This window comes from Anthonomus grandis, chromosome 13, assembly GCF_022605725.1.
Source record: "Anthonomus grandis grandis chromosome 13, icAntGran1.3, whole genome shotgun sequence".
Classification (NCBI taxonomy): domain Eukaryota; kingdom Metazoa; phylum Arthropoda; class Insecta; order Coleoptera; family Curculionidae; genus Anthonomus; species Anthonomus grandis.
In genome coordinates, this window is record NC_065558.1 from 19,415,781 (window position 1) to 19,652,058 (window position 236,278).

The 236,278-nt window shown below is 33.1% G+C and overlaps 5 protein-coding genes and 2 long non-coding RNA genes across 10 annotated transcripts; 3 read left to right on the forward strand and 4 right to left on the reverse strand.

Annotated features, from left to right (window-relative positions):
• Positions 1–9,673: 9,673 nt before the first annotated feature.
• On the reverse strand, positions 9,674–44,443 carry LOC126743716 (pre-mRNA-splicing factor syf1 homolog). 2 transcript variants are annotated; one of them, XM_050450929.1, is made up of 8 exons: positions 44,226–44,443; positions 43,459–44,143; positions 38,744–39,115; positions 38,257–38,485; positions 26,413–26,944; positions 10,387–10,731; positions 10,202–10,325; positions 9,674–10,141 (listed from the first exon to the last, which is right to left on the reverse strand). In XM_050450929.1, the coding sequence occupies exons 1-8, from the start codon at positions 44,268–44,270 to the stop codon at positions 9,912–9,914; spliced, it is 2,562 nt and encodes an 853-aa protein (XP_050306886.1). In that variant the 5' UTR covers positions 44,271–44,443; the 3' UTR covers positions 9,674–9,911. The 2 variants fall into 2 exon arrangements, with proteins under 2 accessions (XP_050306886.1, XP_050306887.1); XM_050450930.1 differs by having other exon boundaries at positions 9,674–10,138; positions 44,226–44,439.
• A 9,920-nt stretch (positions 44,444–54,363) lies between these two features.
• Positions 54,364–85,909, forward strand: LOC126743667 (EF-hand domain-containing protein 1-like). The gene is made up of 11 exons (XM_050450870.1): positions 54,364–54,526; positions 58,812–59,165; positions 59,258–59,413; positions 59,470–59,633; positions 65,152–65,317; positions 65,388–65,557; positions 65,617–65,811; positions 75,392–75,634; positions 75,688–75,872; positions 75,937–76,173; positions 85,509–85,909. The coding sequence occupies exons 1-11, from the start codon at positions 54,479–54,481 to the stop codon at positions 85,859–85,861; spliced, it is 2,271 nt and encodes a 756-aa protein (XP_050306827.1). The 5' UTR covers positions 54,364–54,478; the 3' UTR covers positions 85,862–85,909.
• On the reverse strand, positions 78,650–98,193 carry LOC126743668 (pre-mRNA-splicing factor CWC25 homolog). 2 transcript variants are annotated; one of them, XR_007662952.1, is made up of 3 exons: positions 97,805–98,193; positions 85,913–87,553; positions 78,650–79,226 (listed from the first exon to the last, which is right to left on the reverse strand). XR_007662952.1 is itself a non-coding variant. In XM_050450871.1 (2 exons), the coding sequence occupies exons 1-2, from the start codon at positions 98,024–98,026 to the stop codon at positions 86,033–86,035; spliced, it is 1,743 nt and encodes a 580-aa protein (XP_050306828.1). In that variant the 5' UTR covers positions 98,027–98,193; the 3' UTR covers positions 85,859–86,032. The 2 variants fall into 2 exon arrangements, 1 of the variants encoding a protein (XP_050306828.1); XM_050450871.1 differs by lacking the exon at positions 78,650–79,226 and having other exon boundaries at positions 85,859–87,553.
• Positions 98,194–104,622: 6,429 nt separating this feature from the next.
• LOC126744273 (PHD finger protein 3) lies at positions 104,623–203,784 on the forward strand. Of its 2 annotated transcripts, XM_050451647.1 has the most exons (28): positions 104,623–104,811; positions 105,255–105,413; positions 112,688–112,813; positions 117,026–117,163; positions 117,218–117,459; positions 117,517–117,667; positions 117,739–118,004; positions 126,970–127,138; positions 127,224–127,485; positions 135,351–135,584; positions 139,194–139,518; positions 139,594–139,748; positions 140,565–140,603; positions 147,694–147,946; positions 152,975–153,193; positions 153,252–153,395; positions 157,393–157,926; positions 163,501–163,668; positions 163,729–163,873; positions 163,929–164,313; positions 164,371–164,549; positions 167,197–167,457; positions 173,586–173,894; positions 187,764–187,993; positions 188,047–188,254; positions 193,103–193,249; positions 193,308–193,558; positions 203,212–203,784. In XM_050451647.1, the coding sequence occupies exons 2-28, from the start codon at positions 105,290–105,292 to the stop codon at positions 203,572–203,574; spliced, it is 6,027 nt and encodes a 2,008-aa protein (XP_050307604.1). In that variant the 5' UTR covers positions 104,623–104,811; positions 105,255–105,289; the 3' UTR covers positions 203,575–203,784. The 2 variants fall into 2 exon arrangements, with proteins under 2 accessions (XP_050307604.1, XP_050307605.1); XM_050451648.1 differs by lacking the exon at positions 140,565–140,603.
• Positions 199,052–200,377, reverse strand: LOC126744275 (uncharacterized). Its single transcript, XR_007663097.1, has 3 exons — positions 199,971–200,377; positions 199,710–199,913; positions 199,052–199,315 (listed from the first exon to the last, which is right to left on the reverse strand). It is a non-coding gene; the product is annotated as an uncharacterized LOC126744275 (long non-coding RNA).
• An 8,756-nt stretch (positions 203,785–212,540) lies between the features above and the next one.
• LOC126744274 (NADH dehydrogenase [ubiquinone] 1 alpha subcomplex assembly factor 3) lies at positions 212,541–228,685 on the reverse strand. The gene is made up of 4 exons (XM_050451650.1): positions 228,520–228,685; positions 222,026–222,149; positions 212,994–213,052; positions 212,541–212,933 (listed from the first exon to the last, which is right to left on the reverse strand). Exons 1-4 carry the CDS (start codon positions 228,570–228,572, stop codon positions 212,594–212,596), a joined length of 576 nt encoding a protein of 191 aa, XP_050307607.1. The 5' UTR covers positions 228,573–228,685; the 3' UTR covers positions 212,541–212,593.
• LOC126744276 (uncharacterized) lies at positions 216,837–220,368 on the forward strand. Its single transcript, XR_007663098.1, has 2 exons — positions 216,837–216,994; positions 220,114–220,368. It is a non-coding gene; the product is annotated as an uncharacterized LOC126744276 (long non-coding RNA).
• Positions 228,686–236,278: the final 7,593 nt, after the last annotated feature.

Sequence of the window (236,278 nt, forward strand, 5' to 3'; positions counted from 1 at the left end):
ACAAACTGAACACTCACCTTATGTGGATTCAGAATAAGAATTTTGGCAGTATAAACACACCGCGTCTTCCCTCTCATCAGATGATATACGAACCGAATCACCAAAAGCGACTTTTCTTTGAAATTGATTTGCATTTTTAACTTGTGCGCTTTTCAGCTCTTTTAGGTATGGACAACAATTATTAATAGTTGTTTTACCTCTTTTTCGTGTGTAGTTTAACCAGGCCAAAATGAAAAGGCAAAAATATTTTACTTCTTTAAACTCGTTTTAAAAAAACTGATTGATTGCTGTTTCATTTCAGCACAACAATGTCACAGGTTACTCCTAATCTGTGACAATGAGGAGTAATCTGTGACAATGTTTTAATATATTATACTAAACAAATATGCAGCACTCATTAAACTAGCGAATTTCACATAAAAAATAAGATAAACCATCTGTTCACTTCACTGGAAAATGTCTAATTGATATTAATACAATTAGAAATTTCCAATTCCAACATTAATTCACATGAATAAATTAAGAGTTTCATATTAAAACACACTGAAAATTCAAGCAATATTTTACTCACATTTTAAATATATCAGTTCTGTTTAGTTTCCAAAATGAGACAATTTTGGTTACCGGACATCTGCTTCTTCATTTCATTTTTATACCAAGTTCAATTATGTTTTGTTCTGTTTTAGTTATGTACTGCCATTCGTGTAAAAAAAAAGGAAATATATTATTTTATGTAAACCATTAATTAAGATTTTTTACTTCAAAAACTGATGATTTTAAATGTACTTAAAGGGCTGTAACTTTCTTTGAAATTATTGTTTGTTATATGTTCACAGGAACTATTGTTTCTCTTTAAACTCTGATACATTATTTTTTATCACCCTGTAAAACCAATTAAAATATTGATAGCTTATCTATCAGCTGTAACAGGCATACTGAATGTGTTATTTAAAATTAATGTGAATATAACTATTTGGTCAAAAGGTTTTTCCTGTTAGAGTTAATTTTAGGGACATACATAAGTTGTGACATTTACATTAATCACATTTGGGCGGTGGTTTATTTAATCACTAAAAAGTTTGCATCCCGTAACGAAATTGTTATCAAAAAAAACCTTTTTATGTTTATAGATAAAATTAAACAATTGGTATATTAAAAGCATGAGAGAAAATTATGTACATAGTTTCTAATTTGCTGTTTTTTATAGTTTATTGTATTGTGAGAAAGAGGTAATTAATTTAGTTTAATACTCAAAAGAGTCAAACTTTTTTGCATTTTTTGCTCAAAACTAATTTATATTTCACTATTTTTCCTCAGGGATTTTCAGTTAATCTCTTGCCAGGTTATGTAAAGAAGATTCACCTTTTGAGTTCACTGACTGTTATTTCTAATTTTAATAAAGGCAGGTTCTTTATATTTATATTTATACTTTAAAATTTTTCTTATATATTTTAATTTTATGGGTTGGATATAATAATAATGGACCTTTTTTAATAAACACATGTTTGCTAGTATCTTTGTATTTATTTTTTATACAACAATTAAAAATGCTACTATATAGGGTAAATATCCCAAATGTTGCCACTCGACCGCTCGATTTATGTGAGATTTCAAGTAAATCATATTAAAAACGTAGGTTATAGTATATGTGACACAATGTGACAACTCAATGCTATTACAAGGCAGTACTATTTGTTTAGAAATGGCGAAGCTATAGCTTTGGCATTTGTTGCCTATTCGTGTGAAGGTATTTGTAGTTGCTACTTATTTTTCAGTGGTTCCTTTTTTAAAGCAAATATTATTGCCACTTTAGGTTATTTTAAGGGTGCCTCTGTTTGGACTGAGAAATAAGGGGTTGTCTTTTAACTTGCCAAATTTTAGCATCTAATGGTTTTGAAATAATTTAGGTAGAAGTCATAAAATTTATGAAAGATTAAGTGTCGTGGGTCGTTTTCCCAAATGACACTTAAGTGCGTATTCTAATTATGTGGTTGCCGATCTTGTAAACTTCTAATTGACATTTTGCAACTTAATCTAAGGGCGTTTACTATTTAGAGCAGCAAAAACATCCCCTTAAATAGAAGTTTAAAAATCTGCAAACCATTAAAGTAAATTTAAACTGAATTGAAAAAGGTACCTACTGAAAAAAAATGCTTCAAACCTTTTTCTAATGCCGAATGTAAACTAAAAACTAAAGCTTAAAACTAGTCCGAAAAATAGCTTCAAAGAGCACTTGAAGCAATTAAATCTGGAATTTCGAAAAAGTGCTTGCTGCCCACCATTATTATTCCAAAAGCTACTCCTCAGTTTGGCCAAAGAGGGCAAAAAGAACTACAGCCTGGCCAAGTCTTATAGGCACATCAGTTTAACATCATTAACTAAGGTAATTCTAAGGGCAAATCCACTCCATAAGGATCAACATGCGTAGATCAAAGGACAATCTACTGAAATTGCCTTACACGCAGTAGTTGAAATAGCAGGGAGAGCCATCAACCAAAAGGAGGTTGCATTAGCTCTCTTTGATGTTAAAGGAGCCTTCGGTCAGACGAAACCCGAGGAGATTTGCGAGGTCCTACAGGCCAGGAACACATCGGCTCCATTGGTCAGTCACTGAGGCAGTCCATAAAGGAATTGCTATTTTGTGGCAAGTTCAAAGGGTAGTTGGTAGGAAGTGGGGTATAAAGACCCCAACATCCTACACTGTGATGCTCAAAAGCTGGCTAGACTGCAACGGCTGGCCGGTCTCGGCACTACAGGTGCGATGTGAACCACACCAGGTGCAGCACTGAACATTTGGATTTAGCAGAGCAACCAAGAAACTCATGGAGAAGGAAATGCAAATTCTGCTGCCTCTCAATGCAAAAACAGAATGTAGTAACCTGTTTGGGTAGAAGGTTCCTTTAAGGTCGTCATAGCAAGCAGGAAAGAATGGCCTAATACAAAAGCTCGATCTCGAAATGATTTGCAAATATGGTACACAAGCGGTTCAAGAATGGCCTACACAGGGCTGTCGGAACCTAAAGTGTATTGTAGCGACACCGATTCAGGACAAGCTTTTTCGCTTAAAAGGGAAGAAGTTAAAGAGGGCGTGGAAATGGGAATAATCATTTACTTTAACTACCAGGCCATCAAAGCACCCCAGTTTCAAACTGGTCCAAGTGTACAGGAATGCATTGAATATGTTGGGTAGGAGGAAGACAGATTATTGGGTTCCGAGACACGCCGGGATTTAAAACAAATTTAAATGCACTTTTCAGTCAAGTGTAAATTTGTGCTGATTCGAAAATATTTAGGAGTTTTTAATTTGGCGAAATGGCAAAAAACCAAGAAAGTGAGTACTTTAATATTTATCATGAGTCATTTTTATATATTTAATGTTATAAGGAAAAAAGGCTATAATTGAACGTTATAACAAAAAAAATAAAAAAAGTTATAAAGTTAAATTGAGTTTAAAAAAAAATGAATGCAAAATAACTCTTAGATTTTTTGTTCAATAGTTATTGGCATGGATGTTATGTTTGGCAACCTATTTTTAAATATCATTAATATTGGAAATGGTATTTTGTGGTTGTATTGGTTGAAAATTGTTAAAGAAAACTATTTGTTTCTCGCCAACGTTTCCAATTATATTTAATTCATCTTCAGGGTTCTAAAATAGATAGAAAGAAATGGTGTTGAATATTTTTAATACCTGTTAAAAAATTATAAAAAACATAAGATAACATACAATGACAGTATGCATATCATAGAGCTTCAGGAAGGGAGAGGGGAAGGAAAACTTTCAAAAACACTAAAAAAAAACTAAGTCATAGTTCTCTCCTCTTGAAATAGTGTAATTTTTTAAAATGTTAGTTATGGGATGTGATCCAACTGTGAGAAATTCCAATATTTTTGAAAAATGAATTTCTTTAACTGGCGATAAAGATTATAGATTATTTTATATCTCTTTTTGATTTAAATGTTACAAAAGAGTGCAAAAACGAAGTTAGGTCTTATGTTTGAACTCATGTTGGATGTGTCACAAAAAATGGAAGAAATGTTCAAGAAGTAAAAGTTATTTTGTTTGACGCAACCAAGATTGGCTAAAAAAATAGTAGAGGTTTTAGAAAATATTTTGAAACATTGCCATTGTGAATTAAATCATCTAAAATTTGCGCTGAAGTGGGTTTACAGGACTTGCTTAATAAAACTTCAGATAGTATAATACAAACTTGCCATATTAAAGCTAACACAACTGCTACCTTAACGTGCAAATGAAGCCTTGATGGAAGCGCAGGGCATAGCATGTATACGCAAACATTTTCTGTTGCATTTTGCCCAATAAGCTTAGTTGATAACACAAAATTAGAAAAATTATGGGAAAATCCCAGTCCAGGATCCACCCAGTACTGCAGACCTATTAAATTCATATTTTGTAAGGAAGCAAATGATCTGGTGCGGGATGAAGAAAACAACGTAACTGTTTAAATTAATAACCTTTTGAACTTCAAATCAGATTTGAATGGATATGAGTTGAAATCAACTTTGACATGAAGTATACAATGGTTGATGGCAAAATATGTAATACCTTAACAGAAAATTTAGCGTCATTAAAATGCTATATTTGCGGTGCATCTCCAAAAGAGATGAATCAAAAAAACGTGCCAAGAAAACCCACAAATCAAGATAACTTTCATTTTGGCCTTTCCACTCTCCATCTCTTGATGAAAAGTTTTGAATGCCTGCTCCACATATCCTACAAAAAACCATTTAAGACTTGGTAAGTCAGAGGACAGGACAATAAACCCATTTTAGGAAGAACGAAAACGACAAATTTAATACGAATTTAAAACTAAAATGGGCTTGATTGTGGACAAGCCCAAGCAAGGATATGGATCATCAAATGACGGCAATACAGCCAGAAGAATTTTTTAAAATCCCAAATTAAGCGCTGAAATTACTGGCATAGATATTAGTCTTATTAAACAGTTTTCAGTTATTTTGTAAGTGGTATCTTCTGGCAAAAAAATTAATGTGAACAATTTTAATGTTTTACTGAGAGATACAAAAAAGAAATACCTGAACTTATGGTTGGTATTACATGCCTCCCACTATCCACAAATTGTTAATTTGAGGTGTTGAGGTGATGTGTGTGATATTATTTCTTCATTTGATCTACCTATAGGGCAATTAAGGGAAGAAGCCTTGAAGGCAAAACATAAAGAAGCCCGCAAATATCGACTAGGTTACTCACGAAAAAATTCAAGAGTTAACAGTAATCAGGACCTAATGACTGCTTTGGTTTTAACGTCAGATCTTCACATATCCACCAAAAGAAAAATCACCAGTAAAAAACATGTCAAAACGCAGCCTATTCAAGGAATCAAAGTCTTCTATGCTTTTTTTATTAATTAAATGCGTTTATTTCATTAAATTTGATATGATAAAAAATAATCATATCAAAAAAGAAACCGCATTTCAAAAGTGGTTGTTCCCAATAATTTGCTATTTAAAAAAATAAAGTAAATGCCAAAGTTAATAGTTTGGACATTTTAAATAGGCGTGTAAATAATTTAAGTCATAAAATGCAATGAAGACTATTTTTTCATGATTACTTGATTACAAATTAAAACTTTCAACGCATTCATAGTACCCTATTTTAAAAGTTAAAAAAGTGATTTTTTCTATGAGTATAAAATAAAAAGTAGCAAATAGAGTATCATTATTTTCAGAATATCATTTTCTATCGAAATACGTAATAATATACCAAGTGTCCCATTTAAAATAAGAATGTTAGTGTCTCTTCCTGTTAAACCGGAAGTGATGATAAACAATAGAATATGTCAAACGATGCTCTTATATCTATTTTATCGATATACCAAATTTCATTTGTTTATGTTAAAAAATAAAAAAGTTATAGTGTTCCCTTTTTTCTGTGTCACCCGGTATATGACATGTTTCGGGATCTTTATTTCACTCAGGATGTATTTGACCCCATTATACGGTGTCAAAAGCTTTGGTATAATATATAGTCAAGGAAGCAAAACATAACTGGTATGTTGTACTCGTATGCTTTTTTACAGGGTGTCCGGAAATTACGCGTTAGGAATGGGTGCAGGAATTAGGTGGGCGATTCTATATGAAAAATTAATGCAACAAACTTCTATACAATTTTTTCGAAAACTTAAAATTAAGGAAGATACAGGGTGTTAAAAAAATATTTTTTTTTATAACATTTCTAGTTTCTATTCTCGCCAAATTTTGCATGCATGTTACTAGTGTTTCTTTGTATTCACCCTATTAATTTGACGCTAGTCGTCAATAACAAAAGGCTTAAGCTGTCCTTCGCCTTAGGAAAATGAATTAGAACTTTTTTGTTTTGTTTGTCGTTTTAATCTTTTTATACATTTAGATCTCAAATTAGTAAAACATATCTTAAAAAGGTGCTCTTGTTGCATCATCGTAGAATTAACGGTTTCCGAGAAAAACGACTTTAAACATTTACGTACGTTTAAAAAATGTTTTTAACACCCTATATCTTAATTTTGAGTTTTCGAAAAAATTGTATAGAAATTTGTTGCATTAATTTTTCATATATGTAGAATCGCCCGAAATCCTGACGCGTAATTTCCGGACACCCTGTATAATTTGTCGTAAGTTCACAAGTTATCTCGCGTTCCACGACCCGGCATAAACCTTGCCTGTATGACTTAAAAGAGAACTTGTAAATTATAAGGAACATTTGGCTAATCAAAGCGATGGTTCTGTAATTGCCACGTCCATCTTTAACTTTCTTTTTATGTAAAGGGATGTAGACTGGTTCCGGCCATCTTTCAGGCCATTTACCGTTTACCTTTGTTGCCGCTGCTCTTCAGCAACGATGTTGTCAGACCCAGGAGATTTGTGACTGTTAAGTTTGCGCAGAGCGGGTTCTACTTCGGATTTTAATAAAGGAGAATATATTCCAAATACTCTAATAATTTCCATACAGATATGATCATTCTAACTTCGCCTATAGGAATTATATATCGTGGTAGGTCTGGCAACGTTGTGACAACATACTCGAAGCAGCGGACCCCGCCGAAGCCCGAAACCGAAGCCTTTCAAGTATTCTTATTCTTAAGGCGTTCAAGTGGGAATGCACTGCTCTGTGGCAACTTAAAAAAAAAGAATATTTGTTTCGTTTGAGTCTTTGCTGCTGCCTGTCCTAACTAAAAACCGACTGCAATAATGTTGTAAACATAAATGAACTAAATATTGGACAGAAAATAAAAAAATTAATTCAAAATAAAGCAAAAAATTAGGTTAATTGGATAATATTAAATAAAAATTAAAATTATCTTGCCAGGTTCAAAAAGGCCACCCTGCTTAGCAGTGCAGTACGTCAGTCGATCATAAAATGACCTTCTCATATTCGACAACATTTCAATGGAGATACTATTAAATGCTTGCCTAATTTTAACAAAGCTCTTCTAAATTAGTAGCCCGTTCATTTTCGTGCCTATAAATTTGTTCTTTTAAGTATCCCCAAAGAAAAAAATCATTGGGGGCTAAATCGAGGCTTATGGCGGGCCATTTAATGGTACCGTTTCCACTGATTGTTCGATCAGGGAAAGACGTTTCGAAAAATTGACGTACCACTAATGCGTTATGAGCGGGACAACCATCCTGTTGAAACCAAACTTGTTCTAAATTGATATTGAGCCCTCGAATAGCAGGAAAAACTTCATCCCTCAAAAGATTAAGGTTTCCATCGATAAAAAAAGGGCCTATAATTGAATCACCTAAAATGCCAGCCCATACCTTTTGAGGGTATTGTGGACGTGTTGGTATGCTTATGTGCTTGTTTTCCCTCGAATAACCCACTGTAATGGACGGATTATGTTTACCACAAATAGAGAAAGAGGACTCATCTGAAAACAAAATGTTACTAATAAATATTTCGTCCCGATTTGCCCTTTCCAATACTTTATGGCAAAATTCCATCCGTCTCTCATGGTCCTGTGGGAAAATTTCTTGGGTTTTTTGCAACTATAGCACTTGTACTTATTTCTTTTTACAATTCTTCTAACCCGTTTCTTTGGCAATGGTTGTACTATTGCAAGGAAAGTTCATTTCAGCAACAACACAAACATTAACCTCTCGAAGCCCCATTTCTTCACCTAGCGGTCTAACAACAGGTGGTTGCTCATTTGCGTAGCATTTCCTGCAATTTTGTAAGCACCCAAAGGTCTCAAACCTATGGATAATTGCAAAAATTGTGCTGCGTACGGGAATGGGCCGATTTTCGAACGTGAATGCAATTCTGCCTGATATTTCATCGACAGAACTGCCGGCATAATACCACTTAATAATTTGCTTTTTTTCCTCAAGAGAACACATTTTAACAAGAAAATAGCGAAAACATCTTGTCGGACTTGCATTGTCTTATTTATTTATTGTAACACGACGTTTCGGTTGGTAAGTATCTCCAACCGTTATCAAGTGTAAACTGACTGTCAGTTTACACTTGATAACGGTTGGAGATACTTACCAACCGAAACGTCGTGTTACAATAAATAAATAAGACAATGCAAGTCCGACAAGATGTTTTCACTGTACCATTGTCTACCACCTTCAAAAATAGATAAGAAAATAGCGAGCGGTTTTAAATTTAATCTTTGCTGATTAAGCAGGAAGCTAGGAATAAAAATAACGTTAAACGTTTAAAATGCAATCTCATATTGGCAGTGCAGTGTGGTGGGGATAAGAATTGCGGAGAGCCGTGCGGCAGAAATATCAGTGTTGCCAAACATATTAATTTGGAAATGGCATGTATTGTACCCTCTGTCTGTCTCATGCGGACTCCATATGTCCCCTCTCGCTTACGCTCATAGACTATTTCCTATAGGCGAGGTTTGAATGATTATATCTGTATATCAAAAAGGAAGTGGAACAAAGAGGAACGGTAGTTGCAAATAAAGTTGAATTCGCATTATTAAATTCTTTACTTAAAGATTTCCTGCAAATGCCTTTCGATTATTTCTGTCCGACGGTAAAATTGAAGATTAATAACTTAATAGTCGAACATTCAAAACGTGCTTTTTTTTAACGACCTTTATCATGCTGCGTCACATCGACAAGATCCATAAAAAACTAAACACGCACACTGATATGAAAGTTAGGCATATGCTAGGTACTGATGTCCATTATTCAAAATTTAGAGCACCAAGATGCTGAATGGTTCGATGAGAACGATGTAGACATTCTAAAATCGGATGAAAGAAAGTAGATACGTAACTTTGAGCAGCAAACATCTAACGTCATCGAAATCTTAGAATCATGGAGGCCGGCATAATGGACTAATTGGAATTAATATATCAAAAATTCAAAAGGAGTTTGTTTTGTTCATAATATTACTTAATAAGGTTAAAATACTTAATTCTTTACTCTATGTTAAATACTGCGTCAGTAGTTTTTTAAAATTAATATTAGGTGCGTTTAAGTCCTCTATCCTTAGCCTATTTTCTAATTGCGGCTCATGATAAATAAAAAAACAGACTACATTAAAAGAAAAATGCATATTACTTACCAACGTTTACGTAAGCGTGGGAGGAGAGGGTAGGTAAATAATTGTAATAAATCTTCTTCCGGTGTACTTGAACAGTCCCTTAATCCCCGTCTAGAGCCAATAAAAAAAAAAACTAGGTGCCAATAATTAGCAAATTTTTTTAATCAATAATTTACACAAATTATGCTTTTAGCGATTATAATTAATTTAATTGCATACTATGAAATATTTTTAAGTATCTGACCCAAGAAACTAAATATATTCTTATAATTATGTTTTACAATAAGGGTCTTAAAAGAGCGATGGTTGATTAATGGTGCCAATCATTTAGCAGTCTACCCTAAATTCACTTAATGTTCTTACAATCAAAATCTATCCCCTCTTATTCTGAATCTTCCTTCTCCTCTCCTGTTTTTTTCAATCCTCCAAATACTTCAGACGGGACACTCTTAGTTTCAATTGGTGCCTCTGGTTCCTCTTCCATTTCCTCATCATCATCTTCGTCATCAATATCGATTTCATCTGGATTAACAACTTTATCCTTTTTGTCGCCTTGGGTCTCTCCTCTTACGAACATTATATTACCGGAACGTTGTGCTCCCGAAGAACCTACTTAAAAAAAAAATTTTAAGCCCAAAAATAACAATTTAGTTGAGTCAAATTTTCACTTACCGGCCATCTCAGCGGCTTTAGCCTCTAACAAACGCATGCCGTCTTTCTCACCAGGAGCAAGATCGGCCGTTGTTCCAGTCATTGACGAAGCAGAGCTTAACATTTGAGCTGACATCATGTTTACCTTTAACAAAAAAACAATATTCATTAAATGTTTATAAACAAAGCAATTAATTGTATACTACCTGAGTATTATAAGTAGCCTGTACGCTTCTCTTAATCCTCAACATTTCCCTCATCGTGTCTTCGTTTCCATGTCTAACCTCAAACTCTTTCCAAGTCTGCCAAAATTCTGTGGTGACACGAGGATCGCATATTTGGCTGCAGTGAGAGTAAATGGCTCGAGCTCTATCGATTTCTCCGAGTTTTGTTTCCATATCGGCGAACCTTAAGCAGATCTGCCTGGTGCGATTTTCCGGTAAAACTTCGATGGCTTTTTCGTATATCTGGCGTGTCTTTGGTATACCGTAAATTTCCGCTGCTCTTTTTATGTAGATGTTGAATACCTCGAACATTTCGTTTTCTGGAACCTGCAAAAGTCCAAAGGTAAAATGTAGTTAAATTTGTAAGAAAAAAATGTCTTAATCAACTTTTTAAACTTTTGGATTTATAAGTTCTTTTATTAGAATATTGAAAGCTAGAATAAACCTAATAAATAGGCGAGGTTGTTTGAGTTCACCATCTCTCAGACAATAATGTCAAATCGGCTTTCCAATTTTTCATTCAATATATGTCACGGACTCTTTATGAAATTTGTACTTGTAAACCTTTAAATACCAAAATCTAACTCTTTTGGGTTAAACGCGGCAACCGCGCTTCCCAGCCAGTTTCATACAGGCAAAATTTGGGCGTAACGATAAGCGTCATTTTTTGTACGTATCTCACAATAAATCAAAATTTAAGTGGAAATCAGCTTGGTTTTATTCAAAAGGGTAAACGGGCATCCACATTTAATGGTCCTTCGGCCGTATGGTTATAATAACCTATGGAAACGTACTCTTTGGAGGTAAAAAATCGAAAATTAAATCGTCAAAGCCGGTTCAGCAGCGACAGTCGAGAGGGAAACAGGCAGCCATGTTGGGATGCAGCAGCAGTTCGGCCGCTATTTAGTATAGTCGTGGCCTGAACAAACTTACGATCAGCGAAACTGTAAGTCTTTTCCTTTTTACCGCTTCCTAACTCTTTGATTGTTGCTTTGCTTGTGCTGATAGTGTGGTAAGCTATCGTAAAATCGTAATTCACTGTTAATTTATATCGATTAGCATTAGAAAAACATGTCTAATAGCGAGACACATGGGGCTCCTGATGAGAGCAAATCGGATAATGTGGAATGCATGGAAAATGCAATTATTAAAAAATTACGTATAGAAAGAGAGCAAATTAAAGTTTCTCTTAAAAGATTTATCGTGTTTTTGGACAAGTTTAGTATCGACAAAATCGAAAACTTAGAAGTTCGTTTAAAGAGCGTAGAGGGCTCACTCTTGAGAGAATTTAATGAAATTCAAAGCAATTTGGAACTAAGAGATCCTGATGAGATGCAATTGACTGAGCGTGATGATTTTGAGGAGTTATATTTTGCGTCCGTGGGAAAAGCGATAAAATTAATTCGTGAATATTACGAGAAAAAAAATACTGTAAATGCCAGTGAGACGCAGAGCATGACGAATCAACCTCAGATCGCTCATCAAAGTGCATCGGCGTCAATGTCTCATTCCAAGGGTTTTCCGTCAATCGAGCTTATCAAATTTTATGGCGAATACGAAAAATGGAGCCAATTTAGAGATTTATATAAAACCCTTGTACATAATGATGAATCAATTGATAAAGTAAGGAAGTTTTACTATTTACTCAGTTCTATCAAGGGTGATGCTGCTAAAATCTTGGAGTCTATCGAAATAACGGATCAAAACTATGATCTTGCGTGGAACCTACTAACGGAGCGTTATGAAAACAAAACACTAACTATAAAAAATCATGTTAAGGCCCTTTTTGATTTGCCCACGGTCTCAAAAGATAAGTATAGCCTTAGAAATCTAGTAGATGATTTCCAAAAACGATTTAGAGCGCTTAAATTGTTAGGTGAGCCAGTTGATTCGTGGTCAACACTCTTAATTCATTTACTAACAAGTAAGTTAGACTTTAAAACAGTAACGCAGTGGGAAGAATTTGTTATTAATAATAAAATATCGAATCAAGAGCTCAAAGATCTTTTAAATTTCCTCTCTGATAGGTGTAAATTGTTTGAAACATCTGATATTCAATTCAAAAAGGAGAAAAAAGATATTAATATTAAACCTTTCCTGCGTGATCGGGATTTAAATAACGATAAACGAAAGCACCAGGTATATACCGTTCAACAAAAAACGGCACAAAATGCAAAATATAACATAGAATGCATTTTTTGCCAAGGGAAGCATTATATATATCACTGTGAGAAATTCACAAATTTATCAATTGCGTCGCGAATCGAAGAAATTAAAAAATTAAAATTATGTTTTAACTGCTTGCGTTCAAATCATTCTTACGGCGATTGTATTTCCCAGGGTTGTAAGGTATGTAACAAGCGTCACAACACGTTATTGCATGAGGACGCAATACCTCAAAATATCGAAAATACAAATCCTACCGGGGAGTCTGGGCAAATAAGCAGAAAGTCTACGTTGTCGGTGAATCACAGCGCAAAAAATGTTGAAGAGGTTTTATTATCAACAGCACTTATTTTAATTAAAGATAATGATGGAAATTGGCAGCACTGCAGAGCTCTACTTGATAGTGGCTCGCAGTCCAATTTTATAACACGGGAACTAGCTGAAAGCTTAAAACTTCCATTTTGTAAAACAAATATCCCTATAACAGGTATTGGGGAGTCCTCAAAAAATATTTCACATCATGTTTTAAGTAAAATTAAATCGTTGGATAATAGTTATATCACGGACGCAGATTTTTTGGTTTTAGATCGAATAACAGATAAACTACCTTCACAGACATTTAACAAATCGATTGTAAATTTGCCAGACAACGTTGTGCTCGCTGATCAAACATTTAATGTTTCTAAAACAGTAGATTTGTTGCTAGGTGTAAGTATTTTCTATCAGGTGTTAGGTACAGTCAAACAAGAACTTGGTCCACAATTACCGATTTTATATCAAACATCTTTTGGTTGGATATTATCGGGACCTATATCGCTTTATAAAAAAAATCCTAGTATCGTGTCCAATCTTACTACGGTAATGCAATCCTCTCTTCAAGAGCAAATACAGAAATTTTGGGAAGTTGAGGAATACCCCATTCAAACCTTTTTAACAGACGCAGAACGCGAGTGTGATGCGATATTCACAAAAACGTTAAAACGGGACACCGATGGCCATTTTATAGTGACTTTGCCAATTTTTCCAAATTCTGAAAAATTAGGTAGTTCTCTCCATTCGGCAGTGAAACGATTGTATTCTATTGAAAGAAAATTTAAAAAATATCCTGAATTTGAGCAACGTTATTGCGAATTCATGAACGAGTACGAACAACTTGGTCATATGAAAAGAATAGACAAAAATAAAATAAATATTGAAAACAACGGAAAAAATTTGTTTTATTTACCTCATCATGGAGTAGTTAATGAATCGAGTACAACGACCAAGTTGCGCGTAGTGTTCGATGGTTCCTGCCCAACAACAACTGGTATATCATTAAATAACATTCTCATGATAGGCCCGACAATTCAAGATGAATTATTTTCGATTTTAGTCAGGTTTAGGCAACACACAATTGTAATCACCGCGGACGTCGCGAAGATGTATCGCCAGGTTAAGGTATCGGAAGAGCAATTGGATTTGCAGCGAATAGTTTGGCGCGACAACCCCAATGATGAAATTTCACATTTCCAGCTAGCTACTGTCACTTATGGCACAGCGTCCGCGTCTTTTCTCGCTACCCGGGCTCTTCAGCAAGCCGCGATCGAAAATCAAGAGATTTTTCCGGAATCGTGCAAGGTGGTACTTAGTGATTTTTATGTGGACGACCTATTAACGGGAGAAAACGATGTACCAGGGGCGATCAAATTAAAATCGGAAATTAGTCAAATATTAGAAAAATACGGTTTCGAACTACGTAAATGGGTTTCAAATAATCCAATGGTCTTGGGACAGAAACCCATTGAAAATGACATCAATTATGACGATAAATATTATGTACATGAAAGTGAAATCACGCGAACTTTAGGCCTTGTATGGCAGTCAAAATCGGATACTTTGAGTTATTGTGTAAAAAATATCGATACGCGTCAAATCAAAATAACAAAAAGATCAATACTTTCAAGTATTTCAAGTATTTTCGATCCATTGGGCTTAATCGCACCAATTGTTATTAGATCTAAAATCCTAATGCAACAAATTTGGCAAAATAAGGACGGTTGGGACTCACCGCTTTCTAAAGACATTAGTAATACGTGGTTAACATTAGTAAAAGAACTTCCTTCAATAAATGACCTAAACATAAATCGACATGCCTTAATTCCAAATGCGAGGTTAATCGAATTGCATTCATTTTGTGACGCCTCACAATCTGCGTACGGCGCATGTATTTATTTAAGGTCGATCGATAAAAATAATCAGTGTTCTACCCAATTATTATGTAGTAAATCGCGCGTAGCACCCTTAAAAACAATCTCAATCCCCAGACTCGAGCTTTGCAGCGCTGTTTTAGCAGCAAAACTTGTCGAAAAGGTTCAAAGATCATTAAGAATTAAGATCGACAACATGTATTTTTGGACTGATAGTATGATTGTTTTGGGTTGGTTATCATTATGTCCCAGTAGTCTTAAAATTTTCGTCGCGAACCGAGTTTCTGATATTCAAAATCGAACTAAAATATCGCAGTGGAAACACGTTCCGACAAATGAAAATCCTGCGGATCTGATATCTCGCGGTACCACAGTTATTAATTTAAAGAATTGTAATTTATGGTGGTTTGGCCCCGAATGGCTAAGAGATGTTGATGCGTCGTGTTGGCCAAATAATCGTGAAATTCCTGAAATTATTCCAGAAATTAAATCTGCTAAAACATTTATTGTAATTGAGAAAGATAAATTTGAAATTTTTAATAGAATTTCAAAATTATATCGTCTTCAGCGGGTAATAGCATACTGTTATAGATTTTATCGAAACTGTAAAGATAAAAGTCATAAAAACATAGAGGCATTGACGGTTGATGAAGTTAAGAATTCAATGACTATACTTTTAAAATTAGGGCAAGAGGAAATGTTTCCAAGAGAATTAAAATGTTTTAAGAATTCCACCCATATCGATAAAAAATCTAAAATATTATCGCTTAGTCCTATTATAGGACCAGATGGATTATTAAGGGTTGGTGGGCGTATATGCAAAGCAAATCTCTCTTATGAATCAAAACATCAAATAATTCTAGCACCTAAACATCCCCTTACCAAACTCATTATTGAAAATGAACACCACAAAAATTTACATGCAGGAAGTTTATCCATATTATCTTCTTTAAGGGAAAGATATTGGATTATTCAGGGCCGTAGAACAATTCGTAGTATTTTAAAAAATTGCATAACTTGCTTCCGAGTGAACCCCAAACGAATGATTCAGAAAATGGGTAACTTACCTTTTGATCGCGTTACTCAGTATCGTCCATTTTATGTAAGTGGTATAGACTTTGCAGGCCCATTTTTCATTAAAGATGGTAAGCTGCGCAATCGTTCAATTATTAAAGCTTATCTCTGCATATTTATTTGCTTCACAACTAAGGCTGTACACTTAGAGGCCGTGGGAGATCTTAGTACTGATGCATTTCTTAATGCTCTGAAAAGATTTGTGGCACGCCGAGGTTTATGTCGGGCAATACATAGTGACAACGGAACGAATTTTACGGGCGCTAATAACGCATTAAAATCAATAATTGAATCAATTCCTAGATTTGTCCAATCTCCCGATATATCCGACTTTTTGTTAAAAAATTCAATTAAATGGAATTTCATTCCAGCACGAGCTCCTCACCATGGTGGCCTCTGGGAGTCCGCTGTTAAGCGTGCTAAATATCATGTTATCCGTGTGATCGGAAAAAGTAGTTTGACCTTTGAAGGACTTACCACACTTTTTGCTCAGGTAGAGGCTACAATGAATTCTTCACCAATCACTCCCTTGTCCGAGGATCCCTTAGACTATTCCTGTCTTACCCCCGGTCATTTTCTGATTGGTAGTCCTCTAATATCTATTCCCGAAAACGACCTTACCAACTTACCGTCCAATCGCCTGAACCAGTTTCAAGAACTCCAGAAAATGTTTCAAATTTTTTGGAAGAAATGGTCCAAGGACTACTTACTTGGTCTCCAGCAAAGATCTAAATGGCAGGAAGACCCCGAAAACACACTGAAGATTGGTTCCATGGTTGTGGTTATGGATGACAACCTTCCTCCCCTACATTGGCGCTTGGGACGAGTGACGCAGACTCATACAGGAGAAGACGGACTTTTACGGGTTGTAACGGTTCGAACTGCTGGTGGTGACATTACACGTGTTGTGCAGAAGTTGTGCTTATTACCATTAGACATTTAATCCTTGAAAGACTTTAGTTTTCAAGGGCCGGCGGTATGTCACGGACTCTTTATGAAATTTGTACTTGTAAACCTTTAAATACCAAAATCTAACTCTTTTGGGTTAAACGCGGCAACCGCGCTTCCCAGCCAGTTTCATACAGGCAAAATTTGGGCGTAACGATAAGCGTCATTTTTTGTACGTATCTCACAATAAATCAAAATTTAAGTGGAAATCAGCTTGGTTTTATTCAAAAGGGTAAACGGGCATCCACAATATATAATTTTCTTAATCCACTGCATATTTTTTTAATGTGTTCTATTTTGTAACAGGTAAAAAATGTACTCTTTAAAAGTTTCGTTTTGCTGACCAATAATATATACTTTGAGAGTAATCTACAAATTTTTCAGAATAAAAAAGGATTCCTAACAAAAAAGTTGATGAAAAAAAGCAACTTGGCAACGTAGAATACCTATATGTTTACAATGAAAGTATCGGATGTTGCCCCTTTGTGTTTTTTTCTATATATTTTTTCATGCGTGTGAATCTATATATTATAGCGTCCGATCGATATCCAGCAACCTTTATCTAGAACGCATCATATGCCGTTTTTTTAATAGTCCGCGCCCGCTGTTATTTAGTCGATATAATGCCCGTATGTCCTAAAAATCCCAAGGAATTTTAATAATTTTTTGTCCAGATATTAACAATCAACTAAATCGATTTATAGTAGTTATAAACATTTATAAACTTAAAGTTTTTTTGTGAAAATTACTTAAAGTTAAATGTTAAGGAAATGAAAAAGGTTCTCAAAGGATTTGAATTAATCTTTGTTCATATATAATAATATAATATAATAATATATATTAATATACAGGGTGTCCCGGTTCATGTGGGAAATCTCTCGGATTCAGGGAGAACATCGAAAAATAATACCGAACGTTCCTATAAAAAAAATTCCTACAGGCCTTCTTTACAAAAATACAGCCTCCTAAGGGGGCTGCTGGAAATTGGTTTTTCATAAATTACTTTTAAACTACCCGGTAGAATTTAATAAAAATTTTAGGTGATGAACACTATTAGGCACCTCTTAAAATGGCATCCTTAAAATACATTTACCTCGTTTACTTTACCAGGGGCGGACTAGGGTGTACACTTTAATGCGTATATTTTGAACACCCTGTATGTTAAAGTCTAAAAAGAATAAATTTGGATACCTTGAACCCTAGGCTAAAAAAAAGGACTCTTGTTCATAATCGATAAAATGAACCGTTTTGGAGAAAAAAAAAATAAACGAGCCAATGTTTTTTTTTTATTTTTTTTAAATGAGATAAGTACGCCAGTTATTCAAAGGCCAGAAAATTTCGATGTAAGTCATTTAATTTTTAAAAAATACATGTTCCTAAAAATACAGTGGTGTCCTAAAAAATACTTTTACAAAAAATTTTTGAACGCATTATTGTTACAAACGTTGCTATACTCCAAATTTAGCAAATACCTCTCATTTAAACCTAATCTTTGACAACATATTCATCCTTTATTTGATAATATTTTTTAATTTTTGTATTTTTTGGTAACTTTTAATTTAAATTACGTCAAAATATAGAGTCTACTTTTATTGATTATGCAGATATGCATCTTATGTATGGTCTGGCGTCTTGCAATGCATTGGAAGCAAAAAGATTGTACGAAGAAAGATTTCCCAATCGCATAATTCCGGATCAGAAAACATTTCAACGTGTTGATCAACGTCTAAGGGAAACTGGTAGGTTTCTGTTTTCCACTTAATGAGGTAATACTATTAAATTTCCTTAATGCAATTTTAGGATGTTTTGAAAAAAAAAGAATAATGGTGGTCGGAGGAGAACAGCACGTACAGGGCAATTGGAAGAAAATATTTTAGACGCTGTAGCTGACACTCCTACAACCAGTACTCGAAAATTAGCCGCTCAGCTTCATTCGTCCAAAACAATTGTACATATGGTACTTCAAGAACAACTGTTGTACCCATATCACTTACAAAAAGTGCATGAACTACTGCCTAGAGATTTTGCTCCTAGAATACACTGCGCAAACTGGCTGTTAGATCAGCAGCGAAATAACCCTAACTTTATCAGCACGATTCTTTTTACGGATGAAGCAGGGTTTACCAAAAATGGAATTGAAAACTTACATAACTCGCATGTATGGGCTGATGAAAATCCCCGTGATACCATTATTTCTCATCATCAACATCAATTCGAATCAATAAATTTTAATATCTGGGCAGGAACTATTGACAATTTTTTTATTGGGCCATTTGAACTGCCACCACGTTTAAACGGAGAACTTTATTTGGAGTTCCTCCAGAACAATCTTCCAGATTTATTAGAAGATTTGCCCCTTGTAACCCGCCAAGATATGTATTTTATGCATGATGGAGCCCCACCCCATTTTAGCCTTGCTGTAAGACACCACTTAAATAATACTTTTGAAAACCGTTGGATAGGTAGAGGAGGACCTGTTGCTTGGCCTCCTCGGTCTCCCGATCTAACGCCATTAGATTTTTATCTAAAGGGTCACCTCAAAACCTTGGTGTATTCCACCCCAGTCGATACTCGGGAAGAACTGCTCCAAAGAATTACATTTCATTGTGATAATATAAAAAACAATCTTGGGTTATTGTGGCGAGTGCAGCAGTCCTCGATTCGTCGTGCCCGCGAATGTGTTAAGAGTTCACGGCGCCCACGTCAAACCTACTTATGAAGTTTTTAATAATTAATTGTCTATTGCTCGTATTGAAGAATTTAACTTTTGTTTACATATTTAGTTTTTGGCGTTTTTTTGTACGTTGTTTTTTCTAATTTAAAAACATACACTCATCATAGGTTTTTTTATTATTTTGTAAAAGTATTTTTTAGGACACCACTATATTTTTAGGAACACGTATTATTTTAAATTAAATGACTTACATCGAAATTTCTTTGTTCTTTAAATAACTAGCGTACTTATCTCATTTAAAAAAAAAAAAACATTGGCTCGTTTATTTTTTTTTCTCCAAAACGGTTCATTTTATCGATAATGAACAAGAGTACCTTTTTTTTAGCCTAGGGTTTTACCTAAATGTATTTTAAGGATGTCATTTTAAGAGGTCCCTAATAGTGTTCATCACCTAAAATTTTTATTAAATTTTACCGGGTAGTTTAAAAGTAATTTATGAAAAACCAATTTCCAGCAGCGTCCTTTAGGAGGCTGTATCTTCGTAAAGAAGGCCTGTAGGAATTTTTTTTATAGGAACGTTCGGTATTATTTTTCGATGTTCTACCTGAATCCGAGAGATTTCCCACATGAACCAGGACACCCTGTATAATAAATATCTAAACGCATTTGAGATGGTTGCAAAACTACAAACAAAAGTTTTTTCGTAAAAAATTATTGAATTGTTAGATGTTAAAAAATATAAATCCTCCTATATATTATCCATATCCTTTGGCAGTTATAGCCGTTTATAACATCTAACTTGATAAGTTTTAACTAAAAAACAACTTTCGTTTGTATAGGTATGTTTGCAACCATTTCAAATCCGTTTAGATATTTATTATATACTACAGAAAAAAGTTTAATTCAAATCCTTTGGAAGTTAACCTTTCAATTAAAACCTTAGTTTGTTGAGGTTTATTCCCGCTATAAACCGATTTAGTTATTCAGTGGCATTATTAAAACTCCTTTGGAATTCCAGGAGATACGGGCATTATATTCATTAAATAACAATGGGCGCACACTATAAATATGTTGCTGGCAAACGACATATACTGCCTTCTCGATATGGTTGCTGGCTAACGTCATTTTTGCACACATTATTTTCGTGACATTTCGGATTCTAATAAGCAATAAATTTGCTGGATTTTAATAATATACTTAATTACACGTGTTTTTAGTTTTAATATTAATTTAAAAAAGGTACTGAAACCACTCAAAACATCCTTTTAATACTAATACTGTACGAAAGGTGCACCATCCAAAATTAAAAAACGCGCAGTTGACAAATACCTTTATCGCGAGAATATTTCTGCGCGAAATCTACAGCGTTGCCGCTATGTGTGGAAATTTGTGATTTAAAGAATCCAAATTAAAAATATTAATTATAATTAATATAATATAATTACACCAAATATATAATATAATTATTTGGTGTAAATATAATACAAAATAGTTTTGGTTATTAAACGAATTCCACTCTTTCTTTTGCTTTATAATAAAGAATGCAATTCAGTTTCTGCTAATTATAATAATTTATTATATCACTTATTTTCTTCTGTTAAAATTAAGTAATCACTGGCAACATGATACTAAGCATGTTTATCAACAAAATATCCCCTATACCCCCTGTGTAGATGTTGCGCTCAATCCAAAGCAGCAAATGTTTATTCTAATATATTCAATTCATGGTTCTTTTATTTAAATAGAAAACTAGAAATAAGCAAAGGTTTCCATCATGGGTTTTGTCTGAACGAAAACTCAATTTTGAATTTAAAGAAAGGTGGCATTTGAACAGACTATTGCTGCAGTTATTCCTCTGTGTGATGAGTTAGTGTGTATAGGCGATTTGAACGTCGATTTCTTAGCTTGTAATAGTTCTACTAGTGGCCTTGATCTTTCTTAAATCATATACTCTCTCGCAAGTTATGAACAATCCAACGCGCCTTTCTATAACTAATTGTACGTTGCTGGATTGAATTATTCTGTCGAATGTCAATGTGATGTACAGTGACGTTAAACATCTTGATATGCAGGAGTTAACAGACCATCAGCTTATATCGTGTAATCTTTTGTATAGGATATCTAGCAGAGATAGCTAAGATACCAAAATATCTTGTATTTGGAATTTTAAATATTTTAATCTTGAAGCACTGAACTTGTATTTGATAAATATAAACATACTGGGACATGAAAAAGCACAGTTTTATCACAGCCAAAATGTTGACGTTATTTAATTGCCACGTACTTATTCAAAAAGTATGTGTACCAAAGCCAAAGGCACCAGCATGGTTTAATAATCATTATTATAAATATAAGCGAACAAAAAAAAGAGGATTAGCAGTCTTATAAAGAAATCAGGAACTATTTTACAAATGCTGCCCGATAAGAGAAAAAGGTCTATTTAAAATTCGAAGCGGGAAATAATAGTAGTAGTAATAATAATTATATAGGTACATGGAAAATTTTAGATGATGTTAATATTTATGATAAATATAAACATACCAAATATAACAATACCAAATCATTTAAGAAATCCCGAAGATATAAAAAAAATCATAGAATCTGTTGATGCTTTAGCGATAGGTATCAGTGACGACTGTATAAATAAATTAGACAATCAGTTTTCAGTCTGCACATTGTTTAAACATTGATGTTCTAAACGCAATATCTACTATAAAATCAAATGCCTCTGGGTCTAAACCAAATGAATAAACTCCGTTGCCCAGTTATAATCCCTTTTCTTACACATCTTTTTAATGAATGAATTCTGTATGGCCAATTCCCTAATCAGTGGAAATCAACTGTGGTGATTCCTTTGCCCAAAAATAATAAGCTAGTAACGTTTTCTGTGTGTGTTCTAAGATCCTGGAAAAATTAATTTACGCCCTACCAGCACACCCACATCAGACGAACCCAACTAAATCTGGCATTAACTTTATAATTAATATTAAAAAAAGATTTAATTTATTAAAAAATAGTCATTTATGTTAAGTATGTAGAATCTTATATTCACGAGAACTGAAAATTCACATCGAATGTTTATGCGTATCTTACATTTGATTCTTATTGAAAAGATAAGTGATATATGTAGTCCCATCAATATTATTAAAAGGGATTTTGAATTATATTGAAGTAATATAAACATTCTAAACTCAGGCCCAATAACAGTATTTTAACGTGTAGTAAATAAATTCATTCATATATTGTATCATGTTGCTATGTCTTAGAAAAACGGTAATAAAAAAAAATTGGATTCGGATGGTTTTTGTTAGTCTAGTGTGGATATTGTTTATTATAGGAAGAAAAATCTAAAATTATCAGGAGAAGGCTGCAACTGATTACTTATCTCAAGCACTACTCTCACTTCATTCATACTCAATCAATCTTTATTTTGTTATGCTTCCTAGATGATATATGTATATAAAGTACCTGATACTACAGCAATGGCTGTGCTTGATTACAGCAAGGCATTCGACATCATAGATCACAAACTTCTGTGCGAAGATGAGTTCTTTAGGATTTGTTATTTGTTATTTAGCGTATGATACGGACTCTATATACGCGGATGTCACCCAGATCTAAACCAGTTTTTCTAAAGGAAATGTGTATGAAGCTGTTCTTCGATTGACTCGGTGTTTGTGTTTAGAGTAGCTGAATATTCATAATTATTATTCATTATTCTAAAAATATTGGGTTGGGTTGGGTTGGGTCCAAGTCAGTCGTAATATATTTTGGTCCTGATCATAAGTGCGCATCGAATAATTTGGCTATTCATGTATCTCAAACTCCAATTTCGTGAGTGTGTAAGAATCTCGGCATTATTCTGATTCTAATTTACGATTTGCTAGCCAGTTAGCAAGGGTCCTTCAGAGGACATACGGGGTGGCCCATCGAAAACAGTCCAACAAGGTTTGGGACCCTTTTTTAAAAAATGCTCAGACCCGTCGATTTTTGATTTTAGAAGGACAATTTTTTTTAATACTTTTAACCTCTTAACATCAACCCCTTGGCGGGGGTTGCAACCACCCTCAAAATCTTAAATAGGAGTGAGGGTCAAGTGATAGCTTATTTTAAAGGTCTTTTTATTCTAGTTTGAACTTGAGTTTTCGCAGTACGACAGTCAAAGATTTTGAAAAAATACCATTGTTTAATACGTTTAGCGCTAGTTTTTAGATGTTCTTGATTTACAAAACAAAAACACTCGCACCCGTCGATTTTTGATTTTTAAAAAACGTTTTTTTCTTTAAATTTTTAAGCCCACAACTCCAACCTCTTAGCGGGGAAAGACATTCACCCGTATTTTTTAAATGGGAAGGGGCGTGTGTTGTGATACATCTTTTGAAAGGGCATTCTTCTAACGATTCAGGTTGGGTGGTATAAATTTTCGATTTCAGATGTCCCCACAAAAAAAATTCAAGAGGAGATAAATCGGGTGATCTCGCGGGCCATTCGATCGCACCCCTTCTCCCAATCCATCTACCAGGAAACGGTTCATTCAGAAACTGCCGTACTGATAATACATAATGGGGAGGAGCCTCGTCTTGCTGAAAGATCGGATTTTGTTCTTAACGACATTCTCCAAAAGGTAGTACGTATGGTACGTACGTATTTAAATTTCCCGGTAAGAAAAATGTGAGAAAAATTTGATCACCAAAAATACCAACGCAAACGTTTAATTTTTGAGGATGTTGAGTATGAACCTCATGGTAGATCCTTGGATTCGTGTCGGACCAGAACCGACAATTATGACGATTGACAGTGCCATTGAGAAAAAATTAACATTCGTCTGAGAAGCAAACATTTAAAAGATAGTTGGGATTATTTGAAATAAGTTCAGACCTTATTTCACAAAACTGTAAACGTGAATGTCACCCCCGCTAAGGGATTGAAGTTAAAAATTTAAACAAAAAATCGTTTTTCTAAAATCAAAAATCGACGGATCCGAGCGTTTTTGTTTTGTAAATCAATAACCTCTAAAAACTAGCGCTAAAAGTATTAAATAATGATATTGTTTCAAAATCTTTGACAAGCTGTCATACTGCGAAAAGTCAAGTTGCAACCCCCGCCAAGGGGTTGAAAGTATTAAAAAAAAATTGTCCCCGTAAAATAAAAAATCGACGGGTCCGAGAATCTTTTAAACTTTTTTAAAAAAGGGTCCCAAATCCTGCTGGACTGTTTTCGATGGGCCACCCTGTATATGTAATTGCGCAACCTGTACGAAAGTGAAGATTTGCTCGGACTAGTTTAGAAAGGTTAAGTAAAACCCTGGTTCTGTCTCATACTAGATATTGTAATTTTGTGTATGGGCCAGCCCCGGAAGCAACATTAAAAAGAATTACAACGCTTGCAGAATTTTTGTATTCGGTTTTAATTACAATTTAAGGGCCCCCTGGTCACGTCAGATACAAGTTACCACTAAAGTGGCGGAATATGCAGGATTGAAAGACAGTACATTTCGTATGCGTCTCCACGGAATCTTCTCTAGTGGAACATCTGAGTCCCTTAGAGAGCGTTTAAGTTTTAATTTCCACTCACGTGAAAATACCCTTTTAAATGTACAAAAACATCAAACAAGTGTGTTTCGACGTATCTATTTTTGCGTCGAAAGTCGTATCAATTTGTTTTGTAATAAATTTAAAAATTTTGGTTTCTCAAGTTTTAAAGCAAACATAAGAGAATTTATGTCGATTTATTATATAAATATAGTTCTATACCAGGGTTTTGAATTTTATTTATTTGTTATTATAATTATTGTAATTTTCTTGAACAGGGTGTCCAAAATTGGACAATTTTGAAGGTCTCTTCAAAGTTCACCTAACATCGTTTATCTTTCATCAAACCCGATTAGCCGAGTGGTATTGACACTTTGTTTAAACGTGTGGTTGTTTAGTTCTGTTGTTGCATCTATTTACTTTATTTACTTTTTAGTTAATTATAGTTTATTATATGTTGTGTGTAATAATGTACACGTCTTGGATTTCTGTCCCGGTTGTGTTAGTGGCTGTTTTGGATTGGTAATTCTTGTTTTTATAGTTTCCAACTTATTATATTTGAAATTAGGTCTGACGTTGCCGTGTAAGGCGGTGAACTGCCACCTCTTAAAATATATTCCAAATATGAGCTTGTGCTAAAACTTTTGGTTTTTACGTATACAAAGAAGGTGTTTGTAACATATTAAATCAAGCTCCTACCAAAAACGTCTATAAAATTAGCATTTCAATAATTCAGTCTTTTAGACTCAATTTATTATCGTAAATGCTATTTATTATACGCCCAAAACAAAAATAGTAAAAGAGTAGACTGCGAACAAGAAATCGGCTTCAAAAAAAAACAAAAACTGTTTTTTCGGCTGGGAAAGTGATGGCAACTGTTTATTGGAATAGCCATGGAGTTATTTTCATTAAATATTTTCAAACAGGAAATATCATTACAAAAGCATACTACCATTACTCGACAAAAGGAAGCCACATTTGCAGAAAAAAATCTGTTTCATTAACACAATGCGCCGTACCACAGGCGGTTGTCATGGCTAAATCTACGAGTTACGCTTTAAAACCCTTCTTATTTACCAGATCTATCGACCAAGCGGCTTCTTTAGGTTTCCTAACCTAAAAACTGCATTTGGAGAACTAAAAATTTCTGCAAATAAAGAGGCCAGCACCTTCATAAACAACTACTTTAGATAGAAAGACGCCAAGTACTATTTCGACACAAACAATCTATTTGTTGTTGCATGTTTCTATTTATCGATCAATATTATAACTGATTAGGAAGAATTAAAAAAAGTAACCGGAGAGTGTTATAGGTGCATTCAGAAAATATTATTTGCGAATAATTCAAAAGTTTATATTCCTTATAAAATAGGTCGAAGAAAAATAGCCCAAGTACCCTAGATAAATTTGCAAAAATAAAATAACTTACGGCCTTTGTAGCTCTTTCATACACTGCCATTGCGTGCCTAGCCATCCCGTGTTCCTCTTCCAACTTGGCATAAAGCAAGTACAAATGTTTAGCAAATTGCGGCGGGCATTTCTCTAAACACTGCTCGAACAAATCTCTTGACCTCTCCAGTTTTGTTCCTCCATAACGTTTGAGGAATTTCGATAAATAAGTATTCCATATGTCATAAACGTTCGGCCATTTAAACAGCGATATACCCTTCTCGTATGCCCGGAATGCTTCTTCGAAATAGTTGTTTTCCTCCAAAAACACGCCGTAATTTATAATTATTTGCGGCGTGGCGATTTTGAGGTCTATGATCCGATCGTAGACGGCTTTGCAGGATTTAAAGGTGCCGAAACTTTCTTCTAAATCGGCATACATGGACCACACTTTTAATGATTTATAAAGGCGAGACTGTACTGTTTCCGACTCGTCATGGTAGGCTACTTTTCTTGCAGGCAGTACTGTGGCTCGGTGCATTAGTTTAAGAGCTTCTTCATAATTTTCGTTTCTGAAATGAATATTTTAAATTGTCAAAAGTTATTTGTCAAAGTGAAAGAAAGAAGAAAATGTGCTATATTACGTAAGACAACAAAATCTTGTGTACAAGCATCCTAAAAACTAAAAAATTCCAAATTCACTTTAAATTTCAAACAAACATAACTTCTAAAACACTTTACCATAAAATTTACACACATTACCAAAATTAATCATAACAAAACAGATTGAGAAAAAAAAGCATCTTTTTGATAAATTTCATTAAAAAATAAGTAAAGCTGTCAATAAAACAGAATTTAGAAGAAGTAAATTACATTATTTAACAGGAAACAAAACTAAAACACTAAAATGATGTCAGAGCACAGGTTAAAAGGTATCATTAAAAAAATCGTCAAGGCTATAATATGCTCTGGATAATAAAAGTGATTTTAATTCCTTTTTGAATCTCTTAACTTCTAAAATTTGTCTGATACATAGAGGAACATGGTTGTAAATTTTTTTGCTGAGGTATATAAGTGAGTTCTTCGTGAGGGAGGATGTAGGGATTGGTAAGGGAAAATCGTTAACCTGGCGAGTCATATGACCAGTGTTAGAGAGAGGTTTAGGACATTTATGAATAAGAGTAGCTGTTTCTAAGATAAAAAGAGTTAGGATTTTTTGAGATATAAAGAGAGGTTTATAAGAATCTCTTAACCCAGCGGAACATAAGTATCTAACTGCCTTTTTTTTTGGTCACTTTTAAATTACTATATCTTTGGAATTATAACTTATACTAAAAATCTTATGTGGCAAAATTGTACACGCATATAAGAAATTATTTGTAAAAACCAAATATGCTTATTACTGGCTAGAAAATGTTTTATAACTTTTATGATTATACACCCATGTCCGATTTTGAAGTGTTAAAATCATTTTTATCTGACAAGTGTCAAAGGGTTCGTTTTTCTGGTTCTGAATCAGAAAAGTTGTTAAGTGTCACAGCAGGTGTGCTGTAGGGCTCTGTTAATGGTCCTCTACTATTTTTGATCTATGCAAATGACTTACCATCTGCAGTGAAGCATGGACTGTAAAAAAGATACATGGATAATAAAGATACAACTATCCTCCGAGGAATGGTAAACGAGGATCTAGCTGGTATTAAAAGATGGTGTGACAGAAACTTATTATGATTTAATGTTTCAAAAACCAATATTTTAAATGTATTTTAGATCTTTCTTTGGGTTCGCAAATCCTTTTGATTAATAACTTTAATAAATTCTTAGATATACTTATTGACAGTAGATTAAAGTTCGAAGATCACATTGAGCAGCTCTGTTGTAAGTTGGCTTTTGGATGTTTTGCTATACGAACAATTAGAAGTAATCTAGGTATATTAGTAGCTAAAGACGCCTATTTTTCAATGGTCGAATCACACTTACGCTATGGGATTTGTTTTTGGGGGGCAAACATCCGCAAATCTATTTATCTCCGTGTTTGTGCTGCAAAAACGTGCCCTAAGACATTGATGCCTTCTTAAGTATCATGAGTCTTGCAAAGCTCAGTTTATTATCCAGAAAATCTTGACTTTTTAATTTTTATTTATACTGGAGACTGTTTGCTTAATGCATAAGAAGTATTCTATAGTTACCCAATCGGAAAATGTTAATAATATTCGGTCCTCATATTATATAAATTTAGCAATTCCTACAACTTTCTTAACCCAAAAATCAATTTTTTACGAAAGTAAAAAAATATTTAACCATCTTCCACGGCCTCTACGTAAGACAGTTTCTTATAAGTTATTTAGGAGAGAGGTAAGAAAGATGTTAGTTGTAAAAGGCTACTATAGAAGAATAATTCTTTGACTATTTTTAAGTTTATTTGACTTTGACTTTATTGACTTACTTGTAGGACTTACTTTAGGTACTTATTTGTGGGCGGTTCAGATTTGGTGCAAAAAAAGTTGATTTAAGGCGTTTTTTAGAGTATTGCATGAATAATAATTATGACACAGATTTTGATCAATATTAGTTACTACTATTTTAAAGGTTTTTATTATGCTTTTTTATGTGATATTTAAATGTTTTATAAATTCTGATATTTTATTTTTATTGATCAATTTATTTTTTGTGTTCATATTTGTTTCTTTTATTGTATGTTTGTTTACTCTATGTTTAAGTCAGCTTTGTCAACAAAATTATTTATGTTTTATGTGAAAATAAAGCATATTTGATTTGATTTGATCTACTCCCGCCATTTTCTGCATGTTTTACACACATTGATATATATTGTAATGCGATCAAATTGTAATTTTATATTTATTTCAATCTTATACAATAATCACTTTTTTTAATTGTAAGCTTCCTCTATCCAGGTTTCTCCAAATAACTTCATGAACCGTCTTTTATATTTTTCGGAGTAATGTTGAATTATCAGTTTTTTGTAGCTGATTTAAAAAAGAGAATAGCATACATGTGCATAACTTTTCATGGTATGTGTTGTTTTCAACTATCAAAACCTTTGTTCATGACGCTCGTTATTTTTTGAACTAGGCAAAACTTATTGGATCGCAGCTGCTTGTTAATTACTTTTGAACTACATAACAGCGAAAAATAACTTACTGCTAAAATGGCAGTTTAAAAATTATTACATATGCAATTTCTTAATTTTGCACACTTCGGTAGTGATTAAACACGTTCGCTACCGCAGCTTGAGAAGAAAATCTTGTTCCACAGGCCATCGAAATTTTTCTTATGAAATGACTTTAAATGGCATCGGATTTTTTAATATTATATTTATAGCATTGTAATAAAGCAAAATAAGCTATTTTTCAACCTGACGTATGTTTGCGACGCTGGTCTAGGGATATCTAAAGGACCACATATTATATGTATTTAGTGAAAGGAATGTATTTATATAGTAATGGTTAAATAAAAAAACAAAATTTCAAATCCAAAAGATATAATTTATTATTTTTCATGAAAAATTTGAAAACATTCATCAACACATAGGCCAATGGGTAATCCATTATTTGTCTTACAAATTCCGCAGGAATAAAAAGTTTCTTTCCGCAGCTTTTTAGTATGCTACATACTCGGCATCTTATTCTTTTATCCAGTTTTTTAGGAAAATGTTTTGTTTCTGATGTTTTGTTATTAAATGGAAGCACATTTATTATGTTATCAGCATTCAGTAATTTTTTGGCAAGATCATTTCTAAACTCTAAGTAATTCATTTTACTGGAATGAGTTCTGTTATGTAAGAAGAAAGCATTCCAAATTGAAATATCCATTACATGAAAAAATAATTTGATATACCATCGTAACGTCTTCCGAGGAGAAGAATAGTAGGAGATCATTTGGTCTGATCTATCTACACCCAACATATTGCAATTATAATCTACAATAGTAGAAGGCTTATTTACTAATTTCCCATTTTTAGACTTAACCTCTTTGAATGAAGCATTATGTTTAGTGGATATTGTTAAGACATCTTGTTTTTTTCATTTTTGCACCAATATATTATTGTTCCTAGCAAAAACAGATTCTCCTTTTTTTAGATTTTTGGCAATACATTTTGGATTACCTTTTCGATTTTTCCTAAGAGTTCCGACAACGTGTGTCTGGTCTCTATAAAGCGAAGCGGCTAATTACACACTGTTATAATAGTTGTCCATGTAAACTGTGTGCCCTTTTCCCAAATAATTTTGTAACAACTTATACACAACACTATAAGCATGACCATTTCCATAACTAACCGTCTCTTTTCCACAATATATAAAAAAATTCAAGACGAAACCATCAGGAGTACACAATTCATAGATTTTTATTCCAAATTTTTTTTGCGGAATATATTGTCTAAATAGTAAACGGGCTCGCCATAATAGTAAAGCTTCATCTAAAGATAAGTTTTCTCCAGGATAACGTTTTCAATATTTGTGATCAGATGATCTAACACCTCAGATATTTTATAAAGGCGACTGGTTTTATTTGATGTTTCATCATAAAATCTCAGGCAACGAAGTATACATTCAAACCTATTTCTGCACATAGTTTGTCCAAATATAGGGTGATAGTACAGAATATCATTACTTCAATACGCCTTGAGATTAGGCATACGAATATTGCCTATTAAAATACACAAACCTAAAAATTTCTTCATCTTATCTACCGTAACGTTTTTCCAATTCTTTAAATTGGATTAACTTGAAATATTTGCTGTATCTAATAATATTTTAGCGTGGGTGTTTGTCCATTCCACAATTTTTTCAAATAAATTATTATCAAACAATAATAAAAAATTATTTAAAGTTGTACTATGGAAGTTGTACGTTGGAAATAAATTCACTTTTAATCCTTCTATGCCGATAAAATCGTGTAATGCTGGATCTGCATCTACTTCTGTCCACTGTGAATTACTTTCTGAAACATTGATACTACTGCCGCCGTTAGTATTATTTGAATTGTCTTTAAAATTTTCACTTTTACTGCAGCTTGATGAGCTGCTCCTATCCTCATAGTCCGTAAAGCTATAGTTTTCATTTGATTTATTTGTAATTTCAGTTATATCTTCTTCACTTGAATATATAACACGCCTTTTCTTCATTGTGGATTTCTTACGTAGGGTTGACATCTTGTAAACGCAAAAAATATATTCTAAGGAAAAATATGCAGTTAAACAATATATTATCATACCGCATATCTATCTACTTACGGTAAATAAGTGTAATTTTAATATTTAAAAAAATATATAAACCTATTCAATTTGCTTTAATACTTCCAACACTGAACTGCCAAATTCAACTGCTTCTCATGGACTAACAAATGTTATTATGTTCAGACCAAGAACATTTTGCAGTTATTTCATTGTTCTATAACCTATTAAATCTGTTTTTTGCTTCAAAAATAGTGCAATACCAATAACAAAATAGCAATAGCAAAAACTGATAAGGCAGTCATGCCACACATTTGCGAAGCCGGGCTCAAAAGCAAGAACCGATGTGTCGCATATATGCCACGCTGGTACCGAACGTGTTAACAAGATTCTTGAATTAATAAAGTGACAACTGACTGAGGCCGTGGGGATTAACAGAAGGAGCTGGGCTTCCCTCTGCCACCTGCTGTGCTAGCTCCTCCTACAGACTGTAACGAAGTTACTAAATTATTTGTAATTAATTCTCTTATTTATCTATAGAATTACTCGGTTCTTTTTCCAAATTTAATTAATAATTTTCAACATTCATATTGACAACTAAGCTTTGCCTAGAAAATTTAGGAAAGTTTCTACTGTTAATAAATGCGCGACCGCGTTAATTAATTTATCATCGCGTTTAATACCTCGGCACCGTTTTTTGTCCGTACCACCACTACTGTTAAGATTACCGCGCATGTCCGTCCTCTTTATAACGCGATGCACTGGCAGCAGTGGGCAGTCCAGACACATGGAAAAAAGCCATAGTGGTAGTAATACCAAAACCGGGAAAAAATCACTCAAAACCAGGAAATTCTCGCCCTATTAGCTTGCTTTCCTCAATAGGTAAAATACTCGAAAAAGTGGTGCTTAGCAGGCTAAAGGAAGAATTAGAAACTTTAAAAAAGATAAAAATTAATAAATATATTAATAAAATAAGAAAAAAATTATCAGGGTGGAACAGTGTGGTTTTATAAAAGTCCTATCTACAGAAATACAGCTGGCGAGATTGAAACAGAGCTTAGTTGACTCTTTCAATATTAAATACTCGACCGCCATGATCACACTCGATATCGAAAAAGCGTTCGATAGGGTGTGGCATGGTGGTCTTATTTATAAGTTGAAAAAATTTGGGGTGTCTCCTTGTTTAAACAAGTTTACACAATCTTATCTTAAAAATCGAGAACTTACCATGAATCATTAATAAAATACTGCCGTTCCAAAAAATGAGAGCGGGGGTATCGCACGGTCCCCCCCTTTCACTAACTCTCTTTAATATCTACCAGGCAGATATCCCAAAGAATGATCACTACTCTAGCTTAGCACTTTTTGTCGACGATACTTGCATACTCGCCATCCTGTAAATACCTGGACCAAAAACGGCATATATCCAAAGCCACATTAATAAACTCGGTGACTGGGCAGAAAAACGGAACATTAAAATCAATGAAAACAAAACGGAAGCCATCCTTGTTACTAAGAAACGTGATCGCGACATTCCCAACTTGGTGGTGCTTGGCACAGAATCCCCTGGAACAACGAAATAAGGTACCTTGGAGTCACATTTGACGATAGAAATCTTTTTCTTGGCCACGTAAAAAGGCAAATTAATCAATGTGACGGCCTTGTTCAACAATTGTACCCGTTGCTGAGTAGAAACAGCAAGATGTCACTCGATAATAAGTTCCTCCTCTACAAGCAGGTGATCAGACGGAAACTACTTTATAGATCTTGTGTTCTAACTAAAATCTTAAGGACAACTCGTAAGAGACTCGAAATTTTTCAAAACAAAATGTTGAGGCTGATTACCAATGCTCCGTTTTACCTGCGGAACGTTGATATCCGCATGAAACTATCGAGGAGTTTATTATCGGGAAACACATAAAATTCAACGAGCGAGTACGGGCACTTGAACATTTAGAAATCCGACAATACCAAAGTGGCGTGAAAATAGACCCTGCAAGGGGATTTTCTAAACATCTTAGTCCTCAGAATTTCACGCAGGCTTCGCCTTTTGGTCCCTTTATTGTATGGTTTTTACACTCGACAACCATACAATCAATCCACTTTTAAATACAATATAATAACATTTAACAACGATTGAACTTCTACAAAAGACCAACATTCAATAATAAAACCCATCGAAACATAAAAGCTTGATTCTCCGTTCACTTCTCGTCCCGACCGCTTTGAACGGATCTCACAAATTTCACTTGGCAGGTGCGTGGTCTATGCCTAGGTCACGCGACCAATCGCAGCCCACTACCTACATTATAAATATATCATCCTTTCTGATGCTGCATAGTCAAGTCCCGTCTCTCCAGCCATCCAGAAAGTCCAGAGTCCTTCAGAAAGTCCGTAGCACTTCGATGCGACCAGAAACAAAAAGATAGGCGCCTAAATTAGCAGAACAGCGTTCCGCAGACCGCTATCACTCGAGAAAACCCACCGAAGCGCCAGCAATAACTGACCGAGATAAGCCCATAGTACGGTACATCGCTCCGCCGCCGCCAGCTCCTTTACTCCGCCGTTGCCAGCATGTAAGTTCAAAAGGTAAGAAGGAAAGCAAATCCTGTTTTTTTCCTATTCCTGATGTCCACAGGATACGCGGTGTTACGTGCCGGACCCTTTATAGGGTAACACTGTGTTCTTTATTCTTTAATAAAGTGCTGGTTACGAGGTAGCATCCTGCATTGGACATTATCTCATTATTCATTCCTAATATCCACAGGATACACGGTGTCGCGTGCCGGACCGTTACGGGGTCACGCTGTCTATTCCTTAGGTAAGTGCAGAGGGCTGCGTGTCGGACCGTTACAAAGTACACCCTGCATTGGATATTATCCCGTTATTACCGACTTAAGAACATTGCCATCTTCTACCTACATAATTAAGACCGCGTCTACCGTCATTACAAACAGAATTGGCCAAGGTCACGAGCGACCGCATTTACTTTCCATATATTAGACCGCTATATCCTGTGGGTGATTTAACGTTAACCATTTAGATTAATACCGACCGTTTCATGCTTTATTTTCTCTGGGCTGTATCCAATCTGTTTGTTCACTGCCATAATTAACCGTACCGCTTTTACATTTTGCTTACGGACATGTCTTCTCTTCATTGCATCCCTCCTCTTCTTTTTCCGCACCGTACCGTATTGAATTTGGCCATATGTAAGGTTTATTAAGAATTATTAGCAGAGAGATGACATGTTAAGTTTGGGGATGACTACATGTGATTTTGTTGCAATGTTGCCTATTGTTTTACTCACACAGAAGACCTGGATTACTTTCTCCACTGTTTAAAGGCTACCCAATAGGCCGTGGTCCCTCATCCACATTAAACTTAAGGGTGGCGCCCGAGATAATGGTTGGATAACCAACTACGAACTTTTTGAATAACCCAAAAGATCGAGAGGGGATTAAAAAAAATTGTATGCGCCAGTAATAGCAACTGTAAAAAAATACTTTCACATTAAAATGAAACTACGCGGTGTAGCAAAAAAAAAATATTAAGATCTTTTTTGTGCAGAATTTAATAAACTACCACATATCAAAAAATGAACGGCCTACCGTTAGTGGTTTACGAGAAAAACGATTTTTTGATAATCTTTTTGATTTGCAAAAATTCCTGAACATGTGACAAAATGTTTTTTTCGGATTCTTAAATAGAACAAATGAAGGGTACAGGCAAAAAACCAGATATGTCACTTTTTATTGAAAATCTCGGTAGAGGCGCCATTGAATTCTTCGAATGAAGACGCTTATTTTAGAGTACTAAAACCGGGAAACAACCACCGTAGTCTTGCGTAAATTAGTATCTAAAATATAGCGTACCGAATAAAAACCAGCTTAGTCCAAACGTCCAGGGAAAAAACCAGCGATGTCATGCAAACAAACCGGCTGATGCAATATTCATTTTTAAAAAACGTGCCAGTATTATTGTAACCGCAAAAGTGTGACTTCTTGTTTGTCTATGTGATTAATAATAAAGCATTATGGCTAATAGTGATTCTAAGGAATCCGTTGAGAACAAAATTATGCCTTCAAAAAAAAAGAAAGAGAACCGGTCGGATGTCAGAGGTCTCTAAAATGTTGAAGTTATCCACTCATGAAGCTGGACAGCCTTGTAATTGCTCAAGATTAAATTGCTTTGAGGTACTTAATGAGGCGCAAAGAGAAATATTGAGACATTTTGAGCAGAAATATTGAGACATTTTAATGCTCTGAGCTCTCACGATGAGCAAAATTATTATTTAGCTGGTTTAATTACAGTCTTACCTGTCCAGCATAAAAGACCTCGTCAAAATGAGAATACTGCCAGTTTCCATGATGCGTATCGAGTTCGAGATGGTGATATTCCGGTGTGTGTCAAAGCTTTTTGTTCCATTCATAGGATTACAAAAAATAAAATAAATTATGTAAAGGAAAGCCTCAAACGAAGTGGTGCAGCTCCTAAGGACAGACGTGGAAAGCATAGTGCAACTCATAGGAAGCTGGACGACTTAACAAAAGGTTTGGTATGTAACCACATTAAAAGTTTTAAGGGTCGTCAGAGCGACTATAGTCTAAAAGATACAAAAAAGACCTATTTACCAGAAGAACTTACAATCAAAATTATGTTTAACCTCTTTAAGGAAAAGCATCTAAATGCTAAAGTCTCGTATGAAATGTACAGTAACAATCTTTAATAAAGAATTCAATATTGCTTTTGGATATCCTAGAAGTGACACATGCGCAACGTGTGATGAATTTCAAATTAAACTTAAAAGTTTGACTGGTACTGATGAAATTAGAGAATCACCCGTTTTGAACGAGTTGCATAAAAGAAAGGCTGAGGTGTTTTATTCAAGGAAAAGGCCAGAAAAGCTGCAAAAAAAAGCAACTAAAAGGAAGCCATCTGCATTGATTTTGCAAAAAATATTTCAATTCCTAAAATTGCCACTAACGACGTGTATTATGAACGCCAATTGTCTATGTACGCCTTTAATGTACATGTCCTCTCTTCGGGTCAATCTATTTTATATACCTATCATGAAGGAGAGGCTAAAAAAGGATCAAACGAAGTTGCATCTTTTCTTCTCCATTTTATCAATAATTATTTAGACGACGATGTTGAAGAACTGCAAATCTTCTGTGACTCTGCCGGAGAACAAAATAAAAACTTTACCATTTTTCGATTTATTCATTTTGTAGTAAACAACATAATTCATAATCTGAATGAAATAAAAATCACATTCCCTATAAGAGGACACTCCTATTTGGAATGTGACAAAAATGTAGGATTGTAGGATTTGAAGAGCCCCTTTGAAGTCCCGGAAGAGTTCGAAGAAGTCATTAGGCATTCCCGCTCGAAACCATCGCCGTTTGTTGTACTGAGTGTGTCACAAAATATGATACTGGATTGGAAATCATTTTTAGACACAATATATTTACAAAAATGCCCATTTAAAATCCAGATTTTGAAGGAAATAGTGGCATCATCTGATCATAGCCGCCTTATCTACTACCGTTCAACATACAACGGACTAATTCAGCTTTAAGATGCCGAGAATTTTTGCTGCCCGTTCCGGTATACGATGGTAAGTTATAAGAAAGTTTTAAATAAAAATGAGATGTATTAATTTTTGTAATTTTTTTACAGGTTCATTACCAATTCCAAAGGCTAAGTTTAACGACCTAATGAGCCTCATGAGGTTTTGCAGTCCAAAAGCCGTGACATTTTTTCAAAACCTGGCTCATCTATAACTTACTTTATAATAATATGTTGATAAATAAACATTAAAAATTCCAAAAAATTAAATCTTCTTTTTGATTTCAAAAATAAAAGCAGCTGGTTTTTATCGGTTTCAGGTGACATTGCTGCTTTTCTTCCTGCAAAACCCTGAGTGATGCAGATTTTTTTGCAATAAAGCCGTATTTAGTTTTTTTAAACCAAAAAACCATAGTCATAATACTTTATAATATTATTAACTTCTGTTTTATGTAAACTACATGTTTATATTCGTTTTGGAAATAAAAATAATTGGTTTTGAACATTAAAATTCAATTTACTCTAATGTGAAAAGAAATGACATATCTGGATTTTTCCCTGTACCCTTCAAATAGACACACACTGTTTGCAAAAAGCCGCACCTTTCAGTCTCAATTTGCACTTTGTGAGTTCTTTTACTGATCTAAAATGTAGTCCCTTGAACAATAATTAATTTTGTTAAGAGAGTAAATTTAAGTAGAGCTAACAGTGCGGGTGAAGTGATTGGGCAATCTGTTCACTCAACTAATTTACAAGTATCATCATGATAGGCCTGCAAATCTGAGATACTTGCTTGCTTGAATAACCTCTATAATAAATAAGTATTTATTTTATTATGTTTTTAGGAATGTGTCTGAGTTTTTCTTTTACAGTTTAAGTTAAGGCTAATAACATTTGGCTTACGGTTACTTTGTAAACACAATCAAAATATGAAAACGTAAACATTAACGCGGAAATTCAGTTATTTCTATACTACTAAATCGTATGAATGCTCCCGGCTAGCAAAAGTGGGTAAATTTATTTTTAATGTAATGTTTAATGTTAAAACTTTTACTTTTACTTTTACTCCCTGAATAATAAAAATAATAGCAAATGAGGCTATAATAAACTATATTGTATTACCTAATCTCCATCTCAGTCCATTCACACCACACGGAAGCAAGATCGTCAACTTTTATATACTGTACTTCAATAGCCTTTTCAAAAATTAATCTTGCATCATCAACTTGCCCATTTTTCTCATAAAATTTCGCAAATTCAACCCACAAAGTATGTAATTTCCCAACGGCCAATTTAGGTTGCACTGTTTGGACCGCTTCAGTATATGTGTTGATTATTTCATGTGGTTTACCTAAAAAAAATCAGTAGGGCCTGAAAAAATGGCCTTAAAATAATAATATTAGCTACCAAGAACCAAATGGTCTATTACTCCAGATAATAGGCAGCTAAAAAAATTGAATTTAACTATAATTTTCTTACTAAAAAAGTCAAATATAATTTTACCAGCACATAATAATAATTCGTGTTTTATCCTTTTCATTTTTGTAAACCAGCAGAGTAACTCCAATGTTTAATTGAATGAAAATTGAACAAAAAAAAATGATCTTACCATCATACAGTTGAACTCGTTTATGCCATTCCTGTACATTATGCGGATTTTGTCTGAGCAAAACGGAATTTAACAGTAATAATCTCCTTTCCATCAAATGCTCGAATCTAGCAAGTCTCAATTCTAAATCAATATTGTCGTCATCGGATGGCTCAGAGATTTTCGAGATTTCCTCCATCCTTTTACTCAGACTTAGCTCTTCAAACTGGGCATAAGCATCAAAAACTTGCGTAAAATCTCGTACAGTGGTGACGGTTTGTATGGCTTCTTCATAAACGTCTCTAGCGCGATCAAAGAGACCGCTACGAACATAGTAGTTTGCTAGGGAGTTCCAGAGATGACCCAGTTGATCTGTGTACCTTCTTAGACCACCTAGAAGTCAGTATTTATAACATATTAGTTTTATTAATATATGATTAAATGATATAAACATGATTGTACAAAAAAAAATTTAATAGCAAGATAATATTAACGAAAGTTGGAATTTTCTCAGGAACTTGCCCTGCATATGCCTTCTTCTTCCAAAAGATTTTCAGTTTTTAGACTATAGGTAAAGCCAACTCGATGTAATTAAATCTTTTGGGTGAAATGTTGAAAAAATCCATAAATTTAGGAAATAACTAAAACCATAATTGTGCCCTAACCTTTAGAACTTCAAAGTTTAAAACTGTTTAAACCCTTAGAAACTATTTTAATACCTTGGCTAAAAAAATTAAATCAGAAAATGATTTATGCACAAACATTACGAGTTTTTTTTATAATCTGCTGGTAGGTCGCAAATGGCAGGGTAGATTGGAGTCTTATGCTACTGATAACTAAAAGTTTTTAATATTTTTCAGGTTTGGTCGAGATAAGAAAATAAAAAGGCTTTTTTAATTTTTTTCTATACAGGATCTTTCATTGGGAAAGGACATATTAAACACAAATCGAAATTATACAGAAGGTTCGAAAAAATCCATCATTTATGAAGGCATCACCCTTTATAACCAAAACACAGAATGGTTTTGCAAAAATACCATTTTTTTATTCGTCTATAACTTCTGAACAACCAGGTAGTCTTTACCTACATTTGTGTACTTGCTGGTTGCATATCTGACCTTAGGACTACCAAAATAAAAATACTGTAACTATATTGGCAATGGCATCCATTGTTTTAATGCACACTTTATCGAATGGTAAAAACGCTACAATAACGACTTTAAATAAACTACTCATAATGAAAACGCAGACACTATTTTAAATGATAATTATTATTATAACAAGCAATATTTCACAATTGAAACTTTTGGTGTGTACTCTCTACTAATTCTATATCGGGTTTGTTTACTTTTTTTTACTTCTAGCTATATAAAAAACAAAAAACATTCAGATGATGAAATTATTATTTAGTTTCACTTTGCTTTACTTCGTGATAGGTCTTAATTTTTTAAATTTTAACAATGAATGTATTGGGTAAAAAGAGGATACGTAGGGTATACCTCAACAAATTTCAAGTTGCTAGCAGTAGCATTGATCGAAGTAGGGTATTCAAGTCGTCTAGCCCAAATTCTGCGGTTTCCAGAGCTTGGATTCGCTATACCAAATTTACGGCATAGTAAGAAGAGCCCCTTATCCCAATCGACAAAGGGCAACAACCCAGAGAGAAGATTCTTTTTTACGACTTTGGGTAATTAGGAGTCGCACCGCTACTGCTAGAACACTGCAAAATCGCGTTATAGAAGCTTCGGGAACGCGAATTTCGGAGCTAACGATATGAAACCGACTTCACGAAGGACAACTCCGTACCAGACGACCTGCCTGCTAGAGCCCCTAGATTAACTCCAGCTCATCGAGCAAATCGTAGAAACTTTTGTCAAGAGCATATCAAATGGAATTTAGAGCAGTGGGCCAATGTAATGTTTACAGATGAAAAAAGATTCATGTTATGCAATAATGATGGGCGTGTTCGTGTATGGAGACGTCCCGGTGAACGATATTTGGACGACTGTGTGCAGGTAATTGTTCCATTTGGTGGTGGATCAATAATGGTATGGGCTGGTATAACTTTGATAGGACACACGGACCCTGTGGTATTTCGGGAAGGGACTTCAAGGGATGTTCGTTACATAGAGGAAATATTCGAACCTCATGTCGTTCCATTTGCCCAAAATATGGACGCTGGGTTCATTCTACAGCAAGATAATGCCAGACCACATGTAGCCAAGGTCGTGAAAAATTTCCTACAAGAGCACAATATTAATATTAAGATGGCCAGCTAATAGCCTGGATCTAAATCCTGTTGAGCATCTTTGGGATGAACTGGCAAGACGTTTGAAGGATCATCAACCCTTCCAAAATCTGAACAAAGTTGCAGATGCTGTTTTAAAAATATACAAGCAGTTACCACAACAAATAACCAGAAATTTGGAAAGCATGCCTTAAAAGAATTTACAAAGAATCTAATTCAGGTTATGGCAGGTGCTAAAATGTAATAAAAGCTAAATATTACTTAAGTCAAAGTCAATAAGTATATTGTACAAAATATATTAAGATTTGTCTAAGGAAATTGCTTCAAATATTAATCTAGAACTGTGGAAAGTGAAAAACAAGTGAATGAGTAATTGAACAATATAGTAACAAAAAACTGGACAAAAGAAAGGTTTTTATAGTTTCAGAACTTTCTCAGATAATGCATAAAACATGTCAGTAATGTAATACAGTGCAACAGACGGGGCACCGCCTTACTTTGCCACCGCCGTTCGACAATTTCTTGATGAAACTTTTCCAACAGATGAGCCAATTGAGTGGCCACCAAGGTCACTGGATATAACCACATCAGATTTTTTCTTATGGGGCTATTTAAAATCCAAAGTTTATGTGAATAGACTAAATAATGTTGATGATTTAAACTAGAGAATTTGACAAGAAATTAGATTAATTGAATCGCTAAGTGATTGAAAATGTGTCACCGGAAGATATTTACCGACTTCAAAAATGCATTAAAGTAAATAGACAACAAATTAAATGTCAGTTGCAATGAATATTGTATAAATTTTTATTTTTTATGATCATATGTCATTAGTCTATTACGTCAAATTTGACAAGCCCCTGGCTTTAGGCATATGGTTTGTATACAAAAAGTATTCAGAATATATCATAGAATTGTGAAATGTCATAATTCCCTGTATAACAGTTCGATTTGAAAAAATGAATGTTGTCGCCATAGTTTCTACTTGAGGCACCCTGTGTAGAAATCTTTTATTAAATTTTAAATTTGTTCCTTTCATAGTGAATGCACTGTACATAGATGCTATAAAAAACTAAAAGGATGGTAAGGATGTTGATCCTGTTGAGTACCCTTACTTAAAGGTTTAGTGGGCATACTTTAATCCTTATAGTACATTTTTCATCTAAGCATATAAAGTAGAAGAGTAAAAAAGATATGATAAAAGCAAAATAAATGATTACATTTTGTAATACTATGTGGCAGCAAGTGATTAAACAACTCGATAATCTCCTAGAAAAGTGATTACTTTTTCAAAGTGGAAATGTGAGAGAAAAGATAAAATACATTTTTGTAAAAGATGAACCTCATTACAAAATAATAAAATTTAAAAAACTCATAATATAATTGGTGATTTTACCAAGACTAAATAACAAAAATTAAGATAACAATCAAACAGAGCAAGTCTAGCAAGAAGTACAATAAGATCATGTTCAAGATTTCAATACCAGATGCATGACATGGTATTTTTTAAAATTTATTCTTTATTCAAGAAATGTACAGTGAAAATATTGAATATCTAAGTTCTATGTTTTGTGGTGCGCCTCAATGTTTCCATCTGTATGTGCAAAGGTTTATCATACAATTTACAAAACATCTATAATTGAAATGATTCATATTTTTCAAAACAAAGATTTGCACTTTCAGTCCTAATTTGCATAGTATAGTATATTGATTGTAATTTTTCAATTATCTCATAGTATTAGCGAACCCTATATCTTTGGTGCAACTACAAATAAAATTCTCTATTTACTATCAAATTAAAAGGGATTATTAACATATTGTCACAACTTGAATATTTTACAAAATAATTTAATTCTTAGGAATTCACAAGTTTAAACATTCAAAACTATTCATGAGTTTAAACAAATTATTTTGCTGCTGTGTCAGATATGCAGGATTTATCTCAATGAATTTATGTTGGTTTTTAAAAAGGATAGAGATTTCTAGAATAAAAATTTCTGTAATACAAAAAGTGACTAAATAAGATAAATGCTGGAGTTTCCCCGAAGACAAACTCCTAAGCACAAATATGCTTGTGCAAAAAAGTGACTTTCTCAGATAGCATTTGTAACAGCAAAACAGCTGATATTTTTGTATGCTACTATGCTTAACTATATGATAGTTAAACTTTAATTGCTTGACATAAGAATAATTATTATACTATAAATAAAGTTGTCAGCAGCAAATACATCTTCAAGATCATCACTGAAGCCCTTATACAACCTTGGTTTTACATGAATTTAGTGAGAGCAGGGAAAATATTAGTACCTTCCATGTAATTTTTTCCAGATTTAACTTTACATTTTTCAGTTATCATTGGAATGTTTAATTTTTGCTATAATTTTGTCTTGTACTGCATATCTTCTTCCCATAACAAAACAAAATGAAGAAAGCTCTTTGTATGCTGTTTAAAATTTCTTTCTTAAAGTTAACCATATATTTAACTTACCTCTTATAATAGCATCAACATTTAAAGACTGAACCTTATCTGGATTATTAGATATCAAAGCACAGAGCTCATTCCATAACTGATGTTTCGACTTTCCATTTTGAGACACAAAATTTTCATCATTCACCAGTTTTGCTAAGATAATAGCTGCCTCATCCAACCTCCCCACATCATTAAGGAACTCTACATACTCCTCACCATATTCTGGAAATAGTTTTAAGTACCTCCTAAAGACTCTTACAGCTGTTTCATGAATGTCATGTTTTTTCACAAAAACCAAATACAAAGGCCAAATTCGATGATGTTGTGTCACTGGCAGTGCCCTAAGAGCCCTATCAAACACCTTCCTGGTTCTAGTTATCTTATTTTGATCAGTTAAGAAGGTGCAATAGTCCATCCAAATCCTAGGCATTTTGTGCATAAAAACTAGAGCTCTTTCAAATGCGTTATTAACCTCCTCATAACCTGGATCTGTGATACATCTGTTTTTAACTTGTTGCCGTCTTATCCTTAGGTAATTATACCATAATTTATATGACCCGGGCAGTTCTTTAAGGGCACGTTCGTATATAAGATTGACACCATGTTTTGGGGCTTTTTTCTTATGGTCAATATACCGAAGCCAATGCTTTACTGAATAGGGATTCCTGAGGATCTCTTCTTCATAAGGAAGGTCTTCTTCAGACTAAAAATGAAAAAAAGTAGCCATATTTGGAAGTTTTAAAGTTTTACATTAGTATGTTGGTAGCGATATATTGAGTACTTACGAACATAATATCCACTGGCTTAGGTCTACCATCTTTTATGGGCATCGTTAGATCTGCTGTAATAAAACTTGGCCGGAAAAGTGAGTTAGAAAGTAAAAAGTTTATTATTTTCAGTTTGTGTATTTCTAGGTTAGATATTTTTTAATAACTAATCTGACAATCTGTCAAAGTTGACAATTCATTTTAGATTCGCTATGCATTTCCCCAATATCGATTTTAGTGCCGTCACTAAGTATAGGGCTGGCATGTTATCGTTATAATGTAAAGCTGCCTCCGATCGGTTGCCAGCAAGATCGAGAACACAACTAAAATTGAAAACACATCGCTCATTCGAAAGAATAACGACTCAAGTCAAAATAACAAATTATTCAGGAGAGGCATTAAAAAAAAGTTTAATACAATTTTTTAATATTTTAACTAAATAAATTGCATTCTATAAGCAAACATTTATAAAAATTATACATTTAGCAATTCTTTGGCAAAAGGTGATGCCAATTTTCCAAAACTTTATACAAAACAGTGTTTTTCGTTACTTTGTTTCGACTTATGACAATGTTTCTTATAAACACGTATCCCTTTTTTAAAATAAAATGTATGAAAAACATAAGAGACGATTTCGTTCCTAAAACTTTTATCTTAAAAGAACTGCTGTATTGCACAAAACATAAACATAAAACACAAGTACCTACATAATTATGTAAAATAAATACATAAAAGTTTATAAACTTAAGATTAATTACAGAAAACATGAAACTTAAAATTAATAAGGATAAACAAAACACTCAAGATTATAACAGCAGGATATTAATAAGTGGTTTACCTAAAGGTTATTATAGTAACTTTTATAAATTTTAGGAATAGCAGAACCTTTATTGGTGTTTTCATCAAATAATGAAAGTAGGCTTTTCTTTTTATTATCGCTTATTCCAATTTTATTTTGATAAGCTAATAATAACCCATCGATTGGCCCTGTTATTCTTCCTCTTATGGTCCTAGGCTTTTTTATATCTACGTCGTGAAAGTTTTCTTGTTCAAAACACATTTTATAGAAAATCTTATCTGGATTATTCTTTTGCACTTTTAAAACTTGTACATCGGAAATTTTAAATGGTGTATTAGTTCCTATGCCTACAGAGTTAGCCAAAGCTTTACAGTCATAGAAATCGCTGTATGACATTTCTTGAACTTGGTAAGGTTCTCTGGTCTTTTTCGCAGTTCTGATTAACGTCACATATTGTTCTGGAACGTAAATTGGGCCAGATTTCAAAGAACGCTTTATGTTTTTTTCAATTAAAGCATGGGCGTTATCACATGCATTTTGAGAGTGTCCGGAAATTAAGTATTTATGAGTAATACTATTAATTTTTGATAAGTGTGTAACCGCATGAATGTAAATTGAAACTAAAAACCTGTTTTTCTGTTGTCCAGTAGAGTTATCGGAGTAAAATAAAAGGTCTCTATCGCTATTAAAAGTTTCATTCAAATGTATTAAATTATTGAAGACACACCTACCTATCTCATTGGCTCCTCTATGACCTTGTGCCTCATGCCACACGTAACATAAAACTGCTTTTGTTTTCATGTCACAAATTGTAAAATTAAATACATTTAACTTGGACACGTAATAGAAAAAGGATGCTTTACCTTTCGGGCAAGGTAATACTGCCTGGAAATCATAGGCAGCTACAAAAGCTAATGACTCTCTGTTAGCCTCTTTTTCGATCCGCGAAAGTTCTTTTTGATTTAAATGTTCTTCATATTTGTCCTTTAGTCTTTCTTTATCGCTATCACACCCATTTTTAAAAGCGACGCATAACTGGCATTGGTCCTTTTTAGGTATAAAAAAGGAAATGTTGTATTCTTCACTAAATATTTTGTAATGCATAACATAATTTGATGCTGTTTTTCCCGCTTCCTCGTGTTTTTTCTTATAATCACGATGTAAATCAGCGACTGTTAAGCCACCCTCGATAAATTCTTTATTAGTATTGGATCGGCAATAATGGCTAGGTATTCCAGGAACTGATTTAATATGTTGATGTATGCTTTGCTTTATTTCCTCATCTAATTTAAAGTGGTTGGCATGTTTTCCGCGTAAGTCACTTTTAATAAATTGTGGATGCTCAGAATCCCTTTTACTGATAACAGTTCTGATTGGACGATCATTGATTGATAAAGTATTCTTAAAAATATTTTGCAAACTCGAATTCTTTTATCCTCGACCTCAAAGTGAAAAGCGTTATTTGGTTTACGATTACTACCTTCTCTAACGTATCTGTATCGGGGAAGAATAACTGTCATACTTGCGCTAAGAAAATCACGCTGTCTTTGAAGACTATTTAATTTCCAATATTTTCCAAAAATATTTAGACGCTGCTCCTCAGTAAATTTAGTAAAACACTTAAGTTTGCACTTTTCATCACATGGTAGTTGTATATGCCTTTCTAAAAAGATCTTTTTTGTCTTGGCATTTCTATACTCTTTACCTGTATTTCTAAGACGCTTAGCTGCATTTTTAGACACTTTTCTGGACCAATCTTTCTTTTCCTGCTCTTTTTCTGAATATCATTTGGTTTTACATTTTCTTCTTCAGAGGAAGAGTCAGAAACTGAGGATGCACTGCAAATACTACAACTCGCAGATGATGAAGATGGCTGGTTAACATAATCTGTATCTTTAACTGAGTCGTCGGAATCTTCAATATATTCAAGTAACTCTTGTTGTCGACTTGTACTTGGACCTTCATACTGGCTTGCATTTTTGCAGTCATTTATATTGTCCCGGTTTGAAATTTGTTGAGAATGGTTCAGTTCCTGTTGGTTTTCCTGGATATCTAAAAACAAATTTGTTTGTAGCATTACGTTAAAATAACATGGAATCTTTAGCTTTATTAATGATGTTACTTGTTACTTACCATTCTCCTTTGTCTTCCATTCTAAAATGTCAGTACCTGGCGTATTAGTAACATCTTTTAATGCAGGATCAATAGCAGGGGTATTAACAGAAGTAGGAACATCGGTACTGCACTTGCCTGTAATTTTGGATGTGTTTAGAAAGCGCCAATTTAATTTTTAATAAATTTAAATTCATTTTTTGGATGTGTTATTGGTTTGTAAGTAATTTTTCAGAAGTCGAATTAAATTTTTCGATATTCAAATTTACTATTTTATTTAATATAATAAAAGTAATATAATTTTTTATAATTATTACCTTTATTTAGAGATTATTAACTTCATCCCGGACCAATGGTAACTTTCCTATGTCTTCTCCCTGAGTAATCATGCTCACCATCCGTAATGTCCGATTGGAGAACATGTTTTATTTTTGCACAGCCTGTTATTAGCCGAAAAATCTAAATAAGAAAAGCAACATTAAAATTTTTAACTTGGTGTAAAATGGGTACAAAAAAATAATAATAAAATTAGTAAAAGTAAAAATAAGTCGCATTTAAATATCAACTCTGAATTCAATTTAAAGAAACAGTGTCACATCACTAAATATGACTAATTACTACGTGCAGACTTTAAATAAGACAATAACCTAACATGAAATGTGACTCTTTTTATCAAAATTACAAAAATCTCCTGAAAATTAAAAGAAATAGCGACATAACTCTAAATGTGCCAATACTGTCCTAATTTCATAATAAATTTTAACTTACCGTTAAAGCACCTTTTGAAATATGACACTGTTATCGATAACTGGCGTGACCAATACTAAAAATTTCTAGTTGAGACAGTGTCGTACAAACTGTGATATGAATTGCGCGTGATTGAAATAGTGACACTAGTGCCATCTCGCGGTCATTTTTTTAAATAGAAATGTGTCGTTATTCTACGTAAATATTTAGGACTTTTAGAGTTTTTTTCATAAATAATCTAAATTATAATAAATTTTGAGTTCTGTCACTATTCTTTCGAATGAGCGACATATTTTAATAGATCGCTTTAGAAGTTATAGGTTATACTTCTACAGAACCTTACCAAAACTACCAGGATGCAGGTTATGTTCAAGTATGCTTCTTCTTGGAACAAGTACGAGCTTCGCTCGTACTTTGATCAGTTGGGACCAGTAGAAAAGCTTTTGTTCAGAGAAAACTAATTCAAAAAAGAATTAAATTTATTAGCGATTGTTTAACAGGTGCTGCCCCGGCAACGCTGTGAGCTTAACGACCATTTGTTTTTACGGTTTTTGGGGTATCATGCTTCTAAGAATCATGATGTGATAAGAGCTCCGCTCTACTCTTTTCATTCGGCCGTCTTCCTTCAAAGATTGCCGATCCAAGTGACAAGCAACTCGTTAAACAGCTGCCCTGAAGATTTTGGATGAGCCATCTGTGTAGATCCTCGAGCAATGAGTTTTGTATTCTCACTATTCACCTTTCCCCTGAATTATTCCCTTGAAAACCAACCGATGTATTTCATACTAATCTCCTCTTATTCTATGTCCAATGCCTTATACATTTCAAAGGCTTTAATGCATTTTTCAAGCAAAGAATTGAGAGTCAAATGCAGTCATACACGAAGATGAAGGTTGGTGAAGACTTAGGTCTAGGTCACGCCTGATAAAGGTGTTTTTTTATGGCGATGAAAATAAGTATGCTGAAATGAATAATATGACTCTAGCACACACTTATGCATAATATATCAACCCTTTGTAAAAATTCAATAATTTTACCTAAATAAAACATAAATTTTTAGCAAATCATGTTTTATAAAAGCCTGCATTGGAATATGCCAAACTGGTTTTGTCATATGTATTTTCTAATATCCTTTATTTTATATTGGCCTTTATATTAAGGCCAATATAATGAAATAAGCAAAAGATTATCAGAAACGGAATAAGGAATGCAATAAACCATCAACGGATTTAATCGGAGCTACAGAAGCCGAGATATTAATGAAACAGTGGAAAACACAAAAGAAAACTGTTTTTTTTCCACCGTACCATTTTTTTTTCCTAAAATGATTATTGGCAAATTTTAAAGTAAGTCCTAAACTAACAATTTCCAGTAAAAAAACCCAAGAAAAAAAAAATTTTTTTTTGATCGAAAATCGAAAAGAGTATCGAATAGCCATGAAAAATTGCGAAAAAATGGTTTTTATTTTTTTCTAAATTAACTGGAACTCTGACAACTTTTTGTTTCAAATAAAAGTTCTCAGGAATATTACGAGGTATTCGCATGTCAAAATGAATCGGATCTAGCTATTATAGAATCGGAGAAAATTGGAAAAGACTATTAAACATAAATATTGAATTATCAAGAGCCCTATGGAAAAATTTCAATTTTTTATTTTTTAATCCTGTACTACTTCAAAATACCTTTAAAAAATGTTATTACCAATTTGACTCTAAAATGAACAGAAAACCTACTTCTTGGCATTTTTCGATTTTCGAACAAAACCCGGGGTCAAAACGAACATTTTTTCAAAATATGCTCCGAATTCAAAATTTCTTTCTTCTGGTTAAAGACCATTTAAAAACTAGTAAAAAAGCTTTATGATAAAATTTTCCACGATTTATACGAGTGCCACAATATAAAGAAAAAGATCAGGTCGCATAAAAATTCATGTATGGGGATAAGACAAACGGGTTTTTTCGTGGATTTTTTTGATTTTTTAGTTTTATTTTTGAGAGCCAATAGTAATAAAATATCAAAAGAATTGACAGGAGGAGAATAACGAATAAAAGAAATCATAAACGAATTGAATCGAAGCTATAGAAGCCGAGATATAAGTAAAAATGTGGGAAAAACAAAAGAAAACTGGTTTTTCCCCCCGTACCATTTTTTTCCTAAAATGATTATTGGCAAATTTTAAAGTAAGCCCTAAACTAACAATATATAGTAAAAAACCTAATAAAAAAAATAATTTTTTTTTGGTCGAAAATCGAAAGGGGTATAGCCATGAAAAATTGAGAAAAAATGGTTTTTATTTTTTTCTAAATTAATTGGAACTCTGGCAACTTTTTGTTTCAAATAAAAGTTCTCAGGAATATTACGAGGTATTCGCATGTTAAAATGAATCGGATCTAGCTATTATAGAATCGGAGAAAATTGAAAAAAAGTGTAAAACATAAATATTGAATTATCAAGAGCCCTATGGAAAAATTTCAATTTTTTATGTTTCTATCATATACAGCTTTAGAGTAGCTTTAAAAAAGATTATCACCGATTTAACTCTAAAATAAACGGAAAACCTATTTCTTTGAATTTTTCGATTTTGAAGCAAAATCAGGCACCAAAATGAGCATTTTTCAAAATATGCTCCGAATTCAAAAATTTTTTTTTCTGGTTAAAGACCATTCAGAAGCTAGTAAAAAAGCTTTATGACAAAATTTTGTACGATGTATGCGAGTGCCAGAATATAAACAGAAATATTAGCTACCATAAGAATTCATGTTTGGGGATAAGAAAACTGGGTTTTTTCGTGGATTTTTTTGATTTTTCAGTTTTATGCTTGAGAGCCAATAGTAATAAGATATAAAAAAGTGACAGGAGGAGAATAAGGAATAAAAGAAACCATAAACGAATTGAATCGAAGCTATAGGAGCTGAGATATAAGTAAAAATGTGGGAAAACCAAAACAAAAATTGGTTTTTCCCACTATATCACTTTTTTTTCTTAAAATGGCTGGTGACTAATTTTAATGTAAGCATTAAACTGACAATTTCTAGTAAAAAAAACCAAAGAAAAACATTTTGTTCGAAAATCGACAGGGACATCGACATTAAAAAAGTTTATGACCGATTTGACTCTAAAGCGAAATGAAAACCTATTTATTTTTCATTTTTCAATTCTCGAACAAAATCCGTATCCAAATTGAAATTTTTTTCAAAATATGCTCCCTATTCAATTTTTTTATTGGTTCAAGATCATTCAAAAATAGTAAAAACGCTTATTGACAAAGTTTTCTACAATTTATGGCAGTGTCACAATAGCAAAGGAACAGATTAAATCGTATAATAGTCTGTGTATTGGGATTGGATAAAAGAATGTTCACGTCGACTGTTCAATTTTCCATTTTTAGTTTGAAAGGCAATTATATTAAAAGATGAAAATAATTGAACAGAAAAGAATAAGAAGCCATCAAGGAACTGAATAGAAGCTATAAAATCCGAGATATCAAAAAAAGTAAAAAAAAAAACAAATGGAAGCACGTTTTTCACACAGCAACTGTTTTCACATTCTAGTTAACAGCCCCTACTTGAAAGAATCCCATAAACTAAAATTATTATTACTCTTATTATTATTAAAATTATTATTACTCTTATACTTAAAATTATTATTACTACTACTAATTATTACTCTTATTTTCTTTACAAATAATTTCAAGCCATAACCTTAAGCCTTAATAACCCTGTTTCTCACGATTACAACTACGAGTATCATAAATAAATAAAAATAATATTATAATCATTATTTTTCCTATATACATATAAATCTAAGTACTTCAAATAACAACTCTCAATCAAACGAATAAAATAAGAAAAAAAACTTATAGTCACGTGACACTTTTTTTTTCTATTGGCCCTGTACCGAGCACATTACCCACGAGTTTCAAGCAGAACATGATAAAATAAGAAATGCAGAAAGAAGAAATGCAAGCAGAATATGATAAATAATGGCTCATATCACATCTACCTATGTCTCAAACAAATTTGAAAAACTCATTGTGTCACTTAATAATCTAAAAACTTATATCTAACACTCTAACCTATACATATATTATAGATATATGTATCTATTAATTATTTTAATGCGTGTATTAAATGCCTATTTATTTTATTAATTTTTATAAGTTTACTACTAAATAGGAAAGTATAGGCAAGTATAGGACATCTTTTGGAAATTTTTGGACAGAGTCACACGCTTTTCATATCGGAAAGGAAAAGTTCCGATAGTCACGTGACCTTAAAATTCAATATTGCAAAAATTTGCTAAAAATTGATAATTGTATCCTATATAAACCCCAGATACCAAACATCAACCAAATCGGACCCATAGGAAAAACCTTTTGATAGTCACGTGACCCTCAAACTCAATATTTTAAAAATTTGTTAATAATCAATAATTATTTCCTAAATAAACCCCAAATACCAAATTTCAATCAAATCGGACCCATAGGAAAAAAGTTTTAGTAGTCACGTGACCCTAAAACTCAATATTTCAAAAATTTGTAAAAAATTAATAATTATACCCTAAACCAAACCCAAATACCAAATTTCATTCAAATCGGGCAAATACCAAAAAAGTTAAAAAAAAAAAATTACCATATAAAATAATAATACCCATTAAATCCCGATTAGATTTTTTTTTTATCATTAGGACCCACTGTGTTGTAATTTTTGTCTAGCAAAATGCCTTGTATAGCCACTGTGTCGCATGAATATTATATTATATTACACGGAAAATGCTAAGACGTCAAACGTTGCCGAATTATCACGGCTAAAAGAACCCGATTTGGTAAAAGATATGCACATATTCGGATTCTTCAGAGTCTCTGGAATAATTTCGTACCAATTTCAGGAAGTTCTGAGCTATTTTAAGCATTTTATCAATGAAATTAGGAAGCAAGTCCGAGCCAATTCATCCACGTTGACGTCATGCTGTCAAAACGTAAAAGTCAGCCGTAAAATTCGGCATTAAAATCGCGCGTAGACGTCAAAATCGACCATTTTCAGACGATGATTTCGGGTATAAAAAAAGGTTTTTACCTTATGATTTGTACATGGAAAAATAGTATAAAGTCTTAGGAACAGTTTAACATCAATTCTGGACCGATTCCAGTCGGTTTTAGTAGTTAAATTTCGATTATAAAAAGGGTCTTTTTTCGGCGAAAATCGCCGTGTTCGTTGCCATGCGCACGCCGGCGAAAACGCCGGTCATAGGTGACTCGAATGTACCTCTTGTGTGGGTAGATTTTTAACGATTTTTCGTACTTGGGACTTTTTTGAAAAAAAATTACTTTTAGGGTACTTGTAAAAATAGCGAAAAAATGAAATTTTAGTATGTTATAGTAAAATGAATGGCGCATCTGCTCGATTGGTTTTAGTTCTTCTATCACATACCGGGTGCGCACAATTAATTTCCAAAGTCAAAAAATGTTAAAAAATTCATAACTCAAAAACGGTTTTACTTAGAAGTACGGTTGAAATTGGAAAAGATTCTGCTTATCACACGCTACAAACCGCCCATAAGCCATTTGGCTCTAAGTGGCGCCGCTAAAAAGTTATTAAGGCGGGAAAAAAAAAAGTGTGAAAAAGGGTATTTTCAACTGAGCGCTGCTCACCCTGTATAAATGATAGCGTTAAACTTAATACACCGTTTTATTCGGAAAGGATGCAGGTTTAATTAATCCAAATGAAATTTTTTTTAATTTTGCACCATAAAAATTTTACAGAGAAAAAACTAAAAAAAGTCAATTTTTTTGGGTTTTTTGATTTTTTTTCCAAAAAAAAAGATTTTTTCAAAAAAAGTCCTTAATAAAAATTGTAGTTCTCGACGAGCCGCACCTATCTTCTGTGAGTCATTTTTTCCGGAAACACACCGTTAAACCGTCAGAGGGGCTGGAATATCACACATGTTTGAAACTTTGAGCGTTAATAAAAAATACTTCCCGTATGCTGAGAATAACCAAAAACTATACCGCACTGTCTCACGTAAACTCCAATCGATCCGTAAAGTTTCATAACATTCAAAGAAGCGTTGCGACCTGTAGCGAATTCCCATTGAAAAAATTGGACAAAAAAAAATGTTTGACTTTGAAGGCGTCCTAGTGTTAAACAAAAAAACAAATGAAAATTTGTAAATAATCGGATTAAAGCCTCATATTTCTAGATTATAAAAAGGTAAAAATCATTTCTCTATCCTTATTAGAAAAAAAGTTATAGACACTTTTATCCGACGAGTCCCGAGGTCGTGCGAAAACTCCCAAAAAGAAGCGGCCCTCTATAAGAGCTACGCTCTTATAACTAGCCTGTGTGATTTGATATTTAATTTTAAATCGTTGCTATACATCTTAAAAATAGCGACGCATATACCCCTCACTATGTAACAGCCGTCAAAGCAAAGACCACTAATATCGATTTTTAGAGCATTTTCGCAGATTGTAATAGCGTTAAGGAAAATATTGATGCGAAAACTATTCGCGCCCTTAAAATATTTGCTTGACAACGAACAGGTTTTGTCAATCTTGCTTCACTTTATGAAATTTTATTTTATTAAACTATATTTATTTAATAATTATTTTTAAATGGCTGGGCTACCAAAACTGCCAGGATTTAATTTCCAGGACCCTACGGTAAGTGCTACAGTTATCCCACTAAATACTATAAATAGTCCAACGATATATTTTTTCATTCCTAGAATATTTTTATTATAAGTGGCATTAAAAAAATGAGTAATATTCTGAGGTGTTCCAATGATCATGTTACAAACTTCTAGGATAGATAGAAAACGTCAAAAAAAAGAAAAAGTTCATATGAACATGGGGCCGGAAAAGCTTCCTCAAGGAGCTAGATCTCTTTGAAGATATCCTTTAAAAACTATAGTTTTCGTTTTATACTTTCGGAACTACTTTAGCTACGGCAACCAATTTTAAGGTATGAGAATTATTGTTAGTATGTTTATTCTTTTTAACCTATTAAACTAAAAATATTTTAACCAGGGGCGTGCGAACACTGGGGGGTATTGGGTAAATTTGATCGCATTTCCCTATGCATTCAATTTCCGCCCGTTTGGGCATCATATTATCATGTTCTTATGCATTTTGCATAAAAAAGATGCTCTCAGTAAAAATCGCTAATTATCACCGTTCATGTGAAAATTGGCTAAAAGCAAGTAATAACATACAAAAATCAATTATACTTCAAAAATTAAATATGTGCCGTAAATAAAAAAGAACTATCTTAAAAAAGTAAAGGTAGCACTGATTACTTTGGTAATAAATTAACTTAAGGCATTTTTAAAGGATTTTAAGGGTAATAAAAAAACAACCAATCAAAAATTTTATAAACAAATTTTTATAATAATTGTATTTACAAAAAAAAAACTCAAAGTAATAATTGCTTAAAATACCGGAACCATACTCGATACATTCATTATACCTACCCAGCAGATTAAGATTGACGTGGTTAAAAAAAATATTAAAAACAGCTGCGGAAATTCTTCCACCAAATCTTCCTCTGATTCGACTGGAGTTTCATAAACGATACTGTTCATATGCCCCTAAAGAAACAAATCTTACGTTAATAAATCTGGGAAGCGCGCTGGCCAGATGACAGGGGCTCCGCGGCTAATCCAGTGCCTTCCAAAATTTTCTTTTATAAACTCGCGAACAATAAGTAAAAAATACATATATATAAAGGAGCTGGCGCTCCATCATTTTGTAGCCATAACTTTTGTCGTATATTTAGGGGCAGATCATCTAATAGTTTTGGCAATACATGTCTTAAAAAAATTAGACCATTGTTAGACGAGGAGGCAACATATACGCTGGTTAGACGAGGAGGCAACATAGTTGGACCAATTAATCGTTCTCCAATAATGCCGGCCCACATATTGACCGAGAACCAATGTTGATATCTCCTTAAATGAATACCATTTGGGATTTTCTCAGCCCAAAAATTATTATTTTTAAAATTAAAAATGCCTTCTTTCGTAAATATAGCTTCGTCAGTAAATAGGACATATTTTAGAAATTTACGCGGGGAATGAAATCATTTGGTTCAAATGATTATACTTTTTGTAGGTAGTAGGGCCGAAGAAGCTGTTCATAAACAACGTTCCATACACTAACATGATTTAGATCCATGGCATCAGCTACTGCTCGAGTACTTACAGATGGGTTATCTTCAAATCGTTGAAGAACTTCTTCCTCGAAACCCAGAGTCCGGACATTCCTTTGCGTACCATTATCTGGCCGTTTTATTTTTACGGGTCCAGTCTCCCTGAGCCGTTGATTGACCCTTTCAAAAAGTGTGCGAGCTGGAACTCGCCTTTGGGGAAACCGCTCTTCATATAATTGAGAAGCAGTTCTACCATTGCATCGAACTTCCCCATAAATTATCATATCGGCGTATTCAGCAGAAGTATAATATTCCATTGCTTAACCGTAATAAATAAGGAATTAATACCTTATAGAATCGGTTACTGACGATGACAAGTTATAACAATGAATGTTATTCCATTTACCGAAAAGCGATATTAATAGAATGCGTCCTAAAATACAAATCTGTTTACTGGTTATGGCTTGTTTTCATATAGCACTGTATTAAGAAGATTTAATTGAATCTATATTTATGGGTGATTTTATTAAATTTTAAACATTACATTTTATAGGGGTTGAAAGAATTTTTGATATGGTAGATATACATTTATGTAATTTTTTAAATTGCTTGCCTGCACAGTACTGTGGGACGTCCAGCAGAAAGTTAGAAGTTCAGTCCTGATTAATTCCCGAACCTTGTTAATATGCACTATCGCTTTTCGGCAAATGAATTTAATAACATAATTAATTCTGGAGCAGTATCTTAATCTACTTCAATTTTTACAAAAACGGTGATATTTAGCGATTTCTGCTGAGAGCACCTTTCTTATGCAAAAGGCATAGGAGCATCATAATATGATACACAAATGGACAGAAATTGAAGTCCTAGAGAAATGGGGTTAAGTTAAATATCCCCCTGGTTAAAATGATTTTTGTTTAGTAGATTCAAAAGAATAAAAGCTATAAAACGAAACTAGTTTTTAAAGGTTATCTTCAAAGATCTCTAGCTCCCTGAGGGAGCATTTCCATGTTCATACGAACTTTTATTTTCTTTTTACGTTTATTAACTAGCCTAGAAGTTTGTAACATAATTAACGGAACACCTTGTATTAGTTGCTTCGCTTCCTCGTTTGGGTATTATATCCTAGGTGTCAATTTGAAAACTTTCAATGCGAATATCTTTGAAAGCAAAAAAGTCAGAAAAACTAAACTTGGTACAAATGTTACCTAGGTAGGAAAAAAAAATTCCCCCTATATAGTTTTTATTAATGGGTCTGAAAATCGTTAATACTGAAAATGCAAATACTTTAGGAGTTGCGTGAGGATGACCCGAATTGAAGAATTCAATTTTGCGAGGAAATTACAGAAAAGTTTGAGCATTACTCCTGAGTTGATTAAAAATATTTGTTTTACCGACGTACCGAATCTACTTTTTTTAAATGGTTCTGTTAATAAACATATAGGTATAGAAATTCAGTTTCTATTGGAAATAAAAACCTCTTGTGTAAGATCTAATACTTTTTAAACAAGATGCATCGCCTCCTCACTATATTCTTCTTGTGAGACATATTTAAACATATAATTTTTTCAATTGAATGAACTATCCATGTTGATCATAATGATGTTAAAAATTGTAAAATTCAATCAATTCATTTCAAAAATTCTGATGATTTCTATGATCTATTAATCCGCATTTCCGGGCCCCTCCAAAACTTCGGGTCCAGGGGGGACTTCCCCATTCCTACTTCCCCCTTTCGGTGGGCCTGATACATATTTGGGAATGAATTATAACAGAATGTGCATCTATTGCAGGAACGAGCTTTAAAATAGATTGTATTTTTGTTTAGTCCAAAATGAAATGCATTTTGAGGATCTTATTTGATAAACTAGCATTTTACAAAAATTAAGATTTTTTTGATCCTATATTAAATTAAAAAAAACATATTATTGTGCACAAGAATTCTACTTTAATTTAAACTGCTGACTCTTTATAAGGCTCAAATACGCCCTTCCCTCGAGTATTGCTCGCATGTCTGGAGCTCTGCACCCAAGCATAGTTTAAACCTGCTGGATTCTATACAGAAGAGAGCTATTCGTCTTATCGACAAACCAGAGCTGACAAAGAGTCTGGATAGTCTGGAGCACAGGAGAAAGGTGGCTGATCTCTGTTTATTCTACCGTTATTATCACGGTAAGTGCTCCTCTGAGCTGGCAGGCCTGATTCCACCCAGGGCTGTTCCGGCAAGAAGGACGCGTCTAGCAGTTGCGGCTCATCAACATCGAGTCCACCTGCCTACCCCAAGGACGTCGCTGTATCGGGACTCATTCATCTGGAGAACATCTTTTTTGTGGAACGGGCTTTCACCTCACATATTTCCCGACGCATACAACCTACAGCGATTCAAGATAAATGCCCACAAATATCTTCACGCAAGCACCACTCCAAGAGTGACATAGGATTCTCCTCTTGTGCTTGTGTTTACCATAAAAAAAAAAAAAAATATCCCAAATGGGGTAGTACGACTTAAAATTTAGGGCTTGGGTAGCATGGAGTCCAAGGAGTTGCTTACCCCCAAGACTTAAATATGGTAGTTTTTCCCTCTACCTACAAAACATTTGTAACAAATTTGGTTTTTCTAGGCTTCGCGCAATTTTTAATATTGCTGCCTAATAACTACTTGGTAAGATCGACTTCAATTTATTTTTTTTTAAATCTTATCGAAATGGCGTTCGCATTAATTTTGTAAACCCAATTGTAAAACATTATTAAGATCGTTAAATTAGCATTACTATTTTATTATTAATAATTTTTTTTTAGATTTCAAAATTTCACCGATCACAGACATTTAATATTTGCAATGGATATAAACAACCAAAAATTGACTATAGTGGCATAGGTGGAAGAGAATTGACGGCACATTCTGTAAAATATTCAGGAAAATCGGATCCGATCCGTTACGATCCTTCCCTTACTTATGGCAGATGTAAAACTAAACCCTTTCCACAGTTTCTACCGCATTTTGCGCTTTATGATCAAAAATGTCTTACTTTTAAGGCATTTTTTAAACAGTCTGTAGTTGAGTCACCTCACGAGTTTTACAGAGTCAGGCCTGTAAATATAATTTATTTTCTGGAGGATGACACGATTTGCGTTATTGAACCTAGGGTAGCGGTAAGTCTGCTTAAATAGCTTTCCCAGTATCTCATTAAAATCCTAATAATGTAATAAATTTACTTTGCTACTTATAAAAAACCAATAATTAGAATAGTGGCCTACTACAAGGGAAACTGGTGAAAAGGAGCAAAATTCCGAAATACGAAGATGGAAGTTATTGGCACTGGAAAGATTTTCAAGTTGGCAAAGACTTGGCATTTTATGGTATAGTTTACCATACAGTAGATTGTGATTTGTTCACGAGGGTAAAGTCTTAAAGTTCTTTCTATTATTGGCCGAAATTTTACAAATCATATTATAGGAATACATGAAAAGTCAAGGTTTAGATATGGCCGACCCTGAAGAAATGCCTTATGATCCTTACACTTTTAACAGACAGTTGCAAGTCATACCAAAGGTGACGAAGACGCCACCAGCGGATGATAAGTTTAGGAGATTTTTGGAATATGATGGCAAAGTTCTTAGGTAAAAAAACACCACAATTAATGATAAGTCGTAATTGTATATTTTCATATATACTTAATTGTCTTAAAGTTTTATATTTTCAAAAAACTGTTAGTACCTACAACTCATCAATATTTTAATAAAATTTCATTGGTGCGGGGAAAAAGAAATTGTAGTAAAAAAATGGAAATGAAAAGATTTTCTATAGAAAAACACAAGATACAGGGTGTCCCGGAAAATGTGTGAAATATCTCGGATTCGGGTAGAAAATTAAAAAATAATATGGAACTTTCCTATAAAAAAAATTCCTATGGGCCCTCCCTACGAAGATACGGTCCCTTAGTCCGTAAAAATCGGTTTTTCTTGAATAACTTTTCAAATACTTGGTATAATTTAATAAATATTTTACGTGTTCAACCCTACTAAGGACCTCTTAAAACGGAGTCCTTAAAACACATTTACCTTGTTTATTTTACCAGGGGCGGACTAGGTTGTACATTATAATGTTTAAATTTTTAGCACCCTGTATGACAAAGACTCTGAAATAATAAATATAAATAGCTTGAACCCTAAACTAAAGAAAAGGCACTCTTCTTTATTATCGATAAAATGAACGGTTTTGGAGAAAAAAGATAATGAAGGAATTACTTTTTTATTTTAATTAAAAAGAACCAAAAAGTTACAGGTGTAACAACATTTTTAACAATTACTGTTATTTTATAAATTATTTATTATTTTACAAACATTTATCTTTTATGCTGCAAAAAAATAAACCTACACACCATTTCTCTATATGTAATTATAGTTTTTCTTTATTTTAGAAGCTTAAAATCAGATTTATTCCTTAAATATGGAAAAAAATATATTGCGTGTAGAACTTATCTGGTCGACGGTAAAAATTTCAATTTCGTTCCTAATTCTGTTGCTAACTTCCATGACGTGCATCTTATGTATGGTCTTGAGTCTTGCAATGCATTGAAGACGTATGTTTATCACCTTCCTGCTTTGCATACATCGTTCATTTTAGTGTTTCTTACCTCTAGATATTCTACGTCATCTCTATAAGGTATTTTTTTGTCCAAAAATTTTCATCGAGAACATATACGCCGCAATATACGCCGAAGAACTATGAAAAAATTTTTGATGACTATTTCCGATCAAAAAGTTGATGAGAATCATAGTTGCATAAAAACAAGCGACAATTAATAAAATTCTGTGGATCAATAGCTTATTGTGTATTTTCCGACATATCTAAGTAGCAAATTAATGCGATAAGAATTGTTCAAGTTATGATTTATAATTAACGGACGCGCGACATTCATATTTTCCGCCCAGAAGGCGGAAGTTTACTTAAATTTCAGGATCTCTGCACCTACATATGTATTTTTTTCTGAAATTATGGGAAAGAGTTAAGATATTATGAGCACGGATAGAATAAGATGTGGAATTTTTGACGGACCTCAAATAAGATTACTCATGAAAGATGCTAATTTTTTCGAGGAAAAGAACAGCGCGCCTGATCATCCTTCGTATTAGTCATACAGAATTTCCTCGGCAACCATAAATAGACTAATTACGAGGCAATAGTTAGAAACATATATACTCTCAAATTTAAAAAAAACTTGGCTGTAATATGAGCATCAAAATTCAATATTGCAGTCACTTGGACCATCTTCCTGATGATAATCTTGGACATTATAGCGAAGAGCAAGGCGATTTGATAGCGAGTGATTCATTGATTCAGCGATTCATTGATTTGTTTAGAGCGATTGGTTTCACCAAAATATCAGAATTATGGAGGAAATACATATGCGAAGCAAAAAGTAGTAATCATGATGGCAGACTATTGCTGGAGTCTTCATCGTGACCAACCAGGTGAATTAGTTTCAAGGAGATCATTAAAGATAAGGTTCAAACCATTGAATAGAATGCATTGACAAAATGTACCAATGAAAAATGATACAAAAATATTTATAATTTTTTTCTTAAATATCAATGAAACGTCATTTATTGCAAGTATCTTCATATCTTCTAACCAGTCTCAAAAGTCTATTACAATTAAATCTTTTTTTCCCTTTTGTGGTTACGCTCGCAATGAGCAAGATTATTTCTTCTACAGTTAACAAAGCTTGCAATAAACGAGTAACGACTAAATAGATTTTTTTTTACCATAGGACATATTATTAACAACAGTTATAATAAAAATCATTACTTGATTATGATTCATATGACTTCAATCAGCTTATCTTATTGATATGGATTGAATGCTGTAATGATGTTAATACCTTAGTATGATTTCGTTCATGCCTATTGTAAAGCAAAAAATTATAAAGGGTTAGATAATTATATTTGATAGGCAACAAACGTTACAAAAGTTATTTGCTTTTTTGGCAATATCACGGATTTTTTATGCATTTTCTTGTCATACCTATATCTTATACTATACAGGGTGTTTCAGAACTTCTAGGGGTTGTTCAGTGCAACAGCAGAATCCATTTGAGTATAGGAACCCATGTCCGGAAATGTGTCAGTACGCCACTACGGCCCTGAGACGCGTTTAAATTTAAAAAAATATTAATTACCTAAATAGGATCTGATGCATTTATTTTTACCTTTTGTATATGATACAATCACAACAATTGTTCAAAATGTCTTCCTCCAACCTCAATACACCGATTTAAACGCCGCACATGATTTCGGCGGACTACACTAAAAATTTGATCCTCGTTTTTAATGATTTCAAATGCTGCTGTTATTCGTCCAATTAAGTCTAGCTCTGATTCTACTGGAGTTTCGTAGACTAAAGACTTTATATGTTCCCACAAGAAAAAATCGAGCGACGTTAAATCGAGTGACCTAGGAGGTCAAGAAACTGCTCCACCTCTGGCAATCCAACGGTGCCCAAACCGCTGAGCCAAATACTCGCGTACTTGTACAGCAAAGTGAGCCGGCGCTCCATCATGCTGAAACCACATTTGCTGTCTAACGTTTAGTGGAACATTTTCAAGGAGTTCTGGGAGAACTTCCTCCAAGAAACGCAGATAAATAGGTCCTGTTAACCGTTCCGGTAGAAGGTATGGCCCATTTAAATAATCATCAACAATGTATGGGCAGGCCCATACGTTGACAGACCAACGATTCTGATGTTTTTTTGGAAAAATTGCATAAGGATTTTCTTCGTCCCAAACACGGCTGTTCCTACTATTAAAAATACCGTCTCTTGTGAAAGAGGCTTCATCGGTCCACAAAACAAATCGTAAAAAATTTGGTTGTGCAATGATGTGATCCAGAAGCCATCGACAAAATTGAACTCTAGGATGATAATCGACTGCAGTCATACCTTGAACTTTCTGGAAGTGGTAAGGATGGAGTTGTTGTTCGTGTAGTACCCGCCAGACAGAAGCGTTACTCGTATTCATATTCTTAGCGACGTCACGTGTGCTATTTGATGGTTCATCGGCAACTCGCTGAAGCACCTCTTCTTCAAATTCGACCGTTCTTACGATTCGAGCAACACCAGTATCATGCATCTTGGTCTTAAACATGCCTGTCTCAGCGAGCCGCCGATGAACCGCAATAAACTTTTTGCATTCAGGATGCTGTCGTTCGGGATAACGTTCATGATACGACCGAGATGCTGCTCGTGCATTGCAGTTTGTTGCTCCGTATGCCAAATGCATATCTGCCAATTCTTGATTGGTAAAATTTTCCATTAGCAATAAATGTTTAAAAATTGTAAGCTATAAAATTTTAAAACATGACATTGAGAAGCGTTGATTTTAAACAATTTGTTGTTATGGTATCTTGTACAAAAGTTAAAAATAAATGCAGCAGATCCTATTTAGGTAATTAATGTTTTTTATGAATTTTAACGCGTCTTAGGGCCGTAGTGACTCATTTCCGGACATGGGTTCCTATACTCAAATGGATTTTTCTGTTGCACTGAACAAGTGCAAAGTTCTGAAACACCCTGTATGTATAATTTCCTCTTCAAGAATTTTATTCACAACTAATTTTAATTAGATTGTTTTAACGATTGAGACATGTTAAAGTGGTTATAATAAGCAACAACTCCTGTAAATATTATAGCGATCCAACCTGATGTTCAGTCATTTTTACAACCATGCGAATTCAATGTAATTGTGAGCAAAAAAAAACATGTTCTTGATAACTTTTAACATTATGCCCATTATATGTTGAATCAAAATACCCTAAATTTTTTTTTATTATTTACTGGGTATGTGGAGGCTCGATTCAATATACAGGATGGTTGATTTAACTTGAGACATCGCAATATCTCGAAAACTAAACGTGTATCCAGAAAATGTTTTATGTGAAGTTTGAATGGTTTTCAGGGGACCATAAAATGACGTCATTGGTTTGACCTTGAGTGGAGGTCTTCAAGGTCAAATGAAGGTCTTCTGAAGGTCAAATGAAGGAACTTCACTTTTTTGCATAGAAACCTCTATTTTCTTAATAGTACCTGATTTAGCGTTAAAAAATAAGTAACTTTCATCTGACACTTTTTTACATGCGACCTCTCCTTTTCAAGATATTAATTCTTCATTCTTTTACGAATTTTTTCCTTGACAATGACATTTGCCCTTGTAGGTAGTATCTGATGATCTATCAAAAGGAGTGAAAGTATCTTATCATAGAATTTTATTATCAACAAAATCGAAAACTTGAAAAAAAAAGTACAAAGTTCAAATAAAAGAAATTGAAACAAAAGAGACTCAAGGTCACATCAATGACGTCATTTTATGGCCCTCTGGAAACCATTCAAACTTCTCATAAAAGATTTTCTGGATACCTACATATTTAGTTTTCGAGATATTGCGATGTCTCAAGTTAAATGGACCACCCTGTATATGCCAAATAAAATGCTGAATTTGTGCATAAGTGCAAAAATGATTTCTTCGCAATATTTTCAAAACTTGTACTGCTAGGGTAAAATGGACATTATTTTCGGATTCAGCACACCCAAATTACCAAGAAAAACATACCCAGTAATCTTTACTCTTCTTCAAAAATAGTTTTACTGGATTGTATAAAGGACACAAATTTATTGTTGTAAAAATTATATTTTTTAATTAGGGTGTTGTGACTACGATCCGCATACATTATACGCAAACAGGTTCAGTCTGGCTTGTTATGAGTTGTTGATTCGTTACCTATTTTTTTAAGTAATCAGAAATACAGTAGTATTTTTATTTTTAATATTGATAGACCTGTTTATCGGTAATACTATATGTCGTTCCAAGAAAACATTATTTTTACAAAGAATTCGTGTGTCAAAAATCAAGTGTCTCTTACCGTGAAGATGACCAAAAATTTATCAAAACGTCGATATCAACACCTTGCGTATTTTTTCTTGATCCTATCTAACAAAACCAACTTTTAAAATTATTAGCAATAATATTCAATCCAGAATTGAACACTGAAATCCTTTTTTAATTAATTTCTTTTAAACCTCTTCTTTTATGCATATTATTTTGCCACAAAATTTCTAACTCAGATGCGATAAATGTTGTTACAGATTCAAGGCAGCCTGGGACGATCGTGAAAACGAGTATGGAGATATCATGAAATTTGAAATATTGTATTTTCTTTCTGATGACACTGTGGCGGTGAAAAATGTCCAGGAAGAGAACAGTGGAAGAGATCCCTATCCAGTACTTTTAAGAAAAATGAAACTTCCTAAGGTTTGTCTACTTATATTTAGCTTAAGCTGTAAAATAATTTATTAGAAACATTACGGGTATTTTCCGCTAGATTTACACCGATAGCCCCGTGACTTACCCAGCAATCTACTTAGAAAAAACTGAAAATGAAGTAACCGAATACTATCAGCCAAAAGACTTTTTAGTGGGCAACACAATCTTTGTTCTCGGCCGTGATATGCTTTTATATGATTGCGACAAATTCACCAGGGACTACTTCAGGTATGGTAAACTTACAGGTAATTAACAAAGCGCTTTTATTCATTCCTTTTCTAAAATAGAAATGCACTCGGCATCGAACAAAAGCCTGCAATATCAGTTAATGTTGAAAAACCTGAAACGCCTGCTCCTCAGGTTCCACCTCACGACGGTTTGGGTAGTTTGGAAGATTCTCTTCAAAATACATTAACATTCATGCCAAAACCGCCCAGAAAAGATGTAATGAAGCAAATTGTAAATGCCAACAAATATCTGAGGTAAATATGTTTTTTTTTTAATGATTTGATGAGGCACAGTTTTATTTAAAAATAATGTTGTCACTAATTTTGATGATAATTATAGAAAAAAATTATATATTTGTTGTTCTTAATAGCTTATTATAATATTTTCTAACTATATTCCTATGTACCTAGACTTTTACCAAAAAGAGTTGATTGCAGTAGATACTATGATCGTTCACGGAATGTTTGGACATGATATCATCTGAATACATATTGCATATTTATTCACTAACCGAATGTCACTGGATTAGACCAATTAAAAATGCAAAATTCTTTGCCGCTTACTGACATCTAAAATCTAAATTATATAATATTGTTGCCATAATTATGCTTTAAATCCCTTCTCGTTATAAGTAGAAAATTTGTTAACAGGATTAAGAAATTTAGAAGCACCTTAGACATATTTGGTTGGGTTGGGATCTATCTTTGACAATATTTTCACGAAATAATAATAATATTCTTAGCCACCTCTCCTGCTTACAAGATAATTATATAATAGCTTTGCATTTTTGCATTTAGGTCAACTTAACCAAATTAGAAATGATCCCAAGGTATTTTTTAACTTTGTTTTTAGCAATGCTGATGGTGTTGTAGCTTCCGTTGCTTGTACTAAAATATTGGAAAACAACTATCATTATATTTTTCATAAGGAGTCTTTACCGGCGGTTTATTCTAAGTACCTAGCTTTAATGCAATGTGCAGCAATAATTGAATTTATTCTGTATGTCAAAACTCTTATGATTGTATGACTACATTATAGAATTATTGTATTTGATCTGCTGTAAGGGAGAGTTGGGGAATGGTGCGCAGTTAAGCAAAAATTATATTTGTGGCGAGCCTATAACTTATAAATTAGTTTTAAAAATGGTATGATATGTATTACTTATTAATGTATATATATGTAAAATGTTATTTAAAAAAATCTACTACGCAAGTATAAAATTAAACAAAAATAAAAAAACCATTTGCGCATAATTACCCGTCCCAACGGGCAATGATGCGCAAGGGTTAGGTAATCGTTCGCAGGAAATATCTGTTTTAAAAAATTATTTATTTTTAAATATTAACATTTAAAGTAGTTAATTTTTTAGTAGTAATATTTAAACAGCAGGATAAAGCCTTAATTGAAACAGTAGTCGCAGATGTAATTTTCTGGAGTATCAGCAGACGTGCAGGCTGCGTGGTTCCAAGAAGCACACATAACACAGCGGTACCATAGTTCTCGATTTTTGCCAACTTCTCCACAAATACAACATATCTCGTTGGGTTTTGAGGAAGTTTTTGGAGAAGGCGGCATGAAGTTAAATTCATCAATATCGTCTAACTCATCAAGTGTTTTTGTATCTGGTGTTTCTTCTTCAAAACATGTTCTTATAGTTTTCTTTTGGAGTGATTTTCCTTTTTCCTTAAGTTTTCTTCTCTTACTCTCTTCTTTTCGTCAGCGATTTCTAGTTCCTCCCTAACCGGAGTGCTTGTAAGGATTTTTGAACATTGCTTTTTTTTAGCATTTTTTTTAACTCCTTTAATAACTTTTTTTGTTGGTATAGGAGCCATAGAAAGAAAAGAGTTCTCTTTCGATGTACCCGGCTGAGGATTGTTATAGTCAATTAAAGATGTTTGTCTAGCCTCTGGCAAAGAATCCTTTTCTTCTGGTTCAGAACTATTTGGCAATTAAACATTAGCTTCTGGTCTGGATAAGGGTGGGTGATTTTCGTCGCTGCGAACAACAGTGCAATTTGTGTTTTGCCTAGAAGGGGTAAAATCATCCTCACTAAATCTGTCTGGATTTAGTGGATAAATTCCTGAAGTGCGGAACCCTGAGACAGCTTTCTCCATGGTGGCGACTTTTATGAATGGTCTATTTAATAATTCAGATACGTCATATTCTGTTATTTTTTGATGTCCAGAAGTAGAAAAATGAAGATCGTATCGTCTATAGAGAGCATTTTTAAGTGGACTAAAAAATGTTAGATCCAATGGCTGAAGACGATCTGAGGTGTGGGGAGGAAGAGAAACCATATTAATATTATTTCCTTTACAAAAATTATAAGCCGAAATCGAAATATGGCTTGAATGGTTGTCTAAAACCAATAGGACAGGATCAGATGCAGTAGGCTTTGCATGTTTTGTAAAATGAGACAACCACTCAACAAATAGCTCAGAGTTCATCCAACTGTTCTTTGAACATTTGTACAAGACACCTAAGGGTCCATTATTTTGCAGAGTTGTTGGCATTCTTACTCGGGGATATATGAGCATGGGGGGGATGTAATTCCCTGCAGCGCTCATACAAAAAACTCCAGTTATTGTCCTTCCCCTTTCAGCAGATATAGCAGAGCCCACTTTTTTTACTCCTCTGGCACTATAAACTTTCGGACATTTAGCTTAAACCGTTGTAATGCCTGTTTCGTCCATGTTAAATATTCTGCTTGATTGAAATTTAAACTTTTGCATAAGAATCTTAAGATTACAATAAAATAGTTCTACAGATTCTTTATTAAAAGATGAAATCCGATTTAAACTCGTGGCCTCAGACTGTCGCAGTTTTATCTCGGGAAATCTTTTTATAAATCCATAAAGCCATGCTTTGCCAGCTAGTCCCTTTTCTCGATTAAAGTTGTGAATAATATTACTTTTGTTCTGCATACCTAAATGCAAGCCTTCTTAGATCATCAGGTGTCAACCCAAAAAAACAATTTTGAAAGCAGCAGAACATAATCTCACTGAGACTGATTTCTTTAGAGAATACAGTTTTACGGCCCAATCGAGGTAGTTAAGATCATCTTCCAACAACTTTTTTCTAAGGGTAGATTCTGGTATTTTAAAGGAGCTTCCTACTTCCCTAATTTTTCTTCCGTCGGTCCTTATAGCATCTAGAGCTTTTCGCAGGGTTTCCGTCGTATAAGAAAGGATATCAGTCTTTCGTGTGTAATTTCTAGGCATCTAAAAACATTAAATAGTACTATTACTTCTTAGCATCTAATTACGTGAAGGGGAATCGTGCACTTCTGCGCACAATTACCCCTTTGTTATTGTCTTTTATAAAAACATGATGTGGCCAAAAACATATAAACAATGTATGATTTAAAGGTGCCTAAATATTCACAATACTCTAGATTTTACAAATATTAGTAATGTAAAACGATTGGACAAAAATTATGGACTTACCGTTTTATTTTCTGACCCCGAAAACTTATAAAAAACAAATAAAAATTCAATCGGTTAAGTTCTTGGCGATCGTAGACATACTAATGGCGCCAACGGTCGCGCACACATTTTAGGCACTCCGTTGCAGAGAGCAGCACTGGTTTAGCGTTTCGGATAGCCCGCGAAATACAAAATATCATGGTGCGCACGATTACCCACCGCGCACCATTACCCAACTCTCCCTTATATATGCCTATGAAAACTGTTAAGATTAATTATTAATTTTTCCAGCCGGTTCTCTCCAGAAACTCAGAGAATTATTATTCAAAAGAAAATAGTACAGGGTGGCTAACTAAGAATGCGAGGTACTGTATCTCGGAACGTAGGTACTCATCGCAGAGGCTTGCGGTAAAAAATTATTACTAAAACGGCCAGGAGAAAATCCTGGAAAATATTTTTAAGTTTCTAAAATGATCGCTAGGGGGCGTAACTGCGATCTAGAATCTAAAAAAGTAAAAGTGAAGAAATAGTCCATACTTGCAGTGGAGTCGTAGGTTAAGCTAAAATGAACATCCTTCAGTCTCCCTCCACTTATTTATTAAACATTTAGTTAGCTTAAAATTCCCTACATGTTTCGAACACAGTGGTGTCCATCATCAGGGGGACTAAAAGGAAATAGTTCCGAACAAAAGACAAACAGACACAGAAACAACTTAAAAAATTAATATAAGGTACACTTACAAAGGTTTAAAATAGGCACACGCCCCAGGGTTTGATTACATATCAAAAACCCTCTATTTATTACTATTGTTTTCAATTTTAATTTTTTATTTGTTTATGTTTTATTTTTTTTACCAAGTAAGTAGTAATACACCCAGGTACCATGGCACTTTTAGAACTTCTCCCATAGATGTCACCTATTGTGCTTGTAAACAACAGAATGTAAACAAATAAAAAAATTAAAATTGAAAACAATAGTAATAAATAGAGGGTTTTTGATATGTAATTAAACCCTGGGGCATGTGCCTGTTACAAATTTTAAACCTTTGTAAGTGTACCTTATATTAATTTTTTAGGTTTTTCCTGTGTCTGTTTGTCTTTTGTTCGGAACTATTTTCTTTTAGTACCCCCTGATGATGGATACCACTGTGTCCGAAACATGTAGGGAATTTTAAGCTAACTAAATGTTTAATAAATAAGTGGAGGGAGACTGAAGGATTTTCATTTTACCTTAAAAAAGTAAAGTTTTTGTGAATTTCGATATATTAACCTAACAAAAAAATACTTGATCTTTAAAGTAGAGGATAATCATAAACTTTTTTGTTCAAGAGTTTTTGCTGTATCTCTAAAAATAAAGTGGTGGGTAGAGTGAGGTATTCAAAGTTTTCCATAAAAAACACCCTGTGTCTTAGAAATGGCTTAGTCGACTTTAACGCAATCGTGTTCTTTAAAAAGAGGCGTTCTTGGGCTTTAACTGTTTTAGTATTCGAAGTTTTGTTACTTTCGCATGTCGCCGCCAGAGGGCTTTTTTTTGACGGAAATGGTAAATTTTCTCAAAAAAATTAAATGCATTGGTATGATTGTTTTTTTATGGAAAAGTAGCTAAATGATGTCTAAACAGACTCCCGAAAAGGGCATCTCGATATCTTATTCCTAACCTAAAATTTAGGCCAAAGAAAATTTTATACGAATGTTTAAATTAGTGTTTCTCGAATTTTTTCTTATATTAATTTGTGGCCCTGAAAAGGAGCGATTTAAAAGAAAGAGGTTTTTAATGGCTCCGTAAATGTTCAAATATTGACCGTTATGCTCTATACATTCTTGAAGCCTTTCATGGGTAGACAGAAATGCAGCTTCAATTTTGCCTCTGGGTATATTCCTAATTGCATTGCGAATCCGGTTTTTCATATCTTCTCTGGTCGTAGGTTGACTCTGAAATTCGATGTCCTTTATTCGACCCCATAAATAAAAATCAAGACACGTTAAATCTGGTGATCGTGGAGGCCATGGAAAGAGACTTCCTCTTTTAATCCACCACTGTTGAAAAACTGCATTAATGTGCTATCGCACAGAAATAGTAAAATGTGCGGGGCAACCATCTAACTACAAGAATTTGTTTTGTCGCAATTATAATGGCACATCTTCCAGCAACAACTGCAATTGATTGGTCAAAAAGTTAAGACAGACGTTGCCATTTAGGGATTGTTCGAAAAAGTATATATTGTTTGTTATAGATAACAGTTGTTTGATTTGTTAATATTTTCTTGGGTTCTTCCAATTTGTTGCTGTTGAAATGTAGGCCAAAAACTACCATTGGCTCGTAAGTGGGTCACTAATCGGGGAAAAAATCTCACATCGCAAGGACGCCAATTTTATTATCGAGCCGCGTAAACTCTTTTTGCTACTACGGCATTCTGAAGACAATCAAAAGAAATCGCATGCAAATCCCCACCTTCATTGTTCGTAAAACGCATTATTACGACAAAAATTATACAAAAGTAACCGAAACTATTGACAATTTGAGGTATATTTCTGTTTTGCTTAATTTTTTTTTTGTTTTCGTGGCTGCCTTCCATGGCCTGTTAATAATTGTCAAAAAATTTAAGTATGGGATTTTCGTATAAAATTTTCTTTGGCCTAAATTGTAGGTTAGGAATAAGATATCGAGATGCGGTTTTTGGCGAGCCTGTTTGAGCATCATTTCGTTATTTTTTCACGAAAAAAAAATCGTACCAATGCATTTATTAGAAAATTTACCATTTCTGTCAGAATGTTCAAAAAAAAGCCCTCTGGCGGCGACATGTGAAACTAACAAAACTTCGAATACTAACACAGTAAAGCTATAACACATATACAGCACTAACTAAAGAATACTAACAGCACTAAAGAATACTAACACAGCCCAAGAATGGCTCTTTTTAAAGAACACAATTATGTTAAAGTCGACTAAGCCATTTCTAAGATACAAGGTGTTTTTTACGGAAACCTTTGAATACCCTCCCACCACTTTATTTTCAGAGATACAGCGAACACTGTCGAACAAAAAAGTTTCGGATTGTGTAGGAGAGACCGGGGACAATTGAAACACGGGACGGTTGAAACAGTCGCCATTTTTTTTAGACGCGAAGGTAAAAACTTGTGTATGCAGCCTCACAACGTTTGACTAATTCCACATTTCTGCTCGATAGTGTCAAAGTTTACTGAATAAAATATTCAGAAAACTGAGAAAACTTTGACAGTGTGAAACTAGCAGTTGAGCAAAGTGGGTGTGTTTGCGCTCGGCTCTCCTATTTTATATCAACAAAGTAATTTTTACGTTTCATCTAAAAAGTGTGGAAACAAGGAATTTAAGTGTAAGTACACCACTTTTTTGTTTTTAATCAATTTTTTTATGTTGTTGCTTAGGTTTAGCAGCCTAAACTTGTTAGTTTTAATTAAAGAGTTTAAAGAAAAATAATATTTTGCCAAAAAAACCTGAAGGGGACAATTGAAACAAGATGTAAATAATTTTACGGGGATGGTTGAAACATAATTTATAGAAGGCTTTTGGTATTATTTTTGCGTAAACTGATTGTAACTAACTAAAACTCTCTGAGGGCTATTATTTTGTTATAGAATGCCACGTGAAAAGGTCAGGAAAATAAATAGAGGTACCAAATCCAACTTGGTTTACGAAAATGCGTATAGGGAGGTTATTGAAAATGGAGCATACGTAAGGTCTGCGGCAGATTTGTTTGAACTGAATCATGTTACATTAGGCAGATTTATTAAGAAAAAGAAAGAATCTATTAAACAAGGGTCCACTGAAACTATAACAATGGGATATAGGTGCGTACGACGAGTACTTAACGTTGAGCAGGAAAAATCCATTGTTAAATACATAATAAAGGCATCTCAAATATTTTACGGTCTATCGCCAAAAGAAATACTGGCCTACCAAATAGACGTAAAATATTCATTGAATATACCGAATAAATGGACTAAAAACTCATTGACAGGAGAAGATTGGTTTTCCGGGTTTATGAAACGTAATCCTGAACTATCAATCCGTTGTCCCCAGGCCTTTCAAGAGCGACCAGTTTTAACCCAACAAATGTACAACTTTTCTTTGACAATCTTGCTGCGGTAATAGACAGATATAAATTCCAAGCGAAGGACATTTATAATATAGACGAAACCGGTGTTACGACGGTACAAAAACCTGCTAAAATCATAGCAGAAAAGGGACGCAAACAGGTAGGGGCACTTACATCAGGAGAACGTGGCACTTTGGTTACAGCGGCAATAGCGGTAAATGCAATTGGAAATAGCATCCCACCAACCTTATCTTTCCAAGATTAAGATATCAGGATCATTTCGTTCGTGACGGTCCACCTGGGTGCATTGAAGCAGGAAATGCTAGTGGATGGATGCAGGAAGATGAATTCTTGATATCCTTAAGACACTTTCAAAAACATACCAACAGTTCAATTGAAAATAAAGTTTTGCTTTTAATAGATAACCATCAATCTCATGTAAGCATACCATGCTTAGGCTTTTGCAAAGAGAACGGCATTGTTGTCAGCATTATAGAAACTTAAAAATATTTTCCAGGTTTTTCTCTTGGTCGTCTTAGGAGTAATATTTTTTACCGCAAGTCTCTGCGATAAGTACGTTCCGAGTGGTCGAGAATCGTTTGATTTAGAAGGATTTGGACCACATAAACATAAGCACCTTTCCAGTCCTCAGGAAATATACGTGTATTAAGACAATAATAATTTAAAGCCAAATATAATTTTTCTACTACTCCTGTTGAGACAGGGAAAAAATTAAATAACTTGTTGTCATGAAAGGTTTTGTCATATTTATTGACAAAACCGGTGTTATTATCCAGGTTGATATTCCTTGAATGTGAGTTTAAGGAAATTTTCGGTCTTTTTTAAATGTGTCTAAGGCAAGTTTTTTTTCTGGTCTCCTAAGAGATCTATACTCGTTCCAGTTAGTGTCTGTTTTATAGTTTTTTACAGCTACATTTTACTACTCGCTTTTTACAGAGTTTTGTTTCTATACCTCATCATAAATTTAAGGTTTTTTATAACCAAGGAGTTGGACGCCTTGCTATTTTAACGCTTCGATATGGAGCATGTATATTAACAGTTAAGTTACTTTTTCGTTAAAAAAACTTACCATTTCATCAGCATCGGGTGCATGAGAAAATATTTTCAAAATTAAAAAAGGTGCAAGTCATCCCAAAATAAGTTAATTAAAAGTCGCCGTAAGTCTTAAAAATAGATTATGTTTAAAAATATATATATATATATACAGTGCGTCCCAAAAGTTACGTCTAAATTCATTTAAAATTCAGGGGCGTGTTCGAAAAAAAACGCTCGGACCCGTCGATTTTTATTTCAAGTTGCGCATTCTTGTACGTGAAGTTTGTATATACAGGGTTGCTCAAAAATAAATTACGACCATCAACTTAATTTCTTCAAATGAAAGCACCTTTTTTTTTTAATTTATTTTTGAGCAACCCTCTATATACAAACTTCACGTACAAAAATGCGCAACTTGAAATAAAAATCGACGGGTCCGAGCGTTTTTTTTTCGAACACACCCCTAAATTTTAAATTAATTTAGACATAACTTTTGGGATGCACTGTATATATTTTTTTTTCGGGACAAATGTAGAAAGTTGGCGAATGTTCCAGAAAGTTGTGAACCTAATATACTGGGTGTCTGCGAAAGGTTGGAAAATTTCGAAACTGAAGATACTACAGACTAAAAAATGTGAATTGACCCAAACAGACTAAAGTCTGAAATGCTTCGCATGCAATAGAGAATAAAATAACACCTTGTAACTGGAAAATTTTGGAAATTTGGGTCAATTCACATATTTTGGTCTGTAGTATCGCCAGTTTCGAGATTTCCTAACCTTTCGCAGATACCTTTTATTTTTATGCATCGAAAATGGAATTGTTTGAAATGTGATCCACTTCGTGGATTTCTCTCCATTTATCATCTAAGGACTTAGTAATACATCCAATAAAGCGTTAAAATGAGTTACTTTATACATTATCCATAGTTACATTAATACGAGTTGGGCCTTTAGCCTACGGTACTAAATTATATATTTTTTTAAATATTTACAAAATAATTTTAGGAAGAAATATTTATCTTATATTTTTTTACATGAATATATAGGAGTTCCATAGGATGTTTTTGCAGGTAGAAATGTGATTTTAGGTTCAATATTTAGATAGTTTTGGTTAGTGGTAAAACTGTTTTGTGATTTGAGTATCAAACCAAAGGTTCCAGCCATTTTAAGATAAATAATATAAAAACATCAAAATTTGTATTCATTAGTAGACATAATTTAAAAATCACTCTTTATAGACACAATAATCCTAGTTTCATAAATTATTCTCTTTAGATTTGAAATGAAGATGGACGCGGTGCATCCAGAAGACACAATTCGCAGGTTTATATTGTTTTATTCATTAGCAGACGGCACATGTAAGATCCAAGAACCTCCCATTAAAAACTCAGGAATTCTTGGAGGAAAATATCTGAGAAGCACTTTATTGGTGAAGCCAGAGTCCGACCCCCTAAATCCAGAACTTTACACTCCAGCAGATTTTTACATTGGGGCGACTATTATCGTTTTTGGACAAAGGCAATATATTAAATGTGAACACTATTTTTCAATTTTAAAATGTTTTTTCTTAGATTTATTATAACCGGAGCCGATTTGTATGTATATCGGTACATGCAAGAAAATTCCAGTAAGTTCCCATGTGAGGTCATAGAAAGCATGAGAAATTGGATGTTTAACCAAGGATACCTGAAAGATGATGTGGAGGATTTGACTAAGGATAAACTAGATGCTAAGAAAGTGTATGATGAAAGTATAGGTATGTATGATCTCTTATATTAAAGCTATCTTAATTTAAAGACATATGTATATTGGATTTGTAGAAGAAAGAAAGCAAACTGATATGGAAAAATGCATGCAGGAACTTAAAGTTGGAGGAGGAGCGCATGATCCTGAAGTTGAAGAAGCTAAGAAACAGAAAATTCTACAAGAATATGAAGATTCAATCAAGCATACTTATAAAGTACCTGCACATGGTATTTTACCAGTAAAAACCGATTGTGCTTATCCTGTATATATTGGGGAAGCCAAAGATTTATCTTGTACTGAAGATATTGAAGGTAATACTGAAAAAATTATTTTTAGATAGGAAAGTACGGATTATTCGCAACAAATTTACATTTTTTTTCTTTGCCTGATCCGCATAGGTTTTTCTTTTAATACTTTTTCTCTCTTTATATATCAGAATTTTGGTTTAATACAAAAATGAGCACACTTATGTGTTTTTGCCCGAGAAAGGTTATAGGCGAATTCATCGTTGATTTTGCAATATCATTACTTGAATGTTGAACAATAGAGTCATATGATCGCGCAGCGCACTTTGCTTTGTAGCGTCATTCAGTTTGGTACTTCTTACGCAGTCAATAATTCATTCTACTTCCACGCGAGTGAAGCTGCAGGTTTAGGCTTGTTTAATATGAAATTAAAAGTTTACTGTAATATTTTTTTAACTTACTACACACTTTGATTTATAGTTTTTAAACCTTAACAGCATGATGAACAAAATAATTTTCTCAAAATCAAATTTTGCCGCCATTTCTACGCACACCCAATGGAATCTTGCTCTTGCATTTTATAATCCTTTAGGCCAATTTCAGAGTACGCTATCTGATATCTTTTTAATAAGGCATTTCCTATTATTTTTATTTTAGAAAAGGTTAAGTAAAGTGTTATTTACCAAGGGCCGAAAAATCTCTTCACAGAACAAGCGATGCTTATATTATATACTTTAAGAATACTTTACTATTAGATTATACAGGGTGTTCTATAAATAATGGTAAATAATTTAACAGCAGAGAAAAAAAATGAGGTTAAATAAAATTTTTCTAGACCGAAAGTCAAAGGCAACCAAGATACAGGGTGATAAACTTAATGTCATTTTTTTGAATTCTGGCCATAAATTTAGCATCTATTCTTAACAAAATTTGAAATATAATTTTTTTATATGGCAAATCTTAAAATTAACTTTTTTTTTTAATTATGTCATAGAAGGCGCCACCGGCAACATTTTGATTTCTTTTAATTCTGTACAAGTTCTTAATGCACTCAACAAAAAATGACATTCATAAACTATTTAAATTGCTTTATTATATTTCGAATGAATGATAAAGTACAAAACATAAATGAAAAATAAAAACTATTATTGTTAGCGGAGTAAATGATCAACATGACTTCCATTTGTCTCAATACATTTTAAAATTCTTTTATTGAAAGATCGCCGAATCTTGAAAAATAATTGCTCATAGTTAAAAAATTTAACCTGAAATAGGAAAATAAAATTTGATCTCGAGCGCATTGAAAACTTTAAATGTTAATATCTCAGAAAGGGTGAGTCAAAGCATAATTACGGAATTAAAAAAAAAATCAAAATGTTGCTGATGGCGCCGTCTATCATGTAATTTTAAAAAAGGTTAATCTTGATATTTGCCATATAAAAAAAATTATACTCCAAATTTTGTTAAAAACAAATAATAAATGCTAAATTTATGACTAAAATTTAAAAAAATTACATTAAGTTTATCACCCTGTATCTTGCTTGGATGTCTTTGATATTCGGACTAGGAAAATTTAAGTTAACCTCATTTTTTTTAAAGGAATCTGCTGCTAAATTAATTATTATTTTTTATGGGCTTAATAAGTTAATTTTTTGACCGTCTGGATTTAATTCTATCACAGATTTAACTAGCAAGCGTTAGCTAGTTAAATCTGTGATTCTATCAAATGTTTTCATCTTTGAAAAACAATTTTTTGTTTTGGCCGGTGATAAAATATTAATTTTAATGATAAAGATGTACTAAGAACTAATCTGGTTCCAAATATGCTTGTGACATATGGATTAATTATGCATCGTAATGAACCAACTAGGATTACAGGTAATTTTTCAACTTTCATTAATTATTTTTGTTTAAATTGTGACACCATATCCTATTCAGTTTTGAATGCAGGTATCTCTTTATCATGAAGCCATTAGTTGCACTATCAATATTTTAGGATTGACAGGGCAAATATCCAAGAGTAGCCCTGGTAGAATATTCAGTACTGCGAATTTTATTAAGTTTCATACTTTAGGTAATAGAGTAGATTGGCAAAATATGAAACTTAGTTTGGATCCTATATATTGTTTATTGTTTATTTTATTATTTTTACAGGATGTTGTATGATGTATTTAATAACGCGTTTACCCTACAATTAGTTAAGAAGGGGCTAGGAATAATAAGCTCTAGCTTACTGAAGGTTTGTAAATTTCAGGAAATAACCTTCGCTCTCTAAAGTATTTTAAAAAATTCAGTATTAACGAGAGAATTATTGTAATAGTGATTATTGTAATTGTAGAGAGTTTATAAAAAACTCCTTAAATCTGCTTAAAAAAAAGTATTCATAAGGCTAAAAACGGGCAAAACGAAAATTAGTTTTCAATTGATGAATTTCATAAAAACTCATCTCATATTAGCTAAGATATTCATCCAGAGCAGACATCCAGAGCTGACTTGATATTTTTACTGTAATAAAGCAAATAATTTAATACAAACTCTAGCATCTACTTCAGACCCTTTATCTCATCTTAAAAATGTTTGTAACACTGGTATATTTGTTTTTGATGATACAAACCGGCAAAAATTAGGAAAACAATTTAAAAAAAAAACAAAAAATCTAGCGACGAGGATGAGATTTCTCCTAAAGTGCTCTTGCAGGTACCTTATGAGGCTTATTGGTTGGAAGGTGTGTTTCTTACTTACTTGAAGTCTTCTTTGGTAGTTACCATATTGAAGGATGTTGAAGTTAACAATCTTTCTAATTACTGCCCAATCTCTTTACTACCAATCTTATCAAAGGTCATGGCATGAAAAGACTGGTCAAGAAAAGGTCTGCGATTAGTGCAATTATCTTCAATTTTTTCGAATTATAACTGAAAGACAAACATCTAAGAGTAATCAGGATGCCAATTAAAGTTTTGTTGAGTGTGTTTCTTATCTTAGTTTGAATGAATGCATCGGCCGCATATTCTGTGATCTGTCCAAAGCATTTGTTTGTGGGTATCACGGAATTCTGCTGTCGAAGATAGGAAGGTAGATGTGGCTTTCGGGGAGTAGCATATTCCTGATTTAGATCTTACCTTAAATTTAAAGGTTTAATCAATCAATCAATTGCATATTATTTTCAATTATTATGAGATGATGATATAATATGCATACAATGGACATAATGTGTTTGTGTGTATGCACATTCAGCTCATCAATAATTAGTTCATAATGAACTTCAACCTAAGACTAATAAGAGTAACATATACCTGCTTAAATAATATTATCAAACTCAGAAATATTAAATTGACTAAATACTACCTAGTTATAATTTAATGGAAGTTAATAGCACGCTTGATGGAATTTATATTATGTTTAGTCCATGAGTATAATACTTTTTGTTTTTAAATTGTTGCGGCAACATATTTATTAATTTGGGCGCAGTAGATATTACACCTCTTTGAGTTATACTAAAATGGGGGGTGAGTATTATTAGACGTTGGTGTGGATTTGCTCTAGTATTAACATTATGACCAATAAAATTTTTAAAAAGGTTACTACAAATTGAGAATCTAAGTATGTACATTTTAATATAAAGTTGGATAACAGTAAATATTCCAGATTGTTTAAATAAAGGGTTGGAGGGAAACAGTCTGGACTTAAACTTAAACTTTTAAAAGTTATTTGTGTACAATATTAATATTCTATAAAGTTTCATTGTAGGCAGCACCCCAACATATTATACCATAGCTTAGGCATGATTCAGCTAGTGCTTTGTACACATTTATTATTATTTTTTTACTGTATATATTACTTAACTCATAAAATGTATATATTAGTTTTTTTAGTTTATTTTGAACATAATCACTATGATGCTGCCATTTTAAATAATTGTCAAAATAAACACCTAAGTATTTACTGTTGTTTGTTGATTTGATGCTGCCAGAACAAATACAGTCAATATTCATTTTACAATCTGTACATTCATCAACATGTATATTCTTAGGATTCATCTAAGAATATACATGTTTGGTAATCCCATTATATTAATTGAAAAACACATAAAGTTAGTTGTTTTGACATTTACTGTCAGTGAGTTAATATCCATCCATGTTTGAACACTACACATTGCACTTTCAGCCTTTAAAAAAGCTTCATCCCGTCATCCCAACAATCCCCTTTACATAACAGAACTGTGTCATCGGCGAAACATACCACTTTTACTTTCGGAACTATATGTGGAAGATCGGTTAATGTAGATTAAGAAGAGTATGGGGCCAAGCACTGTACCCTGTGGAACACCGCATCCCACACTTACATAAGAACTTAAAACTTATTTCAGATTTACCTTTTGAGACCTATTTGTAAGATATGACTTAAATAGGTCAAGTACAATTCCCCTAATACCGGTATTATATAATTTATTTAGTAGGATGCGATGATCCACAGTGTCAAACGCCTTGGTAAGATACAAAAAAACAGCCAGAAGTTTCCAACGGTTATTAAAACAGTCTGTAATAAAAGTGCAGACTTCATTCAAAGAATCATCCGAACCTACACCCTCGGTGAATCCATACTGTGACTCTGACAAGACCCTATTAGCTTTTAAAAAACTGCATAACCGTTTTTTTAAATAAATTACTTTGCAGATAGGACTAGTAAGTTCAATGAGTCTGTAATTACCCAATTCTGTCCTATCACCACCTTTATGCAAGGAAACAATTACCGCTCATTTAAATGTAGTAGGAAAAACGCCACTGGTATATATCAAATTCATAATATGTACCAAGAGCACAATCAAACATTCTATATTTGATTTCACAAACTGGTTGGAAACACCAAAGTCATCTAAAGAAGATTTTGCTTTCAAAGTTGCAACAGCATTAACAATTTAATTTTCGGTGAAAGGGGACAAAAACATGGATGGAAATTCCCTTTGTTGCTCCCGGATCACACCACGAACGTTATTAGGCTTATGTATCTTCTTGACTAGCTTAGAACCAACAGAACTAAAATATATATTATATATATATGTATGTTAAAATATATATTATATGTGTGTTATAATATATGTATGTTCATTAGCTACCTCTTTCTGGTCAGTGATTTCCTGATTATTAGTATTTTTAATACAAGGAATATTATATTTTATCTTACATTTATTGCTAGCTAATTTGATTATGTCCCAGGTTTTTTTCGAATCACCCCCAGCACGTTCTAATTGTTGCTTATAGTAGTTAGCCTTGGTAGTTCTAATAAGTTTAGTTGGCATATTTTTATAACTTTTGTAACTAATACGAAAATTAATTATAAAGGATTTTGAATGCAAAACTTATGAATCTAATTTTTTTTTCTAATTGAAATTTGCAGACCGTTTAAGGCGTTTTTTTTAGTTTATTTGAAATTGATTTTACATTTGCTGCTGCAAGTATGTGTTTTTTAAGGTATTCATAAACATTTCAGAGGCGGTATCTGTGATCCGACATGATAGAATTGCATCCCATTTCTGAGATTGCATCGAGTTTTCATGCTTAATTTCATTAAAAGATCTAATAATATTTGTTTCGTTGGAAACGTTGTTTCACTTATTTTGTAAGTTAATATTAAATAATAAATAATGATGGTCGGAAACCGAGCTGGTTAGTATAATCAAATTATTTTTAAACCTTGTTTTGCTCTTCATGAAGATATGGTCTATATGTTGTACGCAATTGGCGAAAACGGTCACTGCCCGAAATTTATACCCACAACGCGATGTGGATTTTACGAATTTTCCACATCGCGTTAGGGATATATTTTATATACCCAAAACGCGACACGACGCGAAATCACGATTATCATCGAAGACATGCGAAACTTTTCGTGTTATGAATAATAAAAAATACTCATAAGACGAAAAATATGTAGGTTCGTAAGTAATGTGAAGAAATCAATCAAAAAATATCTAAAATAAAAATACTGGCACGTTTTTAAGATGTATTTATGAAATACAAATTTTTTATAAAACTATTCTTTATTATTTATTCTTGCATGTTAGCGATCCATGACATTTTGAGTTACACTTTTTGTCTCGTTGTTTGCAGGAACATTTATTATCACCACAAAATCTTTTACAATTGCATTTGAGAAAACCTTGACCGGAACCTTTAGATGACATATTTGCTGCAGTTCGCAACGCTATTTTCTTGATATTATTATCATTTGATTGCGACATGAACTGCGAATCTGCTTGAAGAAGTTCATTTCTTGAAAATAATCTGTCCAGCGGCCCATTCTCAGTACTCAGTTTATACAAGCCATCATTATTAATTTCAGAAAAAATGACTAACACATTTCTTGGAGTTAGTCGGCCTCTGTCAACATCTAGTACTCGGATCAAAACATTTGTACCAATTTCTAAAGGAGCATATCTTTTATTTATCTTTTATTTGACATATTCACACAGCATTTTCGTTGCTTGAATTTTCATCATTTTTGTGATTGCTCTCTTTGATTCAAAATTCTTTTACTCCTTTGTGTTATGTGATAATTAAAGCTATTTTCAACTTCGTCTTCTGCCATACTATATATTCATCATTATTGCCATTGTTGTTGTCCACCATTACATTAGATTTATTTTCATTATTGTCTTGATTTTTCTGGTCGGCGTTGTTATTTTCATTTTCGACATTTTCTCTATTTGTTAAATTATTATTATCATTGTTGTCATTTTGTTCGTTTTCCATATTAATTCTTCTAAGTCTTCTTCACTTTGCAATTTATTAATAACTTCTCGTGGAAGGTCGGCATCTCCTAAACCATTAACCTGTCTACTGCCAAACATAGCCTCATAAGGACTTCTGCCAATTCCTCTATGAAAAGATCGGTTTTTCTGTGACTGTATGAATTTCAACCCTTCTGACCATTTTGTGTTATTATCGTTTACCCAGGTAATCAGCATATCGCGAATATCTTGATTAGCTCTCTCTACCGAGCCTTGGCTCTGTGAGTGTCTTGGTCGGCCATGAACTAAAGACCAGGCCAGAGAGTGGTAAGTTTTGTAATCACCGAGTTGACAAACTCACGGCCGTTGTCACTTTGCAAAATATATGGTGAACCCACAAGACAGAAAATATCAACCAAGTGTTCAGCTACTTCGTGTGCGGTTTTGGTTTTCAGTGGTCTCAAAAATAAAAATTTTGTCAAATGATCTTGATAGTTAAGAATAAAATTATATGGGCCATCTGGCTCTGTTTGCATATGAATCAGGTCAACCGACAATATAATAATTACAATTAGGTATTACTTTTTAATGAAAATTAAAGTGAATTGAAATTACCCGACATCTACAGTTCATGTATTTGGAAATAATAGGTTTCACAACTAAACCCTTCTTTGGAATCTTTTTTTTCAACTAACATGACTTACATTTACTAAGATACAAGTTTATAATGTTTCGAGTGATGTTTGTGTATTTTTTTAAAATTCATGCTCCATTCCTAAAAATTAAAAATTATTTTAAAAAAAATATTTTTAAGAATTATCTTATATTTAAATCCACTAAAAGAATAATGCAATTCCTTGTGATAAGAGGAAGCGGTTTTAATTCAGATTACAAGATTTGACCCATACCCCGACACACACAGACAAACACACTAACACGGCAAGTTAAATAAAAGCTTGTAATAAACTCTTTTAAATGTTAATAGTGTTAAATATTTAAAAAATTAACCTACCTTTTTCTCTTTTATGTCCTGTATTAATATGGACTGCATGCACAATATCGAATAATTGTTCCCGATGAACATAAAGTTTAATATCTTCTTCGTTAGTGAATCTTCTGGCTATCAACTTTTCCTCCTCTCCAATACTTTTCATCGCAATTCATATCGATTCAACCTTCGATAAAGTTTTGATGAAAGTGGTTTGCCCAATCTGCGTAATTCATGTGCTTCTTTAACTTCACTAATAATGTTTTTATAATCACTTTCTAAGAGGAGTGTAGACCTAATGTTTGATGCTATATAAAGTTTATTTAAACCATCTTCGAATTCTTTTTTAAGATTTTCGATTGATTCATTCATTTTTATTAAATTTTTACTTAAAACTTTGACAAAGGACAAACAAATAAACAAAATAAACAACTGCTGTTGATAAAAATATTATACCGAATTATCCATATCCGTAACGCGATGTGGATAATTCGTAAAATCCACATCGCGTTGATGTGGATAATTCGGAAAATCCACATCGCGTTGTCGGTATAAATTTCGGGCAGTGACCGTTTACCATATCTTCAATATTCTTCTTTCTATCAACCCTAATAGGCTTATCAACTTTGGAAATATAACCAAAGCTATTAAGACAACTTACAGATTCTTTAACAAATGTGACTCTTAAGAACTTTTGATTGTTATTTTCAATTATATTACTCATTTTTACTAATGAACTTTTACAATTAATGAAACTACCGTCACACTTATTAATTTTGCTCTCATTATAAAATAAATCATAATCATTAATACGAAAATTTAAAGGATCATGAAGGACCTTGAGGGTCGATGCCAATCTGTTGTGCACTCAGGTAAGCAATCATCTGTTCTCAGGATTAATTGTGAAGTTTTTCAAGGCTCTGTTCTTTGGCCAATCTTGTTTTTGCTTTACATCAACTACCTTGTTAAAATTAATATCTCTGGAGAATTTACACTCTTTGCGGAAATTGTGGGGCTACATAACACTATAGCAAATGACATCAAAATCATTAGAGACTGGTTTGCCTATAATCGTTTTTGTTTAAATCTCGACAAGAGTCACATATTCGGATTTAAATGTGACGTAAATGATGTACTCTTGGGTGCTGATCCAGTGCCAGAAACTACAACATCTAAGTTTCCATTTAGATGTTGTAGTTTAAAGTTTTTTACTAATGTTAGGTAAAAAACTATCGGATCTTTTGCTGCGCGAGTGGTAAGGGAAGTATTGGGCGAACAACTAGCACGGAGAGTTAATTTTTTTTTTGTTTAAGTCTCAGGGACTACTGAATGTACTTTTCGTTATTCAAAAAAATTCTACCATGCGAGCAGTGCCGCGGATCTAGGCTAGTAATTCTATAATTTTTAACAATATTTCGACGTTTTGATAGGTAGAATCATTAAAATCAGAGAGGCTCGGGTAAAATACTTAGGTTGATTCAACATCGACCAAACAACCTTACCTCTATTATAGTACTGTAGTAAACCAGAGAAGAAATTTGGGAAAATTTTACTTTGAAAAATTGAATCATGCAGAAGGTTTATATTTTATTCAAGTTGTTCACTGATTTCCCCGGTAGAACTCTCATAATTAAATTTCAAGGTTTCAAATTAAAAAAAACACCTAAAAATTCATAATTTTCTTAGGTAAATATACGTCCTATACCCCAAAGCACATCGATACTCCGGAAGAGATTCGTCAAAAGTACTACGCGGGAGTGCTGAAACAACATCAAGATGTCTGTGACGGAAGGTACCCCGTTGAATGCAGCGAACCTCCTTCGAAAGAACCCGATCCTTGCGCGAAACAAGAGGAAAAATCTGGACCTTTGATGGTGAGCCCGCCAGTGATACCTCCCGGAGCATGCAAGATTGATAAGAAGAAAGTTGTGAGGTTCAGTGAAGAAAGTAGATGCACCACCGATAGAAATGACCTTTGTAGACTGAAGGAAGAGATAACTCATTGTGACTGTACCGATTATAAAGAAGAATGTCCATGATGTTTATACTCTATACTATACTTTAATAAATTTTATCAATTAAATACATACATAATTTTCATTTTAAGATGTTAACTGGAATCCACCATGTGATTAAGTGAATGAAACTTCTCATTTTTGATATCAGGAACTCCAAATTTCAACCCACAAACTGAAACATTTCTACCATTATCACCTTTTTGAAAAATTACTTTCCATATGTCTGGAAGATCTCTGGATGCTGTTCAATTTGCTCTTAATCCTCTGCTCTACAGATGAATGGTTTGCACTTTTCATGAGCTCATTATGCACCAAATCCGCATCGAAGCTCTTCGACACTGTTTCTTCTTCTTTTTTATTTTTTTCCCTATAAAGTCTAATGTTTTCTTCTCGCTCCTTGTCCCTGGACTTAGCGTTTTTCATCATTTCTTTTCTGAGCCTCTCCTTTTCTTCTTCTGACATTTTTTTAACATTTTTAAAGACAGGTTTTGAGGAGGTTTCTTCAATTTTTTTTGTTGGTTTAGAATTTTTACTTTTCTGAGAAGTATTTTTAAAAGCAATCTTTTTACCGTCTGCTGATACTAGTCCAAAGGATTTCTGTTTGGGAATTTCCTCTTCATGGTCACTGTATTTGTATTTAGCTTTTGCAGGACTAGAGGATTTTCTTGAATGTTGCTTTGTATCCGACTCTGAATCTTCTGATGAACTTGAGCTGCTTTTAGAGTTTTTATATAAATTCGAAGGCTTTTCAGGATACAAAGGTTTTTTAGTTTTAAGCTGGTTTTCAGCTTCTCCTCTAAGTATTTTAAGTTGTGCCATAATTTTTTTATCAAGTTCACTATCACTATCACTACCTTTTGGTGTGCTTTTTTGATGGTGGTAAGACTTTTCATCATCTGAGCTATCAGTACTTTCATTTCTTCTTTTAACAGCTGTATTTTTACTTCTTTCTCGGTCTCTACTTCTGCTCTTTTTCTCCTGGTCTCTACTCCTGCTTCTTTGCTTTTTCTTTCGTAGTTCACTTTCTTTAGATTTGCTTCTACTCCTGTATCTTCTCTGACCTGAAGATTTTTGGTTTCCTTGGTATGATTTTTCACTCCTGTATTTCTCAGTTGTTCTTGGACTCCTGCTTCTCCTTGTCCTTTTGTTTTTTCCCAAATTATATGTCTCTCTACTACTACTTCTTTCTCTTTTATCATGGTGACTTGAATCTCTTCTCTTATTTCTTTTCTTATATTTTTCCTTTTCTTTATTACGAATCACTTCTTCTTCACTATCACTAGACTGAGATTTTCTGTGACTTTTTTTCTTTGATTTATCTTCATTTTCACTGTCACTGCTATCACTTGTTTTACCATTTAGAATATCTTGTAAATCGTCTTCGGAAAGCTTACTTTTTAAAGCATTAAACTTGTGCATTAAAATTGTCGTAAGAGTTTCGTCTTTTTCCTTTTTAGAATCTTTTCTTGGCTCTGTTGGTCCTGTAGTTTTAGATTTTAACATCTTTAATTTTTGCTTTATTTTTTCATCAAGATCTAAGTCTTTTTTTTTAGATTTTTTCTTTGTCTTCTTCTTCTGGTTTTGTTTTTTCATCAAAGCTTCTTGTAGTTTCTTTAACTGAACAGGGTTTTGTAGGAATTGCCTACGTGCTTCTTCTTCTCTCTTTTTTATGGCTATTAGGGGATCCTCTTGAAGTTTTGTTTGTAAATCAACCTGCAAAGTAAAAGGAATAACTATAATAAAATCTTATTTTTTAGCTTTTTGCGTAAAAACAGGCTGTTTTAGAATTGTGGTGGCAAAAGCCTAGAGAGGGTACCACTCACCAAAATATTTGAACAAATTTCTATGAACATGGGTCTGAAAAGGCTTCAAGAATCAGAACGTTAAACAACTTTAAAACGCTTTTGTTGATTTTAATTAAACTTTCATGCTTCATTTAAACAACTCTATGTGAACAATTAGCAAAAAAAATGTCATCCTGAAGCGTTTTTGTGCCAATTATCATGTGACTATTCATAAGATTTTTTGTATTACAATATGAAGTTATGTATTACAATATCTTAAGCCTGATCATAAATGAGGCCATTATTTGCAAAACTTGCTTTTTGCTCGTAAGCCTTTTTTGGGAAATCGAAAAAAACGATTAAAGGCCCTGTAGTATTTTTCTCTCTGTAGTTTTGAAAATACATAGGTACCTTAAATATAAAAAAAAATAGTAATTAGTTCAATAAAGTAAATTATTTTGTCATACAAATAAAATATTGAAATTCGCATTTCTTATGATACTTATGATTTGAAAAAAAAATAAATAGAAAAAGCAGAAAAAAAATCCTAACCATCAACGGTTTCTTCTGGTGAGGCAGAATCTTTTTTTAAGTGTTTTTTATAAAACGTTAGTTCCGGAAGGCTTCTCCAATTTTCTCCGTAGGGTTTAGAAAGGAGGCCATTAATAGTTCCTTTATCCCCCTTAAGTTCTTTTCCCAGTGGTAATTTCAGAGGAGCCATTGAAGAAAGGCTAAATTTTGTTCACAAACACTTTTAGCTTTTCCAATAGCATTGTTGTAATTGGGCTCACCTCGGATCAGAACATTTTTATCTTTTTTTACAAAAATAAACCGCTTTGTCTTATTAAATTCAAAGTGCCATGAACTAGGCAGCTTAATAACACGTTTTGCTAGTGTTCTCCAATCAAAGACATCCCAATCGATACCGATTTTCCGTATAGTGGAATGCTTTGTAATTAAATCATCGTAGTCACTAATTTTGACGATAACAGGCATTTTTTTAATATCTTTTTCTATAAGGCCGAAGATGCGATCAGGCGGAATAAAGGAATGACCGACGATCGGAAAAATCAGTTCAATTTGTTTCGGCGCTTCTTCTAGAAGCCAATAAGCCAACATTGAACAAACGAACTGATTCTATACTGGGATCAAAATCAAAATTATTTAGAGCATGTTGCAAAGCTGATGCAATTGTATTAGAATCTTTGCGGGAATCAATTTCTGTCCACAAGTAAGAAAACAAGTTTTGTCGAACATCTAAAGAAGTTGCTACTTTTAGCTGCTTGTTGCTGCTTTTGTTCTTAAGCAAGTAGAACAACAGTCAGTTAGCGGAGTTCCAAAAGCGATATTGTACTTAGCATTCACATACTTTCGAAAATAAGAAATCTTTACATGCATAGGCTGTGGAACTTCCTGACGATAATGGTTGAAAAGTTTCTTAAAATTTAAGTCACATGGCAAGTAAATCCTCACACTCTTCTTGTTTCTACAGTAATGAGACTCATACATGCAATGGATTCTATAAATTGTTTGATGCAGTTTTGTTTTTCGTCATTTTTTGGACCCACTCTATCACCACCCCTACGTTCCCTTGGTATCTCTCCTATTACAACAAAATTTCTTACAATTCTTTGTATGCGGTCCTTGCTTAAATTTGTAGTTCCTAGAAATGACTTGGCACAAACTCTAATCATCTCTCCTTTACTCGGACGAACGTGGTATTTTATTGACACTGCAGCATGATTAGATTTCCCCCTGTTTGGTTTTTCTCCCTCGACAACACGCTAATATCAAAAGATCTTGGCTAATTTTGTTTTTTGACTGGTAAAGATAGGCATGAAAATCTTTAATTTGCTTCATTGTGAGTGTGGAACAATAATATGGTAATCCGGGTTGTCCATTATGTCCACAAATTGGAAAAGCCGGAAAAGCTTTTGGTGTATTTCTGTAACAAAATAAATTGACAAAAATTACACAATAGCTGCATACATAAAACATAATCGGCGCGAAGTGTCATTAAGCAACTCGTCAGATGTCTTAAATTAAAAAGTTAACAAGTTTTTCTTTTTTTCTTTTTCGATTTTATTCATCGGGAAGTGATTCATTCGCCTTTTTCCGTTCAATTCGGGTCTCTCGTGTCTAGTTTTGGGTCACCAGCTGTTATTTCAGTTGAATGCGCTTGAATTAGGGCTGAAGTATTAAGGTGTTCTGTTTTTACCGGGCGCACTTATCCATATCAGCTGTTGGCTGCCATATTACATGTGTGCTCTTATCCACATCATCTGTCAATCTTCAAGTGGAGCTGGGCTGGTAATATCGATAATTCAAGTTTATTAAAAATGTCTGGTAGTGGAGTTTGTTATATGTGCAGTAAGAATTGCTCATTCAGGGAAATCAAAAATGAACTTTTTGGATATCCGTGCGATTTCTGCAAGAAAGTTATTTGCAGAGAATGTGGTAGCATATCCTCCAGTGAAATTAGAGTTATTGTCATGGTTTCGAGAATGATGCCATTTGCTTGTCCCCTCTGCAGGGAAGGTTTATTTAATATTCCGAAGTTAATAAAAAGAATAAATGATTTGGAAACCACTATGCACAACTACAACTCAGAATCCATCGAGAGAACTGTCACATTGGAGCAACGTATTGTTGTACTTAAGAAACCCTGCATAACTTGCCTGCTCTCTCAGCAGATTACAGCTGTCGGGCATCTACTGCGCCTATTTCCGCTCCTAGCACGAGTGTCACGCCCGCGCCAATCGACGAAGCCATCCTAAGTGAGCTGCATGAGCGCCAGAAAAGGGCCAACAACATTATACTTTTTAACTTTGATTTGAAAGATGTTGTCCAGACTAAGAAGCTGCTGACTGACTTGTGCGAAACTACCGTCAATGTGCTGGCTGTTAGTAAATTTGGGAAGCCGAATCGTAATGGGCGGCAGGCTGTTAGGGTGACCCTTGGTGGTACAGACGATGTTAGGCTTGTTTTGAAGAACAAATTGAAGACTGTCGGTAAATTCTTCATCGAGACAGACATGACGCCTCGGCAGCGCAATGAGCTTATGGCAGCCAGATCGGAGTTAAAGCGGCGCAAAGAGGAAGGAGAAAATAATCTTTATATAAGATACATCAATGGTTCCCCCAGAATTGTAGCAAAAAACTAGATTCGCCTTTATTTTCACATGCTAGTGATGCCCACTTAACCTGTTTTTATCAAAATGTTCGTGGTCTTAACACTAAAACTGAGACTTTTTTTCTTGCCGCCATTGCTCAGGATTTTCACACCATATGCATCACCGAGACATGGTTGAGGCCAGAGATATCTAGTGGTGAAATATTTCCAAAGACTTATGATGTTTACCGGTCGGACCGAAAATTTGAATCCGTAATTGCCACACGAGGTGGCGGAGTTCTCTGTGGAGTTTCTAAAAACATTGTGTCTGAAAAAATTAGTTTGTCTGAACAGTATTGCGCCCTCTATCGATGTTGTTGGCTGTAAATTTACTATTAGGTTACAGATATTTTACATGATTGTTTTGTACATCCCACCATCTATCACATCTGTAATTTTCGAGCAATTTCTGGATCAGTTTACACTTTTAATATCAAAGCTAAACCATAATGTAATAATAGTGGGCGATTTTAACGTGTCTGATTTCTCTATTAACTCACCTACAGGTAATCATGTTAGTCAGAAGTCTATTGCTGTGAATAATTTTGCTAACACTTTTAATCTTGTTCAATGTAATCACATCCTAAACTATAATAACAGACTATTGGATCTTGTTTTATCTAACTTCACCTGTACTGTTTCGCGTAGTGACGTGCCTTTTGTCTTGGAGGATTTGCATCACCCTGCACTGGAAATTGATTTTACCGTCTCAGGTCAACGTGTTCATAATTTTCAGCTTAATAAAAACTTATCTCATTCTTTTAATTTTAGAAAGGCCAACTTCCATCTCCTTTATGACTCGATCCTTGAAGCTGACTGGTCTACTGTGTATTTATCCTCTAACGTTAATGATGCATGTGGAGCCTTATATGATATATTGAATGGCATATTTGCCGCACACATTCCTCTTAAGCAGCAACGTAAAAGAAGATTTCCAGATTATTATTCTCGAGAATTGATTAGGAACATTTATAGGAAAGAAAAGGCTTTCAAGGACTTTAAAATGTACAATTCTCCATTCTTTCAAAGTAAATTCCATTCTCTTAGACGCCTTATCAAACTACAAATACGCAATGAATATAAGTTGTATATATCAAACACCGAAAGGAATATTTCTTTGGACCCATCTAGCTTTTGGAATTTTATTGGTTCTAAGAAGGCTGGCACCAGGATTCCTGGTATGATCAGGCTACCCGATGACGTGGTAATTAAAGACCCACAAGACATAGTTGATGCTTTTGCACTGTTCTTTGGTGAGGCATTTATACAATCAAATTTCATTAACCATTCGTCGACGTCTGATAATGTGCCCCACTTTGACATTGCCAACGTTGATGCTTCCCAAATTATTTTGGCCAGTAAAAAACTCAAAAATAAGTTAACATCTGGTGTAGACGGTGTGCCTAGCTTCTTGGTTAAAGATTGCATTGGTGTCCTGGCAGATCCGCTGACCTACATTTTCAACTTAATACTGTCAACAGAACAAATCCCTGAAATTTGGAAGACTGCCAAAATAATACCTATTTTAAAAGCTGGGGACTCTGATTTAATCGTGAACTACAGGCCAATCTCATTACTCTGTAACTTCTCAAAACTTTTCGAAATTATCCTGAATCGGTCGCTATTTAGTCACGCAAAAGAACTCATCTCTGTAGACCAGCATGGATTTTTTAGCGGGCGATCTTGTGTTACTAACTTATCCTGTCTGTCTAGTCACATCTGTGAATCACTTGATGTTAATACTCAAGTCGATGTTATTTATACCGACTTCCAAAAAGCCTTTGATCGGATAGATCACTATATTTTGCTGCATAAATTAACTCAGTATGGTTTTTCAGGGAGATTATTTAATTTATTTCATTCCTACTTGATTGGTAGATCTCAATATGTCGAATATGAGGGCTTTAAATCGAAACTTTTTAACGTAACGTCGGGTGTGCCACAGGGCTCGAACCTGGGTCCGCTCCTGTTTAGTTTTTTTATAAATGACTTGATTGAGTCACTCACTTGTCATAGGCTGGCTTTTGCCGATGATTTGAAGCTATATTTAAATGTATATGGCTTGGAGGATTGTGTTTTTCTTCAGAACTGTCTAAATACATTGGAGGTATGGTGCGCTGTTAACAGGTTAGGCTTGAATGCGGCTAAGTGTAGTGTGGTCAGTTACTCTAGATCAAAAACACCCTTAAATTTTAATTACTTTATTAATGATACTATTTTGAGTAGATTAGAGCAAATTACTGATCTTGGTATAACCTTTGACTCTGAATTTACATTCGTTCCACACTTCAATAACATAGTCAAGTCAGCCCTGAGAAGGCTTGGGTTCATAATTAGAAGTTCTCAGAGTTTTACTTTGGAGTCTACATTAAAACTGCTTTTCTGTTGCTTTGTGAGATCAAAACTGGAGTTTGGCTGCGTTATATGGAACCCGCTCTATCAGAATCATGTTGGTCTCCTTGAATCTGTTCAGCGTAGATTTGCTAAGTTTTTGGCCTTCAGGCAGGATGGCATATATCCGGTAAGAGGGTTTGATCATCGGCAACTATTGGAACGCTTCAATCTACATCCATTACAACTCAGAAGAATGATCTTCTCTGTAAAATTCCTGCATGGGTTACTGAATGGATTTATTGATAGTCCTGTACTTCTTTCCGGTGTACGTTTCATGGTGCCTAGGCTTAATGCTAGACATCCCCTAACATTCTTTCTGCCAAGGCCTCATACTAACATCCTGTTGAAATCGCCACTATATACAATATGCTCTATATTTAATCGGATCTGTCACATGTGCGATATAAATTTCTCTCCGGTTCATGTGATTGTCGATATCTTGGTGGATCATTACTCTTGGGATTAAGACCCATGTGTTTAAGTTATAGTTAGTAGGTATATTGCAGTTAATTTAATTTAATTTAATTTTGTTGAATATGTGATTATCTTGTTAAACTTTTATAATTGGGTTTTTATATCATATTAATAGTTATTTGTTCTAATTCTTTGGATAACTTTTGAGAATGTGAATTTACTTTACTCTTTTTCTTTTCTTTTCATTCTTTTAGGTTTGTTTGTGTGTGTTTTTTTTTTTTAACTATATTTTTCATTGTTTTGCAACTGTTTCCTGTTATTGGGCAAGTTGCCTGTTGGAAATAAAGGCTTATTATTATTATTATAATATCGATACAACTCATGACTCACGGCTAGTAAACTTTTTGTTAGCCCTACTCGACTTTAAAAAAAAAAGACAAAGAAATTAAAAAAAAAAAACAACTGACACTGCAATAAAACTCAAACGATTACCGCACAAGTTCAAAATCAGAAGTTTAAGATGAAGTACTTACCTAGCAAGTTTAGCAACATTCCTTTTATGCGTTTCTGGCTGAAGAAGTTTTTTGCGTCCTTTTCCCTATGGAGTAGGTTTATCAGACATAACATTTCTCCATATTAATAAAAAAAACTTTTTCTTATCCGCCAAGAAAACACCTGTGTAGTTGCTTGAATAAAAAATACTTAAATGCCGTTTCGAAAAAAGTTTTAGTAAACAACCCTACAACAGCTGCTACCGCGTGTTAATCACGTGATTTAACAAGTTAATTTCATTGGTGTCAGAACAAGGAGCGAGTTTTGCAAGCAAAACGTCAAAGCAAAGAGCTAGTTCTGCATATAACTGTAATTTTCTTCTCAGTATTTACATGCTAAAAAGAGACTTTTGAAAAATTCTGATTTTATCATTTGATTCCCCTTCAAAATTTAAATAAACTTAGCAAAAAAAAAGAAATTCGATGATTTTGTCGATTAGCAAGTTTTGCAAATAATGGCCTCAAATTAGACTGTCCAGAAGTTTTGGAATGGCAGACTGTACGCACACACTCTTGTAATTGATCATTTCATTAGCAGCACCACATTTAACGTATTGTCAAATTGAAAGTTGTATTTGTACAGTAGAGTAATGTGTTAGTCGTTCACGTTGTGCGGTGAGTCTTACCAAAATAAACTTTTTGTTGTTTATACTATAGGACGGTTATTTATTACGAACCGCCGCGTCGTCGATCGTTTTTTATGAGGCAAGAATGAAAATAAAATGTTCTCATCAAACTATCTAATTACCAGGCAAGATTTAAAATACCACTAGCTGAAAGAAACAATGTTTGGATAGTCAACTGAAATCAGTGACTGAATTTTTTTCCAAGTGCAGGGATGTGGCTGCTGCTCACGCTAAACTCTCCAGACTGAACTATGTCTAATTCATATAGTATTAAGGTATATTGAAAGAGTTGCACATCTTTCCAGATATCCTTTTCAGCAACAACCTTTCTTGCAATTATTCCGGGAGCAACAACAGCATCAGGTCTTGTCTCTTTCAAAGTTTGAAATTCTAGCATTTGCCTTTTAACATTTATTAAAATGACCCTACTAACTTTGTTATAAAAATAACCTCAAAATAAAAAAAATGTAAATTATCATATTTCCTCTATTACTAAGAGACACCAATATATTCCATTTGAGAGAAAAACAGCATGTTTTTCACTTTCTCTGTATTTTTCAAGAATGTCTAGATAACCACTTAATGTATTTTAGCTCAATGAGTTTGAAAATCATAACAAAATTTAATTGCATGAAAAACAAAAGAGTTACTTCATAAATATTGCATTTTTTAAATGGAATCCACAATTTATTATTACATTTTTGGGATCTACCTTCCTTTTGCTCCACTTGTATCTTTTTGTTACTTGTAACACAGCATTTTTAAACCATAAATAGAAATTTACACACTATAATTCCTATTTCTTTTAATTTTTTAAGACTAATATCACTAAAATTTAAGTCAATTTTTCCAAATAGTCACATAAGCACTGCAAAAAAACTAGTGTGATTTTTTCTAGCAAAAAACAACCTGCTTGCTTGCATTTCATCAATATCAGCAGTTTTTTAAAGCTAGTAATAAAAATCACTTTTGTCACCACAACTTTAAAAGCCAGCAATGGGGCAAAAAATAAAAACTGAAGCCAACCTTAAAGTGGTTTTTGCAACTGATATGTATGGATTAAGTGATATAATATAATATAATATAAAAATATGCATATATTCCTCTAACTATTTCTAAAGTAAAATTCATTAAGTAAATAATGAATTTTAATTAGTTTTAGTGTATAATTCAGTTAGTTTTAGTTTGTAATTAAAAACCATAAATTAAAAAAGAAAATATTGGGATTATATGTATTGAAAAAATGTATTAGAATAATTTAAAGAGCACCAAAATCTGCAACCAACAAAATAACTTTATTGTCGGTTTGTCTGTTTAGGAGTAACAGCCAAAAATCTTTATGAAAATTTGTTTTTTTTTATTGCCTCCTCATCCAAAATGTATTACCTTAACTGGTGATGAACATCAAATAATTTGTCATAATAAATTCACTGCATAAAAATTCTACATTAAAAAACTCAGCCATGAGTTACACTACTGAAGAAAAAGTACTAATGGTTAAATGGTTTTACCAAGGCGTTACCGAGAAATTTCACACTTGTTTCAGCTTTTTTCCAAATAGGTGATACCAGAAAAATCAATAGTTAATAGAACTGTTACAAAAGGTTTAGCAAAAGGGCACTATGGTAAATAATTGCAAATGTGAGGCAAACAATGAAAGAAACAATCAACAATGGCAAGAAAAAGAAGAAAATGATAGAGACCTGCAGGTTTTTTTACATGTGGAATAAAATGAAAGAAAAATAAGTACAAGAAATCTTGGAGAGATCATGGATATTGATCATACAACTGCATTTCGGGCTTCAAAAAGCAGAAATATTTCTCATACAAATATGGAAGCATAGAGATAGGGATGAACTACTGCAGCAGAAGTTCTGTTTGGACATGATGGAAAGGGCAAACATGGATAGGGATTTTATAAGAAACATTTGCTGCACAGATCAATACACTTTTAGTATAAACAATGAACCAAAATTATCAGTATTGGGATAAAGAAAATCAGCATAGATATGTAACAACAGTATCCACAGAAAGTTCATGTTTGGGTAGGGATTTTTGGACACTAAATTTTAGGACCATCTTTCTCAATTGAAATTTAAATGCAAATTATTATTTAGAATCACTTGAGAAACAAATTTTGTCGAGTTTGAATGATCTTGCTGAGGAAATGAAGAGACAAGAGTCAAGAGGTGCCTGGCACATACTCTTGCTGTTTGAGAATATCTAAATAATGCTTTTAATGGTAATGTTATTGGACTGCGACATATAATAAATTGGGCACCAAGGTCTTCTGATCTCTCCCCCAACAATTTTTTTCTGTGGGGCCATGTAAAAAATAAAATTTACAAGGATAAGAACTACCCAAACCTCAGAGTTAAAAAATGTGATTTCTATGGAATGTAAGAAAACTCCAGTTTATCAATTAGCGAATGTTAGAACTGAGTTTTATGATAGATTGGTACATTGCTTAGCAGCTTATGGAGGAATATTTGAAAATTTGTTATAACATTTTTTTTAAGTTAATATTTTAGGTTTAATAAATTATCTTCAATAAAAAGATAAAGTCTTTTTTAAATATTTCATTGTTTATATTATAATAATTTGTGTGCATGTGTAGGATTGTATGAATTTTCAATATTAATTTAATTAAAACCACAATTCATGTACCACATCAATATTATGACTTGGCGGTTTACCCTTAACTAACTTTCTCACCTTGAGCGGTACCTGTAAGCACACATTTTAATGCTCTTTAAATTACTCTAATACATTTTTTCTCTAAAACAATTATTAGAGAGCCAATATTTGACCCTATTAAAAATTACATGGGATTTCCTATGTCCCGCCTGGCAGTGCAACATCCTGTATACTATTTGGCATACTTCTAATTAATGTACAACCAATTTGTGCATGGAGCAGTGTCATCATCAAAACTAAACTTTATATGAACGAATATTTCTGATATGTGACAATTGGCCCCTTGATTACTTTACACAATCTAAATTAAATTAAAAAAAAACTTACTTGTTCTGCCTGTACAATTTTATTAAAATCTCTTATGGATGGTGGTATGCATTCATGTTCTACATGATTTTTTGGTGTGGGTAAAACGAATTTGGTCTCCTTTTCTTCATTGTTCAATTGGTCGAGGGTTTTATCAACTTTCCTACCTAGAAGGTACTCTTCCCTATCCACCAAGCTATTGGCCCCTTTGTAAATCCAATCAAGCTTTTCTTCTTTAGACATTTTTAAGCGATAATATTTATAGATGTGTTATATCCAGGGTGTTATTTTTTAATAATATAAATATTAATCCAATCGGCAGAGACAAGATGGTTGTCTCTGCAATCGGATTTATAGAAACTTTTTGCAAACACAAACAAATTAGTCAAGGAACTGACCCTAACCAAAAAACAGAAAAATATGGAAATAACCTCATTAATAGAAGATTTCTGACGGATGTCAGTAAGAATGTTATTTTTCAAATCTGACAGTTCATGTGTATCGACAATTATGTTATGCTTTAAAGGTTAGTGGATTGTCAAAGGTATCAAAATCAAAAGAAAATAAGCAGTTTTAATATTTAAGTTATAAGCAAAACAAAAAAGGATATAGTTAAACCCATTAATAAAAATAGTATAGCTTCGGTCTGATGCACTCATCTGGTGACTGCTACGGAGCTGAACGATCTAAACAGAACAATAAGCGTTAGCTTTACTAAGAACATAAAATATTATTCAAAAGGATCCAAAGAGAAGTTCCACCTACCTCAAAACGAAGGTGGAAGAGGCCTAGCAGAGATGCGAATAAAGCATAAAAGACAGGTCGACAATATGCGTAAATACTTTCAAAACCAGGCTGCACACGCCATCCTGCACCGGGCAATTAGTAAGCTTAACCGAAACCTTACATCACTGAAGCTACAAGACGCAGAATATATCCGCGATTCCAGGTACTCCATTTCAACTCTGATAAAACAATGGAAGGAGAAAGAGCTATACGGTCGTTACTCCAATTTACTTGATAAACTTGGATTATTTGGCTTAATCGTGGTAACATCTTCCTGGAGACTCAATGATGTCTATAGGCGTTATTCCGGATTAGATCATCGTAACTCGCCTATATTTAAAATACCGTAGAATGGGGCTATTCTGGAAATCAGGGGTAATTTGAGAATTCATCCGAAAAATGTTAAAAGCGGCAACAACGCCCACAGAGTTAATAACAATACGCAAACGCCGCGCAAGGCCATTAGTACACATGCAACCGCGTACTCGAGCGCAGATCGACGAAAGGTAGCTGTTTTATTTTGGCGCGTAAAAATATTAGGAAAAACACGTGTTTTTTGGTGAAAGAACGGTAAGTGGTTAACTTTACTCTGTAAATCTAAACCGATTAATTGTATGATATTGGCACTTAATCCAAATAAAAGTATGGGGTTTTAGGAAGGTGTATTGGTAACATAAACATTTTAGGACTCTTTTGTTTTTTTTTATTCAGTATTTTCTGGAGTGGGGTAATTTGAGAAGTGACTGGGGGCTATTTGAGAAGGCATGGGGGCTATTTGAAAATTGTTGAAAATTGCTTTCAAATGAAATTGGCTTTTTTAGAATGGTATGAGATAATGGTGCGCACTTATAAAAAAACATTTAGCCATGTCAGAAATGGCAAAAATTACGTGCCATATAGGCATTACTCAGAGAAAGCCTTAGCCAGAGCAATAGAAGAAGTAAAAAAGGGGCGGTTAACTTTGGCTAAGGCCTCCGAGCATTTCAAAGTGCCCATCGCCACCATAAACGTGCTAGGGGGACCAATATATTTGAAAAACCGGGAAGACCTTCAATATTTTGCAAGAAAGAAGAGGAACAGTTTGTGAAATACCTAAATATTGTGGCAGCTTGGGGATTTCCCTTTGACATATTGGATCTAAGACTTTTTGCGAAGAATTACCTGGATAAAAAAGGTGTACAGGAGGTTCGTTTGAAGGATAACTTTCCTGGTAGAGATTGGGTATTAGCTTTTCTTAAACGACACGAAAAGCTCATATCAAACCGTCTATCATCCAATATTTCAACTAAAAGAGCTTCACTTTCACCAGAAGTTATCGATAATTTTTTTGATAATGCCCGAGATACTTTATTAGGTACCTAATAAAAGATTAGATAATTACAACAACTCAATGTAAAATGTGTGGCGAAAAGCATGAAAATGTGAAACACCTAATAAGTGGGTGCAAAATGTTACCATCGCAAGCATACACCACTTCCCACAATAACGTAGCGAAAATTGTTCTTATCGCACTGGCCTATAAACTAGCACTTATCCAAAAGAAGAGCCCATATTACAACTATACACCAGAGCACGTAATTGAAAATGAGAAATATCTTCTATACTGGAATATAGACGTCCATAATATTTGAACGCTGAATCAAATACTTTTTGGTAGTCACTAAAGCTGTATAATCAGTTGGTCCTTACAGCCTGGAGCTTCCTCCCTGCTTTGCTCCTCTACCAGAAGATTATGGTCTATCATGTGTTAATAGATTTTGTTATATTCAGTACCACTTAATATCATATACAGTGTCGGTACAGCCAGTAACGGGTTTATATTTGGACGAGTCTTCAGAAGGTTGGTCTGTTTTGGGGAGAAGATTTGTGATGCCTTTCATAAGGAAGCTCGGGGTTTTTGTCGGGTCATCTATTATTAACTCGTTTAAAAAGTTCAAAAGTTTTGGCTTTAGGTTGTTAAGTCGTTTATACCAAAATTTTTGAATCTTATTAAGACCAGGAGGTTTCCACTAGAGAATACCTGATCACGTTCTGCATCAGTGATTTTATGAGCCGTCAATATTAGTATCTTATCTCTGATTTTGTCTTCATCTTTAATACAGTTTGCCGATAATTTGGATTCTCTCATATATTTTTCCAGAAGTCCGAACCGTTGTTTAAGTCCAAAATGTTTATCTGCAATTTATTGTTTTCGCTTGCGTGTGTCTTTGAGATTTCAAGTGCTTTTTGTCTTAGTCTTTTGTCTTGGGAATGAAATGTTTAAGCTTCTGTTATTATGCCTAGTTCATTTCTTATGTTCTTAAGATTTCTTGATAGACGTATTTCCCAATATGATTTGGTTTTGTTTTTTGCACCCTTTGTGTTACATGGTACCGAATATCCGCATAATTTATTTTATTAAGCCTGCGCTGCTCACAACTTATAAAGCTCAGTAATATCGTTGCAACTATTTGTTTTGATTTTTATTATGTCGTTCATGTCTTTTCTTACGGCGGCTTAAGGTGCGTACAGACTTGCATACGTATGCGGTGAGCAGCTACGCATAGACACACATGTGCGAATCTGGACGGTGCTTTCGTAGCCTCTCGTCGCATGCGTTGTCTCTCACGCTTGACTTGAATGGCACGCATCTCGTGAGCCAGAGTGGTGTCGGTTTTTTGACGCGAGTTAAATTCAGATATCGACGAATGGACTTTAAAAAAACATTAATTGATACAAAAGGGCCTTAAAACTAGGTGAACAGAAATATGAACAGCAACGGTATTGGCTTTGACACAATATTAATGCTAACGATATATTACAAGCGATTTGTTAAATATAAAAATAGTCCTAAGCTAAGCATTTTATAATGTAATATAAACAATTAAATGTGGTTTGAGGATATGTCTCGCGTATCAAAGAAACATACGTGCGCGTTCACGCTCAATTTAGAAGGGTTTTTAGAGAAACCAGCTTACTCGGTTCTTTCAGAGCACAAAGGAGCAAATGCAAAAAGTCTGTTGGTACAGTACAAAAAGTTTTTTTCAAAGGTATTTAAAGACAAATTAACAACGAAGGCTGAACTTTAAGGTCGTATCCATGAAAAAAAAGATATTGTTAATTGTTTAAACAAACATTTTTCCCAAGTCGGAGAGAGTATTGTTAATAAACTTGTAAACCAGACTCAACATATTGATGACGAAAATATATTTGATGAAGTTAACTGTGATAGTATGTTGAATGTTTTACCAACAAATTGTGATGAGGTTTGTGAAATCATCATGGGATTAAGGCGGAATTGTTCTCCAGGCGAGGATGGCATAACAGTGTTGGACATAATTAATTTAAAAGATTATGTTATAAATATATTAGCGAAACTAATAAATAATGTCTTTAACACTGGTGTGTATCCCAATGAATTAAAAAAAAAAAATTACTCCCATATTTAAATCTGGCGATAAGGATCAAATGAATAACTATAGACCCATTACTGTTGTTAATACTTTATCAAAAATAATAGAAAAAATTATTAAAAAAAGAGTAATGTCTTTTGTACATAAAAATACATTGCTGGATAGTCATCAGTATGGTTTTATTCAAAATAGCAGTACTCTTTCGGCAACATTTGACTTTATTAGTTGTATTTCAAAGTCCCTAGATAGCAAAAAAATTGTAGTTGTGGTATTCATTGATTTACAGAAAGCCTTTGATGTAGTAAGTTTTGATATTTTATTAAAAAAGCTTAGGCTCATGGGATTTGGAAAACTCTTTTTGAAACTGATTCAAACCTACTTACAAGATAGAAGTCAATATGTTTACTGGGAGGGAGTAGCTAGTGAATTGTTTTCGAATAAATATGGAGTGCCTCAAGGCTCTGTATTGGGACCCTTATTATATCTTTTATACGTATTAAGTCTAAAATTTGCCAGGTTACGTGCTCGATATTTTACTTTTGCAGATGATACGGCCCTTGTGTATGAAGGTGAAAATGAAGAGGAGTTAGCGCAATTTATCAATGCTGATCTGAGCTTGTACTTTAAATGGCTAGTTTACAACAGGTTAAAAATAAATGTCGACAAAACCAAATATATGCTGTTTAAACAAAAAAACAAACAAGTAAATAATATTCAACTAAACATAAATGGAATTAGCCTAGAGAAAGTTGCCTCCATTAAATATCTTGGTTTAAATATTGATCAAGCATTGACTTGGCAAACTCACATAAACAAAATTACATCCAAAATAAATTCTATGATACCCTGTATATATAAAAGCCGAAGCTACCTAACAAATAATACAAAAATGAATATCTATAATGCTTTCTTTTTGTCTCACTTTAGATATTTGATGCCTATATGGGGAACATGTTCTAAAACAAAATTTGACAATATCCAAATTTTACAAAATAAGGTCCTTAAAATATTGTTTCAATATAATATACTTACAAATACAGATTTTCTATATAGGGAGCTTAAAGTTTTTAAATTGAATCAGTTAATGGAGTTCGAAAAATGTAAACTCATATATAAAATTATAAACAAAAAAATTAAATGCAATATAAATTTTACATTCTCAAACGACGTTCATAGACGCAATACCAGAGGTCAATTAAATTTATATATTAGTTACAATAGAACAATGATTGGAATGAATAGCCCAATGTATTCTGCATCTAAAGCATTTAATAGGCTACCTAATGATTTAAGAAATATTCAAATATTTAAAACATTTGTTACAAAACTCAACGAATATTTTTCTATTTAGTCAGTCAAGTTGTAAAATTAGTATAAATTAGTTATGTAATGAGATACCTTATTTATAATTTACTTTACATTATAATTAATTAATATAACCTACCTATGATTATTGTGTACACTAGTTTCATATGTGAATTTTTGTATTAATCTCGAGGCCAGAGCTACAAGCACTGTTTAGAGACTTATTATAAATAGAATAATATGTATATTATTGAGTAATATAAAATTGTTTTCAAAAAAAAAAAAAAAAAATGTTACGTAATTTTTAAACAAATATACAGGGTGGTCAAAAAAAGTTTGAAACAAAATTAGAAAAAATAAGGCTAGGGGCTAGAATATCGGAAAAAGTTATTAGGAAAAACGTGTTACAAATTTAATTTTATGCCTATGGATTGATTTTTAAAAAAATAAATGAAGATATTAGAAATTATGATTGCATTGACATACTGTGTTTATAAATATTTTTATTCCGGTTTTGTCACTAAATCATTTAGTAGGAACCTAATATATGATTCTAAACAAAAATAAACAAGTTTTTCGCCATAATAGTAGTCATTTGGCAAAAATTCAAAATGTTATCATATGTTATCAGATATACACAACTGATTATCATAGATTTTTTTTTACATTTACTAATAACAAAAAAAACTGACCACCCTGTATATAATTCTAAACTAGAAGATAAAAATATAGCTCAAAAATAAAACAACATTTTAGCTTATATGTATTTTTATTGGTTTCATTAATTATTTTATGTACAACTGAAATTGTAGGTTATGTTATGAAGTTTTGGTTTGTTTTTTCGTGTTTTTTTCCTGTTAATGAAATTTGATCATTTGATTGTTTTATTCATTTCATTGCATTCAATATACTTGACTGCAATTCAAATCCAGGACTTGGTTGATATAATGGAGGTATGCCTTTATATATTTTTTTAATAAGGTACAAACCTCCATTTTTAAAAAAGCGTTTATGTGCAGGACTTATTTCTTCATCATCGCTACTACTACAGCTTTCATCACTGGTTAGGAGCAGGAGCTCAAATATGCCAATAGCATTTGCATTCATTATGGGTATTATAAATAATAATAGGTACCTATAACGAAAACAAGACCAACCACCAACAAGGAACCAGAGCATTCCATTTCAAACCGATATTTTCAGGAACCGTAAAAATACCGCCTCTAACCGACGATTCACCAAGGTTAGGTTACGGAACTTACCCTAAGTTCGTGGCTGTAGCTCTGGGTTTTACGACGTAGCAACACAGGTTGACAAATGTCAATTGTCAACGCTGTCAAACTGGCGTGGCTAAATTTGACATTTCACAGAACAACCAAAACAAGATGGAGCAGAAATTAATGTGATGAGAAAACCTCGTTTACCTATCTATTGCGATAATATTACGCATTTATTTGAAAATCGTCTTCAATTTAATTTTTCTGTAGCTACGACTCAATTTGCAATGTACGGATTGCAGCCGTAACCGATGGATTGGAGACAAAAGTGAGTTCTGAAAAATCGATAACCTTCCACAGACCATCCCATGAAAGAAGCCGTATTTTTTTTATTTTGTTGCTGTGCTGTGCCATTCCTTTTCGATATGATTAGGTCACAGCGGTACACAATTTTCGTTACACTTGTAGTATAACTGTGTTCAATTTATGTACTGTTATTATTGTATTTGGAAATTAAGTTTACTTAAATAAAGCTTACCACATTAAGTCATTGCCTTGTTTATTTGTTTACTTACCACACCATTATAAGTTTTTTTAGACTTATTTACTTTATCTATGTATGATATTAGAATCTGTAAAATTAATGTGTGGTGCAAATGTAAATATAGGCAAAATTTTCAGTGCCATAGCAGTATTTGAGAAATGTACAATAAATCATTTTCAACTATTAACTCATATTTACATGTATGATCCAAATGAAAACATTTTCAGGTTCCTCTGCATCAACCTGTGCTAGGGATTAAAAAATGGCAAACAGTATTGTCAAGGTAACAGATGTCAATGATGACATGATCAGCGATAGCTTGCTCCTACTTGTTGGCGAAGATGGAACTGTAACACCAGACAAAAAAACTGTGGAAAACTATCTAAGTGAGTAACAATAAACAGTTTTAACCTTATTTTTCTTTAAACCTAAGACTGCAGTAATTTTTCTTTCTAGCATTTTTATCGAGTAGCCTAAGTTGTTGAATTTGGATTTATATCCTTTGGATGATTTAAATCAATGCCTTTACCTGATGAAAGTGTGGAGTTTCAGTGTAATATTATAAACATGTTTGGGAAAGGTCTAATTAAGCAACTTTTCTAAATATCACACTTAAAATTATGGACAAAGGCTTAAAATGTATGTAATTTTACTGGAAACAATATTCTGTTGGTGGAGTAGTGAATTTTCAAGTGGACTTTTTTGTAAAAACAAAACCTGGAATTATGGGTTCATAACCCAACCCAATTTTTCTACAAACCACACTTAAAATTATGGAAAAATAGGGTATAGTTTTGACACTAAGATGTGAGGAAATATTCCTATAATGTCATTTTATGAATACATTTTTTACAGTAATATAAATTTAAAAATTCAATCTGATGCTTTTATAGTTCGGTTGGGATAGGTTAGGTTGGAATTACACACATTTTAAGCCTTTTCTCATAATTTCAGATGAGATTAAATGTCAACATATTTTCCGTTTTTTTTTTTGGAAAAAAAAACATATCAAAATTCACTTTAAAATAAAATATTTTACAAATCAAATAAATTATTTATTAATAAATTACACAGTATGTGCTTGTACAAGTCAAGATATAGTAAGTCTAATGTTTAGAAATAAATATAAAATAGTAGAAATTTAAATTATTACACATTAAAATCTAAACACAATTCATATAAAATATAACAAACAGAACACCTTTAAGAGAACAAACTTTCATACAGAATCATCAGTCAAAGAAAATTAAAATTGCTTTCCAAGTATGCCTAAAAAAAAGAATGAAAGGCACCATTTACCAAATTTAATTTTCCAAAAAATATTTTGGTTTCAAGATTTCTTATATTTACTGGAATAACAATAAAGAACTGGAAACAATAGTAGTGTTGTAAATAGTTAGTGTAGATTCTAGAGAGCCAGTGATAATATTTCTAAACCATCTGTGATAATATTTCTACTATGCCTGATATTGTGTTGGTGTGTATCTGAAGAAGTTTTGAACTGTGAGATGTTATTAACAATGTAAAACAAACATTGATAGATGTAGGCGCAAGGGAATGTAAGTATATGGAAGTCCCTGAAGTACTGTCGACAACAATCCCTATACCCTAATCCAACTATAGTCCTGATAACATCTCTGTTAAAGCTTAAAGATTTTCTGTGCATGGCTAGAATGGCCTCAGTTTAGAATTGCATAGCACATATTTGCAGAAAAGTAACCATGGTAGGCAGACAAAATAGTAGACAAGGATGTAATAGCCCTAGCCTGTAAGGTCCTTACTTATACAAACATAAAAAAAATATACATATCTGTACCCCAGAGCCAGACTATGTTAAGTCCAAAATGTTAATTTTTCAGTAGAGTAATTTTATTCCAAATATTTTACAAAATTTTAAATTACAAAAAACCAGTTTTTAAAATTTAATTTTTTATTGAATATTTAAATTTACTTTAAGGATAACAAGAAAGAGTAGAAAAGCGATTTTAGCATTTACCTATTGTTTTTGATTTTTTGTGACTTAACATAGTCTTCTTCAGATAATTTTAATTTTTTTTGGATTTAATTTATATTTTAAGTCCCAAAAAAGGGACTTAATATATTTTTAAAACATGTTAAGTCCACTTATCGTTAATGCATAATTCATTCAAAAAAAAAAAAACTACAAATATTCATTTAAATATTCAAATAATTGTAATTAAGAAAAGTTGGGTTACATACAAAATTTTTATAGCATTAGAAATATTTAAATTTTTATTCACTTTCTTCATTTTTGCCATATTCTAAATTCTTATAATAATTATGGAATCTTTTTGGTACCCATTTTAAAAGTTTTTGCAAATGGTTGTACTTTTTGGCTGAAAGTGGTTTAGGCCCTGTCCTAATGGGGGTAATCAATATGGGCATACAATTAGTTCGTCTGGTCCTTCTGTTAAAGTCAACTTCCATAAAAATGAATAAATCCTCTTTTCTGCTTTATAGTATAAAATCCCAGGGTTATCTTTTCTAGCTTGCATATGAACCACATGCGATTAATATTCTATTAAAAAGTCTTTTCCCAAGTTATATTTTTCTGCTGAATATATGGTGCCGTCGAGCTATTAAAAAGTTGCTTAAACTCCTTAAAGTCAGAGGTTTCCATGTTGACAACAATAAAGGGCTTCTTTGTTCCACACAGCCGAATTACTTGCTGCCAATCCCAAGGAGTCATAATCTGTAATTGCGGAAGTTTTTTTCTTTCACACTAGATCACAGAATGAACATCAGCCTCCAAATGAGTATGTCCTCTCGCTAGAAACTTATGATTATTGGTATTTATGTTTGGTTTAATCTGAAGGATGTAAAAATATGACATAACCATTAAAATGTTTCTGTTTTGGCTGGGACAGTTATCGGACCGAATTGTTATCTCTTTTATCTCATCTGAAACATGTGTCTCTACCCATTTTATTAAGCGTGAAGCTACTTCATTTCCTCCGCGACCAGCTACGCTCTCATCCCACATCATGTAAAAACTTTTTTCATCTGTCACATCTTGTATTGTTAAGTTATATGTCCACAGCTTAAGAGAATAGAAGCTTTGGGAGTTATGTAGATCTGGTATTGGTAGACATTTCTGGAGATCAATCATTATAACTTTTGTTTCTTGTAAATTTTTCCTCTACTTTTTTTTATCTTCAGATTTAAGCTTATATCTATAGTTGGTATCTGCAATATGCTTGTCATAGTCAGTTTGCGCGCTTTGCCGTAATTCAAGAGATTCCGCTTCACGGATATTAAGCTGAAGCTCATCGCATAGGTCACAGGTGTCGTTGTCAGGACTCATAAAGGAGTAGTTATATTCATAGTTAAATATCTCTGAATATAACCACTCCTTTGCAATGTTTTCGGCTCCAACACCATTCTCTTGAGATTCTTCTAAATAAAGATTATACATCCTACTTATATTCAAATGATTGCCGAGATATTTCTTTTTTTTTTTTTTCCCGGGAATAGTGTGACTCGTAAGTTGGAAATTTCGAAATATGGGCACTGTTTGCTGAGAGATGCTCAGTGTATTTAAAAAAAACTTTTTACAAACCTTTTCTTCTACTCCGCCTGTTTCAAAACTATAGTTATTAGTAAAATTTCTTTTTGCCCGTCTTTGACCAGTTACTTCCCTACGTCTTTTTATTGGTATTTGAGAAACGTTGGATGCTATGTATTGCCTTCTTACATTTATTGTTTTTGATGGGCTCCTGAAATTCTTATGAATAATTTAGCGACGCTCTTGACAGATTTTATTTCTACATAAGAGTTTGCCAGTATCACCACACGGTTTCTTAAGAGATTTCGATTTCATAATGCGATTGCCACTGTCCGTTTTGTATCGTAATCCTGAATACCGTTTCCTTTTTGTTACATTTTTTTCCAAATTTTTGGATCTCGTCTTCTTTTTCGGGTTAGTATTTTAGCTTGTACTTCACATTGATCTAGTCCAGCATTAGATGTACCTTCGTGTTCATCTTGCTCAGCTTCATCATCAGATTCATCTTGTAATTCTGATGATGAATAATTAGGATCCGCCACATCGTCATCACTGTCAAAATGTAATAATTCTCGGTCTGGAGTTCTATGCGATTGATGCTCCTCATCTTTTGCCGTTACATGTTTTTTTAATCTCCCTTCTGAATTATTCGAATCTGCGCTTAAACTAAATGCTGATTGCGATGGAAGTACACATCCTATTTGAGAATCCCCGTTTTCACGACTGGTGTTTTCTGAAAAACAAAAACATAAATTTATGATAAATAGGATGAAATTATTGGATTGATTGGATAAAATGTTATGAAATATTAGTCAAAATTATTTAAGCTAGATAGTTAATAAAATTTAAGTGCTTTACAAACTTACCAGGTGTTTCCATTTTATTGAATCCTATCTCTAAATTCATTTGAAGGTTCTCTGGATATTCAGGCTTACACCCACTAGGAGGATCATCTTTTTTACCTTCGACAAATTCTGGAAAAATAATATTTCCTTTCTAAAATACCTATCACTTTTTTTTAAATTTAACACAAATATGTTAAGTCCTAATTATTATGCTATTTAATGCTAGGGGTTAACTATGTAATGTCCATTATATGACTTAATTAATGCAAAAAAAAACTATTAATTAGGACAATACGTTATTTAGTTTGTTAAAATAATAGGTGCCTTCTATAGTAACAAGTATTTTTTATGTACCTAAATTTCTTATTCTGTTTGGACCTTGGTGATTTTCATCCTTTCTAGGTACTTCATCAGGTATCACCTTACCTAATATTTTAGCGGTCCTAGAAGACCACGGGGTCGTCGAACTTGACGGTGTTGATGAAATTACTACCTTCCTCAAAAAATACACCCTTAAAACAATTTTAATCAAACGATAATTTTTAGCACCCCCGAAAAAATTTTTTATTTACGGACTTAATACATTAGACTAAATACGAAATCCCAAGCCAAATAAGGTTAATGCAACTTAACATTGTTTGGGTTTGTGCGCTATGAGGACTTAACATTTTTTAAAATTGGCTATTTAAAGTAATTTTTAAGATATGTTAAATCTAAAAATATCAAAAGATGCGGGGCATAATGTTATGCGATTTAACATATTAAGGTTGATTTTTGTTAATTTGGACTTAGTCTGGCTCTGGGGTACAGATATATAAAAATAAAAACATTTATATACCAAGCACTAAATAATTACAGTCTATACAGAACCATTCGCGTAATTGGCTCATTAATACCATGATATGGTAAAACAGGACTGAAAATCTTTCTGATTGTCTATTCGATCTGAAAGGCACCCTAAGTTTAAAAAGAGACAATAACTCAGGACAATCTATAGTAGCATTTAATACATTATGCATAAACTATAAGTTGAGTAATGTTCTTAGTCGACTTAGTCACTTTAACGTGGGTAAGTCCAGGTTATCCCTGACCCACTGATAGTAATACTCCCATTTCCTGTAACCACATCTAAAAGCAGCCACCCATAAAAATTTAATTTTGAGTCTTTTTAATCTGCTCAATGTAGCAGTTATATAAGTTATGTTATGTTATGATCACATTAGAGTATACTATTTTTATAAATATAACAATTTATCGACCTGACTCTCAAACGTATAGTATGCTTTAACGGGCTAAACACCACATACGCGCTTTTTAGCTTGTGTTATCAGTTTTGTATAATCGCTGTTCGGTCCGCCTTACCCTTAATATTTATAAATATTCTTATGTAAGAGAAAAAAAATTATTTTTAGTTAATTAATTTTGTTAATTAGGTACCAGTATGAATATGCTCTTATTCATTTTCTATAAGATTAGTTTTGTCAATTTCCTATATTTCAAGTTGCAATTTGACTCTCAAAATTTGAAATGGACTAATTTTTTAGTTACTTTCTGTATGTCATTTAATATCTTCCCTTGAAATTTATAGAGTTAGATTTTTATAACAAAAATATAATATTGAGCTAAATCTATTAAGGAAAACCCTGTGGACTTAAACTATTTTATTTTGTGGTTCAGCTGTGTTAAACTACATATATTTTAACAAAAAAATTATACTTAGTATAAGTGTTTCAAAATGAGTTTACTTCAAAAAATAAAAAAAAGGTTTTTTGGCTTTTCTTGAAATATCTGATTTTTGGTACTTAGATTACATAGCCCTGCCGCTCCTTAAGTTCATTTTTGGCATTTGTAAAATCAATAGGATTAGAGGATTAAATCGTGACAAATTTTGAAATGTGTTTTTTAAAATTTTAAATGGCATTGATTTAAGATTTTTTTATTAATTGTTTATAGATTGACTCCAAATATGATTAGTCCTTACAACAAAACAATAAAATTTAGCATATATTTATGATTATTAAAAAAAAAGAGAGGAGATCTTTAGTCCAGTTTAATGTGCAAATAATAAACAAAGTTAATTACCAGTATGAAAAAAATGATCCTCACTCTGCTGTTTTTTGTTTTTTTGATGAAATGTGAGATCTAAAGCTGATTTGTAACATGGCAAGGAAATTTAGCTTATTGGAAATCATCTCAGATGTATGATTTATTTGTATGAATCAATTTTATTTCATTTCTTGCTGAGATTGCTAATTTACTACTTCTTCTGATCTACACAGAAAAGTGTAGGCAGAAATAAGGTGACTATAATTTACAAACAACCCTAAAATAAAATAAAAATTCAAGATATACTACATACAATACAGAATACACTACGCATATACTACAGAAGCCAACAAACTATTGTAAGATAAAGCACATATTAAAATATATGTTTCAATTATAATTTAATTTTTTTAACAAAAAAAAGATTTAGTAATCAAATTACAGGATAAATTTGCTCTTTGAGATCTTCTATAAAAATGAAATTTTTGGTGCATAGATTCTTTCTTTCTTCTAGATCGTTTTTCTAGGGCATAAAACTTGAAACAATATTTGGTTTAAATGAGAAGAGCTGATGATGCAACTATTTGACTATTTAAATCTTTGCTTATGAAACAATTTGCAATATCTAGTCTATTAATATCTACCTCAATTAGACTATAACAGCTACTATGGCAGTGAATAATTCAGAAGAATTATTAACTGCCATATGAAAAAGTGTTGGAAAGCTGAGACAGCATAATATAAAAGAATATATAAAAGGAACACAATTACTAAAACTACTTCAGTTAGTTTAAGTTATTGCCTGCAATTACTCAAAATATGATTCTAAACTTTCTCAAGAAAGCTTAATTTCTTGGAAATCGCACCTAAAATTATCAGAAAAGGCTTAAAATGTGTGTAATTCAAACTTAACCCAAGGCAAGCATAAAAGCATTGGAAAATGAAATAAATGATGCATAGAAAATGCATACCAAATGTTACTAAAATATCTACAGGGGTCTCACAGGTATTGTAAAAAACATATATTTTTTCTTCAAACTTTTACCACTCGGTATCTCAAAAGTTAGGACTTTTAGGACATACGTTCATATAAAGTTTTTTTCTTAAAATTTACCCAAGAATCAGCCCTTGAATTTTTTTGCATCTATTTACACCCTGTATTTTTAAATACATTATCTGAAAAAAGAGCAAATATATGAGTTGCAAAAATATATAGTGTCTTTATCAATCTTTGCTTTTTCAGAGAAAAAATCTGGTCCAACAAACCTTCAGATAATGCAAATTGACAAGTGTGACCCTAAGGGCATAGATATGGTTGTGGAGACGGTCACATATATGCCTGATCATTTGGACATTGTTAATGAAGAGGGTAAGTTTTAGACACTTCAAAAGTAAAAAATTAAATAATATTCATATATATATCAGATGCTGGATTTTCTTAAGAAAAAACAGGTTTTATCAACATCACAATTTGGCTTAAATAGTACAATAGTAGTTAAATAGTACAACAGTAATAATGGATCTAGGTACAAATGATGCAACTTTTTCATTTCTAAGGCAGCTTTATCTAAGCCTCAATGAGGGTAGTATAGCGGCAGCCGTATTTTGTGAAGGCATTTGATCGTGTTGATCACGGAATGCTGTTGCGCAAGCTGGAGTTTTATGGTTTTCGTGGTGTTTCCTTGAGGTGGCTTACATTCTATGTCTCTGATAGATCACTGGCAGGGGTGTTACAAAATAGCACTTCAAAAGTTCAACCTATCACTGTAGATGTGCATCAAGGTTCTGTATTGGTACCTTTATTGATTTTAATCCTGATAAATGACCTTCCAAATCTGAAGATCTCCGGAAAATTTGTTATGTTAGCTGATGACACCACTATCTTGTGGAACAACACATCAAAGGAGGGTCAACATCTAACTATCGGCTCGGATCTCAATATTCTTGGAGATTGGTGTAAGGTCAACTTGCTGGCACTCAATGTTTCTAAGACAAATACACTAACCTTTAAGTGTTAGTTGCCGGTCCCCACTTTGAGTTCTGAACCTCTTGAGGCTCAGGAGGTTTACAAGTTTTTGGCTTCATTCAAAATTAAAGTTCTCGACGCACATCACTGAGGTAGCAAAGGGGGTGGCTCAGGCTTGCTATGCTGTGAGGATGGCAGCTTGTGAATTGGGTGCCAAGATTGCTAGAGACGTTTATTATGCTTTAGTCGAGTCTCATCTGAGAGATGGCATTTGCTTCGGGGGCTCCTGTGGCGACTCTTTTTCAAACGCTTTTTATGCTCCAAAAACGAACGGTTAGATTTATGTGTGGGTTAAATCGTTTTCAATCTTGCAAACCATTTTTTCAGTCTTAAAAAATATTAACACTGCCATCCTTGTTTATTCTAGAAACTTGTTGTTTGATACATTCTAAATTTCATTCAGTGGAACTGGGGAAGGCTTACTATAGATTGTCAGGGTATTTCGAGAATAATTTTGAGCTTTGACTTAATTTTTAATATTTTATTATATATACACTTCTCCAAGAAATTAAGGCACCACTTCAATAAAACAGTTTTTTTTTGTAAACAGGCAAAGAATAAAAAATGACATTTCCCCATATTTATTCATTTCATTAGTAATTACATCTGCCAACCAACATTCAGGTTCAAGCACAACAGAAAAAAAAATAAAACGGAAAATGCTAAGAAAAGTAATGTTAAGAGAAATAGACTAAAATATGAAAAAAAGTCTTAATAACGAGTATTTCCACCTCTACCACGTATAACAGCCTCACATCGTCCGTCCATACTTAAAATTAATTGCCGTATTTCATTTTGGTCTAGTTCTAGCCAAATTTGGATCAGCCTCTGTCCCACTCCCTGTACGTTGTTTGGTTGGATCGGTGTCGCTCTTATTCGCCTACCAAGGATATCCCAGAGATTTTCGATCGGATTTAAGTCCGGGCAACGTGCTGGCCATTCCATAGTGATAATTCCTACCTCTTCTAGATAATTTCTGACTCTGTGCAACGTGAGGTTGTCTTGCATTAGTAAGAAATTTTCGCCGATATAAGGGGCAAATGGTGCCACATTGTTGCTTCAGGATCTCCAATATGTACCTTTCAGCTGTAACGGTTCCATTTTGTATGACCACTAGGTCCATACGTGCGGTCAAAGAAATACCACCCCACACCATAATGGATCCCCACCAAATAATGTGTTGTGTGAGAAGTTACACTGAGCATATCGTTCGTTGGGTCGTCGCAACACACGAACACGCCTGTCGTTATTGTACAAACAAAATCGGGATTCATCAGTAAATAGCACTCGTTCGCAGTCAGCTTCTAACCAATTAACGTGTTCTCTGGCAAAATGTAGTCTCTCCCTCCGATGCTCTGCAGTTAATAGAGGACCTCGAGCGGCAATCCTAGGTGTTAAATTGTATTCCCTAAGTCGCTGGCGAACAGTTTCAGTACTAATTTGTATAGCATGTACATCTCGAAGCTGAATTTGTAGACTTCGAAATATTACAAAACGTTGTTGAAGAGCAGAAATTCTTAAAAACCGATCTTGAATAGGGGTTGTTACTCGGTTACGTTCTTCTGCTTTGTCCTTGCTCTGGTCTGCGAGTATGATTCCATGTTTCGAGGAATCTTTCATCTGTGAGATGGATGTGTAGGACACGTTAAATCGACGGCCAATTTTTCGGTAACTCCAATTTTCTTCCGACAGTAACTGTTTGGGCACATTTATCGCGGGTTAAATTACGAAATTGACGCTCTATAATAAACACAAATAAAAATTATCAACAAATAAACAGTATTCGAATAATAATACTTCTCGAATTCGTGGATACTTGAAATTTGAATTAGTACATTTTATGGATATTTCTGTTTTGTTGCAAAAAAAACTATAGTGATAATTACAGTCAACAAATACCGAGTTTATGAATAGCATATACTAGGGGCTTACAAAATATAACATTATAATGGAAATTTTTATTAACGCTAGTAAAATATTTTAATATTTCAAAGTGTATTTCTTCTTTTCTGAGTGATCAATCTCAAAAAGTTTCATACGATACACGTTGCTCTGAAACTATGAATATTCGATCTGGTGTGCCCCAAGGATCAATCCTGTCTCTGCTACTTTTTATATTATATACTGCTGATATTCTTCAATCTACACAGTCACTGCTTTCGCTGACGACACACCGCTTGTATACAATTTTGACACATCTTACTATGTCGATGCGGCGCAGAAGGTCAATTTGGACTTGGAAACTATTAGAACATTATCTTAGTAGCATAATCTGCAACTTAATTCAAGTCAAAACTTTTATGTATTGTCAATAATAAAAACAGCAATATTATTAAAAAAAACGTTGACACTGTGTTAGATGGCTCAAAACTCCCCAATGTTACTTCAGCTAAAAATCTTGGATTAATCCTCGATGAAAATTTACGTTACAGCGAGCACATAAATAAAAAATCTTTCCTTTCTCTTAAATTAATATACAGCCAAAGACATTCACTTAATTTTAAATTTAAAAAAATACTGCCCGATAGTCTCTTTCTGAGACATTATTCTTACTGTCATTTTATATACATGGCATGTCTTCGATTAGTAGAAAAAGAAAGAATCCAAAAAATGCAAAATTCTTGTTGCAGATTAATATATGGTCACATAAAATAAAAAAAACTAAATGGCTTAATATGTCAAATAGGTGCAAGCTTCATTTAGCAAATTTTGTACACAAGATTGTTACAGTACCATTATCAACTTCTCCAATAATAAAACTAAAAAATAACTTTATCCCTAGAGGTAAAATACATAATTTAAACATAAGAAATAAAGGATTCTTCGCCACGCCTACATTTAAATCTACTTTTCACAAAAGATCTTTTCTGTTTAATGCTATTAAATTATATAATAATATACCTAATGAGTTTAAACTTTTAAATGTAAATAAATTTAAATATAAATTTAGGGAATATCTATTTCAAAAACAACCGTAGGAGAGCCATCATGTACATTGTACATACAGTCCTTTAGCCTTAGATTTTATATCAACCAACAAGATTCTTAATATTTTATACAATTTATTGTTTAATTATATTTGATACATATTTTAAATGAGCTACATCTATAACCTTATATATTCCTAATATTAAATTAAAATAAGTATTATTTTGTTGATCTCTCCCGGCAAGATTCTATAAACCTCATTATTGTTTTGTTTAACCTTTAAGTGTTATATTATAGTTTTATGGAATAGAATCTTCATTTTATTATTGTCAGTTTATGTAATTAAAAAAATTATAATATGCTATTTTTTCTTTTTGTGGTTAAGTTAGAGTAGCCCTTAGGGCTAGACTTCGCCATTACTTTAAAATCTTCTATTCATAATGTATATTTATTTAAATAAATGTCTTTATTATTCTTATTATTATTATTATATTTTTTTAACGTATTTTTTGTAAAAAATGTGCTTTTGTTTTCTTTAGTGTACTTTATACCTAGTTTGTGCTTTGTTTATAACAATGTTATTTGTTGAGACAATAAAGCTTTTTTTCTTTTTCTTCTTTTATATAGATATTGTGACCCATGATGAAACATCAGATGATGATGGAGTAGATGTTGTTGCTCAGAACCTAATTAATGTACAACTTGATCATGATTATACTCCACTTACATCACCTAAAAGAGCAGATGAAGAAGAAGATGAGTTGGGTATGGAAAGAAGTCAGTCAATGAATGACATGTTTTTTAATAAGCTTGTTTTAGCTAAAACTCTTAGTATGCTGCATGGTGCAGTCGACTCTGACCCGGAATCTGCAGAACCTCCTGCCTTAAGTCCTGAAGTTTCTCAACCAGGAAAGGCAAATAAAGGTATAAAAATTATATCTTCGTTCACTATACCTGCACCCTCTGACACTGGCACTGGCAGCTCACAAAACGACAAGGAAGAAAATAAAATTGAAAATGTTGAAACAAAAACCGCGCCTAAAGCAAAAGGGAAGGCAAAGGTAATGTTAAATAATTATAATAGTTTGTTTCATGTTAATATGTAATTTTTTTTTTAGATTTTACATTTGAGTCCTAAAAAGCCATTGGCTAAAAAACCTGTTAAAATAGTAGTGCAAAAAGAAGAATCTAGTGAGGAGGAAGAGGAGGAGCCAGATGATGAGGATGAATTATTGGAGAATGAAAATGATGAAGAGGATGAAGAAGAAGGTGAAAAATTTAAAGCAAATCTGTTGATTAAGTCTTTTAATTCAATTGCTAAATTTTAAAACTTGTTTTAGATCTCACAGATGATGATTTTGATGCGTCAGTGGAGGATGATGATAATGATTCAGACTTTGACGTAAAAGAGGTGATTGGTAAAAAATCAACACGAGCAACCAGAAGATCAAGATCACAATCTGTAAAGCGTGAAAAGCCTATTCGTCAGCAAAAAATTGCTGCTGAAACTTCGAAAACTCCTAAAGTCAAACGAGTGAAACAAAAATTGCAGAAAGCTGATAGCATAGAAGGCGATAGTACTAAACCTAAACCGAAGTTAATAAAGGTAAATACTCATACTAATATTACTCATGATATATTACTAAAATTAAATTGTTACATACATCAAATCAATATATGCTTTATTGTCATAAAAGTAAATTTGTTGACAAAGCTGTAAAAAATAAAAACATACACAAACATGTAAAAAGGTTATTTAGCATGCTATGGTCCATCATCCTAAAGGCATTCTGCTTCCATGAATATGGTTTACCTATACCGGTAAAACCAACAACATCCCCATTCTTCAGAAATACTCCTCCAAGACTCTGAACCAAAACATACAAAGCTAATGTAATGTCAAGAGTATCAATATGTATAACACAAACAGATATTATTCACTCCCGAAATATACAATTTTATTAAATTTAAAACTGTAAAAAAGAAAAATGAATCACTGAAATAAATTAGGTGAAATGATATGGTGTAAAAAATATAAAGAATATACCTAAAGTCCTGCAAGAAAAAGGTAAAAATGACTAAAATCTATCTGACAAAAATTCAATTATTTCATAATAGCCCTTTGCAACTAAGAGTTTTTTAACACGTTTTCTAAAAAGTTTCCAGCTACCTACACCTTTCAAATCTGCAGGAAGATGATTAAAGAGTTTTTTACCATCAAATATAAAAGTTCTTTTGATCAGTGAACTTGTAGGCATAGGCAGGAGCACATCATTAGCTCGTCGACTGCTATATTCATGCCTATTAGTTGTGTTCACATTTCTAAATTTCTTATGAACGAGGCAAACAGATTCCAATATAAATAAGGCAGGAAGGGTTAGGATTTTATGAGTGATAAATAGCTGTTTGCAAGACTCTCTCATACTCACATTACACAGACGTCGGATCGCTCTAAAACAAAAACACTATTAAATAAGTAATGTGTGCATGCACCCCAGAAACACAAACCATACCTTAAATGGGACTCAATTAAAGAAATGTCGCCATGTCAAAATTAACCTCTCCTGCGACCACTTTAAGAGCATAACAATTTGCTTATATTTTTCTACACAATTGCGTGATATGGCCCTCAAATTTTAGTTTATTATCAATAAATATTATAAGCATTTAAAATTCATAACACTAGTTTTTGAAATATTTAAACACAGTTTGTTGGAATCACACCATTTCTTGATTTCAACAATATCTCTGTTAACTGTGGTATTTAGATTCATCGCACTCGTCACATGCCATAAAATTGTTGAATCATCCGCAAACTGAATGAATTTACCTGAGATCCTAAGATTGGCCATGTCATTAATATAAATGAGGAATAGAAGTGGCCCAAGAACTGAGCCCTGAGGAACACCATGAGTCACAAGCTACTCCCTTGAAAGGGCACCATCCACAGAAACACTCTGCATTCTAGTATGCAAATAAGACCCAGCATGTTTATATCATCCAAAAATTTTTATGTTTACTATTGTAATTATATTAGGTACCTAGAAAATCTAATTTCTGGATGTACCATAATAACTAATACTAAGAGTTTAACAATAAAAACTAACTGGATAAAATTGAAATAAATAATAACTGGAATCTGTAAGTTTCCTTCACCATTAAACCTGGTAGAGTAAGTATGACTAACATGTACACCTATTTCAGGGTTTTCATATACAGGGTGTCCCAAAAGTAGACGTCCAAACGAAAGGAGGCGATAGAGGAGATCATTTGCAATCAAAAAAACCCTATATACTATTTTCCGATTGTTAATGGTTTAAAAGTTATTTCCATTTTTCTCATTTTTGTAAAAATCGCTTCATGCATCATGCACAAAATTTATTACAAAAATATCATAATTTATTTACTTAGTATTTAGTGCGAGTGTGACCCTAAGGAGTGCATCCTTTCATAAATATGATTTTGATGCATAATTGTTTCTTTCACTAGTAAGAAAAAAATAATTTCTCAATATGTTTAATTTTTATTTAAAAATTATTTGCCTTTTAAGTGAACCTGGCAGAAACAAATTTACTACAAAAAGTTAAAAATTATCAGGAAAAGTTACTTATTTAATGAAGATTCTCATATGGTGATATATTATACTCATCTGAATACTTTCAGATGAGTGATACGAGTCTTTTTTGATTGACATTTTTATTAAACTAATCGTTTTTGGACAAAAATCAAAATATTGTAATACTAAATAATTAAAAAAAAAGAATTTATTGCTATTAAACATCACAATAAATGTTCAACATGCGAACCACCTGCCCTAATACACATTCGGCAACGGCGGATGAAATTACTTTTTATGCGCCGAAAGGCTCTGTCATTGTTGGTAATAACGTTGGCCGTCTTATTTTTCTTCGCAGTTCTACTTCAGTCTGGCTTTCATTGATAAAAACAAGTTCTTTGAACTATCCCCATAAAAAAAAGTCTAAGGGGTTCAGGTCAGGCGAACGCGGCGGCCATTGGATGGTTCCTCCCCTTCCAATCCATCGATTATTAAAAGTAGTATCAAGATGTTGCTTTACGATTCGGGCAGAGTGAGCAGGAGCTCCGTCGTGTTGCAGCCACATGTCTCGCCGTGTTGCTACAGATACGTCTTCAAGTAAATCGTTCAAGTTATGTTGCAAGAAATGTAAATAATTCTCGCCGTTAAGTCTTCCTGGTAGCTCGAATGGTCCAATTAATTTGCCTTCAATGCTGCCCATAGATTGACTGAAAACTGATGCTGAAAACGATCATTTCTCACTATATTAGGATTAAGATAGTCCCTGAATTTAAAACTGCTTTCGTCACTCCACAAAATGTTTTTAAAAAAATTAGAGTCTTCTCTATTACGCTGCAGCATTTCCCGACAAAACTGAATTCTTTTTTCATAATCAGTGGGCAGAAGTACTTAAACACGTTGCACATGATAAGGATATAATAGATTTCTTTGTAAGACTCGATGAACTGTGGATTTGGGAAGTCCCGAACGTCTTGCTATGCGACGAACACTTGTTGTTGGATTCTCTGTTGCAAATTCCACAATATCATCTTCATCGTTATCATTTCTAGGTCTTCCTACTCTCCGTGGCTGACCAGGAATGATGCCTTCCAAGTAACTCTGATGCACATTTATGAAAACTCTATGGTTAGGATAGCGATTTCGACCGGGAAAGCGCCTTTCATATTCTCGGGCAGCAGCTCGAGCATTTCCATCACAAAGCCCATAAACATAGAACGACATATTCCCACGAATATGCATTTCTGCATATTCGTGGGAACTATAAGCCATTTGTGAAGGTTTACTTGTAATAATAGCAAAAGAGTTAAAACACGAAAAACTCCGAAAATAGAAACAGTCTAAGTATCAGAAATAAAGCCTAATTTGTTGAAGAACCAGAAAGAAACTAACTACATTCGCGACAGGGAAACGGTATGTTGATCTTAAAAATTATTTGAAAAAGAATGTTTAGTTTTCTTATCATAAATATTTCACCGTAAAGAATCTGCATAAATAAAGCAACTTTTTCTGATAGCTGTTTATTTTTGGTCGAACACCTGCTTTGTAGCAGCATCAATTCAAACGCAAAAATGTGTATGTAAAACTTAAACACATTGGGAAATTATCATTTTCTAAGTAGTGACAGAAGCAATTGTTTTGCATGCAATTATTACTTATGAAAAAGTACACTATTTAAGGCAACATTCATAACAAATACCACGCAAATACGTGAGGATATTCTTTCTATGAGTTCTTTACAGAATTCATGACACTATTTTTATAAAAAACAGAAAAACGGTAATAACTTTTAAACCATCAACAATCGACCAATAGTATATGGGGTTTTTTGATTGCTACTGATCTCCTCTATCGCTTCCTTTCGTTTGGACGTCTACTTTTGGAACACCCTGTATAAAAGAACAAATACTTAAAATATATAAATATCGAATGGCTAGTATTCTTTCACTGTAAAGTAGGTATGTTCCTTTCTAAAAATAATATTAAGAATGTAATTTTGGATCATCTTTAAATGTTTTAATGCATTTTCGTAAGAACTTCGCCATACTATTATAGCATATCTTAATAAAGACTCTACAAGAGCTTTGTAAACACATATCAAAAGTTGTTTGTTTAGAATTTCCCTAATCATATAAAATTTCCGAATTAATTTTTGTAATGTTATTAATTAATCTTAACACAAGTTGTTTCCACTTGATGTTCTGGTCGATGATTACTCCTAAATATTTAGTAAATTGTACATCCCTTATTCTATTCGCAAACCAATTAACCTGGATACTATTAAAATTAGGACGATTGGCATTTGTTAGAGAGAAAGCTATGTAGTTGGTTTTGTCAACATTTACTGTAAGTTTGAAAGAGTCTAGCCAATTTTTGATTAATCTGAAACCTAAAGATTTTTTTTTCACGCACCTTCCCAAGTCACACTATCCTTACACTGAAAGTAATATTTCAGTACTTTTAATCATTTTAAGAACGATTATAAAAATTGATAAGAATGGAGGCGACAAAAGTAGAGCAACAAATTGTATTTAACAGTATTTTATTTTACTTTAGTTGAACAAAAAATATTTAACACATTTAACAACAAAAACAATTGAAAGCAATACATTAGTAATTGATAGAATATCCATTATTATTAATTACTTGCTGACAACGGCGCGGCATTGAAGCAATCAACTTTTGACTGACATTTTCGGGAAGACTTGTCCAAACTTCACTAATTTTATTTATTAAGGATTCTTTATTTGGAAACATTTGGGTACGAATACGACGTTCTACTTCTTCCCAGACATTCTCAATGGGGTTAAGATCTGGGGATTGTGCTGGCCATTGTAAAACACGAACATTATTTTCCCGAAACCACTGTTGAACAACTTGTGAAGAATGTTTTGGATCGTTGTCCTGTTGAAAAATAAAACGCAATGGAATTTCCCATTCTGCATAAGGAAGCATAACATTCTTCATGATATCCCTATAAACAAATCGGTCTATCGTATCATTAATAAAGTGCATAGGGCCTACCCCATTCCATGAAAAACAACCCCATAAAAATACACTACCTTTACCATGCTTAATTGTAGGTGTTACGTATTTAGGATTAAACCTTGTATTGATTGTTCGCCTCACACGCCTCATTCCATCAGAATTGAATATTTTGTAGCGCGTTGCATCACTGAATAGAACTTTTTTCCAGTCATTGACGGTCCAGTTTAAATGCCGGCCTGCAAATGCCAAACTTGCTATTTCTTATTGAAACTAACGGCTTTTTAGCTGGACGTCTACTAAATAACTTTGCTTCTACTAACCTTCTTTGTACTGTTCGTATGCCAACCGTAATTTCTGGAATTTCGGCAATAATTCGAGGTGCGGACTTCCAAGGATCATTTTGGGAAATCCTTTTGATGCGTCTGTCAGTCATTACTGATGTTTTCCTTGGCCTTCCCGATTTTGGCAACTTCTCTAAATGTCCTCTCTCATTATACGATGATATTATTTTGGACCCAGTGTACCGGGGTAACTCAAACTGTCTTGAAATATCGGCTTGTTTGTTACCTTCCATGAATCGATTCACAACTCTTGGCTTCAAGTCTTTTGAAATTGGAATTCCTCTCGGCATGATTAATCTTACACAGAAATGTTCAAAAAAACATAAAAATCACCTCACACAATTATTTTATCCCTTTACTTTTGCTAAAACCCTTCTTTTGAACAAATTATTTGAATGTTGCTTTACTTTTGACGCGTTGCTATGAAGCATTTAAACTTAAACGTCAAAATAGAATCATTTGTTTTGATTGCGAAAATTTTGGTCGACATTGATAATCATAGCCTACTTTGTAGTTTTAAAACTTAGTGGATTTGTATATATTATCATGCATTTATAATTTTAAAATCGGTATTTGCAAATATTTCTGGAAGTGTTGCTATACTTTTGTCCGATAGTGTATCTGTTAATTTATATAGACTAAGAAAAGTAATGGCCCAAGAACGGTACCCTGTGGTATTCCTATTAGCATCTCTGAGGGATCACTATAGATATCATTAATTTTAGTCATCTTAATGTTTTCGGCCCGCCACATAACTCTAAGTTCTAACACAACCCCTCTGACACCATAAATATTTAGGACATTAAGAAGGTTCTCATGAGGTATCGTGTCAAAAGCCTTCGCTAGATCAAGAAATGTTGTAAGGCACTTTTTACCTTTATCGAGGTGTTTCATTATGGTTCTTGTGATCAGGAGTATAATGTCTGAAGAACTAATACCTGTGCGGAATTCAAATTGTTTTTTAGATAAATAGTTATTATCAAACAAGAATTTAGAGAGTCGTTCTTTTAGGCATCTTTCAAAATTCTTTGGCAAAATTTGTAATCACACTAATTGGACGAAAAGTTGTAATTTTTGATCTATCACCAGCTTTATAGATGGGAGTAACAACTTAATTGACTTGCCTGAATTTTTACAAGGACTGAACTTTCACATACCTCGCATATCAGCTAGAAACTCACAAACATTTTACCTACCTATACTTTAACAAATTTTAAAACTTTAACAAATTTTCTCCACTACGCAGAGCCTGTAACACATAATTCTGTTCAGGATTAATGTGACTCATTCAACTGTAACATAGCAGCTATTAAGAAAGTACACTTTTCCTTTCCTTACACTTTGTCTTTACTTTTTTTTGTTCACTTTTGTATTGCATTTTTCTTTTTTAAGCATTTTCTTATTGTTATTGATTGTATTTTTTTCCCATTCAGTAATTGGTTGTAAATCTTTTGAATGGCCTAAATAAAATAAATAAAACAGGTTTTAAAACATTCAGCGACAGTGCCTGATGTAAATGTAAGATGGATTATACAGTGTGACCCATTTGTTTTCGGGTCACCTTGATAAAAAGTTTATTTTTGGTGCGATTTTGCTCGGGTTTTTTTTTAATTTTAGGTCCAGAAAAACTGCATCATTGTAACAAAAAAAAATTCTGTCATGCAAATTCCAAGGCCTACTAATGTCAGTTTTTAAAGGCCAAATTTTAAGAAACCATGCTAGGCATTTTTTTAGCAAAAAATTGTGCACACCACTGGATTCGGCATCCCTCAAAACGGTCATATACCAAATTTCACCAAAAAATATTAAGTAATAACAATTTTATAACAAATAATAAAAAGGGAAATTATGCATTTATTTACATTTAAAAATGTGAAGATAGCCATGAAAAAACAAATTGAACAAAGATAATATAAGCAAATAACAATTCCAAACTAAATACAAATAAAAACAACAAACAAAAAAATTAAAAATTAACCGCTTCTAAATTTTTGAAATTTCTACTAATCCACCATTGTTTTCTATGCATTTTACATTCCTTTTGCCTACATTTAAAATAACTTTACGGACTTGCTCTGGAGTAATTTCTGAACAAACCTGGATTATTCTAACTTGTAGATCTTCTAAATTTTGAGGTCTTTTTTGTACACTTTTTCTTTAAGTAAGCCCCAGAGAAAAAAATCTAGTGGCGTTAAGTCAGGGGATCTCGGTGGCTACTCAACGAAAGGACTGTTTCGTCCTATCCAACAGTTTTCAAAATGTTGATTTAACCAGTCTCTTACTAAACGAGCATTATGGACGGGACAACCATCTAATTGAAACTTCAAATTAAGGTGATATCTTAAGGGTAAATCTTCTAATGCGTTCGAAAATTCATTCTCAAGAAAATTCAAAAATTCAATTGTATTCAAATTACCATTAAAGAAAAAAGGGCCAATAATTTTGTCGCTTAGTATTCCACACCAAACGTTAATTTATTATAAATTCTGGATTCTGCACGGACCAGTGGCGGCAATTTTGACTGGAGACTACGCCATTTGTGGTAAAAGTGGCTTCATCGCTAAAAAGGATTTCATCTAGAAAGTTTCTGTTGTTTAAATATTCTCCCTGAAGCCAATAGCAAAACTCTAATCTTCTTGCCTGGTCACCATTCTCTAAGGTGTGCAAAAATTTTGGCTTAAATGCTTTTATGTTATTTTTTTGCAAACATCTTCTTATACTTTCTCTGGGGATGTTAAGGACCAAACTAGCCGTTCTGACACTACTTCGAGGATTGCCGCTAAAATATTCCAAAATGTAATTTTCATTTCTTCTGAGCCCACGCCGTCCATTATGTCTATTTTTAAGTAGATTTTTCGAAACAGATACTGTTTCATTGAAAATTTTATTAACACGTTGCACAGTACTTAGACTTACTGGTCTATCAGGATGCCTAATATTAAATTCTCTGGCGGCTTCTCTCATCGAACGCGTGTTACCACCAACAAGACGAACAATTATAATTTTTTTCTTAAATTTAAATTTTCCATGATTACTAATACTATCTAAACACGTTCTATTACCACTTTTGACAGTTAGATGTCAAATGTGACAATTCAATATTTCAATAATTTTTAGAGACAATTTAGAAGTAAAGCGCATTTCTTCTTTTTTATCATAAAATTGTTATTATTTAATATTTTTTGGTGAAATTTGGTATAAGGCCGTTTTGGGGGATGCCGAATCCAGTGGTGTGCACAATTTTTTGCTAAAAAAATGCCTAGCATGGTTTCTTAAAATTTGGCCCTTAAAAACTGCCATTAGTAGGCCTTGGACTACTAATGCCAGGACCTAACATTTAAAAAAAACCCGAGCAAAATCGCACCAAAAATAAACTTTTTATCAGGGTGACCCGAAAACAAATGGGTCACACTGTATGTATTAATAGATTAATCATATACAGGTGAAATTTTTATGATTTCAGTTTGTATTCCATTATAACCAGGCGAACAGTTGTTTTTGAGTAAATTTATATGTTCAATAATTTTATTTCTACAAACAAGTGTTAAAAACATTGAGTTCAGTGATCTATACTTTAGTTTGAAAATATTGCTTGGATATTTTATTTTACTGGCCATAGTTATCTGGCCAAATATAATCAATATTTGCTTTATATTTTCATATAGATTGCATTTTTTTTATCTTTTTAGGCGACAGACAAAGAAAAGGCTACTGAAAAAACTGAAGATACCAAAACTGTTGAGAGTGCGACAAAAGACAGTAAAGCTGAACCAGAATTGTCATTAAAACCAGAAGAAGCAAAACCTTTAGATAAAAAGCCTCCTAAAAAGAAAAAAGAACCGCCAAAAGCAATTCCAGGTCTCTGTAATATTATTTTAATGTTAATTTTATCAATAAATACAATGTTTAAAGCAAAAATTTTATGTTTTGTGTTTGTTTATAGGCGATTTTGCCCTATTCTCTACGCCAGACATCATACGTAAAGTTGGGGGTAAAGAACCTACAACCCCGGGTACCCCAGAAACTCCGAAAACACCGAAAATTGGGGAGCAAAAGGCGCCGTTTACGCACAAAGCTGAAGCAACATCAAAACCTCAAAAAATTGCCCAAGAATCTCGTTCAAAATCTATTTCTGAAAGCCAAGCGAAATCAAACAGGTCTACTCTCGACGAAAGCGAGAAGGAAAAACCAGCACATAGAAACAGGTAAGCTAATCACTTTATTATACGGGGTGCATCCGTTCAGCTGTGTTACGGTTTATTTTTTTATCAATTTTAATAAAATAAAAAGGTCTTATTAATTTTTATTTTACTTTTATCCTTAAATGCATAACTTTTTTGTTTTGGGTAAAAAATTTTTTAAGGCTTGAAAAATGGTTAGAAAAGTAGAAAAAATAATTTTAAAAAAAAAAATTTTTTTTAATTTGTCTTTTTTTTTTCCAAATTTTTTATTGTTACAATTTTGCAATATTGTGAATTTACAGGCAAATTATACCACTCCACATTTTTCGCACGCGATGTCGGTGTATCCGTTCCGCAACTAGGAAGTTTGCATCTGGTTCTTTGTTCGGAAAAAACTGGCCAATGAGACACACTCGATCACAACGCACGTCTTTTGGTGATACGTGCTGGGCATTTCTTCGCTGTACCTTAGCTTGAATTTCCCGATCTAATGAACTTGATGGTCTACCTCTTTTGGCCGTAGATTTTTCTACATTACAAAGACGGTTAGCAACTATGCTTCTACATTTTGATTGTTGCAGTATTTCCGACTATTTTCCTTTTGCGTTCATAACCTTTTTATATAAAAGCCATGCATTTACCATAGTTAAATCCAACAAATGGTAAAAAATTCGTAGATACCATTTTCTACTCTTTCGTTTTATTCGATATCTTCCTATAAAGCTGTCCATTAGGTCAACCCCTCCCATGTGACGATGGTATTTGCGAATAATATTGGGGCACTCGACTTCAATGTTTTTGCATTCTTTTTTGTCGTACCTTTTGACAGGCTGCTGGCCAGCATAAGTTGATAGCAGAGTAACGCATCTATTGTCCTTCCAAATAACAGAGGACAATTCAACCCCGTAGATGGTGGTAACATAATAACACATTCAACTAAGCTACCACGCTTTTCCTTTTTTTTTGTTCATTATCGGTTGGTAGTTTACAATCTGGAATTCTATTACGACGAACAGTTCCAAGAGAATATATCCCCCTTTTATCAAGATATACCAATAATAGCTCTAGAGTAGTGTAATAATTATCACAATATAGTCTATAATTCCGCCTATACTCTATTTCCTTTTTGGTGAGAGCACAGTGCCTTATTATTTATGCAGAAGTAGCATAAATATAGGGTGAGTCTTCCATTTTTCTACATGTAACAAAATGATAAACCAGGCTGTTTTTACCAATTTTAAGTCCTGTATGGTCTCAAATACAATAGGTCGTAAAATTCGGAACAATGGTTTCGAGTTCATTTTTATGACAAACGGGTTGCCTGTGTCGTCCCGACTATGGATATTGATTTTAATTTTTAGTTAGAGTTAAGTTAAATAATTATCTGTTATGAAAAATTTATAAATAATGTTGGATTTTATCTATTATCTATTAGATAAAGATTTTTAGAAAAAGTATGGTTGGTAGGTATAACCTATATTTATTAAATTAACAAGAAACATTTCTTAAAAGCGGAAAAGCCTCATTATAAAACTATGGCAAATAAAATGAAATATAAAAATTTGATTAATACTGCAATTTGATTGTTTTTTAAATGTTTAAAAAATTGTTGTAAAATTCTCCAAACATATCTTGTCATTTATAAGAAAGGTACATAAATATAATGATCTTTTAATTTATTAACCATATTTACATATATTACAATAAAAATATTTACGAAATATACAAAAAAAAAACAATTTATAAATCAAACATTTCCTTACTCTCATCGCTTTCATCCGAATCAGACATTCTCACTGTTATAACTAAGGGTTCGACAATTTCTTCTAGAAAATTATCGAGGGTCCACATCTTTTTTTCTTCTTTTGTAGCATGATTCACAGCATTGCTCCAGTTTTCTTGGGTAACGTTATCCACTGCTGCTTTCAGAAGTTCTCTCACTTCTTTCAATTTAAAGGTTTTATTATTTCTAGCGACAAATCCTTTTACTTGAGCCCAAATTAACTCTATAGGATTTAATTCACAATGGTAAGGTGGCACGAAGTACAGTTATATTGTGTTGTTTTGCCATTTCGTCAATAACGTGTCTTTTATATTTTGTTTTATTTTCTGTAACTATGGTCAGAAGCTCTGCTTTTACCGCGTCATCTCCAAAAGGTATTTTTTTTTCGGTAAGCCAGTTTTTTATTTCCCCTTTTCGCCAGCAGGATGATGGTAATTTTTCTATTAATCTTAAATGATAGCTGGCATTGTCCATAACAATAATTGAATTTTCGGGAATTGACTTGATCATTTCGGAAAAATAATCTTCAAAAACATCAGCTTTCATTTCTTCGTGGTAATCCTTAGTTGACTTCGATTCGAATTCAAACAGACCGCCATTTAAAAATCCTTTATAGCTCCCAATATGTGTAATTATTACTCTGTGGCCCTTACCAGAAGGAGACTTCAAGCCAGTCGATAAACCTTCTAAAAAAGCCTGACGGGAGCTTCCAACATTTTTATCCTGCCAGCACTTGCTCATGGTGTGTCCTTCGTTAAGCCAGGTTTCATTCAAATAATAAATGTTTCTTTCTTCCTTTCGATACTCCTTAATTTGCCTTAAATACTTTCTTCTCCAACAGACTATTTCTTCTTTATCTATTAAAATAGATTTTCTATTTTGCTTTTCGCAAGAAAAATGTAATTCGTGTAAAATTTTCCATAATTTTTTTCTTCCCATTTCTGGTACATTTTCGTCTTCTTTTATAAGTGTCAAAATTTTGTCGATAGGATTTAATTCTTAAAATAAAATGAATGTACTGTCCTCCTGATGATATGCTTTGCTGTCTCATCAACTGCTATCGGCTTCCTACCGGCAGTTTTCTTTACACTCTTCTTAGGCAAGTTCTCACGGTTTTCACTTTTTCTGTCACTAAGAAGTCTGTGAATTGTTGCTTTACTTATGCCTGTCATATTGGCACATGTAGAAACTAGATTTCTAACAGTACTTAGAGGCATTTGATGCACAAGTGCATCATGTACGTTTAGTACTATAGTCCTTGCTTTAAAATCTAAAACACCTTTACACACTACGGGGCCAAACTTTGGCATTCTTACAACAAATGCGCAACAATACTGAAAAATAAATTAAGTTTTTAGGATATATCTACATTATATACCATAAAATATAACTACCTGTTTGCATTTAAGATTGCACAATTTAGGTACCTATAATACTTATACCTCTATACTTACCTACCTAGACAATATCTACTTATAAGGGTTAAAAAGATCTTGTTCATTAGGTACTTAAGTAATTCAAAGAATTTATGGCTAAAATTGGCCTATTTCTTGCACTATTAAATAAACCCAACAAATGAAAACATTCAGGTCTTAATGTACTTGAAAAGTGGGACGCCAATGGTTTACGACCGTTTTATGGCTATCGACCCTTTCGTGTGCTCCTACGGATTAAGAAATGGACTATAGTAGGTATAATCCGAGATAAACGAATTACGATATTTGCAAACGCTCCAATATCAGGTTCACCGCCCGTTCTTTATGAGATTATTTTCTGATTATTTCCAAGACAAAAAGTTTAAAACCCCATTTGTGAGGTTTCATGGGCATTTATTGCTTCATGAAGTGTCGCACTTTAGTTAAACACATGCGTTCATCTACAGATAGGGCTGGTTACAGAGGGATGCTTGAAAATTTTTCATTTAGGTGCTCAATAAGTGTTCGTAACTTGTGAAGTCTATCATGGTTATGATCGTCTTTAGGTAAACGCCTATTATTGTCAGTAAAATGAATGTAACGTCTTATTTTTTTAAATTTATTTATAGGCATGGCATTTCGAACAGGGTCGTAACCTATATCCGTATACCAGTATGATTGTACATTTGGCAAGTTTGCTATGGACGTATAATGACAAATTCCAATAAATTTACTTATGTCAGTGGCAGAAAAGCTAACTTGGTTGTTTGGGTTCTTTTGAACGCATTACAAATTGGTTTCGTTGACCATTTTATCGATTAGTTCATCGTTTACAAAATATTTTAAAAAACTGTATGGAGTCTCTAACGCCGAGACGCCTTCTAACACGAGAAAGGACTTCATCGCCATGAAATGCTAATTGAAGATCGTTCAAGTAAAGATTGTGCTGCTTTCAAGTTACGTTTCTTTTTACGGATTTTTTTGTACCTGTTTTGGAATCATTCTTTACTTTATTAGATGGCCCGACTTCACACTCTTTAATTTCAACTCCGTCGTCCATCACCTTTATTTGCACTTCATCACCTAATTCCTCCTCATATACTCTTAGATCTTCTTCATCCTCATCGTCCTCATCTGAATGAATATTCTAAAATATTCTAATTATTACATCGAAATATTTGCAATAAAAGAAGAAATTGGTAAAACATTTAACAAAAAAATTATGCTACTATTCAAATATTTCATTCAAAGTGACGTGACTTTTTGACCTTTAGGTTTATACTCAGGCATCCCCAGGTGTCTCTTGGATCTTATATGACAAAATTGCCTTTAACCCAAAAAGTTTTTCAGGTACTAGATATGTTCGTATATGAAATAAATGCCCTTTTTTGTGTTTAATATTTTTTTAAATATTCCAACTATTTTATATAAATATTTGCAAAAAAAGTCAAAAATTGGTAAGAAATTAAAAAAAAAAAGTGGTCCAACTAAAAATGTTCTAACTATCCAACTTTTTAATTCAAAATTTTATTTCTACCCTCAAAATAATTTTAAAAAATTTCTCTACTTTGTTGTGAAAAAATTATGAAAATATTTCTAGTGGTTTCCAGGTTATGACTAAAAACAAAAATTACAATTTGGTTTTAAATTCTTAGAACTTGGTGGCTTTTGGACCTTGGATGACAAAATCGCTGACAAAAGAAAGTTTTTGAGGTACAAAAAATTTGTATACAGGGTGTTACTTAAAGGTATGTCATAATTTAAAAGGGACATTCCCGGACCGATTTTAAGTCAAAAAGTTCATATAAACATGGGTCCTAAAATGATTAGTTTTTAAGATATAGGGTGTTAAAGTTTTATTTTTTTAATAAATTCTTCAAATACTGTTTAAAATATTGAACTGAATTTTGGCACAGGATATTATGGCATAAAAACACATTTTTTAGATGTTCACCTACTTTTTTTTAGCAACCAGTGGCGTAGCTATGATGAATTTTTAATACAATTTTACAAAAAAATACTACGCCATTGACTTACGAAAAAAATGATGATTTTATCTTAATTATCAATCAATTATAAACAAAAAATTCCTTTATGACTTGCTGTAAATCTTACCGTTAGGGTGTAATCGTTAATTAAAAAAACGTCTTTTATGCATAAAATGCATCTTTAAAAATTATGGAAATAAAGCAAGTTAGCTTTGCTCATTGCCAGCAACTGTTTTTTTGTTGTTGTAAACATTATGACACTGACATTAATGATTATTTTTGATTGTGTTTTATTTTTTAGTTTAAGATTTTATTTTCAGTTTTTATTAGATACATTTTTCAAATATTTATTTTCAAGCTATTTTTTACAAACTGGTGAACAAAAAGCAACAACAATTCAATACAATACATACATACATAATTTACAACAAATGTTGGAAATGACCACCTCTTGCCTCTGTGTAGGCTTCTGCTCTTCTTCTCATAGAATCACGAACTCTTTCGAAAATTCCAGGCGTGTTTCGTATAGTTTCACATCCGTCAATAATTGTATTTCTTAGTTCTTCTAATGTCACAATTGGTGTGTGATAAACCAATGTTTTTAGATGTCCCCACAAAAAAAAATCTAGGCTATTTAAGGCAGGTGATCTAGGTGGCCAAAACTGTGGTTTTCCACGGCCTATCCATTTATTTCGGTAGACTCTATTTAAATGCTCACGAGCCAATATGCTAAAGTGGGCTGGAGCACCATCATGCATAAACCAAAGTTGTTGCCGTAACTGAAGAGGAACATCTTCGAGAAGCAAAGGCAAATCATTTTGGAGAAAATTACAATAATTCTGTCCGTTAAGGCGTCCTGGTAAAAAAGATGGTCTAATTAAATGATCGGATACGATACCGATCCAAACGTTTATTGAAAATTGTTCCTGAAAATGTGTCTCTGTAATCGCATGAGGGTTTTCTTGAGCCTAGTAATGATTGTTATGGAAATTGATTACAGCATTTCTGGAGAAATTAGCTTCGTCCGTAAACAAGATGTTCGCACCAAATTGAGGATTTTGTGTTACTTTTTGGAGATACCATCTACAAAATTGCGTACGCGGTTCATAATCTCTAAGAACCCTTTGTATGTGAAAAGGATATAACAAAGAATCCCTTAAAATTTCCCATACCGTCTTGTAGCAGATGTTCAATACCATACCAATTTTTCGTGTACTTGTGGTCGGATCCTCTTCGACTGCATGTAGGACAGCCTCTTCAACTGCCGGTGTCCTAACTGTACGGGGCCTTCCCTCGGCAGAATTAGCCTTAAAACTTTCAGATTCAGCCAGACGAGGATGAATGTTTATAAATATTCTTCTATCTGGGACAGCGCGATTAGGATACCTTACTTGATACAAACGCCGCGCCTCCATAGCATTACCATTGGCAAGTCCATAAAGGAAATGCATTTGCGTCATTTCCAAATTAGAATAATCTACCATTTTTTAACTAGTACAATTCACGTTTTAAGATCCAAAGGGTACTAAAAACAAACTGTCAAGAATAATCACTAACGCAAGTGTCATAATGTTTAAAACAACAAAAAACAATTTCTGGCAACGAGCAAAGCTAACTTGATTTATTTCCATAATTTTTAAAGATGCATTTTATGCATAAAAGACGATTTTTTAATTAACGATTACACCCAAACGGTAAGATTTACAGCAAAAGTCATAGAGGATTTTTTTGTTTATAATTGTTTGATAATAAATAAGATAAAATCATAATTTTTTTCGTAAGTCAATGGCGTAGTATTTTTTTTGTAAAATTGTATTAAAAATTCATCATAGCTACGCCACTGGTTGCTAAAAAAAAGTAGGTGAACATCTAAAAAATGTGTTTTTATGCCACAATATCCTGTGCCAAAATTTAGTTCGATATTTTAAACCGTATTTGAAAAATTTATTAAAAACGAAAAAAAAAATAAAACTTTAACACCCTGTATCTTAAAAACTAAGCATTTTAGGACCCATGTTTATATGAACTTTTCGACTTAAAATCGGTCCAAGAATGTCCCTTTTAAATTATGATATACCTTTAAGTAACACCCTGTATATGAAATTGATCGAAAATAATTCGACTCTTTTTATGTGTAGTTCTTTTAAAAATGTTCCAATTATTGTTTATTAAGGTTTTTATAAAGGTTTTTTTTTTAAGGAAAAGTCCCTTATATGGATTTTATTTATTTTTTACACGAAAACAAGGCGTCGGAGCGCAAAAATATAAGGGCGGCCCTTTTTTTTGTTGAAATTTAATAGAATATTAAAAAAAAAAACTTATTCAAAAAAACAGTCGCGTACCTTTTTTTTCCTAAAAAATTTAACATTCATCTACTGCAAGTTTGTCGCTGGAGAAGTCAAATCCCCTGCAATTGCTCAAAAAGTGGCCTTACCACCTACGATTTAAAACTTGTGACTAAACTGTATTTAAAACACTAAAAAAGTGTCTTAAATACAGTGAGGAAAATTCAATTTTTTTTCAAAAATGTCAACACACTGCATTTTAGAAACGACGCACTTCCGACCATCGGTGTTCTATTTCAAACTACTTTTCTATGGTTCCTGTTTATACTCTAGCATTTTTGACCGGTTGCACAGGGACACCCTGTATAATTTTATTAATTTACAGAATTATTTATTATATAATAACAAATTGCTTTAGCTTGGATTCGAAAACAAAAGAGAGGCGAGATAGTATAGACAAGCAACACAACAACAAAACACACATGGAAACTCCAAAACATTCACGCGTTAGGAAACATTCAGAATCTGAAAGGAGAATATCTAGTTCAGACCGAAGGCCTTCCGATTCGACTAAACGTGATTATAGCCCTTCTAAACATTCAAGGTATTCTGGTGAGAACCAGGAGCCTATTCCCAGTGCTGAGGATATCAGGTAAGAATAGAATTTTTGTTTTTACATACAGGGTTTTTGATTAGTGATGGCGAGGTATCATATCTCAGCAATGAATAATTTAGGCTTTGGGATGAAGGTGACTAAAAAAAATTGTCAGAAATTTTTAAATGCCTCTATGGTTAGGATCATATTAAAGTTTAAGGAAAGTACAGGAACACAAAACAACAAATAAAAATTAATTGTGACTTTTTTTAAATAGGTGTATTAATGTTAGTATCTTACATACTACTTTACCCCTTAGTAAAGTATGTATTAGTACTACTACTTTTGTTTTAAATAGGGTAAATTTTGCGATTATGTCATGTTATAAGTCTCCAGCACCAAATGATGACTTGTTCTTGCCTGACGTTGAGATATATTTATCAAACATGAATAACAGTAATGATAATTTTAGTGTTTTTCTAGGGGACATAACTTTTGATATTCTCAAACCAACGAATCCCTCTGTTAATAGATATTTATCAGTATTGTCCTCCTTAGGATTTGAACCTTGTATTAAATCATTTACTAGAGTAACATTAGACACTCAAACCTGTATAAGCCAAATTTTTATTAAAAACAAGTTAAGGACTAACAATCTTAACTATAATGGTATTGTATTGGAAACCGATTTAACAGAACACTTTTCCCTTTATTTGGACATATGCCTTGACATAGATGAAAGCCAACATTTGACCATCAAAACTATGTAAAATCTGTATTGTTGTGACGAATTCATAATGAGTTACTTATTATATTGGGTATTACGTCACTTATGGCAAAAATCAATTTAGAAATTTTTCTCCTAGGTATATAAAAAATCTATTATACCTCAAGTAAATTATTGTATTTAAAACTTATTGAACTTAAATTAAATTAAGTATATCGAACGGTATCGTTACAGATTTGAGTTCATATTTCTTTTAAATACGTGAATAAGTCTATTTTCTTCTTCTTTTTAATTTTTAAGCGTGTGAGATAAAAATTTCTAAATTAATTTTTGCTATAAGTGACGTAATACTCAATATAATAAGTAACTCATCAAAACTATATCTCATATAGTGATGATCAATTTCTTAAATCACTAGAAAATGAAACATGGGAACATGTAATAGTTGCTCAGGACGCAGAGTTGGCTTATAATACGTTTTTTTAAACTTTTACAACTAGTACACTACATGAACACTGTAAAACAACATAAACGTGTTATCATAAAAAATATAAAAAAATTAAACCTTGAATTACATATAGTATTATATGTTTAATTAAACATACAGACAAATTTAAAAAAAAACAAACTTTTAAAAATAAAGATAACCAAAATCTCAGACAAAAAATACTCCACATTTTAAACAAAAAAGTTCATCAAGCTAAAACTCATTACTATAAAAACCAGATATTGGACAACATGAACAATACTAGACAAATCTATAAGATAATAAAAGATGTCGCAAATGAAAAAAAGACTAAGACTAACGCTGAAATGGCTATAGCAAATGAACATGACGTAATAATTGCAGACAAACTGGAACTAGCCAATCACATCAAATGAGCTTATCATTCATATTAAAAGTTTAAAAAATAATTGTGCCCCTGGTAAGGATGCAATTTCTTTTCGACTTACAAAAAAAAGTACATTGCACTATAATAAAACCACTAATTCATATAATAAATCTCATCTTTACCACAGGAATAGTGCCTACAGCTTTTAAATGTGCTGTTATAACTCGCACATATAAAAAAGGAACAAGATCAGATATTTCCAACTACAGACCCATTAGTGTTATTACAACTTTTACAAAAATTTTCGAAAAATGCCTTAAATTCAGACTCTATGACTATTTATTGCCAAATAAACTACCGAATAAAAATCAATATGGTTTTATAGAGGGCAGGAGCACTAATAATGCATTATTTAAATTGGTTGACCAAGTAAAAATAAACTTAGACTCAGATCAGAAATGTCTTTCTCGCTTTAGCCAAGGCATTTGACACTGTGAGGCACACATCCAGCTGCTTGAGACTCTTAAGAAGTTTGGTGTCAGGGGTGTAGTGTTGAATGTTTTTGAAAGTTATTTACATCAGAGATCTCAAATTGTTAAAATAGATATTATGTATAGTGATCCTTTGAATGTCTTTATGGTATACCACAGGGCACAGCGCTTGGCCTATTATTGTTTATTTGCTATATAAATTCATTACTGGATCTAGATACTAATGGCATGTCAATTTCCTTTGCAGATGAAACAGTACTGTATTTTACTGGTTCATCATGGGATTCATTAAGAGACAAAATTGTTATTGGTTTAAGTAAAGTAAAAACATGGCTAAATTCTCGTAAATAATCACTTAATCTTGCTAAAACAATTTATGTTGCTGAATCAAATAGACCTTTATACAATTCAATTACTCTTTAACAAGCCAATACAACAATAATATGAGGTGTCACATCCTAAGTACTTGGGCATAATTATAGATCAACATCTTAAATGGTCAGAACATATTCATGATGTAACAAACAAAGGAAGAGGTCTAATTCACAAATTTTACCAGATAAGAAACATTTTACCTCATAAAATTATAACTATGATATACAAATCATTAGTGGAATCAATATTAAGATACGGTATCATAGTCTGGGGACGACTTTACAATAATGCTCTCAGTCAGTTAAATGTAATTGAGAATTACCTATTAAAGATTATTTACAGAAAAGATTATAGCGCGTATACTAGGTAGCCTAAGGCGGTCCTAAAAATAAAATAAAAAGAATGGCATTCCATTAAAAAAAAATGCTGCTTATATCGCCCTACTTTTTTGAAGCACCCTGTATACTTCATTCTGTTATACTTTTCCAGATATGCGCTATCAGGTCCCAAAAATTTTTTATGAGGTTAGGTTAAAATTTTAACCTAATTTTTTTAGGCTTTATGGAAGACCGACGCACTGTTGCAGGACCCTGTATATCCAACAAATCAACTATACAATGAAATGATTTTAAATGTTAGAGGTCTAGGACTATACTTTTTAAGCAATTATAGAAATAAAAATAAACAGCATGTAGATCATGCTTATCCTACCAGGAATAATTATAATAATATGATGATTGTCCCTTTTAGAAGGTTTGATGGTAACCAGAGATCTGCATCTGTAGTTGCACCAAAAATATATAATTTGCTACCTAATAGTATAAGAGAACTAAAAAATTATTATTAATGTATTAAGCAGGTTAAAATATTTATTTCAAAAAACATGAATAATCTGTTAAAATTTTTGTAATTTATTGTCATGTGTTGTCACATTGTTTAAGATCAAATGGGTATTTCTTGGGGATTGTTAATGTAAAACTATCTCAGTAATCATTGAATATAAATTTTGTTATTAATAATCAATATTGTTAGTAAGTTAAGGCTACAGGAATACATTATTTCACTTGTGTCATAATTTAATATTAGGAATAATATATAATAAACTTCTGCACATACAGGTAAACACCTAGGTGCATGAAACAAATTTGTGAAACTGAGATCTAGAGATCTCAGTTTCACAAATGTCTCTGCTATGAACTTCATTACTTTTTTTTGTATATAACACATACATAAATTACAGAGCAATAATAATGAATGAAGACACCAAAACTTATACAACAAATACAATACCTATCCCCGACGTCCCAATGAGCCTCAACAGCAACGTAGAATCAACCAATTTAAACCTGGATGGTTCAGGTTTGGACCTCGACCAGTCTATCTTAGATAATATCAATAATGATATGATTTCCGAGGATATTCTATATCAGGTGGCACAGCAACTTGTCTCGAACACTGAACTGCAAAATGCCATAGATAAAGGTATTAATGATGGCGTGCTGGATACAAGTAGCATTATGGACACCAGCCAGTCTTTGCCTCCTAGCCTTAATACCTCTTATACGGTAAGTATTTTATTTTAGTTTATTTAACTGGTTAATAGATTACAATATTATTATATGTAATTGTTTATTCTGTAGGAACCACCCCAAAGCAATATTATAAGAGAAGCTACTCAAATTGTAAGGCCGGATGGAAGGGTCATTATATTACCGCCAGTAGAGAGGCCTACGACAAGAAGCAGAAATAAACGCAAGGAAGAACCGCCTGTTGTCAAAGCCAAGCCGTCTTTTAAGTAAGTAATTTAGAATAAAAATGTTTCTTGGGTATTATGACCTTAGTAGCCCCCCTTTTTTTCTTAAAGAGACTTACTTATAAAAAAAACTATAAGTTTGTTGGAAAGTCTCGAACATTTAGAATATGTTACACGTGTTTCGCCCTAAAGACATCACCAGATCTAAATAAAAAATTTAGCGCGAGACATGCCCCGTAAAAGGTATAGTTTGTGCAACATGAATTGATTTAGTTAATAATAACTTTTGAAAGGAATAAAAGTACCTAATAAATGGCTCAACAACTAACATATATATTGGCTTACTACGGGCCTGAGAATATCTGCAAAAAATTTTCGCTCTTTAAATTATTTAAGAAAATTTACTGATAATCACTAATTTATTTGATATTGCAATAAATACCGCTGCACATATAGGAGACTTATAAGTAGGAATAAAGTTCTGAAAATTTCTGCACATATTCCAAGGATAAGTTGACCAGACATCTATTTCAGCGTTTAGACACCTACTTCAGCGTACAAAATTAAGAGAGTTTTGAGAAAAAAACATTTTTTTTAAAGAAAACGATTTTTTATTTCTTATTTCAAAAAATTACAAAATTCAAAAACCTCGTGATCCTAGTGATCTCTAACTTTTCCAAAACATTCAGTTTAACACCCTTTTTACACTGGTGAAACAACGTAGTTTCATTGTTAGAAAAATACCTTTAGGGGCGAAACACGTGTAACCCGACAGTATTCTTAATATTAATATAGGGTCGAGACTTTTGACCAACTTGTAGTTTTTTGTGTAATTACCTTTTAATTTTTCTTTTTAAGGCCACCAAATCCTATAGCCGATCCCAGGAATAAAATAAGGTAAAATGTCTCTTTACTTCTTTTAAAGTAGACATTTGTCCTGTAGCCTAGTTGTTTTTTGTGCAATAATTATCGTATTTTGTACGTACCACACTACGCTAAAATAGTTATCGGCTCACAAGTTAAAAAAGTAATATTTATTGCACACGTGGATGCATGAGCAATTGTATTCTCCTTACATGTGCTAGCAATTATATAATATTTTTATAAGCATGCGCCTTTAGTTATACTTCTGTTTATAGCTGTGACTCCAAGTATGTAATACATGTATTTTTGCTATAAGTCACAAGGTACTTTCATTTAATATCTTTTTTTTTCATTTAATATTTCTGAATGAATATTTTTGTTAAAAATAACTTTTGTATTAAAAAATCACTGGAATTAAAGCAAAAATGTAATTTTAAAAAATCACACTATATTTGTGAGAAGGGCTTATCAAAAACATAATAACAAATTAGTAAACTAATTTTGTACAATGTACTTTACTTTATCATCTTACATAATTTATTAAATTACAACAGGTTTTTACCATAAAATTTAATAACAATTAAATTTTAAAATAATTAAAATAACCAAGTAGGGTCACTCCATTAATCTTTCAATAAGGCAATTAAGAGCTGAGCTCATTTGGAGCCGAGTTAACAAAGAATCAATGCTGTCATTAGTAAAATAAGTAGTCTCAAATCTCTTCTTGTTCTTCGTTACATATAAATATTAAAGTAAAATATACTGAGCAAATATTCACCGTTAATTATCCCAGTAATAATTTTACGACCGAAATTCCCAAATTGTCCACAATTCGTCTTCTATCCTAAAGTGTAATGGTTAATTAAACTACATATGTATGTATGACATGATCATCCCAGGTTCGTACAGCTCTTACTGGGCAATATAACCCTTGTGAAAGATAGCTTAATAAATGCTAACCTTTAGTACGTCCAAATCTTTAACCTAGTTTTAGGTTTAGTAACCTAAATGTTTTACGGCCATAATCAGATACGTAGAAACGGAAAATACAAAATTAAGCGACTAAGCGAAAAAAAAATTAAAAAAGCGAAAAAAAAAATTGACTTTAACTTAGACTCATTGAATTGAAAGCATTGTTCAAAATTAGACATGATTTTACCAGAATAAGTTAGATAATAACTGACATTTTTTAGGAAGGGTCTGACAACTAATAATTTATTTTTATAGACATGTAGCAAACTTCCTGGTAAAAATTGGATTTTTATTTCTCAGCTCGTATGTGAACGTTATAATGCGACAATTGTATGAAATTGTAAAAGTCCGTGTTCTCAGATGCCTTCGAGAAATCCGCGCAGGCAGCATATACTCGCAGACTATGTATCAGTACGTACTTAATATTTTAATAATAATCCCCGGGTGCCACAATCACTTATTTAAAAACTGTTATAGCGCTCAGTTTAGTTCCCATACTTTTTTAATGGAATGCACTGGCACAAAAGGACAAACTATGGTACTCGAGTATCATGAGTAGCGCCAGTACTACGAAGGTGTCTCTGGATATTTTTCTTAAAGTTCTGCAAGTTGTAATATTCGAAAAAGACGTGTTTTGGGAGTTGGTTCCACAGACTTGCACTTCTCCATAAAAAGGAGTCCCGATATAGCAACGTTCTAGATCCATTCGATATTCATACAGCATCCTGAGTCTTTGCTGCGTTAAATTCAATCAGATTGCACTTCACTACTCCAAAATGATGTTAAGGTGGCATTAATAGTTGTTACCTGGCGACGGCTATGGCACTGGGTGTCGGCTGATGTCATCAGATTGGGCGGCTTGAAAGAAGACACCAAGGTACTCTCATCAGGAAAGCTGTAAATGGGTTTAGAAGTCTTAAGGAGAATACATAGTCTTAAGATGTTGATATGCTTAAGATGTTGATATACATATACAGGGTGTTCCTTAAAGACATGCTAATATTTAAGGGGGTGATTCCTGGACCCATTTTAAGAAAAAAAGTGTCTATGAACATATGTCTTAAACGTCTTAATTTTTGAGATACAGGGTGTTTATTTATTTATTTATTTATTTATTTGGTGACCATATAGGAACACAACAGGCTACAAGCCCAAAAAGTATCCACAAACTTATCTTAACTAACTTAAATATACTATTTTATTAAGAATAATATAAAGACTAAATGGTTAAGTACATAAATCAAAATAATTTGAATATAAAGGAATATACTTAAAAAAAATCAACTTTCTAATGCTAAATTTCTACATTAGCCCCATAAACTTTCAAAGACAATATTTCGTTTTAAAGTATTTTTGACTGTACTATAAGTGACAATACTTATAAGTGACATGTTAAAAACGTCCAATGAACGGCAGTACAAATTATAACTTTTTGTTATTCTACATAATGGAGAGTTCTGACCATGATTTGTTTTCCTGAACGGAATAAAAAATAATTCGCTCGATCTGATGTTGACTTGAGGAATGTTGAATTTAAAAAGTGACAAAATAGGAGGAGTGTTCAGCTGTCAGTTCATTACTTTATATAAAAACAAAACATCAGTTATCAAACGTCTGTCGAGAAGTGAAATCACGTCAAAATGCTCTCGAATTGAATTGACATCATGATATGAACCGAAGCGGATTTTAAAAGAAAGAAATCTTAAAAAATTGTTTTGGATGCTCTCCAATCGATCAATGTAAATACCATACCTAGGGTTCCAAATAATGCTTCCAAAGTTTAATTTGCCAAGAATAAATGTATTAAATAAACATTTAATAGCTCGAAAACTAGAAAACATTTCACATTTACGAAAAATATAACCCAAGAATCTAGAAGATTCTGTTACTATTAGATCAATATGAATGTCAAACATCAGTTTAGAGTCCAATGTAATTCCCAAATCGCGTACGTAGTTCACTTTAGGTAAGCAAATATCATTAAATTTATATTGATAATTTATTTAATTTTTATTTCTTGAAAAGAATATACTTTGACATTTTTTAATGTTAAGAAAGAGACTATTTTTATCGCAGTAGGCTCGTAGTCGATCCAGATCACTTTGGATTTTAAGGCAGTCGGCGTATAATAGAAATTTAGTGTAACGTTAACAAGATTTTATATTATTAATGTATATGTTACGGGTAAAGTTAGAATAATGGTTAAACTTAGGTTTACCCGGATAAACTGCACAATACCCAGAAAACATGGGTAAAGTCCAAAATATTAATAAAATTGTACACGTTTCGGGCTTTACCCGGGTAAACCGCGTTCTATCCGCCTTGGCGTGGTTAATGTTAAAAAACGCCATAAATATTTGGAGAAATTTATTTAATTAAAAAAACAGATTTTACAAATCAAAGGTTACACTAAAACTGTATCTTAACAAAGTAAAAGATAATATAATCTATTTGTACAAACAAGACAAGCTGCTGTGACATTTCGAGTTACAAAGATTCCCAACAGCTTTACATTTACATTTATTGGTCATGCATTTAGTTTTACAGTTGCATCGTTTATAACCTTGACCTCCTAAAAGTGACTGTTCGTTTGCAAGTTGTCATAAATTTTTCTTTTCCGGTGATACACTTTCCATCTCAATGCACACAGAAAATTGGTTCCTGGAAAACATTTCTTCGATAGTTCCTCTCTTGTTCGCTAGCCTATACAAATCGTCGTCAGTTTTCTCGATAACTGTCATGAGAATGTTTCTAAAATCGCCCCTTCCTCGATCAACGTCTAGAATTTTTACTCTCGCTGAATCTCCAATAGAACATGGGGAAACTTTGAATTAGATAAAGCTTTCATCTTCTTTGCTTGATTTTCTAAATTTCTTTTTGCGTCTAGTCTGTTTGACTGTATATTCCTTTAGTACAAGCAAAGTTCACACCTTATATTCCCTGATGTATTTAAATTGTCACACTCTACACACTTGCTCTGATTTTCTGAAGTTTCTGTATTACTAGCGTTTTCTCGATAATTATTGTTGCCATTTTCCATATTGCCACCTTCAGTAATACCTTCTTGCAAATTGTCTGGTTTTGGGTAACTATCCATAGACTGGTTTATATTTATTTCTTGTTGAGGCTGTTCACCTAAACCAAATTCCCTTACCACTTTCTCGAGCTCTTCTTCGGTTCGTAGATTTTCAATAGCTTCTTTTGGAAAAGCTGATGTGAATAGGCCGACTTTAATATCATGCCCAAACATGGCGGCATAAGGAGCTTGTTTTATCTCATCATGGTATGCCCTATTTTTCATTAACTGAACGAATCTTAGACCTTTTGACTATCGCGTGCAGTTTTCATCGTCCATCCACGTCATAAGCATGTTCTGTATATCTTGATTTGCTCTTTCCACGCTGCCTTGTGACTGACTATGACGTGGTTTCCCATGGACTATTTTAAGGCCACTCCACATCGTACATAACTCTTTAATGACATGGTTGGCGAACTCCGGCCGTTGTCCGATTGTAGTATAGATGGGGCGCCGAAAATACAAAATATGTCTACCGCTCTTAGCTACTTCCTCAGCCCTTTTCGACGTTAATGGACGTATTTGAACAAACTTAGTTAAGTAGTCCTGATACACCATAATAAATTTGTATTCTCTATCCGGATGAGATTGCATGTAAATTAGATCCACTTGACAACGGCTGTTCATCTCCGAAAAAACCATTGGTTTAACCACAAGTCCTTTTTTGGCAGATTTCAGTTTCTTTTGGCACCCTTCACACAAGCGCAGATATAACTTAATAACATCTTGAGTTATATTCTTGTACTTTTTTTTACATTCGCATTCCATACGGTGCTTACCGCCATGTCCTATAGCTAAACGTGCATCATGCAAAATGTCAAACATTTCGTCGTTTGTAACGTAATATTTAATGCTAGATTCACCTGACGATACACATACATAATAACTCTAACAGAACATATGTCAAACCTCTTTACCGCCGATATTGTAGCGAAGTCTTAGTTTAAGAGTTTTTTGCCAGCTTGACTGATTCCAATATTTCTTTTGTATTGTTTATTATTAAAATAAAAACTATTTGCACTTTTCGTAGACACCAACTCGTTAAAAACTTCATAAAAACGCTGTGCTAAACGCGCACGTCCACTCTCTTCGGTTGCCGTTTTAGAACTGAACTGAACGTGGTGAAAGATGATGCAATAATAATTCCTACATCCAACTTTACCCACGCAAAAGCGGATAGAACGCGGTTTACCCGGGTAAAATCCGAAATATGTGTAATTTCAATATTATTTCGGACTTTACCCATGTTTTCTGGGTATTGTACAGTTTATCCGGGTAAACCTAAATTTAACCGTTATTCTAACTTTACCCGTAACATATATAATAAAAAAAGGGGTCCTAAATGGGAGCCCTGTAGAACACCAGATGATGGAATAAAAGACTCTGAACAAAATCCTGGGTATTAAAGTTTTCAAAAAAAATCAGTTTTTTAATAACTTAAACAATATTATATACATTTTTATGAAATTTGGTACATGTATTTTATGCATCAAGACGCATTTTTGGATGCGCAAAAAATATTTTCTTTGCCAGTGGCGTCCCTACAAGTCTTCTATTGAATATTTTTAGTTAAAAAATATACTACGCCACTGCTTTTTCTTAACATAAAAATTATTTTTAAAATCCTCAATCACTTTTTAGCAAATTTGATCTCTTGGTTTTTTTTCGTCCTATGCAAGGTTTTCGCTTAAAAAAATTAAAAACAATTTTACTTCCCTAAAAATCTGATGATGAAAATGTTTGTTCGTAGATTGCAAGCAAATTAAGGGATCAGATTTATTACAAGAAGTATAAAAAGTTAAAAAAATTTAAAAAGTTACTTTTTAAACGCGTCAAAAACATGAGTATTTCCTAAATTATTTAAATTTATGAATGAATCATATTGGTATAACGCCCGGAATTGACCGTAACCGTGTTATAATTCTCATCTTCAAAAGGTAGGGACCAATAATTCCCATGGATAATATCGCACACCATACCTTACCTTTATCGTTGATCTTTGTGCAATATTTGAAGTAAAGAAGTCCTACATATGTTTAATGCCTGAGTTCGCTTTCTTTGTAAACTATCAGTTTTTCAGTTTACACTTGATAACCGATGATGACTGACCGACTGAAACGTCATGTTAAATTTAAAAATAAAGGTTAAAAATAAAAGATTTAGTTATTACTACTGTACCAATGTCTACCACCTTCAAAACTATACAGCTATTATTTTTGTATTACAATTTAATCACAAAAGAACGTTGTTCACCAAGCCAATAACAGATAATTTAACAAAACAATCCACAGCTAACTATTCATAGTTACGAAATAACAACATTATCAAAACTTCCTGCTCCTAAGGACCACTTTGTATTTGCATATAATTTATAAAATTTTTCGTAGGGTATTGTTTGTCTGCATACTCTTATAACGTTGCTTTTTTACTTTTATTTTATTTTGATGGCAAGAAATACGATTTAAAAAATAAATAAATAAATTATTTTTATTACTACTTTATTGTGTTGTTTACATATATCGAAATTGATAACAAAGAAAGACTTTCGTTTCTGCATTCTTAATTTTCTTTTTTTCTTTCATTACCACCCTGTAGTACAAAATATAATACGTTTAGTAATACATGTTCATAAAAACTTTTTTCCTTGATTTACACACAAACTGTAAATGAAATATCTTCTTATAATAAGTCTTAGAAGAGTAAACTAAGTAACTTAAACAATATTTTATCAATGGACGCATTAAAATCATATTATTTAGGAAGATTAAGAAAAAAAAATTAAAGCAAGTTTTGAAGTTTTGAGAAAATACTAAATAATAAAGTAAAACCATAAAACATTAAATTCAAATATCCAACTATTACAATTATCACAATTTTGATTCAATTCGTTCCAAGTATTCTCTTCAGCCTGACGAAGTTTTTCTCTCGAATATCTCCCTTTGTCCGCATATTTCATTTTCAGAAGGCACATCAGTTATTATAAATCTGGTTGAAAAGTAGGATTTTTAAGGTTTTCGTCCATAAAAATCAAGAATATGTATCCTGGGTTAATGTTTCTATTTTTTCTCCTCATAGAACCGTTCACAAACCCCTTGACGAAGAACATGTCTCTGGTAATGAGCTAGACTCAGATGGTGACGAGGAGGAAGAATCTGAAGATGACCCAAATAAACTGTGGTGTATCTGCAATCAGCCACACAACAACCGTTTTATGATTTGCTGCGACACCTGCGAAGAATGGTACCATGGCAAGTGTGTTAATATTACGAAGGCCATGGGCCAACAGATGGAAGCAGAGGGGAAAGAATGGATATGTTTGTTTTGTCAGGTTAGTACAGCTATATGTAATTATATCCAAATTTATAAATTTTTTTAAAGATTCGAATAATATCAATAAGCCTTATTATGCACGTTGATTTAAAAGTAAATGCCTGTAAAAACTCAAAATTAAACAAAAATTAACGTTTGGAAATAGTGGAGTTGGAAATGGTTATTCATAATACGAATCATTGTATTGAAAAATGTTTTCTGACATGAAAAGTTTGGTTAATTTAATTATTTCTTGTATATTATCGAAACCATTACTTTCCAAACGTTCAGTCAAATGTTCCAAAGTTTGTGGTGAAGGAATGGTTGGAAACACGTCGAAAGAAACAAGAAATGAAAACAACAAAAACAAAAGAAACAGCACTGTTTTGTGATTTGAGTGTCACGGCAAAGGTTCCAACTATAGGTCTATTAATTTAATTTATCTTGATAACGGTACTAGATTTACCTTGAACTACCGAAACGGTGGTTCAAGTGGTTGAAGGTTTTTGTTTTCAATAAATTGGTTTTTCTTTCTTTTCATTAAAAAAAAAATGAGGCAGAATATGAAAAAAAACGACGAAAAAGAAAACACTTTTATCTACAGTCGGCTCGTTTTACCCTAACACATAACGGATTATCTCGGGCACAGATGTAAATAGCTCCGCACGTGCCGAGCTATTTACATCTGTGATCTCGGGGTATAAGTGGACCGGTTAAACAATAAATTCCTTATCGCCGTATTATTCACTATTATTTATATTGAGTACCGGTTTGGACGATTGTTACCAGCGGTTTAAAAACATTTTTGGTTTTTAATGTAATATTGGCTATTATTTTAAAGGGTACTAATATTTTTTTAAAGGAAATGCTTTTTTATACTTAAATAATTTGTTTTAATATTATTTATTAGTGTAAGCTAAAATTTATTATGATGTAATAAGGTAAAAAAGAGGTAGAATTTAGTTAAAAAAGGATTATAAATTCTGGGAAATGTACAAAACCTAAATATAGTGCCGAAAAAATAGGTTAAGAGGATTAAGGTCTATACTTACATTCTATTCCTTTTGGTATTTTGAAGTGATATCATCAGGCTATTAATTAAATTTACTTTGTGATTTTTTAATTTTTGAATTATGGATTCGCAAGAAGACATACATATTGCTAAATATCGGTTTTTATCTTCGGATCAATGTCGTTTAGTTTTAAAAGTACAACATTATTTTAAACAAGAAAAAACTAACATGGAGCTATTGACATCTGTTTTGGCAGTAAAGAAGCGGACATGTGATGCATGCCAAATGTCAAGAAGCACTTTGCATAAGATTTACAATATGGACGAAAAAGAACTGGACAGACCAAATAAAAGAATCCGTCGGCCTCCAAAAAGTCTGGACATGCCCCTAACAATTAAGAACGAAATTAGAACCATTATTTATGACATGTATAAAAGTAAACAACACGTGACGATGGCTGCCATAGTACAAATCATAAAGGATAAAAAACTTTGCGACATTAGTTTAACTAGTTTGGCAAAAGTTCTGAAGAATTTGGGATTTCGTTAGAGTACTGTGTGAACTTTCACCTGTAGTGACAAAAAGATGGAATTTTCTGAGAAAATATCTATATAATAAAAACTCGAAAATTCCCAAACAATTTGTGTTTCTAGACGAAACTTGGATTTTTGCTGGATTTGGAAGGGAAACTCATCAAAATCATCATGGCAAGATGGTACCACGCAATGCTATCCCAGCAGCAGTTCTAGTTGTGGAGAAAGGTAAATTGTGCCACATGCAGGAAATGACGAGGGCTTTATCTTCGACGCTAGTTTGATTTTCTCTTCGACGAAAAAACAGACGATTACCACGGAAATATGGATGCCGATATTTTTGAACATTGGTTTGAAGAAAAACTCAAACGGTTGGAAAATATTATAGTCTTGGACAACGCCTTATACCATTCCGGAGTAGAAGAGAAATTTCCCACTAGCAGTTGGAAGAAAGAGGAAATAAAAACGTGGCTACAGCAAAAAAATATTGCTCATGACGATATTTTTTTAAAGGCTGATTTGCTGCAGAGATCTTAAACGTACAGGTATAATAAGAAGTACGTAATCGATGAGATGGCTCTTAAATATGGGCATGAAGTCCTGCGATTACCACCTTACCACTGCCAATATAATCCAATTGAGTTGATTTGGGGCATAGCAAAAAATTATTATGATAAGCACGCGTCCAAAACAGCCGATAAAGCCAGTGTCCTTAATTCAAATAAAATTCCTTAAAAACAATCCTTACATCAAATAAAGGAAGAAAAATAGAGAAAATCTATAAATCACACAGAAAAAATTATAGCTAAAAACTATCAAACCGACAAGTGATAGACGAGGTACGACCCCTAATTATACGCCCAGATGACTATTCAAGTAGTAATGAATCTAATTAATCCGATATATCTTCAAAATCAGACTTAACTTAATTTAATGTATTTAATTTCAGACTAAACTTCCTTTAATGTTATAATTTTTTAATGTTTTTTTTTTTAATACAGTAAGTCTTTTTAGCCTATTTAGGAGTTTTTTTATTATTTTAGCAGAAAATACAATATTATTACTTATACCCATAGAAATTAATACCCACCAAATAAAAAAAAAATCTTATAAAAATATAAATTAAAAAAATGTTTGAAAGCCACTGGTTTCTTAACCGGGGCATTTTTATTACTTGTGTTAGGGTAAAGCGTGCCAACTATAGTAAACAACTTTGTACAGGGTCTTTCCCCATATATTGACTCCCCCCCCTACAGGGGTAATGCGAAAAGTTAAAAAAAATTATTTAATACAAAACTTTTGGGGTTTTACTTTAAATTTTTGAATCCGATGTCTTTTCCGAAGTTTTTTCTTATGGAACACCCTGTATATGACTTCATAGTTAAAAAGAGCCGATTTTTCTGATTTCAAATATATATAGTTTAACTATGTTTTATTAAACCGTTTCGGAAATATCGGGCTCCAAACTTTAAAAAAATAATATATTGAAGATCTTGGTAAGCGCTGCATTGTTATTGTTTGGCGTTTCTTTTAAAGATAAATGAATTAAGTAGAAACAATAAAAACAGAAGATTTATTATTACTAAGGTGATATTTAGCATCTTTTTGTTGACAAGGATACATTATTTTAACAATTGTTAAACTTTAATTTAGACGTAATTATAACTATAACTGCTCTATATGACCACCACCATTATCAATACAGTTTATATAATCCTGCTCAATTTTGTGTATTGTATTCCTTATAAATTATCTATGATTTTGATTGATATCATCTATCGCGGTAATAATTTTTCTGCGGAGCTCCTCGACATTTTCAGTTCTCTGTTTGTAAACTTTATTTTGAAGGTACTCCCACAGAAATGAATCAAGAGGTGTCAGGTCTGGACTGTTTGGTGGTCAACGAATTGGCCCAGTTCGTCCAATCCACAGGTTATATCTTTCATTTAAAAATCTTAAAACAGGTAACACATTATGCGGTGGGGCACCATCTTGGTGCCAAACTATTTGCTCGTATTGCCTTATGGGTAGATCTTCAAGTTTAGCTTCAATTTGATAAGTAAGCATCTCTAGGTCAATAGGTCAGAAAAAATAGGTCCTATGACCTGGTCATTTAAAATTCCACACCATACATGTAGAGGTTGCCGCCCTTGAAACTTAATTTACCTTGTTATTCGGGGGTTTGTTCTTGACCAAAAGCGAACATTTTTTCGATTGTAAATGCCCGCGGTGGTAAAGGTGTCGGTCCACAACATTTTTTTAAAAAAGTTATTATCTTCTTCTTTTAGCACTAGCATCTCTTGACAAAATTGAATAAATTTTTTTGGCCCATCGATCAAAGTAAATTCTGGCATCTTCTATGGAATGATTTGCGTGTTCTAAAAAGAAATTCAACATTTTTGATGGGCAATTTGAGGGAGACAAAGGCCCGAACATGATAGCGTAGATCTAAATGTATTCAAAAATTAGTAAAAACTTATCTACCTTCGAAATATAGCAAAATATGTAATTCTTCTTCTGGATCGACAAGAGCTGTCCGGCGTTTTCTTCGTAGAGTTTTCCTGATGCAAAATGCTCGTTCTATATTTTAAAACGTATTTTTTGCCGGAATGTTACGTAAAGGAAAGGTTCGACGATATTCCTCTCTGGCGGCATTTATTATTATTTTTATAAAATATACGGACGATGTCACATTTTTCTTCTCCACTGTGCGTCATTTTTTAACATTTATGGGTCAACAAACAAGAAATGACAATGTCGTTTGAATGATTTGTTTTTTAATAAATGTCAAACAATAACAATGCAGCGCCTACCAAGATCTTCAATTTTAAAGTTTGGAGCCCGATATTTCCGAAACGGTTTAATAAAACATAGTTAAACTATATATATTTGAAATCAGAAAATTCGGCTCTTTTTAACTATGAAGTCATATACAGGGTGTTCCATAAGAAAAAACTGATCATCTGTCAAAATTTGACGTTTCTAAACGAAAAAAAAAATTGACATCGGATTCAAAAATTTAAAGTAAAACCCCAAAAGTTTTGTTTTAACATTTTTTTTTACTTTTTGCATTACCCCAGGGTACCAGAGGGTCAATATATGGGGAAAGACCCTGTACATACAATTTAAAACATTAAAACCCAATTTGAACAAAATCGAAACTTTTCTAGTTTATTAAAATAAGATAAAAAATTACTTTATATCTAGGTGTAAATTAATATTTTTATGAACACTTTACCTTAAATAAAGAGTTTTTTTATTTATCAAGAATTATTTTAATATTTTTTAGCACTGCAGTTTTAAATACTAGAAAGCAATCATAAACCAAAATAGAGTCAACCTTAGACCAATAGTTACCACAAAAAAAATACTTTAAAGTTTATACAATAGCACGACCAATATCTGATGATAAATAAATATCTCTAATTTGATAAATGAACTAATATCAAACTAATATCGTTTATCATAGCAAGAAGTATAAATTGGTATTATATTCTTTAGGATAGTTCATTAAAGCGCCCTCTAGCTGCTGCGAGAAGAATAAGAAAAGCTTCTCGTAATTCGAGGCAATCGACAGATAGTAACAACTCTAATAAGAAAAATGGAAAAGAGAAAGTTGCGGCTGCGATGCCATGTGTGGTCTGTCAAAAGCCCTCCAGGAAAAATTCCATTTATTGTTCGGAAGAGTGTATATTGGCGCACGCACAAGGTGTAGAAAGGGTTAGTGGTTTTATTTTATGCAAACAAAAATATTTTTATTAGGAAAAAACTATTTTAGGTGGTTGTTTTCGAAAGAACAACAGGAAATATGCTGACAGGTAACAAGGCACCAAGTGCAACAAATTTGGACCAGTGGTTGAAACAAAATCCTGGCTATGAAGTTGTTCGTTCTGCTGGAAAAGTTGTTACCACTAAAGTAAAGGTAATATATTTTTAATTATTTTATTAAAGAGATATAGAGCATTCGCTGGGAGCAACGTACCTCATTAGAGTAAAGATACTTATCTAATAAAAAGCATTTTTATGAAAATTAAAAATTTTATATTATTATAGATTTGAAGTTTTTATTCTACGTTTATGACGACGGTTGTCCTTTGATATGATGTTATGAGAATATCAGTATTTACTTGTGAAAAGATCGGCTTAATTCGCCTTTTTCACATGGTGCAGCATAATCGTTTTTGCTATCGTAACAGTTCACAAAAACACTCAAATGCGTCTCTTTTTTTTGTCAACCGAACAAATGCCGAATGTAAACATAAAGCCGTTTGTCAAGATGACATTTCGCATGATGATATTAACTTTTACGTGCGGTGTTGCCATTTCAAATTTTTTAGAAGCGGTTTTAGGAATAATAATTAACATTTTTTTTCGCTTTAAAAATTTTAAATCTGTTGATATATATCTCGAAAATTTCCTCTTTTGAAAATGGTCTTAGGTATGTACTGAAATTTTAAATGGATTTCATGTTAAAATTGCTTGAATGAAATAAATAAGAAATAGCTGCATAATGGCTATTTTTATAGTGTACGAGTGTTATGTTCTTACGTGGTATAATTCTATTGGTACTATTTTAATTAAGTCGCACTTAGTAAAGCAGTTGTTCGCAATGTGAATCGCATTATAATAAATAAATTATTAGTTGCATATGTAATTATAAAGAAATGATTTAGAATAGCTGCATATCTGCTTATTACCAATTATTATAATCTAGCAAATTTATTGCTTATTAGACCCCGAAATGTCACGAATTTTAAAAAGACTATCAAGCTTTTTTGAAAGCTTAAAAAACCAAAAGTGGCAATATGCTTCGGTCAAAATATCAAAAAAAAAGCTGGTTATCATTTTCTAATGTTATAGTCACTAAACTTGAACAAGATCATGAACCATTTATTCCGGCTTCAACATCGTTCTTAAATAATTTAGAAATAATAATTTAAAATGCAAATACTACCTCCACATTAGTCAGTGGAAAAACACAACGTGGGACTTGGAGGAAATAAGTCCAAACAATAACAATAATTATTATTTATATTTGTTTTTGACAATATTTTTTTTTTATTCATTTTTTTAAGTAATGTTAATAAACTAGTATAAATCTATGTTTTCTTTTTGTTCTACGATAATGCCAAATATTTTTTTTAAAACTACCTAGTACAGATGCAGGAGGTCAACACTAAGCACTTATTCTCATAAACAATGAATCTTTTTTTCCGTATCTTCGGTGAAAAAAATTTAATGAAATGTAGAAAATATTTCTTAATTTTATTGTTGGACCTGTTAAAAAGAGAATTTCATGAAGTTGACGTGAAGTTTAATCCCATTTCATTTAAGGAATGAAGCTCACCTTTGCGTGAGGTTAGTGACGAATTTATTTTATATTTATATATTCAATTACAAACACCTTAACAGGTAATTGTTAATAACATGTAAATGTTAAAAAAAAAACAAACAATATGCAATAAGCTTATAAATAAACATACATAAATTGAACAAAAAAGCAAGAAAATAAAGTGGCTACATATTATTTTCTAACTTATTATTATCTAACTTATCCCCCTGTTCCTCTTATAACCTTATTTTTAAAACTATTACTCTCTTAAGACTCTCCCGTAAATAGATCATACGAACTATAGTGCGTATTATACAATTTTTTTAGTTGGTCTGTTACCCCTCTAAATCCATAATTGGTACGGTGAGATCGTTCATAGAAAAGGATCCTTTGACGTGTAACCCTATTTGGGACTTTTAATAATATCCTATTTAAAAGATAAGAACTATCTATTTTACCGTTAAGTAATTTAAACAAAAAATTGATTCTGGCATTATTTCTTCTAATTTCCAAGTTTGCAGCCCAACTAGCTGACATCTAATGTTATAACAAATAGTTTCGTAAGGGAACCTATGTTTATAAAGTAAAAATTTGCAAAACTTATTATCTATACGATTAATATGTGTGTTATAAAATGGTGACCAGACAATACAGTTGTCTTCTAAAACACTACGAACTAAAAATATAAACATTTTATGGTTGTAATATCACTGATTTGATCACAATGTCTCCTAATAAAACCTAGCATTCTAGAACCCTTCATCGTGATGTTATCAATATGAGCATTAAAAGTCAATTGATGGTCAAAAATAACGCCTAAATCATTAAAAGTGTCTACACTTTCCAGCAAACATCAGTCTAATGTATATGTAAAACTATAAGGAACTTTTTTCCGGTGAAAGGACATAACTTTACATTTTTTAACATTAAGGTTCAAAAAATTTTCTACAGGTTATTGATTAAAATTATTTAAATCTAGTTGCACTAAGGAACAGTCTTCATCACAGTCAATAGTTCGAAAAAATTTTAGATCGTCAGCATATAAAAGACATTCACAGTGTTTAAAAACAGATACAGCTTCATTTAAATATATTGGCCCAAGATGTGATCCCTGAGGCACTCCAGCAGTCACTCGAATTTCCCTTAAAGTTGCTCCCCTTAGCTTGACTTGTTGAGTACGACTATTCAAATATGAATCGATCCACTTTAGATATGATCCATGTACCCCCAATGCTTCAAGTTTCTTTATCAATAGACCATGGCATACACTGTCGAATGCTTTTTGTAAATCGGTGTAAACAACATCAATCTGATAGCCTTTTTCGAAATTTTCACTTAAAAAATCCTGAAAATCCGCTAGGTTTGTTGCCGTTGATCTACTTTTGTAAAAGCCATGTTGTTTCGGAAAAATATAGAATTTGAAGGTGTTAAATATTTCATCAGTGAAAATTGATTTAAATATTTTGGAGAAAACTGAAAGCAAAGAAACACCCCTATAATTTCCAATCTCAGTTTTGCGTCCACTTTTAAAAATAGGGAATAGAACTGACAGCTTTCAATACGTGGGAAATGAAGATGTATCAAATGACCTCTGAAAAATTAACCGAAGAGGCTCAACCAACACGGATGAACAGTTTTTGATAAACACTGGTGAGATTCCATCAGGTCCTGATCCTTTATTGGCATCCAATGAGTTAAGTTTGCCTAGTATTTCTTCATTGGTAAAAATATGATGTGAAAGAACAGACACCAGATTTTCTGGAACAGATGTAATGCATTTGTTAGAAAAATCCGAATAGCAGGATTCAAAATGGTCAGCAAAAATTTCAGATACTTCCTCGGGAGTCTCCATTTAAAAATAAAGCAGAAAATACTTTTTCGATAAAAAAATTAACGGGTTCTAAGATTTTTTCAAGAAGCAATAAATCGTGTAATAAGAGAAATCGTCTTTTAATTATTCTGTTTTCCCTATTTTCTCAAAAAAGGCTGCATATAATTTAAAAAAATTACCTTTAAAATAAGGTATCACTTGATCCCTAACCCCATTTTTATATTTTGGGGTTGGAGCTCACCCCCTCGAGAGGGTTGAATTTGCAAAGCTGGCGATATACACAAAATCTTTCCCCCTCAAAATAAAAATCGATTAACATTAAAAAACAACTGTTTTCCTAAGTGCGAATTAATTAAAATAGAAAAAGAATTATACCACGTAACACCATTACATTAGTATACTATAGAAATAGCCAATACGCAGTTATTTCATTTAAGCGCTGGTAACTTCTAAATCCGTTGCGAATTTCGGTATATACCTAACGACTTTTTTTTGGCAAATTCTACAAGCAACATTTCTTAATAACAAATTTTTCGATACGACCATTACTTTTCGAGTTATTAGCATTTAAAGAGTTAAATTGTTTCATCACTTTTTGTTGTCTGTTCTGATTAACAAATAATTCACGAAATGGTGTTCAGCCTTGCAAATAATATAAAATATAATGTTTTTTAGTCTTCCCGCTAAATTTTGTACCTCTTGTTCGCAGCGAATGGACTAATAGGAGAGCACATTTAATAGTTAATTGCTTTTCAGCCTGGTCAGCTTACTCAATCAAAACTGAAACTAATAAAAAATCCAAACAATACTGGAGTTTCACTGGCAGTACAACAAAAAGGTGTTAGTATAGGTGTATTAAAACACGCACCTAAACATCCACCCGAACAACTTAATCAAACGCCAACCAAGCCCAAAGTGATAAAAATCTACCAGAAAGAGTCGGGCCCTAGGGACTCTAAAGTTAAAATGATCCAGCCGCAGCCTATGCCACAAGTTTTGAAGCCAAAAGAGGTCACTCCTAAGCCGCAAAAGATTCAGGTGCAGACTTTACTAGCTCCCAACCCCAAAACAGTACCCGTTACTCCACCCGTAAAGACGCCAAAAAAAGAGGCAATTCCCAAGGAACAAAAAAAGACGCCCAAAATTAAAGTGAGAGAGGAACAACAGGCTCCACAGGCTACGGCTCCTCAAGCTAAACAGGAGGATATTAGGGATAACGTGCAAAAGACCGTTTTTGAGCAATTGCTTGTAAGGTTGAAAGAGAGCGATATTAAATTAACCGATGAAGAGGTAAGAAAAGAGGTAACAAATTAAGAGTTTTGAGAATGTTTGAATGTAAGTTTTAGGTCATTAAAAAATATTCGGTGATTTGATTCTGTTTTTATTAAATATTGTAATTTTAATGTTTCAAAATGCATTTCATAAATTCTTGACATCATTTTTTGGTTTATGTAAGGCTTTTTTGCGAGTTAAAACTCATAGGCCAGTCACTTACACGCTTTTGCCTTAAAAATAAAATACATAACAATTTGCCAAAATAAAGAAATGTTTATTCTAATGGAGAAATTAACATGAACTCAATATAAAGAAAAATATATTAATCATCATCGGATTCAAAATTTCTGTAAGTGTCTGTATCCTCTTCTTGGGTGACATTAATTTGTTGTTATTGAAGCCTTGAGGTTTTTCCTTCATATAACAGTTCCTTGTAAAATTTATGATGGACAGACTGAACAAAAGGTAGTAGCTGCCAGAGATTTTGATACTTGGCCAGTTTGATTTTTGGTGGGGTAACATGCAAATTTGGCAATGCTACAGTGTTGGCTGATTCCTTGGGCGTCCAGTAGTATTTTTTTGTTTTAGGTCCATTGTATTAGATGCAATTTCTTGGTTGTAGACTTCTTTATAAAACATCTTGTAAGGTTCGGCTTTTTCATAATGCAACCATTGCATCTTACTAAGGCCTATAATGTCTGGTTTCATGTAGCTATCCTTTGGAGATATTGACTTAAAGTCCTGAGGCTTCATTTTAACCACAATAAATTTGCGACTAATGCCTCCCACAAAATGGATCCACTCATCAGGAGTAAATATGTTTGTAACCTTTTTTTTTGATTTTTCTATAAGGGCAAAATCCCGGTCGCACTCCATGAACGAATGATCCGAGACAAGAAATTGATGATCTACTCTTTTGATGTGGGTATGTTGCACAACATAGCTCCAGAACTTCACTATATTTTTATTTTGTCCGCAGCAGTTGTCACTGAAAAAGAAGTCTATATGGGTAATAGTTGGTGGCAGACATTCAATATATTTGATTAGACATGATAAAACCTCCTGAGACCCTTTCGCTGCCATTCCCTCATGCCACATATATGTGTTGCCAGTACCAGTAGCTAGATCATGTATTCCAAGGTTGTATGTCCAAAGTTGACGTAAATAGTACACTTTGCTGCATGTAACAAATGGAGTGGGTAGAGTTTTTTTGCAGGTCAAAACATATGGCACGACGAGTTTGGGGGGATTCTTTAGCTAAGGTAGTGGCCTAATTCTTCAAGGATTTAACAGAAGACACTTTCCTTAAATGAATCTCGTGGTGGCGCTCTCTTTTCTTCAGAACCTGGATCTAGGGCATCCATTTTGATTTTTAAAATATCGCAGGTTGAGCGAGTTTGTCGCTGTAAGGCCGGTGAAAACTAAGGTTGAACTGAGTGTTAAAAATATCACGGTATTTGCTGATTCTTACAGGATCTGTTCGTTGTTGTGAACAAAAGTCTTTATACAATCTGTACATTTTTGAAATATTTAATTCTGGAGATAGATATTTACGGTTTGGGTTATCCTTTCTTGTAAAATGGCTAATAAACTTCGGAAAGGAATTTATATGCTCTTTCACTAAATCGATAGTGTCCTCGCTTAGTTTATTTCCAGGAGTATGACGACTCTTTGATCTGGGCGATTCCTGTTTCTTTATGTTTACTGACAGCGTTATAGAACCTCTTCTGAGAAATATCTAACGTACACAAAAAAAAACTGCTTACAAACGCGATAATTTTTCAACGTTATGATTGTGCTGACGTTTTTTTGAGAAACTGCAAGTCGATTGGGTCGTTTAGGAATATGCTTAGAAACACATGAAACAATAAATGAAGTTTGCAAGTCCCAACCATTTTGTTTCTTTCCGAGATCCCAGAAATTTGAAAATATAGACATGCGCACTTCTTCGGTAAAATGTTCATTACATTTGTATCTACATCTACAAATGTGATTGTACGGTTTAACTGATTTTGATTCATGAACTTCACCCCGCCGTCCAACGTACCTTTGGTCAGAGTTACGCTTTAGTTTTGCTTCGGATCGTTTCCACTGTGCTATTTTTCGTGTTCGTTTATTGGATGTACTTGCTTGAGGTTCTCTTTCTGCTATGCTAAGCTTTGAATTTGAAGAAGACTGTGAACTATTTTGATGTGGGACGTAGTCCATATCAACATCGGAATTATCACTAAACTGATCTAAAATTAAAAAAAAAATAACGTCAAGGAAAACATATTTCAACAAATTATATAGCACTTTGAGAACTTACCATTTTGGTATTCATCAGAAGTAACCATTTTGATTAAAAAAAAACTTCGAAACAACTTAAAAAATGCAAAAACTTGTAAAACTTAACCTCTTCCACTTCGCGCGTAATCTACTAAATGACTGATGCTTGAGTGGCAAAGGGGTTCAAGCGCACTTAGTTCCCTATACCAATTAACAATACGGGCGACTGAATCTGCTGATTTTCTCAACAGTTCATAGAGAGCAGCACTAATATTGAAACGCACTTAGTTCTCTTTGCTATAATATAAAATAATGTTTCACCATTCAGTTTTTACACTTAGATCGATTTCTGAAAAAATGTCACTTGGACTCCTTGACTTCTGACCCCCTCATATAAGCTATTATTATTATTATATTATATATTATACGGGAGATCCCATGTAATGTTTAATAGGGTCCAAAATTGGCTAGTCTACAATCCAGTATTAGAGTAATTTAAAGGGCACTAACATTTGCAATCAACAAGATAACTTTTAATTTTGTATGTTTGCTTGTTTAGAAGTTATTGTCGAAAATGTTGGTGAAAATTTTGTCTTTTTTGTCGTCCCGTACTTACAGGTATCGCTTAAGGTAAAAAAAAATCGAGAAAGTTAGGTAAGAGTAAACTGCCAAGTAAAATTGTCATAATAAAATTGTAGTTTTAATTAAATTATTTTTGAAAATTCGTATAATCGTGCACATCCACATAAATTATTATAATATACATATACCATGAAATATTAAAGAAAACTTGTAAACTTTAAGACTTTACTTTTTATTAAAAATAATTTATTAAACAATTGTTCAAATATTCCTCCGTAGGCCGCTAAGCAATGGTCGTAAAACTCATTTCTAACATTCGCTAATTGAGAAATTGAAATTTTGTTACATTCATTACATTTGTATCTACAAATTAGATCGAAATCTCATTTTTTAACTCAAGATTTGGGTAATTCTTATCTTTGTAAATTTTATTTTTTAAATGGCCCCACAGAAAAACATCGTTGGGAGAGAGATCAAGAGACTTTGGTGCCCAATTTATTAAGTGTCGCAGGCCAAAAACATTCTCATTGAAGGCGTACTTAGATATTCCCGAACAGCAACCCTAAAAAAAGCAAAATGCAAAATGTCGATGTCCACAAGGGGTAAAGACAGTTTTCAACTAATGGCAATTAATAATAATTTGTATCTGACGTTAATTAACCTATTCTTTGTTCAACTAGCAACTGTGGTTTAATTTTTTTAGAAAATATGTTTAAAAATAGTTGTTTAATACTGCATGGAATACTATTCCACATTTTAACCTCCGCGAATTTAAAAGAGCGCCGAAATGATGCAGTTCTATGGCGTGGCACAACAAAAATATCAAAGTTTCGCGTCATGCTCAAAATCCAAAAATTCATCTCGCAAGTTTGCCGGTTGGCCTTCCTTGATAATCCGATAAATAAAGTTAAACATATGATGCTTTCGTCTATTTGTCATATTTAATAAATTTTTGCCATTAAGATATGGCGTTTTATGGTTTCTTTATGGGATATTATAGGCAAATCGCATACAGGAATTTTGAATTTTTGAATTGCGTTTTTGGTACTTGAACGTAAAGAGCCACCATATACCACATCATCGTCATCGAACAAAGATAAAAGAAGGCTTTCACAAAGTAAATATTTTTGTTTTGTGGACATGTTCCGATTAAATTTAAAAAGATTTTTCAAATTTATTGACATATGCTTTACTTTTTAAGTATTCCCATAAAAAGTAATCGAGGGGAGTTAAATCTAGCGATCTGGGTGGCCATTCAATGAACCCTCGTCTACCTATACAATGATTAGAAACAACGATGGAAAAACTCTACTCGTGGCGGGGCTCCATCTTTCTGGGAAAAAAAAACGTTGGTGCATGTCGGGTTACAAAGTTATCAGAGCGGGGTTAAAATCATTTTGAAGAAAGTCCAAATACCCCACCAGTGATAGTGTCATCAAAAAAATAAGGTCCTAAAACTCTTCCTTCCACTATACCGCACCACACATTGACTTTTTGAGGTTGTTGTGTATGACATTCTGTGAACCAATGAGAGTTTTCGGTCGCCCAGTATCGAATATTCTGTCTGTTTACATGACCGTTTAGAGTAAACGTTGATTCGTCAGAAAATATTATCCGTTTTACAAAATTATTGTTATCATTACATAATTGCTTCTTTTGCTTACAAAATTAATTTCGGCGATCAAAATCATCTTCCGATAGCTCTTGAAGTAAGAATATTTTATAAGGGTGGAACTTTCCTTTTTTCAATACTTCACTCAATAAGCACAGTAGATCGCGATAAATTAACATTAGAAGCCGTGCCTGTGACTTTAGGATTATCTTAGACCGTTAACAGAACGTTAGGCTTACCTTCTTCAGTTATTGAACCACAACCAGCTTTTTGAGTATCCCGAACATTCCCAAATTCACGAAACTTTGCTTCAACTCTGCTTACCATGCTTTGGCTAATAAGCGACCGATCAGGATGAGTTGCATTAAACAACTGAGCCACCTCCTTTTGAGTACGCGACATATCTTTGAAACCAATCATGCACAAGATTTGTATTCTTTTACGTTCGGTTAATTTTCTCATATTTCATACAATAACAATAGGTAATAAAGTGTAGTTACTAATAAAACGTAGGATGACTCTGCTTTCTCTCAAAAAGAATAAACACCACTTGCAAATGTAAAAATACTTCAAATAGTTGCACCAAAATACATTCAGTTTTTGACACTGCAACAACAACTAAAAATCAAAATTCCAACATTTAATTTAGATCGGTATTTCTTTAATTTTACATTTTATCATCATTTTTCGTTAAAAATTGATTATGTAACTACTTTTGCTTTGTAACCACATTTGTACCATATCCTTTGTAAAAAAATTCTTCGTTCTTTCTGATTTTGCATTTAAAAAATGGTGGTTTCCATTTAAAATACATATTGATGACGTCATCTTTTTTTTTTTTGAGTCACTCTGTATATTTAATTCTCACGTTGAAAAATCCTAAACCAAATATTAAAATCGACGGGTTCGAGCATTTTTTTCAGAAACGGTCCATTTCATTTCTATTGAATTTGTCCGCTACTTTACGGATGCACTGTTTAGTTAGCAGCAATGTCCAGCCGTAATAATTAAGAGGAACTTCGTAACTGGATATTTTGTGGCATATCTTTTTGATATTGAATCTATCTATTTGACTGCTTCCTTACAATATTTCTGTTGCATCTATAAACTCACTGGTATTATTCTAGGTAAAAAACATATCAATTGAAATTGAAGCTGAACTATACAAGTGCTTTGGTGACACCGGGCAAAAATATAAAAACAAATACAGAAGTCTCATATTCAATATTAAAGATCCTAAAAATCAAACACTGTGGCGTCGGATATGCGAAAAATCAATCAGCTCATATGAACTGGTAAGACAATATTCATAACTAAAGTGTTTTTCTTTATAATACATACAATTTTATTGGTAGGTTCGTTTGTCACCAGACGACATGGCCAGCCAAGAGTTAGCCAAATGGCGCGAGCAAGAGGCGAAACACCAGTTAGATATGATTAAGAAGTCTGAAATAGAATTGTTGAACTGTAATAGACAGTACGTTCTTAAAACACATAAAGGTAGTATTCTTATAACAATCTTTTGATGTCAGTTAAAAAAAAACACAAATTTCAGGCGAGGAAGTCTTAGAGGATAACCGCTCAACGAACAAAGTGGACAACACAGAAATCATAAAGAGTTTGACAGAAGGCTCCACTTTAGACACCGGTGTGGATGCTAAAGGCGGCTCAAAAGATAAAGAACGAGATAAGGAAAAACGTTCCCTCTCAAAACATAAAAGCAGAGATAAAGAACGACATTCCAGCAGGGAAAAGCGTAAAGATAAAGATCATAAAAGAAGATCGAGCAGTAGGGACAGGAGCAGAAAGCGCAGTAAAAGCAGGGATAAGTCAAGAAGTAGACACGATAAGAAGAAAAAGAGAAGTAGGTCGAGCAGCAGAGATAGAAGCAGGGGAAGGAGTCGGGATAGGAAAAATAGGGATAAAGATAAAGACAAGAAGTAAGAAATTCAATAAAGTTATTAAATTTTATAGTTCTTAAATATCATTTTAAATAGGAAATCTTCGCATAAAACGTCGCGTCATTCAAAGGACACGCATTCCAAAATTATATCTTCAACAGACTCTTTGGACCAGAGATCCAAAGAAATCTTGGAGCAACTGAATAAGATTGCGCCTCCGGTTGAGGAGAGGCTTTGGAAGCATGTCACTCAGGAGGATATCGTTCCGGGTGTTGGTAAGCGTATGCATATTACATAAGAATTAAATTTTAGCCTACTTATTAGAAATACCAGGATAAAGATCAAAATATTTTTATAGACATTTCTAGCCATTAGACTTACATTTTGACTTGTGTAAACAGATGCTGTGTATACAGTGCTTTCATTTCAAAACGATCCACCCTTAATAACTTTCTTAAAAAAAAAAAAAAAAACACACACGCCAAATTAGATATACAGGGGGGCGTTTAATTATGCATTTACTGAAGTTCTGGCAATCACCTCCTCACCTCCAGCTAATCTCACTTTAATATGTCAAATGGGAACCCCATCGTGTGATACATCATAGTAAGCAGCGTAAAATTCTCTATTTAACGGCACCAAAAAAAATTAAATCGGTAAATGTGTATGCAAATAGTTAGCGAAAATGTCTAGAAATAATGAATATTTTATTTACGCCAAACTTTGGTATTTTAAATGAATACTTTTAGTGTAGTACTTACATCATTTTAAAATTCTTACATTTTTTATAATAGATCATCAAAAAAAATACAAGCAATTTAGAAGTTAAAATGTGTGGTAACAAACAGTACATTTAGTTCAAGCAAATTATTTATTTTTTTAAGTAAAGAATGTGTACCGTTATTTGCGAGAAAAAAGAGTGTCTTCAAATTTTTTGCAAAAATCTTTGCAGTCTTATAACTTTGTATGTGTATTTATTTCACTTATATTTTTTGCGAAACCTACCTAATAGGTACAAAAAAACACTGCAATACCTTACATTTTTAAGGCGTTTAAAAAGCAGGCGATTTATTATTGTTAAAACTGTCAGTTTGAAGCGTGCAATTTTTTGAATTTTAGTTAAAACAGTGAGTTAATAAAATGGTGTATACGCTAGCCGAAAGAATAGAAATAATTTTCCTTTATGGAGCTCAAGATCGGTGTGCTCGCAGAACCGCGAGAGCATTTAATGAAAGGTATCAAGATAAAAACGTGAGCCATAAATACGTATTAGAATTGATACGAAAATTTGAAGAGACGGGGTCGATTTGCAATAAGAAAAAATATGAAAATAGAAGTACTAGGCCAATTTGCTATGGATCCAACTTTGTTTATACCAAAGGCCGCAAAACTAAGAAATATTTCCACTGTTTCCGTACATAAAGTTTTAAAAAAAAAAGTTCTTTCCTTATAAAATTCATATTCTTCATGAACTCGGAGAAGATGATTTTGATAGGAGAATTCAATTTTGTGAAGTGATGTGCCAGCGAACTGACGACGATCCCCATTTATTGAAGAACATTTGCTTCAGTGAAGAATCGTCCTTTTTTTTAAATGGCCTGGTGAACAGACATAACTGTAGATACTGGGATAATGAAAATCCGCATGTTTTTCGGGAAGGCCATACCCAATATCCCCAAAAAATTAATGTTTGGGCAGGAATTTATGGGAATGAAATAATCGGGCCATTTTTTTTGGAAGAAAATTTGACTGGCGAAATTTATTTAAACCTTTTAGAAAATGCAATATACCCTTCCATCATCCAATCTATGCAAAATCAAGTAGATCAACATGATGCTATATTATTGAATGAAAATAATATACATTTTCAGCAGGATGGAGCTCCCGCGCACTACACTTTGGTACTTCAAGAGTGGCTTGATGAAAATTTTCGAGAAAAGTGGATTGGCAGACGTGGTGCAATCGAATGGTCTGCGCGGTCTCCGGAGCTAACCCCACTAGACTTTTTTCTTTAGGGCTATTTAAAAAACAAAGTTTATAAAACCCCACCTGAGAGTATTGAGAATTTAAAAAATAGAATATTTCAAGAATGCAGAGAAATTAGCGGGCAGACCCTTGCCAATGTTCGTAAAGAGTTTAAAAATAGTCTTAATTTAATTAAAATTTTTTATTGTCTTGCTAATAACGGCGCGCATTTTGAACATTTAATAAAATAAATTTGTTAAACTAATTAAATTTGTTTTTCTACCCTACCGATTTACACTTTAAAATTGCTTTTTGGTCAATCAATTTTATTTTTTTTACAACCATTGATAGTATAATGAATGCCCTTTAAAATAATGTATCACACCATGGGGTAGCCATTTGACATACCAAAGTTTGACGTAAATAAAATATCCATTACTTCTAGACATTTTCGCTAACTATTTGCTTATACATTTACCAATTTCATTTTTTTTGGTACCGTTGAATAGAGAATTTTACGCTCCTTACTATGATGTATCACACGATGGGGGTTCCCATTTGACATATTAAAGTGAGGTTAGCTGGAGGTGAGGGGTAATTGACAGAACTTCAGTAAATGCATAATTAAACGTCCCCCTGTATATCTAATTTGACGTGTTTTTTTTTTTTTTTTTTTTTTTTTTTTTTTAAGAAAGTCATTAAGGGTGGATCGTTTTGAAATGAAAGCACTGTATATGAAAAACTCTCTAAATTATTATTTTAGTTTCAAAAGTTACGTAAAATAGACTGTATTTTTCTAAAATGCTTAAATATTTTCCTCTCTTATAAAAAGGAAAAGGTTTATTCTATCTATTAATAGTCTAATATAGCTAATTGATGGAGAAACATTGTTATAATGAAACTATCCTACCACATTCTTGGCACTTCTTACTTATTCAAAATTGGACATTTTTTCAGCTCCGGCAGACAGTGACAGTGACCACGAAGTACCTTCGTCGACAGTCACAATTCCAACTCCCCCTGGTAGCCAAGAGGCCGAGGATTTCCCCAGTATATCGTCTGATGACTCAAAGACCTCATTGAGGTCAAAAGAGAATTCCGCTGATGATGAAAGGGGTCTTTCGCCTCCTCCAAAGAAACCTCCCAGTCAAATCTGGGCTGGCACCATAAATATGGTCGATGTTGCACAAATATCTATTACTGCTCATGAAGTGTCAGGTAAGTCGAGGCAATAATTATTTTAAATCGTATTTTATTGGCCATACAGGGTGTCCGAAAAGACAATAATAATAATACTAAAAGGGCTTGCGGAGTGACTCACAAGCATCCAGAAAAACATAAAATGGCTTAAGACAAAAATCCATAGTTTACGCGATATTGACACTAATGAAATACGTGAAAATCGAACTCTTGAATCAGATTTTCGATGACATACCTTAAAGTTCATATTTTGTAAATCCTGATTTCAGTTTTGCAACACTGAATAGTCATTTCATTGATCAGAGACCAACATCAAACTAAACGTTCAAAAAATTTTATAAGAAATCTATTTTAAAGTAAAGTCAATCACTCAATTTTGACCCCTCAAACTGGACAAAAAAAATTGTATGCTAACCTGACTAGTACTTTTCATAAACCTTTTCTTTTCCCGGTAAAAACACGTTTACTTTGAATCGGTACTGCGACCTTTCTTTTCGAGTGAAATATTTTCTAGATTTTTTGCAGCGTGCTGCGGCAAAACATATGCATGCTTTGTAGTCCGGACGCGTATTTCCAAAACCTAATATTGTACAACGCCCGCAAGTTTTCCTCGATTGTTATCGGTCAATTCGAAATCTAGTTGGTTACAACGCTCTACTCTAAAATCTAATACGATACAACTCCACCGCAATATTAAATAGGATTTTATCATTAGACTCCTAAATATATTCGAGTACAGCGCCAAGCCGCTAAATCTAATAGACTGCAACACCAAAGCCATTTATTTAGATTTAAACACTCATAACATAACCTTAAATATTTCAGTGCTGTTATTGGTGCAGGTATCATTAGTTTTTAGTTTGTTTCTATTTGTTTTTGTGAATTGAAATCTGTGAAAACATGGAAGATTTTAAGAGTTTGTTGGAACCAGCAGTATTTAATGTAGGAGTAGTGGATATTGTGGAGTTTCGTGATAGAGAATATTATAAGGCTGTTTTACGCCTAAAACTGCCGGGAAAAAAGGATGCTGACTCAACCTGTGATGACTTTAACATTAAGTGTAATGAATGGATTAAAACCTTTTCGGCTTTGACAAAAACGCGGTGGGTAGTCAAACAAACATTACCACATTTACAAAAACTTTTATTTCGAAAGAGGTAAAGTCCAGTGCAACGATATATTAGAATGGTCACCCGTCAAAACACCAGCATTCCACATGCCAAACAATGACATCCACCTTCTATTTACATTGTTTGAGAAGTAAAATGCTGGTGTTTTGACGGGTGACTATTCTAATATATCGTTGCACTGGACTCTATGCATGCCATCACACTAATTTTAACAAAATTAGCCAAGAAGCACGAAGACGGCAGTCTACTAAAACTAAGGGTAAAGAATGTGAGGCTTCCGTGGATATAAAAATTAATAAAAATACCATAAGAAATGGACGTGCTTTTAAAAAAAGGATTATCCGCGGAAATTACGGTAAGTCAAATAATATTTTATTTCAGTAGGTATAATAAGTAATACAGTGCGTCCGTTGTGACTCGTAACTCGTTAGGTACGCTAAAAGGTGCTTTTGGTAGGTTTATTTATTTAATTTTTTTTTCAGTTTCCCTGTATTACTAATGGAGTATTATGGGGATTCTGTATAAATATATTTATACAAATAAAAACATTTTTGGCAAAAAAGATCTGCCACTCTACCCGATTTTGATATTAGGAAAGGTTTTTTGTTAAAAAAATAGCCTTAAAATAATTTTAAAATTTGATTCAGTTCAAAGCTATGGTAATGCGATACTATTATTGGTGTTTTGTTCGCTTCAACTTAATTATAGAAGCCATTTTTTAATATAGTTGTTTTCTTTATAAACGCATGTTCAAGTACCTATTATTATTATTACCCAAGCACTATTAGTGTTGTTATTTAAAACAAAATTTCCTTTTTTTTGTAAATTACCAAAGAACATAAGACAGTGGTGGCTGATTTAATAAATGAGCTTGCAAGGATTTGTGATTTAGCCATAAATGAAACCAGTAACATCAACCTTATTAAAATATTAAAAACTTTACAAATTCTTAGAAAAAAAAATTAAACTGGTAGCCAACTGGACACATTTTTGGCAACAAAGAGTTCAGTATTCAGGCAAGAGCGTGTTATAAAACTTCAGTCAACGGCTCGTACCAGAAGAAATACGCGCCTTGGATCAAAATCTGGCGCCAAAAGAATCCAAAGTGGTAGGCCAGCTAAGAGGCGACATTCCTTGGCAGCTAATATTACATCAAATATTCCTAATGCCAAAATACATAATTTTTTTTTTGTAAATGAATAAATAATTAAGTAGATAATTTAGGTACTTTATTAGATTTTTCAGTTTGCCTAAATTAAGTAAAATAAAAAATTAACCCATATCGGCTTTTATTTACCGCATAATACATAAATGTTTTTAATAAGTTTGTGTTTAACATTTTGGATGAGCAAAAAAACACTAACTTCTCAATTATGTGTTGCAGTCTATTAGATTTAGTGGTTGGCGTTGTACTCGAATATATTTAGGAGTCTAATGGTAAAATCCTATTTAATATTATGGCGGCGTTGTGTCGTATTAGATTTTGGAGTACAGCGTTGTAACCAACTAGATTTTGAGTTATAACCAATAACAATCGACAAAAACTTGCTACAATATTAGGTTTTGGACATACGCAGTCCGGACACAGCAGGTTTTGCCTCCTTGGCATGTGGTAAAATATGACTAGTGATGTCGTTTACCACCGATTTGGATAAACAACGAACAGGGATCGTCTTTCGATTGCTAGTGCCGAAGTAGTTATAATAGACCATTTTCAATTTCTTCTAAAATATGGTCACCATAATCAAGACGGGGTCTTCTTCAGTGCACATTGATAAACACGATAATCAGGATTTCATGCCAAATTCGGATATCTTTCTTGATAAAGGTTAGCTGCTGCTAGACCATTTCCTCTGTATTCTTCATAAATAAGATGAGTTTTTGTGTACTCTTAGACGGGTATACGACACAGCCATATTAAAATAGTTAATTACAAATACAAAGCCCATAGGAAAGTCTATATATGCTGTTGGTCTCCAAAACAAACAAATCCAAACCAGAAGGTAACAGGCAAGTCTGGATACAAGCAAAAATTTATAACAATACGAATGCGATACAATGTCGAGCAGGTTATTGTAAACAAACTGAATACCAAAAATATTTGTTTTTTTGCTATGATGATAAAAATTACTCTGTTGATTTTCTATTTTTCTAAGTTAAATAAAACAAATTTTTGGAACATAATTTAATTTGGTTTGATATTTAGGATGATCTTCAGAGTATTAAGAATGATCTCCATAATTATTAAGGCGGATAAGGTTTATCCTACACTCTTTATCTATTTTCTTAGTTCTGTGTTTTTTTTATATTTTGTTAATATTAAGTTTACTATATTTTTAAGCACAGCCTTTGTCTTTAAGTAAGGTGGCATCGGTTTTATAATAATCGTGATTCGATCTTTTTGTCTCAAATCCACATTCTTTTTATTAAACGTAATAATAATTTTATTTTTTATAAGAAAATAAAATGTTTTGAATTTGAATTAATACATTAACCGTTTATTAAAGCAATAGACAGTTAAATTTCTTATTGAATATGTTTACAATTTTGTTTAATGTTGGTCTTTGATCAATAAAATTACTATTAAATAGACATAACGAACGCTGCTCGTCAATAGAAAACCCAAGGCAGTAAACTTGATATAGCTCATATAGGACACGTCGGTTAGAAAATCTGGCGACACCATGTTGTAAAATAGAGAAAGTAGGAATAAGAATGAGTAATTTATCTTGTTATATCTATTGAAATAGAGTCGAAAAAAATAAAAATGAAATAGCGAATATTCGGCTTTTTCCAAATATCTTCGGAAGTATTCGGAATTTTTAAAATTTCAAAAGAGTGTTCTAGTTTATGAGATCCCAATGGTGAGGCTCGAATTTAACACTCTGTACAGAGTGTTTCATTATCTCCATTACCTCCATATCTCAGCAATCCAGGGGCTTTGGGGAAAACATCGGCATCATAGATAAGAATTAAGAAATGATGTCTAGCAATCCTTTTGGTCATAGTACATTTGAAAATTGTCAATTTCGGCAAAAATAGGCGAAATCTTGATACTTTGCCAAAAGTTAGTGTTCCTTATAAAAAACCCAAAAACAAAAAGTTGCGATCTTTTCCCCGTGCGTTTTTGGAAAACTCGAAATTTTTTTGTAATCGATTTATTGCGAAAAAAGTGGATTTTAGGAAAAAGTGTCAGAAACAAAAATTTTTATAACTAAATTGCCTACAATTTTAATTCTAGAATCTTCTTTCACAACATTACTGCTGCCTTACTGCCAAAGTCACCTAACATTACTTTTTCCAAAATTTCGTCCTGAAATAATTTTTTTTAGTGGACATTTTCAACGTGTAGAACTCAAAAAAACCTACAAACATGATGTATGCATTATCTCGTTACAGAGATACAGCGCGTTGATTTCCCAAAAATCGCATTATATCAATATGAATGGCTAATGCTAGTAATTTACTAGGGCTGCTCTATTTCATTAAACGTTCCCGGAGCATGTAATTCACCAAAAAAATGTGTATCATTTCCCCCTCCTAGATGATTTTTGGTTTACTCAAAAATGTTTTGGATTCTATTTCTTATGAAAACTACTCAATTTAAAGAATTTCTAAGACAAAAAAAGTTTAGAATATAATTGTCTATAATTACTACCCGTAATTACTATACAAGGAGACACCAAACATTTATTTTGATGTTTTATTGTAGTGTAATGTTTTTTTTTTACATTTTAAATGAGAGAGATATACAGACCACCCAATGCCGTTCAATTCGCCGTCATATAAGAGCGTTTTTGGAACTCACATTTTGTCTATGTCATGTATCTTGTAAATTTATGAGAATAAGGAGTGACTTTGGTCTAGTTTCATTACTTTTTGACAAACATATCGATTTTGCTTTCAAAAATCAATGCATAAGAATGATAATTTGATGATTATTCACAATTGATGACTTTATTCTACAAATTTTTGAATAGTCCCCTGATTTTTCGCTATTAATCATTCGTTTGATGTGCAAGAAAATAAAAAAAATCTCTAATGCATTATTAATCATTCGCTTCTTAAATTCATCCTTCTTAACCTTTAAATTCGCTTAAAACAAAATTAGTTACAGGTAAGTATGTAATGTAATACATTGTTACCAAAAAGTAAAAGTAACTAATCTGCACTTTATCAAATATGGACATTAAATATGTATATATCAAATACAGTTCCAAAAAATCATTGTGCGACTATAAAAATTTGACATGTACTTTTAGTGTCTTTGGCGCTCTCTATCTTGTGCTTGATTATTGATGTAAAGCGACAAACACGGGTAGCAGTTGGAGATAATTATAATCTAACCTTTTTTTGTTTTAGAAATTAAATAGTTAAATTTGAAGAGTTATAAAAGAAATAGAATCCAAAAAATTTTTGAGTAAACCAAAAATCATTTAAGGAGTGAAATAGAACACCTCCAGTAAATTATTACGTGCCATTTATATTGATATAATGCAATATTTGGAAAATATACCCGCTGTATCTAGATAACGAGATATTGAAAAAAAATGCATGCATCATTTTTTTAGGCTTTTTCTGAGTTCTACACGTTGAAAATGTTTGAAACAAAAAAAAATAATTTCAGGACGAAATTTTGGTCACCCAAAAGTAATTTTAGGTGACTTTAGCTCTCTCTCTTCTGCGCATTTTATTTTACAGAAAAGATCCTGGAATAAAAATTCTAGGCAATTTAATTATCAACATTTTTTTTTCGGACACTTTCCTAAAACCCACGGCTTTTGCGAAAAATCGATGACAAAAAAATTTTGAGATTTCCAAAAACGTACGAGGGAAGGGATCGCAACTTTTTCTTTGGTCTTTTTATAAGCACCACTAACTTTTGGCAAAGTATCAAGATTTCACCTATTTTCGTCAAAGAAAAGTTGCAGTTGCAGAAACACTGTATATCAATTTCTTCAAATTTAAAATTGAAGACAAAGTTAATTGTTCTATAGCCATGTTTTAATATTCTAGGTGATTGTTCAGGTCTAAGTAAAGAGCTTTCCGAAAATCTGGACATTGTCGGCAGGATATCCCCAGATACGGTTTGGGACTATATAGGCAAAATGCGAAGTTCCAACAGCAAGATTATATCACTGATAAGATTGAACGCGACGAATGTGGAAGAGCAAATGCCTTATTTAGCTTTATACAGTTATTTAAGTAGCAGGAATAGACTGGGGGTGGTTAAAAGCACCACTAAAGCCATAAAGGATTTTTATATTTTGCCTTTGGCTGCTCAGAAACCCATACCGCAGGCTCTGCTGCCCATAAATGGACCAGGTAAGGCGATATTTTATAACATTTCATCGAATTTCCAAATTGTCGAAGCTTTCTTAAAAGTATGTTGAGTTGTGAACATTGCTACAGATATTCAATATCAAACTAGAAAATTCGGCGATCACTTAAATTCATATCCAAAATGTTGTCAACATTTTCGGGAGTAGTCACTTCCACTGGGCGACCCGAAGAATGTTCAACTTTTGTGAACAAACGGTCACGTTTAAACTAATTCACTTAAAGTTGCAAATACGGGAGCAGATGTCCCATGAACTGCTTCCAACTCAGATTAGATTTTTATTTTCGATTTAAAGCCTTTGTGATGAATGATATTGACGCTCGAAACTCACTTTTCTCCATCGTTATAAACAAACAAAATTTTAAACTTTATTCGATGGCACTACATTATAATATTTACATATATTTATTTATTGCAAGATTTCCGGGAATAAAATGACGTTTTAGTACAACAAGAATTAAATAGTCCTGAAAACAACATGATGAGGATATGTCTTAATTTAATCAGTTGACTCAAATTAAACAATATGACTAATAGCCCCTAGATAAAGATCTTCTGAAGCTAGACATTGACATATTAAAAACATCTAGTTCCTCACTAATAGAATTTAACAATCTAAGCGATCTATGGGAGAGTGTTTTCCATAATTTGTAGAGTGATGTATGAAAAATAGATTTGAGTGGCGTAGGGATCATTTAAACGAATTTGAGACAATAGTTGAGGACAATCCGATTTTCCATTAATAATTTGAAAATGTAACATAAATCTATGACCACGCGTCTATGTTCCAGGCTATCCAACTCAAGAATATTTAACATATTTTCTATATAATAGTTCTCAAAACTTATACAGGGTGTTGCACCGCCAGGCGGGACATAGAAAATCTCATGTAATTTTTAATACACTTTTAATTTTTAATGAACCACCCTAACGCCGCCATATGCTGATCGCTCCCGTAATTAGCAAGGCCTGCATTTGAAGGCTATTAAGTTTTGTTTTGGCCAGTTGTTGTGTTGCTTTGCTCCACCACACCAGCTCTAGGATATCGTAGGTCTGATGATCTGTGTGTATAACCACTGCATCTGTTTTGGATTCATTCCCAGGTTTTGCCGCATATCCTGCGACAGTTCCATATTCCTTTTCCTGATGAATGGCACGACAGGGTCTTTCGGGAGGAAAGGGATATATTTTGGGAACATGTTCAGAAGGTCAAAATAAGATAAATTAACCCATAGGTTTTAATCCGATTCTCAACCGTTTCTGAAATAATCGGTTCTGAATTTTTTTTGTAAGGTTTTTTATTTTTAAAGCAACACAAACAAATACTACTAAAAAAACAAAATTCCAGTAATTTAAAATGTTTTCGAAAATACCCCCACCAACCCTTCAAGGCAAGCTGCAGCACGTTTGTTAAGCGCTCGTGTTGCACGTTTAATTGCTTGTGGATTGTTTTTAATAAATTTGATTGTGGAGTCCTTCTACGGTTTCTACTAATATTTCGTACACTAGAGCTTTCATCCACTCCGAGAGGCAATAATCCAGTGGATTTAAGTCTGGTGACCTTGGTGGCCAAACTTGAGGTCCTTCTCTGCCAATCCAACGAACGAACACCCTGGTTCTCATCCAGAACATTTTCCACATTTAGTCCCGCCTCTCGTTCAGATTTACTTCTTATGCTTGGAAACATTCCTGATCATTTGCAAAAACTGTCTGAAAAACTTTTCGATTAGGAATTCGTTGGTATTCATGCGCTAACATTACAGAAACCATACACGAATATCATGTCAGCATACTCCCTATGAGTGAATGCGTGAGGCATTACGTAATGGAAACTTTGCTCTTTTCAAATTGAATCGCTCAGAATCAATCAAACTGACAACCATGCTTCTCAAAACTACCAATCAATTAAAATAGGTATTAAAATAGGTATACAGAGAACGCAATTATTCCAAAAATTTACAAAAAAAAACTTTAGAAATGGTTAAGAATCGGATTAAAACATATGGGTTAATTTATCTTATTTTGACGTTCTAAATATGTTCCCAAAATATTTACCTTTCCTCCCGAAAGCCGAGCGAGTTACGTTGGTAGCTTTCCAGCACGTTGGAATGTATCCCATGCTAGACTGGCTCTAAGTAGTGCTAAGGGATAGGGTAAAAGTAAGTCCAGCACAACTTGAAGGAGTGCTGGATAGATTCCGTTCCCTTCTGGTGATTTAAAGGGCTGAAATGGTTTAATATCACCTTTAACCGCACTAGGCGAAATTATGGTTCTGGTAAAAAGCCAGTTTTCTTTGGATAGTCGCTGGGATCGTGGCCAAGCGATTTCTCCAAAATGATGAAGCAATTTGGACCCGGGGAAGTGTGTTTGTGCCAGAACTTGAAGCGTCTCTCGTCTGGTTTGTGTGAAAGTGCCATTGGGGCGTCTTATTAACCCCATCTCCTGTTCACGTTCCCTTGAGACCATTTTATAGATCCGTGCACTGCGAGGCGTTTCATTGACATCCTCACAGAACCTTCTCCATGAATCCGTCTTAGCTTTACATATAGCCTTATTGTAGTCGGCTAACTCCCTACGATATGGCTTCCAGTTGTTACTGGTTTTGGCAAGGTTGAAGAGTTTGCGTACTTCAGACATTATTTTGTTAAGATTGTGGTTTCACAAAGGTCCACCTTGATTGCCCCCCTTTACCTTCAGTGGACAGTTTTCATAATATGCTGTTACAATAGCTTCAGACATTTTATCAGCCATGTAATTTAGCTGATCATGATTCTTTATAGTTTTGTCATAGGATAGTAGGTTTCCCTGTAGGGTCGATTTATATCCGACCCAGTCAGTATTTCTCAAGTTCCTGTACTCAACTATGGGTCTGTTACCGATAGCAATGTCAAACTGTATGTGTCTGTAATCTGAGCTTGATGGCTTCGATGACACCATCCATTGCTGACTTTGCTGCCGATATAGTTTGAACTAATAGTTAGATCTACTACCTCTTTTCCGTTTTTAGTAATAAAGGTTGGTTTATGGCCTTTATTATTAATTGTTTTTCCCAAGTATATAGTTGAAAAGAGACTCACCTCTGTGATTAATGTTTGTGCTACCTCAGGCTGTGTGATGAGAGTTTGTATCACATTCCAGGATATACTGCCCGTTTTTCTCTTTGCAGTATCAGATTTTGCACCATCTTTGGAGGAGGTTATTCTGCTGCATCGTCCGGGAAGTATGCAAAGCATATGAGTGCCTCCGTACCACCCGGAAAGAAGACCTGGGCCGCTATGGTGTCCCTGTCGCAGATATTTGAGTGAATAATAACTCCTTGGCATTGTTGCCAAGGGGTGGTTCGATTACTTTACCAGTGGTTATACCCAGTCCACAGACTCGACCTTCATTGGAGTTCCATGGTTCTTGGATAAGGGCGATGCCGATTTTCGCCTCATCGAAGATTTTTGCCAGTACAATGCTTGTAACCCTAGCATGCTGCAAATTGGCTTGTAGTACTTTAAAGCGTGGTGCCACCATTTTTTTTTCTGAACAGTGAGTTTGCCCTCCTGCCACCTGGCTTGGGTCCTTTAGGTCACCCAGGTTCGCCCCCTTTGGGCGCTGAACGAGGTGGTTGCTTTACAGTGTATGGGGCGGTTGTTATCACACTCTTCCCCTCTCCTCTTTTTGCCTTTCTTGGGCACCGTTTTGACCGGTGTGTGTTTGCCCTTTGCTGAGGGCAATTGCTGCCTCAGGGCTTTTTTTTGGGATGGAACTAATCTTCCCTGTAGACGATTGTCTAGAGTTTTGAGCTGAGGCCGTTCCTTTGGGGGTATTTAAAAAGCAAAGTTTATAAAACCCCACCTAAAAATATTAATGATTTAAAGCATCGAATTACTCGTGAATGTAGAGATTTTAGCAGACAAAGACTTGCCAATGTTCGTGAGGAATTTCAAAACAGACTTAATTATTATCTCGGGAATAGCGTAGCACAGTTTGAGCACTTAATAAAATAAATTCTGTGAACTGATTAAATTGTTTATTTCTTAAACACCTTTTTACACCCTTACTGTTTATAAGTAAGTTTATCGGTACTTTGGGTGGTAGATTGTATGCCCTTTAAAATGATGTTTCAGACTATAGGTTAGTCATTAGACATACCAAAGTATGATGTCGGTAAAATATTCATTATTACTAGATATTTTAGCTCTCTATTTGCTGGTACGTCAAATAATTTAATTTTTTTGGTACTGTTGAATAGACATTTTAATGCTGCTTACAATGATGTGTCATATGGGGGTTTAAGTTGATGTGTTTTTTTTTTAAGAAGGTATTAAGGGCGGTTTGCTTTAAAATGAAAGCACTGTATATCACCACTTTCGTGAAAATCAAGAAAAAAAAGTAATTTGTTAATATTTTATAACTCTTAAGGGGTACATTATTTAAACAATAAAGGATACGATAAAACAACACACATTGCAAAAATATATATGTCACTATTTTGTCGCAAAGTTGGAAAAAGTCATTCTTGGACCACTCCTGAACTATTGTAATAATTGGTTTCATTCAGTTACTAATTTTTTCAAAGTAAAAATCTATATAAGGTGGACTAGATATTTTTGCAAAAAAAAATTAACGCTCCAACTTTTTTTCTGCTTTCTATAGTGCAATGATTAGTAAACATCTATTATTTTTCTTTATTTCCATTGAGACTGCTTAGATGAATGACAGTAATTTAAAAAAAAAACGTGACGTACCATTTTTATTGATTAAATATCCCATATTATTTATCTGGTGATGATTTTGGTTTAAACTTAAAAAAATCTTTTTTACATCAAAAATGAGGGCATGCACGTACCTATTAGTCAAAAAATTTCAAAAAAATAGCCAGAAAGTTACGATTAAAATTATTTTCTTAAAATTTTAACACTGTAGTTCAAAAGAATATGTTTTCGATATTTAAACTTCTCTTCTTAAGTTCTTTAAATCACTTAATAATAATTCATACCTTTATAGTGCAGCATATAAAATACTTTTTATAAATAAATCAATAAAATATATACATACAATTTTTATTAACTGATTTTAATAAAATAAAATTTTGTTGGGTATTCATGGAGTAATACAATTTATTTTTGGGCAATAATTATGCCACCTTGACCAATTTTATGAGTATATTTCTTAAAAAGTATTAAAGAGTGAAAATCGCTTAAATACATAAGTTCCAATTTTTACAGTTCTGACATACAGAATGTTCAAGAAAATAAATTGTAAATAAAGTATTTTATTTTAATGAGTATACCTTAATTAAGATTATTTTAGATAGAAGTGGTTTTAGTTTATTGTACCCATTAAATCCATTTAATGTATCTTTGATTCATCCATTTTAAGATAAATATTATAGATACAACATTATATACCCTTAAAAATATTAAATATGAATTAAAAAACTGGGCCTTACAAGGATCTTATCTTTTTAACGTTCAATTGACTCCCAAATATTTAACTAAGATTAGTACATTCGTATATCGTTCAAAAAAGATGATATTTATTATATTCCAAATACATGTTAACAATAACATATTACTAATAACCCGTTGCTCAATTTTTCTGCTTGCAGTGCGAGAGTGGCTTGAAGCGTCTATCCAGACAATAAACGATCGTATTAAAAACGGTAAACTTTGAATTTAAATATATTTGGCTGTAGTAGATATTTTTTTGTTGTTTTAAATAGACTTTATTCTGAATTCTATTTTTTGCTTCCACTTTTAGAACGTAGTCCAAAACTAATTAGATTTTATATTATATATGTACATGTTATATAATATCTATTAAGATAGTTTTAATACACAGTTTTTGGTTGCTCTTAAAAGTTAAACATTCACCGGTCTACAGGAACCACGGAAGTCCTGTTGTATCTTCAGTAGATTATGAGAGCTTTTATTCGAATTTCTTTCTATTTTCTCACATGAATTTATTGACATTTCTAGCACTTTGTAAGGGCATAGTTAATTTCTATACAGAACCTTATTTTCCTGTGTTATGTTTTTGACTGAGAATATCCCAATAAAGTATGAAAAAATTATAATAAAGGGTACAAATTATTTTTTGCTCTGGAGAGATTTATTTTCAGCCCATAAAATAAAATGCCCATGTAATAAAAAACTCTATAAAGGGAAAATGCTGTTTTTATTTTAGCTTATACTTATTTGAAAAACATATCAGTAATAATATAAAAGTGCTTGTCAAAAAATGTTCTGCATGTCTGTTTTATTTTTTTGTTATGACAATTATTAAAAAACCAAATTCCTAAAATTTTTGCCTGCGAATGTTCATATAGTGTTTTGTATTGCACTGCTTATTTTTCAAATTATTAATTTTTTTGTTTACAACTAAATTTTAGTATTTGTTGCTTTATCATTTAACGCGAAGTTATATAAAATAATTAGTTGAAGTCTATCTGGAAGATCTATTACTTTACATACCACACACCACGACTCTATTGGCCTCTTTTTCAAGGCGATTTCAATGGAAGGTATTTTAAATGAAATATCATTCAATAAAAAAATATATTTATTGATCTTTCATTGTCTACAATTATCTACTGTTGCCAACTGTATACGATTTTGTTGGTTTAGTAATTATAAGTGCATATTTATGTATGGCAATTGGAAAATATGAAGCCCTTAGTGATAGCAACTAATAGAATCACGGTTTTGTCGACTAAAAATCAACTTACGTGTGCTAGTACTAGCGGTACGCCAAAAGATACTGCATTTTTTGATACCAAGGTGCCACTTGGCACAGATGTTCCTTAGAACCATTTAGACGATTTGGCCCGAAGAACACTCGAGATTTTCCGTGTGGGTAGATTTTAGGGGAGTGGGGGTAAAAATTAAGAAAAAAAAATTGAAAAAAATAAATTTACCCTAGCGGCGAGATCTGGGTGTCAATTTCATATAATTTGGACCCAATCAATTTAATGGTCTTGCCAAAAATGTAATGCAGATACTGGAAGTCTGTCAAAAGCCGCCATTTTTAAAAAATTGCCGACTTTTGATTGAATTTTGTCTTTAACCAAAACCGGGTCGTGTAAGGTGTCTAAACTTAGGGTTTCCGGGTCAAGAAGTTCATTTATAATATTGAAAATAGCCCACGGGTATCGAAAGTGTATATGAAAGACTGTAATAATATTTTATTATATATATTTATGTATTTTTATCCCATAAAAACAACGTAAAAATACACATTAACAAATAAAAATAAACAACGGCAACAAATAAAACAAAAAGATAAGGTTTAATATAAAAACTAAATATAAGGAACAGTATAAAAAAGTAGGTACAGAAATATGAAGTATCTAAATTATAAACTACTAAACTATGAACTATCGCCAAGTACGTCCCTGTCTTTTTCGGCGTTATTCCCACTAAAACAAATTGCACATAAAAATAAATATAGGAGGTTCGGTAGTAGATTGTATCGGAAATATTCAATAAATTTACCCTTTATTTGAGAAATCCCCCATACATTTTTGGCATGCAGGGGAACATGGCAGTCCCTGTCGCCGGCGGCAGCTGCACCGAAGTGGCTCGCAGCCTGTCACGCAGCCACGTCTATCTAAAGCACGAACTGCCTTCCAAACCTGTGGCAACTTGGACCACGAAACCTTCCAATGATTGACCTCAAGATCAAGAGTCCATCCCCATCTTTCAGGACTTGTGCAATTTTCCTTTACAAGATTTGCACAGTCCCAGATGTGACCAGCGACATACGCTGCTCTCTTTACGTGCTCCTCCAATGCAGCGCGTGTTGGAGGAATTGAAGCTAGGTGTTTACCGTCTGAAGCAAACATCTGCTTTCTCACCTCATTTATACCTAGACGTGAATCCTGAAAAATAAATGTTTAATTTACTGTGTACTATTTTCCCAGTACATTCAAAGATAAAATAGTCTTACGCCATTTGATTCCGATGTGCATACGCCATACAGTTTTATGGTAAATTTCTCTAAGTCCGCATATACGATCGGACTAATTTCGGTTTGTGGGTTGGAAATCTCCTTAAAGGCATTAGTGAAAGATTCGTCCCATGCAGAACGCTTGCTCTTGCCACAAAAAAAGGACGTGAAATCACTACCCGAAAAAGCGTGGAAATCTCGCAGTGCCTCAGATTTGTCGTCTCCAAGAGTCTGCGAAATTTGGTGAACACTAATATAGCGTTGTTTAGATCCTACTCCATATTGCAGCCACAGATGCTTTAAACCTTTCTGACTGAGCTTTGGAAAGAAAGATACTAGAACTACAAGAACATCTGTATTAGAACTTCGAACAATTATATTATGTAGTCCCCGATTCTCGATGGCGTTCTGCAATAATAAGTGGGTTATGCCCTTTTTTTCTTACCTCTTTAGCTTATATTTTATTGTGAAACTTTTTTGATAATGGAATGAACTTACTTGCAAGTGTAACACTATTCTTCCGTCAGCCTCTCCCATATTCAAGCAAGAAACTCCGTTGAGAGTTGTCAAGTAGGAATGTGATGCCACAATTGTGGAGTCAACATTCGTCACAAGCTGAATGTCTTTAAATTTGATGAGAAGTGTACGACTCAAAAATCGAAATAGATCTTCCTTATTAGTATCGTTGCGTAAATAGTCTGTCCAGTCAGAAGGCAGTTTATCTATGAAGAGATAAAAAATTTGAACCTTATTTTTTAAAAAACCTTAAGGCCGGAATCTTTTATGTAAAGTTTGTTTATTTACCCTTTTCGGGAAGATTTACACGGCGCACTCCAATACCACGGGCAGAACGGGTGGCATGTTTTAGGCTATTCTGTAGGTACAAGTCCCATGCAATATCTACGTGTCTCACACCATGATTGGCAATAAATGAAGATCGAATGTAGGCCTCAATCTCAATAATAGGAATCGCGCAGGGGTCACGGAGCACTGTCAATATTTTTAAAGGGTATCACAATATTATTATCATCACAAATTATTGTTTGATACTTTTTCGGCCGTTTCGCGGGAAATCGCTTATGGTACATAGCGTCCATTTTCGATAACCGTAGGTTATTTTTAATGCCATAAATTAATTTCCTGACCCCAAAAACATAAGTCTAGACACCTTACACGACCCGGTTTACGTTAAAGATAAAATTCAATGAAAAGTCGGCCATTTTTTAAAAATGGCGGCTTTTGACAGACTGCCAGCATCTGTATGGCATTTTTGGTACTACCATTAAATTCCTTCGGTTCAAATTATATGAAATTGACACCCAGATCTCGCCTCTAGGGTACATTTAATTTTTTGATTTTTTTTTATTTTAACCCCCCACCCCCTCTAAAATCTACCCACACGGAAAATTTTGAGTGTTCTTCGGGCCAAATCTTTTAAATGGTTCTAAAGAACATCTGTACCAAGTGGCACCTTGGTATCACAAAATGCAGTATTTTGCAAGAATTGCCGTTATACCGCTAGCACTATACCGGGTGTACAACTAAGAGAGGTCCTCGAAAAAATATTTTTCATAAAAGCGGCAAAGAGAAATCGTTGGAAATTATTTACATGTTCGTACAATGACCGCTATGAGGCGTGATACAACATTGAAATAGAAAAAAATGGTTTTATTGAAAATATTCAAAGTGAATCCTAGAGAAGAATGATGTCATTTTGAAGTATGATAAATTCAAAACATTTTTTATTTCAAACTTTTTTTTTAATCTGTCAAATAATAAGTGGGGGAAGGGTTGAATATTTATATCTAAAATTGTTGATAACTTTTGATTGGCCTAACCAATTTTAACGAGCTTTATTTTTCAAGGGTAATTATCAGGCTTTTATGTGGTATAATTACTTAGCCGACTTAGTTGTTTTGTTCAGCGCTAGAGGGCGGTTTGTGTTATTTTGGACTTTTATTTTCTGGCAAATATTAAATACAACGATGTATTTTTTTTTCATTTAGGCTAAAAGAGCATGAAAAAGCAAAAAAACTGGCACAAACCGCAACTCAATATCTTATTTTGATATAATAAAAATGTTTTAGAACTCACATTTTTGTAATAAATAAATTGTTTTATATTTTTAATGGTGTCCTAGATGCTCAATTTGTTTTCCTTCATTTTCAATACACAGCCGAAGTCGTTGTGTCGTTGACAGAACCGCTGTCTGGATTTCTGCTCGGGGTAAGGAATTTATTACATTGCGTATTCGGTTCTGCATGTCGTTCTGTGTTGTGGGTGGGGTGGCAAAAACTAAATCTTTAATCCTTCCCCACAGCTAAAAATCTAGGACAGTCAGATCTGGGGATCGAGCAGGCCAAGGAAATATACTTCCTCTTTTTATCCACAAACTATACTGCCTGGTTAAGTATTGACGAACTTGAATTGCAAAATGTGCAGGGCAACCATCATGTTGGAAAATTATTTGCCCTCTTGTTTCCAAATCAACATCTTCCAGCAACCCCGAGAGATCATTTTGCAAAAAATTTAAATACACATTACCAGAAAGTGTTTGATTGAAAAAGAAAGAACCAATAATTTTTCCGCCAATAATGCCGCATCACACATTTACAGTCCATCTGCCTTGGTCAAGAGTCTCGGGGATCCAACGGGGATTTTCTTCTGCCCAATAATGCAGGTTATGCAGGTTTACACCACCATCACTGCTAATATCTCGTCCGTCCATAATATCTTTTCGAGATAAATCGGGTATCTTCTCTAACCATGTTCAACAGCCAATGACAGAAATTGAGTCTGTTATGAAAGTCTTTTTCCAGAAGCACCTGGTGCAGAACCACGTGATATGGATGAAGTCTAAGTAAAAAACAATAAATATAAGATAATAGGATGCTTATTAGTGTTGTAACAAATAAAAATATGTATCGGTACCTGTCCTCTTTCAGAATATTTTCTAGTATACCATGGGATATTTCCAATTCTCTAGAAATATTTCGGATGCTTATTTGAGGGTTTATTTCAATATATGCCAAAACATTTATAACCTTTGCCTCTATGCGCCCTCACCTTCGTCTTCGATGAATATTGCCGCGAATAATTTCAGTATTTCTTGGCCTGGTAGCTAAACCGGTAAAGAAAGACTCTATGATTTTAGTGTCTTCTGTCAGGATATCATTGAGCATATATACGGGCTGCAATCCATGCATTTTGCATTAACTCAAAATACACTGCTTGCATATCAAAAGCACGACATAGCTTGGAATTACGTTTATAATTTTTAAAAGCTTAAATGATTTCAAAAATTGTCTTCGACGTTCAGTGGCGTGCAGTGGCATTAAGAGTAGGGTAGGCACTAGGCAATAAGGTAGCATAATTTTTTTAAATGTACTTACCATTAGAAAATCGTCGAGAAGAATCGTTTTCTTGATGAAGTGGAACATTGTCTTTATTTACACAAATTTATTTAAAAATGTCTGACTAACTGAGAAACAGAAACAATCATTTTTTATAAATTAGTTCAATACGACGATTTTTTACCAAAAATGCATTGATAACATCATCATAAAAAGTCGACTTACGTTTTAAATCTAGCAAGAGTTCTTTCTCCAAGGATATTATTGATAAACTGCTAAGCCGTTCTTGTCCTTGAGTATTACGTAAATACGTGTGGATGCGTTTTAATCCAGAGAATGAACATTCTGCAGATGCCGAGCTAGCGGGTATTGTTACGATTAATTTTGCTAATTTGATTATTTGAGGGAACACTTCGCACTTTTTTTTTTCCTGGCAAAAACGTATGACTTCATAAGCATTCATGCCTTTGAATTATGATGATGAATACAAACAATTAAGCTCATTTTTCAATCTCTTAAAATCAAACTTTTGTCCGTATTTCAATTTTAATCCATTGAATATTTCATCTGGAAGTTTATTTCTAAAAGTTTCGAAACAATCAGAATCCAAAAGACGGAAAAAATCTAATAGTCTAATTTCCCTGTAGCGATCATCAATTTCGCTTTTGATGTTGTCAACTATTTCTCTGAAAATTCGCCTGTAATGCATTTTAACATCATCCATATTTCGTTTTTTTCGAGGTTCGCCATAAACATTCGCACATTTACTATATATTTTTTCGAATTCTATGAAGAAATTTTCCAAAAATGCTTTTAAACTCTCAATTTTTTTAATACAATAGCCAATATCAGATAGTTTCGACTGTATTATATTATACGGCACATCCGTCTGAACAAATATTTGATTGAAAATTTCCAAAAAATAATTGAATTCAAAATCTTCTAGTGTAAACAAATACATTCTAGCTGCCGAAAGATTCTCTCCATCCCAGTTTGATTGATTTTCAAGCATATCATTAAATAGGTTTTTCAAATTAAAAAGTTCACTGAAAATTACGTTTACAGTTCTGGAATTATAGGCCCATCGAGTCTGTACTACACGTGGTAATTTTTTAAAACAAAATCGATTATAGAAATCAGAACGTTTGGTACTCGTGTGGAAAAATGTGCCCAAATTTTTAATTGTTCCAAAAAAGTGTTTGGTTTCCACTACCCTCTCGCAGGATATCGACAAAACTAAATTTAAAATATGAGCACTGCACCATACGTATATCGCGTCAGGACAAATTTCCCGCACTTTTTGCTGAACCCCATTTTTACTAGACGATAAAACAGCGGCTCCATCGTAAGTTTGAGCTACTAGTTTATCAGTACATTTATAGTCGTTCAAGATATCCGTAAATATTTTGGTTAGCGCTTCTGCAGTTTCACTTACGTCGATAAATCCCATAAATCGATCAACTATGTCATTTGAGTCTGTAAAATATCTAAAAATTACACAAAGTTGTTCTTTGCCGCTTATATCTGGTATCTCATCAGTCATAATAGCCACGACCTCTGTTTGGTTCAACTCATCTCGTATTTTTTCCTTGAGTACAAAAGCTATTGAAGAGATTAAATCGTTTTGTATTCGATTAAAAAATCCTAAAAAAACATTTCTCTTTTCACTTTCATTGCATGCATGTAAATGATCTTCAAGAATCCCATCATATTTAGCTAGAAGTTGTATGCATTCTATAAAGTTGCCCCTGTTGGACGATTCAGTATTTTCTGTATGTCCGCGGAATGGCAGTTCCTGCTTTCCCAAAAAGCAAGTTATGTCAATAAGTCTTTGCATTAGTCTTTTGACATTTAACATCGATCATTAACCTTTTTATCATGGCCCCGAAAATATTTATCAAATTAATTTGTTTCCAAAGCTTATTGCTAACCCGTGACGCAATAATGCCAGCGCGGCGACGGATTTCATTGTTCAAAAATATGTTAATTTCTAATTTCGGAATAAAGTAAGATATCTAGTTGCGGTTTGCGCCAGTTTTTATGTTTTTTTATGCTCTTTTAGCCTAAATGAAAAAAATTACATCGTTGTATTTGATATTTGCCAGAAAATCTTTGAAAAAATCCAAATTAAAACAAACCGCCCTTTAGCGCTCAACAAAACAACTAAAACGGCTAAGTAATTGTACCACATAAAAGTCTAAAAATTACCCTAATAATGAATAAAATAAAAGTAAGCTCGTTAAAATTCGTTAGGCCAATCAAAAGTTATCAAGAATTTTAGATATAAATATTCAACCCTTCCCCCACCTATTATTTGACAAATTAGAAAAAAAAGTTTGCCGCTTTTATGAAAAATTTTTTTTACCCTACGCTGTGCGATGACTAGTTATTCAGATATGGCCGGCGACCTCTCTTAGTTGTACACCCGGTAGAAGGGATTTTCTCCAAAAAAACATATCCGACAGCTTTGACTTATATTTTTGTGCTTGCACTGGCTTTACGTAAAACTTACGTTTACTTTATTACCTTGCGTTATATAACACATTATGTTATTTTCCCTAGGATTTGAAGAAGCCAGACCAGCTTTGTTATTAGGCATAATCGTAAGAGACAAACGCAAAAGAGGCCATTCGGAATTAATATCGCAAACTATGGCAAGCCACACACCCCATAAGAAAACGAGAATAGAGGTTCATGTGGTCAAAACGCCACCTCCCAGATCGTATACGCCGCCGCCGGTACCTCCGGAGGTGGCTCCTGTACCGCCTCCTCCTTTGCCTCCTCCACCAAAGGTGAGTATTTAGAATTGAAGAAAAATGTTTACTGATAAAAAAATATTTTTTAGATTGATCCTCGTTTAGCTAAACTAGCCCAACCTCCTTTGCCACCAATGGTGCTTCTCCCCGATCTCAGAATTCCTCCTCCTCCATTACCCCCATTGCCTTCGATACATGCTGAGATCCCCAAGTTGTCTCCTGCGATGATGTCGATAGTCAAACCAGGGCACAGTAGCCCGAATCTGATAGAACCAAAAATAGAGGCCAATGATGATGGTATGATGTTTTTTTTTAACTAGGTTTATGGAGACCAAAAAAATAGACATAAAGACTCGGTCTCAAATATATGTAATATTACAGATACACGTGTTTCACCCCTAGCGCAATATCATCGGGTCTACTTTACTGAGCTAGTAAAGTAGGACTGAAACGCAAAACAAACTTTATATCTACACCTACAGAGTTCATATTCAATTAAGAATAAAACATAATTTTTTTTTCTCACACTCTCCTTGAACAGTGGCTAATATCTCATAAACTTACCTTGAAATTGAAATTGTCGAAACAGTGGGCTGCCAAGGCAGTTGTGCATATAGGTCTCCTGTTGGACCCGTCATGCCCCACCGGGGCAAACGGCCAAACCGATAAGGCTCTCTGGTCTGAAGGACTTAAAGTCACTCGGTACGCTGAAAGTGTTACCCAAGTATTTGAACCTGGCGCGCGTGAGTGCTGGGCACTCGCCGACTACATGGTCAACGGTTTCATCCTCCTCACAGCACCATTGGCATTCCGGGTTGTCCGCAATACCGATGGTATGGAGATGGCTTCTTAAGTGCCAGTGACTGGTTAAAAGACCTGTTACTAGCCGAAGTTCGCGTCTAGTAAATACTTACCTTAAATGTTGAAAAATCGTGATTGTTGCGGTTTTATTTTAAAACGAAAATAAAATATTTAAGCTCAGCTATTTCTCTTTAATTTTAAAGGCATATATTAAACATTAATAGCTAATTTTTTTTTTAATAATTCATGAAATAATTTATTTCAAATTTGATATACAAGGTGTCCCAACTCTATTTAGACACGATTTTTTTTCACTCCTGTATATGATATGAAAAAAAAGTTAAGATGAAAAGTTTGGAAATACTTATTTTGTTGACCGTATTGGAAAGTGTACCGAGTGTCTCAAAACAAAGTTTTCATTGTCAAGTAAGTAGAACACCTTGTATATTTTACCAAATTTTTACTCTATTTAAATCTACATCAAAAATCTATAATACACTAGACGTCAAATATTGATGGTTTTCGAGATAAGTTAGTAAATAAGGATTTATGTAAACAAAATAACTAAAATTTATGATTTGTTTATTTTTATTTAAAATTTATAATTTTACTTTTATTATATTATTCAATGATTTGGAAGGTACTGGATTGGAAATAGAGGTCCTGTCAGGTAGCCAGCTCGGTCACCTGACTTTACACCGCTAGATTTTTCTTCTTGTGGGATATTTAAGTTAAGTTTACATTGAAGAGCTAAGAAATTTAAAGGATTTAAAAAACAAAATTACACGTGCTTGTAGGGCAAATCCGGAAGAAGTACTATATAGAAGCGCTAGTACCACTAAGCTAATAAAAAGGTGCGAACTCTGTCAAACCGAGAACGGTCAGTAACATTTACTATATATTTTTTTTAAATTATTCTAGTTTTATAATTGTTTTTAACTGCTTTTATAGTATATTGAACAGGAATTAACTAATATCATCATAATCAGCAACTATTTCAAAAACCATCAATATTTGACGTATAGTGACGTATTATACCTTTTTATGTAGAATTAATTAAGAGTAAAATTTTAAATATACATAAAATATACAGGGCGTTCCATTTAAAAAATCTTACTTGACAATGAGAAGTTTTTTTTTGAGACAATCTGTACATTTACTGTCATCAAAATTAGTATATCCAAGCAAACACTTTTTATCTTAAAATTTTTTTCATATTTTATTGGTCGAGGGCTTTCACGTGGTTGTCGGTTTTACTAATGGTAATTATTTACAGTTTATGTATTAAATTTAAAGATAACCAGATGGAATATCAAAAGACAAAATAGGTGGTCTGAGCGAAATAAATGCGAGACCAAATTTCAGGCAACTCTGATGTAAGGTTTTTAAATATTGTACTTTTTGACTTTTTTGACGTTTTCCTCGCTTTATCGATTTTTTCGAATAAAACTGTATTTGATATGTTCAAGCAGTTTTTGAAGGATGGCGCCACATGCAAATCCTAACAAAGTGAGGTTAGTTTGCTTTGTTTTGCTTATGTTGGATCTTATCTAATCTGTTTTGCAATTCCTTGAGTTTTTAATTTACAAACTAAAATTTCTCCACCCGATATATACAGTGACCGCCTAAAGTTCCGCATAAATCCGATAAAAATTAGAGACATGATTTTTTGAGAAAACGCTCGAACCCGTCGATTTTTATTTTAAGTTGCGCATTATTTCACATAAATGTTTGTATACAGAATGGAACAAAAAAAAAGATATGACGTCATCGGTCATTTTTTTAAATGGAATTCTATATTTTTATTGCATTTATGAAATATAGGCGAAATTCCAAGCAAGTTTCGTATAACACACATTATCTCAAAACTCAACTGTTTCCGAAATATTTACATTTAAATAACAAGAAAACAAATAAGTACGTCTATTTACAAATTAAGGTAAAATCGAGGATAAAAATAATTTTATAAACACTACCAATTGTTTCTATTTCCATGGTTGCACTTGTAAAGAATCTCCATTTTCGAATGTCACTGTCAGTTCGAAAATTAATAGTTTTTATCAGAATAAATTATGGCTAATTTAATGGAAACCCAACGAATTGAAATGTTGATGATGCTAGGGTACGGGGATCGAGTGCGCACGCAAAAGGATGTAAGTGAACTGTTTAATGTCAAATACCCAAACCATCCTATTTCTTAGCCAACAGTTAGTAGAATAGAGCACAAATTCATAACTTCATGTGATGTTAGGGATTTGCCAAGATCAGGTGGTCCAAAAATTTCTGAAGAAACAAAATTAAACGTTCTGCTCTCCGTCGAAGAAAATCCAAACAATGCAACTTCACAAATTTCAGTTAATAATAATATAGCCGGAACGTCAGTAAGACGCATCTTAAAAGCAAATGAATACCACCTTTATAAAATTAGACTAATATCTACACGAATTAAATGAGGACGATCCTGATCGAAGAAACCAATTTAGCGAGCAAATGATGAACATTTGCAATAATAACCGTCAGTTGTTACGAGTTTTGTTTTCGGATAACACAACTTTTTGTTTAAACGGTGTCGTAAATCGGCAAAATTGTCGGTACTGGTCAGTGTCAAACCAACACTGGGCAACTGAGGCTCATACACAGTACCGTCAATCTATTAATGTTTAGGCTGGTATCGTGGAAAATAAAATAATAGGACCATACTTTTTCGAAGAAAACTTAACAGGCCAACGCTATTCGAATTTTCTTCAAGAAGATCTTATCCCTGCTTTGGCTGCCCTACCCAGACGAACAGAATGAATGAATGTCCGTAATTACTTATGGATACAGTGTTTTCAGGAAGATGGATAGGACGAAGAGGGCCAATAGAGTAGCCGGCCAGGTCACCAGACCCTGCGACTATTTTCTATGGGGGTACCTGAAAAGTAAAGTTTGTATGGAGAAGCCAAACAACGTAGAAGATTTGAAAAATAGAATTAGATATGAAATTAGACGTATATCACCCGAAATAATTGATAGTGTTTTACATGAGTTTGTAGGAAAGCAGCAAGACGGTTTGCTTTCTGCCAAGAAGTAAATGAGGATCAGTTTGAACACTTGATACATTAACAAGAGTTTTCACAGTTTATAACATTTTATCTTTCCATTTTATCTTAATTTGTAAATAGACGTACTTACTTGCTTTCTTGTTGGTTAAATGTAAATATTTCTGAAACAGTTGGGTTTTGAGATAAGGTGTGTTATACGAAACTTGCTTGGAATTTCGCCTATATTTCATAAATGTAATAAAAAATATAGCATTCGATTTAAAAAAAATTACCGATCACGTCATATCTTTTTTTTTGTTCCACCCTGTATAGAAGAATTTATGTGAAATAATGCGCAACTTAAAATAAAAATCGACGGGTCCGAGCGTTTTCTCAAAAAATCATGTCTCTAATTTTTATCGAATTTATGCAGAACTTTAGGCGGTCACTGTATGAATACCCAATATGTTATAAATGTCTATTTTGAACACTCCCATCTTGTTCTGAAGTAGCTGAACATTTAGTTATCTACGTTGTGAGCCTAACACTAAACGGTACTTCGAGACTTATTTTGAATCTGACGTGACACCGAATGCAGCAAAAAACATATCATGAGATGAAAATGATGGAAAAATATGGGACTGAGAGTTTTACATACTTAGCAAATGGCCATGTGAATCCTATTGATAATCACGTATACTATTTATTCCAAAAATGGAGGACTTAAGAATATGGTGACAGAACAGAACTAAATATAAATGAAGTTATGTTGTTATATTTAACGAAAATCCTAGAATAGTAGTGATTATAACACCAATTATGAAACGTCTATTTCTAGAGGTCCAGACTTTGCAGTGCACTGATCTGGGCCCTCGTATGCAGTGCTGCAGTTGGCTCATTGCACGTGGTAATTTGGTTAATAACATTTTGTTTATCGATGAGGCTACATTCACCTGAGACGGTGTCAATAATTTAAGGTTTTTCCAGTCTTGGCAAAAAAATCTTAAAAATCCCCGTCCGCAAGTTTCTTGATTGATGTTTGGTGTGGTTTGTTAAGAGATCAGTTTGTAGGCCCTTAGGTATTTGACGGTCGTACAAGAAAAGCTACATGTGTTGTTAGAGGATATTCCGATTCAAAGAAGATAACAAATATGGCTACACCTTGATGGTGCTCCGCTTATTCCGGATATTTAAATAACTGTTGTGACTAAATATTTAAGTTTTTTCCTGGCAGTGGCGCATAGTGTCCTTTCATACATGTTTGAGACCGAGTTTTCGTTTATACTGTGTTATAGAAAATGACTATTATGAGGGCTTTTAGATGAACCTTATAGTCCTGGAGACTCTGATCCTGATACAACAGTACCAGACATTGTTCAGTCAACGGCTATTTTGACAACCACCCAGATAAGTTTGACACAAGCGACAATTACTACTGAATACGCGCCTACACCATCGGTTTTACCAGGTAGGTTTGGTAGTTTTATAGAAGTTTCTTTCTGATTTAAGGCGCGTTTTTTTTTTAGGCGGAGGTAGTGAACTGTCAGCCACCAAAATTGACATGCAGAGGAAAATGGAAGAGCTCAATAAACAGATTGAAATGCAAAAAAGCGAAATTTCAAGCATTACAAAAAATATAGCCACCGCCGCAGATTCCGAGATCGTGGGTTCTGCATTGGCAAACATCGCCCTACCTAGCAATTTGCAGCAGATTTTGGATAGTATTAAGACTATTGGATCTGTGACTGCGCAGAGTGAAACGTCAACTGAATCTATTGTAAGTTACTTTTTCATAAATATGATGCTTTTTTAATATTGCGACAAAATTCAGGAACGTGTTCTTTGAATGAAATTAAGTAAACGTGTTTCTATAAACAACGTCTTAGATTTTGAGTTATAAGGCGGTATTAACAAAAAAACTGTTTTTTCCACGAAATCAATTTTTTACTAACTTGGACAAATATTTCGAATTATTGTCCTGATGAAATATCCATCGCAATGGCATATCTTCTTCTGCCAATGGTAACACTGTATTTTCCTGTTCACTGTATTTCACTGTAGATTTCTTTGTGTTGTAATCGGTCCATTTTACCCTTCACTTGAATAATTGCCACTGTCCCAGATCGGAAAAAACAACCCCAGACCATTATGTTCCCGCCTCCATGCTTCACAGTTGGATTTTCGTACTTTGCTTTGAATCTTGCACCCACCGGTCTCCTTACATGTTTCCTGCCATCAGATCCAAATAGAGAAAATTTGCTTTCATTGCTCCATAGAACGGTATTCCATTTTTCTCGAGACCAAGAGAGATGAGCTCACAAATCATCTTGCTCACAGCAAATCCCTTTTGGGCCTTTCTATTTTTCTTTGATAGAAGTGGCTTTTTAACAGCAACTCTCCCAAAAAGGCCTCCATCAAGTAGACGGTTTCTTACGGTTCTACTTGTCACGTTAACACCGAATTGCTCCGAGATTTCGTTTCTAATTTTGTATGGAGGTTTTTCTAGGATCAAGTTTGGAGATCGTTAAAATAGTTTTATTGATTCGAGGAGTAATTTTACGACGTCTTCCCGACTTCGGCGCTTTTCTTTTTCTACCCATTTTAAATAAATCCACAATTTTTTGTCTGAGATCACATGAACATGTTTTAGCATGATAAAATTATATTTTACACAAATATTTGCACTGAAGAACTAAGACTGAATCTTTAAACACTTTTTTCCAACCAGAAATTCCTTATCGCCAAGAAAACATGAACAAAAAACCTTGCTGAAATATTAAGTACAACAATTTCTGTCTTTCAATTTATGTCAGTGGCGTTTCTGTAATTTACTGAAATGTAAAAGGCTCCAGAAAAATTCAGTATATAATAATACAAGTATTATTAAGAGTTTCCACATATTTTTCCACTACTGTATATTGGATGTGTTTCTCTCCTGCGCTGATTCAATCGTCACCTGCCCCTAGGCTCTGTACATAAATGTAAATAAATTGTTTTTTTTTTTAATTCAAGCTGTCATAAATGAAAATGAATTCAAAGAAATATTTTTGCGTAAGGTTTTTTTTTCGCTTTGTTTTTATTTTGTTTGTTTTTTTTTTAAGGATGTATCACTTAAAAGTGCCTCTTGCAGAGATACTTTTGAGAAACGGTTTTTATAACCGAGATGCATTTCTATTTGTTAATTTCACTTACATCATACCTCAGAACATTAAAAGGCTAGAATTAGCATTGCCGTGGAACTATGGGCAGTTTGTTTGCTCTGATGCAATGATGCCAAATGCTTATGAAGAAACGGCAAAAAAACTATATATTATAAAATTTGACAGTTATTTTGACAGGCACAGATTTTTATCTTGCTTGTATAAATGAAAAAGCACAGTTAATGACAGACAAAATATTGGCATTATTTAATTATCACGCACCTATTCGAAAGGTATGTGTGGCAAAACCAAAGGCACCATGGTTTACGGATGTAATAAAAATTATGAAAAGGGAGCGGAATAAAACATTGTTAACTATAAACTATAAGCGAACATAAAAATTAGAGGATTGGCAAGGTTATAAAAAAATCAGGAACTATTTTACAAATGCTGTTCGAAAAGAGAATTGTAGCGCGAAATAATAGTAGCAAAGATACATGGAAAGCTCTAGATGACCCAATCTTAATATTTATGGGAAACAAAAACAATATAACAATACCAAATCATTTTAGAAATACCGAAGATATTAATTTTTTTTTTATAGACTCGGTTGATGCTTTAGCGATAGATATCATTGACGTTTGTATAAATAAATATAAACAGTTTTCAGTTTACACTGTGTTTAGTAATGGATGTATTAAACGCAATATCTTCTATTAAATCAAATGCCTGTGGGTCTGATAGTATAACGATCCAAATAATTAAACTTTGTTGGCCGATTATAATCCTTTTTCTTACACATCTTTTTAATTAATGCCTTCTGTCTGGCCAATTCTTCTGTCACCTCATCTGTGGTTCTTCCTTTGCCCAAAAATAATAAATTAGTAACGTTTTCTGACTTACGACCTGTAAGTTTCTTATGTGTGTGCTCTAAGATCCTGGAAAAATTAATTCACTCCCAAGTGACTACTTATCTAAAGCACTACTCTCTCCTTAGCCCTAATCAATCAGGCTTTCGTAAAGGCTATAGTACAACATTTATTTTATTGCGCGTCCTAGACGACATATATGAAGCAGCTGATAAGGGTTATTCTACAGCACTGGTTCTGCTTGATTACAGCAAGGCTTTTTACACGGTAGATCACACGCTTGTTTGCGCTAAGTTAAGTTTTTTGGAATTTTCTCTTCCGTCCATTCGTTTTTTTGAGAGCTACCTATTAAATAGCACCCAGTCGCACGCGTTTTGAGGATGGGGAATCATCTTTGAGGCCTTTGACTAAAGCCGTGCCACAGGGATCAATTTTGGGACCATTGCTCTTTGTTATTTATATGTGTGACATTTAATATGATTCTATTGTCAATAATTGTATAATTCAACGATACGCGGATGACACCCAAATATATACCAGTTTTCCTAAAGCAAGCGCGGACAAAGCTGTTCTTCGATTGAATGAGTGTTTAGAGTCAGTAGCTGAATATTCTAAAAATATTGGGTTGCGACTGAATCCGTCGAAGTCGGTCGTAATATACTTTGGTCCTGATCATTGGTGAGCAACGAATAATTTGGCTATTCATGTATCCCAAACTCCAATCCCGATCGTGAGTGAATGTAAGAACGTTTACGATTTCGCAGCCAATTGGCAAGGGACCATCAAAGATCGTATATGTCATTGCGGAATCTGTACAAAAGTAAGGATCTACTCGAACTGCCGTTGAGAAAGGTTTTGTGCGAAACCTTGGTTCTCTCTCATACTGCATATTGTAATTTTGTGTATGGCACAACCCTGCATGTAACATCAAAAAAAGATTACAACACTGGCAAAATTCTTATATACGTTTTATTTACAATTTAAGGGCCCGTGATCACGTCAGATACAAGTTACCTGTACTGAAGTGGTTAAATATGCAGGATCGAGAGACGGTACACTTCGCATGCTTTCTTCACGGAATCTTCTCTAGTGGAGCGCCTGATTATCTTAGAGAGCGTTTTAGAGTCTTTTAGAAGTTTTAGATTCTCCACTCATGATCGTATCACACGTCAAAATACCCTTTTAAATATACCAAAGCACAGCTATGTTTCGACGTAGCTTTTGCTTCAAAAGTATACAGATATAATCATTCAAACCTCGCCTATAGGAAATAGTCTATAAGCGTAAGCGAGAGGGGACATATGGAGTCCGACAGACAGAAGGCACAATACACGTCGTTTCCAAATTAATACGTTTGGCAACACTAATATTTCTGCCGCACGGCTTTCCGCTCGTTCATCGAAAAACGAGACAATTCTTATCCCCACCACACTGCACCGCCAATATGAAATTGCATTTAAAACGTTTAACGTTATGCAAAGATTAAATTTAAAACCGCTCGCTATTTTCTTGTTAAAATATGTTCTCTTGAGGAAAAAAAGCAAATTATTAAGTGGTATTATGCCGGCAGTTCTGTCGATGAAATATCAGGCAGAATTGCATTCACGTTCGAAATTTGGCCCATTTCCGTTTGCAATTATCCATAGGTTTGAGACCTTTGAGTGCTTGCAAAATTGCAGGAAATGCTACGCAAATGAGCAACCACCTGGTTAGACCGCTAGGCGATGAAAGGGAGCTTCGAGAGGTTAATGTTTGTGCTGTTGCTGAAATGAACTTTCCTTGCAATAGTACAACCATTGCCAAAGAAACGGGTATTGAGCCTTTAAGGATTAGAAGAATTTTAAAAAGAAATAAGTACAAGTGCTATAAGTTGCAAAAAAACCAAGAAATTTTTCCACAGGACCATGAGAGACGGATGGAATTTTGCCATGAAGTATTGGAAAGGGCAAATCGGGACGAAATGTTTATTAGTAACATTTTGTTTTCAGATGAGTCGTCTTTCTCTATTTGTGTTAAACATAATCCGTCCATTACAGTGGGTTATTCGAGGAAAAAAAGCACATAAGCATACCAACACGTACGCAAAACCCTCAAAAGGTTAATGTATGTATGTATGTATTTTGAATTAATTTTTTTATTTCCTGTCCAATATTTAGTTAATTTATGTTTACACATTATTATTGCAGTCGGTTTTTAGTTTATTTCTTACTGTCAGGACAGGCAGCAGCAAAGACTCAAACAAAACAATTTTTTTTTAATTGGCCACAGAGCTGTGCATCCCCGCCTGAACGCCTTAAGAATACTGAAAGTTTTCGGTTTCGGGCTTCGGCGGGGTCCGCTGCTTGGAGAGCATACGTTAAAATACAAATATGCCTAGCCAATGAGAGCGCTTCGGCATCCGCGAGGGCGTGGTATGCGAACCGCCAAATTCAAAATAGGAAATTTTTAATGTATGTAGAGTTTTTCTATTCATATTTATATTTAATTAGGTTTTTATGATGCGTATATATTTTAGATGAAGAAAAGTGCAATATGCATTAAAAACATTTAATAAGAAGATATTTTAGCTATTATTAGTAAATGGATTATTGATTTTTTTAAATATTTACAGCGTGTGATCAATTATTATTTTAAAAATATTTTCTAAATACTTGCCAAATTTGGTTTTTCTAACAAATTATCTCTTTTAATGACGAAATTTGTTAATCATTTGGTATAGCGGTACGTGTAAGCGCAATGTATGAATTATTTAATTATTATTGTTAGTTAAATATTAAAAATGGGGTGATACGAAATTGAATTGGTGTGTAGAGCTGATAAATTAATTGGTTAATAGGTGAATGAGTGAATAAATAAAAAAGTTAGAAAATAAAAATAAATGGCAATTAAATTTTTTAACAATATATGGTGAACATTTTAAAGTTCGCATTTTTACATACCTCTGTGTCATAATTCTAATATGCACCTTAGTAATATAATAATTGTCAATAGTTATTTGAAAGTATAATATTATTTTAAATTGTCCACTACCACTATACATTATACTTTAGTGGTTGATAATTGATATAAAGTATATATATATATATATATGGTTGGAAAAGCTGGATAAAGTGTAAATATGACTAAAAAGTCAAAGTATAAGAACAGAAAACAAAAAAAAAACGTAGAAATTATATTTTAACTTTGTTTATTTCAAATAATAAAAAATCTATAAATTTATTTGTTATTTAAATATAATAATTTATGGTATTTTTAATATCAACAACCTCAAAATTAAATGCAAAGAGGCTAAATGTATTAATCTGGTATATAGTATGTAGTATGTAGACTCGCACTTCTTTAGCTTATTTGTCATCTCGGCTCGTCATGTATATACAGCCCAAACCATTCAAACTTCCATAAAATAGTAACATGGAAAAAAATTACTGCTCTGTATACATTTTAATTCATAAATATATACTCATAGAGGATCTTCCCCCTCGTTCGATGCCAATTTCAAGTTAATCCAATTAGCTTTTCTGCACCCTTAAAAATATTAAAAACATAGCAAACAAAATGTAATAGAAAATGATTAGTTGAATATTAACATACAAAATAAGCTAACATTTTAGTCTTAAAATAAATGATATAAAAATAGTTATAAAGAAACCAACACCTATGACATCTTATAATTTGTTTTTACAATTTGAAACCTACACCAAATTAAGCCTTACAAAAACTATACCTAGTTATGTATGTGACCTCTTACATAAAATTTGTATTTACAATTTGAAACCTGCACCAAAACCTTACAAAAAATATACTTAGTTATATTATATTGATTATAACACAAAATACCATAAAAAATACCACATCCTATTTTTGTTAACATCACAGCTATAATACAAACATAAAAAAATAACTACAATTCAAATATTACCTAGCCATTAAATACACAAAGAAATCTAGCTTATTTTTTATTTGGATAGTACATTTGTTTTTCAATTTTTCTTTTCTTTTCAATGCCCTGAGAATTTTCTTCCTCCACTTCTTTATTTTTAAATTTGTTGATTACAGCCATAAATCTGGCAAATGCATTTTTATCTAAACTTCTACCATAGCTACAAATCTCTTGCAATGCAATCTTAAAATAAGTATAAACAATGTAATAAAAATGTAACTTATATTTTACTCAAACTACTTCTCGATTTTCTTCAAAGTCCATTGCAGAACTATTGACTTTCATTTTTGAACTCTCCTGAATAAAATGGTTTACATCCTCCTGATAATTGATTTGGCTAGTTGTGGGTTGATCAACAAACAAAACATTATCCTCTTCCTCTTTACTCACAGTTGGGGAACCTACAACAAACTCGCTCCTCTGCTCAAAAATGGCTACAGCATGTACATATATGTTTACAAAGTACTGTTTAGACAGAATTTTCTGGACACTCACATCTGTATTTATGAAAACATATTTTACAGATGTTACAGTATCCAGTGTGACATTGCTCATCACATAGTTCATTACAAGACACAACATAGAACTTACCACTTACCAAAACACTTTGTACTTTAAATTTTCCAAATTCCAAAAACTCTACCTTACCATTCATTTTTTCGGCTTTGTTATGGGCTTCTATTACAATTTTATGCTGATAGCTATTTGAGTTTGGTCTTGTTGACATGTTCCTTAAATGCGAATGCTTCCCCCAGACTTCTCACTTTGCACGCGCTATTAAATCCTAAAAGTAAACACAACAAAACATATTTATGTATGTTTGATAATGATAAATAAGACTTTGTACAACCTGATATCACTCCTGTTGCAATTGTAAAATATGTGTTCTTCCCCATTCTTAAACTTGTTTCGGGTCTGACAAGCATAATCTACTTCCCTATTATCTCGTGCCCTCCAAGATGTGAATTCTTCAAAACTCCTAAAATTTAAAATTGATTCTTTGACAGTTATATGGTGAATATCAAGCAAATGTTTGTTTAAACAGTTAAAATATGAAAATGTCTGAATATCATTAGTACACATTGGACATATAATGTGTTTTATTTGTTCCTTCACAACAAATTCAGGGTAAAACTTTTTCCAATGCCTGTTTCTGGTAGATGTGCTTGAAAATTCCTTATTACAAACTTCACAGATTGCATTTTGTTGACTGCAAAAAAAAAATTATTCAAATTAGAACTAAAAAAATTATATGTATCTTACCTTAGTGATGCCATATTTGTCTAACAGACAGCAACAAATAAGTGCAAATATTGGTTTAAGTGGAAGGAAATTATGCACTAAGAAACACTGGCAAGTTTATTGAAAGGTAATGAAACTCAAACACTAAATTGTTTGTTTTTGAGCCCAAAACCAGCACAGATATGGATTGTATAGATAATGGAGTAAACACTCAACACTACATACTATGAATTTTCACTCAAATAGTCGCAAAGTTGATAATTGTTGATAATTAAATCAATTATTAGGAAGCAAGCAAAGCAAATAAAATCTGCAATATAGGTTAAGTTAAACCATAGAGTAATTAAAATTTAATATTTATTTCTCTATGAGTTAAACAAAACCAATGCCTTGATTTTCAATTTCCGTAGCTAATCGGCAACGAAATTTGACGTACGAACTTTCACGAAAGGATCAGCAGTGCTGCTCCACTCTCAATTTCTCTGATTGGCTGGGCATATTTGTATTTTAACGTATGCTTGCTTGGAGTATGTTGTCACAACGTTGCCAGACCTAGCGCGATATATAATTCCTATACGCGAAGTTAGAATGATCATATCTGTATATCAATTTGTTGCATAATAAACTTCAAAATTGTAGTTTGTCAAGTTTTAAGAAAAACATAAAAGGGTTAATGTTGCGTAAATATAGTTCTATACTAGGTTTTTGAACTTTTCAATCTATTTGGATTAAATTTTGTGAATTTCTTATTATATAATTATTGTTACTAACTAGGACTGTTTATACAATATAATTTATAATGGTATGTATTGCTGATTTCTATATGCTCGGTTAAGCAAATAGCTTTGGCTGCAAAAATATTTAAATGCGTCCTTTTTCCTTTTTCAACCAAAAAGTAAAGAAAAAACAGAAATTCACAAATGCCGAATGTAAACACAAACCGTTTGACGAGATGACATTTCGCAAGATAACATCAGCTTTTGCTTGCGGTGTTGTCTTCAAATGTTTTAGAACCAGTTTTAGGAATAAGAATGTTCATAATTTTTTTGTTGCTTGGAAGATGGTATTTTTGCGCTTAAAATAAGATATGCCTATTTCTACTTTTTATTTCTAATCCAAAATCTAATACCAACAAATTAAATTAACATTATTATATGTATTATATGATATATAGCTGAAAATTTCGTCTTTTGAAAATGTCTGTAAACTTGACAATAGAGAATCGCTGAATATATTTGCAAAAAAAACACCCCCCTTGCCCCTATGCACATATTGAACTTAGATGAAGTTGTTGTTTACTAATTCTAGTCTTTCAATGTTCTAAGCATCTTAAATACATTTGTTTTGTAATTTTTGATATTAGCAAATAAACGTTTTGGATTTGAGTTCTAAGGCATCGAAAATGTTTAATAATGCTTAAAAAAAGGTTTAAAAGGTGATTAAACTTCAACTTGTGATATACCATTTAATTCGGAATTAAAAACACTTTTAATATTTGATATCGAAAAACCAGATCGGATCAAACGTCAGTTCTAATATCTAATAACGAATCTTAAATAGGGAAAAAAGTGGCTGAGAAAGTGTGATTCATTTTTAAAGATCTTTTGTAATAAACTCAGGACACTCTCGGATTTTTTTAGATTTCAAAGCCGCATAATATTGAGCACCCAAACCCGCTAAATTCTTTTCTTTTAACCAACTTTCTATCTCTCATGGTTACTGTACTAGCTCCATTATCTTGGGCACGTTGTATACCTTTGCATTTAATGACATTGGTAATTTTACAAATAATAAAAATATTTAAACTTATCTCATAGAAAGGTAGACTAATACCAGTCTTTAAGTAAAATCTGTATTGTTGTGACGAATTCATAATGAGTTACTTATTTTATTGGGTATTACGTCAACAAAAAATCTATTATACCTCAAGTAAATTATTTTGTTTAAAACTTATTGAACTTAAATTAAATTAAGTATATCGAACGATATCATTATAGATTTGAGTTCATATATCTTTTAAATACCTGAATAAGTCTATTTTCTTCTTCTTTTCAATTTTTTGAGCGTGTGAGATAGTAATTTCTAAATTGATTTTTGCTATAAGTGACGTAATACTCAATAAAATAAGTAACTCAATGTCAGTGTTTATAAATTTCTATTTCGGCAGTACCAAATACCATAACGTTATACCACCACTGGGAAGTTTATTTTACATTTTACAAGTACCGTTTTATTTCAGGTAGTGGATTCTAAGCCCTCCACGACGCAAATAGACCTCACGATCCCTCTGATGATACCCAAAACGTTTTCCCGTCCCCTTACAGGGGTTCCTCCGCCCGACCTCTCCAGCTCTATTCCACTAAACCTACCATCAAAATCCAGACTTACGACTCCTCCCCAATTAAATTCACCCGGTCAAGAAAAGAGTGTCTTAAGTTCGTTAACTGAGGAAGATCTCATTAGAAAAGCAGCGGAGATGCTTAAGAGCAAACCAGAGCCTTCGAAACCAGTACCTCCTCCACCTCCGAGAGTTAGTTTTCATATAGGTAAGAAGCCCAAATTGGATGTGAATTTGCCGCCGGTACCTGGTGTGGATGATTAAAAAGACCAATAATTATAAATTCGTGTTGGAAGTTAAGAGAAGAGCTTATCTAGTTTCACGTGAAAGGGCTACTTGTAAATTATCAATAGGCATAGATGTCTAATAAAAAATAATAATATCGTTTTAGATACTGTCGTAGATTTTCAAGTTGTAGTTTTATGAATTTAAAGAAAAATTTTTAATTATAGTAATTAATGCATTTATTTTGAACATTTTTAGAAATTATTTCTGATTTAGACATGCAATTCTTGCGATTAAGTTTTTGGCAATTATTATTGGATAGCAAACAACCACTAAGATTTTTGTGATATACAGGGTATCTCATAGTCGCCGGACATCGAAAACGCGTATTTTTCGTGTATTATTAAAAGTTTTTTGAGTATCGGGTCGTTTTCGAATTGCAGGGTTTTTTACGGATATTGTATAAAATAAAATTTATTACAGTCCTTGGCCATATTTTAAATCCATGCTCAAAAATTAAGTTTTCCTGAATTATAACGCGTCAGTAGACATTTAGAGGGCTATTTTATGTTTAAACGCCAAAATTTACTATAAATACAACAAATGTTACCAAAAAGAAGGGTAACTTACTAATTACACGATTTTGAATTTTCATTTTAATCTCTGGGTTATGTTTCCAAGTGTCATTAAGTATATTAATTAATTCTTTCTGGGTTTTAGGGGCTTTCATCGTAACTTTAGATTTTAAAAACTACCAGACATTCTCGATAGGAAAAATTTTCTTGCCATGTTGTAATTGTTCTGCAGAATGTCATGGCGCGCCAGCATGCATAAAAATTGGATTTTCACGTTTTTTCAACCATTTTTTCATTTGAGGGAGCAGCTGGATTTCCTAAACTTTCTGGTATTTTTCGGCATTCATTGTACCTTCGAGAACGTAAAGGACCCCTGGTCCCTTATAACTGATTACTGACCCTACCATTACCGAAGGAGGATGTTTAATGATCGGCACAATGTAGTCTTGTTTATATTTCTCATTTGACTTTTGCCGTATGAACTGTGTTTTGTCGAGTAATACTTGGAAAATCGATTCGTCCGAAAGAAACACCTGTGAAATCTCATAGAATTTAGATTGAACAATATCTACAGTACAAGGACAACTTAAATACAGTTATATAGCATTTGTGCAAAGTCCTTGTATTTTTCTGTCTATTGGTAACGCTTTAAAATCATAGTAGTTAAAATTCTTGATTTGCGTGCTAGTCTACGTGCAATAAGATGCTCTTTTGCTGACCTTTTTTGTTTATACCTTATACAGAAGTTCGAGAAACTCCCACATTTCATGTTATTTGGTAATTGTGACATCTTTGTGCTTTGAGCATGCCCAAAATTCAGCCAATACAAATCAGACACTTTTCCCATTATGAAATTGTTTTTTTCACATAATATAGCCTCAAAATGTCTAATTTGACATAAATTTACTGATTGAATTGAAAAGAGCTAAACTTGTTCAAACACGTAAAATTGTGCTATTCAACAACTGAAACTCTGTTTTCTCAGGTTATAAGTCAATTCTGTGAAAAATTAATGTGGCTAATCGATTACCAACATTATGAGTGTTGTAATAAGTTGATAAAAAGGGCTTGCGATATTCAAAAACACAAGTTCTACTAACATATCAACAAAACGTTTATAACAAGAACAAGAAACATGAAAATAGTAGATTTGCAGCTTGTATCTATTAATATGGCAAGGGACTGTATTTTTAGGAGTTTCGTTTAAACTAATTTAAAAGTAGCAATTCCATTGAAATCTTTTTGATATTTTGATAAGATTTAAACCCGATAAAAATATGAATCAATAAAAATATCAAGTTGTACAGACTGTCCCAAATTAGAGGATGATCTAAAAAACTGTAGAAGATACAAGCTGTATTAAATTGGTTCAAAGTTGCGTAATTTGATGCTTATTAAAAGGTTCATATCCAGCACCAAACAACCATAAAAACAGATATGATTATAGATCCCAGTCTAAAGAACATTTGGTCGTCAATAACACTTTTTCTATCTTAAACTGCGTTTTTTAATGGAACTTCCTTTACTTGCCTTTTAAATTATTTACTAGCGCTTGTCACCCCTTGCTTCACCTTATTAAGTGTATTATAATTTTTTGGCACTTTTCTAGTCATCACGGATATAGATTAGTATATAGTTGGTATTAGTTCTATTGTAATATTATTGCATATTTCAATGAGTTACAAATTTATTGCTGTCGTTTATAAAAAGCAGATTTTTAAGAATATACAAGCATGGCAAAGTTAGTATTTCCAACTCAATGATAATATTCCGATAATCCTGTTGATAAGCTGATCCAGATATGATAAATTTCTTTATAAGCTAAAGACCCTTTGTGAATATGTTCCTCCCAAAACTAGCATACATACAACGCAGGCTACTCTCATAGTAGCCTCAGGTACCCATTAGAGACATTACTTAACAAACCTCTTTATACATACTCTAATGTCTCCTCCAATATGACCAATTAATTTTACTGCAGTAAGTTATTGCACTTTTTCCAGATAGGAAATCTTCAAGGTATTTCTTAATCTCAGATAAGTATGGCTTCAACTTCAGATCATAAAATCGGCAACTTTTTTTAATTTAAGAGGACTACTTATTTAACTTTCCGTCCTAACCTGCTTTTTTGAAAATAATTTTTTGATTTTTCCTGGCCTTATTAAAATCTTGGAGCAAAATAAATGATACATTTTCCTATCCACTTTTTTGACCCTACATGAAATTAAAATTGATGATATTTTCCTCACGTAATGCATGCACAAAAAATGCAAAAATAATATTCCACAAATTACATGCCATTTTATTTATGAAAAATAATTTCGCTCAAATGACGTCCTTCACTGCGGACATACTGTTCCGCAGTGTTGGCTCCATGACTGCTGAAATAGCATCTACTACCGATGTCTTTCCCACTATAACCGCTGTTCTACGTATAACGGATTTGTACTATTCATTAAAAAAACATCAGGTTTCTTCGTCGGACCCTATAGATAAAAAAGTTTTTTAAAATTAAAAAATATAGTTTTGTGTAAATGTTAGTCTTAAAACAAAGCATTAAAAAAAGTTTTGAATTAATAGTTTTGCGACTGAATTTTACAACATTCTTTTTTTAAAATATGTATCATGGAGGCCCAGAAAAGTGGGCCACCATAAGACATAAGACATATGTGAAAAAAACAACATGTTTGTTACAAAACTTTATTAAATGGCGGTTTTGACAACTAAAAATATGTATTTAAACGAAAAAAATACAAAAATATAAGATTTGTCAATGTAAAATATGCCAAAAATCAAACAATCATTTATTTTTCTTGGTAAAAAAAGAACTTTAGCGTAAATTTATATTGCTAAACTGAATTTCGAATTTTAGATATTCCTGTAAACGTTTTGTTTTACCCAAATGAGATGGTGGCGGTAAAATCATTTTAACGTCATTTAAAGGAACCATTCCTGCATTAGGTTCCAAAGGATATACGAAGTGTCCGCTGAATTTTACCGACTTCCGCAAAAACTTTACTTCTACTTCATTGCTGAAACTTTCCAGATTTATCACTTTTCCAACATAGAATATATTATCATTTTTGGCACTAAATGACACTAATACAAAGTCGTCAGGTTTGGGATTTCGATCCAGTTTTTCGAATGCTGAAGGATCAGCCTTGGGAATCCAGTCTGTTGAATCCTGGTCAGAGTCGGCAAAAGATAAACTACCATCTTCCTCAGACGAAAATATATCATTGAAATCAACCTTCTTTTTTTTGCAAATAAATTCCGGGTGGCAGCTTTTTGTTTGTCATCCTTGTGTTTTTTTTTAATTTGTCTTTTTCAAAAGACATTTCTGTCAAAAGGGTAAATTCCGGCCTTCTTGAAACCTGATTTTATATTGGACGGAGTCATAGACCGTTCGAATGCTACTCCAACACAAGCAGCAATTTCGTAAATAGATAATGGATTACCCGGATGATGCAAAAGCCAAGAGTCAACTGCAGTATTATAATTCGCCTTAAATAGCGCAAATACTGATGTGTCCAGTGGCTGCAGTCTATGACTACAATGTGGTGGAAGTGTGACTGGAATGACTCCATTATTCTTAGCCAAATTCAGAGCTTTAATCCCAAGGTGGCTCTCATGATTGTCCATGATTAAAATAGTGGGATTTTCTTTGGACGACCCACTATGTCTAATAAAATGTTCCATAACAGACGATAATAATTTGGAGTTCATCCAACCTGAAGTAAAAGCCAGTCCTAATGTTCCTGCCGGTGCCCCGTTTAACATGATTTTTAATTTTTTTTCTGGGGAACACCATTATTGGGGGCAGTGTATTACCAGTAGCACTTATTATGCAACACGTTGTAATCAAAACTTCTCGTTCTCCACTAGTACATTGACTTACTTGTTTGAAACCTTTCGGCGACAGAACTTTTTTTGGTTTTTGAACAGTTGTTGTTCCAGTTTCGTCTAGGTTATAAATCCGTGTACCATCAGAAAACTTCTCAGACCGGCTATACGCTTTTTCAAGGTTGTCAAAAAATAAATTTACATTATGTTTGTTAAACGAAGTTGCTCTTGAAAGACTACATCCTTCTGGTTGACGTATGCTTAATACTTTTGCATGTCTTTTTAAAAAACCCTGTAACCAGTCGATACCAGCAGATTTATTCTTATTCCAAGATAACGGAATGTTTTTTTAAATTAATTTGGACCATCTCATATGCCAAAACATGGGTATCTTTTGTAGTTTTCCCATAGCACATTTTCGAACATTTAATAATGTAATTGACTAAATCCTTCTCTTCCTCTTCATTAAAAACCAGCCGATGCTTATAATTGCTTTTCATTAAAACAATGTCATTGGGATTGGCTTTATTTTGTTCTTTTTTAACACATCTTTGCAACGTTTGAAACGATAAATTGTTTTCTTCTGCAGCTTTCCTAAGAGACAACTTAACTCCATTTATTCCTACTAAAACTTGCTGAACCGCTCTTTCCATATTTTCTTCTTTAAAGGTTCCTTTTTGGCTCTTTCTTGTTCGTCCTCTTGACATCTGCAAAGGTAAAACAATATGCTAGCAGTAGTACACACTAGGTTATACACTACTAAATTTGGGCCATCATGAGACACTGTCTCATGGTGGCCCAAAAAAATTGTCTTATTGTGGCCCATTTGTATATTTAGGAAAAAATATTTTTATTATACAGTAAAACTAAAGTTGTCTTTTAAAAGTTACATTTAAAAATTAGGTAAAAGGTCAATTTACAAATGCATATAACTGTCTTACCTTTAGGGTTTATAGATCACTCAAAAAAAACTTATCAAAACAATACATGAAAAAAAGATCGACCTCGCCACGTGCCCTTTCCATAAAATCTAGAAGACGACTGTCATACGCTTACAGAATAGTATATTGTGCGACCGATAGACGGCTATCGCGTAAACGACAAAGATGTCTCATCGTTGCCCATGTCTCATAGCGGCCCACCCTCCCCTAAATGATTTTGAGGATATATTTTTAAGCTACACATTTATCATTACGAACATTTCCCCATATAAGTAAACCATAACTTACAATAGATTCCACCATTTTTAACGTAGTCCATATCTTCCGTATGTCCAGGATATTTTTTAGCTCATAAAACTTACAAATTGATTATTATCTTATTTTTTTTAGTGACAGAGATAACATGTTTTTTAAGTCATATTTTGGTCAATAAGAATTCCTAAATATTTAACACATTCTTTTCTTTTCATTATATTTTTACACTCACAGTTATTTGTTTCTATAGTACAGTTATGAACCCTAATATTTTAGATATCTGGATACCTTGAGTTAAGGCAAAAGTGACAAAATTGGTTTTATCCACATTTAAAGAAACCAAATTATAATCGTACCAATTCAATTCTTAATTTTATATATAGCTATCTCAGATATTTTGATGGTATGTGCTTCCACTCAACTACCACAACATCATCAGCGAATTAATACCTCCACAACCGAATTAATACCTCCACAACCGAAATAAATACCTCCACAACCGAAAAAACACTATTTACATAAATATTCAATAATAATAATAGGAACGCCAGTTATTTTAAAATTTCTGGCTACTAAATAACGAGACTGACGAAAAAGGGTTTTATTATAAAAATTATTATACATTCGAATGCTCCCCTTCAATATACTCTCCTCCCCTCGCCACACATCTTTCCATACCTTTTTTCCATTGATGGAAGCAGTCCTGGAAGTCTTCTTTGGTGAGGGCCTTTAGGAGCTCTGCCGTTTTTTTGTTTTACCGCTTCCATCGACTTAAATCGGGTCCCTTTCAAAGCAGATTTTATCTTCGGAAACAAAAAATAGTCGCACGGAGCCAAATCTGGCGAATACGGCGCGTGTTCGAGCACCGGAGTGCGCTTACCGGCCAAATACTGCTTCACAGATAGCGCGTTATGGGCAGGTGCGTTGTCCTGGTGCAAAATCCACGAGTTGTTTTTCCACAACTCGGGCCGTTTCTTACGAACTCGTTCTCGCAGTGTTGCCAAAACTGACAAATAGTAAGTCTGGTTGACAGTCTGACCCTCTGGAACCCATTCAGTCATCACGATACCGTTAATATCGAAAAAAACGATCAACATTGCCTTGAATTTTGATTTCGACATCCTTGCTTTTTTTATTCTGGGCGATTCAGGCGTCTTCCAATGCATCGATTGTCGCTTGGTTTCAACATCGTATTGATAAATCCACGTTTCGTCGCAATGTTTTTAATCAGTCCGGGATCTTCTTCTAACCTTTCAAGGAAATCTGAGCAGATCTGTTGACGCAAGAGCTTTTGGTCAGGAGTCAGGTTTTTTGGCACCAACTTCGCACATACTTTTGTCATGTGTAATATTTTTCTAACCGTTGCTTTATCGGCGTTTACAGCCTCGGCAATCATCCGGGTGCTCATTCATTCTCACAATTTGGTTGATTTTGGTCACTGTTTCCGGAGTTGAAACAGTGACAGGGCGACCTGAGCGCTGGTCATCTTCAGTACTCTCTCGGCCCTCACTAAAGCTCTTACACCACTCAAAAACACGCGCGCGAGAGAGAAAATCTTTCCCATAGGCCTCTTGCAACAATTTATAGCACTCAGTCGGAGTTTTTTTCAATTTAACGAGAAATTTAAGATTGATGCGTTGCTCTTGTTTTTCGTCACACATGGTTTTCGGAACGAGAAAAAAACACGTTCGTTTCAAACCGCTACTGCACGAATACTATAATAGTGACGAAAACGTGTTTTGGTACGTGCATAGACAAGATATCTAGATACCCAACGCACTACTCGTTTTTTTCCCTACCCGTCTAGGGCGCCCTCTAGGCACGCAGTCTCGTTCTTTAATAGCCAGACCTCGTACTCCTGTGTTTAATACACAAATTATTAGATTAGCTTCGATGGTTTTAATACACTGGCGTAATTTATTTTTAAAACTGCCGAAGTAACACCATCTTCACCATAACTAACACCATATTTAAGACAATTTATTTGACTAACTATATATATATATATATCAGTTATTGGAGTAAAAATAGAAGTGTTTGGACCTATATTTTGTATCAACTTTTGATCTCCAATGGTTTTCAATTTACTGTTTATTTTGCTATTTTATTATTCCTCGTTTTTCAGTGATATCATCATTATTCAAATCAATAAGAAGTATATATTATTTTGATAATTTGTTGCTTCTTTTATTAAATTCCATACTTTGTTTGGGAGGACTTAGATTTTGTTACTAATTTACACAAAAAAGTTTTATGCTCATTTGGAGCCCTGGTGGTATTTGCATGCAAAGTGCAATCTTATGTAAATTATTTATCTGTTGAATGGAAACTAGTAGTCCGTTCGAGATGTAGGATTTCAGTCTCACCTTTTTGTTACATTGAATTCTATATTTTTATTAAGCAAGTGTAGATGAGGCAACCTCAAGTTTTGCCAGGACAAAGTCTCAGCTCTGTGGATAAACAATTTGTCGATTTTTTTTATTAATGTAATTACTTATTTTAATATTAATTAAAATTGGCTTATGGTCACTTAAATCATTTAATATAACAGAATGAATATTTCAGTTTGAATTATTCTTACATTTTACCGAAAAATGACCTATGCATGTTACACAATTGCCCTATTCTTGCGCTCACTGACTTTTTTTGAATATTTTTATTTAGCATTTCTTTTCAATTATTAATAAAGTCTTCAATCTTTGTAGAAGGCAACCTACATAATATATGTGGCAATAACATCAAATACAACTTTGAAAGGACTATTTAAATAAGGTATAATAAAATATGGTGTCCATGAGAAAAAAAGACGAAACGTCGTATCTTTGAATACTACGATGTTAAATATATCTGAAATATTAACAATTTAAGGCAATTCAAGGCATTTTAATAAGCATTGAGTTACGCAACTTTTCCCCAATTTAACCGACCTTGTATCTTTTGTGGTTTTCGAGATCTGGTATCATTTTGTTAGGCCACTGGAATTATGCTTAATTTTTTGGTAAAAATAATAAAATTGTTAAAACCTGTAATTCGAAAAACTTTTCATCGTAAAGATCAAAATGTGTTTATATTTGTAATTATCACGTGGAGACACCCTGCATAAATTTGGGGTTGATTAAAACATTATTAAAAAGTTTTGTTGGTTATTCTTGTTATGTCATTGGACAAAATTACATTATAGGAAAATAATGTTCAGATGAATTGTATATTTGAAATTTATTATATTGTACAAATTAGATTTAAGGTAAGACTAATGAAATTGTAAATATATTTTTTATGTCACATAGTGAGTAAATGTTATTTAAACTTGCAAGTTTATGTTAATTTTACGGCCGAGTTTAAAATTTCTTTTACTAAAGTACAGTAATTGTTCTCAATAAAACCAATCGTGTAACAATTAAATAAATATGAACTTTTATTACATTTAACTAACTAAAAAATCATCTATGTTCTAGCATATGAATTTTTATATCGCATTTGCGTTTTGAACTCGTCATCTTCAGTAACCCTGATGGTATCGGGGGGTATTAAGCATCCTACTACATTTCTGCCTTCTGCATTTAAGAAGTTAAATGTTGCACATGCCGTCTCTGTCGGTTGAACTTCGAAAGCAATTCTATATTCTTTGGAGAACTTAAGGAATTTGGAAAAAAAGTTATGATTATCTACTTTATCACCTGTACCCAATACTAAAATGTCTATTTTCGGTTCAAGGATTTTGAAAAGTGAAAATGAATCTTCATTGACATCTGCTATGGTGCCAACGTTCCAGGATAACACCGATCTGCAAACAAAGAGAACTTTGTTGATTATGTAAACGTGATACGATTTAGTTTTTACTTACCTAGAGAATATAACCATTGGTCCTAAAACTGTCATGTGATTGTTTAGCCTAAAACCAACCTAAAAAACGAAGTTCTTTTTAAATTATAAGACTAAAGAAAATAACTTTAACTGGAATTATTTGATTAGGTTTATTAAGTAACTGTTTCATCAAGTGAGCTATAAATTTATTAAGTTTAATTTTTTTATATCGACGGGCTAATTCTAATCTGCGCAAAAAAATCAAAAATTACTTTTTCGGGCCAATCGGTAGAGTAGAAATATTGATAGTTATGACGAGTGACACAGACAAAAGGGAACACTTAATAACTTTTTTACTTTTCAAGATAAACAATTCGTTGGGTGAATATTATATTGTTATAATAGTTCCAAAAGCAAAATGAAAAATCATGCATTTAAAAATATCGATTAAATAATTTTTGTTACTGTTGTCATTTTTGGCTAGGAATGTTATTGGTTGTTTTAAGGATCACATTAAATTTAAGATTTCATTTAACGTGTCGATAAATATTTATTAGGATTGTTAAAAATTAAACATTTATCTGATAGAACAAAAATAATTTATTTATATCTGAAAATTTACAAAAATAAAATAAATGTTCTAACAACATAGAAAAAAAACTAAGATTCATTAGTGGTAATAATATTTTGTTTAGAAAAACGTAAACAGGGTTTTTAAAAAGGAAAAAACAGGTACCGTATATGTTTGAAACACTACCAAGATACATAACATTTTATTCATTTTTGTTTAACTTCTTTTTTTCATTTTTAAAAACTGAAGGGTTATTGTATTCTTTAAACAAACATTTCATAAACGTTACATCAACAGGGGGCATAAATTTAAATAATCTTGTTAGATCAGCTACTTTGGCAAACGGTAAGAGGCACTTTTTTGGCTCTGGTGCACATCGTACTTCAGGCAGATTATATGAAGTATTTATTTTGATCCTAGTACTAGTCTGAGATATAATAGGAACTTCGGTAAAAGAGTCGTCATTGTGCTTAAGCTTGTAACTAATTTTGTTTGGATAGAGTGTAACTAATTTTTTTGGATAGAGAATAACAGTGTGCAGTAAGGTTGTAGGTGTTGAGTTTTCTGCTATAGAAAAAACTGGATATATTAGAACGCGGTAGTGCAAAAACGTTCTCTAGGTCAAAACATATGATAGCAGTGGTTTGATCTTGATTGGATCTATCCAAATCGGGTTCAATTTTCGCTGAGGTTTTTCCTTGTACATGATTTTCAAATCTTTGTTTTTCTTCGTCAGTCATACCATATTTTTGTTTTATTCGGTACTCCTCGCACAGATCACAACAATCCTTTTTTGGCTTTAAAAAATCAATGTTGTATTCATAGTTGAAAATATTTCTGTAAACAACCTTTGTAACAGGTTCAATTTGCTTTTCATTGTAAAATTCAGTGTACAAAGAATAAAACTTATTAATACTTAGGTTTCTTTCTAAATATTCCTTTTTTGTGTCAGCTCGACAATAATGAGATTCTACTCTCGGAAGTTGACTAATGTGAAGTCGAACGTAGTCTTTGCTTGTATTACTGATAGTTTTCTTGGGATGACAACCTTGACGAGATGGTAAAAGAATTCCTGTAAGGTTTTCTTTTTTTTCTCATGAAAACAGTTGATTCTTTGTTGACTTATGTCCAGTGTCGTCAAAAAAATGTCTTGCATACGCGAATTTTTTCATCTGCTACGTGAAAATAATATTTAAATGAATAACTTCTACGTGATACTTCTCATAAAGTTTGCTTTCGTATTTTGTTTATTCTTTCGGTATTTTTTGCGTGAAAGTGCCATTTAGCGTCATTGGATAATTCTCAAAATTTTTGAAATATGGTTTCTCGTTCAGGTAAACTTATCTTCTTGCCACACAGAAATTTGCAATTACTCTCACAATTTTTTAAAGTTTTTAAATTTTTTCCCTTGCGGATGTTACCTTTTACATCTCTATGTTCCTTTCCTCTTTGGCACAAAACTTTATTAATATCCATTTTCCTCATCTCAGGTTTTGGTTTTCTGGTAGATTTATTTTCATCAGAAATAGCGGAATTTTGCTGATTGGTTTTTTCGGGTGCTTCAGAGTTGTTTTGCAAAGGTGTGTCTGCAATAAGAAAATAAAAAAATTATTATTTTTTACTAAAATAATGTATATCTCCTTGGTTGCCTACCATTTTCCTGTGTAACGTTAGACATAAAACCTCTCATTCCTTCCACGCTTTCGTCAGATGGGACAAAATCTGGATCAAGATGCGAATCATCACTGTTCTCTATATACTCCATTCTTTCACGTGGATTTATTCCTGATGTTGATCTTAAATAAAATAATACAATGTTCTAAAAGCAAGCTTTAAAGTTTACAATTACAGCACAAAATTTTTAAAAGATATTATTATAATGTTCTAACAGAAAAAAACGCATGGAAAATTGAGGTTAGAAAACCAATGTTTACAGTTAAACCAATTAAAATACAATTTTTTCTAAAATCCATTTCATTAAAACAATTTATTATACTTACGGCTCCATGTCGAAGTCCATTTTTTTCAAATTAGCTAAAAAAACAGCACTAAACCGTAAAAAACCAGCACACGGTTTTACAAAACAAAGCTCGATGTTGACTAGTGCGAAATAATATTATATTGTTCTATCAGCAGTTAACTTTGAAATCTGATTGGCTCATCTGTTAGAACATTATAATGCTAATTATTTTTTAAATTTTGCACATAGAACATTTTAATATCGGTTTTAACTTCGGTTGTAAGCAATTCAGATTAACGTTTTGAATTCTGATAGAACAATTAAAAAATATATATATTCAAATACATTCACGGAATGTTTCGCGCCAAAAATGCTGATAGAACAATATAATATTCACCCAACGAATTAAAATTTGGTATATCAATAGAATAGTTATAAGAGCATCTTTTGACATATTCTATTATTTTCCATCACTTCCAGTTTAACAGGAAGTGACACTAACTTTCTTATTTTAAATGGGACACTTGGTATATTTTAACGTATTTCGATAAAAAATAATATTCTAAAAACAATAATACTATATTTGCTACCTTTTGTTTTATGCTCATAGAAAAAATCATTTTTTTAAATTTTAAAATAGGGTGCCATGAATGCGTTGAAAGCTTTAATCAAGTAATCATGGAAAAATAGTTTTCCTTACATTTTATGACTTAAATCTTTCACACGCCTATTTAAAATGTCTAAACGATTAATTTTGGAAATTAGGTAATTTGTTAAATAGCACATTATTGGAAACAACCACTCTTGAAATGCGGTTTCTTTTTCCCAATCATTTGATATGATTATTTTTTAAATGGGTTGATAAATAAGCCCATTAGAAGAAAAAAACTAACTGCTTGAATAGGCTGCGTTTTGACGCGTTATTTAATTATTTTTCAATTGACATAATACATGACATCTTGTCAAGCGCAATTATTATTTGCTATTTAAATAAATTTGCTTATATTTGAAATATTTACGAATGAAGAAAAAGTTGATATGCTATATATATGTCGCAGCCTTCTACTGTAATCGGTCATTACGCTGCCAAACACTGAAACAAATAACTGTTACTGACTGAGAGTCAGAAAAAGAGTTCTTAAAGACTGAGATTTGGAGTTTTCATTTTTTTCTCTAGATAACTGTTACGCCGAACGACTATAAATTTTAGACGTTACGTGTAACGTCAGCGTGCTTCGGCCGCTTGATGAAAACGAGCAAAATTACGTTAGGTGTCCGACTGTATTGGACGTTTCATGTACCGCTTCGAATGTACTTGCTGAATCAACATCAACGAAATAACACACATAGTAACCTCAAAATGACGACGACCGAGAGTGTTATTGTGACAACAAACGCAATTCTACAAGAAATTAGAAGAGTTTTATTCCCAGAAACCTCTACGAAAGCCTTACACAAAGCACAAAATTGAAACAGTTATACAGGACATTGTAGCAGCTACGCAGAAACCGTAAGTACTTATCTCATTCTTATAGATTGTTTAGGTTAGGTTTATATCCGGGATTCTCATGGACTCGTGATTTGTACAGTGTACACTGTGAATTAATTCATGCTATTACAAAAACATATCCCCACTGTTAGTGGGTACTACCTACTAACCTATCATTTTGAAATTTTATACACTTGTGTAGTTTGGATAGCAATATTTAGATATACAGGGTGTCCTAATATTCCGTAGACATCGAACTAACACGTATTTTTGAAATTAAAATAAGTCGATTGGAAACAATTTACCTCTATACAAAAGTGCTTCATTTGTCTGTTAGAGCTTAGTTTTGGAGATACAGGGTGTTAAAATTTTTATAAAAAAAATCGTTTTTTGTTGATTAGTCAAAAACAATTTCTCCGATTTTGATGAAACTTGGTACAGTTGATAGCAGTAATAAGGGGCTACTTTCTATGCAATTAGATTTTGTTTTATACAGGGTGTCCGGAAGCTAGATGCAATCCTTCAAGGGGGTGATAGCTGATTTAATTTCAAACATTTTAAGCTAAATATGTGTAGGTCGAAATTTGTTTATAAATTTTTTATGGCAAATTTTGCATTTTTCTCAATAAATACCAAAATTTCACACTTAAACGGTAATAGAGCGCAAGTTACAATTAGTATCGGAGTTTCAAAGTTTATTTTGTTTTGTCTAATGTGTATTAATAAAAATACGATCAATTCCAAGCTTCTGTGTAAACTTATAGAAAAAATAGAGACATTGAAACGCCCTTTATTTTTAGATGTCACTTATGCCGATGTCTGGCCAATTCTCAGAATTATGGCCTCTTTTGTGCGACAGGTCATGTAAACAAAAATTATTAGACTGAGACCTTTCATAAGCCTACTAAGCATTAGAGCCCCGATTGTGGGGTTATTTTAGGTTTTAATGTTAAATAAAACACAATTTTGTTTAAACTATTTATTGTTCATGTTCAAAATGCAATCCATTATTTCTAATACAGGTAATAACTTCTTTCATCCTGTCAAATGCTTCATTTATTTTGCGAATCAACTCTTCTCTTTTTCTTATTTCGGTGGTGTATACAAGCTCCTTTGCCCGGCCCCATATGAAAAAATCCAACGCAGTTAGGTCAGGCGATCGAGGAGGCCACGGAAAGGTTCCGCCTCTACCGATCCAACCGTCCGGAAAACAGTCGTCTAAGTAATTCCTGACGGCCAAGGACTAATGCGCTAGACAACCATCTTGCTGAAAGATTATTGGTCTTTCTCGTTCCAATAATCCAGCTTCGTCTAGAAGAACGGGGATATCATTTTGTAGAGAATCTAAATAGTTGGCACCATTTAAATTCTCTGGTAGAAAATGTGGCCCAATAATAGTCCTGCCTATTACTCCGGCCCACACATTGACCGAAAATCTGTTCTGAAATGATTTTTGTTTTTTCCAATGCGGATTTGCATCTTTGGCAGCCCATTCATGGAGCTTGTGGAAGTTGGTAATACCCTCCCTGGAAAAATTGGACTCGTCTGTCCACAAGATACTTCTTAAGAATAACGGGTCCTCGATGTCCATGTTCAATAAAAAGCGGCAGAACTGAATTCGTCTTGCAGGGTCTTCTTCTTGTAAGACCTGCACCCCCGTACCATGGAAGGGATACTGTCCATCTTTCTTCATGGTCGTCCACACCTTCCATCTAGAAAGGCCAAGGTCTTCAGCTATTTTTCTGACGCTTGCAGTAGGGTCTGCGGTAAGAGCTTTCAGTATTTGCTCCTCAATCTCTACATTATTATGGCCAGGGTTGACTCCACGTGCCGGATTATTCCCAATGCCAACTTCAGTAAGACGGCGAAAGGTGTTTTGAAACACTCTGAAGTTTGGTAACATCCGATCTGGATAACGTTCCTGGCACAAGCGTCGTGCCAAAGCTCCATTACCATTAGCGCGTCCATATGTGAAGACAATGTCAGCGTACTCTTGGTTGGTAAATTCCATTTTACAATACTGTTTAATAAAACGGGCAGAAACTCGATTTAAAAATCAGTGGATGCAGTCAGTATGAAGTTGATAATCTTACAAAATTAGAGGCGAGAGTGAAACTAAACAACAAGAGGCTAAAATCATACGTTTTTATTTATTAAGCGAGTACCTAACTTATAACCCCCACCCCAAAGTACCTACTAGGTACCCCTTACCCTACAGTATCTACTATTAGGTACCTCTGCTTAATTTTGTTTTTATTACCTTTTATTTACCTGAATATTTACCTGAACTGTCCCATAATAGAAAACCAATCCAGTAAGTTTTGTTTACATAACCTGCCGCACAAAAGAGGCCATAATTCTGAGAATTGGCCAGGCATCAGCATGAGTGATATCTTAAAATAAAGGGCAGAAGCTAGGCATATGTTTAGAGAGGTTTGAACGACGAAAGCATTTTCATTACAATATATTTTTTACGTTTCAATATCTCTATTTTTTCTAATAAGTTTACACAGAAGCTTGAAATTTATCGTATTTTTATTAATACACATTACACAAACCAAAATAAACTTTGAAACTCAGATACTAATGGTAACTTGCGCTCTATTACCGTTTAAGTGTGAAATTTTGGTATTTATTGAGAAAAATGCAAAATTTGCCATAAAAAATTTATAAACAAATTTCGACCTACACATATTTAGCTTAAAATGTTTGAAATTAAATCAGCTATCACCCCCTTAAAGGATTGCATCTAGCTTCCGGACACCCTGTATAATAAAAATATCAAACTGTGTTTTTATTGTTAAACTTTGATGCCTTCTAATGAACAAACGAAGCACCTTTGTATAGAGGTAAATTGTGTCCAATCGACTTATTTTAATTCCAAAAATACGTGGCAGTTCTATGTCCACGGATTATTGGGGCAACCTGTATAATGTTAGGTATACAGGATGGCCCAATAGTGTGGCAAAGTTAGCTTTTTAGAAAAAACGTTTCCTAGAAAAGTTTTATGGGAAGCATTGTACTTTCGCAGGAAATTATTCTTAGCTACACAGGGGGGTTCTATAATAGCGAGGCACAAGAAAAATTTAATTATTTGAAATTTGTTTCTTTATTTTTTCTAAAATAGGTTTCTGTTTTAGAGGAAGAAAAGAAAGGCGCGAATACTTTTTGCTGCAGACATATGATGTTATGACCATTTCTGACCAATCACATTTAATAAAGAAACATAAAAGCGAGGATGAAATCGATTTTGTAGTGGCGTACGAAGATTTATTTGAGGAATTATGTGATTATCATATCAACAAAACAGGGCACGGTGGTCGCGTTAAAATGGAAGTAGCTCTCAAAAATAAATTGAATATCCCACGTCCGGCCATAGAATGTTTTATTCAATGCTGCAAAAGCTGCAATGAAAAGAAAAATGGCAGACAAAAAATTGTAGTACGTCCCATTGTAAGCAAAGATTTTAATGAAAGAGGGCAGATGGATCTGATAGATTTCCAATCGCTTCCCGACAAGCAATTTAAATGGATAATAAATTATCAAGATCATGCCACAAAATTCGTATTCTTACGACCAATGGAACCCAAACGTGCCGAAAAAGTTGCTTCCAACTTATTAAGTATTTTTCTGTTAATAGGAGCCCCGAAAATTCTCCAGAGCGACAACGGTCGCGAGTTTGTAAATAAGGTTATACTTGAATTGAAAGAGTTATGGCCTGAATGCATTATAGTCTTCAGTTTGTGCAATGGCAAAAGAATATCTCATTTCACAGAACAATAGGACGTTCTCCGTATAAAGCACTTTTAGGCTGTGAACCTAAAGTTGGTATATCTTCTAGTAACATCCCCTCAGCGCTTGCAAAATCATTAACTTCCGAAGAAGAGCTTATGAAAATTATAAATAACGAAGAAGATTCAGTTGTCGAAATATCGGATGCACATGAAAGTCTCGCTGATGAAGATACCGACATTACCAATATTGTGTCTTGCTCGGAGGAAAAAAGATCTGAAGAAGCAATTTGCGAAAATTGTTTACGTGTTGTTAATATTACTGAAGTTTGTCAACAAGGATCTTCAGTACTGTGCAATTTATGTTCCGCTAGCAAAAACATCTCTGAGGAACGCGACGAAGCTAGAAATAAAACTGAAAAAGCAGCCAAAAAAATGTTGAGTAATTCGGCAAAAAAATTGCCGACTTTCAATGTAGGTGATTGTGTGTTGTTAAATATTCCTAAAGTCGACAGAGGTCCAGGAGATTCCAGGAATATGATTTGTTTAATAATAAATCAGAAAAATGGTGTAAATTAGGTTGCAGGTAAACACGGTATTATAAAGAGATGGTTTGGTGCTGAAAATCTCACTGTTGCGGGTTCAGCATTTCTTAAAAATAAGAATGCTGTTGAATGCATTGCCAAACTACTCCAATAAAATGAAAATAGTAATTGAACAAAAACATTTAGAAAAAATGCATATACAAATGGAGTGAGGCCTTTATTGAAAGGAAGTTAAGAGGACGAGTAATTGAGTTTTCAAGTGAATATATTAAAGTTACCAAAGAGCCAAGAAACGAACTATTACCACTGGAGGCTGTATACATCACCCATGATTTTTTTCCTGAATTACACTGACTAAAATACTTCAAGTGTACAATTCGATTCGACCTAGTAAGAAGACAAATGATTTTGATGAGAAGTTACAGCCTCTTCCAGCAGTACAAAGCTCTTCATAATTGTCATAATTCAACGGAGATTAAAGAATTGAAGTGGAAAGACTTGGCAAGAAATTAAAACAGTTCTTTCTAAATATTTTCATGATTTTTATGATAACTTACTAGCCTTTTTAACAGCTATCTCAGCATTATCAGGCTCCGAAAAAACCTAAAGTAGTATATGGAATAAAAGCAAAACAATTTACAAACTTCAAAAACACCTATGCAGTTAGAATTCAGTATAACTTCCTAGAAACAACATAAAATAACTAATTTCTTTTTATTACAATAAATTATAATTAAAAGAAAATGCATCAAAATGTGATAAGGACGTTTAGTTACCTGGCTGAATCCATCAATCATTAGTCCAAGTTCCTGTTCCCTATTCATAATGTGTAATGTTGTTTTTCCCTCATCATCATAACCTCTTGGGCTACAAGTGGATGCTGTTTTCGTAAATGTTCGTCTGCAAAAAATATTTGAATATAGATGTTATAAATAATTTAAACGATGACGATATAATATTTACGTTTAATATTAAATGTAAAATTTACTGAATTTATTTATTAGTGATTATTTAAATCTGGTTTTAATATGTTTATTTTATTTCCTTTATCAAACTTGTGTTTAATGCTAACTTTTATAAAAGTCAAAGAGAATTTTGAAAAAAGCGGGAATATCATAAGGTGGTAGGTAACTTCTCAACGAGCTAATTAATTTTATAGCTATACAAAACCAAGAATCTACATACACTACCATAACATACACCTACATATTAATTACAATAGTGATTTATTAATATTGTAATGGAGGCACGATGTGATAATTTGATTTTTAATATGACCGAAGAACTAGGTTTAGTTTGGGATAAAGGATAGGATGTTCAGATGTATGTCTTATGGTTCTTTTGTGTTTGTTCCCAATCTCTTTAAACCGTTTTTATTTTAAGAAATATTTTATGACTATTTTAATGGCTGTGTTACTCCACAATAATATTAAATAGTCTGCAAAATGATCAGCCATATTATGTGTGCAGTATGTTACATATAAAATATAAATAGTACGGCACTCCTTACCACACAGTAATAGACAACCCAATACCGCCGTTGAATTTTATATAAAAGCAGCAAAGCAACACAAATATCTTAATAACTGAGATATATATACACATATATAACAAAAGAACTGTTAAACTTTTGAATTTTTTGAATACTGTATATGTACATTGAGTTCCATTTTGGTTATAATTGGTTGCTTCGTACTTTTAAAGAAGTTTTCATATTTTGTGAACCTGTGCCTCTTTTTTTGTGAAGCTAATAAAGCTGCTAATAGAAAGAAATAAGGTTACTCGTTTTGCCTCAGATCCACCGTGAAAATGAAAATGTTTACTTTTTAGGGCGCTATAATAGCTCGTACCCGGGATAGGAAAAAAGTGAAAACTGCTTTGGATAGATATTTTAGTGTAGAATTTGTCAATTTTTTCTCCTTTAAACAAAGTATAACAGTTAGCTAAATATTAGGTTTTTGAGTTTTTAGAGCAATTATTAGAAATTAAAGTGCTTCGTATTATACATCGTTTTGGAGAAAAAAAATTGAAAGTACAAATTTATCATATGTGTACATACTGGATAAATAAAAAAGGTAAATTTAACATTTTCAATGGTCAATAGAATTTTTGTAATATAGAGGGTAATCCAGATTCTAACAGAACTACTTTCAACAATTTCTCCAACCAAATAGCTGCTGAATTTCTTTTAATGAAAAAAAATTTAAAAAAACAACTACACAATGCATTAAATTAAAAAAAAAACAAAAAATGAAGCAAAATATACTATAATTTAAACTAAGCATTTCAATGATTCCTAAACATTAAGCTATATTGTTTTTCAAAAAAATGTAATCAACTACACTAATTTTATTTGTATAAATAAAAAGAATTATTGTTAAATGTTGCAAGTAATTTTAAATGGGAACAAAATATCATGATGAGTATATTCACACTTCAAAAGCCTTTTGAGAATTCTCACATAAATATTGCACTAAAACAAGACTGTTAGAAAAGCCTGATTTTGTTTAAAATAAAATGTGATGTTAGGCCTTGTTTATTTTCTTCTTTAACATTATAATGTTTTATACATTTTTGTTATTAGTAGGTTCATGTTACAAAGCTAGTAAAGAATTTTAGACAAAAGGTAATATTATCTGATGAAGTTCACATTGAATGACTGAAAAGTTATAACTTAAAATTCATATAATTTTGTGCATAAAACCAAAAAAAAATCATTAAAAATATTACCTGATAAAAGATCTGTATTACTCATACATGACAGGCTTGGATATACATGTAGCTCAATAAAAGAGAACTCATTCTATGAGTGTAGCATTATATGAGTAAAATAAATACTTATAACATTAAATTATTAAAATCCCATCATTTTTTTTTTGTATTTTCTGATGAAGACAAGACTATGAAGCCTTGTCCCATGTTTATTTATTTAGTCAGGAAGACTTCACAAACATTATAAAAACCAAGAAATACTAACACTAAACCATAGGACCAAATATTTGAGGCGTTTTGCAGATCTGGCCTCACAAGGGCATTATAGAGTTTAATGAAGCATTATGGTGCTAATCTTAAAATTCTTACTGTTCCGGATTACAACATCCAAAGAATTATTTATAGTGAAAATTAAAATTTTTGTTGGCCTGAAATATTACTTCTAAATCTCTGATAATATTCTTTTGGTCAGTTTTGGCATCACCAAATTGGTAATCCTCAATAAGATAGTTGCCCTTATGGATATAAGTGATCACTACATATTTTTTATCATTAGGAGACATCTGATTATTTTTAAATCAATCAATAACAATCGAAGATCATTTTTCAACTTTACACTATCTTCCCTAACACATGTTGTTTTAACTATTAACTTTAAAACCATTAGCACACATCAAAGTTGCAGATGAAGAGACACATGCAGGTAAGCCACTAATAAAAGGTACAAAAATTAAAGCCAAGTTTACTACCCTGAAGGACTCCTGAACTTAAAACACATTTATTTGACAAACAATTACCAATTTTAACCACATTACTTCTCCCTGATACTGCTCCTTTGACTTCATTGTCTAAGAAATTTGTTCTGAGAGGATGCAAAGATTTGTAATTGTGCATTTGTCACTAACAAATACCGTGCTGACACTTGTTTATTTTATGTTTTACTGTAGTCTTTTCTTCAATCAAATTTTGCAGAAGTTAAATGTAAAGAGCACATATCAAAACGTCCAGAAATCTTTATACCCATGAAAACGACAATCAAACAGGAAGACTTTAAGAATGCATGGAGGAAAGAGGTTTGACCAAGTAATATATATTATATATAATAAATCCAATTTTTTAATCAATTTGAAAGTATTTAATTTTGTAATTCCAATTTAACACTCTATTCAAAGGAAGGCTGTGAGGCTATAACTAATTTTTTAAACTTTTATGATCTGAATCATTATAACTCAAGTTTTCAACAAAATGGGTCCAACACTGGCAACCAATTCTTGTGTTGTCAAATATGAATATTTTAAATGTAAAACATTGTGATAGCCCAGTTTTAGCGAAGGACATATATCATCCTTCTGTTAGTATGACATAACCTTACATGTATCCCAACAAAGAACAAGTTTTCCTGGCAAAAAGCATAGTTATGATTATTCAAACGTGGATTTCTATCTTTTGTATAATTTATTAGGAGATGTTAACTTGTCAGATATTTCAGAACTTAATGATGTTATCTGTATTGATTTATTTTATAAAAAAATAATGAATGCCTGGATCAATCAATAGCCAAAAAACTAGTAAAAAAAAATTTGCAAAGGTAGTAGCTATCCAATTTACTTTTCCACAGAATTAAAAAAAATTAAGTTGAAAAATAAACTTCACAGACAAATTCAAAAGGGGGATGCTAACTTACAAACAAGTTTAAAATTCTGAGAGCAATAATTAAACCGCAAACAAAACAAGAACTGTAGTCATATCATGAAGTAGTTGAAAACAACGTTTATAATAATCCAAATAACTTCTGGGACTTTATAAAATCCAAACGTTTAAAACCTAATATCCCTGCATAAGTTTTTTTTGGGGGTCAATCTGTTGCTACCTACTTTAGGGAATTTTGTATTTTCTTGTATATCTGATGACCACATTAAAGCAAGCACTAAAAAATTAAAACAAAAAAAAATTAAAATCATCTATTTATATTCAAATTGGGAGATGCATTGTTGGTTATTAATTATCGGCCAATTAGTGGTCTAAATTCTGTTGCAAAATTTTTTGAAAACATTATATACCAAGATATCTTGAACAACTTTATAAAAAATAGGTTTGCTCCACAGCAACATGGTTTCCCACCAGAAGTCTCAACTGTCCGAGTTTTAATCTTCTAACAGAGGCAATAGCTAAGGCTATTGATAATAAGAAATACTCAGATGTGATCATCACATACTAAAATGGTTTTATAACAATAAAGTTGACTGTGGTTGCTAAATTGGGTAATTTTGATATTTCACTATCTGCATGTATATTTATAAAATCCTATTTAAACAAGAAAATTCAACAAGTTGAAGAGTTGCAGAGTGATTTGAGTCCATATCTAAATGGTTTAATATCAATAGATCATCATTTAATGTTAATAAATGTCATGTTTTAACCTTTACATAAAAAGTAGAATATAATATAATAAATGACATGCAACTTGTAATGCAAATGCAAATGTAAATGAATGTTGTTTTATGAGATTTAGTAGACAAAAAAATCTTCATACTGTTGATTATTCCATTAACAATGTTGCATTAAAGAGTGTTTAATTGAATAAGTAATAATATAATAGTAATAATTGGTGATCTGGGTGTTTATCTAGATCCAAAGCTTAGTTTTTCTAACCATTTTGACATTATCATCTTTAAGGCAAATAAACTCTTAGGCTTTTTGAGAAGATCATGCAAGGATTTTACAAACATTCCGGCACTGAAAACATTGTATCTATCTTTAGTTTGGTCAATCTTGAATTCGCAAATATAATCTGGTCCCCTTGTTATCAAAACAACATATCTCGAATTGAAAACATTCAATCCAGATTTATAAAGTTTATAAGATACAGACTATTCAAATCTGGGTAGTTCTTAGTACAGAGCAAACTGTTCTTAGTCTTATTTGTCTATTACTGCATTGTCACTAAGAAGAGAATTTTATAATGTCTGTTTTGCTTACAAAGTACTGAGTAGCCTAACCAGATGTCCTGAGTGTTTGGCCCTTTTCTCAATCCATATCCCATTTTATGCAACTAGCATGCATGACCTTCTGCATATTCCTTTTTGTCAAAAATCATATCTGTTAAACAATGGAATAAATAGGATTTCTGCAACTGTTGACATGTATGCAGATAGTCTTGATTTCTTTTCCAGTAATTTTAAAAAATTTAAGAAATTTGCACATGATGTTATCTTAGTTTAGTTTTCTATTTCTAGATCCTTAATATAGTTAATATTATATATTATGTATACCTATTGTGTATAATCTTAGAAGGTTTATGTAAACATTGATAGTAATAAATAAATAAATAAACACAAAGTGTAATTACATGATTGATAATTTGCCATTATGTAGACCTTGGTGTGAAACCATTGTTAATAAAGCATATAAACTGATTGGTTTTGTAAATATTGCTAAATAATTTGCCGATTTGTGGGGATCAGTTGGGCAATTTTTTTAATGATCATTTCAATTTTTTTGGTGGTTTTGTGCAGAACGCCATTTCTTTTATTGGTCTTTAACGAATTTCATGTTTTAAAATCAGAAATTGTGTTGCTTACAATAAATATATGTAAACAGTGAATGTGATGGAACAAAATGCAGTTATTAAGAGCGACAATATTTTTAGAAAATAGTAATTTAAATACTAAAGGTTTTTATAATATAAGGAATTTTAAAAAGTTTCTCTATTTTTGTGTGATAGCATATATTTATAATTTTTTCTTCTAGTTTAGAGTAAGTATATATAGGTATTTGTTTATTCTTATTTTCTTTGTTTTTTTTTAGTTAGTTTATATAGTTACCCCAGTTACTTTTTTCTTTCGATTTTATGCCAGTGACCACTGTTCACATTTCAAATGTTTGTGAGTATAAAAAATAAATAAACAAAAATAAAGGTTGTGCATTTTTATATAAATTGTCATGAAGGATATTTTCGAATATTTTAGATAAACCATCTAAGTTAATAGGCCTATAATTTAAATGATATGGCAATGATTGCTTTTCAATTGACATGTTAGAAAGAGAAGCTAAAGGTTTTACTAAAAATTGAGCAAAACCTTTATAAATATAGAATGGAATTTCATCTGAACCAGTAGATTTTCTAGGTTGTAGTTTTTTCACTCACATACTGTTATTATTTATGTGAAAATAAAAATAGTCAGACATGCCATACACAGATCTACTATCTTTAAAGCTCTACCAATGTAAAAATCTATCTTTAAAGAGCAAGATAAAGCTAAACATTTCTTATAGTGGTTTTGTGAATCATCTGCAGTTTGAAAGTAGTAATTCTAAAGGTCTGGAACCTTTGATGTGTGTTCTCAATTTTAAAATATGGACAAATTATTTGTAGATACTTGTTTAATCTTAATTCTTTCCTTGCTAATGTTAAAATTGTGTGATAATTAGTTTCTTGTCGTAAGCACATAGGAAAGCATGAACTAATATGCAATCAGCCTATCCAAAATCTTGTTAACATTTTGTAGGTTTCTTGTTTAAACATATTTGAAAGAAAAAAAAAAATTTGTAAAATTACCTAAGCACTTCGTTAACACCTTGTACAAATCGTTTCCTCACTTCAAGATTCATTATATTCAAAATTCAAATAAATATATAATTTTATAGGTATTATCAAAAACGTAAACAACTTTTCACTTAGAAAATTGAGGTTAAGATTTATAACGTGACGTCATGACTCTTATAGCAACCGAAATCTATAGGGTTCATTGGATGTTTGCTATGGGAGCTTTTCAGAATTCACCGGGTTGCACCGACAGTAACCAAGGCGTTTCAAAATTAACCGGTGAAATCAGCTGGTTGCGACCGACGAGGCATCGGATTAACCGGGATTTTAAGTTGGAATCTCGGTCAAATAGATTCTTCCTAAGATTCCTAACCTAATTGGGCACTTTTCAGAATTCACCATTCATTCACCGGTTGAATTAACCGGTTAATCAAAAATCTTTCGGTAGATCTCAGGTTGCCGTTCGGTTACTTAAACAGTCGGAAACGCTTCGGTAGATTCTCTTAGAATTTGTTTGACAGTTGGCAGCTTTAATAATATCGATTTCTATTTATGTTTATATTTTGTAATTTTTCATAGTACACCAAAAAACTATGGCAGCATTTTCCATGAAAAAATTGCTCCTGTTTTGCTGTTGAAGAAACTAGAAACCAAACGAAAACGACACAGTAAGGGTCTAAGTTTTTGTTGCAATGAGTTTGTGGCTTTTATAATCGGTACCAATAACCAAACAAAATTTTAAAAAATTATATTAATGTTTTATGTCATTCTTCTACTATTCTCACTCAACCATAAAAAATAAACTTAAAATATCCACAAAAAACCATAATGAAAATTGAGCAACAACAAATTTACAAAAACTAATGCGCAAAAAATACAAAACTTCGTTAGGAATCCTAGGAAGAATTTACTTGACCGAGATTTTACCTTAAAACCCCGGTTAATTCGATACCCCGTCGGTCGCAACTAGAAAATTTCATCGCTTAATTTTGAAACGTGGGGTTTTTTGTACCGGGTTAATTCTGAAACGCCTCGGTTACTTCCGGTGCAGCCCGGTGTATCCACCGGTGAGTTCTGAAAAGCGGCCATTTGGTATTTTTGCGGATTAGTTTTTGAAATTTTGCTTTTTTTTCATTTTGATTTTTTGTGGATAATTTAATTTGGTAGTTGAGTGAGAATAGTAGATCCTAGCTTTAGTTGGATTTGATAGTAGTTCATTGACCCGTCGACAACCGCTGTTATATTTCATTTTTATTTTCATTTTTTCTTTCATTTTCCGCATATTTCAGTATTTCCTGGTCTTTTCCCATGCCCAGGTGTGTAGGATAAGAGAAAGTTCGGGGCTAATCGATGGGAGAGCTAATCCGAGCCTCGCAAACTCGTTCGCTCGCTCATTGCTCTCCACTCCGCTGTGTCCGGGAACCCAACACATCCGCCTTCCTTCTACCCAAAATGTCCAGCGCATCTCTGCACTCTTGGGCTAGTTTGGAGCTGGTCCTGGGTGCTTGGATGGCTTTTCACGCAGCCTGGCTGTCGGAGTAAATGATTATTACATCTCTCGATTCGTCGATTATTACATACTCTAATAACTAATGCTCTCTTTGACTTCTCTGACTTCTTTGACTTCTCTGACGGCCACCTTGAGAATGGCGAACACTTCGGCTTGAAAGACTAACAAATGTCTTCCAAGCAAGAACGCTTATCCTCGATCGGTATCGCTCTGATACACTCCAGCTCCTGACAGCCTTGTGTGGGCAATTGAACCGTCTGTATATCATATTTGCAAATCCTTTCGAGGTGGAGCGTCTATGTCAGGCCATTCTTCCCTGCTTGCTAGGTCAATCTCAAAAGAACCTCCTAACCACACTGTCCTCTGGCTTTGCATTGAGGGGTAGCAGAATTGGCATTTCCTTCTCTATCAGTTTGGTGATAGATGTATGACCTGCTACCCCGGGTCGATGCTGCCATGTGGTGCTATCCCTCATCCTTACATACGTTGCTAGCGCCTCCCTCTGAATCCACAGTGGGAGTTCCGGCAAGTCCAGGAGGATGTTAAACGCTGCACCTGGTGTGAGACCGGCCAGCCTTTGCAGTATAGCTAGTTTTTAAGCATTTGAAGACCTGTTTTTTGCCGTCCACCAGACTACCGAGCCGTACACCACTCTAGGTATGATCACAGCAGTATAAAACCAGAGCAGGATCTTGTGCTTTATACCCCACTTTCTGCTAACTACCCTTTGAAGTTGCCACAAGATGGCGATTTCTTTTAGTCCTATGGTTGGAACCTTTGATGTGATGCTCAAATTACGACAGTTTTACCACTAACCAAAACTCTTTATTTTTAATCTCGATACGTGTTTTGCTAACAATGTTACCATCTTCGGGAGAAGATTAAAACTAAACTAAAACTATTTACAGATCTGACTAATGATTTACATATGATATTACAGACGAATGATGTAATTAATAGAGCGGAAAAGGCAATAAAGCATGGCCAAACATATCTTAAACACTAACTAAACTATATAATTGACTATAAGGGATTAAATCTTTATCCCTGTTAAGAATGTTTTTTTGATTTTTGAATATTGCTCAACTTTCGTATGCATCTAATTTTCTATTGTTTAAGTAATTTTAAGTTATCTTTCCCTACAAAGTGACCAGTATTTAAGACATGTTCAGCCACACTTAACTTTTCAACTCTTCCATATTTCACATACTAATGTTAGATTTAAAAACAACTGAGACAGACATTTAGACACTAAATTAATGTCTCGTAATTTGGCGATTTCTTTGTTGACTGCCTCGGTGACATATTGGTATTTAACCTCTTACCTGATGTGGTCCAATAATGACGTCCTGCAAAATTTCTTCCTTTCGTGAAAAGTATGAGCTCTGTTTTGTCAGGATTAACAGTGAGGCCCATTGTCACGCACCACCTTTGATGCGCATGATCCTGCATGCGCTTTGCATGCGATCACACACTACCTCAATGAATTTGCCTGTGACTATAACTAGTCCGTCATCAGCATAGAACCCTTCCTGCTCAAGCTGCCTTAGAAGATCGTCCATGACCAGACATCAGAGCTTTGGCGATAGGCAAATCCCTTGCGGGCACCCACCACCCACCCCGATCTCTGCTCGGTGATCTCCCAGAGCTGCGCTGGTCGTGCTCTTTCGCAGTGCTGATCTGATCCAACGGATCAGGTACGCTCCATGTCTGTAGAACCTCGTAGATCTAAGTGGTTTTCGCTTTAACGAAGGCTCCTTCAACGTCAAAGAAGAGTACTAATGCAACCTCCTTATTGTTGATGCTTCTTCAACTACGGCGTGTAGAGCAGTTTTAGTAAACCGCCCTTTTGTGTACGCGTGTTGATTTTTATGCAGTGGATTTGCCTTATCACCTCAGTTAAGTGTTTATCGATCATCATTTCTAATGTTTTTATTGAAAAGGACGGTAAACTGATGGGCCTATAACGCCCGTTTTGGGGAAAAAGACCACATTCGCTGCCCGCCATGACTTCGATACTTATCCCATTGCTACGCTGGCCCGAAAAATATGCTTTGATAGCACTATCGGTAAAATTTCTATTACTATTTCTCCAGTCAATCCCCAATCAGACTCCTGATAGTTCTCGACCCGATCCGTAACCGTACCGCCCTCTCCTGGAAAGTGAGTCTCGAGGAGATGTTTTAGTGCCTCTTCTTTAATGCTTGTCCAGCTATCTCCTACCTTTAGAGAGCCTATTTCGCATTTCCTATCTGAGCTGAGTCAAGAACTTTGTTTAGTCTGACATCATTTCCAGTTCACTACAGAACCTTTGCCAACTAGCTCTTTTGTTTCTTCTCACCTCTGTCTTAAAGCGCTTTTTCACCTCTTTATACTCATTATCCTCCCTGAAGTGCTCGGTGGCCCTCCTAGACTCCCTTTTGCATTTATCGAGGGCCTCGTTCCTTGGTTGAGTAGTTTACCTAATTCCCTTACCCTTTTCTCTAAATCTTCTCTGGTTAGTATCTGGTTAGTAGGCACGCCTAAGATCTTAGACACTTCTGCCAGGCCTTCTTTGTAGGGAGCCCAGTCCGTGGTCCTTGGATTTCTCCTAAGCGATGCTATCACCTCGTTTGACTCTAATTCGAATCGAATCATTTTGTGATCTGACGTCGTTATGTCACTCGATACTCTCTAGTTATCTATCTTGTCTGCAAAGTTGCGTGTCACCATTGTAATTTCAATCACCTCCCTCCGTCTGCAATTCACAAAAGTAGGTTCCGCACCCTTGTTCGCTACATCCAGGTTTTTTGACATCGAGAAGCACAACACCTCGCGCATTTTCGTTGGTACTACCCCATACCGTATATACCGTAGCGCGTCGCATGGCACCCGATAATAACCCGGAAGATACATCTTAATTTTACTAACTAAAGAAACTAATCTCTGCGGAGGGGGTAGTTGTGTAACGTCATACGAAAGATATAAATTTCTAACAATTAACTTGTGGTTACTCTTACCGACACAGTATTCGAGGATGACCGCTACTTGGCGCCGATCTGGGTCAGCGGTGTAATCTGCAGCTCCTTGGACGGACGCCATTATATAGGTTCTAGGTGTTCCTGTGTTGGTTTGGACACCGGTGCAGATGTTTAAGCCGGATGCCTCTAGCCCTCTGATTTGTGCCCTAAAGCAATAAGGTTTCTGGATTAGTACGAGTTCTCTTTTCTTGCCAAACGCGACACTAACCAGTTTGGTAGCGGCGTGGCTGTGTTGTAAATTAACTTGACTTACCCGTATCTGATCCATTTCAAGGTCTTGATGGAGCCGGGGAGCCTTAGCTCCTATTCTTGTTTGGGCCGGCCACCAGAACTTGACGGTGCAGCAACTGGCCGGGTCGGTTGATCTGATTTAAATTTTAATTAAGTTTTATTAACTGATCACCCTGAATACTTTAAGAATGATCAGCTCGTAGAAGCCTGTTGCAGCTTTTCCATCACGGATCGGCTGATCCGGAAGCTCATAGTCCACCCTCCCGGTTCTCCTTGCGTCTGAAGGTGTTGCCACCCTGACGTAAGTTTAAATATTTGTTTATAAGATAGCGACTATAAAAGCCACAAACTGATTGCAACAAAAACTGAGACTCGTACAATGGAACCGGGTCGTTTTTGTTTATTTTTTAGTTTCTTAAACATCAAAACAGTGGCAACCTTTCTAGCATTTTCCATAGTTGGTTTCTTAGAACATTGAAAGGATAGAATTAGCATTGCCGTGAAACTATGGGCAGTTTGTTTGTTTGCAACATTTCTGAAGCAATGATGCCAAATGCTTATTTAGAAATGGCAAAAAAAACACTTTAAAATATCATAAAACTTTGTCACTTATTTTGACAGACATAAAACAATACTACTGTTCCTCTTCAATAAAATATGAAACATTTTTTAAATAAAATATGATAAGATACTCTATGAAGAAGTCAAAGTCAAAGTTAAATGAATGCAGATAACGTATATTATAGAAAAAGGCAACAACATCGCAACGCCGCTCGATCGCACTGTTGATTCCACCGACACAAGAAATCTGTATCTGTACCAGTGAAGTCGTCAAAAAATATTTTCATGATAAATATACTTTAATTTATAAACAATATTATCGTTTAAGAACTCTTTTTGCGTTTTTTTAACCTACTTCTTTAGAGTAAAGGCTCTCTATTTATAAAAAGCATTTTGATGGAAATATTTTATAATTATAGATTTCTTAATAAGTTTTTATTTAGGTTTATTTGTATGATATCCTATTCTACGTTTATGAAGACGCTTTCCGCATGATCTGATGCTAGGAACGTATCGATATTTACTTGTGAAAAGAGGCCTTTTTCAATCAAAAACTAAAGAAAAAACACAGAACTTCACCAAATAACGATTGTAAACACAAAGCCGTTTGACAAGATGACATCAGCTTTATTGCTTGCGAAGTTGCCATTTCAAATTTTTTAGAAGCGGCTTTAGGAAAAAGAATATTAATACATTTTTTGCTTTAAAGGTGTTATTTTTCCGCTTAGAATAAGATATATCTATTTTTACTTTTTATTTTAAATCCAAAATCTAATACCAATATAAGTTAAATAACCATTATTATAGGTATGTGTTAATATACCTACCTGAAAATTTAGGTATATCTGAAAATTTCCTCTTTTAAAAATGTGTGTAAGCTTGACAATAGAGAATCGGTGAATATGTTTGTAAACCAAAACACCCCCCCTTGCCCCTGAGCACATGTTAAACTCAAAAAAAGTTGTTTACTAATTCATGCTTTTCAAAGTTGTTCAATGTTCAAAGGTTGGTTTGGTTTCCTTTGAAAATTTTAAAAATATAAACATAAACAGAAATCGACATTTAGCCTGTCTAAGCGAGGGGTGGTTAAAACCAAATGTAAATACAGACTCATACAAGTGATATTTGGTATTTACCGAGAGACCCTTTCAAATGGTCAAAAATGCTACAGGATATACAAATTGAGGTAGGTTGAGATAGGCCATCGATGGTCGGCAGTGCATCGTTTCCAAACTACAGAGTGTTGAAATTTAAAAAAGAAACGTTCTTTGCCCTCCGAATTAAAAACGCTTTAAACGATTTAAATCAATTTTAGGTTTTAAATGATAGGTGATGAGGCAACTTTTTGAGGAATTTCAGGTAATTTGACTTATCCAGGGACAGACTTGCAGCACATGTATGTACGTTAATTTTTTTTTATAAAAAAACAGGTACGCCGCCGGTTTTTTGAAAAAAAAAATTCTTTCCGAATATTTTGTTTATTTTTAACAAAACACAGCCTTTGCAAGTATTTTTACGAGTTGTTCAGCCTAATGAAAGATGTGCCTCTCCAGTTGCGGAGAGAACTCTGGTTCCAGCACAATGGCTAACCAGCGCATTTTGCTCGTACTGTAAGGGCTTTTCTAGACCAGACCTACAATAACAGGTGGATTGGTAAAGATGGTCCAGTCCCTTGGCCAGCAAGGTCACCTGATCGGACACCTCGAGACTTTTTTGTCTCGGGCGCCACGATAGCCAACAGCCTATCTACGCAACACCTGAAAAACCAACAGAGAAGACCTAGTTGCTAGAGTTGTGATGGCTGCGGATTTTCTGAGAAACGATCCAGGGGTCTTTGCTCGCGTACGGGTATCTTGAGTCAACAGGTGCTTGGAGGACACTTTGAGCATTTGGTTTGAATTGTTTATTATTTAAATTGTTTTTTTTTACCTGTTGATTGTTTAGTTAAATTATTTATTTTTTATTGTAATGATATTAAACTTTTCGTTGTGACAAAAAAGTTTTGAAGGATCTTATATGGATTTTATTTTTTTGCACAAAAATGCATGCGCTGTATCTTGTACAAAATAAACAAGCAATTAAAAAAATAGATTTAAAAAAAAAATTAAAATTTTAAAGAGACAGCGGCGTACCTGAATATAAAAAATTTAACGTATATAAGTCCGTCCCTGGACAAGTCAAATTACCTGCAATAGCTCAGAAAGTTGCCTCACCACTTGTCAATATAAATTTAATTCAAATTGCTATACGCGTTTTTAATACAAAGGAAAAAAATCGGCTTTTTTGACAAATTTCAACTCCCTGTATTTTGGAAACGGCGCACCCATGAGGATCCCTTATATACTCTAGTATTTTTGACTATTTGAAAGGACACACTCTGTATATATATGTCCAAGCGTTAGTCTTGTAAGAACCAACGGTTACTGTCAAAAATGTCAAATGACGTCAC

Coding starts and splice junctions, on each gene's coding strand:
- LOC126743716 (XM_050450929.1), bottom strand. CDS start 44,270: ATGCCCATAAAAGATGGTAGACCTAAGCCAGTGGATATTATGTTC. Junction 38,486..38,743: donor ACGAGTTCAACTGTATGATG/GTAAGATCATTT, acceptor GATTTTTTTTAG/GTAAACCACATGAAATAATC. Junction 10,732..26,412: donor ATGAAAGAGCTACAAAGGCC/GTAAGTTATTTT, acceptor GGACTTTTGCAG/GTTCCAGAAAACGAAATGTT.
- LOC126743667 (XM_050450870.1), top strand. CDS start 54,479: ATGGCTGGGCTACCAAAACTGCCAGGATTTAATTTCCAGGACCCTACG. Junction 59,634..65,151: donor TATGATGGCAAAGTTCTTAG/GTAAAAAAACAC, acceptor ATGTTGTTACAG/ATTCAAGGCAGCCTGGGACG. Junction 65,812..75,391: donor AATGCCAACAAATATCTGAG/GTAAATATGTTT, acceptor TATTCTCTTTAG/ATTTGAAATGAAGATGGACG.
- LOC126744273 (XM_050451647.1), top strand. CDS start 105,290: ATGGCAAACAGTATTGTCAAGGTAACAGATGTCAATGATGACATGATC. Junction 117,460..117,516: donor AAGCAAAAGGGAAGGCAAAG/GTAATGTTAAAT, acceptor TTTTTTTTTTAG/ATTTTACATTTGAGTCCTAA. Junction 153,194..153,251: donor ACGCACAAGGTGTAGAAAGG/GTTAGTGGTTTT, acceptor AAACTATTTTAG/GTGGTTGTTTTCGAAAGAAC.
- LOC126744274 (XM_050451650.1), bottom strand. CDS start 228,572: ATGAATCTTGAAGTGAGGAAACGATTTGTACAAGGTGTTAACGAAGTG. Junction 222,150..228,519: donor GGTGTTAACGAAGTGCTTAG/GTAATTTTACAA, acceptor TATTTTTTGCAG/ACGAACATTTACGAAAACAG. Junction 213,053..222,025: donor TGATTGATGGATTCAGCCAG/GTAACTAAACGT, acceptor TTCGTTTTTTAG/GTTGGTTTTAGGCTAAACAA.
- LOC126743668 (XM_050450871.1), bottom strand. CDS start 98,026: ATGTCTAAAGAAGAAAAGCTTGATTGGATTTACAAAGGGGCCAATAGC. Junction 87,554..97,804: donor AAATTGTACAGGCAGAACAA/GTAAGTTTTTTT, acceptor TTTACTTTGCAG/GTTGATTTACAAACAAAACT.